At 41.8% G+C, this 251,631-nt stretch overlaps 4 protein-coding genes across 12 annotated transcripts; 2 read left to right on the top strand and 2 right to left on the bottom strand.

Moving 5' to 3' along the window:
- The first annotated feature begins 93,022 nt into the window (after positions 1 to 93,022).
- Positions 93,023 to 120,052, top strand: CFAP36 (cilia and flagella associated protein 36). The gene is made up of 10 exons (XM_084798088.1): positions 93,023 to 93,333; positions 95,038 to 95,102; positions 96,070 to 96,171; positions 105,875 to 105,989; positions 109,387 to 109,474; positions 111,405 to 111,456; positions 115,752 to 115,854; positions 118,981 to 119,123; positions 119,280 to 119,429; positions 119,886 to 120,052. Exons 1-10 carry the CDS (start codon positions 93,219 to 93,221, stop codon positions 119,985 to 119,987), a joined length of 1,035 nt encoding a protein of 344 aa, XP_084654214.1. The 5' UTR covers positions 93,023 to 93,218; the 3' UTR covers positions 119,988 to 120,052.
- Positions 120,053 to 122,025: 1,973 nt separating this feature from the next.
- Positions 122,026 to 177,929, bottom strand: PPP4R3B (protein phosphatase 4 regulatory subunit 3B). 2 transcript variants are annotated; one of them, XM_084798085.1, is made up of 16 exons: positions 177,316 to 177,929; positions 176,213 to 176,268; positions 164,427 to 164,525; positions 159,172 to 159,795; positions 152,354 to 152,431; positions 150,462 to 150,578; positions 149,533 to 149,649; positions 143,407 to 143,538; positions 141,857 to 141,959; positions 140,087 to 140,128; positions 137,416 to 137,574; positions 133,473 to 133,642; positions 131,676 to 131,815; positions 131,150 to 131,334; positions 128,496 to 128,698; positions 122,026 to 123,644 (listed from the first exon to the last, which is right to left on the bottom strand). In XM_084798085.1, exons 1-16 carry the CDS (start codon positions 177,455 to 177,457, stop codon positions 123,549 to 123,551), a joined length of 2,463 nt encoding a protein of 820 aa, XP_084654211.1. In that variant the 5' UTR covers positions 177,458 to 177,929; the 3' UTR covers positions 122,026 to 123,548. The 2 variants fall into 2 exon arrangements, with proteins under 2 accessions (XP_084654211.1, XP_084654212.1); XM_084798086.1 differs by having other exon boundaries at positions 131,150 to 131,313; positions 177,316 to 177,841.
- Positions 176,277 to 190,766, top strand: LOC311606725 (uncharacterized protein). Of its 8 annotated transcripts, none has more exons than XM_084798093.1 (8): positions 176,277 to 177,364; positions 177,838 to 178,051; positions 178,882 to 178,897; positions 178,936 to 178,983; positions 179,126 to 179,180; positions 182,413 to 182,603; positions 190,016 to 190,122; positions 190,668 to 190,766. In XM_084798093.1, exons 1-4 carry the CDS (start codon positions 177,093 to 177,095, stop codon positions 178,980 to 178,982), a joined length of 549 nt encoding a protein of 182 aa, XP_084654219.1. In that variant the 5' UTR covers positions 176,277 to 177,092; the 3' UTR covers position 178,983; positions 179,126 to 179,180; positions 182,413 to 182,603; positions 190,016 to 190,122; positions 190,668 to 190,766. The 8 variants fall into 8 exon arrangements, with proteins under 8 accessions (XP_084654219.1, XP_084654221.1, XP_084654222.1 ...); XM_084798095.1 differs by having other exon boundaries at positions 177,835 to 177,961; XM_084798089.1 differs by having other exon boundaries at positions 176,278 to 177,364; positions 177,835 to 178,051.
- PNPT1 (polyribonucleotide nucleotidyltransferase 1) lies at positions 184,256 to 214,925 on the bottom strand. Its single transcript, XM_084798087.1, has 28 exons — positions 214,703 to 214,925; positions 211,539 to 211,599; positions 210,825 to 210,899; positions 210,064 to 210,169; positions 209,175 to 209,224; positions 208,107 to 208,170; positions 207,966 to 208,013; positions 207,013 to 207,126; positions 206,680 to 206,866; positions 206,017 to 206,068; positions 205,444 to 205,501; positions 204,255 to 204,351; positions 203,809 to 203,911; positions 200,245 to 200,315; positions 198,984 to 199,020; positions 198,249 to 198,315; positions 198,081 to 198,170; positions 196,494 to 196,547; positions 192,446 to 192,552; positions 191,343 to 191,414; positions 191,193 to 191,256; positions 190,641 to 190,724; positions 189,761 to 189,844; positions 188,417 to 188,523; positions 188,277 to 188,332; positions 186,561 to 186,639; positions 185,702 to 185,749; positions 184,256 to 184,523 (listed from the first exon to the last, which is right to left on the bottom strand). Exons 1-28 carry the CDS (start codon positions 214,879 to 214,881, stop codon positions 184,365 to 184,367), a joined length of 2,373 nt encoding a protein of 790 aa, XP_084654213.1. The 5' UTR covers positions 214,882 to 214,925; the 3' UTR covers positions 184,256 to 184,364.
- Positions 214,926 to 251,631: the final 36,706 nt, after the last annotated feature.

Below are 251,631 nucleotides of genomic sequence, written 5' to 3'. Positions count from 1 at the left end.
TTTTTTTTTCACTACTTTGGTAAACTAAAATTTGATTGTTAATTTCTAAAATTAAAATATTTTGTTAATTGAGCCATGTTTCGTATATTTAAAGTTACTTTAACTTATTATTGACTCTTTGTGAATTTCACATCATGTACCCCAATCCCACTCGTCTCCCAGACCCTCCCTATTTACCCTCCACCCTTGCAACCTCCCTCCCCCCCAAGCCCCGCCCCCGCCAAAAGGAAAAAAATGTTGCCATGGAAGCTGCAGTGTATCACAGTATATCACATGGTATACCCTTCTGTCCCCATTGCTTTACTTGCAAATGTTCATTACAATGAGTCATTAGTTTGGTTCCAGGCCTCTGGCTTCTGCTACACTATCAAGACTCCTTTTCAATATCCTGTTGTTGCCCTGGGTCATAGAGATCCTCCAGCTCTGGATCCATATGACCGGCTCCTTCATGCACTCCAGCAGTTCGTAGATGGGGTAGATGCAGGGATGGACCAAGTCAAAACCTTGGATCTGGGCCTCGGTGGGAGTTGGTCAGCCAGCCAGCTCTCCCATGCTGCCCAGGCAAGGGGTAGAGTCAGCTCAGCCCAGCCCTGGGACATCAGCCTGGCCCAGGAGGCAGCTTAGACCATGGATGTCTGCATGGCCTTTGGTTGCAACAGGCCCTTGTTACAACAGGGCCGTGGACCCACACATGGCCCTCAGTGGCAGCATGGGCCAGACCTCACTGTGGCATCAGGTGCAAGTGTAGGCTGCTCACATCAGGCTGTTCCTCACCACCATCACTGTCTTCTGCCCACCTGAGGCCTCTCAAGTTATTTTATTTTGTTACAGGCCTAATGTTTTATTGTCATAACTGGAAAAAACGTCACTATCATACTAAGAAGCAGCCAAATAATGTATAATTCTTTTACTCATAGATTGATGCATCCTGCAATTCTCAATGGTTAAATGAATTGTACTACTCTTAGGAGATCATTGGGAAATAGAGGGATGATCTAAATTAGGTCACACTTCTCAGTGTGAATTAATAAATAGAACTTCAATGCCATTTTGTGAATAAGATGTGTAGAACACTCTGGTGAACATTTTTTGAAAATTTGAATTATATTTGCTTATTTGTGTGTGTAAGCATGAGTGAGTGTGGGTGTGCACTTGTTGTGAGTCAGAGCACAACTTGTGGAGCCAGTTCTTTCCCTCCACCTTGTAAGTCCCAAGAACCAAACGGAAGTCACCAGTCTTGGTGGCAGGTGCCTTTACCCACTAAGCTACCTACCCAGCTACTGGTGAAAAAAAATTTAAAACATCAGATGCAAATTCCCACAATCATGTTAAATTTGAATAATAAGTCATCTAAGAGGCCAAGATGTAGCCTCTGAGTTGAGCTGGACATGGTGGCACACGCCTTTAATCCCAGCACTCTGGAGGCAGAGGCAGGTAGATCGCTGTGAATTTAAGGCCAGCCTGGTCTACAAAGCAAGTCCAGGACAGCCAAGGCTATACAGAGAAACCCTGTCTCAAAAAACAAAAACAAAACAAAACAAAAAAGTGTAAAGTAAAACTGAGATTGTGAAGCCTGTGTTGTTGGTGCATCCTGGCTTTCTCCGCTGATCACCCCTTACTGTGACAGCACCAGTGTGAGACAAGCCCATCAACCATTAAAAATACAGAGAGGATTATATCTAAAAAAGGAGAAAAGAAATAATAGTAGACCATTTGGTTAGTTCAGAGATTGGCAACCTTTCTGTGTAAATAGTTACATAGTAACTATTTGGGGCTCTGTGGGCCATAAAGGCCTACAATGTAGCTATTGAACTCTGCTATTGCAATATAAAGAAACAGGCATAGACAAAATTTACTTATGAGTAGATGTGGTGGACCAGGATTTGGTCCCCAAGAAAGAGTTTGTCAACATTTAACTTACTTGAATTGCATTAAATGCAAAGAAAATAACCAGGGTTGACCTGATTCCCTAACTAACTAGTTAACTTTTAAAATAACTAAATTAACCATCAACAATATGGCGTAGTTATTTTCCAAAGCTACACAAGTTGCTTGGAAGCTGGTTTCTGTGATTCACGTATATCAGGTGTAGTTCATATGTACGGCTTTCTGGCCCCATTGCCATTGATTGGCATTAGTTTTCTCATTGCTGTGAGGAAAATACCTGGTAGAAGCAAACTAAGGGAAGAAAGATTTATTTGGAGTAACACTTTAAGAAGGAACACTGTGGTGGGGAGGAGTGTGGACAGGCCAGTTAGGAAAATAACGATTTCTCAGTTTCCCCCTTTTATTCCATTTGAGATCCCAACACCAGAATGGTGGTTCTTCATGATAGTCAATGCAGTAAAGATGGATCTTCCCTTTTCAGTTATAGCTCTCTTAGGAATGTACCGAGAGGTGATTGCAAGCCTAGTGAAGTTGGCAACAAAGACGAGGCAGCATACTGTTGAAAACTTTCCCCATAGTGGATGTAAGGTTCTTTTTTTTTTTTTCCTTTTTAAAAGTTTCTGTGTCTCTATTTGGAACTGGAGAAATTAGTTAAGGTGTCTAACTGAGGAGAATTTAATAGAGGGACATTTTAGAGAGGTGTGGCAACTGTAGTGAGCGGCTTGCCCAGGAATGAGCAATGTCAGGAAACGATTCTCAACCTAAGTCTGAGGGGACAAGAGAAAAAACTATTCCCAGGACCCTGGAATGCCTGATAGCTTAGAAAAGAGGCCTCTGTGTCCCACACAGAGCATGGGGCCACTCTAATCATGGCCCAGAAAGCAGGCAAATAGCCCAATCCCTCCATACTGTCTTACACTTCTAACCATACAGGAGCCTTGTATTTGTCGGTGTGTTCTTACTTGCCTTATGGGAAGCATAGAGCAAGAAACAGCAAACAATGCAGCATGTAGAGATCAACTTATGGAACACAGACAGCGGACAATGGGACTAAAAGCTCCAAAAAAAGATTATAGAGCATAGAACTGCCTGAGACAACCTTGATGACCACCGAGAGCCATTTCTATAGGTCTTCTGGCATACCAAGTGCTGAAGATTAAGCTCCTTTTTAAACTATGTATTTATTTTTATTTTTATATGTATGACTTTTTTGCCTGCAAGTATGTCTTGCACCACATGCATGCCTGGTGCCCTTGGATGCCAGAAGAGGGCATTGGATCCGCTGGAACTGAAGTGACAGATGGCTGTGAGCTACCACGGGGGTTCTGGGAACTGAAGCCAGGTCCTCTACAAGAGCAGCCAGTGCTCCTAATTGCTGAGCCACCTCTCTAGTCCCCAGAGGCTGAGACTTTTGGTTGACTGTCATGAAGAAGCAGAGGGAGCTGGTAAGGATGTGAATACCTTGATGTTAAAATTTTGGTGTATCACTAGGCATGGTGGGCACGCCTGTAATCTCAGCACTCAGGAGGGCAGAGGCAGGCAGATCACTTTGAGTTCGAGTTTAGCCTGGTCTACAAAGTAAGTCCAGGACAGCCATGGCTTCACAGAAAAACCCTGTCTCGAAAAAAAATTTAAGTACCACAAAATCTAATATCCAAAGAGATATTGTTTTAAAAATAAAATAGCAAAATAAGGTTAACTTTGATCATGGAACAGATTGCTTTTTATCTCTTATCTGTGTCCCCATATACAGCAAAAAACTAGCTACACACAGACCAAGCGAAACCCACTCACTAAGCACTCATTTAGAATGTTTAACCATTTGAAGTAACTCACCATTTTCTGTAATAAAAGAAAAAAAATCAGTAAGAAATTGGGATTTCTATATTTTTAAACTTAAAAAAATATGTATGGATAATTCACCTGCACATTTATCTGTGGTCCGGCCACCTGAACGCCTGGTGGTTCTAGCAGAGAGCAGAAGGGTGCTGAATTCCCTGGGACTAGAGGTACACATGTTTGTGAACTATTGGTGCTGGGAATCGAACCTGAGTCCTCTGGGAGAAGAGTCAGTGTTCTTAACCACTGAGCTAGATCTCCAGCCCCTTTTCTACATATATTTGATAAAACTCAACCAGTCGCTTCAAACTTCTGCAAGCAACATAGTAGATAGCTACAGTATTGATTGAGATAGTAGACAATATCTGCAATCAAATTTACTTATTTTTTCCTAATCATCAACTAAATATGTGTTTCAAAGTATATCATGCATGGAAGTTTTTATTTCTAAATGAGGAAGAAAAAATTTATGAGTGAATTTTACCTTTGACAAATGTATAGTAGACAGTCAGGCTGCCAGGTTCTGCACTGGGTATAGTTTGACTCCAGAAGGCTGCCTACTGTTAATGTTAAGTCTCACCCGCTCCTTTATTTTAAGTTATGCTCACTTTCTTTTGCTTTCTATCAATGTCATTGTGCTGGTCACAGATGGCTCTTAAGTGTAGTTATTCTGAATTAGTTAATGAACTATCTCATTTTCCTTTGTTTACTATGCTCCTACCTAATATCCATATGTCTCTCTCTCTCTCTCTCTCTCTCTCTCTCTCTCTCTCTCTCTCTCTCTCTCTTTCTCTCTCTCTTACATGCACTCACACACTAAGGGTCATAAGGACAATGGCTGTATTTTTCCTGGAGTGCAATGTGAGAGCATTTTCCTCTTACTCAATTTGCAAGAGGCATATCAAATTACATAGAATTGGCAAAAATCAACATTTTTTTTAAAAGAGTAAATCCTGCCAAACTAATTTCTTTTCTTCTTTCTTTTCTAACCAACTCAAATCGGGCAGATGGTAGAGTAATGATTGCTTATTTTTCATTATATACATCATGTGTTTTTAAACCCTCTATGTGATCATGTCTGAGGTGGAACTGTGAAAGGAACACTTCCTCTCTCCTCACTGTATCCTCAAAAGCTAACTTCAACAGACAGGCCTAACAGAGACTCAGATGGGTTATTGAACAGACTGAGTGCACGCGCACATTATAGATCACCTCTGACTCCAGAGAGAGAGAGAGAGAGAGAGAGGAACATAGAATTCCACCTGTTTTCGAAATCAAACGGCCTGATGCTACTCCGGTTTCTGAAAAACTCCAAGCTACCTCATATCATGTGTCTGCTCCTCCATCCTCTTGGCCACTAAGACATCGTAAGGAAATTAGAATTTACCAAGAAATTCCAAGGAGTCCGAAAGTGGTCTTGTAGTAACAGTTGCTGTCTCCTGAACTTGTGAGAAACAGGTCCACAGGCCTCAATTCTAACACCAGCCTACTGTCTTAGCCACGGTGTTGGAACAATATGAGGACTTCCTGCTTACTTTCTCTGCTTTGTTCACTCACTGAACACACGACGTGAGGATTTACTCTAAGTCAGGCTCCAGGAGCAGGCAATTTACGATTACCATACTTATTTTTTTGATATGTGAACCTTCAAGGAACACACACTAGAACGTGCCGTGCTGTGTGCTCTTGAGGAACTAGTAAGGCTCCCTTTTAATGAGAAGTCAGGAGAAGCATTGCTGCCACACCCCCCTTTCTCATGAAAAACCAGTGTTTGATGGGAGGGCGATAGGGGGAATTTCAGGCTAAAACCAGAAGAACCCAAGCCTAGAAGGCCGTAGTGCACTGAGGGACTATAAGTAGCTTTACATGGCTTAAGAATGGACATGTAGTTGCCAAGGTGCACAATTGTGAGAAATGAAAATTGAAGTTCATATAAGAAGGAAGCCAAATATCATGAATTTATTCACGAGGTAACAGGGCACAACTGAGGCTTTCTCTTTCCTTGTTAAAAAGTGGGTATGCGTTGAGGATGGTAGTGCAGTCCTATAATTCCTGACTCAGTAAATGGAAGAAAAAGGGATCAAGGAGTTCAAGGCTAGCCTCTGATTGGAATTTAATGACAACTCAGGCTAAGTGAAATACTGTTGCAAAAACCAAGACAGGGCTAGAGAGATGGCTCAGTGCTCTTTTAGAGGACCCAGGTTCAATTCCCAGCACCCACATGGCGGCTCTCAACTTTTTGTAACTCCAATTCCAGGTAATCTGACATCTTCTTCAGGCCTCCATGGTCACTGCACACATACACCCATACACATAAAATAATAAAACAAGTAAGTAAGTAAGTAAATAAATAAATAAATAAAAGAAAAGCTTAAAAGAAAAAAGTGAGAGAACAAGACAGAGAGAAACAGAAAGAGGATATTTATTTGTCTATTTATTTTGGTTTTTCAAGACAGGATTTCTCTGTACAACAGCCCTAGCTGTCCTGGACTCACTTTGTAGACCAGGCTGGCCTCAAACTCACAGAGATCCACCTGCCTCTGCCTCCTGAGTGCTGGGATTAAAGGTGTGTGCCGCCGTACCCGGCACAGAGGGGAGCTTTTTAAAAAGACTGTAGGCAGGGAGAGGAGACAGGAATTCCTCCTGCTAAAGCTGCAGTTTCAATCTGTGTTTTTTATTTGTTTGTGGAAGCCCAGAAGCCCATGCTGCCCATCTTGGACTTTCTTTGAGACTCTGAGCACTTTAGTATCTCTAACAACTTGTCCACGTTGCCCTCTGTCGGCAGGAAGCAAATCACCTAATATTCTCAGGTACTTACATCTCCCTGAAATAACATTGGTTATGTCGGTGGCACAAGAACACATGCATTGTGCTACAATCCTGCATGCACAGCTTCTGTGAGATACCGACTTACTCTTTCTACATTATATCATGCTACATACACAATTAGATTCCTGCCCTCCCTCCTTCTTGGGTGGGAACTTAGTAACTCAGACTTTCCTGGAACTCATGGCAATCCTCCTGCCTCCTGCCTTGAGTGCTGGGATTATAGATGTGAGTCATCATGCCTGGGTTTTGATCCTACCTTTAAATTAAACTGTTTTGTAAAATCTATTAAGACCAGGTGCCTATATATATACTTAGAGTAAAGAATACAGAAAAAGGAATTTCTTTCTTTCTTTTTTCTTTTTTGGTTTGCAGTTGTTGTTGTTTGTTTGTTTCAAAACAAGGTTTCTCTATGTAGCCTTGGCTGTCCTAGAACTTGCTATGAAGACCAAGCTGACTTTAAACTTAGAGACCGGCATCTGCCTCTGCCTCCCGAGTGCTGGGATTAAAGGCATGCACCACTGATGCCAAGCTTTAAAGAAGAAAGAATTCCAATAAGTATGTAAGAACAAAAAATTTAAGATATCATTAGTGTAGTAGTCGCAAAGCAAATAAACTTGATTGATACTACATGCAAGTAAAGCTTATCACATCTGCTGCTGGGATTCTTTACGTTTTCTTACTTTGTTTCTCTGCACGGGGCAGATGTGCTGCCCTTGAACTTGCTATGAAGACGGGGATGAACTTCTCACTCTCCCGTGTCTGTTCCCACAGTGCCAGGATACAGGCATGTGTGGCTTACGCAGGGCAGGGCACTGAACCCAGGGCTTCTAGCACATTGGGAAAGCACTCTACAACCCAGACCTGGAATTCCTATATATGTCTTAAAACATTCAATACAAATAACATTGACAAAGTTATAATGTTTTTAGGTAAGCTAAGGTTTAAGTGGATATCTGATATAGGAAAATTAGATGTTATAGATAAATACAAAAATGACCAGAGAGAGAAAAAGTGATACTTATAATCCCATCTACATGGGTGATTCCCAATAGTTTGTTTCTGCCTCTTTGTGCGCACACACACACACACACACACACACACACACACACACACACACACATGCACGCACATTCATGCATATGGTCAAAACATAGATAACATGGATTACTTTTTTTTCACATTTAATGATATACCAGAGCCATATATGTATCAATAACTAAACTTTGAGAACATAAAATTGAATTAGACGGAGACTTTTTAAAAGTAAAATCTTATATTATTTGTAATATATGGTGCTGCCTACATTTCTTTTTCATTTTAAATGGCATATCAGCAAATATCTTTGCAACTCTAGACTCTTGTTCTTTGGAATAAATTACCAGAACTAGATTTCTGAGACAAATATTATGGACATTTAAAAAATAAAACTCTATGTTCTTTTTCAATGTTTATATATACTTACCCACAACTACAAATACCCTCCAAACACCAATGGCTTAGCACAATATAAATTTATTTGTAGTTCATGGAACTGTTCAAGGCTGGTATGTGGCCCCTCTATTCTTCATGATAATTCAGAATTTTAGGTGCTTTCCTTTTAAAATTTTCCTACGTGTGTGTGTGTGTGTGTGTGTGTGTGTGTGTGTGTGTGTATGTGTGTACTCTCAGACCATGCCCAACCAGAAGAATTAAAGATATGTGGTGTGTCTGCATTCCAGCTGAATCACACAGACACAGAAGGTCTTCGGATGTGATCAAACAGCCATGTTGCATCCTCAATACTTAGGAGGCTGAGTCCAGAGGACTTAAAGCTGAAGGCCAGTCTGGTCTAATGTGTTTCAAGTAATTCTGGGGATACATAACAAGATGCTCTTTCAGGGGGAGGAGGTCTTATTGAAAACCTTTTCAGAAAGATAATGTAAGTCTCACATAGCTTCATTTGTAAGTTCTTCTATTGTACCTATCTATTTTTCTACCTATGTTGTAGGCAGAAAAATGGTTCTCCAAATAGGTGCCCCATCTAGTCCCTGAAACATGTGAATATCTTACCTTCCAAACTGAGAACTTTGCAGAGCTAATTGAGGATCCTTAAATGAGAGGGCAAGGGTTACATTTTCTTTTCTTTTCTTTTTAAAGACTATATTTACTAAGTATACAGTATTCTGCCTTCAGGCCAGAAGAGGACACCCGATCTCATTATATATAGATGGTTGTGAGCAACCAGGTGGTTGCTGGGAATTGAACTCAGGACCTTTGGAAGAGTAGCCAGTGCTCTTAACCACTGAGCCATCTCTGCAGCCCAGGGGTTACATTTTCTAATCAGCCTCAATGCTATTACAAAAGTCCTTGAAAATGAAAACGGGCGTGTGTCTGTCAAGGCATGAGAAATACTGAAGATGCTACAATGGTGCTTTTAAAGATAGAGGAAGGTGCCATGTGTATTTAAATGCCAACAGGTGAGATATTCTATCAGAAAATGTGCAAAATATTCAATAAGTACTTCTCAAAAGGCGATATCAAAATGATCAGGCAACCTGTGAAAAGATATTCAACTTCATTAGCTGTCAGGAAAATTCAAGCTGAAAGGACAGTGAACAGCATTACACATCAACCTGCAAGTCTAAACGGATACACCAGATGATGGGAATGCAAATGAATGTAGCTTTCATACTGCTCGTGGGAGAGGAAGTTGATGCTTTCACGACTGTGTATTAGCACATATGATGATCAAATGTACACACCCTACATAAAGTAGCTTTACTGCTACATAAGTTCCCTAAAGGAATGCATTCCCATGTATGGTGAAGACAAAGTGGGTAGGATTGTTCATGCAGTGTTATTTGTAAAAATTTCAAACTGAGCCCTATGCAAATGCCTTCCAAACTAAGATGGATAAATAGGAATAAGACAGAAACAGGAATGAACCATGAGCCCATGAGATGGCTCAGCTAGCAAAGCTGAACTGGCCCGAGGACCTGAGTTCTATCCTGTGGCGTTCGACCAGGAATAGCTCCACAGGCTCAAATGTTTGCACACTTAGTCACCAGGAAGTGGAACTGTTTGAGAAGGATCAGGAGGTGTGGTCTTGTTGGAAAAGGAATGTCACCGCAGGTGGCCTTTGAGGTTTCAAAAGCACAGGTCAGTTCCAGTGTTGCCTCAGCTCCTTCTCCAGTACCATGCCTGCTGCCACCCATCAGTCCACAACGATAATGGGCTAAATCTCTGAAAATGTAATCAAGCTCCCAACTAGATCCTTTCATTTATAAGAGTTGCCTTAGCTGGGCCTCGAGGCACACACCTTTAATCCCAGCACTTGTAAGGCAGAGATAGGTGGATCTCTGTGAGTTCGAGGCCAGCCTGGTCTGCCAAGTGAGTTCCAGGACAGCCAGGGTTATTACACAGAGAAACTCTGTTTCGGGGGGGCGGGGGGGGGGGGAAGAAAACGTTGGTCATGGTGTCTCTTTACAGGAGTAGAACAGTGACTGAGACCAGAAGTTTGTGCTCTTAGGCACTCTGCCATCTTTCCAGCTCCAAGGTGTGTATAACTTAAAAACAACTCCTCGGGCCGGGCATGGTGGCGCACGCCTTTAATCCCAGCACTCGGGAGGCAGAGGCAGGCGGATCGCTGTGAGTTCGAGGCCAGCCTGGTCTACAAAGTGAGTCCAGGATGGCCAAGGCTACACAGAGAAACCCTGTCTCGAAAAACCAAAAAAAAAAAAAAAAAAAAAAAAAACCAACAACTCCTAGTGGCGTAATTAAATGAATAGTTGTACAGTTAACAGAAAGAAATACTGTAGAACTGTAAAGAAGAATAAGATCTCCATGAATGTATGTAGGCCAATTTCCATAAAATCTTGTTACTTGTGAAAGGCAAAATACAAAAGAATATTATAAAATGCTATTTTTTGTGTAAGAAATAAGTAAATAAATGTGTGTGTGTTGGCTTGGTGAAAATGGCCTCCATGGGCTCATAAGGAGTGGCACTATTAAGAGGTGTGACCTTGCAGCTGGAGAGATGGCTCAGAGGTTAAGAACACTGGCTGTTCTTCCAAAGATCCTGAGTCCAATTCTCAGTAACCACATGGTGGCTCACAACTATATACAGCGAGATCTGGTGCCCTCTTTTGGTGTACAGGCACACATTCAGGCAGAAATACTGTATAAATAATAAATTAATTAATCTTTAAAAAAAAAGGAGTGATCTTGTTGGAGGAAGTACGTCATTGGGGGGTGGGCGTTGAGCTTTTATATGCTCAAGCCAGGCCTAGTGTCTCTTTCTCTTCCTGTTGCCTGAGGATCAGGATGTTGAACTCTCAGCTCCTCCATCATCATGACTGCCTACGTGCCGCCATCTTTCCTGCCAATGACAATAATGGACTAAATCTTTGAACTCTACGCCAAACCCTGCTAAATGTTTTCCTTTAAGAGCTGCCATGGTCATGGTGTCTCTTCATGGCAATAAAAACCGTAACTAAGATGGTGGATTTATTCTTTGTGCAAGAAGGAGGAGGAAGAGGAGGAGAGGAAAGGAAAATGAATAGGAAAAAATTACAAGCCAGAAACAGGTGATGTTTTTAGCCTGGGCTGCTATTAAAAATTAGCACAGACTTGACAGCTCACAAACAACAGAAGTCTTTTCCCTCCAAGTTTCAGAAGCGACAAGTAAGTACTCCTGCATGACGAGGTTTGGTGAGGACCTCTGGGTCCCAGACTGCCAACTTCTCCTTTTTTTTCACCAGGTAGAAAGCAGAAAGAAGCAAGGTCTTGGTGTAAGAGGTAAGTGATAGCGCGTTGGCCTAGCTTGCGTGGGGGCAAGGTTTCGTGCATACCACCTGAACAAAAGCAAGCTCTCTTGGCTTTGTTCCTACTCATTAAGGCTGTGACCATATCTCAGCCTAGTTTCCTCCTCAAAGCTTCATCTCATAAAAGAAAGTAAAGTGTCAACAAAAGGGTGTTTCGTCTACTCATGTAACTTTTCCATAATTTAAAAGTTTTCCATTCTGTGAAGCTTTGTTTTCAAGAGTGCATTTTTCTGATCTAGAAGTTTTGAGAATTTACTCAGAGCTAAAAGATGCACAGACGCACATACAATGGAGAATATAAAAGGATGGTATAAGCAGTGTAGTCTTGTACAAAAAATGAACCAAAAACAATCTAAATATTTAAAGCCGAGCCCTGGGGATTGTTGCAGTATGTTACATCTTTTACTATACAGTCACTTAAAATAATCTGGCTATATCACCATGCAAAATTTTCATGAAATAACTGTTTAGCTAGTTAGGACTCTTGTGTGCAAGTAACAGAAAGTGTCCTCACCTGATGTAACAGAGACTACACGGCCTTTCCTCTGCTTCACCCACAGTTTCCCGTGCTGGGGCTGGAAGCTTCCAGGTTCTTACGGTCTCACAGCCATGTGCACCCTTTCCCCATTCCAGCTCTAAAGATAAGGCTTTGCATCGCTTCCCGCACTTGCTACTTCTGTGGTGCTGTTCAGTTCATGCTTGGAAAATTCAAACATGTTTTATGTGGACTCTTATGTAAATCTTAGGCTATTCTCCTAATGAGCGCAAAGCCCTTGGGCCCAGTCCTCTTCCAGCACTGCAGAAAAGCGAAGTGCCTTAGGGGACCCCAGCACGAGCACCTCAGGCAGAGACCATGTTACAACCATGGCCAGTAGACAGCAACTTGTGAAGCGCCGTTCCTATCTCTCCCCACACCCCACCCCCCCACCGTTCCACTTAATTCTCATCTTTTGGGTAGGAACTAATTTTGCTATTCAGGGCGTCCATCACGTAACAGCTAAATTCCACCTTTGAAAGTCTTAACTTTCTTCACGGAGGAGGACAGGTCACTCTCAACAAGTATCTTATAGTTCCAATTTCAAGTTTCCGGTAGAAAGAGTTTGACAGGCACAGTTTGGGTCACATGTTCGTACGTGGCCTGATTTTCTTTGACGAAGCATGAAGAACTACAGTGGAAACTGTCTGGGGCCAGCGTTAGGGAAAGGAAGCCAGCAGGGTCACTGCAGTTACCCAACACTGAGTGGCGACAAAAAAAAAAAAAAAAAAAAGCCCCAGTAATACAACTAACTGCATTTCTTTGTTGTTGTGTAAATTAACTCATTTATTGCGGGCTAGGCAAGTCTCAAACAGTGGTGCTGCTTCTGGTCTTTCAGTTCCTTCCGTCTCGGCCGATGGCCGACTTGACGGTGACAGAAGTGACAGAGAGGTCCAGGCCCTGCCAGCCACTGATTTCATACAGGAACCACAGTGCTGGTTACCAACAGTTCATCTCTTTCTCTTGAACGTGCCACAGAAGAAGCAAGTGTGCTTGGCGCGCTGGCTGGTTTCAATTTTCTTCACTGTTGTCAAGAGGGAAGCACCATAGCCGGTTCCGTATTTCCCGACGAGCCTGGCTTTCTTGGTTGCAGGAGCCATGTCACAGAAACATAAGCCCAAACCCAGAGACAACTGCTTTTCTTTAAAACAAGAGAAAGAACAGTGCTATAAAAAATATGCTCGTTGCTAATAGCTGTATTGGAGACTTTTGTGACATATATTTGAAGGCTTTCTGAAAGGGATATATTTAACTTTTTAAAATTTTCATTATGAAAAAGTCTCAGACATGCAAAAATCGTACAAAGAATTCTCTAGTCTTCACTGAATATCTCCAAAGGTTAAACCTTACATAACCATAGTAAAACTATAGGAGAAACAGGAAATGCAACGGTCAACTAACCTATAGGCTGCATTGGAGTCTTGTCAACTATCTTACTATGCCATCTTGTTTGCTGGCCAGGATGCTACCCAAAGCCACACAGTATATTTGATTACTTGCCTCTGTGAGCGCTTTAATCTGGGGCAGCCTCTTAATCTTTCTTTGTCTTTCATAATCTGCTGCGTTGGTACAACACGTGCCAGTGATCCTGTAGAAAGGCCTCCGTTTAGGTTTTGCCTGATTTTTCTTCATGATTAAAACCAGGTCTAGTATTTTGCAGTAACTCCACAGTAGTGGAGAAACAGAATTTTTATGTAGTGTTAAAAAAAAAAATATCTTCTCAGAAGGGAACTAGGCAGAGAAAGTGGGAAGACCCTTCTCGGGCTCGAAGTAATGTCACAGCAGGAAACCAGCAGATCACTTCTCCATCCACAAGCAGGAAGCAGAGATAGCAAACTGGAAGTGGAGTGAGGCTCCACATTCTCAAAGCCCACGCCAATGTGTGGGGTGTTTCCTCCAGCAAGGTTTCATGTTCTAAAAGGCATACAGTCCCCCCCCACAGCACCACCAACTGGGTCCACGTGTTCAATACATGTCATAAATACATGTGCCTCTACAGGACACATGTTATTCAAATCACCACAGCCCCTGTGCTCTTCTTACATGCCCCAACGAGATCTGAGTGCTTAATTGTAGAAATGACAAGGTGTGTAATTTATTGTTTCTTCAAGGACCCTTAATTAATTAATTAATTAAAACTCTCTTGGAAAATTGTGTTCAGAGGACTGAAAAGGTGCCTCAAGAGTTAAGAGCATATACTTTCCTTGCAGATGATCTGGGCAGCTCAATGCTGTCTGTAACTCTAACTCCTAGCTAGAGATCCAACACTCTCTCTGTACTCTGTGGGTACCTGCACTCATTGGCATGCTGGCACACGCACACACACACACACACACACACACACACACACAGAGAGAGAGAGAGACAGACAGACAGACAGACAGACAGACACATAGAGACAGAGACAGAGAGATAGAGAGACAGAGAGATAGAGAGACACAGAGAGAGAGAGAGAGACAGAAAAAGAGAGAGTTTAAAGGTTAAAACTGAGAACAAAGATCTGATCACTGTGTATTCGTTACTGACAACCCGGTAGCTGCAAGTCACATTTTATCTGCATTTCCTTTGTGAAGAAACAGATATCAGTAAGCTAAGTAACGTGGTTAACAATTAAGTGCTAGAGCTAACATTTGGCCCTAGGCAGTTTGACTCTAGAATTCACATTGTTGGCTATGGAGAATATCCAACTACTATTCCCAGAGGAAACTGGTGCACTGTAAACACCATTGTCCATGTCTCCTGGTTACTGTTTTCCAGGCACACCTGGAACTGCTGTCGTGTGCAGCCTCTCTTTTCCCTGGGGTCATTTCAGGCTCCCCCGCCTTCATCTTGTTGGGCTATCTGCGTTAGTTTCTCTGTCACATCCCTCAGCTTTGAATTAAAGGGCTTCTCGTGGTCCTGACAGCATTTGGCAGCCTGACCTAAGACTATTGGTCTTGGCACTACTGACCCAGAAACCCCACAGGAAACTGACCTAGTAATTACTCTCTTGGCATTGCTCACCACAGCCTCATGCTCATATCCAATCGTTTCCTACAAATTTATATCTTGAAAAACTTCAAATCCCCAGGACACTTTAAATAATAATATAGTGAATACGACATTATCTCTTACACAGCCACAACCAAAAAATGACTCCTAACCACCAGATTCAAATGTATGTTTCCACTCAAAACAGTTATGCGCACTTAGCAAAATTTCACATACGGCTTGAGTGCCAAAATTACCTAAATTTTGACAACGTACCAGAAAGACTCATAAGGCTTATTATCAGCTTATACTTATGGCTAAAGCTTAGTCCCACAAAAGGTACAACAACAGCAATGACAAACACAACATGACAAAGATAAACACTGAGAGGAACACAAAGGCCAAGTGTTGGTTTTGAAGTCCTTCCCCATCAGGAGGGAACGCTTCCTGTCCTATATTGGACAGTTATAAAATGGCTCTGCCAGTTCTAACCTCAAGACCCAAGACTTCCAACTTTTTAAAAGATGTACTTACTTCATGTGTATGGATGCTTTGCCCACATGTGCGCATGCGTACCAAATACATACCTAGTGCTTGGAGGTTGCTTTTATTTTGGTCTTTCCCATTTCTTTGTGGTTATTCTCTTTTATAGAAGAGTAATAATGTGTTTCCCTCCTCTTCACAATATATTCAGTAATAGAAATTTATCCCACAAGACATCAATAAAGCACTACTATGCACCTGTTGTTGTGGTTTGAGTGAGCTCATGTATTTGGATGCTTGGTTCCAGTTTGCAGCAGTGTTCTGGGGAGGCCTTGCTGGGGTAAGCATGTCACTGGGGGGGTGGGCTTTGAGACTTTAGAGACATGCATTGCCAGGCCGTTCTTCATGCTATAGTTGAGATATGAGCTCTCAGCTTCTGGAGCCAGCCATCTTGCCTGCTATGATGTCCCTGCTATTAGAGATCCTAACCCTATGGGACCAGAGTAAATACAAGCAACTTCTCCCTTCCATTGCCTTGCTCATGGTTTCATCACAGTGATAGAAAAGGAGCCAACACAGTGACGAGCAGTTAAAGTTGCAACTAGCAAAAATAGCACTAGCCATTATTAAAACCAATGCCATTATGGGTTAGTCACCTTAATATTATGGTCAGATAAGCCATAAATTATTGTCTAATGGTATCCTTACAATATGTTCCCTTTGTAGCTTCTTGCTTACTGAAAAAGCAGAGAAAAGCAGTGTCCACAGCAAATGTGGGCAGTACCTGGCCTGGCACTTTCTGTGTGACAGACACTCCGTGGGGTGAACTATTAACAGCAATCTGCTCATTCTACTTCCCAGGGGACACACCGGACAGGACGCGCTCCAAGCCAGCTGTAGGTCTCCTTCGGAGCCAAATACTGCATATGGCATTTGTTGAAGCATTTGTTGTCCACAGCTAGAGATAAATTCATTAGGGGCATTGCTCACCCGGGAAACTTTTGAGTTTCTTTCCTGTACAAGAAACAAGTGTGTAAATAAGCCATTTCCATACTCTCAAATGCAAATGATTGCACTGAATTAGGAAATGAATTTTGTCTGTGAAATTCACTTACACCTGTTTCCAGGTCAACCCACACCTACTCATAACAACCGCTTAAGGGACGTGATGCACTCCTTTAATCCCAGCACTCAGGAGGCAGAGGCAGGTGGATCTCTGAGTTCGAGGCCAGGACAGCAAAGGCTACACAGAGAAACCCTGTCTCAACAAATGAACAAACAAAACAAACAAATAACCAAACACTTAAGAAAGAAACACAGGGGGCTGGAGACATGGCTCAATGGTTAAGAGCACTGTCTGCTCTTCCAGAGGTCTTGAGTTCAATTCCCAGCAACCACATGGTGGCTCACAACCATCTATAATGTGATCTGATGCCCTCGCCTGTTATACAGGCAGAATATTGTATATGTGATAAATAAATAAATAAATAAATAAATCTTTTTTTTTTAAGTAATGCAGAAAGTTCTATGCCAGCTCTCATCCATGATTCTATTTACTGCAAACCATGAGACACATGTTTACAGGCGACAGAATCCTAAGACACAGACAGGAGGGCATGTTAGGGCTGGGCAAGGCTCAGCCGTAAAGCACCTCAGTGTGTGCACAAGGCTCTGGGTTTCATCCCTGGATCCACAGGAATAAAATAAATAAATTTATATTTTTTATTTTAAATACATAGAAAGTTTTACTATTTCTCGTTTTTCATAACATTAATGCACATAAGCTGAAGACGAGTGCCGAAGGGCAGTACAGGGAGAACACGAAGGCCTCAGAGGCGGTGGCAACTGTAGCCTGGGAGAATGTGGAACTACTCCCCTCCCCTCCCCCCCCCTCTTCCCCACTCTCTCTCTCCCCCTCCCCCCCCCCCCCCCCCCGTCTCCTCCCCGCAGGATGCTGCCATCCTCTTCTGTTATCCATCTTATTTTTTAATTCAGGATCTCTCACTGAAGCTGGATGATCCTGGAGCTTGCCTATACTTGTTTAGACTAGTGGGTCAATAAGCTCTAGCCATGCGCCCATCTCCGGCCACCCAGCGCTGACACTATGCGACATCTCTCGGCTTTTCCATGGGTGCTAGCTAGTATTATGGGGTTTGTGACCCTTGGAAAAAGACCATAGACTCAATCCAATTATGCCTAAAAGACTTATTGATTAGCTGCTAGCAAGATGAACAATCTCTAAGCCAAATTTGAGATTCCCAAGAGAAGGAGGTTGACAGAAGAGGTTTTTAAAGGAGAAAGTCACAAGAAGATCGTCAGTGTCTGTGCAAGCAAGCAGGCAAAAACTGGTCTGTTTTGCCAAGTTAAGCGGTTAAGGCAACTCGAAAGAATCTGTGTAAGCAAGTTGCAGAAGCAAAAATGCAGTTAGTCATATCATAACAAGTAGATGGTCACGGCCGTACGTTTTTGGGTAGGGGACACTGAATCAGGGTAACAATAGCTGGAGTCAGGGACAAATGACTAACGGGTACTGAGATGGCTGTCTGGTATAAAATGGAGTTTCTTTAGCCATCACACTGAGGATCCAGCTTACCCTTGTGTGACAGGCGCTTTGTCTACTGAGCCAGCCCTACCATTTCTTTCAGGGCATATAACTGACAAATAAAAGTGCATCTAGTTAAGGTATATAACTTGATCATATGACATATGCATTGTGAAATAAATGGATGAACAAACTCAAAGCCTTGTAGTTAAAAAAAAACCAAACCACATAAGATTTAAATAAACAAACAAAAACCAGAATGCCATGTGACATCGTGATGAAAGTCTATAACCGCAGGTCAAAAAAGGCTGAGGCCAGAGGTTTTCAAGTAAGAGGCTGTCCTGGGCTCTGCTGCAAATTTTCAGACCAGTCTGAGTCACAAAACAAAAATCCTGCCTCAAGCAGACACATTGGGGATACTTCGTGAAGTCACATGCCATCTATACATGGCTCCCACTAATTTCTGTATCCTATTAATGTATGTGCAGAGGAAGCAAGTGTTCCTGTGCTGCTTTTTATAATGTCCCTCTATCATGAGCAGAACACAAAATAAGTGACCTAGAATTAGCGTACCAGTCTCTTTGCTGGAAAGATTGCTTGGGGATTAGATTATAATGAGGGACACAAATTGAGATCATTCGCATCTTCCTATAGCCCGTTTTCAGAGAGGAACCCTAGGCTCGGGGTGGGGGTGGGGGTGGGGGGGAAAGGATATAAAAGCAGAGGTGCTTGCACACTGTGTGAAAAGGTGTATCAGAGAAGAGAATCACACCAATGCATGCAAAGGAACAGTCTTGTGAGGGAGATAAACAGACAGGGAAGAAGGCAGAAGGAGGAAGCGGGAGAGAGATTTAACATTCTGTGCCTCCCTGAGTTCAGAGGGCATAGACCAAAGCCTTTCCCTCTTCTCCCCAGGACTATGAAAGGTTAAATTCTACTCTTGACATAAATAACTAAGTGAGATTTTCTGCCCCTTAACTAACAGAAAAACACTTTGCCCATTTCTGAGAAATGCACCTATTTTAAAAGTCAGTCTTATGTCTATATTCAGAAGATACAAACACTCTGACCAAAAAGAGGAGGAGGAGGAGGAGGAGAAGGTGAGAGAGAGAGAGAGAGAGAGAGAGAGAGAGAGAGAGAGAGAGAGAGAGAGAGAGCAGGCTAAAGTATCTTTAGCTAGAAATTTACCTGGAATGAACTCAACAAATGTGCTAAGTGTTTCTATTTCTTTCTCTCTCTCTCTCTCTCTCTCTCTCTCTCTCTCTCTCTCTCTCTCTCTGTGTGTGTGTGTGTGTGTGTATGTTTTGTCTCTCTGTGTGTGTATGTACGGTATGTCTGTGTATGTACGTATGCTAAGTGTATATGTATGTATGCTATGTCTATGTGTGTATGTATGCTAAGTGTGTGTGTGTGTATGGTTTGTCTGTCTCTGTGTGTATGCTATGTCTGTGTGTGTGTATGTCTGTGTGTTTGTGTGTGTGTGTCTGTGTTTGTGTGTGTGTATGGGTGTGTCTGTGTGTCTGTGTCTGTGTGTATGCTATGTCTGTGTGTGTGTGTATCTGTGTGTTTGTGTGTGTGTGTCTGTGTTTGTGTGTGTGTGTGTATGGTTTGTGTGTATGGGTGTGTCTGTGTGTCTGTGTGTGTGTATGGTATGTCTGTGTGTGTGCATTTGTGTCTGTGTGTGTGTCTGTATATGTAAATGAGTGCACAATGACAAATATCTGACATTTTTGGCACTGCTGATCAGGAGGAGTTCACACTCGAGACAGGATGAATAGCTACCAGCTGATGTGCCCCATCGGTAGGCCACTCTCCAAGGCAGCTGGTGTCAGATGCAGTGTATGCACCTGCACATTTTTGAGGTGAATGGTTGTTACTTTAGCTCCACTGTGCAGGTACTTACACTCTGCAGAACCTGAGACTGTGATGGCCGGACAGCCGAATCATTTCTCCAGCATCGCAGAGGTCTCACTTGCCTTGGCTTTCTCTGTACGAAACTGTTTCTCCTGAACTGTTGGCAGGGTAGTTTGTCCTCTGTCAGTATGAGGTGGCATTGGCCTCCAGGCGAGTCTTTTTTACACCCCAGCGTTTGGCTCCTGAGTCTTCATTGGTAAAATCAAATGATTGAGATTTTCTGTTTTTATGACAACACCTGACACCAGCTTTTATTGTAATAAATCACAGTAATAATGTTGTAATTTTGTTCTACTTTTCCTTTCTTAATTTAATTTATTTTTAATGTATGTGTTCACTTTACAACCTGATCATAGCCTTCTCCCTCCTCCCCTCCTGGCCCCACGCTATTTTATGTTTTAATGATACATAAATGGAGTACAGTGTGACGTTTGATGCATATTGTATATGTGCAATGATAGAATCAAGACCATTAGTGTACCCAGCACCTCCAATGTTTCCCTTTTGTGCTTGAAAGCATTACCAATTATTTCTCCCATCTGTTTTGAAATGTATAACCAGTTATTGTTAGCTGTCATCACACTATTGTGCACTGTGCACTTTTGTAAGCTTCCACTGCAAGCATGCACTCTTGAGTAGAGTCCCTTTCCTTCGCAGGCAGACTAATTTATTGACACACTAACATCTGGCTAACTCTCAGCCACTTGCTTTGGTGGTTGAAAGTGTAAAAAGGTAATTTTACTCCCATCAGGAAAACCGTATCTGGGTTCTTTTTATCCACGATGGTGTGTTTCTAGATTCCTTGGGCCGGCCTGCAGAGCAATACACAAAGACCCAGTGGAGGATTAAAGAGCTGTTCTACAGGGTGGGGAGAAGGGTGTGGCTTCTTCGCACAGGCCTGTGTCCCACTTATACATAGTACAAGGCTGAGGAAAAAAATGGTCTTTCAGGTGGTGCTAGGTTCTGTGGCTTCTGAGCAATGTGAGACAATGGCCTAAACCCAAGCTTGGCATGTGCTTGTGGGGGAAGGGGGGAGGTGGGAGGGGAGGGGGAGAGGGGAGGGGCAGGGGGAGGGGGGAGGGGGAGGGGAGCGGTGGCTTTCAAAGGAACCCAAGGGAGCATGAAGCACCTGCAGCCCCATGGAAAGGCCAGGGACGGAAGACTAGAGGCCATGACACAGCGTCCCAGCATGTACCTCCTGCCTACTGGAATGCTGCGGTAATGTTTCATATGGCCCAGTGTTACAGAGCTAATGCACAATTTAAAACTCCCAAGCAAGCCACCTACAATGTGTTAAGCCAACAATGGCTTCTTGGGGATATTTTCTTTGGAAACCCTGCCACCGGAGGCTCCGTCTTCATGAAGCAGACAAGGACTTTGTTCACATCAGTTCCCTAAAGCAGCAGGGCACGTGACTCACTCTCGCTGTTGTGGTCCTGACTTCCCTCTGTCCTAGGATGGAGTAAGCTGCTCACCTCTGCTGGTTACCAGCCATACGCAGCCTTGTCTTTGTGTCTCAGTGTGCCACACAGGCACCATTATTTCCACGTGTGTACCTACGTCAGAGGAGGCGCGTCAGTGATCTGTGGCAGCACTGTGAAAGGGGAAAATGTTCTTCCTTCCGTCATATCTCTTCTACTGACAAAATCCGGGACTTAAATCTAAACATTCTCCCCACCACCACCATAGAGTTTGACCTTCATTAACTATGTCCAGGACTCTGTCTGAAATTCGTTCATTCACCTGGAGTGTCCTGACTCAAAAGGACCAGGCTTGCTACAGTTTCTGCTACCCTTTAATTAGAAAGCATGCCTTTCTAGGGCAGTAATTTTCTGTCCCTCCTGTGTGTTGAAATTACTGGGCCCTAGGCCCAGGTTCTCTGAGATCTCAAAGCCCAACTCTTCCAATAAGGCCACACCCACACCAACAAGGCCACACCTCCTAACAGTGCCACTCCCCATGTGCCAAGTATTCAAACACATTCGTCTATGGGGGCCATTCCTATTCAAACTACCACACCTGGACATATTTTCTTTTCCAAACACACTAATGTTTAGATCTTGCTCTAAGCCAGTAACTCTCAAATGTGGCCCTTGTACCAACAGCATCAGCATTAAGCCAAGAATTTGCTGAAAGTGCAAAGTTTTGAACCCACCTCAGACAAACTGATGAAGATGTTTTGACATCCCTCCCAGTGGTTTTGATGTTCACTAAAGCTTAGGAATGTTTGATTTAAGCAAATTAAATTAAATTAGAATGCAAGAGGACAAGTATGAGTAAGCATATTGCTTCAGGTGCTTGTAGCGTATGTGCAGCCAGCCTTGAGAGCGCTGCTTTGCACAAATGCCCCAAGGAACTTGAAGGAATTCCTAGATGACTAAACTTTCACTCCTTGCACCTGGCACAACCCCTACCTTCTGATCCCAGTCTCTTTCTACGTGAGATTAGCAACAGCTCAATAGATTTTAGACCAAACTCCTGAGCTTATTTTGACTTCATCTTTAAATTCATTCCTTATTTGTAAATACCTAGGAAAGTAGACGGCTAGGGCTCACAGCCTGTGTTCTCGGGGATTTTTTTCCCCTAAGAACTACTCAGGAATGCATTACAAATGGAAAAAGAGAGAAAAAAAATTGGGGATCTCATATTTTAGAGCAGAAGTTCTCAATCTTGGCTTTATATTAGAGTAAGTATTTAAAAACTCCTGATGCCCAGACCATATTCCAGACCAATAAAACAAGGACCTCTGGGCTAGGACCCAGACACTAATATATTTTAAAGCTCCCAGCTGCCTCCAGTTGGCTGGAAAATCATGGTCCAGCAGGAGAAACTTGACTGGGAACCTGATCTTGACTAAGAGATGGGGAAAGTTCTGGAAGGCATAGACTATCTCAGCAGAGGCAAGCCCTTACCTTCACATATATGTGTTTGTTGTCTATGCTTTTAAAAAATACCTACTTCTTTATGCAGAACAGGACTGGCCCCATTCATGGTTAAGTAACATTAGAAAAGGAGAGAGAGAGTGCTGGAGAGATGGGTCAGAGGTTAAGGAGCACTGGCTGCTCTTCCAAAGGTCCTGAGTTCAATTCCCAGCAACCACATGGTGGCTCACAACCATCTATAATGAGATCTGGTGCCTTCTTCTGGTGTGCAGGTGTACATGCAGGCAGGACATTGTATACATAATAAATAAATAAATAAATCTTAAAAAAAAAAAAGAAAAGGAGAGAGAAACCTATGAAGGAAGTGTGGCACATCCCAACAACTGCTTATCTTGGTGAAGTTCATTGTACTTTCTGTGTATTTAACTTCTTTCATAGTTAAAACAAATCAGCCATATATTTTCATAATTTATAGATTTATAAAAGTAAAAAGCATTCAGACTAGGGATGTAGCTGAGTACCATGCGAGAAGTCCTAGGCTTGATTCCCAGTACTCTGTAAATCAGTCATGGTGATGGACAAATGCAATCCCATCTCTCAAGAAGTGGGGGCAGGAGGGTCAAAGGTCGAAGGTCATCCTCTGCTACAAAGCAAGTTTGAGGACAGCCTGTGCTACATGAGAGAGAGGGGGGTGTGGGGGAGGAAGACAGGAAGGAATGATGAGTCAAAATGTATAGCCCACAGGAAATAAACAAATTATTAGAAGCACACAAACTCCCAAAACCACCTCAAGAAGGAGTTAAACTTTTCTACTAGACATAACGCAATGAATGGAACTAAATGGACATTCAAAAGTTTTCAGGAAAAAGAAAACCAGAGCCGAAGTGTTTATTAATTTATGCCAAGTATTAACACGAATCCTCAAGCTATTATTTCAAAACATGGGCAAGAACCCTGAAAACTCATGTCACAAGTCTTGTATTGCCTTGAAATCAAAGCATTGTGTTATTTTTTTTTCCTGTGGAGATAGAGCAGCACCAATGACAGACCAGAGGGACAATTTCACCCAGTTGAGAGTTGCTGACAGGAGCACAAGCGACAGGGATGGCTATAACACTGGCGAAGAGTCCCTTCCCAGCTATGTTTTGTTACCTGCTTGTACAGCCACCCTGAGGGGCAGGGCTGTGTATGCAGGTCCATGGCCTCTTCTCTGCCTCCCACAAAGGAGTGTGAATGGGCCCAATGATGCAGGGAGGCCCAAGGATGCAGGTCATCACAGCTGATTGGCTTTCAAATTAGCGCCAGGTGGTGTCGTGCTCAGAGCGTGAAGTTCCAAGTCAAAGCCAAAGATACCACGAGGGAAGTACAGATCAATATCTCTTCTGAGGATGTATGCAAATGCATTCAAGAGAATACTAGCAAACTAAATCCAATCACATACTAAAGAAGTTGTGTGCCACGAAGAAGCAAGCAAGGCTTATTAAAGGAGCACAAGGGATGGTAAACATGAAATGAATCAATGCAGTCCTGACATGGTGGTTCATGTGTGGAATCCTAGCACTTGCAAAGCTAACACAGGAAGACCACTGTGTGTTTGAGGCCAGCCTGGGCTATATGGTGAACTCTAAACCAACCAACCAAAAACCATCCTTTCATGATAAAACACTTATCAGTCCATAGGTTAAAGATTCTGTTTACTAAAGCCATGTATGAAAACCCCATAGGCAACATTGTTATCAATAGTGAAAGGCTGGCAGCTCTCCAGCTTACATCAGGAATAACACAAGGAAGGATGGCTGTCCTTGCTATTTCTGTTCACTGTCATACTAGGAATTCTAGAAAGAGGTATGCAGTCAGGAAGTGGAGGCCTAAAGCTACCTTTACGTGTAGGTGACACAATCATTCCTAAGAAATCCACCAAAACTATTAAAGCTAATGCAAATTGTAAAACAAAAACGCTAACACATATAACTCAGCTGTGTTTCTAAATTACCAACAATCTATAAAGAAAATTAAAACAACCGAGTCTACTTACAGCAGCATCAAGAGAATGAAATCCTAAGGATACATGTAACCAGTGAAAAGAACCAGGGATACATGTAACTAAGGAGGTTAAAGACCTCTACAATATTCCTCTTACTATTGTATGTATGTATGATGTATGTGTAGGAGGCAGGGGTGACATAGTGTACATATCAGGAGGCCGGAACTCTGGTATTTTTAACAAAAATCTCAAACATTTGATTTTACCGGTAAATACACAGGAGCCAGACGCTGGGGTGAGTCCTGCTGGCTTAGAGAGGCAGAGAAAGCACCAGCTGACCTTCCTACTCAGCTGACATCCCAAAAGGAAAACCAAAACTCTACATGCTTCTCAAAAAACCCTCAAATGGAACGTCCCTCCCTTCTACTTCCTGTGCTCCTCTCTATCTGTCCTCCCGACTCCTCTTACTCTATGGTTTTTCCCCTATGTTCACTCCCAGTCAACTGGTTGCTTGCTCCACCTCTTGACCTGGGATTGACTTTATTTAATCCTGTCTACAGTACTTGGATTAAAATGTGTGCTAGGACTGAACCACACCACAACTAGAAATAGGTTTTTCCAGTGAACAACGCAATCTTGGGTTCATAGTGTGATATCACTTTCAAGAGAGGACAACTTTGTTGAATGGCTTCTTCCTTTTCCTCAGAGGCATCTCACAGCTCTTGCATAAATTCTGGGACTCAGACACAGGTCATTAGTCTTGTGGAATAAGTTGGATACCCACAGTACTATCCCCATGGCTATTGCAATAAAAACTTTATGACACAGAAAAAAAATTGAAGATTTGCAGAACTTGTATTGTAAGTTTATTATTTAAAGTGGCATATAGATGCTGTAGTTCCCATCAAAATTCCAACTATGTTCTTCACAGAAGTAGGGGGAAAAAAACCCCTAAATCCATATTTATACAAAAGAGTCTTAATAGCCAAACCAATTCTAAGCTTTGGCTTAAAAAGCAATGCCAAAATAACTGATTTCAAATTATCCTTGAACCATAGTAACAAAGACAAAAACAGACATGTAGACCAACAGAACAATAGACTAAAAAGTAAACATGAATAGCTACTGCCACTAATTTACAATAAAAGTGTCAAAACATACATTTTTAAAGGACAGCTTTTTAAAGAAAACGGCACTGGGAAAAGTGAATGCCCACTTGTGGGAGAACAAAGCCTGACCTGTATCTCTCTCACACAGTTCTGAATTTGTTAATTTGGTAATTAAGGAAGATCTTAACACAAAACCTGAGATGCTGAGACTTCTAGAAGAAAACAGGAAAATACTTCAAGACAAAGCATTCTGAAAAGGGCTCTAGCACCACAAAGTAACCTCCAGAGTCAACAAATGAGATTAAACAAAACAAAAACGCTTCTACAGAGCAAAGGATCAGCAGAGTAATGTAGTGAGAGTTCTGGTTTCTTAAAAAAACCCAGTTATGTTGTGTGAATGTGTTTTTGTTTTAATCCCAGGTGTGGGATAAGAGGCTGCTTCATAGCAGGTGATTATTATTTCCCTCATGCATTAGCAAGGGTGTGATCTTTGCCAGCTGCAGATAGTTTAATTCTGGTTCGGCCTTGGGCCTAGATGGAAGTTTTTATCATTGGGTCTTTCATTCTTCCCTCTTCCAGCCTCAGCCCAGACTCCTCTGTGCATGATGTCATTTTTCTTCCATCTTCCAGGCTGCCAGAGAAGTAGGTTGCTCACAGCCCAAGGCTCGCATCAGCTGCTTTGAGAGTCTTTGGAGAGAGTCCTGTCTCTCTCTTGTGTCTTTTTGCCAGTTGCAGAGACGGATTCTTAGGATCTTGCTTGGGCCACATGCTCAATGCCTAGTAGTCAGATTCTGGGGGGTGGAGTGTCATGATCAGGTGGACTTGTGACATATGCTCACACCTGTCCCAGAAGAGGCGTTCTAGGACTGGGAGAGAGAAAAGGACTAATGCCAGCCAAATTAAGACAACTACAGAGCACCATAGCATGCTGTAGTAGTGCTTTCCACTGTTATTGGTTTTGTTCTGTATTTTGAAATAAAGTTTCACACTGGAGCCCAGGCTGGCTTGAAACTCCTAGATATTCTTCTGCCTCAGCTTCCTAAGTGCTGGGATTTCAGATGTGAGCCATAGCACCAGCCTAGCACAACTCACTGTTGTCATCCGCGCCCTTGCTTTTCCATATATGCAATCCCCCAACGCTTGCTGAATTGAATGCAATGTCTCTTCATACAGTTCACCCTCCGATGCAGCAATGCAGGCTCATCCAGTGGCGACATTGTGTTAACATCTGGGAATTCCGGGGTGTGTGCCCTTTCTCTTTGCAGCTGAGGTCAGCTCTTCCTGGTCTTAAGATTGGAATGCTTCCTAAATTTTCTCCCCAAATGGTGAAATAAGTGCTTTGCAGTCAGTCTTACGGCCATGGCGGCATGCACGTATGAAGAGTCAATCACCCATGCCCATTACGTGCCCGTGCCACACTCTGTCACCAACCAACTGTTTTTGAGCCTGAGTAGCCCTCAGCTATAAACAGTCACAGGCTTGCTTGTCTCCCAGGCCTCAGCTGGATTTTTGCCAGTTTTATACTTGGGGATTTCATAAACCAGCCACCAACACCAGAGATCTCACCCTGCCCTTGCTGTTTCAGTTTCTTAGCAACAGACCTCAGCTTTGACCATCCTTATAGGGCTCTCATCATGGCTGACTCACCTCGCTGCACCCCAGCACAGCTTTGCCACGGGATGAATTTTCATTCATTTACCAGGGATAACAAAACTGAGAAGAAGGGGCAGGGTTCTCTAATGTCTGGGTTCTTACCAGGTCCCCACTATGTTTCCCTTTTCTCTCTTTTTACATTAATTTTATTTTGGGGTACAGCATTCAGTTTTTTGTACTTCAGCAAGAAGAATTATTATGATGCTCAGTGAACCTGGACTGTTGGCTAGAGACAGGCTGGGCTTCCCTGCTGCCTGGTCAGTCCTGCTTGTCTGTATCATCCGTGTTGGCAGTGTGTTCGGAGGATGGGGTACCATATTTGACTGCACCAGACTTGTGTGCTCTCTTCTGCAGGGAAGGGAGACATCTATGAAGGAAGAGGTGTGGGAACGCATATTAAAGCAGATAACAAACCGCAGGGCAGCCTTTATTTTTAAGAGTCTTGTACTGTCTCTAAAAATCATTGCAGCTGAAACTATAAATGTATGAGTTAAAAATATTTTCGGGGTCACCCTTAATCTTTAAAACCGACAAGGCAATGTCAGAATGAAAAGATGTGGGAATAAAGAAAACTGCAGAAGCCAGTCACCAGCTTCTTTCCACCTGGAGAACAAGTGCCAGGCAGCCCTGCGAGTGCTCAGCTACATCCTCAGGGTGCCTGTCGGCAGTGTTCACATACTTAACATACAGAATTTCAGTTTCAGAAGTGCTTTGGAAGATATCTCATTTAGTATTATGGCCATCATTTTCACTTACATATGTGTTTTGTTTCCATAACAACATGCTCTCTAAGTCTCATTTTTAGGTTTATATTATCATTTTGTGAATACATATAATCCTATCCTAGGGAATTCCTCCCTAGTTAGGAACTTTTCAACATCCTCGCTTGGAGGCCCTATTGCTTCTCAGGGTTGTGTGTGTGTGTGTGTGTGTGTGTGTGTGTGTGTGTGTGTGTGTGTTTAACATTTGCAGGAAATGGCAAAGGCAGCACAGAGTACCTCCATAGCCTCTATGCAGTGTCCCCTAAGGGGGATATCTTGTTCAGCCAGGGTGCACTTGTCAGAAAGAGGCAGTTAACGTTTATGTGTCATTATTAGCTGAATAGTAAGCAACAGGGATTACCAGGTTTCCCCTAATATTCTCATTTTAGTCCAGAATCCAACCCAAAAGAGCATATTGCATTTAGCCTGTACAATTTTCAAACAAATCATGTCCCCAGATCACCTCCAGCTAAGCTATGGTGGCTATGAAGGCTGTGGTATGCATTAACAAAGCTGTGGAAGATGTCAAGAGGGCACTCGCACTCCTCCAGGAGGAAGTTTCATTCCTTGGAACATTCTAGCTAAGTACAGCTTCATGCATTCCCTACAGGATGTAGTTTACTCAGCAGTGAGACTTGGGAGAAGCTTAAGAAATACAAAAAGCACTTTAACTTTGAATGGAAAGCAATCTTGTTCTTCCTAATGTAATTATGGACTCAGGAGTTTATTCCCATGTCAGGCCATAGGAGAGAGCATAACTTATTAAGACACGTCTGATGTAACCATCACAGTCTGAGCCACAGAAACCACAAAGACCTCACAACCAGATTCTTGTCCAAACAGCTTCTCCAGGGAGAAAGATACTTGCCAATAAACTCCAAATGCTCTCTCTGGGAGTGATACCTAAAGGACATAGGGGTGGGGGCAGTGATAGTTACTTTGCAGTTTTCAGGAAAACGTAGAGCTAAAGGCTGGAGAGCTGCTCAGTGGCTAAAAGCACTCCCAGCTCTTGCAGAGGACGCAGGTGTGGTTCCAGCACCCACACGGCAGCTGGCAACCATCTGTAACTCCAGTTCCAGGGGGTCCGGTGCCCTTTTACGGCTTACAATGGCACCAGGAATGCACACAGTACATACATACATACATATAGACAATACACCCATACACATAAATAAAAATAACAATAAAGTCTCTTAAAAGAAGCTATTACCTCTCTGTGGAGGTTGTCTTATATTTGAGATCTTTACTTTTTTTTTTTAATGTGTAGCTTATTATGTTAGAAATAAACTAACTATATTAATATATATTTCCTAATATATGTTTAACTTTAAGCTATAATAAAATACATTTACATATTTTCAAGACCTCTACTTTAGGCATTTGGGGCATTAAAGCAAAAGAGCTATGAAGAATTCCCCTTGACATGTGCTCCATATTTATTCAAAGCATAATAGAGCTTTGCCAGGAATATATTCCATCTAATTCCTGCCACAAATAATATTTACTTTAGGTGATGTAAGCAATTGCGAAGACACATGAAAAAATCTTATTGAACATGCATTCATCCTGCACATTCTCCATTCCAGAAAAAAAATTCAAGACTTGCCCAAGCTATCTTGTGTAGCTCAGAGTAACAAAAGACAGAAGGAACACAAGGAAAAACAACAAGGTAGTTTGCAAAGCATTGGAGTGTAAAGGAAGCACATTGTGTAAGTTTTCGCTAATAATGTATTTCCTGGAGAAATAAAGAAGATGGCCATTCATCTTATGAATCAGAGGAAAAAAATGGAGAAAATGCATTTTGCTTTCTAATTACTTCATCACAGCTACTTTCTAACTATATTTTAGGCACAACTATCGTGGATATTGGTACAAGTTAGGTAATGTCTAATTGATCTCTGAGCCCATTTCAATAAAACCTCCTTGAAGTTTTCTGACTCCCCTTCCTAAGCTCCTGCACAGGCGGGGTCTATAGGAACATAGAGGTCTATGATTTCCGCTGTCCTAATTGGTTTCTACTTTGTGATAAACACCATGGTCAAAGGCAATTTGGGGAGGACCAAAGGAGCAGCATTGACGAATGGAGCTCAAATGGCTGTGAGCACAACAGACAAGACTTCTGGGATCAACTTCAGAGAGGCAGCTCATTTTATTATTTTAGGGGTGAGGTAATCTAAAGGTTCTTAGTGTTATGGGTGGGAAAGACTGATTGGTCATCACACAGTACCTTATTATCATGTGCGCAGAGGGAAGGAGCAGGGCTCGTGTGCTAAGACACATAGAGCTTGCAGGAGGCTCTGTGCAGGGCCATCCTCCAGGCAAGGTCAGGCATCTGTGCCTAGAGATGCTCTCTGAATAAGGTCAGGCAGAGAAGAGGAAGCCCTGCTTAGAAAAGGAGTTCAGGGGCTGGAGAGATGGTTCAGTGATTAAGAGCACTGCCTGCTCTTCCAAAGGTCCTGAGTTCAACTCCCAGCAACCACATAGTGGCTCACAACCATCTAACCATCTATAATGTAATCTGATGCCCTCTCCTGGCCTGTGGACAGAACACTGTATACATAATAATAAATAAATCTTTTAAAGAAAGAAAGAAAGAAAAAAAAGAAAGAAAGAAAAGAAAGGGAGTCCTCCATTTTGCACCAAAGTTTCTTTGAGTTATGGATGGTGGTTAATAGAAAATAATTGTTTTTTTGGAGCATTCAGCTACAAGTGGGACATCTATATCACAGCTGCCCACACATTCTTGAAGGAGAGATGGTAGGAATCAGACATCAAGGAGGACCAGAGTGAACCCAAGGGGGCTGCTGCACACACGGCCTCACAGCAGCTATGGCTGGCTGCACAGGGTCAAGCCAGCCAATATTTCAGCATGGAGAGAGGGGGACTGACAAAGCCCCTCCCTGCAGGAGCAGCTCCTCACAGGTGGTGGTTTTAGGGGTGTGGCCCTTGGTACCTTAATTATAGCTAAGTATACTCCAGTGGGATGGTACCACATCTATGAGCATAAGGGAATATATATATATATATATATACACACACACACACATAGGATTGTGGGAAGATCTGAGAGGAGTGAAAGTATGACCATAATACATTTCATGCATTTATGAAATTCTCAAAAATTAATAGAAATATATTAAAAAGTGGTACTGATCATGTCTAGCTTATAAATTATATATATGTATATATAATATTCATCTAGAGTATATATAAAGTAAGCTCTAGAAACTCGTGTGTCTATTTTCATATTGTTATTAAGGTCCAAGGGATTGTAGGCAAATCACCCACACTCATAAAAAAAAAAAACTTAAAAATCTTTAGATTCCAATTAATTCAGAAGGGAAATAGTGGTTTTGGCTTTAATTTTTCAACTACTTTTTAATAACATTTTTATTATTTTTCCATTTTCTTTAGTTGTAAAGAAAAGATTTATTATTATGAATACAGTGCTCTGTCTGCATGTACACCAGTAGGCCAGATCTCATTATAGATGGTTAGTTATAAGCCACCATGTGGTTTCTGGGAATTGAACTCAGGACCTCTGGAGGAGTAGTCAGTGCTCTTAACCTGGCTTTTTGTTTTTGTTTTTTAAATAAGATAGAACAAAAAATAGTTACTTTTTAATGTAACTATGAGGAGAAACATTAGAAAAAGTGAAACAGAAAATATTGGGTCATCCTGAATGATTTGTAGGATTATAACAAAAAATACAGGTGGGACACCCCTCCTCTTTTAAAATGTTTCTTTGTTTATTGTTGAGGATGTCGTTAGAAATGAGAGCGGCAAGGGACCTACAGTGCAAGGCACTTTTGCCTCCGGCCACCCAGTTTCTGAGGAAGCCATCCCTCTAGGACAGGAAGAGGCTGCAGATGCAACAGCTGTCCCAGAGGAAAGCCTTGTCTTTTGTGCTGTGTCCCCGCCCCCCACTCCTCAGCCTCCCTTCCTCTCCCAGGCTCGAGGGTGGATAATCATCCTCCGACTCCTAAGTGTTTTCTACTCCTCTGCCTGCTCTCTCTGTGCTTTACCATTAGGGATGCCTCCTTGTGAACGCCAAAACATTAAAACATGTTTTCACCTTCCTGAAGAACTGTGTTTCTTGAATCACAAGACTCATCCTTTCCCTACATTTCCAGCACTACTTCAAGGTCACCTGACCAGGCCTTCACTTGCCATCCGGATGAAGCACCTATCACATCCGCTTGTACTCTTTGCCCTTAAAACTTGCTGTAACAGCTGCCAATGCCTGATCATGCCTTTTATTAGCTTTTAAAAGTCCTCAATGGGAGCGAGCGCTGCAGTGTGGTAGCCAGATAACGCTGCAAACGAGCCCCACATAGACTGCGCACATTGTGTTGGACTAGAAACCTTTTTTTTCCCTCCTGTGCTGCAAAGGTGACTCCTCTGAGGAAGTCTCCTGTCAGCGCTTTCATTCCGTTCCGCAGAACTGCCCCGCCCCTAGCCTCAGGAGCAAATTCAGCAGCTACACAGCAACACCACTCCAGAGAAACGTAGCACGAGCTAAGTATGTACCTTAAGAACAACTAGCAAGAACAGCTATCGGTCTTCAAAAGTAAAAAGGACAAACAAATCAATTTGTTTAAACAGCATGTCTAGGCTGGCGGGGGTAGGGGGTGGGGTGGGGGTGGGGCGCGTAGGGGAGGCAGTGGCATGGTGGTGCACACCTTTAATCCCAGGGGAGGCAGAGGCAGGCGGATCACTGAGTTCGAGGCCAACCTGGTCTACAAAGTGAGTCCAGGACAGCCAAGGCTACACAGAGAAACCCTGTCTTGAAACAAACAAACAAACAAAAACCACATGTCTAAAATATTGTCATTTCAACATGTAATCACTAAAAAATTATATATATATAATTATATTAATGTGGGTGTGGTGGCACATGCCAGTAGTCTCAGCAATGGGACAAAGGAAGAGGACACTGAGTTCAAGGACCTCAGGGTCCTCAGAGTGACCTTGGCTTCTGCCTTCCTGTTCTTATTTAGGGCGTATGAGAAATACTTCCAATAAGTCCATCCTCCCCCCTCATACCAACCAGTCCAGGTATTTTCTGTTGTTTGTAAGAACATTAAATAGACAACTGAAGAAAAAAATCATAGCAAACATGCTTCCTTCAAAGGAAACCCGTTTGAAAAAACATGATTATGCAGAAGTGGTTACATTATGCAAAACTGCTTTGAAAAATTGTAATTGTCTAGGGTGCTACCAATTCTCCACAGAACAGAGCAGAGTGTAGCTAACTCAAAACAGCAAATTGATACAAAAATGGAGCATTTGTTTGATTTTGGAACGCATTCCTGTGAGTTGGGGGTGGGGAGAAGGGAAGAGAGAGAACAAGATAGTGTCCTGATGTTTTACAGAGAATCTAATCAGCACGATTTCTCCAAGAGCGACGCTGATCACACAGCAGGTGCCTGATAAATGCATGTTGATTAATTGATTTACAACACACCAGCTGCCAGTGAAAGAATGCGATCCACAATCAAGCCGTTTAGGAGAAGAAAGCCAGGGTGGCTTTTAAAATTAGTAACAAAGTGGAATTCTCCGTGCAAACGGTCTGGGCATGGCTCTTGGCTTCCTTCCGGATAAGAGCAAGATGGTCAAGTTCTGCTCTAGGAGGAGGGGAAGTGGCGTTGACGGCAGAAGCTCAGGTACCAGCTGTCTCGCCATCGTTTGTTTGTGCCCAGCTCTGGGTGTGTAAGTGCAATCAATGCCTTTAGGGTGTGATGGTGGTGGGTCAGGGGAAGTGCCCAGACAATCATAAATAATGTCCTGTGGTCTTGGAAGCTTTGATATTCTTTTTTTCCTCTCTTAGGATCAGAAGTCAAATTTTTAAGTTTTACAAGGTAAAAAGAAAAGTAAAAGAGGGTTTCAGAATACCAGGCTTATTGGGTTGAGGTGGCTCTAATCAAGCCACTCAGCTACCAGTCTGCAGAAAATATCAGCTAAGAAGTGCACCCAGCCTAGGTCAGCCAAATCCAGAATATGGAAAAAGACTCAGGGCGAATGACCTGGATTTTCAACAAGAAATACATTCTAGAATTATTTTGCAAATGTCACAGTTTCAGTGGAGGACAGTGCCCTCTCTGGTAGGACACTGTTTGGGGCTTAGTTTCTCCACAGTCTGAGGTAGAGAGCTGAATGCAGACTCCAACCTCTTTGAGGGAAGGAAGATGGCATACTGGCGGAGCTGAGCCCAGAGAGGCTTCTTCTGGGGCCTCAGCAATCATGTGGGAATATTCCAGGGTGGAGACAACCCTTGAGAGTTGTCCCAAACCGAGGCCAAGAGGCCAGCAGTATTCCTGCCATCCGCCAGTCATTTAACATGGACCTGGGCTGACACCTGGCTGGGGTACCACTTTAGTAGTGGTTGCCTGGAGATTTGTCAGTGAAGCAGAGCAGCAAGCGATCCCAAGCAACGGGAGTTGGAAATAGAATCCCTATTGATGGGGAACGTTGCTATCCACTGTAATAATACAAAGAGAGTTACATCTCAAGATTACTAACAGCATTTAGCAATGCTAACCATAATTTGTATATAATTGGATACTTTATTTTAAAGATTCCAAACACTACCACAATTCTCTTCGGTTGTATATTTTGATGTAGAAAAATAAATTACTTTGTTAAATTAATTTGTTTTACATTTAAAACCACTCTTCGAGCTATGAGCAAGGAGGTGGATTTTCGCTCAGCTCTTGGACTCCCATACTTACTCTCTCACCTCTGTGCCTCCACCTTCCAGTGCTTCGACCACTCCTGAACATTTCTGGCATTTATATTTAGGGATGCTTTGGGTAAGTTTGGGTCCGCCTCTGTTTTAATTTTGCCATTGTTGTTATTGGTGTGGGGTGCTTGTGTGCCACAGCAAGTGAGAGGACAACTTTGAGGAATTGGCTCTTTCCCCACTGCCGTGCAGGTCCCGGCGTAGAACTTGCATCATAAGGCTCTGCAGCAAGTGCTTTTAGCCACCCAGCCATCTGGCGATCCCTCTGTGTGTATGTGCTCATGTGTGTGTGCGGGTACAGATACACATGCATGCGTGCAGAGGCTGGGAGTCAATGCTGAGTATGTCCCTCAAATGCTCTCTACCGTATTCATTTGTTTGCTTCCGTTTTTTTGAGGCAGAGTCTCACTACGTTGCCTGGCGAGCCGACAACTATATAGACCAGGCTGGCCTTACAATCACAGAGATCAGCCTGCCTCTGTGTCCTGCACCAGGCTCACTCTACTTTATTATCTGAAGCAGAGTATATCACTAGAGCTTGCTTTGTCTATACCGACTTGCCTGGCACGATCCAGGGATTCAGGGATCCCCTCCCTGACCCCCTGACCGCCCCCATCCCCTGCCAGTCTCCCTTAGGCTGGGATTACAGGCATAAACACTTCTTCCAGCTTTTAACAAGGGAGCTAGGGCTCCCATGCAAACCCAGCAAACACGTCACACACAGAACCATCTTGCCAGGCCCCTTTTCTGTTTTCTGGGGGATGGGGGGGGAGATGACTTTTATCTCTTGTGTGTTCTCATGCGGTCTCACCCACCGCTTGGAATAGCGTGTGTCCACAATGACTCTGATCTCTCCTTGAGTCCCAGACTGGTACAGCCACATGCTTCCTCACCGTCTCGGCGTGGGTATCTACACACATCTCAAACTCCACATGTGCAAACCAAACCCATTATTTTATCCTACTCTCCTCCTCTGCAAAACTCCTTCTTCCCATTGTCTTAAAAGATCTCTACGAACAGCAGCTCAGCTCTCCCAACTGCTCCAGACAAACATCTCGGACTCATTCCTGAAAAAGGGGAAAATTCAGACATTATGTCAGTTTAATAACAGATACTTCTTTTTCATCTCTAACACCCAAGGACTTTTCCCTTTTTTTCACATAAATGCCATAGCTAAAAAAAACCAACAGCATAATACTTTAATATAGCTTAATTATTTGCCTATATTTAATTATCCCTTATTTCTCAAAAATGCTATGATTCAGATGAAGGGGCCAGGGATGTAACTCACTTGGTAGAGCGCTTGTCCAGCACACACAAAGCCTGGATTCTGTCCCTAATGCTGCATTCAGCCAGGCGTGGTGATGATGCTCATCCTCTTAGCACGTGGCCTGTGGGGGCAGGAGCTCATGGTCATCTTCTACAGCAGCAAAACAAAACAAGGAGGGAGGAGGACAAATGAGCAGGAAGCAGGATGAGTGTGATTGCAGTATACTATAATACATGCTTGAAAATACCCTGGTATGCCTGTGGCAGAAACATGGACATTTTGCCCAGTGGCTGCTTTGCCGCATTTGAAGCCATCTCCATAAGGAGGTTCTTTGATGCTCATCATCTTCTTTGAGGTAGGCTGGGTGTTGCTAGGAGTTAACTTGTCTTGTAGTCAAATAATCTTTAAAATAATAAAAACATCTTTAAATGCCATATTCTGTAGGTCTCTGAGGCTTTTGAAGACCTTATCTAACTTTTTTGTTTGGTTTTGTTTTTTCGAGACAGAGTTTCTCTGTGTAGCCTTGGCTGTCCTAAACTTACTTTGTAGACCAGGCTGGCCTCAAACTCACAGTGATCCACCTGCCTCTGCCTCCCGAGTACTGGGATTAAAGGCGTGTGCTACCAGGCCCAGCCCTTATCTAACTATCTATCTGTTAAACCTAGGATGTATATTCTTCTGATAAAAAAAATAGACTAGTAATTGACATGACCACGATTTGATCGACTAACAATTAGTTTGTATTACTTAATTATCCTAAACAGCCTGCAATAGCACTTTCAAAGTATTGGAAGTAAACCTTGTATTATAAGTGAGTTGTATGGGTATAATACTTCATATTAAAGTAGAAATATATATATATATATATATATATATATATATATGAAGAATAATCTTAAATTTGAATTCTATACCAATGGATCAAAATTAAGCTTGTACAAGCTTGGATGCAGGCAGAGCTGACTGCCAAACTCTGCCAAGACAGGGTAAGCAAGTCCTCAATAATTCCTGCCTCACAAATATGTCTGTCAGACACACTGGGCCTGAAGGCTGAAGGTGATGCTCCAATGTTATAGAGAGTTTTGGGTGACTATTCAGGCAGCAAACTGTCTCTGCCATTTTTTCATTTTAGAAGCTGCTATATCTGCACTTCTGGTTCACTCAGGTAATTAAGTTTTATTCCTTCTCAAGTCTCTGATGAGGTTGAAGACCAGATAGTTTAATCTTACAATTAAGCTTAGTTGTTTAGGGGTTAAGATGTTTTTAGGTCTAGATGGATGTTTTAAGTTGATAGAGATGAGATATGATAGATATTGATTTACATTCAGAATTTTAGACTCACCAAGAGAGGAAAGATGTTTTCTTCAAGGTTGCCAAGTACAAATAGCCAAAACACTAGAATGTAACATTTATATAAAACCTGATTGTTTCATGGTTCTTCTTGCTATATGTAGTCTATTGTATTTATATGTAATAATATAAACATATATGTAAAAAAGAACTGTAATGTTTATCTATTTATTTATTTATTTTGGTTTTTCGAGAGGGTTTCTCTGTGTAGCCTTGGCTGTCCTGGACTCATTTGGTAGACCAGGCTGGCCTCAAACTCACAGCGATCCACTTGCCTCTGCCTTCCAAGTACTGGGATTAAAGGCGTGCACCACCACACCTGGTGAAACATAATTTCTAAAAAGGCAATGAAGGACATGTTCATATTAGATTACACAACTGAAAAAATAAATTGTGAAGATCAAGCTGCCCATTGGTTACATATGTGTAGGAGGTCTAGGGCCAGTCCATGCATGCTCCTTGGTTGGTGTTTCCATCACTGTAAGTCCCCATGGGTCTGGGTTAGTTGACTCTGTTGGTCTTCTTGCAGTGTTCTTGCCCCCTCTAGATCTTTCTATGCTTCCTTCTCACTCTTCCATGGACTCCTCTTGCTCCACCTAATGCTTGGCTTTGAGCCTCAGCATCTGACTCGATCAGCTGCTGGGGCCATTTTGGGTTATGATTCCAGAGTGCCGGAGTCAAACACCACAAGGAAGACATGGCAGCAGCCAGGGGAACTGGGATGGGAGGATCAGAGAAATGGGAATCACGTTTTCATCCATACACAGGAAGGAGGGAGGGAAGAGAAGGAGAGGGACACACACACACACACACACACACACACACACACACACACACACACACAAAGACAGAGAGGAAGTAGGGCAAGGCCACACACCCTCAAAGACCACTTCCCGTGACGTACGGCCTCCAGCAAGGCTTCCCCACTCAGTGCTCACATACCTTTCATAAACAGCTACACCGGTTAGAGACCAAGTGTTCAAATACACACATCTATGGGGACATTTTATTCAGATTGCAATGACAAATGGTTGCACCAGAGTTACAGAAACAGAGAGAAAGGAACATGGAGGACACTGATTATATTAAGAGGAGCTGTTTCTGTGAATGAGCACAGCCAATGCCTGACTTCAATGGGTTCAGGAGAGAATCAGAGCAGGTAAAGTGGAACCATAAATACAGACTCTCTAGGGGCACTGGGTAGGAGGGACGCTGAGCTAATAAATGACTTTCTTTGCTCAAGTAGGAAATACTACATACAACATATTTGATAATGATGAGAGAGATTTAGTAGAAAGAGAGTACTGATGAATGTTTTAATCTCTTCCGTATTTTTATAACAAAATATCCAAGACTATGTACTTCGTACAAGAAAGAGGTTTATTTACTTCACTGTTAAGAAACCTGTGTGTGTGTGTGTGTGTGTTGTATGTGTATGTTGTGTGTGTCTGTGTGTGTGTATCTGTGTGTGTGTTGTGTGTGTGTTTTGTGTGTGTGGGGTGTGTGTGTGTATGTGTCTGTGTGTGTGTGTGTGCCCATGTGGAGGTCAGAAAAGACAATGACCTCAGAAATGCTGTCAACCTCCTTTGAGACTAGGCTTCTCTTCGGCCTAGTTAGGTTAGACCAGGTTCTCCACAGCAGCCCACCTCACCAGGTTCTCCATCTCCTCTTGAGTTCAGGGAATCAAACCTACTCATCACGCTTATGGAGAGAGCATCTTACTAACAGAGCTGCCCGTCTATTCCATTTCAGAGTTGGCACCCTCACCTGCCTGGCTTCTGAGAGAGGCTGTCTTGGTTACTTCTCCATTGCTGTGCCAAAACACCATCACTTAGAGAGCTCTAGTAGGAAACAGTTATTTGAGGCTTACACTTCCAGAGGGGTAAAAGTCTATCACCGTCATGGCAGGAAAGTGTGGCAGCAGGCAGGCACAATGGCTGAGCAACAGCCAAGTCTCAAACTGCAAAAAGGAACTGAGACAGTAAACTGGCATAAGTCTTTTGAAACGTCAGAGCCTACCCCCAGTAGCATTCTTTCTCTTACAAGGCCATACATCCTACACCTCCCCAGACAGGACCACTAACTGGAGACTGACATTCAAATGCCAAAGATTGCTGCCCCCTGCCTGCTTGGGGTATCCAGGCTTCTGGCACACCTAATTCTGCCAGTCTTAAGACAAGATTTTTGGAGTTTGGACATACCTCAACCTCACTCTTTCTCCAGACTGGCTCTCTAGGTCACACAGCTCCCCAGCCCCACAAGAGATAATGAGGAGCCCTCATTCAAACCACCACAAGGGCCTTCTGTCTGCACCCCACCATGGTGGAGTAATACTTATGGGAGAGCACACAGGAGAAAGAGAGAGTAACAAAGCTAGTGTAGGAGCCAAATCCCTTCTATAGCAACCTGCTCCCATGGTAACCAGTGTTTATAGTTTACTAGGCCTAAACCACTTTTGTAAGAGATACATTAACCCCTGAGAGGATAGGGCCTGCCATACCTAGTCACCTCTTTATGATAAAACTAACATTCAAAACCCTTTCATCTCCTCTTTTGAGAGGAACAGTATCCAGTCTGAATCACAGCACACAGCAGAGCGTATCTCTACCTATCCACAGTTGAGTACCTATGCATTAACTTCCCATCTCTCCCCGCCCATCACATTCTTCCTAATCTCTAGTAACTACTCATTTTGCGTTTTTGTTTGTTTTGACTATTTGAGACAGAATGCGGTGTAGCTGAGGCTGGCCTTGAATTTACAATGTAGCTTAGAATGTCCTTGACTTGAGTCTCCAGCCTCCACGTCCCAAGGGCTGGGGGGTTACAGGTTATGAGCCACTACATCTAGCACTGTAGTTTTCCTCTGTTCTGATGCACTTAACAACTTTCAGCTCTATCACTGTTCCGACAAATGACAAAGCTTCACACTTTTGTTGAGGGAATAATTGTAATGTGCATTGTATTAGTAACTTATCATGTGAGAAGCTGACTTTGGAAGCAGGGCTGCTATCTCCCACTTCATACTGAAGTACTTTTTCTTTTCTCCAAGTGTCCTCCAGGTCTCCCTATCTGGAGATGGTCTGGATCCTTTAACTCTGTGACAGGGAAGGAAAAGAAAAATAAAACAGCCCAAGAATAAAAGCATCGTATCTTCGAGAAGAGCTAGAATGTGAACCACTTGCAGTAGACATTGCTATTGCTCATCTCATGATATGAAAGTGCTTAGAGAAGAGGGACTGGACAGTGTCAGATAATAGCATTTGCTGTTCTTGCAGAGGAGCTGGGTTAGATGTCAGCACCCGTATGGCAGCTCACAATCACCTGTCACTCCAGGCACATGCCTTCTTTGGGCTTCTTCAGGCACCAGGCATACATTTGGTGAATGTACATGCATGCAGATGAAACACTCATATATAAAGATAAATAAACATTTTAAATGCCTATAGTGGAAAAAAAAAAGAAACCAGAAATTCATCCATGGGAAACGTATCCATGGTAAGAAAGCTCAGTTGGGAACTTCGCATGACTCCCTCAGCTTTGCCAGTCAGGTTCAGCTGAGGGTTGTGAATGCCCAATTTGGTGATGCTACCTCCATCTGTTGTTACTTGTTCTTTTACTCGAAAGCCACACCCAAGGGACACTCCACTCTTCTCAGGACTTCCTCTATCGGGAATTCCAGCTGATTACTTCAACAGGACTTCTGTTGGATGTTGTAAACACCCTGTTCAATCCCTCTCTCTCTCTCTCTCTCTCTCTCTCTCTCTCTCTCTCTCATCTATCCACCATCTGTTTACCTATCATCAGCTAATCTATCTACCATCGATCTATCACCTGCATATTTTGTTATAAATCATTTTACGTTGGCTTGCTATATAGTTACGCTCACTCATCCGAAACTGAAACATGGCTATTGTAAATTGTAAATCATTGTCTGCACCACAAAAACCAGTAAGTTCCTTAGTGCAAATGTACCACATGTCCTTTCTCCACCAGTCATTTAATGGAAATATTGTTTTCAGTCTTTCACCTAGAACATGACCTTTGCTCTTAGTCTACACTGCTATTCCCTCTAGAACATTTCTAGTAATAGTCTTCTATTCCAGCCAGGTGCAGTGGTGGCGCACGCCTTTAATCCCAGCACTAGGGAGGCAGAGGCAGGTGGATTTCTGTGATTTTGAGGCCAGCCTAGTCTACCGAGTGAGTTCCAGGATAGCTAGGAATATGCAGAGAAACCCTGTCTCAAGAAAATCAAAATAATAATAAATCATAATCATAACAATGCTCTGCTCCTATCACTAAACTCAGTTACTTAACAAAGGAGCTAACAGGGATCTCCCTGGAGGACAATTCAATCGGCAGCTATTAGCCTATTTTACCCAACCTATTAGCAACAACAAAAAAACAAGGAAGTCTGAGTGTCTCTTTAATAACTGACTTCGTTTCCTCTTTGATGTATCTGTAAGACTCCTGGACCATATGAATTGGCAGAGATGCAAGGATAAACTGTATGGTGTAGCATTATGGGGGATAACATGGGACAGCTTATACATCATCAATTCTTTTGATTGTGGTCCTCCCTAGGAAAGCATTGTGTTCATCAAACCACTCATGAGCATACGAGTCTCTACCTGGGAACCAAGTGGCCATCCTGCCCTGGAAAAAGGTGGGTGATCTTCACTCTCTTCTTGTCCCCCATACCTGGTTTCCTGGTCTACCCTCCCTCTCTGATTCCACTCCCTGGAGACTGCCAAACCTTATGGTAGACCCAGGTTTCCTTCCTTCCACGGGCCCTTTCGGCCCCTACTGTAAAGATATGGCATAATTTGGAAGGCTTTTTCTAGTCACCCACTCTAGTTCCCAAATAATGAGACAGAGACCTATTAGATTTAGTCAACGAACTTTAAGGCACTAGAGCCGGACACAAAACACCCTGTAATCTGGCACACTATGAAAAGACCAAATCTGAGAATAATAAGAATTTTAAAAAGGAGAGTAAACATAGGTCAAAAGCACAGAAAAGTTAGAGAAGAAAATTTCCTTAAGCTACAAAAGGGGGTGCTTATCAAGATACACGAAGTATATAAAGCTCCAATAGACTGGACCAGAAAAGAAATTCCCCACAGCACATGATAATCAAAACGCTAAACATACAAAACAAAGAAAGGATATTGAAAGCTTTAAGGGAAAAAGAATAATTAACACACAAAGGCAAGCCCATTAGTGTAACACCTGACTTCTCATGGAGACTTTAGAAGCCAGGATGGACTGGATAGATGGTCTATGAATTTATGGCTACAGTTAGACAGCAGTAATGGCTGTTGTGCTCCTGTGTGCTGGGGAACTGTATTGCAGACTGGGGTGGATATTCTGCACTGTCAGCTCGACTGACTCTGGAATGAACTACGGTCAGAAATGGAGGGCACACACCTGGGATCCGGAGCTCGAGGCGGGAAGTAATACCTTTAATCTGGGCCCCACCTTCTGCTGGAAGCTTATATAAGGATGAGGAAGGGGGACGGTTTCACTCTCTGCCTCCTTGCCCTCGCCTTGCTAGCACATCCATTCCTTCACTGGCATTGGAGCCTACTTCTTCAGGATTCCAGCCTAGACAGAAGACCGGCTGAGAACCCAGCCTTGTGGGACTGAGCAACTACTAGATTCTTGGGCTTTCCATTCCCAGCCAGCCATTGTTGGATGAGTTGGACTGCAGTCTGTAAGTCATTCCAATAAATCACATACACACACACACACACACACACACACACACACACACACACACACCAGGAGAAATTACAAACAGACTGAGAAAGAAATCATGGAAACAATATCTTTCACAGTGGCCTAAAAAAGTGTCTTGAGGGTCACTCTCACCAATCAAGTAAAAGACCTATATGATAAAAACTTTAAGATACTGAAGGAAGAATTTGAAGATGATTTCAGGAGATGGAAAGATCTCTCATACTCAAAACTCAGTAGGATTAAGATGGTAAAAATGGTCATGCTACCAAAAGCAACCTACAGAGTCGATGCAATCCCCATTCAAATTCCAACACAATTCTTCACAGAAATTGAAAGGACAATTTTCAGTTTCATATGGACACACAAGTGCGCAAAAAAAAGGGGGGGGGGCTAGGATATCTAAAAACAATTCTGAAGAATAAAAGAATATCACCATCTCCAATCTCAAATTGTATTCAAGGGCTATAATAATAAAAACAGCATGGTACTGGCACAAAAATAGCCATGATGAAGACTCAGAAATAAGTCCAAACACATATAGATGCCTGATTTTTTTTTTTAAATAAAAAGGCCAGAAATACACATCAGGAAAAAGGCAGCATCTTCAACAAACAGTGCTGGTCAACCCGGGTGGCTGCATGTAGAAGATCCATAGTTATCACCCTGCACAAAACCCAACTCTAAATGGATCAAGAACCTCAATGTAGCCGGGCAGTGGTGGCGCACGCCTTTAATCTCAGGACTCGAGAGGCAGAGGCAGGCGGATCTCTGGGAGTTCAAAGCCAGCCTGGTCTACAAAGACAGTCCAGGACAGCCAGGGTCACACAGAGAAACCCTGTCTTGAGAAGCCAAAAAGAAAAAAAAAAAAAAGAACCTCAATGTAAGGCCACATACACTGAGCCTGATAGACAAGAAAGTGGAGTGAGTGGCTTGAACTCATTGCCACAAGAAAAGACTTTCTGAATAGAACACTGTTCACACAGGCACTAAGATCAATAACTAATGAACGGGACCTCATGAAACTAAAATGCTTCTGTATAACAAGGGACACTGTCATCCAGACAAAGCAGCAGCCTATGGAATGGGACCAACTACACTCCGTAGAGGGCTAATATCTAAAGCATATAAGAGCTAAAAAAAAAACCCTGGACATCAAGAAAACAAATAACTCAATTTAAAATAGGGTACAGATATAAACAGAGAATGCTAAAAGGATAAAACACACATGTCTAAGAAACGGTTCAAAGAAATGTCCAACATCCTTAGTCATCAGGGAAATGAAAATCAAAACTACTTTAAGGTTCAACTTTACAGCCTTCAGAATGGCTAAGATCAATAAAACAAATGACAGCTCATGCTGGCAAGGATCCAGAGTAAAAGGAACACCCATTCATTGCTGGTAGGAGTGAAAGCTTGGACAGTCACTGTGGAAATCAATTTGGTGGCTCCTCAGGAAACTGGGAATAGATCTACCTCAAGACACAGCTATATTATATACTACTCTTGGGCATGTGCCCAAAGGACTCTATGTCCTACCACAGAGACACTTGCTCATCCAAGTTCATTGCTGCTCTATTCATAATATCCAGAAATTAGAAACAGCCTGGATGCCTGTCAATGGATGAAAAGGGGAAAATGCAGTTTATTTACACAGTGGACTATTATTGAGCTCTTAAACAAAACAAAACAAATTCATGAAATTTGCAGGTAAATGGATAGAGCTGGAAAAAGTCAGCCTGGGTGAGGTAACCTGAACCCAAAAAGACAAATATGGTATGTATTCACTTTTATGTGGATGTTTGTTGGATGGTAAGTATTTCATAGGCAGGCTACAATCTGAATAGGGTCAGAGGTCAAGTATAAAGTAAGGGACTAGCAGGGAGGGAAGGACCTCTCTAAGAAGGTGAAATAGAATAGACAGTTGTTGACGGAAGGAGGGAACCAGAAGGAAGGATCAAATGGGGAGGAGAAAGGAAGAGAGGGCAGTAAGGATGGGATACAGGGAAGGACAGATAAAACCAATGGACATCTGAGGGACCACATGAAAACCTAATACAGTAGAAGCATTTTTTGTTAGACTTATTTATATATTTATTTATTATGTATACACTGCTCTACCCACACGCATACCTGCAGGCCAGAAGAGGGCATCAGATCACATTATAGATGGCTATGAGCCACCATGTGGTTGCTGGGAATTGAACTCAGGACCTCCAGAAAAGCAGTCAGTCCTCTTAACCTCTGAGCCGTCTCTCCAGCCCTCCAGCAGAAGCGTCTTAAAACGCTTACATCTATGAAAGAAATCTAAGTGGAATCACAAAATAATGGGGGAGACAACTCCATAACTAGATATCTCTCACCACCAAATGAAATGTCTAACTCTGGAATGGCTCCCATCTAATTGAGTTGTTAGAAAAAAAATAAGACCCCAAGGAAACCCCCAGACAACTCAGGCTATTGTCAAGGCTATTGGTTGCTCTCCACAAACTGATGGCAAGGCCCTCTTGCTGAAGACAGAGCCTATGCAACTCAATGAATATTGAGTTGGTGCCTACCTAGAGCCTTCATCTCTACTGTCTAGTGTTCGTGGTACCAGAAGGTACTCTGCATGGTTTGTATGCCTCAAGAGAAGAAAAGTAAACACCAACCCAGCTACAAACCCTTCAATCTACAATGGTGACCTCCATGCAAGATATGCTTGTTAAATAGTGGCACAAAAGTTACAGAAGTAGCCAACAACTATCTGGTTGGATTTAAGGCCCACTCCATGAGATGTAACCCATGCCTAACACTCCTTGGTGAGAATAGATAAACCAGGGATCTAGGGGAAAATCAAACATTACTGTTCTGCTAAAGGAACATGGCCCAACATGACTCCTAGTGACATCAGTTGTTGTGTTCAACCATTATCAGAGAAGCGTCCTCTGGCAGGAGATGGGAACTAACACGGAGATCCACAAATGGACAGTGTGCAGAGACTGAGAGATTTTGGAACAGTCAGTCCTAAATGGGATGTCTCCAAAACTTTCCCAGGGAACACTGCAGAAGAGGAGGCAGAAAGATTGTAAGAGCCACTAGGGATGAAAGACACCAAGGAAACAGTGTCTTACAGACACAGCAGGACTGATGCACATGTGAACTTGCAGAGACTGTAGCACAGGGCCTGCATGGGTCAAAGAGAGGTGGGGTCCCAGCATTGAGAGGTGAAAATGGACCCAAACCCCCATGCCTAACCTAGAAGATTTCTCCAAATGATAACTTCACAAAGAAAAAAGTTAGTTTTCTCCAACAGATTCTATCTAACTGGTATATAAATCATACTGAAGGGCAAGCTCCATGCCTCATAATAGATGGCAAACAGAAGATGAACTCAATGGCACTCTATGTTTTTTGGCTCATAATGCTTTATCTGAACTTTTTTCCCCCTTCCCAGTTGTTTGCTTGCATATCTTGTTTTCCAGTTTTGTGTTTTTAATGGGATTTCTGTGTGTGTAAATGTGTGTCTCTGCTTCTATAGGTGTAAATGTGTGTCTCTGCTTCCATGGGTGTAAATGTGTGTCTCTGCTTTTTCTATAGGTGTAAATGTGTGTCTCTGCTTCCATAGGTGTAAATGTGTGTCTCTGCTTCCATGGGTGTAAATGTGTGTCTCTGCTTCTTCTATAGGTGTAAATGTGTGTCTCTGCTTCCATAGGTGTAAATGTGTGTCTCTGCTTCTTCTATAGGTGTAAATGTGTGTCTCTGCTTCCATAGGTGTAAATGTGTGTCTCTGCTTCTTCTATAGGTGTAAATGTGTGTCTCTGCTTCCATAGGTGTAAATGTGTGTCTCTGCTTCTTCTATAGGTGTAAATGTGTGTCTCTGCTTCCATAGGTGTAAATGTGTGTCTCTGCTTCTTCTATAGGTGTAAATGTGTGTCTCTGCTTCCATAGGTGTAAATGTGTGTCTCTGCTTCTTCTATAGGTGTAAATGTGTGTCTCTGCTTCCATAGGTGTAAATGTGTGTCTCTGCTTCTTCTATAGGTGTAAATGTGTGTCTCTGCTTCCATAGGTGTAAATGTGTGTCTCTGCTTCTTCTATAGGTGTAAATGTGTGTCTCTGCTTCTTCTATAGGTGTAAATGTGTGTCTCTGCTTCTATAGGTGTAAATGTGTGTCTCTGCTTCTATAGGTGTTTCTTATGCTTCTTCTTTGGCTGTTTTTCTGTTTGCTTGTTTTGTCCTATTCTTGTTTGTTTGTTCTTATTTTACCTTACTTTATTTCATTATTGTTTTTTAGATGCCTACTTCTTTTCCATGAGAGGAGAAAGGATGTGGACATGGTGAGAAGGCAAGTGTGTGAGAGGGTTTGGGGAAGAGGAACTGTGATCAGAATATACTGTAGTAAAAACAACTATTAAAAAAAGTTTAGTGTTTGACCTTTTTTGGCCTTTAGAATTGATGCATTTCCATATTTGGAAAGAAGTTGTGTAAGAGGCATCTTGTGGTTTAGTTATGAGCTGGAATGTTCTCTGAAAGGGCTGATCTTTCAGCCTACATGCTAGAGTGCACATTCAGAAGCAGAATTTTAACCAATGTACACAACAAATGACTACAGAACTGTTGGGAACAAACAAAAGAAATACATTCTAAGTGCTACCAGTTTGTTTCCAGACGCCATTTAATCATAGGGAGAAACCAAGTTCAGGGTCCCAGGCCCTAGGGGAGCTGGGGACTTCCCAACAGCTGAACAGCTTCTGTTGTAAGGAGACAGGTGTCTGGGTCCAGCCATCTCAAGGATAATGACTCCATCTTACTGGCAGGGTCAACTACGTTCATGTTCTCAGCCCCAGGAACCTACTCCTATCCTGATAGATGGAAACTCCCTCACTCAACCCCTTCCGTCAAAATATGATTGACAGTGCTATAGCCCACCCCGCTCCCCCTCGCTTTATGATTTCATCCTTTTGTGCTGCACAACATCCCTTCAGGGTCGTAGCTCAGCTCCTGGGTCTGTTCTGTAGTCCTGATTCATCACAGCAGCCTGATTACAACACAGTTTTGTCATCTGTATTGACCTGGAGTTTCAGTATGTTGGATTTAAGCAGACCCACACCAAAACTTATTGTTTTCAAGCCACTGTGGTTTGGGGAGATGTTTGTTTTAGAACATAACAGAGCAGAAGATAACATAATCTCAACATTTATTCATTACCAACTTCTAAAGAGACTAGCGAAATGAGAACAGACATAATTTTAAACAGAAAACTTTCCTTGATAATCTCCTAGACCGGTACACAAAGTGGATACTGAAAGAAAACATTAAGGTTTGTTTGTTTTGGTTTGATTTCTTTTTCTTTTTTTTTTTTTTTTGGTTGTGGTTTTTGGAAACAGAGTTTCTCTGTGTAGCCTTGGCTGTCCTAGACTCACTTTGATCTGCCTGCCTCTGCCTTCCAAGTGCTGGTATTAAAGGTGTGTACCACCATGCCCAGCTTTAACATTAAGTTTTGAAAAATGCTCCAACTGTCAGAGAGGCCAGGGTCGGGGAGGGGAATAAATGAGCCTAAACTATGGGGGGGGGAGCAAGTAATTTCTTAGACACAAAAAAGGGAAATATTAAGAATAAAAAGGAGAAATGAGCAAGCTGAGTAATAGAAAAGCAGAAGTAATCCCATGGCAATGTTTGAAACTTGTGTCTAGAGTGTTTTCTTTTGTTGCTGAGAAGCTTTTCTTGCCGTTGGCTTAATTTCCAAACTGTCATGGGTCCAAGGTTTACTTTGAACAAATTTTGTTATATTAATAAGGAATATTAAAAAATGTTTAAAATGAAACAGTGTTATATATGTTGTGGATGAATGGTTAGGGTTCCACACCAAGAACAAACAAACAAACAACAACAACAACAATAACAAAAAACCCAGAAAAATATTCAATCAGGAACTTTACATTTTGAAAATGTAGTATTACTCAATTGAGTACTACTCATTGACTAATACTCAGTGTTACTCAGTTAGGCTTGAGATCTGCTAGTAAATCATGAGATAGCTGCCAGCGCATTTTAATTTTCATATAACAAAGAAAATAAACAAAACCGGGATGTCAGGACACAATGGTTAAAGGTAATTAGTGCTTCATGAAACATTACATAGGTGAACTGATAGTAAAATGTATGTCTTATAAGTGGTATGTTGAAATATTTGGGGGTTGAAATATGTTGAAATTTGAGGGTTGTTGAGGCGGCTCAGTGGTAATTCTTGCTGCACCTGAGTTCAGATCCAGCGGGCTGCTCCAGGTGCTGTTTGCTTCCAGACAGAAAGAGAGGGACACTGAGATCAAAGGGTGCAGCTCTCACTGAGGAGCAGCTCAGAGCGCTCAGGGCTAGGCCAGTGCAATAGGCCGGGCTCAGGGGCTCACGGTGGGGAGGGGGTGCAAATAAGTTTTCCACTGGGTGTTCACAGTTAGCTCTTTAAAACGACATTGCTGGTATCAGATGGCTGTGGAGACTTGGGAGTTCCAAAGCATGTGATGATACCAAAAGTGTTAAAAAGCCCTCTGTTAAGCTGCCCTACTAAGTGCCACGGAGGAAGTGGGCTTATGCCCGAAACTGGCCAGAGGGCAGGGCCAGTGAGGTGCAGGCCCGGTGGGTGCTTCGCCAGTGGTCAACACCGAGCGGACAGCGGTGGAGCCGGCTTCAGTGGCTGCCAAGGCAGTTCCAACATTGCCATCCCAGGCATCCAGCGGCCATTCTTCCTCAGAATAAATGATGAGGCTCAGAGGGTCGTGGCGGAGGAGTGGAGTGAGAGACGGAGCCTGCAAGCCTTTATTTTCATGAACCAGCGACATTATAAACCTTGGGCAGTGGGAGGGGTTTCAAAGGTGAGTGTGTTTGATTCGATAGGACCAGGGGAGCCAGCGATACTTAATCTACATGAACTGCCATATCCTAAGGAAAGGCAGTCCTTCATTATCCTATGGATGGGGGAGAATCTCCAGGTACAGTTAAAAGGTCGTTGGTTGAAAGCCAAGACACTAAGACATCGTATTAGCATATCTAATGGGTGGGTATCTCTAGGAATCCCCACGTGCTTGCTGAACAATTTTCTTATCAGGAAAGGGTCTGGCCTGCAATCTTCCCTGAGAGCTATGCGATGCTTCTTAGGGGACCTAGGGTCCCCCAGATGAACAAAGAGGGGACCTCACTGAGAAAGGGAGTCTGTCATCGTATAGTGAGGTCAGAGGCTATCCGGAAACAGAAACGCCAGACTTTAACCTAACTTTGGGGTCCCACAACACACTACCCACCAACTCCCACCCTCCCACCCACCCACACACACATCACATTCAACACACATACTCCACATGCACCACACGCATGCGCGCGCGCGCACAAACACACACACACACACACACACACACACACACACACACACACGAAAGCCACCGATTTAGACTCTTGTAATCGAAAGCTTTGTTCGCTATTTCACAGCTTGTAAAGCGTTGGCACAGCCCAGTCAGTACCAGAGCTAGCTGCAGTGTTAGAGAGCTGCCAAGGGTTCTTTCTGTGCTGGCCCATATGTGAAGGAAAAGACCAAAGGGACAAATGAGTGCATTTGTTGTCTGTTGTTGTAGTAACAAATGACTCAAGATATCATAGCTTAAAGTCAATATGGATTTATTATGTTATGGCCAAGGCAAAAAGAGCCAGATGTAGGTCTAACTGAGTTCAAACCTGGCCATCGACACACCATATTCTTTCGTGGAAGCTGCAAGGAAGAAACTTCTTGTCACCTCCAGCCTTCCTGTGTTGTCCACATCCCTCCGCTCAGGGCCACCTTCCTCTGTCTGCTCCTTCAAATGAGCTGTCATCCATGGCCCCGCCTCTCCAGAGAAGTTAAGAGAAGGCTCTTCCTCCCTCACTGCCAAGGGATTTCCTCATCCAAAGTCCCGTTTGCACTTCAAGACCTAACTTTAATCTCATGCACCAAGTCCCTTGGTCACACTTACAGAGGCCTAAGGATTGGGCATCTTTGCAGGATGCTATTTGCAAACTGCCTGCTCTGTGAGAGGGTCCTAGGAGTCTTAGCATTCTCGGGGTGTGTTTCAAATGTTTATATGACCTGCAAGGGTGATGGCCAAGCCATACACATCTGTGTTCCTTCCATTGCTTTCACCCTCCAGTGTTTTCCCCTGCTTAATTATGAAGTGGGCTGGAAAATCATTACGCACAAACTTAGGAAAAGTGCCTATGGAAACATCTTTTCCTTTAGCACAAGTGAAAAACCAAAGTGCTACTCTGTGTTCAGTGCGTTGCTTCAGACTGGAGGAAGGTGCCTGTAAGTGACGTTTGCACTTCTGGTCGGCTCGTTCTTCTCCCATAGATAATTAGTGGCTATAGATTTTTTTTTTCTTCTGTAACTCTCAGGTTCTTGCTTCTTAACACGAAGGGGTTTCCTTTTCTTGTGGTATCCCTTTCCTACCCCTAATTTCAATGTTTTCTGGCAGAAAGGTGAATTGTTTTTCAAAATCTTTGCAGGCCTTCAAGCTATCCTTGTGTCTGCTGTGGGCTTGTCCTGCAGTGACCGCTTTCCCTTTCCCTGGTTCTCCTTAATTCCCTGGCTGGTCTGCTGTTGACATTCTGGCTAGTTTCAATAGCAGAAGTTGACAAGAAAGGACTAGAAAGAAGTTGGTTAGTACAATTACCCCAAGCCATTCTATCAAACGACTTATTTAAAGCTATTTAACATCCACCTAATTAACTGATACTATTTTTGTACCAATTATTTTTTAATATTTCAACTCTCCCTTCCCTGGTTATATTTTATACTGCAAAGCAAGGGCTAGAAGCCTGTACAGTTTTCCAGAAACTTCTGCCAACTAGCTTCCATTGAAGTTCAGCCAATGGAAGTCACCCGTTGGAACAGAAAACATTCTGGCGTGCCACGGAGGCAGAGCTGTCTCAACTTAGAGTTACACGGGCTATGAAGTGCTTCTCTGTGAACATGGAACTCCTGCACTGGCCACACAGAAGGTGCTAGAAGCAAGCGCTTGCTTGGTAGCAGGTGTGTGTCTTCCTATCAGTGCTTCTCTTCTAGCTCTTCCCAACAAAGAGAATTAAAGTCTCTCTCTAAGCCAAGAGCAGTGATGCGTGCCCATAATCACAGGCACCCAGAGAGATTCCAGCCCAAACCAGACAAAAAGCAGCGCAACATGAAACAGACAAAATGAAGATTGTCTTTATGTTTGAATTATGCAGAATGTTTTGTTTTGTGGACAGAGCACATGAGACTGATTACAGCCTACACTAGACTCAAGACTAAGAATTCTTACTACTGCCTTTCAGTGTTGCTTCTAGAAACTCTCAGTGATATAGCTGTCTGTGCAAGGCATGCAAAAGACCATACCCCAGTTAACATGTCAAGACAGATGGATGAAAATTTCACATGCCCCACCTCCATGAAAATCTCCAGGCAGACAATGGCTGCTGTGGGGAGAGAGGACCACTGTGTTTGCTTTGAAGTTTGTTTGTGGATAAGACCCCAATTCTAAGTGGTCAACTTGAAACACATGCAAATGAGGGCAATACTAATTGGAGTGTGTGTGCACATGTGTGTGTGTGTGTGTGTGTGTGTGTGTGTGTGTAGCAAAAATAAATATACAAGAGAATATGACTTCCAAGAGCTGATCAGATAGAAATGAAGGGAGGACTTGAAGCAATGGGAGGGAAGGTGGAAAAGATGCAAATATAATATACTCAGGTATGAAGTCAGTGCACTCATGTGGGAAAGCCTCAAACAAAAAAAGAAAGAAAGAAAGAAATAGCAAGGAACCCCATAAATACCACATCATTTAAAAGTTTTATCACATTTATTTATTTGTTTATTTGGTCATTTATTTCTTTACTTATGTGCATGCACATACATCACTACACTGAGCATGTAGCAGATAGAGAGCACTTTAAGGAAGTCAGTTCTCTTCCTCCATCAATAGAGATCAAATTCCAGTGACCACACTGGGTGGTGATACCTGCCAAGCTGTCTTACTGGCCCCATGTCACATCATTTCCTGTGTGTTTATATTATTATTTGTTAGCCAACTGTGTTTCTTTAGAAAAACACAAGCTTAAATTGTACTATAAATTGTGAGCTGGTGAACGCCTACACAGTGAAGTTATGTTTTATCCAGACACCAGTTCAAGTAGCTTGCTTCTGATCTAAGTGACTAAACTTCTCCGACTGCCCTTCCCGAGCACTCAGCCGTCTAGAGTTGCCTCCACCGCCAGACTTGGCGTCTGTGTTGGTAATTTTTTCCACGGTAGGAAAATATATATTTCAAAACTTTGAAATTGAATTTTTAAGTATTCGGCTAGCCCTATATTTTAAAACTTTCAGTGTCTGCATTTTGGTCACAGACAGTTTCATTTGAAATTAGCTTTTGGCTTTCTGTAGTTACGCAGCTACCATTAGTCTTAACTACTGACAATTATGTTTTAAAAGATGAATTCTTAGAGATAATTTAGCTTCAAATGAATGGCTGTTCCAATCTCTAAAAATAGTACTCTGGGATCTGTTAACCCAGAGAGACTCCACTAAAGTAATTCCTTGGCGTTTTAGGTCATTTGAACCCATCTGCTTTTAAAATATGCATCCATACTGCTCCCACTGACATACAGGAGCAAAGTATGCAAGATGGCGGCCCCAAGTCAACTGCCAAACCTCAACATCCTAATAACAATGGAACTGGATGTGCTACTACAAATAAAATTGCTGTATACTGAAGTGCAGGTTTTTAGCAAGCTTAAAGCATAATTATAGTAATAGATTCAGTGAAACGGATTCCTTTTTGAAAAGCACTTCAATGATTCAGCTGCAATTTCCATATTAAAGTATGGTTCTACTCTTGCGGGTCTCATTAAACTTTTTTTTTTTTTGCCATCTCTTTTTAATCATTTTCATCTATGGCAATTCCATTGACAGAATTATTCATATTATATTTGGCAAGATCTTCACATGTATTATTATTTAAACCAAAACACCTTATTCTTTTTTTTTTTTAAACAAACTAGCAACTGTGTGATGCAAAATCACACAGACAGAAAGAAGTGACAGCTTGTGAACAAAGGGAGCGAAGGACATCAGGATATCATATTCCCTCTGAATAATGAACAGGCAGGGCTCAGAGAGGAAGCCGTAAATCAAACACTTATTTTTATTATTGTTATTACTACTACTATTGTGTGTGTGTATGTGTGTGTGTGTGTGTGTGTGACGTGTGAGTGTGGATGCACACATAGAGAGGTGAGAGGACAACCATGGATCCATCTCCCCAAACCTAGGCCAAATTTTAAAAATCCAAGCATGCTGTGAGAAGCAGAGGCAAGCGGATCTCTGTGAGTTCGAGGCCAGCCTGGTCTACAAAACGATTACAGGACAGGCAAGGCTACACAGAGCAACCCTGCCTCAGGGGGTTGGGGGAGGGAGAGAAGAGCCCAAGCATGTGTGGAACTGGAAAGATGTCTCAGCAGCTAAGAGCAGAGGTCCCAGATTTGAGTTCTAGCAGCCGCACAGCAGCTAGCAGGCATCAGCAACTCTGCTTCTAGGAGTTTCCGCACATCTGCTGGCTTCTGTGGACGCTGCACACAAGTTGTGCCCATAAGTACATGCAGGCAAAACACTCGTGAAATACAAATAAATCTGAAGAAAAAAAAAAGAGAAAAATCTCCAAGCCTAAATAATTTTATTGAGCAGAGTGATGGTAACTCTGAAGGGTCACACTACTAACAGGGAAACAGTAAGTGGTGAAGATAAGAGGACATTTAGAGGTGAAAGATAATCCCAAGGCACTTGTGCTTTCAGAGCGGGATGTGCTTTAAAGTTGCTTTGTTTAATAAGGAGGCACTAGCTGCACATAACTATTTAAGCTTAGAATAATTAAAATTGGATAAGAAGAAAATTAGCTTCTCAGTTGCACTAGCCACGTTTTAAATCCCGAGGAGTCAATGAACACCGGCTTACTGAACACACAGAGGTAACATAGTTTCACCACAGCAGAAAGATGAAAGAACTTCCTTAAAATATAGTAGGCATAGGGCTAGAGAAATGGCTCAGCAATTCAGAGCACTGACTGCTCTTCCAGAGGACCAGGGTTCAATTCCCAGCACCCACATGGCAGCTCATGTTTGTAACTCCAATGACACCTTCCCACAAACATACATGCAGGCAAAATACCACTGCACATAAAATAAAAATAAATTAATTAAAAATCATATTGTTACCTATCAAATAGCAAGAAATTAATGGCTTGTGAATAACATCTTCCAGCACCAGAGAAAATAGCGTATACAAACACACACGTGTGTGTGTACATATATATATGTATACATAATAACCACATTATTAAATAAAAAAATTATTTTTGTATGACTTTAGCCCACCCCAGCAGTGGAATTTTTATTTAATAACACAGGGCTTCTAGGAGCATCTTTATCCACATGCATATGCTATTCATACTTTTAAATTTTTCATTTTTATTAACTTATCAAGAAAAATTACATGATCTTTTATGTAAATGTTGAAAAGTTACCTAATGAAATTTAACATTTATATTCTCAATAAAAATACATTACTATGTAAAATTAAACAAAGAATAGGATTACAAATAAAAAGTCAGAACCTAGTAAAATGTATTATTTATCATTATTAAATATTTACTATTGCCTAACCATTTTAGCCTATGTGGCGACATATGAAAAACAAGCAAAACATTACAAAGGCAAAACAACAACTTCCTATTTTTTACATTATAGGTTTGCCAAGCAAGAAAATGAAGAAGAGCAAGCTAGGGAGCTGAGGATGTATCTCGGTGGATAAGAGTGAATGCCTGGCAAGCACAAAGCCCTCGATTGGACCCCAGCATCATGTAACCTAGGCATGGCAGCACGTGTCTGTTATGTCAGCACTTGGAAGGGGGCAAAAAGACCAATTCCTAAACACAGCAATTAAATGTTAACTACAAAGCCCAATATATCTCCGTAAAATCAGTATTGAGTTGGAAGCTGCCTTAATCTGGGCACATGGGAAATAGAGGCAGGACAGACAAAGCTTCAAGACCAGCTTTCACTATATATGAGTTTGACATCAGCCTTAGTTATATGAGACTTTTAAACAAACAAACAAACAAACAAATAAACAAATAATAATAGAATTAAGAAAATTCTGCAAAATCAATATATTTCTTTAAATGATTGAAATCCACTAGAATAAATACATAAAGTCATTTCTATGTAAAAAAAAAAAGTTATGCTATGAATGCTTGCTTGCACACATGTAATTGCAATGAGTTTATGTCTGGTGTTATTTGAGGCCAGAGAGGGCACAAGACACCCTGTAGCTGGACTACTCACAACCAGGACCTGTGTTGGTGCTGGGAATGAACGTGGGTCTTATGCAAGGACATTCAGATTCTTAACCTCTGTGCCATCTCTCCAGCTCCTGTCCGTCAAATGTTTAATGAGTGACGTTTATCTGTCTAAAAGTAGACCCTGTCAAAATTTATGATACAAGAGCGAGCAGCTGGAGAGTTGGAGAGCTGGAGGAGCTCAGCAGTTAAGACGGTCCTCCTCTCCCGGAGGACCAGAGTTCATTTCCCACATCAACATGGTGGCTTACCACCATCAGCAACTCCGGCTTCAAGAAATACCCTCAGTGGGGTGTGGTGGTGCACGCCTGTAATCCCAGCACTCTGGGAGGCAGAGGCAGGTGAACCACTGTGAGTTTGAGGCTAGCCTAGTTTGCAAAGCTAGTCCAGGACAGCCAAGGAAACCAAACAAAGAAATAAATAAAGAAACAAACAAAAACCTTTATTCTGTCTTTTGGTGTGTGTGTGTGTGTGTGTGTGTGTGTGTGCGCAAAACATTCACACATAAACTAAAATAAGTAGATCTAATGTTGCTGTTAATTTAAAAGTATGGCCTAAAAATGTTTATTAGGCTTATAGTTACAACGGTATTATGTAACGCCTTTCACAATCGATAAAGACACAGAACCCTGACATATTTTAGAATAGCCTTATTTTACCTGGGGCATAGCATATATTAACTCCTAAGCTACCTTCCATTATTTCCCAGCCTCCATCCCATGCCAGCTGCTTCTAGTAACTTCTGTTAGGGCTCCCTCCATCCATAATCCCAGAATACTTGCTAATGTTGTTCATCTGGGCCATTTATTTCCATGTGGAACTACAGAGTTCCTCCTTCTCTTGGTCCACCGGCCTCTCTCCCATCCCACGGTGATCCTCCCAAGAATCTTCTCTCCTCAAAGCCCACAAACTATGGCCACACACACCTCCTTCTGCCCTCCCTGGGTTTAGGCCTTTTAATCAGCCAATCAGAAATGATTTCTTAGGCAAGGTTACAATCATCATTTTGAGGCATGTGAGTGTCTGTCTGCTCATACAAGACAGCAAGCAAAGACTTCAGAAAGGAAAATAATTAGCAGTCAAACACAAAGCCTCAGACCATACCCCAAAAATCTAAAAGAATTTTTAAAAGAGAGACGCAAACAAAGACGTAAATGAGTGGATTGTTTTGGGGGGACAGGGGAGCCTTGAACTGTATCGGAGCCTTGAACTGAGCTCTTTTTATTAGAGGAAGATGCTGTATTTCTGATCTTCCTGCCCCTGCCTCTTGAGTGATGGGGTTATATGCATCCACCCCTACACCAGTTTTTTCTTTAAATTTATTCCTACACCAGTTTTATCTGGTGCTGAAAATAACAGCCAGGGAACACTCTACCAACTGGGCTGCAAGCTCCAACATCATGCTGTTCAATTGGAAAAATAAATATATTAAAGACTTCAATTTTCCCTCAAATTAATTATCATCTAAATTGATGCATAATCAAAATATTACTTTGAAGGCTTTAAAATAATAAAATGTATTTTAAAAACGAAAACCCCACAAAAGATAATCTATATAATAACAAAATATTATCAGATAACCAAATATATGACTATATATTTTAAAAACTGCCCCTCCCCCCTCTCCTCCAATGTGAATAAGACAGTAAATGTTCTAGCGATGGCTAGACCACACCGAAGCTAGGTCTTGGGGCTACAGATTCACTCTTCTTGTTCTTTCTCATTGGTGTGCTGTTTGGTGGTCACAATCAGTAACATTTATTCTACCACAAAATGCCTAGAGTCAGCTTTTGGCTTCTGTAGTTCACAGCTCTGATAGCCACTACAGAGGCAAGTTTGTGTTGCAGACTGGTGTTGGGGCATGGTCTGATGTATTTTGATGCTAATTACTGTTTGTTGTCTGACCCACCTTTTGCTTAATAAAAAGCCATCCTACCTGGGCAGGGAAAAGGAGATAGGTGGGGCTAGGAGAGAGAGGAATTCTGGGAAGAAGAAGGACTGCAGAGGAGGAAGGAGAGAGACCTGAAGGGAAGAGAGGAAGGGCGCCATGGGTTAGCTGGAGGAGAAGCACATGGCCGGTGTGGATGGAGAATCCGGCCCAGATGAAGAACATGAGCAAGTATTTGGGATTATGGATGGGAGGTAGCTTGATAGAAGTTATTAGAAGCAGATGGCATGGGATTGAGACAGGGATCCCATGCCTGAGGCCCTACTATGGTAGATAGTTTAGAGGACTGATATCTGCCCTGCCCCAGGTTAACTAAGGCTATTTAAAAATATAACAAGTGCCTGTGTCTTGATTGATTGCTAGCCGGGCCTATACATAATACAGATAATACATGTAATTTAAAAACAATAAACTGACTTTGACACCACAAGGTGAACTGAGGCAGGGCGTAGTGTCAGTGACTGATCACCCAGAGACTTTTCTCTGAGCATAAAAAGCTTGATTCTCCTGGTTGGAACTAATTGTTACCGATAGGGGCTTCCTCTGATGGGGGCAAGTGTCGCGAGCAGAGAGTTTACACTCAGAATCCGGAACAAAGGAGGCAGGCCAAGAGCAAGTGGTACGATTTAGCAAGAGAGGTTTATTAGCAATACAAAGGCAACTACAACAAAAGGCAGCGGCTAAGGCTCCAAGGCCAAGCCACCAATACCATTCCATTATACTCTTAAAACTATCTTAATTCTAATAGGAGTAGTATTTAGCATCTTATACTATCAATGTTCTGGGAGCTTATGCCATTAGGGTATACGACCTGATATCGCGAAGTTCTGTCGAACAGGTTCGCTGCTGCGACTTGAATCAGTTCTCGGGTTGTTATCTGACAGCATGTCTGTCTGCTCCGTTTGGGGAGAGCGCCCCGTCGGCTGGCCGCATTTCAGGTAATCATGGTGACAGCGAGAGAGCTGGCTGCTTCTTCTCAGGGTTTTTATACTTACTTTAACCTTATCATCTCTAATTCACACATCTAGCTTTCTGCGTCACTCTTATCACCAACTTGCAGTCGTGGCTGCTCCTAGGTCAGAACTTACTACTAAGGTTTTATCTATCACTCACACATCTGGTCAGACGTCAACTTTTTGGACTGTCAGCTATTTTCTACTCTGGGCTTTGAAACAAGCCCTGACATGTAGCTGCTTCCTACACTGGGCTTTGAAACAAGCCCTGACATGTTTATTACACAAGTGTAGGCCAGAGCTGATGGTTCCTGGTGTGTTCTGCTACTGATGATAGCCAGGAACCAGAGAAACACGCACACACACGAGCGTGTGCATGCACGCACGCACCATGGATGAAGTAAGACAAGTTCCAATGAAAAAGTTTCAATAAGCGGGCTAGAGAGATGGCGCAGTGGTTAAGAGCACTGACTGCTCTTCCAGAGGTTCCTGAGTTCAATTCCCAGCAACGATATGGTGGCTCACAACCATCTATAATGTGATCTGATGCATACTGTATACGTAATAAAATAAATCTTTAAAAAAAAAAAGAAAAAGAAAAAGTTTCAATAAGCTTAACCATTTATTGAATGGAGCAAACTTCAAAGAAAGGGCTCCAAACAACTTTACATAATACACATATACACACATACATATTGGGTAGATGGAGCAAACGCAAATGGGAAAGCTCCAACAACTGCGCGCACACATATTTTGTGGATGGAGCAAAACTCCAATGAGTGTAATCTAATGGTCTGATTTCATTTTATTTTATTTCACAGCTTATATATCCCAGCAAAATCTTTGAAGCAGTATAAAAAATCACAATGGGGTTACATCCTATTTTTCTTTAGGGAACAATTATGATGAGTGTATGTAGAAAAACATGTTCCCCAATACCCTCACAAGATCAAATGTTTTATGTATTATGGGTTAAAAAAACAAATGTGAAAACAAATTATTCCCCAGACCCACATATATTTGTAACTAAGCAACTTGTTACAGTTAACAAAGTAAGTAAGCAAGGTAACTTCTTTTCAGCCAGTCTTTGTACTGGCAGGCTGCAATTTGTGGTTACAAAGAAAGAATCAATTATCTTTTAAAAAAGTAATCCTATAAAAATCTTAAAAGAATCACAAACCTAAACTTATATATATATAAGTTTATGTGTATGTATATACATACATATATATATATATATATATATATATATATATATATATATATATATATATTGGTATATATATATAAACCAATCAGCCATTTGGCAAAATGGGTACAAGAAGTTCGTCATCACCAGCCCAGCTTCAGTGGCTTATGTCAGCCAGTGCTAGTTGGGGCATTGTTCTTGCTCCCTAGCATCAAAAGGTCCCCAGCTCAACTATTAAGAGTGTCCTTTTTTTTTCAAGTGTTAGTGAAAACATATTTTTGTTTTATTTATTTATTTATTTATTTAAATTAATTTATTCAGATTACAACTCAATTGTTATCCCATCATTTGTACCCTCCTGTTCTTCCCTCCCTCCCGCTTTTGCCATGAACTCTGGTGCCCCGTATTTGACCTCCTCCTCTGGGTGGAGAGGCCTGAGGGCACTCAAAGAGGGAACAGAGTGTACTTTTTTGGACCTCACATTGTTCCTCAAGATTTTCTACATCAGAGATACAGACAAAAACATCTTACTCTAACTTTCTAAAAGCTATTTAAATCAAATCAGGAATTCTATAAAATTATTGATTCATCTAAACAATATTAGTTTATGAAAGTTTTATCCTCATGCTGCTCTGCTGGGAAATTGCCCAAATGAGTGGGCTGTCCCCAGGCAGTGAGGGTCTCTTTACGCCCAATCACACCATGCCAGATATAAGCGGAGCATGGTAACGACGGGCAAGGGAAGGTGCAGCCGCAGCAAGAATCGATCCGCGGACCCAGCCCTTGGCCTGCTGCCTCTCCAAGGCATATCCATCACAGCCATGCAAAGCGGTCACTGCGGAGAGCCCACCTGGCCGCCGCAGCTCATCCTGCATGGTGCCTTTAACCTGGCTTACAAACCAACTTTAATTATTTCCATACGCATTGGCAGGATATCTCAGCGTCTAAATAACGCTGAGAATTGCTGAAACAGTGCTTCTTTTGAATATATTTGCAAGTTTTCATATTAAAAATACAAGTGAAATACACAATTTTGATTCCACAAAATAGAAATATCTTGGCTAAAGATATGGCTCAATGGGCAAAACACTTGTCATGCAAGTGTGAGGGTCCGGAATTCTGATCCATAGGTCTCACGTAAATGGAGGGCAGGCATGGTGGCCCATCTGTAATCTCAGGAGAGAGAGAATCCACAAAACAAGTTGGTTCTAGGTTCAAGTAAAAGATTTTGCCTCAACATATAAAATGAAAGTTAGGAAGACCAGACATCAATCACATCTGCACACACACATGCATGCACACCACACGTACAAGCAAACATGGATATACACATGTACACAGCACACATGCATACATATACACATTTACACCACACATATGCAAACATGCATACACACACATGTACACCGCACACATGTACACCACACACATGCAAACATGCACATATACACACATGTACACCACATACATACACATGCAAACAATTCTGTCTGATTCAGTGCACATTCACTACTTTTCAATGTACCCTCAGCCTCCTCCAACTGAAGTGGTGGAGTCTCTGACAGAGCAGCTGGTGTTAACTCAAGCAGACAGATCACAGCAGTCAGGCTCTGAATCTGCTTGTTGATAGTGTTCAAGAAAGCGCAAGAACTGCTGCTTAGATTTTCATCGACGTGATGAGAGAAGGGCCATTTGGGAGGAGGAAACTCAATTGTGAAAATGTCTGCATCGGACTGGCCTGTGAACAAGTCTTTTGTTTTGTTTGAGACAGGGTTTCTCTGTGTAGCCTCGGCTTTGGACTCGCTTTGTAGAGCAGCAGGGTTTTCTTTTGCTGTGTTCCTCTGCAGCCTCTGGTCAGTTCCTGGCCCCAGATTCCTGCCTTAAATTCCAGCCTTGACGTCTCTCATTGATGGACTATAAAATATAAGCCAAAAGAAGCCCTTTCCTCCCAAGTTGCTTTAGATCACAGTGTTTACCACAACAATATAAAGCAAACAAGGACAAGAGCTTTTATATATACAGCAGTATAAGAAGCCATCTGGGCCAGGTGTGGTGACACACGCCTTTAATCCTAGCACTCCAGAGGCAGAGGCAGGCACATCTCTCTGAGCTCAAGGCCAGCCTGGTCTACAAAAGGAGTCCAGGACAGCCAAGGCTATACAGAGAAACCCTGTTTTGAAAATCAAAAAAACAAAACCAAAAAACTCAAAAGTGTACTTTTCTGCTGTCACTGAAGAAGTTGCATACGCCCTCCCCATCTTGCCCTTCCATATGGGGGGAAGATGCTGAAGTCCTCCTGCCCCCTCTCACATCCCAGAATGAAGTCCCTGCCCTTTCCCACACTGGGGAATGCAGTCTTGTGTCTTGCCCCCACCATCCCCCGTCCAGGGCCTTCTCCCATACTAGGGAATGAAGCCGTCTCCCATACCTGAGATGGCTCCCCTTTCTGAAGCGGGAAGAGCTCTTCTGTGTGTGAATCTTGAGCTCGGTATCCTGAGTTCCGAACATGAATCTCAACATTCTCACCGTTTCTCCTGAAGTTGTCCAAAAGAGCCTCCTAGGACACGATGGCTCCTACCGTCTCAGGTGGATAAACCCAAACTTGTGAATCCCTGTGCGTACAGGCGGCCCACTGCTTTGAGGGAAAAATCATTAGAACTCTAGCCTAAATATTTTTATCTTATCATGTGTTAAATTTAACTGTGGGTTTGTTTTTTAATTATATATAATGATTTATGTTCCTATGTGCATATGTAGATGTACATAGTTTACAAACATATACACACATTCATAAACTAAGGAAAAACTGTTCAAATGTTTTTACTACCTGAGTATCTTGCCAAAAATGTTCAGAGACAAGAGTAGGATGTAGCTTGTTTGGTAGTTTGCCTAGCATGCATGAAGCCCTTGGGTTCAGTCACAAGCAGTGCGAAGCCAGGCATGGTGGGGCATGCCTGTAATGCCAGCACTCGGGAGGGGTGCAGGAGGACCAGAAACTCACACTCATTCTCCGCTTAGTTCAGATGGGATACAAGATACTCTATTTGTAAAGCAAAAAACAAATCCAGCATGGTGGTGCATGGCTTTAATTCCAGAAAGCAGAGGGAGATGAATTTCTGTGATCTTGAGGTCAGCCTGGACTACACAGTGAGCTCCTGACCAGCCAGGGCTGCAGAACGAGTCACTGCCTCAAGCAAGCAAGCAAGGCTGGGATAACCAATAAAGGGGGAAGTATAGCAGCCATAAATTGAAGCTAAAATTAGAAGCACGGGATATAAGAATATGTTCTACAAATTAGGTGTCCTGTCCAGAGTTGCTAACTCAGTAGCTAAAGTGGGAGTGGGCTGAATTGGGGCAATAGGTGAGGAAATATAAAGGAAAACAAATTAAAGTCAATTTAGTCAGTAGCCAAATAGAGAAGGGAAGAAAACAAAGTAAAAGAAATAAGAAAACTATGTCACAAATAAAATCACGGGAAAATCCCTAGTGATCAAAAAGATGGGTCAAACAAAAAGGAGAGGCGGATTTTTAAAAGACCTTGAACATAGTAGAAACAAAATGCATCACATATGGGTGGAGGTGCAGAGCACTCTCAGTGCTTGGGAGGTGAGGGAGAAACATCAGGCATTCAAGTCATCCTTGGCTATAAAGCAAGTTTGAGGCTAGCCTGGGCTACTTGAGACTCTAAGAATATCAAGACAACAGCAACAAATGTCCTGAAAATAATCCACTCACCATACAGTTGGAACTAGGAGGGGTAGCCGTCACCCAGGAGGTAAAGAAAAGATTGCTAACACTCTATACACTCCGTGAACTCAGTCAGCTGGGATTTAGAAACTCAGAGGGCCTTTCTATTTCTTTTCCTCTATTTTAAACCGAGCTGCAGAGTATTTTTTGGGTTTTATTGAGGAAAATCAGACAAAAATTGAAAAGAGATCCTGAGACACTGTATTCAGAAAGGCTAGCCATGTAGGACTCCTGAGAGATTCTGAAGATATGGTAGGCATTTATTTATTTGCAAACCCATGGGAGCCTCCTCCAGTTCTTCACTGTTATAGAGTGAAATAGTCAAGTAAGAATATTTTACAAAGAATCTATAATTTAGAACTTGTCAAAAGTCTTCCTATAGCTTCAGTAAAGGCAATGTACAGTACCACAGCACTGGCTCCCCGCCTCTGTTTGAAAGCTGAATTCATACCATTTGGAGACGCAATTAAATAGTTCATTAGTGACATCCTACATGGACAATAAATTATATTTTTAAATGGCATCTCTATTTCACAGGTATTTTAAAATCTATTGGTAATAATAACTTCAAGGCATTTGACCTAGAATTCTGGCATGTTTTTCTTGAATTAAAAACAAACCCTGTTATGTCAGAATCACACCTTTATCATTTTCTCGGGGTCAGAGAAGAGCAATGCTTTATTTTAAGGCAAATGTGAGACTCTGTTTACTAGGTCATCGTTAACATATTCATCAGATGTTCACAGCGTCTTTTATAGTGTGAATATGAGGTGTCTGCCGCTGGCTTCTGTGGAGACCTAGTTCCAGATCATGGGCCTTTGGAAGGTGATGGGATTCTGGGAGTCTGAGACATCAGTGGGTCAACACCCCCTCCCAAAGGGGTCATAATCTAATGGCTACTCTGAGGTAAAAACCAGGCCTTGGAGCCTAGTTGGAGGAAGGGGGGTCCCTGAGGGCCTGTCATAAGGGAGTAGCCTGTCGCACTCCTCTGCCACCATGATGCTCTGTCTCCAGAGTCAAGAACAACTGAAACCTCTGGAATAATTTTTCTCTCTTCAACTATGTTGTCGTATGATCCAAATTGTTGCTGCTGTTCTTTTCCAGACAGAGTCTCACTTTGTAGCTCTGGCTGTCCTGTAGACCAGGATGGCTCCAAACTCATAAACTCCTGCCTCTACCTCCAGAGTGCTGGGATTTAAGGCGCGTGCCATACCACACTCAGCCGTAATCCAAATTCTAACATAGTCTTTTAGTGCCAAACATTCTGAAGAACATAGAAATTCATTTGTGAAACTAAGGAGACTGACTCCCAAAAATGTCACAATAATTTCTCCAGTCCTTAACTAATTTGGCAATCTCCAAAGTCCCTGGGTTTCTGGCCACTCCTGCCAGCCTTGTTGGCAACTCTGAACTAACTGTGTGTGGCCTCTGGGTCCTGGGGAGGGACTGGAGCACACAGACTGGGGAAGAGCAGACAAAGAAGGGCTCACCTATGCAGCTATGGGGAAGCTGTCATCCATGCTGGGCTTGAAGACTTTCGGCTGCTTTGGGGCCACCCACACTCCCTCACGTGCTCTGTAGGTATTGTTTCCCTAGGTAAATTGTGGTGAAACTGTACTTTGGGGCTCATTGTTAGGACGTGATGAGAAAGAAGAGTTAGTTCACCTCTCTCCCAGATATGGGAAAAAATGTTATGAACTCATTTATATCAGGGTGTAAAATACTACAATAAGAAGACGAGAGCTGGACATGCTTGGTTCATCCCTGTGATGCCAGCGCTTTGGAGGCAGGGGGATTGCTGAAGGTTGGAGGTCAGTATGGTGTACACTGTGAGTTCCAGGCTACAAAGGGGTACGTAGTAAATGAACCCTACCTCAAATACACACACAGACACACACACACACAGACACACACACACACACAATTATATATACACACACACCCTTACACACACACATGCCCATATACACACACACAATTATATACACACATACACACACACACACACACACACACACACACACACACACACGGCCTTCGTGGACACCAGGAACACACAGGTAGTGCCATACAGTGGACAAAACACTCATATGCATAAAAAGAATAAAGAAATTGTATTGTTGTTTTTAACAAAATCTCAATTGTTCGATTTCACCAATAAAGTCTGGGGAGCCAGATGCTGGGGTGAAAGCTTGCTAGCTCAGAGAGACAGAGAAAGCACCCAGCTGACCTTCCTACTCATCTGATAGCTCAAGAAGAGTGCTCCTTCCCCACACTGTTTCAGAAAACCCTCAGACTGAATATTTCTCCCTGCTCCTTCCTGTCCATCTGTCTGTCTGTCCTCCAGACTTCCTCTCACTCTCTGGTTTTTCGTATGTTTACTTCCTGTCAACTGGTTGCTTGCTCCACCCCTTGACCTGTGGTTGACTTTATTTAAATCCTGTTTACAATATAAAAACAGAAAGTTCCTGTATTAAAGATGTGTGCTAGGATTGAGCCACACCACAATTAAAAGCAGTTTTTTGTTTTTTGTTTTTTCTTCTGGTAAACAACACAATCTTGGGGCAATCAAACATCCTGAAACATTGCGTAGGGCCTGGGATATAGTTTGGTTGATGGAATGCTTGCTTAGTGTGGACAAAGCAATGGTTTCGACTCCCAACACCATATAAACAGGGCATAGTGGCACATGCCTGTAATACAAGTAGTTGGGAAGTGGAGGTAGTGGAGGCAGGATGAGAGCAAGAGCATCCTTAGCTATGTCGCAAGTTGAAGGCCAGTTGGAGCTACTGCTTCCAACAAACAAAACAACAACAAAGTCCTTAGAGATATGGGTACCTTGTGACCCAGCTGATTGATTAAATCAACAGAATGAGCTAATTGGTGACAAAGCTATCGTATAAATGCAGGTTTGTTAGAAGCAGCATGGGAGGGAGAAGGGATGGGGGAGTGTGTGCTGGGGGTGGGGGAAGGGAAGGAGAGAGGGTAGGGGGTGGGGGAAGGGAAGGAGAGAGGGTAGGGGGTGGGGGAAGGGAAGGAGAGAGGGTAGGGAGGTGGGGGAAGGGAAGGAGCGAGGGTAGGGGGTGGGGGAAGGGAAGGAGAGAGGGTAGGGGGTGGGGGAAGGGAAGGAGAGAGGGTAGGGGGTGGGGGAAGGGAAGGAGAGAGGGTAGGGAGGTGGGGGGAAGGGAAGGGGAGAGGGTAGGGAGGTGGGGGAAGGGAAGGAGAGAGGGTAGGGGGTGGGGGAAGGGAAGGAGCGAGGGTAGGGGGTGGGGGAAGGGAAGGAGAGAGGGTAGGGGGTGGGGGAAGGGAAGGAGAGAGGGTAGGGAGGTGGGGGAAGGGAAGGAGAGAGGGTAGGGGGTGGGGGAAGGGAAGGAGAGAGGGTAGGGGGTGGGGGAAGGGAAGGAGCGAGGGTAGGGGGTGGGGGAAGGGAAGGAGAGAGGGTAGGGAGGTGGGGGAAGGGAAGGAGCGAGGGTAGGGGGTGGGGGAAGGGAAGGAGAGAGGGTAGGGGGTGGGGGAAGGGAAGGAGAGAGGGTAGGGGGTGGGGGAAGGGAAGGAGAGAGGGTAGGGAGGTGGGGGAAGGGAAGGAGAGAGGGTAGGGGGTGGGGGAAGGGAAGGAGAGAGGGTAGGGGGTGGGGGAAGGGAAGGAGAGAGGGTAGGGGGTGGGGGAAGGGAAGGAGCGAGGGTAGGGGGTGGGGGAAGGGAAGGAGAGAGGGTAGGGAGGTGGGGGAAGGGAAGGAGCGAGGGTAGGGGGTGGGGGAAGGGAAGGAGAGAGGGTAGGGGGTGGGGGAAGGGAAGGAGAGAGGGTAGGGGTGGGGGAAGGGAAGGAGCGAGGGTAGGGGGTGGGGGAAGGGAAGGAGAGAGGGTAGGGGGGTGGGGGAAGGGAAGGAGAGAGGGTAGGGGGTGGGGGAAGGGAAGGAGAGAGGGTAGGGGGTGGGGGAAGGGAAGGAGAGAGGGTAGGGAGGTTGGGAAAGGTGGAGCCCAGGAAATATGTCTGGCTTATATAGTGAGTCTCTGGGGGACGGGAAGCCCCGCCCCTCGGTAGAGGGCCGACCGTGCCAGCCACGCCCTGCAGCAGGACCTGACACCAGCTATCACGTTCCTGGGACACATCTGAAGGAGGTAAATCAGTACACCAAGTCCATTTCTGTATAGACATCTTTATTATGGCACTGTTCACAGTAGGCAGGTTTTGGCGTTAGTCTGGTCAGCGCACACTCTTACCACAGAACACATAGAGAAAACACGTGGCACCATGATTGGTACTTAGCAAATGCTAAAGACCCACTAGCATGGTGTGAAGTATTTTTTATATTCTAATTAAATCTCATGTCACCCCTATGATAAAAGAACTGTAAATGAGTGTATGTGTGTGGTGTGTGTGCTTAGTTACATGACTCTATTTCCATCTCTTCTGTTATGTGCCATTACTTTTGAAACACTGAAAAAAGACACACACCATGCCATGTTCCTACTCTTACCCCATAGCATCCACGTGTAAGACAGTACATGAAGCCAGCATTTGCTACTTTATGGGTTTTCTTTTTTCCAACCTTTTTCTACCCTTTCAACCCCCTAACACTAGATTTAGGTGGGGAAAAAGGATAGAGAGGAAAGGGGGTGATATTGTAGGTAGACTACTTCCTACTAGTTAGAAGCATGGAGCTCCTCTGGGCAAGTTTGATCTTAGTCATCAGGTTATCTAATTCTTCCTCTTCTTCTTCCTCCTCCTCCTCCTCCTCCTCCTCCTCCTCCTCTTCCTCCTCCTCCTCTTCTTCCTCTTCCTCCTCCTCCTCCTCTTCCTCCTCCTCCTCTTCTTCCTCTTCCTCTTCCTCCTCCTCCTGTCCTCCTCCTCCTCCTCCTCTTCTTCCTCCTCTTCCTCTTCTTCCTCTTGTTTCTTCTTTGCATACAACTACTTAACAAACCACAACTAACAGCAACCCACTAACCCACCAACAACCCACTAACAACCTCCTTATCAGGGTTCTAGCATTTATATACCCTCTGAAAAGTCCCAGAATTCCAAATATCACAAAACTGCAGAAACTATCTGCAGCTGGCAAATTCACACCCCTGCTAGAGCTTGAGGCAAATCACACTCAGCTGCTGTGAAAGCCCCGTAACCCCACACCTCGGGTTAAAAGGAAAACATACTCTTATAATATTTCTGTGCTTTTATTTTTGGTTGTGTGTCTAGCCTTTAATGGCTGAGCCATCTCTCCAGCCCTATTCCTACGTTTTTAAAGAAGCCCAAAATTCCAAAATTCTCACTACAGGTGCATCTGTTCTGAGTTAGTTTTTATGTCATGATAAACACATTATTCGTTTGAACATCCTATTTGATTTTTGGTTTGTCAAGAGAGAGTTTCTCTGTGTATCCCTGGATGTCCTGGAACTTGCTTTGTAGACCAGGCTGGCCTTGAATTCTCAGAGATCTGCCTGCCTCTGCCTCCTGAGTACTGGGATTATTCTTCTTTTCTTTCTTTCTCTCTTTCTTTCTTCTTTACTTTTTTTTTTTTTTTTTTTTTGGATACAGGGTTTCTCTGTTCTGGAATCCCATTGTAAACCAGGCCGTACTCGAACTCACAAAGTTCTGCCTGCCTCTACCTCCTGGATGCTGGGATTACAGGCGTGCACCACCATATTAAAGGCATGTGCCACCACCTCCTGACTAAGCCTTGTGTTTTAAGGAGAAAACCAAATTCAAGTACTTGAAATAATGAGAGCATGTATAAACCTGAGGAATCCTCACTGCCCACATTTAAGAAAACAGAGGGGCCTTTGTGCCACAGTTATCTGCTTCTAGCAAAACTGTAAAGTGCTTGAAAGAGACTGAAGGTAAGATTCTCTAATGCCAAATACTGCACAGTGAGCTAGGCGACACTGTGTGGCCCCCAGTTCCTTAAAAACCACACCAGCAGTGTTCTATAACAGGAGGAACAGCTCAAGAGCACTGTGGGAGTTCTATTTTGAGCCACTTTTGAAGACGGAAAAATAGAACCACAAATGACAGTAATCCGCCTCAGCTGTCATGGTATTTTAGTCTCAAATGATAGCATTCTCTTCTTTACCTCTTCGTAGTAATTAAAAACCTACACCCCTTACCACAGTCAAGTGCTGTCGGCACAGGTGTCCACTACAGGAGTTAATTAACTTATTGTCTTCTGTTTTAAAGTCTTAGAGAAATACACAATGCCGATAAGCAAAAGAGACAAGGAATAAATTAAAAGGTATCTCGCAAGGGAATCGGTGCACACACTAATTAGTTTAATTAGTTGCTTTTCAATGTACACTCACTCTGAAATGTGTCACACATAATATAGTCAAAATTCTTTATTTTTTAATTAAACCCCAAAATTCTTATATTCATGTTATTTTCTTGTCTGAGATAGCATGTTATGTAGCCCTGGCTGTCCTTAAACTCACTCACTGTATGAAGGAAACTGGCTCCCAACTTGCAGAAATCCTGCCTCCCAAGTGCTGAGGTTACAGGTAAATACTAATACACTCCGCTCAACTTTTTTTTTTTTAAGATACAAAAAACAAAAACAAAACCAGAAAAACAAATGATAAATGTTATTGTAACATACAAAAAAAGAAATACAAGCTGGGCATGGTGGCGCACGCCTTTAATCCCAGCACTCGGGAGGCAGAGGCAGGCGGATCGCTGTGAGTTCGAGGCCAGCCTGGTCTACAAAGCGAGTCCAGGACAGCCAAGGCTACACAGAGAAACCCTGTCTCGAAAAGACAAAATAAATAAATAAATAAATAAATCCAAACAGCCAAGGCTGTCCTCGAACTCCTGATCCTCGTGCTTCTACATCCCAAGCACTAGGTTATAGGCATGTTGTGTAATGATAAAAATTCCCCTCATAATAATAACAAATACATATACTTTAAATGCACGAGAAAACAAAACAAAAATACCCAAATCGCCCTGAATATCCTTGAAACTCTTGCAAACGAGAGGTAAGTAGGGAGAGGAGACTCCACAGGCAGAGGTTCATGAGAACCAGCTGGTGCACACACTGAGGCTGCTGGATGCCTGGATGCTACTGTCCAAAGCAAGTCTCAATGGAGCTGCAGTCTCACTCTCTCATCGCAGAGGCTGCCATGTTCACGACCAGCACAAGCCCCACTGGCCCTCTGTCCTGGACCTGTGGTGTTCTGGACTAGTTCTGCTCTCACTTGTAGCCAAATGTAACAGGTGTGCTACTGTAATTGTCTTTCTTGCTGTCTCAGCTAAAAAAAAAATAATTAAAATATATAAAACTTCTATCTTGCAAGAAAGATATACAAAATAAAATTATGGATCATTTAAAACATACCAGTCTGGGCTGAGACTGTAAGGTCAGGTGGCCAAGTACCTGTACCTATCTGACCAGTAGGAGGCTGTGGGTGGATGGCACACACCAGGACTCAGAGGCAGGAGGACTGGAACATTCAAGGCTATTCTCACCTACATGGTACGAGGGCAGCTCAGACTAGAGACCCTGTCTTTAAAAAAATCAGTTTAGTAATTTTTTCCTTGGGGAAATTATTTAATTACTTAAAATAGATTGGTGACCACAGGCATCTGTGTAAATACAGATATTATACAATTGCTTATGGGTTTTTTAAAAAAATGAAGCAATTGTAGCATACAGTATGTATAAGTAGATAATCAAAAGGACTGCCATACAGGGGAATTCTTTTAATGGTTCCAATACTTAAAGAAGAGAAGAAAAACTGAATAAAGTTAAGTGGAAACACACTCAACAGATGAAGCATATTAACCACATAATGAGTATTTTGTCACTTTTTCTAGGAAGATGTGGACAAATATCTATATACCCCAAACAGGAAACAGGCAACAGACTGAAGAAAAAACTTCACTCGAGTTGTACAGGAGTGTTGCTTACCAAAATGTCCCATCCGGCCATGGAAGCTACATCAGGAAGTCCACATTCAGGTAACCTCTGATACACGGCAGCATCTCCTAAGAACATGCACAGCTATGTGGGGGTGGGGAAGAGGAATGGCTGAAGTTCCAGGTGAGGGTGGATACTATGACCCTCTCCCCCTCCTTCTACTAGGGAGCGTGAACAGCCCCATGGGTACCCAGCAGCCTTAGCGGTCACTGCAGCATTACTCTGCCTGACTAGTCAAGATGACTAGCTGGCCGAGGCTTATCTCTGTTCCATGAAGATGATAGGAAGTTCATGTTATGCTTAGAGGAAAAAAGTTATTCTACAGCAGTGAGTGAACTGCAAAATTATTGAGGTCTCTCTACTCTGTCGGGATGGAAGTTGGCATGTACAGTGTAACCAGGTTTGATGTTTTGTTTCGTTTTGTTGGATTTTTCGAGACAGGGTCTCTCTGTTAGCCTTGGCTGTCCTGGACTCACTTTGTAGACCAGGCTGGCCTCAAACTCATAGTGATTCTCCTGCCTCTGCCTCCCGAGTGCTGGGATTAAAGGCGTGCGCCACCATGAGGGGAACCTTTCCCTATAGGAACAGTTCTCAGATAAAGCCACATAAAGATGGGGTTATAGGATAGGAGAGACCTTGTGTGTGCACCTAAGTACCCGAGTCTAGTGCCTGGAACCCATACAGAGGCAGGAGGAGCCACTCCACAAAGCTGTCCTCTGACTTCTGCACACACTTTGGCATGCACGTGCTCTACACCCTCAACATTTGCACAACAGCACACGTGCACACACCAGAGGAAAAAACCTAAGGGAACGTGGAGATGACTAGGAACACTTCACTACACTGTGAATAGAAGTTCTAAGAAAAGCCAGTGTGCGGGGTGCTGCAGGAGAGGTTGAAGTCTGGCATATCTGGATAGCCAGCTGACCTCGGTCTATTATGACGGATTCCCTTTCTCTCTTCACCTGATCTGGGTAACCTCAGATCTTGCAAGGGGTGCCACGTAGCCCTCAGGAAAGATTACAGGCCCAACCCTTTCCTGATAGAACCTGTTCAGCAAGAACCTGGGGGTTTCTGGAATACCCCACCCTATGCTAAAGAGATCATAGCCTTTAGCAAATGACCTTTAATCGCACCTGGAAATTCTTCCCCCACCCATAGGATAGTCAAGTACTGTTTTCCTTCTTGTGATAGGACCCCCATGTTACTGCATGTAAATGAGGTGCTGTATCACTGCATGTAGGTTAAGTATCCTGGCACCACTAGCCTGAGTGAATCAGACACATTCACCCACAAACCCCTCCCCACCTCTCAGGGTTTATAAACAAAGGTTGCCTACCTTGTTCTCTCGTGCTAGAGCCATTCCTCCACCACAACCATCTGAGACTCCATTTATTCTGGGGAAGAATCACCGCTGGACACCTAGATCTTGACTGCCGGTTAGAGCAGTGATGGCTGAACTGCCTTTGGCAGCCGTTGAAACCCACTCCATGGCAGCTAGCTTGGCGCTGACCTCTGGTGAAGGCCTGCATGTCGCCCGGCCCGCCTGCCGGCTGGTTTCAGCCTTCAGCCCATTTCCTCTGCTGTGTGAGCATGCCACAAAGGGCTCTAACACTTTTGGTATCGGCACAGGCTTGTGGAGCTCCCAAGTCTCCACTGCCATCTGATCCCAGCCACTTCATTTGAAAAGAGCTGAACATGTGGTGGGAAATCATTTCCACCTCCCTCAGTGAGCCCGGGAGCCTCACCCAGTGCGCGGGCCTTGCTCTAAAGTGCTCTAGCCATTCCTGAGAGAAACAGAGCTTCTGATCTGTTCTGGTCCTGAAGCAGGCAGCACCTGGATGGACCAGCCAGATGCTGAACAGCAGCAGTGAAACTGATGGAGATTCTGAAAGGGGGTTGATTGGATGCCTGTGCCGAACTGCAATGTTGTAGATCCACAGCCTAAGGCATTTGAGGTCATCTATTATTCTCACTACTGGCCATACACTGCCCATCTCTGTAGTAGAACTAACATGCTTTTGACTCTCAATAAACCTTTGGAGTGTATTCTTAGCAGGCCAAAGCTTCCAGCAACTGGGAAGCTAAGCGTGCTGTCAGCATCTGTGACAGTGCAGCCCTCTTTGCTTGCTGTGACCTTTCCACCTGCTGTTCCCACCAGGGTATGTGGCAAATGCCTTCACTTACGCCCCCCCCAACCCCCTCAGACAGCGTTATTCTGTGTTGCCCTGGCTGTTCTGGAACTCGCTCTGTAGATAAGGCTGGCCACAATGATCCCCCTGCCTCTGCCTCTGCCTCTGGAATGCTGGCATTAAAGGCGTGCACCAACACTGCATGGCTGAGTTATGACTTTCTTTTATTCTACTATAAAAACGTCATGTGGTCTACTGCACTTTGGAATGTTGTTTGGGGTAACCCAATCCATGTTCCTGGGGCACAGTCGCTCATATTTGGCTGAGAATAAGCATCTCTTTCTGTGAGGTGCGAAGTGTGGTTTGTGTCAATACCAGGGTCTAACTGAAGACTCTCAACAGGTGAGGGCCAAAGAAGGCCAAAACACAACAGCAATAGCTGTGAAAATTACCTTAGGGACAATACTCACTTTGTTACGTTTATTTGTTATGCATGTGTGTGTGTGTGTGTGTGTGTGTGTGTGTGTGTGTGTGTGTGTGTATGTGTGTATGCGCATTCGTGTGAAGGTCGTTGTAGAATCATTTCTCTGCAGTGTGAGTTCAGGGGATGACACAGGTCCTTAGGCTTGATGTTGAAGTCTGGTCTGGCCAATGAGGTGGGTTTGGCTCTGAAATGAAGCCAGGTTTTACCTTCATGGGCTGGGTAGGCTCCCAGAGACTAAGGTACTCTGAAGGCAGGGAAGACCAAATCTCATCTCTAAAAACAGAGCATGTCTTTGGGGGATATTAAACCTCAGCATGTCCCCTGGAGGGGGAGACCTGGTAGCACTCAGAGGAAGGATGGCAGGTTACCAAGAAGAGACTTGATACCCTATGAGCATATACAGGGGGAGGTAATCCCCCTCAGGAACAGTCATAGGGGAGGGGAATAAGGGGAAAATGGGAGGGAGGGAAGAATGGGAGGATACAAGGGATGGGATAACCATTGAGATGTAACAAGAATAAATTAATTAAAAATAAATAAATAAAAATAAAAACCAAATAAAAATGAAAAAAAAAAAAAAAAAAAAAACCTCAGCAAGATACACACAATGGTTTCATGCTGTCTCCTCTGATGCCAGGAACGTACTGCAGAGACTTTGAATTTGATGCTCACATTCTCAAAAAGAGAAGGCTCATTTGTTTGTTTGTAACAGAATTTGTTCTTAACCCCACTCCAGATCAACATCGCTGGATAGTTCATGGCACATGAAGCTATATTTTACCCTACAATTAGACCTGCTTGTCATAATTAAGGAAGGGACTGAAATTCCTTATATCTAACCCTTCATGGCTTTTCACAGGACTCCTCACCCTCAGGTGTGGGAGGGACACCATGTGTGCCCCACTGGACTGTCTTTACACTAGCTCCTCTCCCAGAACCTCAGCCCAAGATGCCATCCTTTGTGCACACACAGTCTCTGTGTAACCTCTGCCTTCTCTGCCTGCACTTAACGCCTGTGCTCCAGCCTCCCCCTCCCCCCCAAACACTCCCTCAGCGCCCAGATATGCACTTTCCCTCACATACTCATTCATGAACTTGATATGGAACAAGCACAAGCTATGTCTTCTCCCTCAGAAACATCCTTCCCTGTTGCAAGGTGGCAAACGAAGGGAGTGACGTCATGTGAGCACACACCCCCTCCCCCATGTCTAACTTGCCCATCATACAATCCACACTAGAGTCACTGAGCCAGCACCCTCACCACTCGCTCCATGTGTGGAGAGCAGCTGTGCATCAGTCTTTAGCCTACTATGCCTGGGGCCGATGAGGCTCACAGCTGTAACTCAGTTGTGGCTGGCACCCCTCAGTGGCACACCTCAATCAGACTCCCAGTCAGCCCACTGACAAAGTTAACAACAGGAGAAAGACTCGGCAAAACCATTAGGGAGGACGAAGAGAGCCAGCATCAAACGTCTGACATGTAATGGGAGAAACACAACCTAGGCTGGTTGAAGCCAAGTGCGAGCATACTCCGAACTGTGAGGGTTTGGAAAATCAACCCATCCTAGCTGTCTGTGTTTAAAGATAAGCCTCTCCAACTACTAAGCAAAAGGAGTGATCCCCCTCATCCCTTTCACTACTTTATTAGGCATGGCTTTTAAGGTCCTTAGAAACTGAGAGGAAACCTCAAGAGCCAGGATGGCTGAACTGGAAGAAAGAAATAGAAAAGACCCAGCCAGTTTATGGGTCCATGCCATCTTAGGAAATCCTAGCACTCCATCTAGTGGCTATTTGGTTCACTGAAACCAGCCCTGAATGAAAGGAACCATACAGTGACAAGACATTCCTAAATCCATTGGTTTGCATGCCCCATCCTGGACCTTGTCAGTATTTCAGAGTGTGTGTGTTGGGGGGTGCATACTGGAAGGGAATGGCTCCCTCTCTCTCGTGAAAGAGGACCAATCTCCGTGCAAGGACATCACTCCTTGTTCAGCCTTGAAAAGGAACAAATGCCCTGACTTTGTTCCATGGAAGCCCCAGAGGGAAAGAGGCCCCTCTCCCTTTGAGAATTGAAGGGCCCCTGAGGCTATATGGGATCTTGTATTCTCCATCACTATGAATGAGCTCCTGGTGACTCTAGGAACAGCAAGGACCACAATTATACCGTGTCAACATGGTAGTGTCTTTCCTTCTCATTGGTATTGATAGCAAGCCCCAGTCAGTTTGATTTACACTCTTTTTTTTTTAATTTAAAAAAAAACTATTTTATATGTGTGAGAGTTTTGCCTGGATGTGTAAATGCACTGTATGCATGCCTGGTGCCAGAAGAGGGTGCCAGATCCCCAGGACTGAAGTTTCAGAGGGCTGTGTGCTGAGAGCTGAACCCAGATAGTCTGGAAGAGCCACATCACTTTAACCCACAGCCTTCTAAATATGTATAATAAATACTTTTCATTCGTTCCCTTTGATCCTAACCTACTTGGTGCTGCAATCCCCTCCTAGGTAGGGACATTTGCTTAAACTTCAGATTCTAGAGACTTCTTGAGACTCTAAAGGCTTTTTGTTTGTTGTTGTTGGTTGTTTTCTAAGACAGTTTCTCTCTGTGTAGTCTGGCTGTCCTGGACTCGCTCTGTAGAGCAGGCTGGCCCGAAACTCAAGAGAGATCTGCCTGCCTCCCCCCTCCCCCCAGTGCTGGGATTAAAGGTGCGCACCATCGGGCTGGCTAGCAGGGGCTTTTATGGAACTTCTGATACCAAAATGCTCAGTCCTGTAAAGGCCCGCAGCTGCCTGGGGCCTCAGATGTCATCGTTTCTTCCTACTACAGACCTTTTGTCACCCAATGAGCTCCCACCCTCTGTCAGGACCCCAGTGCTAAGAATCCACTGATGGACACTCATGTCACCATTGTCTTTAAAGACACTAAGAAGATTCCTCAAGGGACCCGGAACACAGAAAAGCCGAGAGCCGATCATTGGTGAATTCATGGCCTCTCTGGGTAGCATCCCTAGTTTGGTAGTGAAGAAGTCAGATGGCTCCCTCCGACAGAACAGTCCAGGGTCCGAAGGTCGTGAGTGAGGCTATGGTCTCAACTCACCCTAGAGTAATGTATAGTAATCATCCTGTAGTGGTTCCCATTGTTAGTTGAGAGGAGCTGGAATTACCCAGGAGACAGCTCTGTGCCTGCCTCAGCTCTGGAGGAGTTCGTAGACAGGGATAGCCGAGGTGGGAAAGCCCGCCATAAGTATGGGTGGCATCATCCCACTGCCTGGGTCTTTGATGAATAAAAAGCAGCATGCGAGCTGGGTGCCACCACTCGCCTCTGTGCCTGTCTCCCTCACCCTTCTGCAGCCAGGGTGGGCTGTGTCTCCTTGAGCTGAAAGCAACACAGATCATCCCTCCCTGGGGTTCTTCTTGTCAGATACTTAGTCACGATAATGAGAATTAGAAAAATAACCATTAAAGTTTCCAGCCCTTACATCCTCTTGGACAGATTCGTCCAGTGCCTCTTGGTTCATAGCGTTAGACCCCTGAGGACATTTCGTTTCATATTCTTTGTCTTTTCTTTTTAATTTTTTAATTTTTTTTTTTTTTTTTTGAGACATGGTCTAACTGTTTAGCTCTGGCTGTCCTGGAACTCACTATGTAGACGAGGCTGGCCTTAAACTTAAACTTACAGAGATCCACCGGCCCCTGCATCCTGGGTGCATCTGCCACAACTCCCACTATGCTCTAGCCCATCTGGATCCGTGGTCCTCATCTGTCTTTGAGTGACAGGAGACGTCACCCAAGTTTCTCAGCAGCTCATTTAGACTACCTTTCCTTGGGGCATTTGGGTGGGCCAGTTCTTCAGACATGCCCTGTCTTCAGTTTCTCTCTGGGAGCTGTCTGACTCGGCACACAGATGACTTAGCAGAAGCTAGTCTCATAAAGATACTTTTTTTTTTTTTTACTTCAGAGGCCCAAATCTCCCTACAAAGGGGGTTCTTGGGATGCATACTAACTCCAGACACGGGGAGCCTCTTTGGGAGATCTCTGTAGGCTCTGTTTCTTAACAATTAAACTTTATTATACAACCCAATAAGAGGGAAAAAAGGTTAAAGGGAAAAAAGAGTGAACCTTCCAGTATCTGTTCCACTGAACGGGTCCTTAGGTGTCTCTGGCTTGCGTGCTGGTCCAGCCTGTTCGCTGATCCACATGCGCTCAAGCCCAGTCTCAACCTGTTGTTCTCTCCTCCCCACCTGCCTGTGTCACGTGGGAAGGGTGGTCTCCTTCTCCCATTGAAGACTGATTAGAAAAACAATAGTCCAGGTGGAGTTCCCAGGTCTGCTTCCTGAATTCCAGGCCCAGGATAGCTCCACTCAGTCTATCACAAGGTATCCATGGGGTGCCCAAGGGTAAAGCCTGCCAAGATTGCTTTTACCTGTGACAAAGCTTACAGTCTCTCCCACACCTCTCTAAACAAAGTAGGGATTTGCAGCATTTGGACATCCACATTTAGCTGGGGAGCTACACCCCTCTATTCGGCTTTAAAGGGACCAGAGGATTCGACTGCTTAAAGAATATGGGGCCATGACCTCCTCAAGTGGACACCTACCTGTCTTCTCTTCTCAGGACTTGTTATCCCTGCCCTCACTAACCCCTTTCTTTACACGGACCTGTGAAAAGGGGGAGGTGGGCAGTTTCAAGCCAAACGTTGTGTGCCGCCCAGTGTCTTGGGCTTGGTGGGCACAGGGCTGGCTTTTTTTTTTTTTTTTTTTTTTTTTTTTTTGCCCCAGAGCACTTGTAGCTGTGTTTCTCTGGATTGGGGAAGTTTCTAAATTAATCCTGGAACAAAGTACGATAGTGTGCACATCCCACCAAAAGGCCTTGAGACTCTCAGTTTAGGGCCTTCCTCCAGGTCTCAGGTAGTAGAATCAACAGGTGTCAGGCTTCTCTCACCAACTCCAAAGTGACTTGAAATCGCATCACCTCTCTTCCAGCCAGGCCCCACCCCTAAGGCCTCTCTGCAGCCCTGGGTGGAAATAATTGGTCTTACCTAAGGTACTAGAACATGCCTAAAGACACCCCCCCCACCAGTTCCCAATTGGAGGCTGTCCACAGGCAGGACACAGACTTTCAGAGCATATTCTGGTGTGCACAGTCAATTGAGCTGAACAGCAGGCTACACGGGCAGCTTTGCTCCCACCTTGTCCCCAACCCCACCCTCCTCCATCTCCGAGGTGCCCTTCAAGAACCCAGCAGGCTTTCCATGAGGTTCCACAACCGCCTGTGGGGCATGGCTACAGGGTCCAGAAAATAAGCTGTTTTCCCTGGATCTTTTCAATAGAAAATCCTTAACAGTTTAATCCAATCACACAGTTGGGGCCCAAGTCCTCAAAATTGAGAGTCCCTTAACTGTAAGCTCCATTTTCTAAGCTTACCACACTTGTTATTAGACCAATCTGGAAGGAGACCTCAGGCCCCTCCCCTTCAGTGTAGGGGAGATACACTCAGAAAAGATGTCCAGAAAGATTTCATTCATAAGCCGGGTGGTGGTGGCGCAGGCCTTTAATCCCAGCACTTGGGAGGCAGGGGCAGGTGGATCGTTGTGAGTTCGAGGTCAGCCTGGTCTACAAAGTGAGTCCAGGACAGTCAAGTCACACAGAGAAGCCTTGTCTTGAAAAACAAAAACAAAAATATTTCATTCATATTCTTCCTTCAAGGGTTTCAAATAGCTACTAGTGGATATCTTCCCTACTAAAACCGGAAGGTCCTGAGAGGAGCGGCTCTCCTCCTAGGACACTATTCCTCCCGTGGCACTTCCTAATCCCTTTTTGATGATGTCCAAACTTCATTTCCAGTAGCAAGCAGTGAGTGATGGAAGCTCTTGAAATTTAGAACTATCACCATGCTGCCTGTCACTGTCGACCTGCTGGGAAGGCTGATAGAACTTTGAAGGTATCTTTTTTCCCCAAATTTTAAAAATTATTATTATAATTTATTCACATTACATTCCAGTTGTAATCTGCCCCCCGCCCATCTTATCTTCCTGTTCACATCCTCTCTCCCTTTTCCATTCTATTCCCCTCCCCATGATCTCTGACAGGTGAGGTCCTCCTCCCCTACCATATGACCGACCACAGCCTATCAGGTGTCACCTGGATAGCCTGCATCCCCTTCCTCTGTGCTCCCATGGGATTTCTTCCCTAAGGGGCAGTGATCAAATCAAAGGCACCTGAGTTCTTGTCATAGGGAGTCCCCTGCTTCCTCTCACACTCCATGTAGAGAATGAGCAGTCCATTGGCTACATCTGATGGGGGGCGGAGCCTAGGTCTTCTGCTTGCAACGTCCTTGGTTGGTGCATCAGTTTGTGCAGGCCAACCTGGATCCAGATCCACCAGCCTTGATAGTCTCCCTCCTCCTCGTCTTTCCATGCCCCAACTCTTGTATACAATTTGTAGCTCATCGTTCAGTGTCTGGCTGCATGTCCCAGTATCTGTCCCGATCCACCACTGGTTGGAGTCTCTCAGAGGACGTCTATGTTGGGCTAATATCCACTTATAAGTGAATATATACCATGTGTGTCTTTCTGGGTCTGGGTTATCTCACTCAGGATGATCATTTCTAGCTCCATCCATTTGCCTGCAAGTTTTGAAATTTCCTTGTTTTTGATAGCTGAGTAGTATTCCATTGTATATATGTACCAGAGTTTCTTTATCCATCCTTCAGTTGAGGGACATCTGGGTTGTTTCCAGATTCTGGCTATTATGAATAAAGCTGCTATGAACATAGCTGAGCAAATGTCCTTGTTGTATGGTGGAGCATCTTTTGGGTATATGCCCAGGAGTGGAATATCTGGGTCTTTAGGTAGCACTATTCCCAATTTTCTGAGAAAGCACCAGATTGATTTCCAAAGTTGTTGTACAAGTTTGCACTCACACCAACAATGGAAGAGTGTTCCTCTTTTTCCACATCCTCACCAGCATATGATGTCACTTGAGTTTTTTATCTTAGCTGCTTGGATAGGTATAAGATGGAATCGCAGAATCATTTTGATTTACATTTCCCTGATGGCTAGTGATATTGAGCATTTCTTTAAGTGCTTCTCGGCCATTTAATATTCCTCTGTTGAGAATTATTTTTACCTCTGTACTCCATTTTTTAATTGGGTTATTTGGTTTGGTGGTGTTTAATTTCTTGAGTTCTTTATATATTTTAGATATTAGCCCTTTGTAGGACATAGGGTTGGTGAAGATCTTTTCCCAGTCTGTAGGCTGTTTTTTATTCTGTTGACAGTTTCCTTTGCCTTACAAAAGTTTTTCAGTTTCCTGAGGTCTTATTTATTAATTGTTGACCTTAGAGCCTGGGCTGTTGGAGTTCTGTTCAGGAGGTTGTCTCCTGTGCCAATGAGCTCAAGGCTTTTGGTAAGATGGCCATTTTTACTATCTGATCCTCCCAATCCATGAGCATGAGAGATCTTTCCATTTTCTGATAACTTCTTCAATTTTTTTCTTTAGAGACTTGAAGTTTTTTCATACAAGTCTTTCACTTGCTTGGTTAGAATTATATTAAGATACTTTATATTATTTGTGCCTATTGAGAAGGGTATAGTTTCCCTAATTTCTTTCTCAGCCCATTTGTCATTTGTACACAGCAGGGCTACTGATTTTTTTGAGTTGATGTTGTATCCTGCCACTTTGCTGAAAGTGTTTATCAGCTGTAGGAGTTCCTTGGTAGAATTTTTTGGGTGGGTCACTGATATAAACTGTCATATCATCCACAAATAGTGATAATTTGACTTCTTCCTTTCCAATTTGTATCCCCTTGATCTCTTTAGTTGTCTTATTGCTCTAGCTAGGACTTCAAGTACTATATTAAAGAGATACAGAGAGATTGAACAGCCTTGTCTTGTCCTTGATTTTGGTGGAATTGATGAAAGCTTCCCTCTGTTTGGTTTGATGTTGGCTATTGGCATGCTGTATATTTTCGTTATTATGTTTAGGTATGTGCCTTGTATCCCTGATTTCTTTAAGACTTTAAACATGAATGGGTGTTGGATTTTGTCAAATGCTTTTCAGCATCTAAGGAGATGATCATGTGGTTTTTTTTCTTTCAGTTTGTTTATATGATGTATTCATTAATGGATTTCCATGTGTTGAACCACTCCTGCGTGCCTGGGATGAAGCCTACTTACCTAGTCACGGTTAATGATATTTTTGATGTTTTCTTGGATTCAGTTTGCATGTATTTTATTGAGTATTTTTACATCTATGTTCATAAGAGAAATTGGTCTTTGTTGGCTCTTTGTGTGGCTTAGGTAGCAAGGTTCCTGTGGCCTCATAGAATGAGTTTGGTAATGTTCCTTTTGATTCTATTTTAGGGAATAGTTTGGAGAGAATTGGTAATATGTCTTCTTTGAAGTTCTGATAGAATTCTGCACTGAATTCATCTATCCCGGGGCTTTTTTTTTTTCTGGTTGGGAACCTTTTGATGACTGCCTCTATTTCTTTAGGAGATATAGAGCTATTTAATTTGTTTACCTGATCTTGATTCAATTCCTTCATGTCTGTTGTTATGTCTCCCATTTCATTTCATTGTTGATTTGAATACTCTCCCTCTGCCTTTCAGCTAGTTTGGCTAAGGGCTGTCCCTCTTGTTGATTTTTCTCAAAGAACCAGCTCTTGGTTTCATTGATTCTTTGAATTGTTCTCTTTGTTTCTAATTTATTGATTTCTGCCCTGAGTCCCATGATTTCCAGCCATCTATTCCTTTTCGGTGTGTCTGTTTCTTTTTGTTCTAGAGCTTTCAGGTGAGCTGTTAAGGTGCTAGTATGGAATATCTCCAATTTCTTTTTGTTTTTCCAATTGATTTTTTCTTTCTTTTTCTCTTTCTTTCTTTCTTTCTTTCTTTCTTTCTTTCTTTCTTTTTGTTTTTCTTTTTCTGAGACAGGGTTTCTCTGTGTAGCCTTGGCTGTCCTGGACTTACTTTGTAGACCAGGCTGGACTTGAACTCACAGCAATCCACCTGCCTCTGCCTTCTGAGTGCTGGAATTGAAGGCATGCACCACCATGCCCGGCTTTCCAATTTCTTTATGAAGGCACTTAATGCTATGAATTTTCCTCTTAGAAAGGCTTTCATTGTGTCCTATAAATGTGGGTATGTTGTGCTCTCATTATCATTGAATTCTAGGAAGTTTTTAATTTTCTTTTTTATTTCATCCCTTATGCAGAGGTCACTGAGTAGCAAGTTGTTCACTGTCCATGAGCTTATAGGCTTTCTGTTCTTTCTATTGTTGTTGAGTTCCAGCTTTAGTCCTTGGTGGTCTGATAAGATGCAAGGCATGATTTCAGTCTTGTTGTATCTGTTGCTTTGTGACCAAGTATGTAGTCGGTTTTGGAGAAGGTTCTGTGAGGTACTGAGAAGAAAGTGTATTCCTTTTGTTTCGGTGGAATGTTCTGTAGATATCAGTTAGGTCCATTTGATTCAGGACATCTATTAGTTTCATTATTTCTCTCCATTTAGTTTCTGCCTTGATGATCTGTCTATAGGGGACAGTGAGGTGTTGAAGTCTCCCACTATTGATGTATGGTGTTTGAGGTATGATTTAAGCTTTAGTAATGTTTCTTTTGGCTGGGCGTGGTGGTGCACACCTTTAATCTCAGCACTCAGGAGGCAGAGGCAGCCATATTGCTGTGAGTTCAAGGCCAGCCTGGTCTACAAAGCAAATCTAAGATAGCCAAGGCTACACAAAGAAACCTTGTCTCAAAAAAAAGGTAATGTTTCTTTTATGAATGTGGGTGATCCTGTATTTGGGGCATATTCAGGATTGAGACAGCCTCTTGCTGTAATTTTTCTTTGATGATTATGAAGTGTCCTTCCCCATCTCTGTTGATTAGTTTTGGTTGAAAGTCTATTTTATTAGATACTACAATGGCTATTCCAATTTGCTTCTTGGGTCTGTTAGCATTGAATACCATTTTCCAGCCCTTTACTCTAAGGTAATGCTCATCTTTATTGCTGAGGTGTGTTTCTTGTATGCAGCAGAATGATAGATCCTGTTTTCGCATTCATTTTTGCTAGCCTGTGTCTCTTTGTTGAGGAGTTGAGTCCATCAATGTTGAGATATATATTTTTTAATTATTTATTCAATACATATACAATGTTCTGCCTGCATGTGTGCCTGTCTGCCAGAAGAAAGCATCAGATCTCATTATAGGTGGCTATATGCCACCATGTGGTTGCTGGAAATTGAACTCAGGACCTTTGGAAGAGCAGCCAGTGCTCTTAACTTCTTGAGCCATCTCTCCAGCCCCAGTGTTGAGAGATATTAATGACCAGTGGTTGTTGATTCCTTTTTTTTTTTTAAATGTTTGTAGTGGTAGAATATGTGTGAGCTCCCTTTCTTTTGGTTTTGTGGATGTAGAGTTATTTATTTCCTTTGTTTTCCTGGGTAAAGTTATGCTTCTTGGGTTTGAGTTTTCTTTTTAGTATCTTCTGTAGGGCTAGATTTCTGGCTAGGTACTGTTTAAACTTTTTTTTTTGGAATATATTCTTTTCTCCATTTATGATGATTGAAAGTTTTACTGGATATAGTAGTCTGGGTTGGCATCTCTGGTCTTTTAGTATCCACATACCATGTTATGCATGACATCTGAACAGGCTCTTCTGGCTTTCATTGTCTCTGTTGAGATGTCAAATATAATTTCTGATAGGTTTGCCTTTATATGTGACTTGGCCTGGCCTTTGTCTCTTGCCTCTTTTAATATTCCTTCTTTTTCTGTATGTTTAGTGTTTTGATTATTATGTGGCAGGAGGATTTTCTTTTCTGGTTCAATCTATTAGGAGTTCTGTAAGCTTCATATAATATATATGAATATATGAATATGTATGAATATATATATTCATGTTGGGAAGCTTTTTTATGATTTTGTTGAAAGTATTTTCTGGGCCTTGGATCTGGGAGTCTTCCTTTTCTTTTATTCCTATTATTCTTAGATTTGGTTTTTTCATAGTGTTCCAGATTTCTTTGATGTTCTATGTCAGGAGCTTTGGAGATTTAACATTTTCTTTGACTGTTGAATTGATTTCTTCAGTCATATCCCTGAGCTTCTTTCTTCCATCTCTTGCATTCTGTCGGTGATGCTGTGTCTGTAGATTCTGTCCTCTTCCCTAAGTTTTCTATTTCCAGGATTGTCTCAGATTGTGTTTTCTTCATTGCCTCTATCTTCAGTTTTAGGTCTTGAATCCTTTTATTCATTTCCTTCTCCTGTTTGTAGTTTCCTGTCTCTTACTAATTTCTTTAAGCTGTTCAATTCTTTCATTTCTTTCTTTGTGTATTCCTGTTCTAGTTTGAGGGATTTATTTTCCTCCTTTAAGGCCTCTATAATTTTCATAACCTCAGATTTGAAGTTTTTCTCCTGTGAGTCAGATGTGATATTATCTCCAGGGCTTGTTGTGGTGGTCGTGGGACTGTTGGTTTCTGGTGGTGTCAAATGGTCCTGGGAGTTGTTGCTATTGTGGTGTCTCTGATGTTAGCTGGTTGGTGGTCTCTGATGGTTAGACAGTTTGGTGGGAGGCATAGACAATGGTATTCAGCCCTGCATCCTACTCACTTCTACTGAGATCACTGTCTTTTTAGCTCCCTGTTTATGATCCAGGGAGGTCAGGCACCTCTGTTTAGTTCACTGTCTTTGTTGGCTCTCTGATTGAGGACCAGGAAAGCTGAGGAGCAGGCAGAAAGATACTAGAGCAGAAAGCTGCTCCAGTAGGCCAGCTTGCCTCTTGGGGTCAGAGACCAACGTGTGACCATGGTGTTTTAGCAGCCCACAGTTCCCTCTGGGCCCAGGAGATTAGAGATTGCACCCAGGCCAGTTGTACTGCAGCAGGTGTCCTATTCTGCAGGGACCCAGGGAGTTTTCTGTGCAATTGGTGAGTGGCCTGAGGCCAGACCTGCCCATGCTCCACAGAGTGTGCACCCCTCTCACCTGGGGATCAACAGCACTGGTGTTTTGTATTTCTCAGTTCAGTCCTGAGGTTGCTGTACAGTCCCTGCTGTCCTGCTGATCAAACAAGGTGTGTGTTTGGCCCCGCCATCTTGGATCCCCCTCTCTGAAGCTATCTTTTACTGAGCTTGCACTAAAACAACTCAGCACACTCTTTCAAGATCCTGCACTATTCCCACATCTATAGCCTTTTCGAGCCCCTTTGGGGTCCTTTAGGTCAGCCCTCCCTCCCAACTGATAGATTGCTAGGTCCAGAGATTCAGAATATTGTATCATCTGGGCTGGATCTATTTAAAAACCTTCCCACGAAAAAATGGCCACTGGAACCTGTTAGAACTGACCTATCAAGTGCTGCTCATGCTTCTAACTGTTGTCAAATAGTAAGGCCTAAAACCCTGGGTTTACCCTGCCCAAACTTAAGGATGTTCCACCCAAGAAGCTCGAACAGCCTGTCTCTCAGAGATGTCTAGCTTTTCTTCCACTGAGATGCAGTGAAACTCACTCAAGAGAGACTTCTGGGACCCCCGATGAGTGAGTAAGATTCTCTTAACTTTTGGAGGTCTATAGTATAATTGTACAAGCTCTTTCCTCTTAATCCCTCAATGTTCTGCAAAACTCAATCCAGTTTAGAAAGTTTATACTAGACCTATTTTTTTTTCCAGGAGACTTCTTGGATTATTTCTGATCTGAGACCATCATTTATCTTGAATTATAATTCCATTTTTATCTACTTAGCCTGTCATCACCATTTCCCATAGCAGACAACATTTCTTCTGATCTTCAGTATTACTAGCATTGTATGTCTGTGGTTGTCCCCTGTAGTCTCAAGCATTTGAATACTCAGTTTGAGGGAGGTTTAGAAGGTGTGGCCTTGCTGAGGGAAGTGTGTCACTGGAGGTGGGCTTTAAAGCCTTGCCACACTCCCAGTTTACTCTTTCTGTTTTTATTTACATCCTGCTCCATCGCCCATGCTTACCTGCTGCCTCTGCCCCACCATGGACTCTAACTCCCTGGAATCATAAGTCAAAATAAACTCTTTCTTCTGTGAGTTGCCTTTGTCAGAGTGACTTATCAAGGAAACAAAAACTTAGTTGACACAATTTCTGACCCACCTCCCTAAAATCATTCTGAGATGTCACTTTCAAGCTTTATGGCTGTGATGATTCTCCTACTCCCATTCCCAGCCCACACTCTTCCTCATGAACAAAGCTCACTTCTTGTAAATGACTGCTCGCTTTGTAGTGTCATAAACCACTAATTGAGCTGGTAACACTTATCCAACCACTCCATTGGAACAAACCTGATCAATCTCCCTCCACACACACACTTCGTGTAGATCCCCCCTCAACCCAGCCATCTCTCTGGATTTACCCCTTCTAGCACACTCACTTCTAAACATAAACACCAATTTTGCTTTCTCAAATCCCCTTGCTAACTAGTTGAGAATGCAGTCTTGTCAGAAGTTCGACTCTCAATCCAGTCCTAGATTTGCTTTAAGGATAAGAGGCCACAGAAGAAAGTCCTTGGAAGTGGAATGTTCTATCTATGCCAATAGATTGATGATAGTATAAAATACAGCTAAAAGACTAAAAGAACAGACATCTAACTGTGCTGCCAATGGATAACTATGAAGGGCACATGGAGCTGACTTTCCTGGTTACTGTCTCAGTACTGTGCTCACTGGTAGGATTCTTTTTCCTAGTTTCATCCCTTACTTTACCTTCTTTCAGATTAGAGGCCATTACATTGACATTCTCTCAGGGATACAAACCATTACCGTCAACACTGGTGCTTGCTCTTACCTAGGACCTCTTGACCTTCAAGTGGTGCTGAAACTCTGTCCTTCAACCTCTTATGATAAGCACTCTATCTGTTATGCCCAGACCACTAGATCCCCAAAGACCACCAGGAGTCTGAAACGATATGCAAAAGCAAGAAGTCTTTATTTCTGCAGAAGCCTAGCATGCAGGGATCACCATTTAGACAAAATGGTGACCCTGAGGTGAGTGGGAAAGCTCTTTTTAAAGGCATTCAGGGGAATTCCAAGGGAGGGGTCGATAGCCTTTAATACAATTAGAGCATTCAAACTGAAAAAGTGCAGGCAGACTGGAAAGGTGCAGGCAACTTTAGTTAGCAGTTACAAGTTAGTCATAAGACAAAATATTTCCAAACCAACAGTAAACTAACCTTAAGAAATCTTATCTTCCTTTAGCTAGGTGGTAGGCCATCTCTGATTGGCTACTGTTTACTGTAACTGCTGAGCTCATTTCTGAGAAGTTGAGACTCATGCCTACTCAGAGATAACAAGAAACTGAAGCTTGTCATGGAGTTGGCTAGACTTTTAATCTGGCCTCCTCACATCCTCTCTCCAAAGTACAGGTCAAGCTTTTTATGTCTAACAGTTCTACCATTCTATGGCAGATCAACACCCCCAACCAGGGTCCCCTGATACCCCTTCTCAGCCATGAAGCAGCTCCAGAATAAAAGTTTCATCTCTTGTCCATGACTTTGGTGATCTGTTGTGTGTTGGAGGTTGGTCTGATGTATTGTGATGCTAAGTATTGTTTGCTGTATCTGCCCCAACTGTACTTTGCCTAAGAGCCTAACCGATTTGGCCAATAAAAGGCCATCACACCTGGGCAGGGCAAATGGGATAGGAGTGACTAAGGCAGGGCCAGGCTAGAGAGAGGGATCTGTGGAGGAAGAGAGACCAGAGGAGGGGAGAGGAGAGGAAAAGGATGTTGTACAATCATGGGTTAGGTGGAGGAGAAGCACATGGCTGGCGTGGATGGAGGATTTGACCCGGGTGGAGAACATTAGCAAGTTTATGGGATCATGGTTGGGAGGTAGCTTGATAGAAATTATCAGAAGCAGATGGCATGGAATTGGGACAGGTATTCCATACCCACCCCACTATGGGAAGTAGTTTAGAGGATTAATATCTGCTCTGTCCCCAGGTTAACTAAGGCTATTTTAAAGTATAACAGGTTGATTGATTGCTAGTGGGTTAGAAAATACTGCCATAATAATAATTATAGGCCTGATAAATATTATTAGGCCATACTAGTAAATTAGCCACAACAGTTGTGCAGGGAGTTGGGGGGCGGGGAGTCCCAACTTAAAATAAAAAATCCCTACTCTTTAACACCAGACCCTGGCTTCGTGGTGCCTATGTAACTATTTAGGTCCTGTTAGAGGAGGGTCTTGTGCACAGTGTTTTCAGGTGCTGATTTCAGTGTCCAGAGATCTGGTTACCACTCTGCCATGGGCATTGTTATGAATGATGAATCATCTCCTGTACCCATGTGATAAGTTCTCCAATTATCCCTGATTGTCTATACATCTGGGCAGGGCAGAAATGATATAGGTGTGGTGAAGATTTGTGGGCTTGAAGGACAGAGAGGATCATGGGAGAAGAGAGACAGGTAGAGGAGGGAGGAAGCAGAGCCATCATGGGTTAGCATGGAGAGAAGCACATGGCTGGATCTGCGTGGATGGAGGAAAGCATCCCAGATCGGAAGCATGTGCAAGTATTTATGGATTATGGATGGGAAGTAGCCTGGATAGGAATGATTAGAGTAACTGGGTATCTTAGGAGGTTAGTATCTGCCCTGACCCAGCTGAAATAAGGCTTATTTAAAACACAGCAGGTGTCTGTGTCTTTTATTGATTATGACAGGAGGTTAGACAATACCACTGTAATGTAAACATTATTAGCTATTTATTTATATTTTCAACAACAAGGTCTAATATGGCCAGTAGAAGTAGGGTGCAGGTTCCAGACTGAGTAAAATGGACAAAGTGAGGGAAACATTGGTGTTCACCAATTTCATGCCCCTGGTGCCATGACTTGACCACTGTGATGGACTATACCCTCAGGCTGTGAGCCAGAATAAGCACTTTTCTCCAACTCCTCCTCCTCCTCCTCCTCCTCCTTTTTTTCTTCTTCTTCTCCTCCTCTCCTCCTCCTCTATTCCTCCTCCTCCTCCTCCTTTTGTTTATTTACTTTTAAAAATTATTTATTTACTTTAAAATTATATATATTGGTGTTTTGCTTGCACGTCTGTCTGTGTGACAGTGTCAGATGCCTTGGAACTGGGGTTACAGACAGTTGTGAGCCACGTGGGTGCTGAGAATTGAACCCGGATTCTCTGGAAGAATAGCCAGTGCTGTTAACCATGGAACCACCTCTCCAGGTCCCAACATTTTCTTCTTTAAGTTGCCTTCAGCATGCATATTCTCCTGGCAAGAGTATCCAATATAGAGCCTAATTTCTGTGGTGCCTACTCTGGAGTATCCGGCTTAGGAAGGACAAATGGTGGTGTGATATTTACTACTACAGATAATGAAATGCCTGCTTATCTATCTATGAATGACTCTAGTTACTGAAACCACACAACTTCATTATCTCCATTCCCTCTGGGGTTAAGTGTGGTGACCGTCTTGGAGAACTTGCCTGCTGTGTTTCTGTGTCTTCTATAGCTCATATTCTTTTAAAACTTTATGTATTATTATGTATGTGGTGTGTGTGTGTGACATGTGTGTGACAGTCCTCATGTGATGGTGCAGATGTGCCAGAGTACCCGTGGAGGTCAGAGGACAACTTGTGTGGCATACCTTCACGTGGGTTCTGGTTATTGAACTCAGGTTGAGCCGAGGCTTTGTGGCAAGCTCTTTACCAACTGAACCATATCACTGGCTCAGTATTCGCTCTGCATAAACATGTTCCCCCAACATAATATTTTTATTAATTACTTAGAAATTTCATACAATGCACCTGTGGTGGTTTGAATAGGAAAGGCCTCCATAGACTCATGCATTTGAATGACTGGCCCAGGAGGTGTGGCTCTTTTGGAGGAAGTGTGTCACTGTGGAGGCGGGCTTTGAGGTCTCTCATGCTCAAACTATGCTCAGGGTGGCTCACAGTTCACTTCTGCTGCCTGTGGGTCAAGATGTTGAACTCTAAGCTACCTCTCCAGCACCATGGTTCCTGCTGTGGATCATGAACTGTAAGCCAGCCCCAATTAAATGGTTTCCTTTATAGGAGTTTCCGTGGTCACAGTGTCTCTTCACAGCAATAAAAACCCTAACTAAGACTGCACCCCTATCACGCCTGCTTTCCATTTCTCCCAGGTCCACCCTTGCACCCCCACCCCCAACAAGTCCAATTTGCATTGCCTATATACTCATCGGAGCATAGTCAAACTCCAAGTGGTCAGCCCTTTAGAAAAAAAAATAACAAAAAACAAAAAACTAAGGAGTGTCCTCTCTCCCGTGCCCCACCAGAAGCTCTCAGCTGAGAAGAGCTACGATTGAGCATATTACAATTTTCTGTTTGTTTTTAATTTTCGAGAGCGGATTTCTCTGTGTAGCCGTGGCTGTCCTGGACTCGCCTTGTAGACCAGGTGGCCTTGAACTCACAGAGATCCGCCTGCCTCTGCCTTCTGAATGCCGGGATTAAAGACGTGCACAACCACACCCGGCCCATACCATAATTTTTAAGGGCTCTCTTCTATAGCTTTCTGTCTGGCCTGTTTCTTTTGGTGGGGAGGGTTGCCACGGACTTCTCTTGTCTCGTTATGAGTCTGCAGTCATTGACACCGCTGCAAAGTAAGCTTCCTGTCCATAGAAGCCAGTGGCAACACGGATCGGGTACATCAACATGGACTCCAACGGCCGCATACCACGGTAATCAGCATCGTCTATGGCAGAAGCACCAACTATGGATAGCATCATGGCCTGTGTCACCTGAAACCGCCTAGGGATGAGATTGGAGGAGGTGGTCAGAGGTAGCCACACCTCAGCACGCCATTTTAAGACAGGCGCTGGGCGTACCGGGGAGAGTGAACGCCCTGCCCAGGCTCGGTAGCCAATCCCGCAGGTCTGCTCTCAGCCATAGCAACTCCGGGCCAATGAGCGCGCGGCTATCGTTTGCCCTTCTCTTCCAGCCAATAGGAACGTTCCTAACCGTCCCCTCCCCCGCCCCCGACGCGCAGGCCCTGGCTTCACTTCCGGGCCGCCGCGTATGTTGTCATAGCGACCATTTTACGTTAACTGGTTTGTAGTGTCCAACCCGGGGGGCCTGGAGATTGATTGCGGGGTCGGTCCGTGCTGCCCGCGCCCTCCGTCGGCTTTCTGCGGCCGAAAGGCCAGAGCGGCCGGGGGAGTCTGGCCTAGGCATCCGCGTCGCCCGGGGCGGGCGGGATGGCTGCGGAAGAAGAGGATGAGGTGGAGTGGGTGGTGGAGAGCATCGCTGGGTTCCTGCGGGGCCCGGATTGGTCTGTCCCCATCTTGGACTTTGTGGAGCAGAAATGCGAAGGTAAAAACCAGACTCGGAACAGGCCGAATATTACCCGCTGACTCTGCATGCCGGGGCCTCGGGCTAGTTTTGTAGAAGGAATTGCATACACTCCTTTCCTGGGTGGGGGTTGCTTTGCAGCCCTGAAAGTGGGCACCAAGACCTGAACACATTAGACTTTAACCTCCCCCCTTCGGCCTGTCACTTCATCCCGCACCTTCCTACCCCGCGCAAGTGGACTGTTTGTGTAACCAGCATCTTCCCCAGTTATTTGGGACAAGCGTCATGTTTCCTCGAATTCCCTCTTACCTCTTCGATGTCGCTCTGTGGACTCAGTCTTCAAAATGAAAACTAATTCACTCTGTCCAGTTTATCAAAGGAGGGCAGGTGATTCCTCGGGCAGGACCAAAGTGGGCAATGGGGGAGGAAGACCTTTCTAACAAACCAGACATACAAATATGGAGTACTTCTGAGGGATAGGCACTACCGCTTTCTGAGTGGTTCATATCCGAGTTCATATCGCAAAGACAAATTGGACTCACAAACGATGCCACTTCCAGCCTTTATTGGGGTTATGTACTTAGGCAGTATGTGGAGGGTAGCAATATCCATCCATCCTCTAAGCTTAAGTCTTAGGTTAGAGGGATTAGACTGATAAAGATCAGTGCGACAGAGCTGGGGCGAGTGAGTACAGGCTGCAGGGAAACCCATTTTGATGAGGGAAATGTTGCATACCGTTTTCCAGTTTGAGTTGGCCTGCCTGCAAAGTTGATGGTTTCCAGGCTTTCGCAGTGTCTGAATACATCGGACAGTGCTTGCACTTCGGTGCATCTCGCCTGAGATCCAGCTAGCAGACGGTTCTTATCCTGCACTGTCTTGCAAGACTTCTCTCGAACCTAAGATCCCATGGATCCAGCAAAGAAAGGATTTTGCTTGACCACGGAACCTTTTATTTTATTCTTACTGTTAAAATTCAAATACCAGTTAAGTGTTTTGGCAGGTAACTTTTAAGGAGGTTCAGAAAACAAAGTGATTTACTTGTATTCCTCTGAAGAATTTAAAATGCTGTTAAGAGATGGGTGAAGCCTCACCTTTAGAAGAATTATTTCACCCGTTGATTTCATTTGCATCACTGAGTCTAAATGCCGAGTGGAAAGGGGGCAGGGCATCTCAATAGTAACAGCTGATTGTGCATTTTTACAGAAAAGCAAAGCTAGGGCTTACAAACATGCTGCAGTGACGTGGTTTCAGAACTGTCTGAAGAGGTTAAGCACCAAACAAGCGCACAGTAAGGAGAAGTCAGAGCAGGGACACTGGGAATCACTGAGTCGGGCTACAGTGCACCGTTCTTCACTTCAGATATTGTAAAGAGTAGTTTAGACAGCTTTGTGAGATCAACATTCCAATGTTTATTGAGTTACCTTAGACCAGAAAGGGGATAAAAATCCTATGCTTGAGAAGTTTATGGTTTACTGAGGGAAGACACATGTGTAAACGGTAAAGTATGAAGTGGCGAGTCCAAATATGTAAGTGTTAAAAATAAAGATGCTGGGGAGATGACTGAGGAAGTAAGGTGTTCGTTGGCAAACTGATGACTTGAGTCTGATCCTGCAACCCCTGTGGTGGAAGGGGAGAACGGGCTTTTGCAAGTCCATTTGTAAGATTGCATATTTGTACATAATGAAATGATTTTTTTTACACTGTTCTATTTTCTTATGAATTTAGTTTTCGATGATGAAGAAGAAAGCAAATTGACCTATACAGAAATTCATCAAGAGTACAAAGAGCTAGTGAGTATTTCCCCACTGAGGTTTGTTGTGTTGTTTGAAGTTGTTTGAGATGCAGTCTCACTATGCAGTCTTGGCTGGCCTGGAACTCACTGTGTGGACCAGGATGGCCTCAGTTTCACAGAGATCTGTGTGCCTTTGCTGGGCACTAAAGATGTGTGCTACCACACTGGCTCTTTTCATTGGTTTTAAGACTCATTTTATAATACTTGGTTTTTAATAAATGTTTTAAAAATGCCTTTTAAAATAAACAATCTTTAGAATTGTTATTAAGGTTTATTAACTTTATTACATTTGTTTGGGTGTTTTGCCTACCTAGCAAAGCCCTAGCTTTGCTTCTCTGTAAAAATGCACAATCAGCTGTTACTGTGTGCCTGTGCCCACAGAGTTCAAAAGAGGGGTGTTGGGTTCCTTGAAACTGTAAGCCGCTATGTGAGTGCTGAGAATCGAACCTGGTTCTTCTGTACCTTGACAGGTGCTGTTGGTTGCCTCAGCACCTCTGCAGCCTCCGTCGGACAGTGCTTGTGCTCCCTTAAAGTTGGCTTGGGACTTTTTTGTTTGTTTGGTTTGCACTTATTTTTGTTGTTTTTTTGAGACAGAGTTTCTCTGTGGAGTCTTAGTTGTCCTGGACTCACTTTGTAGACCAGGCTGGTCTCGAACTCACAGAGATCCATCTGCCTCTGCCTCCCAGTGCTGGGATTATAGGCGTGCGCCACCGCTTAAGGCAGTGGGTAAAAGAGTTATACCATGTTCACCTTCATAATCCTGCCTGTCCTCTAGTAGTGAAAATTAAACTTCATGTGATTCTTTGCAAGAAAAAAGAAAGTTCTTGTTTATTGGTGAAAGGCATTGTTACTTCCATGTCTTATGTAATAGTACGTATATTGATTACAAAGAACATTCTAAACAGGCTGAATGTCATTTAGAATTTTCCTATGTAAATTGTAAACATTTAACCATTTCCTTTTAGGTTGAAAAGCTGTTAGAAAGTTACCTCAAAGAGATTGGAATTAATGAAGATCAGTTTCAAGAAGCATGCACTTCCCCTCTGGCAAAGACACGCACATCACAGGTATCAGCTCCCGTGTTACTGTTAATGCTGTAGCAAAAACCCCCAGGGCTGGTTTTAATTTAGTATGTTTGATTGTGCCAGTGTAAGAGTTATGGTATTAGACACCAACAAATTAGACATTCACTGTGCGAGGTGAGAACATTCATCTGCTATGCTCATTTTTAACCACTGTAAGGCATGACATGAAGCCGGGTGTGCATGCCTGGTGCCTGTGAAGGCCAGAAGAGGCTTTTATCTCCTGGAAATGGAGTTCTGGCCTGCTGCTGCCATGTGGGTGCTGGGAATGCACTTGCGTCCTCTGTGGGAACAGCAACTGCTCTTAGCTGCCGAGCCATCTTTCTGCTCCTTCTTGAAACTGGGTTTCTTGTCTCTTCAGGTCTGCAGTGCTGGGCTGAGTGGCTAATAGCTACATTTATAAATAATGCTTACTGAGAGTTCTTGGGAATGGCTATGCTTTTAAAAAGTGTTTTCACTTGATGTATTTTGAGATAGGGACTTGCTGTATAAGCAGGCCAGCTTCAAGCTCACTATGTAGCCTGTGTTGGCCTTGAACTCATACTTCGCCCATTTTACCCTCCCAGGCTTGAGATTACAAGGGCCCAGCATCTTGCTCAGTTCCCTAAGTTGATGCCTTAGACATCTTATTGGTCGTGTCTTACTTCATCTTCTTGGCACCATTTAGCTCCCACCTACAAATGAAGAGACTGAAGCAGAGAAACAGTAAGCAGCCAGGCCCAGGTCCGCAGCTGACTGCGGATCCCAGCCAGCCATCTGAGAGCTCGCTTTGCCTCCTGTCCTCTACTAAATAGTCCACATTTGTTTAGCAGGACAGCCATGCTCATTGCCTGTTACGCTGCGTTAGGCTCAAGTTTCCTCTTTGTTGACCTGCTGTAATTCTTCAGTGTGTAATGTGCTGTCACCCATCGAGGCTCCTGGCTTATTTTATCGCCCCTTAATCTAGAATGTCCAGCCCTCTCCCCAACACTTCACTGTCCCTTAATAAGCCCAAAGGAATAAAAAAGGTGTAACTGCAGAGCAGTTTTTGCCTGTCACTTTCAGGCAGAATTGAGTGATTCAGGGCCCCAGTGTGCACACCTGTGTAAGGTATTTTGGAAAGCCTGAGTGCTGGTGTGTGCCACACATCTAGTAGATGCCTGTAGGTGTTAAACGTCTTTAAGTATATTGAAGCACTTCTGTGCTGACAGGCCAGGGTCGTGGGTCCAATCCTGGTGCGAGTTAGCATTACTCTCTAGAACAAGCTCTTAGTCACTGGCTGCTGAATGGCAGCAGTGTGTGGGCGCTGGGCTCAGCAGTCCTGAAAGGCATCCTGAAGCACATTATGGACTGCTTTGCAGTAATTTCATTTTCACACATGAAAATCAGAAAGTGGACTCCACTACGCCAAAACTCCAGTTCAAGAAACATGAGGAGTTTACGGAGTATTTTTTGTTTTAGTTGATTTGGTGTTGATTTTCTAAACTGGATGCTGCTCTCATTGAATTTGAATTGCACTGCTAAGGGGGATTTGCCAAAGAATGCTTATGGCTTATTTCATCATCATTAGGCCGGAAACACTGGTCTTAGCATGCTCACGTATTAAATCAGCAAGAGTGGTAAACAGTATGTCAGGTGAAGGGTATCAATAGTAGAAACAAATGCTCGTGTATAGACACAGACACACCAAAAAAAAAAATCTCTTTAAAAAAAAACATCAACTGGGTGGTGTTGGCACACACCTTTAATCCCAGTACTCTGGAGGCAGAAAGCAGGTGAATCTCCGAGTTTGAGGCTAGCCTAGTCTACAGAGCAAGTTCCAGGACAGACAGAGATACACAGATAAACCCTGTCTTGAAAAAAACAAAACAAAAAAGCATTCCACTAGCATATGTTTTTTTCTTTTGTATCTATTTTGTGTGAACAAATTGGTGGAGGTAGGTGTCTCCTGCCACATGGGCTCCAGGGATTGCGCTCAGCTTGTCAAGACTGCGAGAGCGCGTTCATCCATCTCTGCTTAATAGCTTGCTCCTCTGTTGTGTATAACTTGGGGTTTTGTGTGTGAGCATGCGTGCGTGCATGTGTGCGTATGTGTGCATACAAAGGTTATAAATAAGTTGAGTATAGCAAAAGCCAGGACTTCTACATAGTAAGTAGAAGTCGGTCTTGCTTTGACATTTTAGTTGATTTACTTTTACATTTGTCAGACGGAAACTGATACTCGCAGAAGCGTTTCTTGTACAGTAATAATAATTTGGGAAAATTATGTTTATTTTTAGTAACTGACATTATTGAGACTATTATATATGTATATATAAAACAATTCCATTTAATTTCCAAAAGCATACATAACAAACACTATTATATATGAGTGCTAGTTAAATAGATCTTATATTAGTTTACTATGTTTGACATACTTATAAACCAAGACTGATACATTATTTCACACTTTGTGTGGTTTTGCAACATACTGTATACATATCCACTATCACATTATCATAGAAAAGAGTTTCACTGCCTTAAAAATATGCTGTGTTCCCATATTTTTCCCTCCTGGCCTTGTTCCTGTCTCTTGACAATAACTTTTTCAAAACCCTATTTTGTAGCAATTTTACATTCTTATTTTTTATTATTTAAAGTAATTTTAAATTTAAATATATTTTGATCTTATTCTTCTCTTCCCACAAGTCCTTCCAGCTCCTCTCCCCCTTCTTATATACTCAAATGTAAGTTTTTTTTTTCAAAAAACAAAACCCCAATACACAATGAACCCCTCAAGCCAAGAAAACAAAATAAAAACACACCTAAAAGGAAAACACGTGCACACACACATACACACACACACTCTCTCTCTCTCTCTGTAGAGTGCATTGCATGTTGGTCAACCAGACCTGGAGTGGTTGATCCAGTGTTGGTTGATTTATTGGAGAAAACTGATTTTCCTTCTCCCAGCAGGTATAAAAATGACATTTAGCTGTTTTCTTTCTTTCTTCTTCTTCTTCTTCTTCTTCTTCTTCTTCTTCTTCTTCTTCTTCTTCTTCTTCTTCTTCTTCTTCTTCTTCTCCTCCTCCTCCTCCTCTTCTTTCTCTTCTTCCTTTCTCCCCCCCCCCCTTTTTTTGTTTTCCAATACAAGGTTTCTCTGTGTAGCCTTGGCTGTCCTGGACTCATTTTGTAGACCAGGCTGGCCTTGAATTCAGAGATCTACCTGCCTTTGCCTCCCGAGTGCTGGGATTACAGGCGTGTGTCACTGTTCCCCAGCTGTGGCTAGGTTTCATTCATTCATTCATTCATTCATTCTAAAAAATATAACAAAATAAAATTCAATAAAATAAAACAAAAACTATCACATCAAAGTTGGACAAGACAAATCAAAAGAAAGAAAAGAGCCCAAGAGAAGGCACAAGCGTTAAAGAACTTGTTCAAACACTCATGTCCCATAAAAACACTAGACTGGGAGCCATGCTCAGAGGCTTTTACTAGTCAGTGTGTGTTTAAGGCATGTTTTCTGTTGGCTTTGTCAGAAACTGCCACACTGCCTTCCAGTTGTGGCCTGAGACCCGTGTTGCCGATTGTCTGACAGTGTTTCTGGCAGCACTCGCGTGTGGTGTGTAGCAGGCTTCACGCTAGCCAGTGCTCTCGACATGAAGGTGCTCACTGTGTTCTTTGATGAGGCTGTTCAGCATCACTGAACACTGCCTCAAACACCTGGGGCAAACTGCAGGCTACTGTATGTTATGAATTAAGGTGACTTTATTCTTTATGGATGCTCACTGCTCTTACAGAAACATAGTGTAAATATAGAAGCTAAGATAGCATTTAACTGATGTCATTTCTCAGCTTGTATCAAATTAGTATATCTTCAGGTTTTATTGTTTTTGAATGTTTGATTTTCAAAAATTGCTATTAGAGTTGCATTAATTCATAAATTGTTGAATGAATTTGGCTTGAAATTAGGACAGATTTTCCAACAACTTCTGAAATAGGGCTTAACAATGCTTGTGTCATTTGCTGTACTTACTTATGTGGAGTAATGTTCTCAGCGTTGGTGATTATAAAATCAAAACACTCATCAATTCTGAAAAACACTGAAGTTCTTCTATGTCCTGTGGTAGCAAACATTCAGCAGTGATTGATTCTTTTTTATTTTTTTATTATTACATTTCTTTTTTTAACATATACATTATATTATTACACATAAATAAAATAAACTATATACAGCAGGAAGAACCATGAGACAACCAGGAATTATATAACTGTTACATTCCTAGTGATTTGACTGTTTGTATTTGACAAACTTGAAGTAAACATCTTTCCTATCTTTTTGAGTCTAAAATTCTGAATGAAAATCTATATCTTTCATATCTCATCTCTATTAACTTAAAACATCTATCTAGATCTCAAAACATCTTAACCCATAACCAATTAAGCTTAATTGTAAGACTAAACTATCCAGTTTTCAACCCCATTGGAGACTTGGGAAGGAATAAAACTTAATTACTTGAGTGTAGTGGAAGTGCAGGTTAGCAGCTTCCAAAATGAAAAAAAAAAAAAAAAAAAAAAAGACAGTTTACTTGTCTCAACAGTCACCCAGCACTCTCTATAATGTTGGAACATCATCTTCAGCCATCTGGCCCAATATATCTGACAGACATATTTGTGAGTCAGGAACTATTGAGGACTTGGTTACCCTGTCTTGGTGAGTTTGGCTGTCGACTCTGCCTGAAGTGTTATGAAAAATAAGCACACTCATCTATCTCATTTAGTATGCAAATCTGCTCTTGTACTCAACAAATGGTAAAATTATATGCATGGCAACTGACCTTTTTTTTTTTTTTCATTTCTTTTCATATGTGTATGTTTTGCCTGCATGCCTTGTGCCCATAAAGTCCTAAGAGGGTATTAGATTCCCTGGGACTGTGGTGATGGTGTGAGGCACCGTGTGGGTTCTGGCAACCAAATCTGAATTCACTGGAGGAGCAGTGCTCTTAACCATTGAGCTATCTTTGTAGGGCCCTGGATTCTGTTTTTGGAGAAAAGGTCTTGTGTTTCCTAGGCTAGTCTCGGGTTTGCTGTGTAGCTGAAGATGGTCTTGAACTTCTGATCCCCTTGCTCAACCTCCCAAGTGCTGAGTTTGTATTATCACTCGTGGGTTCATTCGGTGCTGGAGACCAAACCCAGGGCTTTGCACATGCTAGAGAAGCCCTCTACCCACTGAGCGGTGTCCTAGGCAAGGAACTGTGTTAAAGCAATTTTTAAATGGTTTACTAGCAGTAAATGTTGGATTTGATTTAGGCTTAAATTTATTTATTTATTTTTTTTCTCCTTTATTAATTTATTCTTGTTACATCTCAATGGTTATCCCATCCCTTGTATCCTCCCATTCTTCCCTCCCTCCCATTTTCCCCTTATTCCCCTCCCCTATGACTGTTCCTGAGGGAGATTACCTCCCCCTGTATATGCTCATAGGTTATCAAGTCTCTTCTTGGTAACCTGCTGTCCTTCCTCTGAGTGCCACCAGGTCTCCCCCTCCAGGGGACATGGTCAAAGGTGAGGCACCAGAGTATGTGAGAAAGTAATATCCCACTCTCCACTCTACTGTGGAGAGTGTTCTGTCCATTGGCTAGATCTGGGTAGGGGTTTAAGGTTTACTGCCTGTATTGTCCTTGGCTGGTGCCTTAGTTTGGGCAGGACCCCTGAGCCCAAATCTGCCTATCATAATAGGCTTAAATTTATTATTATTATTTTTTAATTACATGTAGATGTGTGTCTACATGAGGGCGTATGCACTAGTCCATGTGCTTTCAGTTACAGATGTTGCAGATGTTACAGATGGGTGCTGGCAACTGAACGTGAGTCTCTGAAAGAACATCAAGTACTCTTTAACTGCCCTGCCACCACTCCAGCCCCAGCCCCAAACAAAAAGAGTTTTATTTCTTCCTTTCCAATTGATTAAAAAAACCAAAACCCAAACTTACATTGTTAGCCAGGACTTATATACAGTGTTGAATGGGAATTGCAAGGAGGCCATCTTTCCCTTGTTTCTGATCTTAGTGGGAAAGATTCTAGTATCTCTTTTTCTTTTCGGTTTTTTGAGACAGGGTTTCTCTGTGTAGCCTTGGCTGTCCTGGAACTCACTTTGTAGCCCAGGCTGACCTTGAACTCATAGATCTGCCTGCCTCTGCTTCCTTGAGTGAGTGCTGGGATTAAAGGTGTGCACCACTATTCCCAGTGTAAGATGCTACTTTCTTAAGTATGTTTTAGCTGTGATTTTTATTCTACTCCCTCCCTTTGAAGTAGTCTTGAGTAGCTTAGGTTGGCCTTTGACCCCCTGACTGGCCTTGAACTCCTTATTGTCCTGTCTTTCTTTGGCAAGTGCTGGGGTTACAGCCATTCACTACCACACCAGGTTCAGCTGTCTTGGATCCTGGAGAGATGGCTCAGCTGTTCAGAGCACGTACTGCTCTTGCAGAGGACCCAGCTTTGCTTCTCATTCACAGGGCGTGGCTCTCAGCTGTCCGTAACTCTAGTCCAGGGGACATAGGCACCTTCTTCTGGCCTCCAGAGGCCCCTGCATGTATATAATGCACAAGAGCTTACACAGGCGTGTGTACACATACATTTTTTAGAAATCTTGAAAATAGGTGATCAGTACAAGTGTGAGGAAATTTGCCTATTCTCACTTGCTGAGATGGTTTTGTTACATTTTAAAAATGTGATGGATGTCAGGTTTTGTCAAAAGCTCTTTTTTGTTTATTAATAGGGTCATTGGCACTCTCCAGTGTGTTGATCGCACATATAGTGAGTTATTTTCAAATGTTGAATTTAGAAAAAAGGTTCCACTTTGTTATGCTATGTAATTCTTTGTATACATTGTTGAATTCAGTTTGCTAAAATTCTTTTGAGCATTTTTGCAATCTCTGACTTTTAGTTTTCCTTTCTTGTAAAGTCTTTGTCTGATTTGGGACTGGAATAGTAGTGGCCTCAGGAAATGAGGCCTCTTTGCCTCAGTATTCTAGAAGAGATTGTAGAGAAGTAGTGTAATTTCTCCCTCAAATGTTAGAGAGAATTTACCTGTGAACCCATCTTGACTCATACTTTCTGTTTTGTACAGTTACTAATTATTACCTTTTTACCTCTCTTTTTATTCCTCTTCTTTTCTTCTTCATCTCCTCTCTTCCTCCTCCTTATTTTCCTGAGAAGAGATTTCTCTGTGTAGCCCTTGAACTCACAGAAATCTGCTTGCCTCTGGCGTCCTCCCTCCCCAGTACTGGGATTAAAGGAGTGCACCAACACTGCCTGGGCAATTATTCTTTTAAGTAGACATAATGCATAGATTTATTTATTCATATCATCTTATTATCATAGTATGCATTTTGACAAACTGGTCATCAAGTTTGTAGGTACAAAGTTGTTTACATATTTTTCTTTTCTTTTCTTTTCTTTTTTTTTTTTTTGGTTTTTCGAGACAGGGTTTCTCTGTGTAGCCTTGGCCATCCTGGACTCACTTTGTAGACCAGGCTGGCCTCGAAATCACAGCAATCCGCCTGCCTCTGCCTCCCGAGTGCTGGGATTAAAGGCGTGCGCCACCATGCCCGGCTACATATTTTTCATTATCCTTTAATGTTTATAAGATCAATAGTGATAGTCCTTAATTTTTTATGTCTGATCATAATGGGAAACATCTAGCTTCTTAAGTATGGTCTCACTTTTGTTTTCTTGAGATAGAGTTGAGTAGTTTAGGCTGGCCTCAAACTCACTGTGTAGTCCAAATTGGCTTTTTCTTAGCAGGGTCAACAGTTTTATCGGTTTCAATAAGCATTTAAAGAATTGGAACACTGGCTCAGCAGTTAAGAATACACACACACTGCCCTTTGAGAGGACCTGAGTTCAGCTCTCAGCATTCACAGTTAGGAGGCTTACAACCAACTATAATTCCAGCGCCAGGGGCCCTCACTTCTCTATTCTCTAGGGATACCTGTACTCACATACACAGACACATGATTACAAATAATAAAAATAAAACTTTAAAAGGGACCAGAGCAATTACTTTTACATTTACTTTTTAGATTATGAAATTCTACTTAATTCATTTAATACTCTGTGAGACAGTTGCTCCTATATTTGTTTTACTCAGATGCAAGTTTTAAAAAAAGATTTTATTTTATGTGTATGTCTGTATACCATATGTGCAGTGCCTGTAGAAGGCCAGAAGAGGGCATTGGATTCACTGGAACTGGACTTGCAGATGGCTGCAAGCTATATATATTATGGGTGCTTGGAATTGAATCTGAGTATTTTTAACTGCTGAGCCATTTTTTAAATATCATCTTTAAAATGAGAATGGTTTGTATAGCATTTGTAGCTTTTTCTAAGTGACACAGAACAATGGTATTGATTTCTAGAATCTTAGAGTCCATGAAACACTATGAAAATGCTATGTTATTTTTATTGATGCAGAGCATTAAATAATACCCAGGGTTACAGAGCTACTAGTATCTGTAGTCATATTGGAGGTAGGCCTTTGATATCAAGACTCTATTCCTTCCCTAATATGCCAATGTTTCTGAAACCTTAGTGGTTTTTGTTTTTTGTTTTTTGTTTTTTTAAGATTCATTTATTTTATTACATATATAGTGTTCTGTCTGCATGTCAGAAGAGGACAGCAGATCTCATTATAGATGGTTGTGAGCCAACATGTGGCTGCTGGTACTTGAACTCAGGATCTCTGGAAGAGCAGCCAGTACTCTTAACTGCTGAGCCATCTCTCCAGCCCAAAACCTTAATGTTTTAAGAATTAATCTGTGGAAATATGTGGACACTTATCCTGTAAATATTATAGTTTTCTTTTATGTCTGAAACAGGGCTCAGGAATATGGTTTATTAACAACCCTTTTTCCTTGCATTTATTAAGAAGGGTCAAAGGTAACAATCCATGTTCACTTTCTAACTTGCTGCTGGAAAACTTGTTTGACACATTGCTAACAGTGCCTGTGGTTGGGTGTGTTCGCTCCCACCTGTAAGCCCAGCACTCTGCCTTAGGAAGGTTACGATTGAGTTTGAGGCCACCTAGGCATAGAGTGAGACCCTGCCTCTAAAGGCCCCCAAATAAAAGAGAATAGCAATGTCATCTTAAAAGTGTGCCGGTGCTGAGGATAAAGTACTTGGTATTAGTAATGGCCCAGGAAGCCCAACCCTAGAGAGGGGATTCATACAGAAGCTTTCCACGTTGTTTGAGTACAGTGCTGTCAGCTAATGCTTATCATCCTGCCTTGAAACCCCTGACCACGCAGGCAGAGTTTAAGGAGTGCTGTGTCTTTGTCTTCATAGCATCATCCTTGTAGTTGCCACTGAGAACTGCGCTTGCCTTTGCCCTTGTTAAGCTGCACATCTAGAATGTGCGCTGGCTGCTAGGGGAAGGACTCATTCCTTCCAAGCGGATGCCTGCATTGTTACGTCTAGCTGTATGCCCTGAGATCCCGACACTTGGGAAGCCAAGGCGGGAGGGTTAGGGGTTTGAGACCAACCAGGACTCTTTTTTTTTTTTTTAACTTTTATAAACTCTTAAGATTGCCCACTTGAGTCAACTAACCATAATAATGATGTAACAAGCACACATGCATGCACTGCTTCTCAGTGGCAATGATGATTTGAATGTGGGGTAAAGTTTCCAGCCCGAGTGTTCATTTAACCTCCTGACTTCCTCCCGTAGGCCATTCTGCAGCCTGTGTTGGCAGCAGAAGATTTTACTATCTTTAAAGCAATGATGGTCCAGAAGAACATTGAAATGCAGCTTCAAGCCATCCGAATAATCCAGGAGAGGAATGGTAAAGTGTTCAAGTTAGGAATCTAAGTACTAGCTGAAGGGTTTTTAAAGTTGTTTTTTTTTTTTTAATTCTACCAATGTTAAATGTAGCTTTTATGCATTTATTTCAAATTTGCCAGTCTTTGTAAAAGATTTAAAGATGTAAATTTCCCAATTTAGCATGTGGTATCTCAAAGAAAGAAGACAAGAATTTGATTTAATGAGGCTTTAGTTAAACCACAGAGCTTGCTTTGCTGTCCAGCCATTGTCAGTTAGGGTTAGTGCTTTGAGAGGCTGTAGTCACTCTTGTGAGCTTCTCTTCTGCTTGTCACTATTAAGGCCTTGGGAGGGAACAATTCTCTGGCTTTAGTAGGCACTGGGTCAGGTCACGCCTGGTTTGTGCCCTCATGGGTCTGGGGTAGAACCTGGTCAACTGCACCTTTAACAGGTTCCCAGGTGTGGCTAGAGCTGCTGGTTCTGGCTACAGGAGGGATCAGCACTTTACTAGTCAGGCAGCAAGACTGGTCCTTTGATGGTTTGTGAAGGTATGGGAGCTGGATTTCAGTTGTGCTGTTTGCTTTAAGGGTGTGGAATGTGCAATACATAGGAGTTGTGTTTATTTTGAGGGGAGGAGCATATTGCCATGGTGCCCATGTGGTGGTCGGAGGATAGCTTTCAGGAGTGGGTCCTGGGAGTCGAACTCAGCTCTTCTGGATTGGCTGCACGCACCTTTACCCCCTGAGCCTTCTCACCAGCCCCAGCACACAGGGCTCTGTGGATAGGAGACAACATCAGGATGTTGTATATCTTTTGGCCATTTGAGAAGAGCCTTACCCTTTAGAGTCAGCCACTGTCTTAGCCTTTAGTGCTTTAAAGTTAAGCTGCTTTTCACAGCAGGTTGTAGAGTTGTTGTCTGTGGGTTAGAGAACACCACCTTGACCCTGAAGAGTGAAATACAGTGAGGTTACTTTAAAATAAATAAATCTGGAAGAGTCTCATTTTTGTTCTACCATTCTTTGTTCTGTGAAGTCCTCTCTTCTCAATATTCCTGAAAGTCAAAATTGCCTGAGCAGTTAGACATTACAGTCTCTGTCTTGTTAGTTAGGCTTTCTATTGCCGTGATGAAACACATGACCAAAGCAACTTGGGGAGGAAAGGTTTTATTCAGCTCACACTCCCACATCACTGTTCATCACTGAAGGAAGTCAGGACAGGAGCTCAAGCAGGGCAGGAACCGGGAGACAGGAGCTGATGCAGAGGCCGTGGAGGAGTGCTGCTGACTGGCTTGCTTCCCATGGCTTGCTCAATCTGCTTTCTTATAAAACCCAGGACCACCAATCCAGGAATGTCACCACCCACAATGGACTAGGTCCTCCCCCATCAATCACTAATTAAGAAAATGCCCTACAGCCAGATCTTATGGAGGCATTTTCTCAATTGAGGTCCTCTCCTTTGAGAAAACTCTAGATTGTGTCAAGTTGTCATAAAACTGTCCAGGCACAGTCTCCCGGACCAAAAGTCAAAAGAAAGGAAGACAGGTCCAGAATTGGTTACTCTGGTGGCTCTGTGACATTTGCAAGGCCTCTGATATTTGTCACTTTTATATTCTGACATTTCCAGTCAGAATATAACCCCCTTAGCCCCCTGCCCCCTTTTCTGTTTCCAAGGCAGACTCAGTGTTTTGTGAGGACAGGAATGTTTCCTTCTGTGTGAATTTCTTTTTGTTAGCAAGATACCATTTCATGCAAGCCATCCAGGAGCCTTTTGTTCAGGCCCTATTGCCCAGGATTGGGGCCACGTGCCTTTCTTACTGGGAAGGGGATGAGAGCATTGTGATAGCTTGACCCAACTGGGTGCTGCTCTTCCTGAGGCTAGGGAGGGTCCCAACTCTCAGTGGCGGCTGCCTGATGACTGCAGAGCCTGGCTTGTTGGAGAGGGAGGGATGAAGTGAAATACTGCCCGCTGTCAGCCCACACTGTGTGCCCTGCATCTAAACTCTACTAACATGTAGTACATCAATGCTGATTGTTTTCAGAACAGGATGTTTGGAACTTTTATTTCTTTTAAGAAAAACTCAAAGGCTTTCTGGAGTTTTGTATCTTCTCAAATAATTTGGAGGGAATGCATTTTGATGGGTTTAAAGGTTTTCATACTATTGCATTGTTCCTTATTGGTTTTAATTCTCCATAGAAAGGTTGCTAAGAGGTAAATGATCTCCTATGTTTTGAATGAACAAAATCAGACTTTTCTGGTGTGATGCTGTGCTGTGGGTTATCACAGTGCTACACTGGGGAGACAGGTGAAGTGGACCTGCATCTTCATGCTCTCTTTACAAATGGCTGTGTTAACTCAGTAGAACATCAAGGAAATTAGGGTGATGAAACGACTTTAGAGCTAAAGTAGTACTTCAGAGCCATACTGTGCATACTTGCATACAGAAATGGAAGGTAAAATAAAGGACACTGCTAATGCTGTAGCATATAGAGATGAACAGGTGCTCACTACCAGGCTGCCTTACCGGGGAGATAGAAGTAAAGTAGACCAACACATTTCTTACTGTGAATTTGTCTTTTCCGGGGTGGGTGGGGGTGGAAGGGGTAGAGGTTGGCACAGTTGTGACCTAAAGCTGTTGCCAGTATCTGAACAGATGCTTACAGGGCAGAGACAGTCTCACTATCGTTCTGTTAGCACATGCTGTTATTGCACATAGGAAGCAGGGCCTCTGCACTAACTTCGCAGTTCAAATGCAGAGCATCAGTTGCCCTCTAACAAAGCACCACTTTGTTTTGTTAACTCTTCTCACTTCAGGTTCGCCTTTAAAAGCATCTTATTAACCCTGGCTAAGTGGTATCAGTAGTATAGCCTCAGATACTGTGTGATAATGGAAGGCTGAAACATCTGTTCCTGTTACTGCAATACCGTCTTTCAAGTTTAAAAAATTTTTTTAAATTAATTTTGTGTGAAATTGATCAGTAGAGCAAACGAGTGCCTCCATGATATGGAGGTCAAAGACAGCTTGTAGAGTTCTGTTCCTTAGACTGTGTGGGTCCCAGACTCAGAACTCAAAGTGAGGCCGTTTCTTTCTTTTCTTTCTTTCGTGCTGGAATCGAGCCCAGGGCTTCTTGCATGCTAGTTACGGTCTCTACCACCGAGCTACATATCAGCCCCAGTCCCTGCTATTTTAGATAATCAGTGTAAGTTATCACTGAGAGATAGCTCTGGCTAAAAAGGTGACTGGTTTTTGTTGGGCTTAATTCCTAAATGTGAGAAAGTTAAACATAAAACAATTAAAAAGGCCTGGGATTTTTCAAAGTGATAAATTGTAAACTCATTTGTACTCTATGAACTAGAATGGTGACAAGTGAACGTTTTCAGTTGCACTGATGATGGTCTTCCATGTGGTGGTTGGTTTTCAACAGGTGTGCTACCCGACTGCTTGACTGATGGTGCCGATGTGGTCAGTGACCTTGAACAGGAAGAGATGAAAATCCTGAGAGAGGTCCTCCGGTGCGTGTCTTCTTCAACTGTTTTCCAGTGAATTGTTGGTAGTGTTGTGTATGATCTGAATTTATGTGAACTTTTCCCTAGAAAATGCTATTCACTAGAAAGACCACCAAAATGATTTTTTGTCTCTTTTTCAAATGCTTGGGACTGAATGTTTCAGATGTTGTAATACTTGCACAGATCACAGATGAGCAACCTGAGTCAGAAAATTTAAATCCAAACATTCCAAAATTTGAAACTGCTTCTGCTGATGTGCAAAATTTTTAATTTTTTAGAACATTTTGGATTTTTATGTTTGGTGTCGAATTTGTAATAATATTTAACTGGTAGAAAAATATTTTTATAACACTTCTCTTGGATCAGGCCAATTGAGAGGATTTCCCTCCCTTCAGCCCCACCCCTTTCTTTATCGAAGGCTAAGGGACTGACTAGCCACCAGTGGAGAAAGCTGCAGTAGACTGACAGGGAAAGGTAGAGTGACCTGAGCGGAGGAGTGTCCCTGTCTGTCGTATCTCAACATTAGAGGCCACCCAGGCTGGTGTTGCAGAGTAGGAGGTGGCATCTGTGCCTGCCTGCCCCAGCTGCATAGCTAAGGAGTGACGGTAACCTAAAGGGAGGACAGTGAAGATGCTGAGCTCAGTAAGCATCTTGCCAATCACTTCTTTCCATCTCAGCCAGGTGCTTGGCATGGGGTGTGCCACTCTTTAACCAAGAGAGGCTAGTGAGCATTATTTTTCCCTTGAAGTTTTGGGAGGGGAGGGCCATAGTAGCACATAAGTTTTAGATCTGTGAGAATGTTTGGCTTACAGGAAGAGGATGCCGGTAGTCACTGCACCTAGTGGGAAACTCTGACAGTTGTTCCAAGGGTTGGTGCTTAACTTTAGTGAATGTGAGTGGTTGTGGTGTTAGAAGCACAAGTGTGGGTGGTGGGCATGGCCCTTTCCTGCCAGATTCTGCCTGTGGCAGGCGCAGATGGGAGCTTGAGTTTCCAGATGTGCAAAGGGAAGCTTATTTGTCTCGATCTGCTAAAGTTTGGACTGGTTGCATTGATTGACTGTTGCCTTGGAAACTGTCAAGTAGTGTCTCCTGTAGCATGCTTTTCTTCCCTTATTGTGGTTAGTTCTTGCATCTTGTAAGAGTGGTTGGGAGCATCCTCTCACTAGGCTGACCTTGCAGAAATCAGATTGGAGTTTCTAAAAGCGTAGTGCTGGGCACGGAGGACAGCTGGCCTCAGCTGGTTCCTTATCAGTGACTGTGGACTGCTTAAAGAAAGGGACAGGCCACACAACTTCTTTGTGATAGCTCAGATGCCACTGGGCAGATGAGGACGAGGAGAGAAACAGAAAAGATGTGACATTTCTAAGAGATTCAAGAGTCTCCTGTAGTCCAGGCTGGCCTTGAACTCACTGTGTAGCTGAGGATGACCTGAACTTCCTGCCTCTACCTCCCAAGTAGTGGGATTTATAGGCATGTTCCCACTGCTTCTGGCTGGAATGTGCCTTTCCTAGTGGAGTTTGCCATTAAAATGTGGGTTTCGAGCACTCATTTATATGCTAACTGAAAAAAAAAAAGGCTTAGGATTTCAAGTCTGTTGGTGGTTCTTCAGCTAGGGTTCACTAGGTCAGCTGTGCAGTCTGTAGTGGCTGATGGAGGGTAGGGCTGTGGAGATGCTGGTCGCCATCTTGGTGGTGAGACAACTTGCCTGCACTGTAATATTAAGTAAAACGTGCGTATTTATTTTTTGATGAAGAAGAAAATTTACCTTTTAGCTGCGGGGGGGGGGGGGGTTTGCTCACACTTGGGAGGCAGAGATCAATGTGAGTTCAAGGCCAGCCTGGCCTACATAGGGAATTCCAAGACAGCCAGGGCTGTAAAGAGACCCTGTCTCAACAAAACTAAACAAATTTACTTTTAAACTTTTTCTGTATTTCAGAAAGTCAAAAGAAGAGTATGACCAGGAGGAAGAACGGAAGCGAAAAAAGCAGGTACGTGCAGGACCCACGCGCAGCAGAAGTGTCTTACTGCCACCGTCGCGTGCCCAGTTTATATTTGTCTTTCACTGTTAGCAGCTAAGCTTCCTATAGAACACCTCAGGGTACTCATGTTTTCCTGGGAAGTCAAAGAATTTATATTTAAGTTTTTATCCTTTTTTCCTTTTGATCTGTGCAGGTTGTGTGTGTATGCCTTATGGGGATGTATGAATGTTTGCATGTGGGTGAGCTCACATGCCTGTGTGCATGTATGCGTGTGTTGACGTCAGGTGGGCTCCCCAATCTCTCTCCACATTATACGGAGGCAGGGTCTCTGCTGAATGCAGATCCTGTATGCTCGAGGACTACTACCTCCATGCAGGGTGGAAGATTAGCTGCCATGCCCATCTGACTTCCATATGTGCTGTTTTGGGGATCTGAGAGCTTCAGTCATCATGTTATGTAATCACCCCCTGGGCAATCTTCCCAGCCCTCTTTTTTTATTTTTAATTAATTAATTAATTAGTTTTTAAAAAGTAGTTTCTCTGGGTAGTCCTGGCTGTCCCAGAGCTTACTCTGTAGACCAGGCTGGCCTCAAACTCACAGAGATCCACCTGCCTCTGCTTCTCTGAGTTCTGGGATTACAGGCATGTGCCACCATTGCTCAGCTCCAGCCCCTTCTTTAAAAAAAAAAAAAAAGATTACTTGACCCCCACAATTTCATCCATGTATATAATGCATTTGGTTGTATTCACCTCATTATCCTTTTACCCACTCTTTCTCTGAACCTTTTCTTTCTGCATGTACTCCTGTGGCCAGAGGGGGCACCAGATCTCAATTTAGATGATTATGAGCCCCCATATGGGTGCTGGGAATTGAACTGTGGACCTCTGGAAGAGCAGTCGGTGCTCTTCTCCTCTGAGCCATCTCTCTAGCCCCACCTCCTCCTTTCTAACAAGGCCCTTCTTAACTTTCTTGAGTCTAATTAGGGCTGCTTACATGAGCATTGGTAAGGGGTTATTTTCTGCATCGTGGCCTCCTGCACCCCTGAAACAAGAAAATGACACTCAGCAGTCAGCTCCTCACTTAGGGCTGGGCCTCATGAGCCCTCTCCTCTCGCATGCTGGAATACTGGTTTGAGGCTTGTACAAATGGCCACAGCTGCTTAGAGTTCACCAGTGAAGCAGCTGTGCTAGATCAGAAGACAGCTGCACAGCAGCACCCTGCCCTACCCTCTAGCTTTTATGTTGTCTGCCTCCTCTTCTGTGATGTTCTTGGAGCCTTGGGGTGGGGTTGGCAGTATGGCACAGAAGTCCTATGTCAGGCTGAACACTCAACATTCACTTAATTTCAATACTTGGACCATTTATGTGCCTCTATATTAAGTACTGTCCATTTGCAGAAAGAACCCCAGGGCGGGAGAGATGGCTCAGTGATTAAGGATACTTGCTCCTCAGCAAGTTCAGGCCCTAGTACCCAAATGCGGCTCACAGCTGACTGTGATGCCAGTTTTAGGGGATCTGGCATTCTCTCCTGGCCTCCATGGGTACCACGCTTGCACACAGTACCTACACGTACATGCAGGCAAAATACTCATGCACATACAAGTCAAGATAAAAAATCCTTTAAAAAATCCCAAAACCACAAATGCATCTGTGACTGAAAGCAGCATTAGTTAGAGCTGTTGACAACTTGTCCATTTAGCAGGACAGTAGCAGGTCCCCAGCCTGGGCCCTCGGCCATTGTGGCGTGAATCCCCCGTGGAGTGGGCGCAGACCCTACACAGGAGTCATGCCTGTTTCATCAGAGAGCTTGTCCTGACTGGCAGGTCAGTATTTGCACCTTGCCGAGAGCACATCTGGGCCAGAAAATGATACTTTATGTCTTGCTTATTTTTGTTTTTTGAGACATTGTCTTACTCTGTTTCTCACCTGGCACTGAGCTCAGAGATCTGCCTGCCCCTTCCTTCCAGGTGCTGGGTTTGTACCACCGTGCCTGGCTCAGTACACGCTTTCTTATAATATACTTTACACATTCTTCTAAAGTACTTATTGGTGCTAGGGATGTAGCTCAGTGGCAGAGCATGTGCTTTGTATGTATCCTGAGTTTAGTCCCTGTTTTTTGTCCACATCCAAATCCAGAATTCTGTCAGTTTAAATTTGTTCACTTTTTATTAATAAGGCCAGTAACCTCCTTTTATATTTCACAGTAAAGGCCCACAGTATCACATCAAAAATGGTTATGTCACTTATAAGTATATATATGTACACACACACGCGCGCACACGCACACACCAAGAATTCTTTAGAAAGCCCATAGTAGCCCTCCACCAGAGCTTGTCTTCATTACTGTTCTATTGCTGTGAGGAGACCCCATGACCAAGGCAACTCATAAACTCATAAACTCTAACGGTTTTAGAGGCTGAGTCCATGGCCATCCTGGAGGCAGCTGGCGGATGGGCATAGCGCTGGAGCAGGAGCTGAGCTTACATCTGCTTAGGCAGCAGGCAGAGAACAGGACTGGGCCAGCCTGCTGTGACCTTTCAAAACCTCCAAGCCCACCCTGAGTGACACACCTCCTCCAATAAAGCCACGCCTCCCAAGAGCCTATGGGGCCATTCTTAGTCAAACCACCACAAAGCCCCTCCTACTCTCTGGAGTTCTTTCTCATTTATCTATGTTCATTCTACCAAAAATAAGTAAATAAGTAAATAAATCCCTCAGTTTTCTGTATTCAAAGACAATTAAGAGGAGCTCTTCTCTTTGACCCTTGGTTATATTGCAATAGCGACCCTGGCTTTCAGCGCAGGTCACCTTCGAGCTTCCTTCTGTAGCAGGATCACAGGGCTTTATGGATAACACTTCTAAGAACCATTTCTCTAAGTGCCCACTCTGTGCACGGAGGAGTGAAGTATAAACGTGGTGGAGGTGAATAAAGCTCATCTGTGCTCCCCACTTTCTGGGTGTGCATTTTTAATATTCCCCCCAGTCTCTCTAAAGCGAAAAGGAAACCTAACACAAATCACTAAAATGTCATTTTCCTTTTCTTTGTCCTCTGAAAACCATGACACATCCTTGTATCACACACTGGATTACAAAAACCTTAGTCCACTGTACCAAGTGTAGAAAAAAGAGATAGTTTACGGTGTTAAGTGACTATTTTAAGTTTTTAGTCAATAGATGAAAAATACTTACGATACTTTTAATTTTTAAATATAAAATTATAGAAATTAGTGTAAAAATTTGAGAGGACATTTTAATCTTTCATTTTATATGCAGACTTGTTTCTTGAATATCACATTTTAGGGATGCACAACTGGTTTTTTCATTTGAAAACTTTTATGAAAATTAAAAGCATGAAAATACACATGCTGCCGGGCGTGGTGGCACGCCTTTAATCCCAGCACTCGGGAGGCAGAGGCAGGCGGATCGCTGTGAGTTCGAGGCCAGCCTGGTCTACAAAGTGAGTCCAGGACAGTCAAGGCTACACAGAGAAACCTTGTCTCGAAAAACCAAAAAAAAAAAAAAAAAAAAAAAAAAAAAGAAAAAAAAAGAAAATACATATGTTGACAATAATGAACCCCAATTATCCATTACATAGTAACAAGGGGAGGAAGATTTAGAAATCTGAGTCGCCTAAAAAAGCTAAAAGTGATTTAGTTTTCTTGTATTTTTAATAACAACAACAACAACAAAAAAGAATTAAAATTAGTTTACCTTATTTCCAAGATTAAATTATTTCATCTAATGCTTTTCTTCCATTTAGTGATGGAAATAAATGAGCTTGTGGCTATGTCAGGCATTTCAAATTTAAGTGTATGTCTTGCTTTGAGTCACATGACTACTGAGTGTCGGGCTGTGGTTTGGAACGAGTCCTTTCAAATCCTACTGCTATTAGTTATCATTAGTACTGCATACTACTTGCTTCAAAAAGTAGGTATACGGGCCAGAGAGATGGTTCAGTGGTTAAGGGTACCTGTTGCTTTCCAGAGGACCTAGATTCAATTTCCATCACCCACAGCATGGCTCAAAACCATCTGAATTTCCAGTTCTAGGGAATCTAATGCCCTCTTCTGATCTCTTGTGGGCATGTGTATACATATATGCAGGCAAAATACACATAAAAATAAGTCTAAAAATTATAGTAGGAGCTATAAAATGTTAACATGTTTAAAACATTGGGAAAATAGAACCCCCTGCTGTTATCTAGTTCAGTGATAGTAATGTTTTAAATAACATCTTTGGGTCCGCTAAGTACTGAATTGGTCAACAGTAATTATTATTATTTTTTATTTTGATGGGACCTTGAAGTCATCAGAGGCTAAAATGGAAGAACCAACAGCCTATTCTAGTGAAGCTGCAAAAATGAGTAATTCCCAAGGAGATGGTGAACATTTTGTACAGCCACCATCAGGTAAGCCTGCTCCTTATCAGGTAAACACTGAAGGTGTGTTATATTCCAGAACATATTTAACTTTGTCCTTAAAAGTTCTTTCCAAGTTTAGTTTGTCTGTAGGTAGGAAATACGCAGCCTGAAGTGCCAGTTCCACATTCCTCAGTGAGGCCTGAAATCTAGAGAGGAGCTGCTGTGCAGTGCCAACAGCACAGTATAACATTTGTATTTGTGGGCTGGAAGCTCAACTTGGAGGGATAATATTAAATTTTACTTAATCACATTGAGGTAGAAGTACAAAATAAGAGGCAGCCCACTTTTCAGATGTTAGAAATTATGTACTTAAAGGAGATGATGACAGATGAACTTGTTCAGTGCGTCATGTCTGCTTTGCCTGTTTTGATTTCTTACATTGTACAGGAGAGCAAGTACTGAATCATGACCACGAATTCACTTTAGTGTGTCCTGGGTTTCCATGGTTTTATGTACCTTTTCTTAACTGAAAAGATGGAATGTGAGGTAGATAATATGCTTCGTATCTTTCCTTTTCCTTTTTTTTCAAGAAAGTGAGTTTTCATGCTTTACATGAGAAGTGGTGAAGTTGTGATTTTGACTTTGAACACTATCTTCTTTACTGGCTGGCCTTGAACTCAGGGACCCACCTTGCCTCAGCCTGGTCAGTGCTGGGGTTACAGGCACAGGCCACTACATCTGGCTTTTAAAGTTGTAGATGTTTGTCCAATTGTGAGAATTCGCCTCTGTTCTTACTCTATGGTTTTGAAGGAACTGTAATCTTAGTTTAAACTTGTCAGGAATGTGAAACAGAAACAGGTTTATAAACTTTTTCTGTGCTTTTGCTATGTCTGATCAATTTTCTTCTCACATTCTAGTTTGTGAGTAGAAATGAATTCATCTGAATCATATTCACAACATTGCTGCTTTAGGTATTTTTCTGTGCTTTAAATATGTGACCCAAATTTTAATTGAAACAGTACTCCATGTACTGTTTAAAGCTTATTTCTGATGTAATTTAAATAAATTTTCTCTGTAGTGCTTAAGTGACAATTTCAAATGGGCACAGTGATACATATCTGTAACCCTAGCACTTGGAAGGTGGAGGTAAAGCCATCCTTGGCCACATAAAATACAGGTTTACACATCAACAGCAAAACAAATGGCAGATAATTTCTTTTCTTTTCTTTTCTTTTTTTTTTTTTTGGTTTTTCGAGACAGGGTTTCTGTGTGTAACCCTGACTGTCCTGGACTAACTTTGCAGACCAGGCTGGCCTTGAACTCACAGCAATCCGCCTGCCTCTGCCTCCCGAGTGCTGGGATTAAAGGCGTGAGCCACCACCGCCTGGCTCGGCAGATAACTTTTGCATTTTTCAGAACTTTGTAAAATTAACGTATCTGATGTTCTTCTCAGTGTCACTTCATGTAAAGTGACGGGGCCCTATTAAGAAGTTCTGATTGTAAAAGAATCACGGTGTTTGACTTGCACTTTTTGTCCTTTTGTCTACATCTTCCTTTGGTTCCTACCAAAAATAATAGCGTCTGTTCTCTGATGGAGTTTCAGAGGCAGGTTGATATTTCATTAAGCTTCCTGATCCTTTCTTTAAAAACCAGGAGAGTGAAGGTATCTTTTGGCTCCGCATACTTTTCCTCTCCTGAGCCTGAGAGCAAATACATCCATCTCTGTCCTTATCTAACACATGCAAAGCCTGGAGTGCTTGAGTGAGGCGCTGAGGTGCGTAGGCATGCTTATGCATGGGCGCCTCCTTCTCCAGTTCTGTGGTTCTCTGTCTGGGGTACCAAGAGTGCTTGTAGTATGATCATCTCTAGTAAGACTGGCTGTTTTAACTTCATCTGAATATTAGACTAACTTGTTTAAACTCATTAGCTTCTCGGCCCTCTGCCTAATTGCCAGCTCCAACTTGTCTTTTTATAGACTCTCTATTCTCCAAGGGCCTGCAAGAGTTTTCTTCCAGGCTCCCTGCAGTGCAGTCAGCCTCGCTGTGCTGCAGCAGTGGTCCCCCTCAAGTGTCTTTTCTAGTCACACACACCTGGCAGGGCTATCAGTCCTTTGAGATGTGTTATGGTCTTCCCTCACGGTTTTACTTCTTTGTGTCATTTTTGTGTCTTTCTACATCTGTTTCCTTTTTTGCCCATGTTCTTAAATTAAACATGTTTTTATCTTTTGATGTGCATGTGTGGCTTATGTCTGTCTGTGTGTACATATGTAAGTGCTCATTCATGCCTGCACATGCAGAGGTGAGAGGTCAAGTTGTCTTCCTTTGTTGCTCCTCACTTTATTGGGGTAAGGTTTCTCATTGAACCTAAGCTTACTGATTGGCGAGGCTGCAGGCCAGCAAGCCCTCGTGATCCATTTGTGTCTGAGGTTGATGTTCTCAGCCAAGCTTAACTTTTAAAATGAGTGTGGGGGATCCAAAATAGGGCTTTCATGCTCTTGCAACAAGAATTTTCCCCACTGAACTGTCTCCTAAGCCCCACCCCCTTAAATGATTTACATGTATGTGTGTGTGTGTGTGTGTGTGTGTGTGTGTGAGAGAGAGAGAGAGGGGGGGGGGCACCAGTACGCTGTGTATGTGCCACTGTGTGCATTGTAGTCAAAGAACAACTTGTAGGAGTTGGTTCTGTCCTTCCTTGTGGGTGCTGGAATCAAATTCGTATATCATCATATTTGGTGGCCAGAGACTTAACTTTCTAAGGCATCTTGCTGGGCTTTTTTCTTTTTCTTTTTAATTACCTAATTTTCTAATAGGAAACAGAGTCCAGAAGCAATCAGAATATTAACGATACCTTGTGGCACATTTGTCAGAGTACTGAAAAATTAAGAGTTTCTGCTTAGGTTAGAGCCTTTACATTTTTATAGTGCACTGGTGGTTGTTGTTAGTGTGTTATCACAACCAAGTCACTCCCATTAACAACACTATAAAACAGTCAGTTTCAAAACTGTTGTATAGGTGTACAGTCACATGCTTGGAAACCAGATTTTTATTTGTGAGGGATCAATATGTTGTTTGAATTATGAAGTATTTGTGTACTGCATCATAGTGTGGTTCTTATGTCTTAATGAGAAGAGTTATACGTTATAATGTTTTAATTGGTCTTATTGTTTATTGCCAGAAGTTAAAGTGCACTTTGCTAATAATCAGCCAGTACAACCCTTGGCAAGAAAGATAGAGCTGTTGCCTGAAACTTCCCCCCTCCCACAAAAAGGTCTGAAGATTCCTGGCTTAGAACATTCCAACATGGAAGGACCAATAGCTGTAAGTAAAAGCTAGCTCACTATGAGCAAGGCAGGCACTGGAGCCACACAAAGGCACTCGCTTGTCTTTGTTGTGCTCTTGGAACTTAACATAGATTCAGTCCATTGGCCATGTGTTGTGTGGACCTGAATACAGTCCCTTCTCTATCTGAACCAGAATTTGTCAGCACTTGGAACGGAAGAGTTACGCCAGCGAGAACACTATCTCAAGCAGAAGAGAGATAAGCTGATGTCCATGAGAAAGGATATGAGGGCAAAGCAGATCCAGAATACTGAGCAAAAAGGAAAGCCTACCAGGGAGGTGGAGGTATGGCTAGTTTTAGCTTATCATCTATGCAGACCATAGTTTTCTTGCATAAGTTTTTAGCTTATGCAAGAAAGCCTCCAGTGAATTTTGTTTGGTTGGTCTATTCAAATTAACCATGTGCTAGTGGGACAACTGCTAAGTCTTCTCTCAGAGGAGTTTAGACGAGAATTTTATGAGGTAGAAATAATCACTTCATCATACATTTTTGTTAACTTTCCATGCTGAGTTCCTCAGGCTTAGCCACCTGACATGTTTGCAATGCTCTGTTCATGACCCATCCATCACCTTTCCAAATGCTTCTCTAAGAAGAGGTTCAAGAATCTCTTAAATCTTGGTTGACTTTTAGTTTTACTGAAAATGCCCTTAATCTTTATTCTTTTGAAATATGTTGATAATTTTAGACACCTTATGAAGCTAATCTTTAACTGTAGCCAATTTTGTCTTTTTTTCTTAAAGGAAATGACAGAGAAGCCAGAAATGACAGCAGAGGAGAAACAAACATTACTAAAGAGGCGATTGCTTGCAGAGAAACTTAAAGAAGAAGTTATTAATAAGTAATATGAAAAATTAACAAAACAGAAGCCCAAATTTTCTTAAAATAAAGTATTTAATCTTTAAACAAAGACTGAGTTTCAGGCAAATACTTGCTTTTCTAAATGCAACTGTAAGCTCACTACTATTATCTTAAACAGCTAAGGGCAAGAGGGAAGACAATGTAGCAGAAACTTGTGCACAAGGCCAGGTGCAGTGGTGCTCCCCAGGATGCTGAAGTAGGAGGGATCAGGAACTTGGATCCTCCCTCAGTGACAGAGAAAACTAGAGTCTGCTTCAACTAATCAAAGTGAATAAATTTTAAAAAGAAAACAAAATTTTGGATGTTTTCTCTTCAAAAGGGACTATAGAAAGAAATTAGTTGTTGATGGTGCATGGTTTCATTTGTTCTTAGGTAGACACTGCTTGTGCTAATGTGATACATACCAAGGGAAAAGTAGCCAAGCTGACTGACAGGGTGGGCTGCTGATGGTCCAGAGAGCAGTGTTAGAAGGGAGAAGTGCAGTGGTCGCCCAACAGGCTAGCCTCACTGCCTTGAACGTTGTAAGCCGATCAGGCAGTCACGTGGAGAAGAGGGGTGTACAGTAGTAGTTTAGAGCACATGCTTGGGAGCTGAACCAGATTAGGTGAAAAGTGATAGTGGGTTAGGGTACTCCCTGGAGGGAATGTGGAAACGTACTTTCACTTTTAAAGGTGTGGCTGCTGTAACAGGGCAGACAGTGTACTAGTGTAGTTTTGGGTTTACCATGTATGGAGCAATCCAAAGGGTATCTTGGACAATGGTAAGGAGTTTTATATTTGAAGCAGGACAAAGAAGACTTGGAAAATAAATGTGCGAAATGTAGGAAATACCTTTTTCTACAGAAGTTGTTATAAAAACAGATGAAAGGATCGACTATTGAGGAAAACGCTACCTAACACATAGGCTCTAATAAAGCCCTGAAAAAAATTCTAGTCTCTTTGCTTAAAGGTAATCAGAATGAATGATCTTGCTTTCAAAAACTTACAATAACAATTCGCACACATCCTTTTGTATTTATTGGACTTGTAAAAAGACACAAACACCCCTCCCTAGAGCCAAAAAGCCTCTCCAAACATTTTGTGTGTATATGGGCACGCATATATACGCCACTGTGTGCCTGTGGAAGTCGGGGAGGGTGGGCAGTCTGCACTGTGTTGAGTTCTAGGGATCAAACTCAGGCTTGGCAGGAAGCTCCTTTACCAATTTAGCAATCTTGCCTCAACTGGGATTTTTCTAAAATTTCATCTTATCTGCTTGAATCTAAAATTATACCTTAAGCTCCAACCTTTAACCTGTAGACAAACCAGTGATGAAAACACATAAATCTGTTTCACTTAGCTTTTTATTAAAAATAGTTGTTTTTTTTTTTTAAATTAGGTACATGTTTACAGATATATTCGGGACCTAAGGCATACAAATGTGTGCTCTGGCTTGAAATAGCTGTGTCACTCAGTACAGCAGCTAATGTGGAATCTTCCGAGTTGTGCCTTCCAAGGATCCTTCCATCATGTGGGTGATCATACGCATTATACAACTGTTGTCCTTGTATTCTAAGAAAACGTTCAAATTTCTGCCGTAAGAAACACTTCCCATAATAATGATTTAAAAGTTTGAAGTTCCTCAGAAAGGAAAATTAAAGGTGGTCTTTGTAAGGTACAAGACAATACTGTGAACTTAAAATTATATAATAAAAGAATAGAACAGTTTATAGGCCAGAGCTGCTTAGATTCTAAGCACTGAGATGGAAGAGGCTTGACGGAACTTGCTTGAACGAGTGCCTACTCACATTGACGTTGGTTGAAAGCATCTTCACTTGTGATACAAGGTGGAGGGTTGTTGTATGTGCACCTTTGTTTAGAGATAAGAACTGCTTCCTGCTGTTATGTCTGCCCAAGGTTTACCTCTTGTCAGTGACATTTAAAGTATGTTTGACTCTTGCAATTAAGACTTTCTGACCTTGTGCCTTATAACAATCTTTATGGATTTTATAAGCTTTTAAAAAGATAATATAGACTAGACATATCTCAAAAATAAGAGTTTACTTATTATTTACAACAAAACAAAACAAAACAGAAGCCTTAATCATGGAATTACAGGGTCACATTTTAATTCCTGAATTTTACAATTTAGCATTAATATCACCACATGTATACAAATGGTGTAAAACAAGTACAGTGGTATTTTTAATACAAAATAAACATCTGTTTTATGGAAAAACTATACTTCATATCTACACATACAGCCCATCTTTTCCAAACAATAGCCAAAATTAAAATTAACTCCAAAATCTCCAACACAGGAAACTGCTTTTAAGCTATTCCAGGAAAAATGGACCCATTAACACGTTACAGAGATGATCTAAAGACTGGAACAGGAATTACTATTTTTAGAAAATTTTTTCCCTCAATGTAGTAAATTGTAGTTTGGGGTCATTTTTCTCATCTCAGCAATGATCACAGATCATAGATGAGCAAGCTAACATTAAAATATTTACAATTGTTGTTCTAAAAATAAAAGCTCTTAATAGTTTGCCTCAATTATTTTAAATTCATTTACGTACATGGAATGTGCTTTTTAAATCTCTTGAAAAAGCAGCTTTCATGTTACTCCCTTGTCCATAGAACAGCTTCCTGTGCGGATTCTTAAGTAGCCTCTAGGATCAGATAACCTCTAGACAGTAAATGCCACGCACACGATCCAGCACCTCTCGCTATTGGTCTTTATGTATCTGTCAGCAGCTCTGAGAAAACCCAGACCTACGTTTACTGAGAGCAGAAAGTGATGTACTGGAGATGGTATTAGAAACACCCTGCTCTAGCCACTCCCCAGTTGTTCTGAAGAGGACCATTTCAGAACTCTGCTGTTGTGTTTCTTGGCTGCTCTTACCTCTAAAAATGCTGACTCTGAAGTTCTATTAAGAAAACAATACATTTGGAACACAGATTTTTTTTTTAACTGTATTAGAAGTTCTTGGTGTAGAGAAATTGGTGTGTGCTGTTAGCTAGGGTGTATGTCCTGTCAAACACCAAAGGCTGACTTCTGTGAAATCTTTTAAGAAATGGTCCCAAACAGCATAACTTCATTTCAAATGACAGTTCAATTTGTTTTACATAAAAATTTCTTTTAAAAAGAGGCAACTGATTAAAACAATAATATGGCCAGCACCATTACACAAGCAATGTTATTGGGTACTGAAGTCTCACAGGTTTCTCTTAAGTTGGACCCCCACAGCAACTGTGTATTAAATCAACCTTCTTCCCCCAAACCTGAGACTTGCCACGCTGGAAGCTTTCACCCAGGTTCCATCTTCATTTCTCCTCTTCCTTCTTCTGGACAGCCCCAAAGGCAAACCCGTTAATTACTAGGAAACAATGAAGTTCTTGGGAAGCCTGGTTTCTTACACAACTACACTTTCCTACCTGGTAACAGTCTCTGCTACTCTGTGTGTTGAGTTCCATGAGAAAGCTTTCCGCTCAGACTTGAGCTCAGTGAGCAGCTGCAGCGCTTTAGTTAGACCGTGTGCTGGGAGTCCCCCAGCGAGTGTCCTAGGAGCCAAGGCGAGGTCTTTTCCTGGGGGACGACTCTTCTTCCTCATCTTCCTCCTCATCATCTGGGTAGTCCACTAAGCCAACCAAACTTCCCTATTGAAGAATGAACAACATTTTAACAATATATAATCTAAACAACCAGGTGAGTATGAAAAATAGCATGGTACAATATAGTCACTAAGAGATAGCAGAAGCCATTTTTCTAAATAGTTATCTGATATTAAGATATTTGAATTTAGGAAACAATTGCTTAAATTATCATCATTTATAGAGTGCTACTGGTGGTAGTCTCACCCTTAGCTTTTCTGCTGTTTCTTTTTAATGAAATTTGAGAATTCAATTTAACAAAATGTCACTAGGAAAATTATTCCCCCCCCCCAACTTCAAGCAGGAGGACCAACAATACATGGAAGATGAAAAGCACACATGAACTAGTTCATTTCTCTCACTTCATCTGAGAAGTCTCTAGATTTTACATGAATTTATTTCATTATAAAGTATATCCTATTTTTTTTCACTCTGCAGAATTTAAATGGCTGAAGATAGGTAATAAAAAAGCTAGTGCTTAAAATTAAAAATAAGGATGAGGTAATTGGGGGTTGGCCTTTTATGACTCCCCTTTTAAGTCCTATGGAAGCTTTGGGCACTCTGCAGAAAACGGCAGGTGTACTCAGCAGCGACTAACTTTGCACCGATCTGCTGAAACCTGCCAATGTCTTAGGGACTGAGCAGACTCGGCTGTGGTCAAAGCTGCTGTTCCATGTTCCCTCATCAGCAATGAAGATGGACTTCAATTTCTACGTATCCTGGCCAACATTTGTCCATTTAAAAATTACAGCCCCTCAAGTGGGTATGAACTGCTCTTGTGCTCTTTAAAAGTCTCTTGTGTAGGATGTATGAGCATGTCTGCTATGAGGCATGTGCAGTGTTGAGTAAGCGGAGGCAGAGGACAACCCTGGGTGTTGGTTCTCACATTCTACCTTGTTCTAAGTTAGAGACTCTGTGGCTTGCGACTGCATATGCCAGGACAGGTTGCCTGCAAACAGGACAGGTTACTAGTAGGAATGCTGGGATAACAGCCCCAAGATCCCTTATGTGGGTTCCTGGGGCTCTGAACTCAGATCTTCATGCTTTCATAGCATCTGCTTTACCCACGGAGCCATCACTTCAGCTCTTTGCTGTGGTTTTGATTTGTATTTGTTTGAGTGATGATGTCAACATTTTATCATGTGTTTACTTAGCCTATTTATAATGCTTACTTTCTTTGGAGAAATGTCTGTGTATGTCCTATGGGCTTTGCTATTACTGGTGAGCCTCCTTGATATACTCTGGACCTACTTCTCACAGGGTCTGCAATCAGCACTCCGTGTTGTGCTCTATCTCTACTTTATACTAGTGTCATTTCTCATCACAATGCCATTGCTTTTTTTTCTTCCCTTTTGAGTTAGGTGCTATATTTAACTACCCAACTCAAGGTTGGGTATTTATTTATTTATTTATTTATTTATTTATTACTTATTTATTTATTCCTGCTTTCTGAGAGCTTTATTTTTATGTTTGGGTCTTATAACTTTTATATCAAGTGAGTCTAACATCTCTCTTGCATGTGGTTAGCCAATGTGTAATATCTGTTGAGAAGAAACTTTCTTTTTAAAAAATTTTAATAAGTTATTTTTATTTTATACACACTTGTGGTTTACCTACATGTATGTTTGTATGAAGGTGTTGGATACTCCGGAATTGGAGTTACAGTCAGTAGTGAGCTGCCATGTGGGTGCTAGGAATTGAGCCTGGGTCCTGCTGAAGAGTGGCCAGTGCTCGTAACTGCTGAGCCATCCCTCTAGCCCCAAAACGAATTTTTCCTATTGAACTATCTCATGCCCCCCCTTTTTTTTTTTGAAATCTGCCATTCTTCACCCCCTGCCCAATTCGTGGGAGCTTCAGGACTCACGGTATTTCTGCCCAGCAGCCTCCTGAACAGTTCAGACTGCAGAAGAACTCATCACACCCAGCTTTTGTGGTATTTTGTTTTGAGACAAGAGCCTGTAGATGAGAACTTACTATGTAGCACAGACTCTCAACTGCTAGGATTCTAGGCCCGGGCAACCCATGCCTGGCTAATGTGGGTTTTATTCTTACTCTCTGAAAGTAAATACTCTTTCTTTGGTTTTAGAACATTCTCTATTCTTTTACCATTGGATGGTGCTTTCTGGGTTGATCAGCTGAGCTTCTAATTGGCCAGCTGTTTTCCTGTGTTTAATTTCTTATCCTTCCAGATAATTTTCTTATCCAGTATGGGAAATACAAATGTACTTTTCACCCTACTGATACTTATGGATCCCCAAATACATTTGTTGTGTGTCTTCTGGGACAACAGATAAAAATAGTGATAGTCTTAGAAAACAAAACTTCAATCACTATAAAGTTTCAAACCAAAAAATGATGCACAACAGAAGTCAATTTGTTCACAAAATTCTAACAAATTATGGCTATATTTCTAAACAGGAGCTGATTCTTCATCAGCAGTGGCCTCTAGTTTCAGCATCAGTGTTAACTGCTACAGTTGAAGGATGGAAAAATATCAGCTACTAGTAAAATTAAAAGATAAAAAAAATACTTTCACTGTTTAGTATAAAACATCCCATTTCTATGGTAAAGAATGTTTACAGAATCAGAATGAAACAGGTATTGTGAAACATGCCTAAAAGCCAAGCATTCTGGAGGCCAAGGCATAAAGATCTGAGTTGGAGCCTAGTCTGGAATACCATTATAGAATCCTGTGTCAAAACAAAACCCAAATGAGAAACTATTGGTGGATGCTAAAACAAAAACCACTTTTACTATTAAATAAAGAAGGAAACCTTGTACCTGACTTTCCAAGTCAGACAGTTTAAAGACTGCTGGTAGAATTTTAAAAGATGCACAACTGACCCTATTATTGAAAATTAACAGGTTTTCTCGCACTTATAAGCATCATAGAAACGTGAACTTTACATACATCATTTCAGATCTATGTGTATGTCTGTATAGAATTTGCATTTATTCCCCTATTTCCAAATGCAAATACTCAATAAAATAGGATAGTTTTTTAAACATGCTACCTGTCTAACACAGACGTTAGTTTTGTATTTAAGAAATATTAGGGTCATTCCGAATGAGTCAGGAATAAGACAGGATGTTTCTGTCACTACTATTATTTAACCCTGACTGTAAGATATTGGTCAGTGCATTTGTGAAACAACCAAACTACCACCGAATAACTTCCTGTTAGATGTAAAACATTCTTGCATACTTGAAACTACACTTGACTAAAATGTACTCTGTTGCAGGGAGAAAAAATTCCTCTTTTACACCCTTTACAAGTGATGAGGTTTCTGAGACCCCCAAAACAACACCATCACTTGCCATGTTACTTGCTGCTGAAGACATCACATTTTATGTTAATAAATCAAGCTGCAAACATGATGGAAAACTGGTCCAAGTGTTGAGATTATGGGACTTAAATGCTGGGCCATTAGTGAGAAGAATACCTAAGATGTGCTTGGATCTCACTGAAGATACTACTCTATGGGCACTTTACCCAAGAGCTTACCTCACTACAGCGCCAGTGTGTAACGCTGAATGAAGAGCTGACCTGGTTCTGTTAACAGTAAAGTCAGACTTAAAAAAAAAAAGATGCGTGTTCTTTAGTTGGGTCTTCTTATGGTTTTTATTTTGTTTGATTTTAGGTGGTCTCCCTACATAGCTCTGGCTGGCTTGGAACTCACTAAATAGACCAGGTTGGCCTCAGAAGCACAGAGCTCTACCTGCTTCTGCCTCTGCCTCCGGAGTACTGGGGTTAAGTTAAGGGAGTTGGCCACAATGCCCGGGCCATTTTTTATTTTCTAAATATTAGTGCTTGGATTCAATCAGGTTAGGTTTTATATACTATGGCTACATATACTTTATCCTCCTGTCTAATCCTATGTCAGCAGCTGAACTATATTTATGCTTCTTAAAGCTAGTCATACCTTTTCTGGAGGGAAAGGATGGTTTCATATAATGGGAATTGTAAAGGTTTAAAAAAAGTACAGATATGAAAAAGTTCAAAATATGTTTGTTTATAACATTAAATCAATGAGAATACATTTGCTATGAAATTTATAGAAAGGCTAATACCTTAATTGAAAAAAGACATTCAAATTAAGAAAAACATAAACCAATTTTAAAATGTACCATAAACAGACACAACAGATTGGAGATAGACAACAGGAAAGACAAACGACACACCCTACCCAAATGGGAAGATTAAAAATAGTTTTAATAATACTGTTTGTGTTGCATTAGGTTCACCCATACACTGCTCATAGGAACAACAACTGGCATATTCTGAGGAGAATTTAACAGTGTATATGAAGGTGCCCACTCTAGGAGCACATACACTAAAACTGGAATGATACTGAGCAGACTAGCATGTGCCCTGTGCAAGGATGACACCAACCTGTGAAGTGTTTCGTAATTTTGCTGTGACAGGGAAGTAAACTGAAAACGTAAATTAAAAAATCTTAAAAATAAAAATACCCAATGTATATGAAGACATTCCACTAATAATTTATTCAACAAAAATATTTTAAAATGTGATCGGTGAAGCAATGGAAACAATTTAAATGTCACAATAGAAGATAGGGAATATGCTCACACATAGCTAAATAAAATGCTTTAGTAAACAGTGCTTTAATAAAATGAAAGTCCTAAGAAAAGAAGAAGAAAAAAACCTGTTTATCCTAAAATTTCTCTAAATATGCAAGATAAGACCTCAGGAGTTTGCATACAACGTTGGGAGTCAGGTTCTGATGACAATACAATCTTTTCGTCCTTTGAAACTTTCATCTAAGCCATCTGCAGTACACAGAGCAGTTTCAGACAGAAATGGCCAAGTTTGTGTGTTGTGCGTATTTGACATACCTTAGTGGCTGTCACTGATGGAGCCAGGTTTGTGGCTTTGGAAGAGGACCCATTAGAACTTGCTGGTGTTGTTTGAGCCACTACAGACTTACTGTTCGTACTGTTTGTTCCATTAGCAGCACTGGGGGAATGCGAGAAAGTAAATTTGAAGCCACCAGAAGACGTCCTTTTGGGAAGGTTTTCCTTGTCTTCACTTTCTTTTGCTAAAGCAAAAGTAAAATTGAGCCTGTATTAAATACTGCTAAATCAAAGCAGCTGTCAAAGTGACAACACATAACTTTGTCTTTGCTTTCTAAGAGTTACAAGACATGTACATATTCTCGCTGGTGAGGTTCTTAGGAAGCTCAGTGAACAGAACCGTCTCACAGCTTCCTTAGAAAGCTACTAGCAGTTTGACTTGATTCTGTCTTCCATTCACTGACTCTTCAGTTTTTGACTCCTCTCTAAAAATCTTCCCTCACAAGTCACCATTTCAAATACCTAAAGACAACTCTTCAAATATCCTAGTCTCATAGTCCCTAAAAACTCCCAAGTTCCATTACCTGTTACTTTTATAGCTTAACTGTCCAAACCCATTTAGTGCAGGTTAATTTTATTTTGACATATTTCCTAACAGCATGTACCCAACAATGGACACAATACTTAAGCACAGCCTTTCTGCTTTTGAAAATACTGAGTGAAGGAAAAAAAAATCAACTAAAAAGCACCTGTTCCGGGATGGGGATGTATAACTCAGTGCTAGAGTGTTGGCCAAGCACGCTCGGGGACCTGGGTTCAAGAGCTAGCAGTTATGCAAATACAAAGTAAATAATGCGCTTTAGAACACCAGTAGGCTCCTTGTCATCTTTGGGCAGAGCTCATGCTACTTATGAATAGGAAATGAGTTAGACTGGAGAATAGCTGAAAGAAATTGTACTAAGTCAACTAAATCAGTATTCTAAGAAGAAATGCCTGTGGAATAAGTCACATTCAAAATACATCCATGAGACAATTTTCCCTTTCAACATATAAATTTCTATTAAACATTCAAATGGTATTTATTTGGAAGCCAATGTTCTTTTTTTTTTTTTTTTTTTTTGAATCAAACCACTGTTCTTTATTGCTGGGAGCACATTGACTATCTAAATGGTGAACAAGCATGACACTGGGAAACAGATGTCCCACTCTGTAGAGACTAGGTGGGCCGGTTCTTCAAAATTCCTGCTTCATAGAACAAGTCTATGAGATACTCTGGACTGCTATGCTATCTCACATTAATTACATTCAATGAATTTCTCTCGTATGTAAAGGCATGTAAAGACTTCAAAATATGAAATACATTCATAAAGATTCTCTCCTGTGTGAAACCTTTCGTGCCTTTGAAGATGACCATGACATTCAAAGGCTTTACCACAGACATTATATTCATGAATTTTCTGTCCAGTATGCAAGCCAATGTTCTTTAAGGCACATAATTAAAGTGATTATTTCTCTTGAAAGGTACTAGCTATATCTTAGTTGTATACAAGAAGTAGGCAAGTTTAGCCATTCCCTTACTTTAGGGCAGAGTCTAACATATGTCAGGCTGGTCTCAAACTTGCTTTGTAGCTGAGAATCACCTTCAATTTCTAATCTTCCTGCCTCTATGTCCTGAGTGCTGGGATCACGAGAGGGTGCTACCATGCCTGGGTTTATTTTGCTTTTTTTGGAGATGTCTAGGTAGCACAGCCTGGCCTCACAGCTCACAGTGCTTCTACTGCTCAGCCCAGGAATACTGGGATTAAAGGTGTACGCCACCAACCAGACTCACCCTATTATATTTTTAAGTGACTTTAATAATAGCTGGATTTCAAAGAGCAAAGTTATTTCTTTGAGTTCACCTTGCTCAGGCTGTACATACTAGAGATGGAGTAGTCTTAAGCTTCCACAGTTATAGTCTCAGCTACTTAATAACAGAAACCCTCAAACAATTTAATCACAATGGAAATCCTCAATGATAGAAACAAAGCCAAGACTGGTCTGTTCAGAGAAGTTTAAGTACATAACAAATTGCTAAACACTGAGGCCAGGTGTGGTGGCACAGCATTTGAGAAGCTGAGCTTGGGTGGCCGTGAGTTCTAAGTCAGAATGAGGCTACGTACCTTGTTTTAAATAATAAAATAATCTGAAAGTTTCTAAACCCAAAATGAATAGCATCAAACCACCAAGTTTCAATATGTTCATTTTAAATATGAATATCCAAAATAATTTAGAAAATATGGGTGACTTTAAAAGAGTATGGTTTAAGGGCTAGAGAGATGGCTCGGAGGTTAAGAGCACTGACTATTCTTTCAGAGGTCCTGAGTTCAATTCCCAGCAACCATGTGGTGGCTCACAACCATCTATAATGTGATCTAATGCCCTCTTCTGTCATGTAAGTGTACATGCAGGCAGAGCACTGTATACATAGTAAATAAATCTTAAAAAAAAAAAAAAAGATTATGGTTCAGCAAGAATTCTTCTGTTTCTTGTTTTACAAACATTAGCCAACATTTCCCAAACAAATGAAAATTATTTATGATTATGATTTGTGTGTTTCTATGTGTATATGTATGGTGCTGAGGATCAAATTCTGGCTGTATAATTGGTTTACGAAGTGAGACGTGGTAATATATGAAAATTCAGGATATTAGTACCTTTTTTAGTCTCCATAAATTTTTCATAACTATCTGGAAAATCATCTTCAGTTTTAGATTTTTCAACTGGTGTCACAGCTGCCTTTCCTTCTTCTTCATCATCTTCATTAAACCACATTTCTTCATCCTCTTCCAAGGCTTTCGCATCTCTGCGAAATCGGTTACTACGCAATATAGATGGTACACTGTAAGAAATGTATCATAGATGTTGAGTAATGACTACAAGGTCATGACCAGATAAAATTTGGGACGGATGGACAGCCAAGATGAACTAGTGTAGTTTTAATTTAGGATGTACAGTATAGCAAAATAATCTCAGCCATCATGTAAGATGTAGTTAGAGAACTCTTTAAATATCTTTGCATGTTGTACACTAAATTAAGAACCCATCCTGAGTTACTATATACAGTATCAAGTCATCATACGGGTGGGGCAGGAAGACAGTTTACCCTATGCTGTGCTAATACAGAGCACTTCACATGTTAAGATCTAAACTTCCTACAAATGTAATATACTTAAACAATACCTGTTCAGTTTTTGATTTTGTCTGTCTTTTTCTTGTTCATATTTAGTCTTCAATCCTTTGAATGTCTGAACATATTCAATCGATTCAAGTGCTTTATAAAAGTTTTCAACTATATGTGCAGTAAGAGACTTGATATCTTCCTGTACAGGCACAAAATCCATATTTATAAAACAATATATTACTTGTTGAGAAAAACAAAAACAAAAACTTGTATAGTTCCAAAGTTGATCAAAAAAGGTTTTTCAAAATCACCTTCTAAAAATAAATGTCCTAGATTCCTTACACATGAGCCAGGACAGGACTCCACAGAAAACTTGGACAAGGAGAGGCAATTCACTGGAGCCCTTTAGGGGGCTATAAGGAACATTTGAAAAGCAACGGGTTTAGTTTATGCCTTAGAGCTTTATACAGTACGTCATCATTTAAAGAACACTTCTACAATTTCATATAAGATTATCACAATCCTATGTAATAAACTATACCTGTTTTACCTGCCCTCCCACCCCCCAAAAAAGAGAAAAAGAAAAAGAAAAAAAAAAAAAGATAAAATTTAGGCCTTGAGACCTTATTAGAGAACAGATGTTGGGCTCATATGTTCAGTAAATGATTTGCTAGTTAACTGCTGTCAAAATAGGGTAAGTCTTATATCAATAGATAATGAGCACAGGCTCCTTTGATTATGTTATATGCACAAAGCAGATACTCTACTTAACTGGACTCTGTGTTCTCTATTTTGGCAGTAGACTGGTGTACTTGGAACAAAGACATGTTAAGGTTGAAAATTCACTGTATTAAGCTTATCAGTTTTCAGAAAACAATGCCATCTCTTGTGTACCAAATTCATTTTATCAGAATCTTACCAAAATGGTAAAGGAAAAAGTAAGTCCATGAGAAAGCTTATGGAAGGCTCCGAGTCATTAGAACAGACAGCGACTGAGGTAATCAATTCTGCTGCTTGTTTTCCAAGCTATAACTACATGTCTCTCCTCTTCATCTATCCAATATCACACTCTTGGCAAGTGGCAACTCTTAGAAAATCAGCTTATCTCAAATTATTGTGCATCACTCTCTCCAGTTCTTCTTATGAGAGAAATGTGACAGTGCCAGGACACGGCGGCCAGTGCTGAGCCGGTTCCAACAGGCACTGAGTCACTTCGGCCGCCTCAGTGCCCTCGTCTGGAACAGAAGGCAGTTGGGCTACTTTTAACGTCCCAGTTCTCTCATAGCTTAAATTTTAAAATTCTATCCCACTGCTTAGGCATCTTTATAAACCTCTACTGAAGAAAAAGTTTAATTTTGTATTTGTTTTTTATTATTACTCCTATGAGAGAAAAATGCTTTTTCATAACAGATCACAAAAATGTCTTGCTTGACTGAAATGTCCAACATGTCACACATGATCTTAAGACACTTCCCCAAGAAAATGGAACTGAGAAAAATGAACAAATATGAGTTATAAATCTTTTAAATTTCATAATTTCTATACTTGTTTGGAGAATTACTTGGTACAGCTTACCTACTACATAGAAGGATCTATATGTGATCCCCCAACAGTGACCTTCCCCCAAATAGAAGGAACTACTATCATTCAACTATTAACTATGTATAAGTAAGAATGAAAAAGTAAGTGATTTTTAAAATTTTAGTTTATTAGAAACAGACTCTAAGACACATGGAATAAACAATTTCAGGAAAATAGGAATGAAGAAATCAATTTGAATACATGCAATCATTTTACTTTTATATTAAATTACTTGTTTACATAGGATTACTAAGAGATCTTTAATATAAACTTACCACTCTTATAAATTCAAACAGTTCAATAACAGCTGAATTTAATAGATTGTACCGAGTTCCATTATCCAAAAGGGCATTTATAACTGGTTCAAAAAGATTTCCTTTGGTAATATAACGATTATAAAATTCATCCTTAAGGCCAATTATTCGCCTCATAAAGCGAAGAGCACCTAGTTTAAAACAATAGAAGAGGCTAGTGAATTTACCAATAAATATTATTTTTACAGATATTGACATAAAGGAATGCTTAAATTTCTAAAATAAAAGGTAAGATGTTACATACAAAAAAAATTGTGATTTGGAAGAAAAACGTTTAGGAATGACCACTGGCTTGGCTCAGCAGATACGGGCTCGGTAATCAGAATTCAATACCCAGAACACACGTGACGATGGAAGGAAAGAACCGACCCACAAAGCTACCCTCTAATCCCATGCCACACACAACAGGGATAACTAACAGTAATAATTAAACCCCAGCACCTATAGAATCTACTACAAGTACTACTTAGAGCAAAGGAGTGTTGCAGTAAAGGAAGCTTGGGCCTGGGTGTGATGCAGCCTACTGCATTGCTCAGGTAGGAATCTATGGAGGTAGATGTTTGCTTTTTATTTTCTTAAAATACAATCAAAGAACTATTAGTAACATAACAGACCTAAACTTTTAAAATCTTTTCAATGAAGGCTGCAGATCTACTACGCTTGCTTCTCTTGCCTAGGAAAGCTCATTTGTGAATCAATACTACCTTCACATTAAAACAATGTTTAAGCATTATTGCTAAAATGCTTACAGAGTAGCAAGCACTGCAACTTTAATCCTTTATGCTGATCCTTTAACATAACTTCTCCCTTAGTTTAATTTCTTCTACAGGTTTCATTAGCCAGGACTTCCAAATTTTATGTGTTTCTCATTTTAATTCTATTAAGGATATAAGCCTATAAATGAAGAAACTGTGCCTCATAACACACACACCATATACACATATAAAAGATAAAAAAATAAAAATAAAAAAGACTGAGGTATTGGAAAAGGTCTGAGTACACAGACTCATATGCTGCTGCTGCTGCTCCTGCTCCTGCTGCTGCTGCTGCTGAATGAACCAAAAACTTAAACTATAGCTGTAACAGCTTCGTGTCATTATAATGCTGGAGGACTTAAAGAACAACAAAGACCTACATCCTGGAATTTCATCTAATCAGGATATGTCGACATTAATAGGTATAATCTATCATCAACTCAAGGATTATTTATGGAAAACCTATTATGAGAACATAAATCCGTCCAAAAGCAATATGCAAATATAATTCCAAACAAGATGAACTAAATAAACTTTTATGTTATCATTAAAAAATGACTATAAATAACCAGGAAAATTATGAAAATTAAGGGGCTGAATCAAAAGGCAGGCATTTAAGTCTTCCACAGAAATATTATATAATGAAGACAACAGTTACTTTTTCACCTGATAAGATTAAGTAATAAATATTACAGAAATAAAGCAAGTGTTTTGTTGGCTTACTGCACAGCAAAAGTCGCATTTTTGTTCTATGGAAAAATATTTAAAGTGTTGGCGTAGGTGGCTAAATACCTAGACTATCATCTCATACTACATCCTGAAGGATGCTACCTATGCAAACATAAAAGGAAGTAATAAAAATACCAGAAAATATTGAAGAGAAAATTTGTATAACCTTAGAACACTGAAAAGTTCCAAATTATGACAACTCAAAACATAAATGAAAGGAAGGTAAACCGAATTTGTAAAAATTCATAAAGTGTGTATGTGACAAATATGTATGTTTGCACGTTAGGTGTACATGGAGAATCTGGAGGGCAATGTCAGGTATCAGTTACTTTCTTTGAGACATGATTTCTCATTGGCCTGAAGTGTTGTTTTCAAGCAAAATCCCAAACACTCCACTTTACCAATGGAGACTCTGGAGCCAGATGCTGGGAAGAAAGCCTACTAGCTCAGAGAGGCAGAGAAAGCACTTAGCTGACCTTCCTACCCAGCTGACGTCCCAGAAGGAAAAAGCCCCTCCTTCTCCAGGCTGTCTTAAAAACCCTTCAAACAGAAGCTTTCTTCTTTCTCTATCCAGCCTCTGGACTTCCCCTCACTCTCTATGCTTTTTCCCTATATCCATTCCCTGTCAACCGTTGTTTGCTCCATCTCTTGACTTATGATTGTCTTTATTTAATCCTGTTTACAGAAAGCTCTTGGATTAAAGGTTATGTGCTAGGGCTGAGTCACAAACAGGTTTTTCCAGTACACAATCTCAGGGTCCCTACTGTGACTAAATACCCTACAACACTGAAGCCCACTAATTAGGACAGACTGGCCAGTCTCAGAGATGCTCCTGTCTCTACCTCCCAGAGATAGTATTATAAGTGTGCACACCAGGAGCCCTGCACATGGCTTCTAGGGATCAAATTCAGGTCCTTGTGCTTGCAAGTCTCAACTGAGCCATGCCCTACCCCAATACAGATTTTTTTAAAAGTTACACGGAAAATATCATAAACAAAAGGTAAGTAAGACTGGAACATCTCTTCCTAAAACATAAACTGTAATACACAGAGTTCTATGAAAAAAGACAGTGTCCAGTTCACATCAGATAAAAATGTAAATTAGGCTAAACATGATGACTCAGACCTCTATCCCAACATTTTGGGGGCAGAGGCAGAATAAGGATCATCCATAGCTATATAGCAAGTGAGGTCTGTTGGGTTACGGAGACTGTCTCAATAAATAAATAAATAAATAAATAAATAAAAATACAAATTATATTAATACATGAAAATATCCTTTGAGAAGAAAAATAAGTTAGAACAAAACTACAAAAACCTATTTTCATCACCAAATAACAATTTAAAAAATTAGCAATATAGCTGGGAGTAGTGACTTGGCACCAGGCTGAGGCAGAAGGACTGCCATGAATTCAAGATAAGCCTCAATTATTTAATGTATACCAAGCTAGCTTGGGACCTCAAGAATGATGCCATGTGCTTTTATTCCATTTGTTTGTTTGTCTGTTTATGAGTGTGGCATTACAGGGTATTTGGAAAATGCCAGTGCTTCATCTTTTGGTAGTAGGTAGATGTTAAAATTTAAAAAGAATATATGAAAAAGTACACAACATTTTGTCTGCCAATCCTATTATTATGAATCTTACATAAATACAATAGCATATAAAGGAGTCTTATACTAGTTTAAAGTGGTGAAAAATCAAAAACAAGTTTGTAATCTATGCTTTAAAGAATTGTAAAACATTTGTGGAAATCATACCATGAAATTTTATTTAGCTATCATTAGAAAGAAAAATAAGACCAAATAACTTGTCGTGAAGGGCAGAGAAATGTACTATTTTTCACAAAGTAAAAAAAACAAAAACCCTTGATATGTGTATGAATATGCTTATGTACAGGGATAGAAAAAAAAAATAAACAGAAAAAACTTGGGTTGTTAACACTGTTTAAGTGTTTGCTTATTTGTTTTGTCTTTTTGAGACAAAGTATCATGCCCCAAGCCAACTTATAAGAATTGTTATGTACTGAAGACTGTTTCTGAATTTCTGATCTTCCTACCTCCACCTTCCAAGTGCTGGGATAACAAGTGAGAGCCACCCTCATCCCATCACAAATGTAATCATGAGAGTGTGATGAAGTTCCACCACACCAGAGCAGTTCTTGAAGCAATGCTGTTATTACACACGCTATTATATTCCAGCAAAACCTATGTTAATTCTACTAGATCTAAATGTAAGCAATATGCACGTGGAAACCATTCCTTCCCACTTCTCAAGAAGCAGTTGTGTTTCTCAGCCATCTTGTTAACACCGCAAATACTGCTAGTAAGTACAAGACTTCAAATGAGTAACTGGCTTTTACTGCTACTAAAATATTTCTTTAACTATTTTTACAAAAATGCTCATCTAAATTGTTACTTACACAAGGCCAGGAAAGTGTGCTTTGAATTCATCAACACCAAGACTCTTCTTAGCAAGTCCTTGTTCATGATGTAGTTTTTTATGTGGTATGTGTGATGCTCCACACAAAATGTGAGTAACTCTAAAATTAAGGCAAGTAGCTGTGCTGTTTGATAATTATCTACAAAAGAAAAGTATTTTATGAGAATATAATACATCCAATAGAATAAATAAATCCTATATCTTAGAGCAAAAATACATTACAAATACACATTACTTTTATATATGTAGACTCTTAAAAGGTTCTTGTGTAAAAAAATGTAGCAATCTACAAATATGATAATAAAGCCGTAGTCACTTTGACATTTTTCTAGTAATTTTTTCTTCATTAGTGCTACCACTGCAAATGTGAACAAACCCATGCAAAGGCACAACAAAGAGGAAAGGCCACAGAGTTCACGCCTGAAGTGACACAAATTTCTTTTAAATGTGTTAGTACAAACGTGGCTGCAGAGAACAGCTCTCAGGAGACGGTTCTCTCCTAAAACCCTGTGGGATCTGGGGACCAGAATACAGCAGGCGTACATGTAAGTTCTCCTACCAACTGAGCACCTGGCAGCCCCCAATGCAAATCAACATTTAAAAAAAATCCATCATTAAGAAAATGTTATTATCTGGGTGTGGTAGTGGAGGTGGTTCTCTGTAAGTTCAAGGCCAGCATGGTCTACAAAGTGAGTCCAGGATAGCCAGGGCTACACAGAGAAATGTGGTCTCGAAAGACAAACCCTCTCCCTCAAAACAAAAAAGCCAAAAAAACCAAAACAACTGTTCCCCAAACCAAACAAGGAAAAAGTTAGCACAATCAATACCATCTAGTACAACTGTTTTATTTAAGCAGGAACAATACACACTTAAATACATTCCCCCATTCTGTGTGTATAGTCAAGCCACATGTGTGCAGGTGCCTGCGAAGGGCAGATGGAGATGCTGTGTTCCCAGGACTGGGCACACAGGGAGCCGTGAACTGTCCACTGTGGGAGACAAGAGTTTCTCTAGTCCATGCTCTAGGAGGCTACGGAAAATAATGCAGCACTCTTTAATAAAATGGCCTTCACACAAAAGAAAACTAGTACTTTTGTGGTGGTCTGAAGAAGTAAGGTGCCCACAGACTCAGGTGCCCATAAGGAATGCCACTATTAGGAGGTGTGGTCTTGTTGGAGGAAGTGTGTCACTGTCGGGGTGGTTTTAAGGTCATATATATGCTCAAGCTCTGCCCAGCATGGCTCACAGTCCCCTTCTAGTGCCCATGGATCAAGATGTAGAGCTCTCAGCTCCTTCTCCAGCACCATATCTGCTAGGACACTGCCCTGCTTCCTCCCATGATGATAACGGACTAACTAACCTCTGAACTCTAAGCCAGCTTCAATGAAATGTTTCATTATAAGAGTTGCTTTGGACATGGTGACTCTTCATAGCGAAGGAAACTCTGAGATAACTTCAAACACTGTTTTTACTTCAAGTATAAGAAAATACTCTTACGTGTTCCAGACTAAGTTCCATAACAGCGAGTATTACCAGAGCCAAACTTAGAACCAGTCTTTAATAATTATTTATTTATTTTTATTTTATGTGCATTGGTTTCGGCCTCCATGTTTATCAGTGTGCAGGGGTTGGAACTTCTGGAACTCCAGAGTTACAGACAGTGGTGAGCCACCATGTATATGCTTGGAATTGAACTTGGGCCCTGTAGAAGAGCAGCCAACGTTCTTAACTGCTGAGCTAGTTCCTGGAACTAGTCTTTAACCATTAAAGTTTGTCATGGTTTTCAAATTTTATTTATATCAGATTTATTTTTAAGCATATGTACACTTGTGTGGGTTTGCGTACATGAATGCAGGTGCATTTGAAGCCAGAAAGGGTGTCTCATACTTTGGAGAAGTGATAGGCAGTCTGAACTACCTGGTATGAACGTGGGAAAGTGAGCTCAGGTCTTCTGCAAGATCAAAATATGCTCTGAACTGCTGAGCCACCTCTCTAGTTCTACAAAAGTTGTAAAAGGTATTTGTGGGGTGTGTGTGTAGCACGTGGAGGACAAAGGATAATGTCTCCTTTCCACCTTTCCGTGGGCTCAGGTCTCCAGGCTTCTATGGGAAACATCTTTACCTGTTGAGCTATCTTCCCGGCCCTTTACAAAAGGCATTTTAAAACAGTGAGTCTCTCAACACTTTCCTAGGGAAGCTCTCCTAGAAGTTTCTGTTGTTTCCTTTGAGAAGTTTGATAGAAAGAATGTAACGATAAGTGTATGTAGCTTCAATACTATAAGGCCAGCACCTTGAATGCATATCCTAAGGAGAAGTAGGCAGTCAAAGACGTAGGCTCATGTAGTACAGCACTGTGCCAAAGTGTGGCTCCTAACAGATCACAGTTAATCACATCTAAAATATAATATCTAAATTATCAACTTACAGTTAATGATTTTTCAAAACAATGCCACAAACAACAACAACAAATTTACAGAGGCAACAATCTGTTTCTCATCTTTTACAGTTGGAAAGGAGAACTTCTTCCTTATAATAATAAAGCAAATCTGTGTTTGGATTTTATTTGTATGTTAAAAATATTTTCCTTATTTCCATACAAATATATATTAACTAAGAATAATTTGTACTTATAAATTATAAATTTATACTTACCAGGGCAAATTGTGTTGGTTTTGTTAGATCCAAGCATATTATCTTTAAAAAAAGAAGTCAACCACTTCAGTTAACAATATCTTACATTTACCTAATGTTTTACAATACACACACATCTCAATCATAATTTCTTCTTAATTTCATAATAACTATTGAGTTGTTTTCTTTGGTCAAATATTATATATCTTTTATAGAATTAGTACAGAGGTAGATCATTAAAATATAATAACAGTGAGCCAGGTATGGGCGCACACATCTTAAATCCCAGCCTTTGGGCAGGATTTGAGGCCAGCCTGGCCTACACAGTGACAGCCAGACCTACATATTAAGACCCTGTCTCACAAATACTAGGAAAAATAATAATAGTGAAAGTATTCTGACAAAAAAGTAAGATTAAAAACAGTTAAGACAGACACATTATTTTGCTTTCTTTTATTCAACAATTAACAATTAGGATATGTTTCTGCAACACATATTAAAAAAACACAAAATAGTAGAAGTTCAAAACTTCAGAGCAACACATACATCAGCAATGTATTTATGCTACAAATATGTGCCTGGTACAAGGATGTTTCCTAGAGCACATGTAAGCTCATTTGCACAGGGAATGCAAAATGTATACCGGAGCAAGCTTGGAGAAAGCTGAAACAAGTGTGCACAGGAAGAAGAATGTTAATACTCATAGACATGACGCAAGACTTAGAGTACCTAAGAACCTAGATATCACTATAAACAGATCTCGAAACTAGGGTAATGCCTAGAATAGAAGTAAATTTAAATCAAATTTGAAGCTGAAAAATAATACATAATAGATGAGACAAAAGTCTGGGGCATATCTTCAAGACTGCAGACCGTGTTATAGTGGGACTGAGAAGGCGAAAGGGGCCACAGAAAATCCCAACTCTACAGTTTTGTTTTGTTTTGTTTTTTTAAATCAGAAAACAAGTATGTTAAGCTAGTTTTGATAAAGGTAATACATGAATATCTATTAATAGAATTAGCTATATTCTGCTTATGGTGGAAGTGTTAAAATGCATTATTTTAACTTACATACTGCAATAAAAATCTTCTGGGATATGCTCTTTAAATTTTACTTAACTTTGCATTTTTGATAATTAAGTTGCCACATTATAAGTAATATAGTATCAGTCTTGAACCTATCATGAAATACTCCTTAAGGTATATAATCAGAAAGCAATTAGTTATTAAATAAGATTATTTCATAAACTGACTGCCATGCCTCCTTTAAGGCAGGGATCCACAGCCCAGACTGCCCTTGAACTCACTAGGTGGCTAAGACTGGCCCTGAATCCTGATCCTCCTGCCTCCACCTCTCAGTACTGAAATCACAGGCCTGTTGCCACATCTGGCCACTACGTCCTTTTCATTATTTAGTCTAATAAACCAAAAACTGATGCCAAATTGGATCTAGACAGCTACAAATGCCTAAACAGTTCTGTATTCAGATTACCTCAAAACTACCTTTGTCTCCATTCCACTTTAGTTAAAAAACTAGAGAACGGCATTAGTAAGTTATGAGCATTAACTAAGCAACAAATATGGAGAAACAACAAAAAAATACATGCTAAGAAAAAAAATCCTTGTCCCACATATTATGCACTGATAGTTCTTACCCAAGACACCCAGAAAGAAGGGCAATCATGACTTCATAATGCACTTTAAATCTCTCAGTAATAACTTACTCTCTGTCATATAAAGCACCGAGTACTTCTTCCTGGCTATCATAAGCAAATAAACAAGAGAGCTTACCTTCCTCACATTTGTCTTCTGACGTATTGGTCAAAAGTGGAGCGGTGAGGACATGCATACAATGGTTGTAAAAGAAATTTAAAAACTCACTTTTTTCAGTTTTCTGAAAGAATATTTAAAAGAGTACTTTATCACCTTTGCATTTATAGACATCTTCAAGAATTAGCAGTGAAGGTCATTTTTAACAGCAGTACTTTTAAGATAACGGGAACAAATCCCAAACCACCTAGAGTCAAGGAAGCAAACTTAGATACATATTTCATCTGAATCCCAAAGGATTTGATAAATACTAAATAGAAATCAAAGTGAAAAAAAAAAAGAAAAGTTTTCTCAAGGAAATTCAGAACTTTCCCCAAAGATGCTGTGATCTGAAGTGTAATGAAGACTATATTAACCCAATGAACAACATGGTGATCACAACTAATAGCAGTGTATTGGGTGCGAAAGTTGTGAGGATGATAATTTTAAAAATTTCTTTTCACTCAGGGTGTGTGTGTGTGTGTGTGTGTGTGTGTGTGTGTGTGTAAGAGGCACTGCTGCCCTACATTTCACTGCTTATCCAAATCTGAAAAAGTACTAAAGCAATTTATCAAGCTACTGAATGAAAATATGAAATTCAGATCAGTTCCTTACAGACTAAAAGTTGTACTTTATAAAACAATTTCTAATTTCTATTCACTGTTTATTAAATGACTGGGCCAACTAATTTATATCAATTTAAAAATAATGTATATATTCTCAATTATGAGGAAATTTTTAAGGAGAAGTGGTCTTTTATATTGAAATAACTATTAATATTCTGAAATCTTCCTTGAACCTTTCATGATTTATGTAATTAACAATCTTTAGCTTACATCAATTTTCTTGCTTTTTACTGTGACAACATAACATAAAATACAATTTGTTACCCTATTTGCCATCTTAAAATAGTTAAGTATTATTAGTATGTTTACAGTGCTACGCACAAAAAAAAAAAAAAAAAAACAAAAAGCAAAACAAGTTAGCACACAGATGCCAAAGAACAAAATCTAAATTCCCAATCCAATTACCGTATTTTTTGGTCTATAAGACGCACCTGACCATAAGATGCACCCAGTTTTTAGAGCAGCAAAACAAGAAAAACAGTTAAAAACAACAATTGGACCATAAGGTGCACCCTAACTCCCACAACCCCACTCTTGGGGGGAAAAGTGTACCTCATGATCCTAAAAAATACAGTACTATTCCTGGGCCAGTGAGGTGGGTCAGCAGTAAAAGCACTTGCTGCTGAACATTATCAAGCCTGAGTTCGTTCTCTGGGTCCCATATAAGTACAGAGTCAATGCCTGCAAATTATCCTTTGGCCTCAATGCATACCCTATATCCCCAATAAATAAAGGAAATGCTAACAACAAAATAGGAATTGGACAGATAGCAATGTTGTATTTTCTAAAAATTAATTGTTATAAAAATACCATTGCTTTTTAAATATAAATACTTAACAAAGTACTTCATGTGTACCAGTTGAGACTGATTACCAAAATGTTCTTAGTCTCAGTGTGAGTTCTTACATTAGTTGTAGCCAACATGTTCTCTGGATCAATTAGCGTACGAAGAAGTCCCATTAACTGCACTGCACCTCCAAGCTCAGGGTCCGTATCACAGATCATCTGTTCAATCACCACATTAATAAGAAGGATATCCTGAAAGAAAGTATGTTTCTATAAGACCAACACATAGCGCTAAGAAAAAAACAAAGCACAGAGTAGATTATTTAAAGATATTTATTGCTGTTTTTCGAAAGTACTAAACACACAAAGAGAGGTGGGGGACTGTTTACTGTTACCATCCCATGCTAGGCTTTAGCTTCAGGTGTAAATCAAGAGGTTGATCAAACACATGTGACCACAGAACAGGTGACCCTGAAACCAATCATTTCAATCTTTAAACAGAAAACTCTTCTAGAAAAATGACAAGCAGTAATTCATGAGATCTGAGAACAGTGTCATAAAGTGACTTAGTACGAGGCTTATTGTTGCATAAGCTTGTATTCTTAGTGTATGTATTTGTGCGCACAGTGTTATGTGTGTGTATGAAAGCCTAAGGTTAATGTCCAGCATCTTCCTCTACTTTTTTTTTTCTTTCTTTTTTGGTTGTTTTTCTGAGATAGGGTCTTTCTATGGAGCCCTTGGCTGTCCTGGAACTTGATATGTAGACAGGCTGGTTTTGAACTCACACAGACCCACTTCCCTCTGCATCTAGAGTTCTGGAATTAAAGGTATGTGCTACCATACCCAGCATGCACATTAACTTCTGAGACAGGGTCTCTCTGATTCACAGATACCTGTTGCTGTTTCCACTTATCCAGCTCTGGGATTATAGAAGTTAAGTGGTTTTTGACACAGGTTCTATTACTCATGCGTGCATGGCAAGCACTTTACTGACCATGCATCACCTTTTCTGCCTTCAATTTCCCCCCTAAAATATAAATCCTAAGCGTTAATGAAGAACAAAAAATGATTGTCATGCCAAAGGAAAAATGTTCTATCATCAAAGGTATATTCTAAGCAAAATCTATTATTAGGCTCTTTATTGTTGTATGGACATTGTATGGTTACTATGTGTTTGAATGAAAATGCCCTCACAAGCTCCTGGATTTGAATATTTGGTTCCCCAGTTTATGGAACTGTTTGGGAAGGCTTAGGAGGTGTGTCTGTTGGAAAAGTTGTGTCACTGGGGATGAACTCGGAGGCTTCAGAAGCCCATGCCATTCCCAATTAGCACGCTCTGCCTCATGCTTGCAATGTGATGTGAGCTATCAGTGACTGCTCTAGTGCCTCCCTGCCTGCCTGCTGCCACACCCCACTGCCATGATGGTCATGGACTCACCCTCTCAACTATAACACACCAATAAAATAAAGTTGCCTTGGTCATGGTGCTTTGTTACAGAGGCATGATGGTCATGGACTCACCCTCTCAACTATAACACACCAATAAAATAAAGTTGCCTTGGTCATGGTGCTTTGTTACAGAGGCAGAAAAGTGACTAAGGCAGTTATACAAATCTAGGTGATGTATGTACAACATACTCAAGCAATAATGATATAAATAAATGGATAATCTACCAATGCTAGGAAAACATTAAGTGATGGGACTTGCTAAGCTGCCCAGGCTGGTCTTGAACTCTGAGCTTAAGCAATCCTCTAAGTAGTTAGTTAGGACTTGGATACACTTCCACATCTGAAACACACACTCTCTCTCTTTAAATACATGGCAGGCTTTGTTTTGTTTTTTGAGATTGGGGATTCACTATATAGCCTTGGCTGGCCTGGAAATCACTATGTAGATGAAGCTGGCCTTGAACTCACAGAGCTCTACCTGCCTCTGCCTCCAGAATGCTGGGATTAAAGGCGTGCAGATGGGTTAGAGAAAAAAAATTCTGGTCTCAATCTAATGGGAAATATTTATGGAAGAAAGCAATAAAGAAACATGAATCCACAAACAGCCCAATCCCAAGTAAGACCCAGTGAAGTAGAATACAACTTGCTTCAAAAATTATTATCAAATCAGGTTTCTGTTTGAGAGCAAAATTTATCAGTCTGCCAGAAATAAGCAAAATATGAAAAAACAAAAACAAACAAACCAACAAACCAACTGGTTAGACAACAGGTATCATGAAAGAAAAGCTCCTAGGAAGGGATGTGAGGTGCGCGGTAGGATACATGCTAACACGCGTAAGTGAACTGGATCTATGAGCTCAGTAAGGTTAGGGTGGACTGCTATCCTAGAGGCACCCTATTGCAGGACATTCAATCCTACTGTGATCCCTGAGACTGTGAACTGTAAAAGCCTGTTTTTTGTTTGGTGCAGCTGAGCCCTAACATACATACACTTTTAATTCAAGAGCTTTCTGTACTCAGGATGTAGTAAAGTTAACCCTAGGTCAAAAGGCAGAGCAAGAAACCTGCCAACAGGATTATAGACTAGGAGGGACTTTGAGTTAAGTGTTTAAGACAGCTTGTAGAAGCAGTAGAAATTCTTGGGCTTTAGCTCTTTAGTGCTTCAGCTCTGTGGCTTTGGCTTATTAGGCTTTTAGATATTTGAGCTTGCAAGCCTTTGGCCTGAGGTTTTTTTGGCCTTTTCCTCCTGGGCTGTCAACTGAGCTAGTGAGCCTTTTGGGCCTTTTCCATTGGGACATGAGATGAGTAGGAAGGGATTTGGGATTTTCTTTTAAAACAGCAGCACCCAGCTCACGAATTAAAGTTAGTCTAATGAAATGTACTACCAAATCCACCTAAAATAGAGTTGCTATTTGGTCCCTGCAGACACTAAAATCTTGGGACGGTTAAAATAATATAAAAAGGTATAGTATCTGTATCATATGTTGGTTCACTTTTTAGAGGCAGGCTGTCACTTGAACAGCCCAAGCTAACCTGGAACTTGGTACACAGTTCAGGCTGGCCTCAATCTTGAGACAAGCTTCCTGCTTCAGACTGTGGGGTGCTGTGCTGTGCTGTGCTGTGCTGTGCTGTGCTGTGCTGTGCTGTGCTGTGCTGCCATGCTTGGCTCCTCCATATACTTTAAATAATCTCTAGACTGCTCGTAACTCCTAATAAATGTAATGCTATGTAAATAGTTTTTATTAAAGTGGTCTGCATCCTTACAGCTAACTAAGTTCAGGTAGGACTACCTCATTTCTTCAGTATAGCAACTTCAGCAACTGTTGCTCAACTGATCTTTCTAGCTTGGATAGAAACAGCTGCAGTAAATATTATGCAATTCATGTTGCTAAAACTGATCTGTAATAATAGAAGGAAAAGTGAGTATCAAACACCAATGCAAGGCAGGTAGAGGCAGGAAAGTCGCCCCACAAGTCTGAGGATAGTAAGCTCTATATCAGGAGTTTGAAGTAAGCACGCTCTTGGAACAACAAAATGTCAATCACCCAATCAAAGTACAGGCAAATTTCTTCTTTTTCTTCTTTCCTGTCCCAGAAGTAGCACAAATTCTATATTCAAAGTGATAGAACAAGTCAGGTTATGCTACAAAAAAGTAGTGGGCCACATAAGTGAAGATGCTCAAGGGTCCTCTTTCCTTTTAAAGGTCATTACTGGTCTAATATAGAATCCAGTATGTAGAAACTTTAATCTTGAAAAATCAACAACAAACTTTTTAATATTTTCTCTATCTTGAAAGACTGAATTGAATTTCAAGTTATAAAGCTGGGTGTGTTTTATTTTATTTTTTAAAGACTGGCCTCAAACCCACTATATGGCTGAGGTTGGTATGAACTCTTGATTCTGCTTCACCTCCAGGTGTGTGTGAAGTGTTCATCATCATGCTCAGTTTAAAATTATGAAGCTTAGGAAGAGGCTGGGATATCTTTAATCCATGAGCACTTGCCTAGGCCTGCCTGAAACTAGGGATCTGATCCCTTGTGCTGCATAAACTGGGATGGTAGCACATGCCAACTCTTGGGAAGTAGAGGAGAAGCTTGAGGTCACCCTCAGCTATATAATGATGCTGAGGCCAAACTGGAATACTTAGGACCTCATCTTACGGGAAGAAAGAAAGTGGACAACACTATGCATTATACTGAGGTAGGAGGACTTGCTTGAGCACATAAACAAAAGGCCTACTTAAGCAATACAAGACCCAAGTCTCAAAGAAAGGAGCAAGGAAAACATTTAGTTTTCATACTGAAAAACTGGTAACTACTTCTCCATGTATGAATTAAATATAAACAAGAAAATAATGCTAATGAAAACAAATCAAAATTTTAAGAGTTAAGAATTTTAAGTTATTATTCATGATTATCATGCTATGAGTTGAAATTTATGGTCATTTAAGATGAATGTCTTTTAAACATAAGCATTAATGATAGAATACAACAATATTGCAGTGACATATTAAGAAGCTAGAATTTAGCATCATTTGGTGTCTAGGAGTCTGGAGAAACAGCTCTCAGCAGTTTAATGAAGGCCCTGCTCTTCCAAATGATCACAGTTCAGTTCCCAGCACCCATTTCAGGCAGTTCAAAATTGCCTATAACTCCAGCTCCAGGGAATTGGACACCCTCTTCTGGCCTTGAGTACTTGCATACACACAACACTTACCTACACATAAATGAAAATTAATCTAAAAACCAACACAAAACCCACCCTCCATAGTAATATATTTATATAAAAGGTTGTTTTGGGGGTTGATGGTTCAGACAGGGTCTTAATCTATAGAATATGTAAGAAAGCCTAGGCTGGACTTGAGTTTATGGCAACCCTTTTGTCTCGGCCCCAAGAAGGGCTGAGGTATGATACATCATGACCAAAATATTACTTCTTTATTGTCTCAACTATAGTACCACTCCAAACTTTTGTAAAAATGGAAACAGGGATGGTGACACACATCTGCATCACAGCACTTGAGAACCGGAGGCAGGGAGGACTGTAACTTCACAGTCAGGCGGATGCACATGCTCAGTGTCTTAAAACAAAAGCAGAGGGCCCAAACTTGGTTCCCAGCACCAAGGCTGGGTGGTTGACAATTGCTTGTAATTCTAGATTCAAAGGATCTAATGACTTCTGTTCCTCCACTGGTAACTGCTTGACATACATATACAAACCTTGAAACAAATGGAGAAAAATAAAAAACAAAACAAATAACATAAACCAAGAAACACTGGCATCAACTTAGACAATAAAAATATAAACAGACATTAAGAGAAAATACATAAAATTGTAATGCAGGTAGCTGGTCAACAGTGCACATGCCTTTAATCCCAGCACTTTGGAAGCAGAGGTAGGCAGATCTATAACTTAAGTAAATGTTCATTTTGTCTCTGCTATAGTATAAGGGAAAATTTAAGGAATTTTAAAATATTTTTATAGTGAGAAAACACATTTTTTTATAATTCAACTTTCATTTCTATTTAAAAATAGGAAATGAGTAAATAAAAACAAATTCTTAGTTATACAAAATAGTTACTTGGTCTGTATATCCTTAAGGGCTTAAAATGTCTTTCATTAGTCCTACATTCTTAAATGTAAGCTTATGGTCATGTCGTCTTTCCAACCATAAGCACTTCTCCACGGCTCACACACAACTGCAGCATCATTACTTACATCATCACTCTGCTGCACTTCTCCACGGCTCACACACACTGCAGCATCATTACTTACATCATCACTCTGCTGCGCTTCTCCACGGCTCACACACACTGCAGCATCATTACTTACATCATCACTCTGCTGCGCTTCTCCACGGCTCACACACACTGCAGCATCATTACTTACATCATCACTCTGCTGCGCTTCTCCACGGCTCACACACACTGCAGCATCATTACTTACATCATCACTCTGCTGCACTTCTCCACGGCTCACATACACTGCAGCACCATTACTTACATCATTGCTCTGCTGCACTTCTCCACGGCTCACACACACAACTGCAGCACCATTACTTACATCATCGCTCTGCTGCGCTTCTCCACGGCTCACACACACACTGCAGCACCATTACTTACATCATCGCTCTGCTGTGCTTCTCCACGGCTCACACACACACTGTAGCACCATTACTTACATCATCGCTCTGCTGTGCTTCTCCACGGCTCACACACACTGCAGCATCATTACTTACATCATCACTCTGCTGCGCTTCTCCACGGCTCACACACACACTGTAGCACCATTACTTACATCATCGCTCTGCTGCGCTTCTTGCATCACAAATTCTCGGACCATAGATGGACTAAACTCTACCAGATAAGAAAATATATCTGTAGCAGCTGATCGGACTTGCAAGTCATCCATGCCCTGACAAAAGGAAGGCGGGTTAGAGACTGATCGCAAAGGTTACTCTTGCATTCCCTCTTCTCTCCCAAACCCACGAATGACTCTCAAGTTTTTAGATTAACACTGAACGTCAATTTGCAATCCCCCTTCTTTCCCTATATGGATTTATTACCTCCCAAGTTTTGGACTAAGACACCAAACGGAATCAATATATCTTTTTCTCCCCTTCTTTATCTATAAATGTTATCATTTGGGAGCAGCTCAGTACTAATTTTAATATTTTCTACCAACTAAATGAAATATTCAGAGTTTATACATGAGTCAGCATAGAACTGAATATAGTGGTACACAGCTGCAGTCCACTGGCATAGGCACACATGTGGCCTACATTCACATAAATACACATACACATGAAGAAACAAAAATACATTTCATGTGTCACTTCTTTTAAAATGAATACTTAAAATTATTAAAATTTTTTATATGACTATCTATGAGTCAAATTCATGTAACTGAAATCTGAGGACTGTAATTTGATTCTCATACAGAAGGAAGCCTAGGTTCTCTGGTTCAGAAGGTCCTTCCTCTACTAGCTGGACTGCAAAGGGAAGACAACTTAGCCAATCCTATGACTGAAGGGAAAGACAACAGTCTTTGGAAAGCAAATCCAAACACTGATAGTACAAGTCGTGTAACTGAAGTCATTCTCGCGGTGACTCAGTCTCAGATGAAGGACTAAATGACAAGTCAGCACTAGGAAAATATTTTATCACCCAAAATATTAATTTATGACAAATTCACAACTTCAAAAGCCCAGAAGAAACCATAATTACCATTACAATTTCAAGAGCTGGAAGAATTCCCAATTTTGCCAAGGTTTTGAAAAAAGCATCCCTGTTCTGAGGTTGTAATGTCTGAGAAAATGCACAAAATTCTTTGAAGAAATTGACCTGTAAGTGAAAAGGCAATAAACATGAAAATCAAATCAGGTACACTATAAGATTAGCTATCAGAGTATGGATTTTATCCTTCTGAGGGATTTTTTTTTTCCTTTTAAAGGCAGGGTTTCTCTGCTTTTACTTATTTATGTTTTTTTATTTTGGTTTTTCAGGACAAGGTTTTTTTTTTTTTTTTCTGTATAACAGCCCTAGCTGTCCTGGACTCACTTTGTAAACCAGGCTGGCTTTGAACTCACAGGTCTGCCTGCCTCTGTTTGGATTACAGGCATGTGTGACCGTGCCCTGCTCCTTCTGAAGGATCTGGTGATGTATTCTGGTAATGCATAAAATCTACATTTAAAAATACAGTAAAAGCTAATCTGATTATAGTGGCTTATAATATATACACTCCTACCACCCAGGAAGCTCAGGTGGGAGGATCAGCAATTTGAGGCTCTGGGCAACAGTTAATAGATATACTTTGTCTCTTTAAAAAGGAAGCCCAGTGCCTGGCATGGTGGTACACTTCATTAATTTTAGCACTCAAGGAGGCAGAGACAGGGAGTTCTGCAAGTTCAAGGCCAGCCTGGTCTACAAGGTGAGTCCAGGACAACCAGGCTTCTGTTATACAGAGAAGCCCTGCCTCTAATCCTCCCAACCCCCAGAAAAACCAAAGCCCGTGGTAGACCAGACGGCTAAGAGGATAAAGTCACTTGCTGTCAATTCCTGGAGCCCACATGATAGAAAGAGGCCAACTCCCTTAATTTGTTCTCTGACATCCACTCATGTATGTATGCACCTCTCCTCTAATTGTAAAATATAAATAAGTGCAATATGTGTGTGTATAAAATATATGCACACAACAACAAAACTTTAGCATCACATAAAAGAAAACAGCTTTATTTCTAAAACATTGATCCTCTCTAAACATAATATAAAAATATCATGTAAAGCATTTGCATAAAAACCATTCTGCAAAAAAACTGTCTGGGCTACCAAGGGCATTGTAAAAAACAAAAACAAATAAACAAATAAAAACACAGAACCTCCCAAAATTTAAGCACTAACAAGGATAGATGATTCTTTACTTCAAAATACTAATTTAACAACTGAAAAATTTAGTAGTCCATTGAATAACTACCAAAGCTAATTAAAAATTTTTTATTAATTTATTCAGATTACATCTCAATTGTTATCCCATCACTTCCTAAATTTTTTAAAAAATCTGTTGTTTTTGGTTTTTCGAGATAGGGTTTCTCAGCTCAGTCATGCTATCCTGGAACTCACTTTGTAGACTAGGCTGCCATGAACTCAAAGAGATCTGTCTGCCTCTGCCTCCCCAGTAAAGGTGCTGGCGGACACTAATTTTAATATCTTTTAATATTTTGTTGAATTCTCAAATTTGATTATATTTCAAAGAAGGCAATATCTGCTAAACAGTAATTGTTACTTTCACCTCTAAAATATAGTTACCTCTCAAACCAAAAGCAAAACAAACTCCAGGCCCCTAAAACTTCTTTATAAACATATTAAAAAGTCTAAACATTTTTAAGGAATAAGATGATTTACCATTCATTTGTTTTAGAAGTATTTTTTTCCCTAGCATCTCTTTTGTTCTTTTGCTTCTGAATCTCTATTATATAAATGCCTATCACTATAAAAATAATCTGTAATTCTGCCATGTTATAAGGCATTCAAATTTCTCTGGGAAGGAACAACGACACACATATCTTAAAGAGTTTTCTGAAACATGTGAAAACAAGTTCTAGAAACTTTGAATAACTTACCAACTCACGCCGTTTATCATCATCTGTGGCCTCATCTGTTAATTGTGCAAAAACTTCCGACAAAAACTTCTCATCTTCCTGCATGAGAAGAAATAATTGCCATAAAATGTTAACAAAAGTATAGTTACATATATTACGCATATGCCTTACACAAAGTATAGCAAAAACAGACCAAAATTTAAAAGCATTTTCAAAATTTAAAAGCATTTTGATTATGAAACCTACAGTTTGAGGATCTATTTATAGTTTTCTGAAACCTAGAAATGCCACTTCAGTTATTTATCAACACGTACTTAACTAGAAATCTCACTACACAGGACTAGGCCAAACGAACAGGAGCTCTAAAGGTATAACAGCAAATTCATTTTTCTGATAGCTTTTCTAACTCAGTTTTCATTTACTCTTAATTTAACATAACTCAAATAAATCCAAGGATCTCACTGTCAGTCTGTACAGCACCGGGTGGGGCGGGGGGGGGGGGGAAGAGAAAGAACAAGATGGGGCACAAGTGCAGCAGTGAAGGTGGCTGGATTGTGGCGACAGGTAGGAAGTCGTTAACATGTGGAAACTTACAGAGTGCTTTAATCTATGGCCAAGGATAAATCGACAAATGACTGGTGAGTGCATCCTGATGACTTGGAGCTACTAAATGACAGGTATTAATCTCAACTGCTCATTAAAAGAATATACAGAGCTAAGAAACAGATCCAAGGCCTTGTGTGTGCCATGCAAGTAATCTACTGCTGAGCTATGGCCCCAGACCAAGTATGCATATATTCTTATAACCCTTCTTATTTTCATTATAGATTTAATTTTGATGAATTTTTAATAAAAATTTGTATGTCTAAAATGTAAGCGGGATAATTACATTATAATTGTCCTTGGCTTAGTGAGGCAAGTAATCTTCAGCTTACCTATGTTTTCTACAATAAAAAAATTGCAAAGTAAAATTATATAACATTGCAATCCATTTTAGTTATTTGCTTAAAAAAAGCTATTGGAATTATGGTACTTCTAAGCTTTCATTATATTTTCAAAACCCTTCTCTGTGAAATGTAATTTCTATTAATTTAAATTAAAGTGTTCTAAAATACTTGTAATAGTAATATCTCACTGATAGTAAAATCAAATCATTAGATATAAAAGATGTATTTTAAGTCTCTATCCTTTAAAAATATGGATCATTTATTAACTAAGGATCTTAAACTCCTTCTGAAACAGGAACATATCTGAACACATACATGACTGAAAGCCACTAGTTAGAAAGTACCACAAAAAGTGTCAATGCAAAGTACTCAAAGTATAAAGAAATAGAGTAGCCAGGTGGTGGCGGCGCACACCTTTAATCCCAGCACTAGGGAGGCAGAGGAAGGTACATCTCTGAGTTCAACATCAGCCTGGTTGTCTGACTCAGAATGGTGCTTCTTTATGTAGTTCATTGACTTTTTTAAAAGCAGTATCTATTATGGCTTGATACATTTAGAGAAAAAGTATATTTCAAAATCCACCTCTATAAAATGTAATTTCCATACTCCAAGTGGCTTGCTCTAAATATATAATTGTACTTATCTGTCAGTATGTATCTCCCCCATTCACATTTCTTCTGTTTTTCTGACACAGGGTCTCTCTGTGTAGCCTTGGCTGTCCTAGACTCATTTTGTACTCCAGGCTGGCTTTAAACTCAGAGAGCTCACCAGGCTCTGCCTCCCTGAGTGCTGGGATTACAGGCATGCACCACCACTTCCAGTTCTACTCACATTTTTTATAATTTCCCCCCCACATATCTCCCAGATTAAATTTTCTTTCTTTCCTCTTAAGGATTTCCTAGCTTTTTAGAATATTTCAAAGGAGAAAGTTTCAATGTCTTGATAAATGCAATTTTCTCCCTAAAATCTTTGAACACGACTCAGCACTTACGAGGTGACACTCAAAACTGCAAAAACGATTCATGAAGGCAATCTCAAGTATGTTTATTAGGAGAATGCTTCCTGATTCCAAGTATATTTTTCCAATTTATAGCATTATTTTTCTGATTTCTTTAAGCTACAAAGCATTATGTTCCAGGGTATATATTAGGAAACAAATAACTGGCAACTTAAAAGCTTATAGTTGGGATGCTTTTTACTAAATCGTTTCTTAACTTGTTAAAATAATCACTTTAGATAATTTACATTTTTTCTATAAATCTTAAAAAGCCTTTTTTGTTTGTTTCGTTTTTTAAGACAAAGTTTCTCTGTGTAGCCTTGGCTAACCTGGACTCACTTTGTAGACCAGGCTGGCCTTGAACTCAGAGACCCACCTGCCTCTGCCTCCGTGAGTGCTGGGATCACAGGTGGGCACCACCGCACTGGGCTTAGAAGCTTTTTGTTTAATGAGACATAACTGCCACAGTATATGCGGCTACTTTTCTAGGTAACAAAACCTGTGGGGAAGAGGTTCTAAACCAGGGCTGTGGATGTGTTTTTCTAGTCATGAGATTAATCCTTCGTGCCACAAACAAAAATAACAAAAGTATAAATCAAACTCTTTCCTTCATAGTAATGTAAAACCAGGCAAAACATGCGTGCTTCTTTTTAGAAACATGCACATGTGACCAGGCTCTTAACAACTCTACTCTGAGACCTCCAAGTCCAATTTTGAATTTTAGGAGATAGGATGAAGCTAGTGAGTGGGAGACATGGAGTTAGGACCCAGGTATCTTGAGTAAATAGCCTTTAAAAATTACTCGTAAGACTGGTGAGAAAGCTCAGTGGTTAACGGTGTGCACTGCAATTACAGAGGACAGGCGTTTAGGACCCATCTACCTCAGGCAACTAACAACTACTGATAACTCCAGCTTCCAGGGGAGCTTACACCCTTATTCTGACCTTTATGAACATTATACTCATGTGCACAAACCCATATGCAGACACACATATATACAGAATTACAAAAATCAATAAAATCTTAAAAATAAAGCTATTCCTATATATTCTTAAATTCAAACATAAGAGCTGAATGGGAGCAGAAACAGACACAATCTGGACAGGACCAAATCATAACGAAATGGGTCTAAAGCACTTCCTGTATGCAAGGACATGGCAGTTCTTAAAAGGCACCTGAAGGTGGGCCAGGTGGCACACATATTTAGTTCCAGTACTTAAGTTAGGTTTTTACAGAACTTATTTAAACTACTTTTCAGTAACCTAACAGGCTACTAGTTTTACCTCATTTTGATTCAATGAGATACAATGTGTACAATTTCACTTACTTTATTTAACTATGTAACATATTAGAACTTATTTTTAAAAAGTTCGGTTATGCAAACTACATAGCTAGAATGGTATCTGGAAACATCTAATATCTAGCCAAACATTTCTTCTGGAAGCCTTGGAACTGGGCTTTAAAGAAGAGCTTTCAGTACTCATATGCATGTGCGTACACAGATACAACTAAACTAATAGAAATCAATTTTAAAAGTGGGGGGGGGGAGAAGAACATTTAAAGGCTACTGACTATAGTCTTAATCAGTTTCTCCTCCTACACTTTTGAAACTAGATTTCAGTGTCACTGTAGGCACGTAACACATAACTAAGTGGTAAATCCTAGGGAAAGTCATGAAGTCAGCCACAGCTGTTTGACAGTCCCAGCAAAGCTGAGCCAAATGCTGTGACCACTGTTATTCTGCCTCTCACTCACGTTTAGGTTTTCGTCTCTGTGTGCTGCATTCTTGGGGACTTTATGTATTACGATTCTTTTTTTTCCCCCTGAGAAAATTATGTCTGAGTCTTTTTAGGAAAGTTACTATCCATTCTGCTTTTAGGGAAGTAACTTTATCTTGTGTTGTAAACTGCTTAAAGCTGCAGCTCCTCCCCTAACATCTGCTTTTGTTTTTAACATAACAGAAGCCATTTTTGTTTTTAAGACTCTATTTTGATCATAAGGTGAAATTAAGTTCAAGTTCTCTGGCTCTGCCCGCCTGTGAGATTGAACAGCCTTTTATGTGTTGAATGTTCTGCTTGAATTAGTGATACACGTTCTACTCAAACAAAATGACAATATCCTGTGCTATGTTCTCTTCTCCCAGAATGATGGGGAACTGGAAAGTTCCTAAGCCTATATCCTAGCCAATCAGCTTAAAATGCCTTGTCCAGCTACATGCACACACTGTGCTCAGAACAAAATAGATTCTTCCTGTGCTTAGCTAGTCAAAATCATGTAATGCTGCCCCACCCCCACCCCCCTTCCCCAACCTACCTGGTTGTTACCTGGTTACAATTTTTCTTATAAAAACCTGCCTTAGAAAAACACTGGGGGCAAAGTTTGGCTCCTGAGTTCACTATGTCCTTGGCCATGGTCAGTCTTGGAGTGTTGCGTTCAATAAACCATCCATATCTGACTGAGCTTGGTGTCTGAGTGCTTTATGTGGCCAGTCTTAAACTACAGCATTTGGAGGTTCACCAAGATGGCCCTATGCCCTCGGCCATCCTTCAGTTTGATAAGTGAACACCACCAAAACAGCCTGTTCCCCTGTAAGGAAGTAGGTTTTCTTTTCTTGGTCTCTTGGTTTTTCTTGATTTCTTGCTTTGGCCTTGTTTCTGGTGTGGTCTAGACTCTTAGTGACTCAGGAAAGAGAAGCTGAGGTGGTTCAGATCCCCAAAACGGCCACCTCCCTGAGCTCAGAAAATAAAGCTTTCATTTTAGCCTTCTGTATCCAAATTGAGTTTTCCTGGCTTTCACCCCAACCTAGAGAGTGCTCAAACCTGTAATTTGTAACCTGTTTTGGGGATCCCCAATTTTTGTTTTGGAGATTTGTTTTGTGGTACCAATCTGACTGAGACCTTTGGGAAAGGAGAGCTGGGGTCTGAGGAGGTTGGAAAACATTTTGCCCTTCTCTGGTTCTGGCTCTAGGCATGTCTGCATCAGTCGATGTGGTTTTTTTAACTGTCTGATTGTTGCTCTGTGATTCATAAACTGAGAGAAAGGCCCAACTTCACTTACTGGCCAAGTAGCCCTCAACTTAGCTTTAACTCATCCAGCCAGCACCTGCAGCTAGGAGCCGAGCATTGCTGGAGACGCCTCTGCCTTCTGCCTGGATAAAGCTGGCAGTGGGTCCAGAGCGGCCTGATCTGTACAAACTGTTTTCAAAGAGGAGTACCAGCAGCTTCTCAAGTAAGGAAGCTGATGGCTAGTCCTCTTCCAAAACCTCTGTGCCCAAGAGAATTAGATTCAGCAGGTAACAACCTGCTGAAATTATAGCTAGAAGAAATAAAAACTTTATATATTTTAAATATATAAGGCCACTACATGTCTGTTTTGGACTGGTTTTAAATGTATATATTTACTATGTTCTGTGTATATTGGTTATAGAGTACTGGCTTACAAATTATTGGATATGGTTAAAAATTTCTAATATATGTAATAAAATGTTAATTTAAACTTGTAACTTAGGGTTGGAGCTATTTTGAACAATGAATGGCATGACCCAACTAGAGAAACAGGCCTCCAAAGGTACTTTTAAATTAGAATATAATTTTTACATAATTTCTTATAATGTCTCTTTGATTGGACATAATTTTAAATCCTTTTTATTCGAGGCAGGGTTTGGAACTATGCTTGGTTAATGACGCATTAAAGCTGCGTACAAGAACTTTTCTTGCTGGCAGCCAAATCTTTTAACATCAAATAATACACTTGGAATTTATTTTAGTTTTGTCATATAAAGATGGTTATGCTCTGTGACTTCACTCTTAAAGAGGTATTTTATTCTGATATTGCAAAAACAGCTTTTAAACATATTTAAATATATAAAGCTATAAGACATCTAAAAATTTATCAGATATTTATAAAATGTCTTTATTACTATATGATCTTGATAAATAGATAAAAACTACTGCTGACGCATATTGCCTAGTCACCCTCTGTTTCACTTTGTTAACTGGAAAAAAATGATATTCCTGTTTAATTCAATGAATTTTAGGATTTGGGTACCCCCACTGTTGATTATGTTGTTCCCTAGGAATATGGCTATCTAACAAATTGATATTGATGTTCAAGCCTTACATGATAAAATTTGTTTCTAACTGGACTTCTAAACTATGGTCCATAGAAATGTCTCTGAGAATTTTTTACTGGCTATACTGAGAAGCCTAATAGCCTAAAGAATAATTTGTTACTCCATGTGTGCTTTAAAGATTAACTTGCATACCCTAAAATTAAAAATAAAAAAAGAAACTACAGAAAATCATGGAGCTGGTCTGGTCTAGCTGCCTTGAGAAATGTATGTAGTAGGTTTTTCAAGTTAAGAGTCCTTGGCTTAAAAAAAAAAAAAAAGTCCTTGGCTCCTTGGGCACTTTATGTTCTTTCAAGTTCCTGAGAAACCAAGGCACTCCCTGGAATATTGACGCATTCTGGCTGTTTTGTGTTCCCTTGAAGTCAATGAATACAAAAACTGGATGGAACAATTAGTCTTAGACATTAATCTCACTAAATCCTGGCAACTACCACAACAGAAATATGTACATTAAAAGTTATAATATTAAAAGGAAAATAAAAATCACTGGCTCATCGGGTTTATTCCAGTTAACGGAGACAGATTTAAACATAAAACTTATTCTTTATAAAGGATTTTCTTCAAAAAGAAAAAACAAACAAACAAAAACAAACAAACAAACAAACAAAAAACAAGAAGAAAGAAAAAAACAAAAACAAAATCCAAGAATGTCATGCTTCTAAGCTTGACAGAAGAGTTAAAGTTAACAAAATAAATCTATATCACCAGGTTAAATTACTAGGAACAAAACACTTGAAAATGGAGTTGTGAAAAATAATTTACTTACCTGCAACATGCTGACTATTTCAACTTTGTTGAAGAAAATAAAAGACGTAAGAGTAGAAAGGAAATTCTCCTCAAAAACAGACGGTGTTGGCAGAATGATATCCTGAATGTACTGTACCCTGTAAGTCTGATGTATCTTCTGCCTTAGCTCCGAGTCTGTTATTGGTATAACTTCCTTAAATTTTGCAGTTTTGGTCAAGAATTCCCTATGTCTTTTTGGCTGAGCCAAAGCAGGATCATATTCAAGGCATCCCACGACATCCATGATACACTCATCAGAAAACATTACCTCGAAAAGAGTTGCCTTATTTAGGAATAAGATTCCTCTAATAATTTCATACAAATGGTGTAAGCCTTCAGTGTTTTCTAGGTTCTCGCAAGCTTGGAACAGCTGCAGCAGTTTTTTGATATAGCCTTCATTTTCCAAGGCCAGAGCCAGCTTTTCCCTACGGATAGGTGAGGAAAGAACTGAGGTAACTAAGTCAGCAATCTCTTCAAGTTTACTGAGTTCACATGTGGGCAGGTCAATCAGATGGCTAGTTTCTGGCATTTCTTCAAACCGCTCTTCTTCTGATTCATCAATGAGGTCCTGTGTGACTTCTACTGATGGATCCTTACCTTGAACCTAAAAACACCCAAGTACAGCTGGTTATCTTAAAATACAAAGTAACTTCATACTCTGGAAGTCAAATCACTGAACAGTGGTTCACTTGCAATGCCAGTGCTTGAGAGGGGCAGCAGAATGGGCACTCAAGGCCAGTCTGTTAGAACACGCCATTGTCAGTTGGTAAAGCACTTGCCATGCAGGCCTCAGTGGTGGGTACGGTTGTTTGTAATCCCACTGTGGGGCGAAGACACGTGGAGAGTGGAAATGACAACAGAGGGCAAAGGAACGGTTAGATGACTGTGTAGTAAGAAAAATCCACAGCCGTGTACCTCAAAGGCTAAGAATAAGAAATAATACCGGTGCAACTATACCAGCTGCCTAAAAGGATAGAACCTTATTTAATCAAGGCTATCTCGGCTTCTAGAACCTGACAAAGGCAAAAGGGAGCCCTGTAAATTTTGAGTGACACTGCTCTGTGGCGTTTCATCACACAATGTGATGATGAGCTGGAACAAATGAGGGACTAGCAACATGTCATTATTACTGATGCTTTTTTAATTATATTTACCACCACACTATAATATTGTAAAACTGATATTGTGACTCAATTTTTATGTACATAAATTCTGAAATATTGATAATCAAATATATTGGGAAATTAAAGCTGCCAAAACAAAATGATTGCCCTGGAAAGCAATTTTTTTCCCTTTCCTTTTGGTGTGTGTGTGTGTATGTCTGTTTGTTTTGTTTTGGTTTTTTTGTTTGTTTGTTTGTTTGTTATTTTGTATTGCTCTGGCTGTCCAGTAACTCATTTTGTGGACCAAGCTGACCTTGAACTCACAGAGATCCACCTGTCTCTGCTTCCTGAGGCCTGGGATTAAAGACATATACCATCAAGTATGGCTTGTGTAATTTCTAAGTTAAACAGCTCTGATTGTTAAAAAGCATTTTGTGTGTGTGCCTATGTCACAGTGCACAGATGGAGATCAGATGACAACATGAAGGAGTCAGTTTCATTCTTCCAACATGTGGGGGTGCCAGGAACTGAAATCAGGTAGGTCATCATGAACAGTTCTGAACAGTTACTGTAAGGTACAAATTGCAGTAAATCAAGGAGGAAAATATTAACAGTTGTTTTGTTTTGTTTTTAAACTGTATGTGAAGAATTATTATTAGTGGGGGATGCACCCCAGAGCTATGGTTGTGTGTACCTGTAGGCATCAAAGTGGTTCAATGCTTCCACTGTGGGTTCTAGGGACAACGCTTGGCTCATCAGGGTCGCAGAGCAAACGTCATTTCACTGCCTCATGTTTTAATACGTTTGCTCTATACTGGCTCTTTCAAATGTCAAGCATATTTATACTGATTCTATTACTTCTAAATGTAGATCTTATTCATATATTTGAAATTTTTCTTTATAGGGCTGGAGAGATGCTCAGTAGTTAAAAGCACTGGCTGCTCTTACAGAGGACCCAGGTTTGATTCCCAGCATTTGCATCATGTTTCAGAACCAGCTCTAACTCCAGCTCCAGGGACCCAGCACCCTCTTCTGGCCTCCTTGTACCGTAGCCAGTCAGACACCTAAGATCATTAAAAAGAACTGTTTTCCTTTTTTCCTGTGGTCAGGTATCATGGAGGTTAGAGAATAACTTGTGCAAGTGTTCTGGGGAAATCAAAGTAAGGTTGTCAGACTTAGTGCAAGCATCTTTGCACTCTGAGCCACCTATCAGACCTCAGACACGATCACTTCAGTGGAAGAGCACCTTGGCCAAGAGACTGATGTTACCCAAAGAAAGGTTTGGCCATTGTCCAGTTCCTGAGGGGCAACTCCTATGTACCTACACTATCCTAGTTTAAAGGGGTGACTGATTACATGGAGACTTAGAGCTATGCATTATTCTTGCCAACAATGTGGTTTATGCTGGGCTGCTTGGATAATGAGCCATCCTTGACCTCTGGAGTAGCTGGAGTCCAAGGTCAATGAGCTTTATGTAACTTATCTCTGGAGAAAACCCTGAAGACAAACATGTAGGTGACAGCACTCAATGTGCTACACACACTGGGGACAAGAGAACTAAGTGCTGTGTGTAGGCTGCCAGGAGACAGACGTGGAAACCCACATACAGACTCTCCTGGATCTGCTGCCCCAGGTGCCTCTTCCCATTTGGTGATTTTAATCTGTATGTGCTATTAATTATAGTAGAAATTATAACAAAAATAAGATAGCTTTGTTGAGTTCTTTTGAATCTTTTTAATCAACTATTATATCTAAAAATGGTTTTGTGAACCTTCAGCACTACCTGAGTAAAACCAGTAAAAATGTCTATGACAGAGCCAGCATAAAAAGCTTAGCTTGCTGCCAAGCCCTATGATGCGAGTTTGATCCCTGGGACCCATGGGGTAGAAGGAGAGAACAGAGCCTGCCAAGCTCTACTCTAACCCTCATACATGTTCTGTGGCATATATGTGCCCATACAACACGCATTCACACAAGTAAGTAAGTGTATTACATAAAAATTTTTCTTTAGCATAAATATATGAAGCCTCAGGCATACATATATATTCCAAACCATATTAAGTCAGGGTTGAGGTGGGAAAAGTACAATCTAATATGCTGATTACTGAACAATATCTATTATGCATATCTATGCATTAGCAGATAAACTGACATTGTAATTCTAAATAAGGTGCTATCCTTCCAACATTTGAAGTTTATCATTGAAAAATTACTTTTATATAACATTATCAATATTTCAAACAACTTGATGTTTCCAACAGTATTCTCTTATAATTTAGAGACTTTAATAGTTTTATACTTCAAGGGTGTTTTTTCATAGATAAATATCACTACTTGGATTAAAGTGTAAATTAAGATTAGAATAAACAAATATTTGCTGAAAATAAACTATAGGCAAACAAGTCACATCATTTTTTAGGCCTTACATTTTAATTTATATAGAATTTCATATGCTAAAAATACAACTGTTTATATATAGAAAAAAATAAAATAAAAATTATTCACAGGTTTCAATTTTATTCCGTGTACATTTTGCATTAATACGTGACAGACTGTATACTGGATTTTTGTATATCAGGATTCTGCCATTTAATAATGTGTATTAAAAATGTTCAGTAACAAATAATATATAATAGGAATGTGTAAAAGAAACCATCCATTTCAGCTAAAAACTTACTGACCCAGGGGTAGACATCATCGGGAACAGGAAGATTCATCCTAAATTTTTTATTTGTTTTTTGAGATAGGGTCTCATGTAGTGTAGGGTGGCCTCAAATTCTCACAGACACAGACACACGCACACACCTGGGAGGACAAACTCTTGATCCTTTGGTCTCCATGTTCTAAAAGCTGGGAAAATGGGTTAGTATCAATATGCCTGACTACAATTTCTTGAGGTATGTGGCATAAGTTAAGATGATTATGGTCAGATCTATGAAATCAACAAAAACACTTCAATTAAGAATCACTAGAAGGACCTGTGTGGTGGTCCCCGTGATGATCCTAGCCCCTGGGAGGCTGAGGCATGAGGATCGCAGAGTTTGAAGCTAGCCTGACCGGGGAGCGAGACCTGGTACAAACAGAACCATGGAGAAAAGCTCAAGTAAGATGGATAGTAGCCAAACAACAATAAAACCAACCCACTAAAAGTAATCACCTACATTAGGTGATCATTGAAACTGACCTGTCCCTTAAAAAAAGGTCGTAACTTGTGCTGGAGAGATGGCTCAGAGGTTAAAAGCACTGACTGCTCTTCCAGAGGTCCTGAGTTCAATTCCCAGCAACCACATGGTGGCTCACAACCATCTATAATGTGATCTGATGCCCTCTTCTGGCCTGTAGGTGTAATGCAGGCCCCGTCTACATAATAAATCTTAAAAAAAAAAAAAAAAAAAAAGGAAAACAGGTACCATAGAAAAACTCAGATCTAAACTGAGCATGGGTTCTTGATAGTCATGTTTAATATTAGAGTATTAAGTGCAACTAATGTCCATATTAACGTGAGGTGCTAATCCTGCTGCATTATGTACTGCTGAGTACAGGAGCCATATGGGAGGGAGTTACAGGGAACACTATACTACTCAGCACATTTTCCATGCCCCATTCCCCGTTTGAGACAGGGTCTCATTGCTTACGCTGACCTCAAACTTATCATGAAGCTGAGAATGACCTTAGACTTCCGATCCTCTTGCATTTACCTGCGAATTGTTGGGATTAGAGGTGCTTGCCACCATAGGCTTACCCAGTACTGGAGCTGAACCCAGGGCCTCCTGTATGCTAGGTAAGCACCCTACCATTTGAATTATGTTCAATTCAATGAATTACAATGTCTTGTTCACATTTGAAAAAAATCTAAAAATTATAATGTTGTTGCTGCTCCTAATTTTTAGTTAAACAGTAAGTTGCAATAAATAAAAAAGTCCAAGACTGAGGATACAGCACTTCTTTAGTTATGAATTAGGAAGGACCTGGGTCATATTCCCGGCACCAGACATACACATAGATATCCATGTTAGAGTATTAAAATCTTACCCTATTACTTCCCATAGTTTAATAAACACTTATAAAGTGAAGGGGAAAAAAAAGCAATGTGCACAACCATAGTTATGAAGATATATAAGAAAAACCTTACTTGACAAATTTTTTCCCAAATCTCATCACAGCCAGCTTTTTCTTGAAAACTCAGAGCCAGATCATAATTTTCAGCTTCTGACCAAACAATCAATGTATCCTGTTAAAAGAAAATTTCTTATTACCACACTAGAAAAGGTATACCTATAAAATATAAATAGAAGTCAAGAGAACTGGCAGTTAAACTACATTCAACTGACAGCACACATCTATAAAGTATTCTGCTTTATATTATGAATTATTCTGCTGTGCCTTTAAAGTTTCGTTAATATACTCTCACTGGAAGAGAAGCTTTGGTGTTAAAGATGACAATGAGCAATTTTCTAAATAAGCTAAAGTAGGTTAGTAGGCTCTAGTAACAGCTCTTCACCATTCTTGAGCAAGACTGCGCACACTCCAACCATCTATTCTCTGCTGCCTGCGATGTTAGCCACTCCATCCACCAACCTACATGCCTACCCTTTCGTTTTAACTAGCTGACAACCGATTAAAAGCATGCAATCACTTCACACAAATTTAGGTTTAACTCTTATCTTGGCATGTGCATAAAGATTTACTTATTCTTATTTTGTGTGTGAATGCTGCCAGGTGAAGTGTTTTGAATGGTAGCTGTGCCCCACAGCCTCTGAAGCTTGACTACTTGGTGCCCAGTTGGTGGTCTTTGGGAAGGCTTAGGAAGTATGGCCTTCCTGGTATTGAAGGTGGCTTTAAGAGTTCCAACGCTTACATCATTCCCAGTTTCTTCCTCTCTGCTTCCTGTTGCAGTTCAAAACGTGAGCCCTGAGCTCTCAACTGTTCCTCTTCCCAGGCCTGCCTGCTGCCATGATTCTCCACTGTAACTGTGATGGACAACATTCTGGGAATGATATTTCTATACTTTTTTTTTTTTAAATCACAGAAATCTGGTTTCTGTCCTTGTCCTGAGAGCATGCCCGAGGCTAAAATAAAAGGTAACAGACTATTTTATTTTTTCATGAGATTTCAAGCCTTATCACTAACACTGATGCTGTGGCATGGAGATTGGTAATGCTCTCTCTCATACAGGAACACAATAAAAAAAGACTAAGTGGGGTAAAAAGAATTATAGACTATAGCAGTTGAAAAGAAAAAAGAATACTATGAAACTTAATGTTATACCCAAGACTTCCGCAAAAAGAAATAAAGAGACACCTGATCTGCACTGGAAAAAAAGGGAAGGCTGTTGCCTTCGTTACTTTTCTACTGTTCTGAGGAGACATCACAACCAAGGCAACTTACAAAAGAAAGCATTTATTTGGGGGGTCATGGTTCCAGAGGACAGTAGTACAGTTTACGGTCATCATGGGGAGAGGGGGGCATGGAAGCAGGTAGGCAGGCATGGTGCTGGATCAGTGGCGGAAAGAAAGCTTGTACCTGAGCCATAAACTTGTTACGGAAAGAAAGCAAACTAGAAGGGCATTTGAAACCAAATATTCAAGCGTATGTGTATGTATCCATGGGGGCTATTCTTATGCAAACCACTACAGGTGCCCTCAGGATCCTATCCATCTTTTTATTTTTTTAAGTCCTACAAACTACAAACAAAAGCTTCCACAAATGATCCTAGGAGGCCTAGGTCCATTTCAAATTGATGGTTGAACTTAGCAGTGTCATGTACATGATGCTGGCTTTAGAGTCATGTAGGGTTCAAGAGTAAATGGAGCCATAGAATCTTCTGTGGTTCCAGAGAGCCACCGATGGCTGGTGTGTGGGAGGGGACTTCCTGCATGAAACCCCTGAGAGGTCACCAAATGAAGCTGCGGAAGCGAAGCCTGAGTTGTGATAGAGATCTCTGCAAATGCTGAAGTTGCCAGAAACATGAGCTGTATAACTAGAAAAGCTACAGAGAGCCAGGCAAAGAGAGAAGCAGGGAGCAAACCGGTAGAGGTGAAGCCACGAGAGCCCTCTGACACCAGACATGCCACTCAGCATTCTGCAGTTTGCCTTTGCTGGGTTTGCTTTGGTCCACTATTTTTTCACTATGCTTCCATTCCTCCCTTTTGGGAAGACATTATATATTCTATGCCATTTTATGTTGAAAATATGTAATTTGCTTTTTGATTTTACAGGGAGCTGCAATTAAGAGATTGCTCTGAATCTCAAAATAGACTTTGAACAGTGTTAAGATTGTAAAAGACTAGGAACTTTTAAGTTGGACTAAATGCACTTTGCATTATGGTATAACCAATAGACTATGGATGCTGAGGAGTGGATTGTAGTGCTAAGTCCCTGAGAGTCTCTGGCATTTGAGTCCCGGTGCTGTATGAGGAAGTGTGGCTCATCACCAGCTTGCAGAAAGAATAACCTAACATTTATTCACCATAGAGTATCATCAAGTGTGTTCCTACTTTTAAAAGGTTAGGTTGTCAAACTCTATAATAGAAACTAAGGTTTAGACTTTAATTAACACACAGACATATACATGAAGGGGGCTTGGCTCAGTCACCTTGGCAGAGATGTTTGCCACCCCAAAAACAAAGAAAAGACTTAGCAGGCAGTCCTGCAGTGGCTCTCACTTCCTTCCTTTTTCCTTTCCCAATGTTTCTGCACGGGTACCCCCGCCCTGCCCCCCATGCTCTCCCCTCAGCTTCCGCTTGAGTGGCTCCATGGAATGGGACAACTGCCAAGTCCCTTTAACTGCAGGAAAGACCAAGCAATCTTCAGCAGGCTATAGGGAGAGAGCCCTGCCTCTCTGCCCTAAGTCTGTGTAAGTATTCCACTATCATCTCCCAAACAGGCTCTTTACTCAGGAGAGGGCCTGTCACTTCCGAGAATGATTGAATGCTTACATTACCCTCCTCTGAACACCTGGTTGTGGTTTTTTGCTTTAAATGAAACTCCCTCCCTCTCTCCCCTTGACACTGTAGTCAGCTCCCAAGACCGACTGTAGTCCTAGTTAGCCAGCTAGAAGCTCATTCCAAGGTAAATAAAGTTGCTTTTTTGTATACCTAGACTGGGGTGGTTCTCTCCTCTTCAACTGCACGTCCCTCAGATCCAACATACATGATCAAACAATAAGCTCACTATGTAATAATCTAGCAAAATGAACAGGGTTGTTTTGGATACCAAGTAAAATTTTATTTTAAAAATATAGGGGAAACCAGCATGGTAGTACAAGCCTTTGATCTCAGCACTTGGGAAGCAGAGATAGCAGCTCTCTGTGAACTTAAGGCTAGCCTGGTCTCCACAGTGAGAAGCTGTGTCAATTAATTAAATTTAAAAATTGAGAATTAGGGCTGGGAACGTAGCTCACTTGGCAGAATGTGTCTAGCATGCATGAAGGCCTGGGTGGAACCCCCAGTACTACACTGTCTTGGTTATTCTCCTGTTGGTATGAGAAACTAAACTACATGACCAAAACCACTGTCGTTAATTTCCATCATTGAAGGAAGCATAGCAAGGAATCTGAAGGTAGGAACTGAAGCAGAGATAATGGAGGAAGTGCTTATGGCTTGCTCAGTTTCTTATACAATTCAGGGCCCTGTGCATGGGATGGCACTGACCACAGCGCACCGGGCCCCTTTCCATCAATCAATAATCAACAGGTCCACTGGCTAACCGATGGAATCAAAATTTCAATCAAGGTTCCTTCTCCAGTTACTCTCGTTTGTGTTGAGTTGGCAAAAAGTAGCATACACATAAGCTGGGTGTGCCTGCAGTCCTAGCATTTGGGACATGGACGCAGGAGGATCAAGAATTCAAGGTCATAGGCCATGCTTGGCTACACAGCAGTTTGATGGTAGCTAGGTTTACCTAATATCAAAAAACCCAAACAAACAAGTACCCCCCCAACAGCAAACAAACCAAAAATTAAAACACAACCCACAATATGGCATACATATGATTTTTAAAGATGTATTTTTATTATGGGTATTAATAAATGCATGTGTGTGCATCAAAAGTGTCCCTGGTGACCACAGAAGCCAGAAGAAGGCATTAGATTCCCAGGGACTAGACTTAGAAACAGTTGTGAGCTGTCACATGGGTGCTAGGTTCTCAGGAAAGTGCTTTTAACTACTAAACCCCAGCCCCAACAAAGCATATTTACTAACCATTCATTTGAGTAGTCCTTACAATATTGTGACTTGGTATTAAATATAAAACTCCTCTGAGAAGGGTGGCACACACCTTTAATCCCAGCCCTCAGGAGGCAGGTCTCTGGGTTTGAGGCCAGCCTGGCCTACAGAGTGTATTCCAGGACGGCTACAGCTAAACAGAGAAACCCTGTTTTGAAAAACAAAAAACAAACAAAAGAAATATAAAATTCAGTAGTTGAACACTTGTTAGCAAGTGTAAGGCCCTGAGTTCGATTCTCAGCACTCAATTGCTCTCCACCTTGTCCTAGAAGCATGTCGCGTTGCTGTAGATAGAGTGGCCGGCCAGCAAGCCCCAAGGAGCCTTCTTTCTCCGCCTTCCTAGCACCGGGATTACAGGCATGCACCACCAGGTTTCACTTTTTACATGGGCTGTGACGATTAAACTTGGGTCCTCATGCTTGTGCGGCTGTACTTCATCAGTCGACCCATTTCCCCAACCCCTCAATTTAATCTTTCCTCTCTGCTGTATATTCAGCTAAGAACGCCTGGGAATTTTGCTCTACCGTCGTCTAGATTATATACCTTAAAAGGGAAATTTGTTACCAAAATTATTTTTTCAAATTTTATTAGGTATTTCAGTTGCTTACAATATCTACAGATGTGTTTTCAAGCCCCTTTTAAAGACCAGAGTTCGGGTTCCAGCCCCTGTATTTGGGGCGGCTCGTGAGTACCTGTAACTCCAGCTACAAGGATCTGATGTTCTCTTCAATCTTCAGAAATACCTGCACCCATGTGTGTTCTCCCTCCCCCCATCTATCTATCCTGGGGGGACGGACTAGAAAAGTGCCAAAGACCAAAGCAGAGCTGCTGCTGTCTGACCCGTTTTCCATCTTCCTCTCAATCATCTTAACAACTCATTTGAAGATGGCTTCATGAACAGTCGTCTCCATCTTTGACCTCAGCACTGGACAGGCAGAGGCAGGTAGATCTCTGTGACTTTGAGGACAGCCTAGGCTATACAATGAGATCTAGGCCAAGCAGGGTTATACAGTGAGAGACTGTGTCGCCAAAGAACAATGACTTAAAACAAAACACACACACACCACAAATATACAAGAAACAAAAGGATTATATAAAAATGAGATAAGTAAAATATTTAATGTTTAAATAGTTACTCATTTAGTATTAATAATCAGCATTTTTAGAACTACTTAGAGCATAGTAAACCTGAAAATGGTGGCAGAAAATTAAAATATTTTAAATGGCTAAAAATTTTATGGAGTCTTAATGTCTTGTCTACTATAGCCTAACTGTCAGTTTGATCATTATCTTCTTCATTTTTATTTATACTCTTTCAACTGTTTTACTTGATCTACTTTGTTGGGTTAGGCAACAATAACTGATAATGTGAGCAAAACACTTTTCATAGAAATGTTACTGTTCACTTAGAATGTCACATAGATATTAGGACCCCACTACTTGATCTCCTTTAGTCTTTTGAAAAAACCAATATATAGGCGGGTTTCTTCTAAAATTCTCATGTAGGGCAAGCGATGGCTCAGGGATTAAGAGCACAGCCCTGAGCTTGGTGCCCAGCCCTTAAGTTGGGCAGCTCACAAGCACCTGTAACTCCAACTCCAGAGGGATACAATACCGTGACCTCTGATCACCATCACTCATGTGCACATGCCTCTGCCCGCTGCCCCCCACTAAAATAAGCAAATAAATCTTTAAAGTCCTTGTGCTTTATACTACATATTCCATTTTGTATTACCACTGAAACTGCAGAATGAAGTCCAAATTGCTTATGCAGGTATCTAAGGGCCAAATAATTTTGCCTCTGACTTTCTAAAAAAAAAAAATCATGAAGGCAGAGCAACAAAATCTGATTTCAAGTAACTGGGTGCCCTTTCACCCTGCCTCTCCTTTTCCTTTTCTTTGTTTTTGTTTATGCTTTTATTTATTTTGTGTGGCTCTAGATGGCCTGAAACTCAGTATGGAGAGCAGACTGGCCTCAACCTGCCTTTGCCTCTCACAGTTGGGAATAAAGTTGTACTCTATTCCCCAAGTATCTACCTCTGAAGCCTAATACCCAACATTCTAAATTTTATTGAACTACTATATTTCAACTAAGGCAATTACAACTGGGCCTGATGTCACATACCCGTAATCTCAGTTACTGAGAAGTTTGAGACAGGATGACTGCAAACTGAAGGTCGGCTTGGGCTTTGCAAACAAGTTTAAGGTCAGTCTCGACGACTTAGCAAGTCAGTCCCAAAGCTAAAAGTGGGCTTGAGATGTCATTCAATGATAAAGCTTTTTGCCTCACATGTGTGAGGTCCTAGGTCTAATCACCTCAAAGAAATAATGAAACATCCAACACATTCAGGGCTCAGGGAGCAACTCGGCAGCACAGCACTTTCCTAGCCTGCATGAGACCCTGGACTTGATCCCTGAGCACTGAAAAACTTGCTGTAGCCTTTTTTCCCCTAACCCTTCAACAGCACAGTCTGTCACCTCCACCCTCAAAACCCACTCACGAAAACTATCCCTCCAGGCATCATTTCTATAGCTTGTCCTTAGAGCAGCTTCTCTGTGTCGCACATCGACTTCTTTAAATGGATTACTCACGGCCATCTATACAGTGAAGAAGAGATCATGCTAGCCTTTGTACACTAAAATAAAAACCTTTAAGAGTTTAAAAAAAAATCCCTTTAGGGGTTAGAGAGATGTTATATTGGTGCTCTTCCAGAGGACCAGGGTTCAATTTCCAACACCTAGATGGCAGCTTACAACCACCTTTAAATCCAGTCCCAGGAGATCTGCCGTTCTCTTCTGGTCTTCGAGGGTGCTGCACACACATGGTGTCCAGACATGCATGCAGGCAAAACACTCATATACATTAAAAAAAAGTCCACCACTACCGCAGCTGGAGAAATTGCAGGGTCAGCACATCTGGAGTGCAATGGATAAGCCTTATCCTGGGATAACCACATTTGTGACCATGGTGTCCCCCGCCAGGCAATTTAAAAACTCTTCCTGGGATAGAAAGTAGGTCAGGGGCAGAGCTACCTAGCATGTACAAGGTCCTAGGTTTGACCTACCTCCTCCTTGGCCTGTACTACAGAATCCAAAACAAGTCTCTCTCTCTCTCACACACACACAGAGAGAGAATAGGACCAGCCCATAAACAACCAACACCCTACTAAGTAGTGTGTCGACAAATGTGTCTTAAGCTTTGTTCTTATTTTCTGTCTAAGGGGGGTGGTCCTTGCTGGAGCTAAGGGTTCATTTTATGTTTAAGTGAGGATCTGCTCTGCTAAGTCAAACTCTACCACCAGCTCCAGATACTTAACATTAAGACTTCATTTATTTCATTCACCTTCAAGCCTAAGTTTTTTTTAAAAGGCCTAGAACAGCATATAGAACGCTATCCTGTGAGCTCATGAAAGTGAGTACGTCTATACACTTGTTTACGTATGCATTACTGAAAGGATGATCATCTGTAAGGAAATGGGAATGGGATAGGCATGGTGGCTCATACTTTTAATCCCAGCACTTGGGAGGCAGAGGCCGCCCATCTTTGTGAGTGTGAGGCCATTTTGGTACACAGTGAGTTCCAGGAGAGCCAAGGCTACTTAGTGAGGCCCTGTTTAAAAAACTCAACCAACTAACAAATAACAAAAAAAGTAGTAATAAAGGTGACTGCAATATAAACCACATGGACTAGAAGTAGGAGAAACTTCAATGTTTTTTAATTATCCATGCCAACACACTGCACATTAAAAAAAGAAAAAGAAAAGCTTTATTTTGATACCAAGCCTCAAGCCAAAGGAAGAATGTAAGCCTGCTTGCTCAACTCCCTTTTTGGATAGAACTTTCCTGACCCAAAATACTAAACAGCAATCGTAATAATAACACCACTACAACATTATGACTAGGACAGCAGCTTGAGTTCTTCTTTGATGGCTAGTCATTCACAATCTCCTCTAGCAGCTTCCTGAAAACACTGCAGAGTGCTGCCTCAAGTCTACTGACCAGACTTTCACTTCTTGCACCACAACCATTACAAGAGGGGAGGGGTTCCCACCCAAAGCTGCTCTGTCCCACCTTGCTCTTCTCAGGGTACTGTCACAGTGCTTCCCTTAAATATAGCACCACTGCCATCATTTTAGGTCTCCAATAAGAATGTACTGGTATTCCAAACTCCCAAGTGACTTCTGCAAACAGACTTTCTACAATTCAAGCAGGTGTATTACTTATTTCAGCAGTCACCACCACTACCAAGAGTGAAATTCTTACCGATCCTAGCTTCTAATATTTTCTCCTGTATCTAATTTTCTACTGCCCACACCTGTGGAAAGACTTCTCTGTTTATAGTATTTTGTGTAGCAGTATATCTGCATTGCATCCCCACTCATAACCTTTCTGTGCCTCAGCCGACTCCACAGGAAATGCTTTCGTGCATTTTCAGTGAGATCTAGGCAGAAAATTTGTCATTCGCTATCTTATCGTTCTACTACTGTTTCAGAGTAGTGAGAACTTATCTTTCAAACTCATGAACACACAACTATGCTAAACATGCCAAGTTATAGCCTTATAATCCTGACTCCTGATTTAGTCAAGATAGCTTCATGTTACCTTTGGACACTCTGCTTCAGGCTGCACTGCGTATTCATGTTCTCCTTCCACACTTAACTGTACTGAGAAAATACATCTCCTCACCCATCACCCTTTCAGTACCAGACACGATGGGGAAGCACTGTGAGTCACTGACAACATCTGCAATTCAGCTGACATTTAATTGTACTTATTCTAGTCTACTTTAAGCAAGCCTATTAATCTAATAGTTTGCTTTTGGGAAAGAGAAACCCACACATTCTGGGCAAACAATTAATTTAGCAGTTGGGTCATTTTAGGATTTAACTGTGAATATTAGTTATCCCTGAATGTATTAAACATATTTTAATATAGCCAAATACTCTATAAACAAGCCATTCACTCACATTTTTTAATGAAAAATCTATCTAGTAATAATAAATTTCTTTTAATTTTGGAAATAACTTTCTAGAATAATCGATTTAAAATCTCAAATGTTGACAAATGTTGATAATGTGATAATTCTAATAAACATAAAAATAATGATGTATTCAAGAATTCCAGTTTGTGTAACTTGGTAAAAAGTGCAAACTGAGTAAGACTTTGGCTAAAATAGGGAAAAAATTGTATATATTACAAAGAAACCAAATTTAACATAACTATAAAGGGCACTAAAAAGGTCCTCACAATTAAAATTAAAGAAAATAAAACAGGTGACTCCATTCACACAGAGATAGGCAGTCCTGAACTATAACTTTATGTGACTGGTTGCAGAAATCAATTTCAGAAGTCATAAATATTTAAATACATTTTTTCCAATGCTTTGTATACTTACTGTATTTGAAAAAAAAATCGCATTTGTCTGGAACTAGTTTTCTTCCTTTTTTGTTTTTGTGTGCTTTTTTTTTTTTTTTTTTTTTTGAGACAGGATTTCTCTGTGTAGCTTTGGCTATCCTGGAAGGCAGAGATCCACCCTCCTCTGTCTCCTGAGTCCTGGGATAAAGACATGTGCCACTACCACCTGGCTTGGAACTAGTTTTTTGGAGTGTTAACATTATACATAAAAGTATGCTTCAAAATTCTTAAGTATGTAAAGAACCATTGTACATTTTTAAAGGGCTGAAGCACTGTTTTACACATAAACCTCTGCACAGTATGACAGTTTCAATAGGAATAGCATCTAAAAGATCACATACACAAGTTATGAATTATTATAACTAAATGTATAGGGAATTGTTCATTACTTAGGAGTCACAGAAGCAAATGTCTTTACCATCATTTTATATTCATATAGGTAGGAGAAAAAAATGACAAAATATTATTACTTCTCTGCAAATGAACAGAAACCTCCCAAATCTTATAAGATTCAATGCAAACAGAGTCTGCCTATTAAGTTAGAAATCAAATTTAAACATTCTTAAATATATCTAAGATACAGAAACACTCAATTGTTCAAAATAAATGTTTTAATTGAATTCTTCACCAAAAGATAAACACATAGAAAAATTGTCCAAGAGAGAAAAAAAAGCTACCAGTTGAATACTAAAATACTCTGAAAAACTAAGAAAGTACTGCATGAACAAAACAATTTACATTAAAAAATTTACTATTAATAACCTTTACAAAAGATGTAATTTTATTTCTTCTGTGAGGTGCTTATAGCATCCAAATTCTCATAGACCTTGAAGAAAGGTAGACTTGATGCTATAAATACAGACCTAAAATAATTTCTTTTTCTTCCAAAGTCTGTCAGAGTGATTTTATTTACATAACACATTACACCTTACAACACACGCACGCCCGCGCGCACACATGCCCGCATGCACGCGTGCACACACTCGAAATAATCCAAGTGTATATCAAACATTAGGATATAATACAGCATTTAAAAAAAACCCACCTACATTAACATGAATAAATCTTGAAAGTTCAAGTACGAAAATGCAAATTTCAGAATACATGTAAAAGTATAGTATCAATAGTGTAAAAGTTTAAAAATACACAAAAGACTACATAGTATTTATGGATACATACATATACAAGAAAGGTATAAAACGCATATATACAGAATACACAACAATTTCAATATAGGGTTACCACAGGGAGAATAGAATAGAGAAAACGGGATAGATCTATGTTCAACATTACAAAAAGACTGAAAAGCGTATCCTGTTAATACTGTTAAACCTGATGTGTTGTAATATAAAGGAGCCCAATGTACTACTCTCCACATATTCAATTTTGATAAGATTTCACAGTAAGAACGAACATATTCACAGGTAAAGAGAGGGCAACTCAATCTGCCATCTTCATGTTAACTAATTAGAAATACTAAAACAGGCATCCTTTTCCAATTAGAAATACTAAAACAGGCATCCTTTTCCAAAACGACCATAAATATTAACAGACAATGTTGCACAATTACTAGTGTTTTATAAGGTATCCATTGGTTATATTAAAATTATATAAAGAATATGCACATAATTAAAAGCAGAACTTAAATGCTATTTAATAAGCCCTTTTCCTTGGTCAGAGGGTCCAATTTCACACCACAAACAGGCTTTCCTTGCTTTAAAAAGTAACCCTTTGGATTTTTTCTTAGTGGTAGTAAGTGAACAGTCTAAATCTTCTTTTAAGCCTTTTCTTTCAAATGTGACTCAGAACAAAAGGATTAGTGCAGAGCACAGAGCAGAGACATGACTGACTTTAAAGACTAAATACACTGCACTCCAATACAAAGAGTGGCTCGATTAGAAAATAATTATTAAATTGCCAATATAATAACTACTTTTCAGCCAGTTATGGTGGTGCACCCCTTTAATCCCAGCACTCGGGGAGGCAGAGGCTGGTGGATTTCTGTGAGTTGGACACTAGCCTGGTCTACAAAGTGACGAGTCCAGGACAGCCAGGGCTACACAGAGAAACCCGGTCTCAAAAATCAAAAACCAAAAAATCCCAACAAAACAAAACCTACTTTTCAGTTTGAAACTCTCAACCTGAAGGGTAAATATAAAGTCTCTAATTTTAGTTACCAAACTTTTTTTCTTGTCCCGAAATATTTCCATATTTATCAGATTAATACTTCCTGGATCACTGATGAAGTGTTTCAAATTAAAGATAAACAACTACTTGCCTGCTGTTTTTGATATGCAGTGTTTGGATTTATCTTTGATTCCAAGAGTAGAGATCCTGAAAGAGTAAAAAAAAAATGTAAGTCTCAAAAGTCATGTGAAATCAATGTTCAGGCTATGAGACAGCTAAGGAAAACCTTTTGAGGTCTAACTGACCATTTCAAGACTAACTTTAACAAAGCTGTGTCACTGCATTTCCTGTCTAACAAAACAAATTTGCAAGGCCTCGGACTTACCACACACATCACACATAGTCTTTCGACAATCAACAGACATCCAGCATAATGTAAAAATGCATGTCCTTGACTACTAAAAGGACCTCTGCAGTGCACAATATTTGTCAAGAGTAAATCTAAGATTGCTATTTTTCTACCAGTTGCTCCAACTGGGGAGCTCCTGAGTGAGTACACGTTGTAGCTGCTTTTTGAACGGCTGTCAGTTTTTAGTAATATTAAAACGCTTTCTCCGTCTGCTTTAGTTTTCTAACTTGCCGAGGGTGTGGAACCCACTTTTTTATTCTCTACAACGGCAGCCCGGAGGGATCAAAAAGCAAAGATGTGCTTCTGTGTGTATCTTGGCAACAGACTGTACTAACACCAAGAAAAAGTCTGTTTCAGTTTTCCCCCCAGCACCTGTCGATTTTTTTTTTAACAATTTAAACTTTTTTTTCAAAAGACACTCAGAAAAGTTTTCATTAAACCTTTTATATCAGACACATACAACCGACAAAACTGGACTTAAAAAGCGGTTACAGGGTGGGTGTCAGGTCTCATCGGGCAGAGTGCTAATCCGGTGTCCTTACCGACTTCCCACTCTCCGCATCCTTAAAGCTCAGCCACCGGGCAGGGATTGGAGGGGGAAGGAGTCAAATCCTTAATAGGGATGGAGGCGGAGAGCTGCGAGCCCACGTCTAACGGAGAGCAAACCCAGGCCCCGTGGTTTGTTGTTTTTTCCTCGTGGAGAAGGGCAGGGCTCACAGACCAGCGCGCTGTCCCCAGCGGGGCGGCTGGTGAGCCAGCGAGCGTCCCGAGGCCCGAGCTTAAACCCCGGGCTGCGCAGCCACCGGGAGGCACCGTCCCCCGTTCCACCGTCCCGGGAACCTTACCGTCGGACTCCGCCCGAACCAGCAGCGACATCCCTTTGAGCTCCTCCACGTAAGTGGAGGAGACGTGCCCGGTGCCTCGATCGTCCCACTGCCGCTCTTCGTTCAGGGTATAGACCTTCACTCGCCGCCGTGTATCCGACATGGTGGCTCCCGTCCCCACCGCCCCAGCCGCCGCCTCCTCGCTCACCCCGCCGGTACTCCTCCTCCTCCTCACTCTTGAGAGCCGGTAGTGGCGGCGGCGGCGGTGGCGGTGGCGGCGACGGCGGCGGCTCCGGAGAGGCCCGAGTTTACCATGGCTCCAGAGGGTTTAGCAGCGAGACGGGGTGACACGAGCCTCCGAGAGCCCTCCGCTCGTGGTCTCCGCTTCCCCCCTCCCTTCGCTCCTGCGCACAACCACCCTCCCTTCCCTTTGCTCCCCAGAGTTCGCTCGCTCTCCCGCTGCCGCCGTCCGCCGCGGTTGCTACTACAGGTCCGCCATCTTGTAACCCGACTCTTTCTGCCTTTCTCTTCCTCTTCCAGCAGGTTCGCACGGGCTGCCCTAGCAGGGGCTACGGCGGCCGGCGCGGCCAACGCACGGCACCTCTACCTCCGAGCACGCTTCCGGAGAGCCAAGCCTCGGTGTTCTCGCGAGGAGTACGCTACCGAGGCGAGCAGGCCTAGGCGGGACTTCCGCCTCCTTCGCCCCACCCCTCCCCCCGCCTCCTGGCTCGGGACCCCCGGTTGGGCGGGAGTTCTCGTGAGTTTTCCTCCCTGCGCCAATGGAAGCGTAGGTTAGAAGGTTGCTGACTCTTTGGGATCCGAGGGTCGGATGTCAGCTCCACTTGCTCTAGGGGACAGAACAAAGCCAGGCTGGGAAGCCCGAATGCTTGCAGGAGCGAGGCGAAGCCTGGTGTCAGGGGACGACTCAGCTGAAGAGGACGGGGCGGGGGGCGGTGATGCTCGAGCCTCTCGAGAAGACGCTGGACGCTCGAGTCGAGCCCCTTGACCCACTAAAACCCGTTATAGAATCAGCCCGGGAAGTGTTCTATGGCCGCCGTGAGCAGTAGGCGGCTTGAGTGTTCCACGAAAGCGTTGACAGCGTCCTATTCCCCGCCAAAGCGTTCTTCCGTTGAGCCTGGTAGCACCGACCATTGGAAGGCTCAGTGCGCGCTGCTCCGAGAGAAGCCGGCGGCCGAGGCGAGGCGAGCGCAGGCGAGCAGCCGTCCACCCCTCGGGGAGCTCTCGGTCTCGTGTGCCGAAAGAATGGTTTCCGAAGTTCACTTAGCGTTGGTCACTGCGTGTGACGCTCTCGCCAGGCGGCCGCCTCTGTTTTTTCTCACACGCTTCCTCGGCTTGGTCAGCTCTTGTCGGCTGTAGCCTGAAAGGTGAACTTGGGACAGGTGCACATGTTGATCCCGCGGTGTATTTCGGGAGTTGTAGTCCTCACTTTGCTTGTCGAAGTGTGCTTATGTTTTGATGAGATTAGTTAAGTGTGAACACTCTTAAAGGTGGGTCTTATGTATAGTAGCCGCTTGATTAAAAATAATTTGAAATTTTGATTTACAGTTGTTTTCTTTATATTATAAGGGGCCAAGAAAATTAGTCTGGCGTACTGCCACGTGCCTATTTTGACTGCACTAGGAAAGGCTGAGACACTGAGGATCTCTGAGAGGTCCGGGACAGCCTAAGGTATGTAACAGGATTTTGCCTATGATAAGGGGACTTGATTCGTTATACATAAGTGCCTGATATTGCCATGATTGATATGGACAAGATGTATTTTGATCTGGGAATAATATAATTTGTTTTGCCATTCCCTGTGAACCTATAGGGGCCATTTTTATTCAAACCACATCTGAAAAATATGGAGGAAATGGAGATTACAGGTGAGCTATTTAGGGTATTTCAGAGACTAAATCTAGGTCCCTAGGGGACGTCTTGAGCTCAATTTGTTTCTTGTAGTTTAAGGGTAGATAAGGGATGTCTGAATGCTAAGCCTAGTCTCTGGTTGGGAAAACCTGAAACCTTAAAGTGTGGATGAGCACCCCTTAGGGATTTTGGTAGTGTAGATACTGCTCAGCCCTCAGATCTTAGCAGCTCATAAGTCCTTGTAAAAAGCAAGCACTTCCCTCCCCACTGAAAGTCCTTTGCTATTTACTCTAATTTTCTCTTCGGGTTATGAAGCCATGGCCAGGCTTAAATCTCAGCACAATCTGTGGGGACTGCTGGGAAGATTATACACTGAACGAACTAAAATCAGCCAGAATGTGGTATTGGGAAGCCAGAGTACACTTGGTATTAGATTTTCCAAAGTATTCACAGACTTGCACTCTTTGGGAGCCGGTATTAACCTGAGCATGGGCTACAGGAATGTGACAAACTCACTGCAGGCTTAGCTCTTCAACGTCTGGGAAGGTGATGGCTTTTGCTGAAAAAAGTAGAAAGGAGCTCTTGACATAGCAGCTTTTGACCCCTGGAGAGGACAGCTATGTCCTCGGTGTGGTCATTTGTAAATCCTACTTGTTTTGTAGTAAGTGGTTTAGGTAATCACCTGAAAGTTTGTGTTTTTCTCTGAAACCCCTTTTAATCTCGTAACATTGATAAGACCACCAGAAGTGAAGAACAGTGGTGCTTGTTTTGTTCTTTGATGGCTATGCCTTCAGTGTTAGGTTTCTAATACTTTAAAAATTTATTTATGTGTATACCATGTACATTTAGGATCTTGCTGAGGGCAGAAGAGGGTAGGGTGTTGGGTCCCCTCGAACTGTAGTTTATAGGTGGTTAAAAGCCACCATGTGGGTACTGGGACCCCAACTCGGGTCCTCTGCAAGAGTTACAAATGCTCCTAATTGCTGAGCCATCTCTCCATCCTGTTTTTAATTTTTGATTGATATATGCCAAATTAAGGATATTATATACACTGAATTCTTTAAGTCACTTCTTCGGCAACTGTAGCTTTACCCCTCAACATTTTATCATAATTTTTATATTTTATGGTAATTATCTACACATTTTACCATTTTTACTTTTTAGTATCGTCTCCTAGTTTATGAGTTCTTGGGAATTTTGCTAATTTTATTGCCACAATTTAAAAATATTAATAAGCAACTGATTAATGTAGTTTTCATGTCAAGTCTTAATTCTAAACTGCTTTACTATGGACTCTCTTTATCTGCTTGTGAAACTCCTTCAACTCAACAGTCTGCCTCTTCCCTTTGTGATCATCCATTAAAGCCGGGCTCATATATTGACCTCTCTATATTAAGAAGCAATTAAAATTCTATTTAGAAAGCTTCACTTTTTTTCCCAGTTAACATCCTGTTTTCTCAACCCAATTTTTAGTTTGTTTGTTTCAGAAAAATTAGAATTTAATGTTGCCCAGACTGAGGTCTAATATTTGGGTTCAAGAGATTCTCCTGCTTTAGCGTCCTGAGGAACTCGAGCATTACAGCTGTCTGCCACTAAAACCAACTCTCATCACTGTATAAAATGACTTGTGTTTGTCAGGGACTGAATTCAGGGCTTGTTAACATTTTCCAGTTGAGGAGAGAGTAACAGGATTGACCTCTGGGGTGGGAACTTCTTTTGGGTTAGCGTCACATATTTTGCCTGTTGCTCCCATACACAGCTCCAAGATTCACTTGTTGATGACCTTGACTTGGACAGAATACGTTCTTTGGTTTGGAGATACCCTCTTTCTCAGGGGTGGACAGATCCCCAGAACTCATACAGTGGCCTCCAACTGCTTCTGTGACTGCCATCTGTGTTGGTTGATGGCTTCACTCATTTTTAGCAAGTTTCTCACTGATACCAGATCCTATTATATCCTCAGTCCTGAGGTTAAAGTCAGCAGTGCATGTGTGTCTTCCTCTTTCAACTCTACGTTCTACCCACCCATGAGATACCATAACCAAGTAGAACTGTCTTAGTTTTGTTGACTACCAAGTCTTGCTGTCAGTTAAGGACAGGTGTGGGCCTTGGCTATAATACATTTTAATTTTAACTTACATTGCTTTTTATCTCTGACAATTGAGTATTTATATTTTCTTTCCAATTTCTACTGCCTGCCATCCCATTGCCAATTTTCATGAGAAAGCATTTGTCAAAGCCTATTAAACTCTTCATGATTCTGTTAACTTGGAAATAACTAAGCATATGCGTGATTAAATGGTTTGAAAGTATCACTTGCTATTTCCACTTGTGTGTGTGTGTTTATATATATATATATATATATATTTTTTTTTTTTAAGATTTTATTATTTATACAGTGTTCTGCCCCCATGTGTGCCTGCACGCCAGATGAGGGCACAGATCTCACCATGTGGTTGCTGGGAATTGAACTCAAGACCTTTGGAAGAACAGACAATGATCTCAACTGCTCTCCAGCCCGTCTACATTTTTAAAAAAAATATATTTTATTAATTTATTCATATTATATCTCAATTGTTATCCCATCCCTTATATCCTCCCTCCCTCCCATTTTCCCCTTACTCCCCTCCCCTGACTGTGACTGAAGTGGTTCTAGGTCATTTCATTTCAAGCAATAACCCATATCACGTGTCCTGTTCTGTTTTGTTTTTGTTTTTTGTATTTTTGGGTCAACTTTTTGCAAGCCAGGGTCATCATCCTCAAGTGAGAAAATGCTTCCATCTTATTGGCCTGTAGGCAAGTCTCGGGGGCATTGTACTGACTAATGCTTGCTGTGCAAGGGCCCAGTTCACTGGGGTAGTACCACCCCTGGGCGAGTGGTCCTGGATGGGATAGGAAAGCAGGCTGAGCAGGCCACGGGGGACAAGCCAGTAAGCAAACCTTTTTCTAATACTGATTCTGTTCATGGTCTATATTGAAGCAATAGAGGCATAACTAGGACATATCACTCCAACCCCATGTCCAAATGCCTTTCTAATTTAAAGCACCTGCCACTATGTCACATGGCACATACGTGTTTACTGTCAGTCTTCTTTGAGTAGAATGTGAGCATGTTGGAATTTCAGCTCTGCTTGCTGACATCACTGTACATGTCATAGTGCTTAGTCTACAGTAAACGCTGAGTGAATGAATTCAGTGTTTGGCTGAGCTGAACAGAGTCAGCTGCTGATGTCCATGCTTCTGTCTTAGATCCTGAAATGTAAGATGTTTTGGAAGAGAAGGAGAATAATCACATACAGCATCATAATAAGATGGCTCAGCAAGTAAAGGCGCTTACTGTCAAGACTGATGACCTGAGTTTGTTTCCTGGAACCCACATAGTAGAAGGAAAGAACCAACTCCCGAAAGTTGTTCTGGTTCCCACCCCTGCACAGTGGCTTGTAAGTGCACAAAATAAATGTTAAAAAAAAATTCTAACACTAATTAATGGTCAAACAAAGGTCATAACAAAGGTCATATAGGACGACTTGCAGTACTATTCAGGTATTATAAATTAGCTTTTGTCAAAGACAGCTCCAGATTAAACCCTCAGAAATTATGAAAAATACCATGATTTGTATAAAGATGAACAGAAGCTCTGACACAAACGGTAGGCTCCTGGTGTGTGGAAGTGAGGGGGCTTTTGCTGTTGGTGTTAGTGAGCTGCCCGTTTAATTCTGTGGCATTCCTCTGGAGTTCCAAGAATTGGCTTTGCCTTTCTGAATTAATAGAGTTTAGAGTTCCTTTGAAAAATAAGCAAATTTAAGGAAACCAAATTATAAAGTCCTATCACTAAAGGTTATTGTCCCTTAAACTAAGGATTATAGTGGTCACTATTACAAAATAACTATACTAAATATAGATATCAAATTCAATTTTTCACTTTCAGTTACTTTCCACTATTTCAGAAAGTTTGTCAATACTGTCTAACATGCTATTTTACACAGAATAATGTTTGTTGACTTAAGTATAAATGTATCTTTAAAATCTTTGACTTGGACAAATATATATTTAATATCTTACAGCTCTGAGTCAAGAGTTCACATATATAAGATTTACAAGAGGAGTATAGTCTAAATTATGTAATATTACTTTTTGTGGACTAATATGTTTTAAACTATAGAAATGAGCTGGGTATGGTGGCACACTCCTCTGATTGTAGCGCTTTGGTGTCAGAGGACCTCAGTTCCTGACCAGCCTGGTCTAGGACCCTGTCTCTGTCTGTCTGTCTGTCTGCCCCTCTCTCACACACAAAAGAACAAGCCTCCTCAAACAATGAACAGTTTATTTCTAGAAATTATATTAATAATCTTTATACAGAATTGACTCCTCCAGCTTTTTTGTTTGTTTTTTCAAGACAGGGTTTCTCTGTGTAGCTCTGGCTGTCTTAGACTCACTCTGTAGACCAGGATGGCCTCGGGCTCACAGAGATCAGCCTGCGTCCGCCTTTGCAAGTGCTAGGATTACAGGTGTGTGCAACCATGCGCAGCTGATTTCTCCAGCTCTTACACCAAGAATATCCACACACCACCAACTACATACATACAAAAAGTGACCTAGTTCTATTTGATGAGTGGATAATGTTTATAACAGGTAGTTCAAGAGTTACTTCACTCTAGCAAGAACCCGTTTATAGGACATCCACTATGTTTATGGTTTTGTGACCAGTTTAAAAGATAAATCATTAAAAACTGAGGCAGATTAGCTCCCTCAATGACAATTAAATGTGTACTTGCTCTGAAGAAATAGGTTCTGGCTTTCAAGGTGGCAAGTGGTAGGCAGGCAGTTCCTGGGCAGCGGTCAGCCACAAGATGGACTAGGGAAGAATGGCCATTACTACATGTGAAGGGAAGAACGGTGTAGGAAAGGCCCTTAGGAAAGCAGAACTGACTATTTTTCAGTAGTTCACAATTACAGGAACAAAAAGGCAATCTTTCCTAAGATATAAAATACCTTACTTTTAATAATATTGATTGATTTATAAAAAATCTAAACAAGAATAAGCAAATATAGGTGTTACTGCTGAAATTAAAAAAGTCACATGAAACGAGCATTTTAATACAAATAATTATATTTAAATTATATATAAATCTACATAGTAAACAGGAGTATTAAAAGTTTGCTCTGCAGACTATCACCATTGAGTACCATCTCAAAAGGAGTCAAGGGGAAGAGTTAGAGGATGACTGGGGAATAGGCTCTCCCATTACAATGCTGCTTCTGTCATTTAGTGTTTTCACAACAGTTGTAGCTGGAGACTGAAGTACTTTACGAGAAAGCCTCATTCTTCCGTCAGCTGGATCACGGCCAAAGTATTTGACCTATGTTAAAGAGACAGACTCACTTTAAAGTTGACATGTAATTTCATAGACATTTAAATTTATGTTGTCCAAACAAGGGAGTAATTAATATTTGTATGTGTCTTATGAAGGCACAGCTCAGTAATATGTAGAGATACACTCAATAAATATAATCTGGTTAATTAGCAGTTATAAATAACAAAAAGAATCCAGGCATATTGTCCTATTCTTGGAATTCCAGCACGTGGTAGCAGGTGGCTTGCTTGAGTTTGAGGATAGCCTGAGCTACAGAATAGCCTGAGCTAAAGAATGCTGAGTTCCAGGCTAGCTGGGCTATAGTAAGATCTTGTCTAAAGAAAACCTAAAGCCAAGCAACTATCCAACCAGCAAAAAGTAAAAGTCTTCAGATAAACTAATTGTGTCTTTTAATGGTCTTTAGGTCCTTATACTGTAAGACCAAAGTCACAGTTATGGTTCAGATATGGGCTTTCTAAACCCAGTTCTACAAATTCTATATGGTGCTTAGATCTCTTAGATTTCTCTATGACTCAGGGACCATTTTCCACTAGAGTATATTTCTCCATGGAAAATGCAAACAAAGGGGAAATGCAACAGGTTTAAAGTCCCCTTTCATGTAAAAAAAAATTATATGGAATGATGCTGTCTCGGGTCTCATTTTTCCTCAGAGCCACTTAAGCAACAGGAGCACAGAGTGGGAATAAACTCATGGCCTTAGTTTCTCAGGTAAAACGGGAACAGGATGTGGTGCAACCAACACACCCAGATTAGCAACAACTTCCATTCCCTGATAGAGGACTGTAAGACAGGGTCAGTTTTATTATCAGAATTCTAAGCCCCAGCAACATTACCCTTAGTAAGGTCAAAAATACTTAATGTCAAGTAAAAAGTCTCAACTGTTCAAAGATGACAAGGTTCTCAAAGGTCTACAAATGATAGTCTGCACAACTCTACAGGTGGGTTTTTATTATATATTTTTAAAGCCAAAGTGTGATCTCCTAGAAGGAAAGGGTCTTATTTTAAATCCTTACTTAGCAAGTCTGGTTAAGCTATCCTCACTTATAAAAGAAGCAGTGTGCAGAAATACAAGTTAAAGGTGTTTATTCTATTCTTTCAAAAATACTAATTGGAACTTGAAGCATCATTTACACCTTTGAAGATAATACATTGAACATAGATACCTGAATTTCTTGGCCAACTTCTAATCCTAGGGCAGTGGGATGTTTAATCTGAAAAAAATTTAATCTATTAGTTATATGTAATTATCTAATAACCATAGAAGTAAACATGTTTCTCTAAGTGAACAGCTGTATTTGTTTTTCTGATATCTTTTATTATCAAAATAGAAAACAATAAAAAAAAGAATGAAAACCACACAAAACTTTCTATAGATAATTATTACCACTGCTTCAATGTCTCTTTAGTGTGCCTTGATACACTGGACTAGGGAAGCAGCTCGCTCACTACATTAAGAATGTCTTCTCATAAGGATATCTAAAGCAGTGCAAGTGAATATTCAAACTACAGTCCTGTGAAGAGGGCTGTTCATTTTACATTTCATCATGGCAAACATTAGTGGCTGGTGAATCGAAGTGAAAGCATATGTATACTTTTTGTACTTAAACTACTAATGGCCAAAATACACAATTCTCAACAATTCAGGTAATTTCAATATTATCTTTAACAATTACAAAAAGTCATATCTGTGCTGGGAAGAAAGCTCAGAAGATAAGAACACGTGTTGCACAAAAACAAGGACTTGAGTTCAAATCCCCAGCATCTGTAATAAAAAGCCAGGAATAGCTGTGCATGTGCCTGTGAGCCCAGTGCTGTGGGGAATGGAGAGGAAGGACTTTTGGTGCCTGCTGCGAGGCAGCCTAGATGAGAAATGGCAAACTGCAGGTTATGAGAGACAGGACTCAAGGGAATAAGGTTGGGAGTCCCAGAGGAGGACACCCAATGCCTTCCTCCATCCTTCATGCATCTCCATAGGTGATTACTGTGCACATTCACCACACACAAATCTGTCTTTCCTTTTACCTTTCGTTGGTCAAGTTGTGAATTATGAAGTAGCACAGCAGTCATGTTTGGATATAGTTTTACCATTACTCCAGTGTCTCTGTGAAAACACAGCTTGGTTAAAATGGTAAGTGTGCGTACTGACAAATAGAACCTATGCTTTTACAGGAGTGCCAAATAATCCCAGACCTCATTCTAAGATATATTTTTTCTTCTTTTTTTTAGAGACAAGGTAACATGGTCCTAGAACTCACTAAGTTGACCACCAGGCTGGTCTCAAATCACAGAGATCCACCTACCTCTGCCCCCAGGGTGCTGGGACTAAAGTTGTGTGCCACTATGCCTGGCTTTTAGATTATATTTTCATGATTATAAAAATTATGACTATGTATAATAAGAGCTCCAATAATAGCCCATATATCCTATGCCCAAATACTTTTTTCTTTGAGTGGAAATTTTTTTTCAATAGAAAATATTTAAGTATTTGTAAACCAAATGAGCAAGAAAGATAAAGTTTTTAGGATACATATTCACCTAAGTTTCTCTTTAGAATTTATTAAATTTTATTATTTTAGATTTAGTTTTTTTTTATACGTGTGACTCTTTTGCCATACCTATGTCTGCATACCACATGGATGCCTAGTGCCTGTGGGGTTAGAAGAGGGCATCAGGCCTCCTGGAACTGGAGGTCTATATAGATGGCTGTGAAAAGTTCTCTTCATTTTTTCTCTGGCCTGAAAGCAATCACCTTTATTGCTTCTTTGTCACCTGCAATGTTAAGCAGATTATCCCATTCTCCCTGCCGCCCCCGATATGGCATTTTGAGATAATTTCAGCTGGTAAAAATACTTTGAGGTTGAAACTGACTTGAAAATATGCGTTAATTAAATATCAAACAGTATCTGCAGAAACAGTAACAATGAAAAGGAAATAGTAAGCTGTAGGCTTTAGGCTTACTGTTTTGGGGGAAAATTAAATTGGTAGAAAATGTGGCTTGAAAATAAAATATGGTAGAAAATTTTGTTTAAGAAAAATTGTGGCAGAAGAATCTATTATAATGACAGAACCATTCCTACACAGTGGCACAGAAAATAAAATTAGCTTAGTAAAAGGGACTGCACGGAGCTGATGATAAAGCTCAACTGGTACAGCTCCCATCCCAAGACCGGGGGTGGGAGCCCAGCACTACAAACCGAGTCATTCCCCTGTAACTCTAGTTCAAGGCAATCTGAGCCCCTCTTGGTACCTGACATGTACATGGTGCAAGACACACGTGCAAACAGAACACCCATACATGTAAAACAAGTAATAAACACAGCAAAACACTAAAATGGGGGGGGGGGGCTAGCGGCATAGTTCTTAAGAGCATAGTGGCTTAAGTGCAGTTCCTGGTCTTTTAGAGAACTCAGGTTCAATTCCTAGCACTTCCCTGGTGGCTCAATCATCTGACTCCAAACCCAGAGGATTCAATGTCCTCCTCTTGCCTCTTCAGGCACTGCATGGTAGGTACACAACATACAGGCAAAACATCCATACACATAAGAATAAAGAAAAAACAGTTCAGAGTCATTCCCAGCTACATACTGACTTTTGGTCCAGTCTGGGCTAGAGATTATATACATTTTCTAGCCCTTCGCCCACATACACACAGTTATTGGCATATATCTAAATGTGAAGAGAATCTGGGCTTGCAGTAAAAATCTTTTAAAAGCAAACCCATTTTTTACTTGTAATTACCTGATTTCAGTTATTGTAGCGGTATAAACTGCTCCAAATTCTAATTGTTGCTCTTGCTGTAAAGTGCAAAATAAACCATTAGGTTAATAAAGATAACAAGAAAAAAAATAGGGAAAACCTATCATAAGATGTATACTTACATCATCTCTGCAAATTTCAGTAATGAAGTCTCTTGCCTCATGCATTGCACTAGGTGTTGGTGCAAATATGGAGAAGGTTTCTTCATCCACCTGACTAATTGTCACACCTTTAGAACAAACCCAGCATCATGGGGAGGGAGGGACAAAAAAACAAGAGGTAATTTAACACATTAAAATTAACAAGTATAAAGTATAGCTCGGCAGTGGTGGCGCACACCTGTAATCCCAGCACTTGGAAGGCAGAGGCAGGTGAATCTCTGTGAGTTCGAGGCCAGCCTGGTCTACAAAGTGAGTTCTAGAATAGCCAAGGCTACACAGAAACCCTGTTTTGAGAAAAACAACAACAACAACAACAACAAAATAAAAATAAATAAAAATTAACAAGTTCATTACCAGCGGTGACTAAAATTAAGAGCAAATATGAGAAAGGAAGGGACCTCAAAGCATCTGGATTGGGTTCCTTGTGTGCCTAGTTTGTTCCTTAGCGAAGGAAGTCATTCACCATGAAGCACTGCTCTCTTGCAAGGTACCTGGCTTCTGACTAGGCCCTGTGGATAACAGGGAACCATGTCCTAGCACAGCAGGGCTGATTTTTAGGGCTTTTGTTTTGCTCTTTAATTATGACTAGAAATTATACCAGAACACTTTCATCTTGTTTTATTATTTTCACCCCTTAGAATGAATAGATGAATCATGTCAGTTTCTCTTCATACAGGTTAAAGCAACTCTGCTTTTTGTTGTCCTTTAACAAGTCTAGAAGAAACAAATTCAAACCTAACTATTTCTGCATATATTCTTTTTTTTCCCTTTTTCTTTGGAGACAAAATCTCAAATGTAGCCTTGTCTATCATGGAACTTAGACACCTTGAACTCAGAGATTCACCTTCCTCTATCCCTGATGCTAGCTAGAATTAAAGGTGTGTACCACCACACCTGGCCTTTCTTTGCACATAGGCCTCTTTTAACAAAAGAGCTTAAATGAAACTAAATCAAAGCAGTAGAAGTAAGAATATCTAATAACCCTTTAAAATGAAAAACTAAAAATTATTTGGGAACATTCAACTTTAAATGTGAAAAGAGTATGGCGAATTTCCGTCATCCTTTCACTGTCTCTGAGACAGAGTCTTGCTGTTTTGTCTTCCGGGCTGCTATCAATAGTCAGCATCACTGGCATCACATGCTGCTTCATCCTTCTGGAATATAGCTGAGGAGTAAGACTTCATACTCCATGCCTTCTACTCTTAACATCTCAAATACTATTTTTGGAGTAACACAGAGATGAAATAGCAAACTTATATGGTATGGTATATTTAATAATACCCTCAAACTAGATATAACCCTTACCTGTTTCAGCCTGAAGTTTTTTTAAGTGATATCCACCAGGCCCAACAAATTTTGCTCGTTTTGACAATGGAACTTTAACTGTTTCTGAAATGCAATGCAGACAAGTATGTAAAGAAGCCAAAGATATGTGAACCTAAACATATGTACAAATCTGTCATTATGAAATATTAGAAATTTGTTGTGACTAAAATTACCGAAAAATGTACAATAATATAAAGCTTGGTTTTCTTTCAATATAAACAAATTTACATTTAGGATGACATACAAGAACCCAAAGCCAGGCGCGGTGGCACATGCCTGTAATCCCAGCACTTGGAAGGAAGAGGCTGGCAGATCGCCTGAGTTCGAGGCCAGTCTACAAAGTGAGTCTACACAGAGAAACCCCATCTCGAAAAACCAACCAACCAACCAACCAAAAAAACCCTCAAAACCCAGAGACTTTATGTATTTATTGTGATTTCTGATACATTATGCATAGTGTAATGTTTAAATCTGAGTAAATGTATCTGTTCTCACTTTTCCATTTCTTTATGGAAAGAACACTTACTATCTTTTTTTAGGGCTGGTAAGGTGGCTGGGTCAGTAAAGGCATGTGCTGCAAAGCTTAATAACCTGAGTTTAATCCCGAGGACTCATGGTGGAAGAAAAGAATCAATTCCCACATGTAGGCCAAGCCTCTAACTGCCAGACAGTATGGCACATTCATGTCCCTCCCACATATGCATACAAATAAACGAGTAATTGTAAAAGGAATTTTTCTTTGATGGTATTTATCAATAAAAGTACTGTAATCTTGTTAAGAGAAACCGGTTTTAAAGTAGTGATAAATGTTGAAGTATTGTTGTCTATCAAGCTATCAGTAGTAATTTTAATGTCTTACCTATGACCGGTCCATTTTCTTTTCTAGATGCTCGAGTTTTTGAAATTGTTTTGTTCATTATCTGTAGTATCTCCTTTTTTGCCACTAGAAGAAATAGCAACAGAATGAAAATTGTAACTCCATCAAGTAAGTATAATCTGAAATAGTTTCACTCTTAGTTCTCTGGTGTACAATCCAAACTCTATCTCACTAATGAAAGCTCTTCACATTCTAATCATCTTTAAAAATCACTCCTATCTATTCCTCACCCACTTCTCCAAACTCCTAACTCACAAAGTGGCTTACTTTGTAAAAACTAAAGTTTCACTCTTTCATTAGGTCGTCAGTCAGTGTTTTCAGTAATTAATACCTGATCATGTTAACTTTTTGCCTCAACTCTTGCAGTTGTAGTGGTGCTGGGGACCTTATTTCTTATACATCACAGGCAAACATTCTGCCAGTCAGCTACACTGAGTTTTGAAAGCAATATTTTATAGTAAGCTTAGTGGGAATTTTAGGTCACATTAACAAACTAGAAAGAAATGAGAGAATAAAGAACATTCATTGACTTACCTGATGCTTGTTGAATGGCTTCCATTACAATTTTAATTGGTATTCCAGGTAATTTAATATCAGCCTAATATAAAGCAGATGAAAATAAATAGCAAGCCATGATATTATTCAAATATTTTAAAAATGAAACAAGATGGTTTTCGAAAATACCTGCAATGCAGTTATTCCCTTATTTGTACCGGCTATTTTGAAATCCATGTCACCATTGTAATCTTCAATTCCCTTCAACAATTTAAGAAATTATAGTAAAGTTTTATACAAAACCAAAATTCATCCATAGTCACTGTAAAAGAATTTCAAATCCTAGCTCTGGAAGTAAGCTGTATCCTCTAACGTTAAATGCAAAGAGCCGCCTCTGCTGCTTGGCTGCTGCTCCATCACACAAAGATTGCCATTGGAAATGTCACTCTATGTTTAGCTCATGCCTGTTTTTAAAAATACATAAAAATTAATTTAGAATTATCCCCAAGGGAGCCATTCTGGATTAGTATACAGTAGTACACATTCTTTCAAATCCAGGGCAAATGGAGGAAATAAACACTGCTCTATTTCTGAAGTGCAGTATTCCTCTAGAGCAGTGGTTCTCAACCTTCCTAATGCTGAGGTCCTTAAAAACAGTTTTTGTTTGTTTTTTGTTTTTATTTTATTTTATTTTGTTTTTGAGACAGGGTCTCGCTGTGTCTTTGTAGACCAGGCTGGCCTTGAACTCACAACGATCCGCCTGCCTCTGCCTCCCGAGTGCTGGGATTAAAGGCATGCACCACCATGTCCGGCAATCTTTGTTTAAATATTTCCCCCAAATTTTCATCCTTTATAGTGAATCTACATTTGTCTCTGAAACTTTCACTTAGACTTTGCCTCTGCCTCCTGAGTGCTGGGATTAAAGCGTGCGCCACCATGCCTGGCTTAAATACAGTTCTTGTGGTGTGGTGATCCTTAACCATGAAATTATCATCCATGCTTCATAACTATAATTTTGCTCCTGTTATGAACCATAATGTAAATATCTGTTTTCCAATAGTCTTAGGTGACCTCTGTAAAAGGGACATTCGACCCACAAAAGGTTTGTGACCCACAGGTGAGAACACTGATCTAGGCACATGGCCAAGCTGTCCTGGAACTTGCTATGTAGTTTCGGTTAGACTAAGACTAGTGATGTTCTTCCCCTCAGCCTGTACAGGTGTGTGCTACCAAGCCTGGCCGCCAAGCATGTACTTTTAGATATAAATATTTCAAACTGGGAATATACTTGCCAGAATATCTGTTAGCAAACGATAATCTTCTATTTCACCTTTCTCTGGATTGTTTTTGGTAACCAACCCCACCGCTACACCTGCAACAGCAGATGAAATTGGGACCCCTAAAATTAAAAACAACAATAACAAAAAGGTTTGTATCTAATTCATGTAGTAGCAAACAACATGCTGAATATCTGTTGACATTATTTTAACGTAAGGAGGTATTTTCTAAATATCAAATCTAGATGAAAATGCCCTATCCCAGTTACTTTTGATCCTTTTATAATGTAAACGCCCATGTTTGTTAAGTTTTCTAAGCCTGAACCTTTCATTTCACCTCCCCATGGCCTTCTAGAAAATAATACATGTAAACATCATCTTTAAATTCTTATTCGTGAGAAACATGTTATAGGCATCATCCTGGCACCTTGCACTTTTTAAATCATAACAAACATAGAGCATACTAATCCCCATAAATGTAATAAATAAATAAACATGAAAAGTACATACCTATGTTTTCCTTGTAATTTTGAGCTAAGATCTTTACTGTGTAACTAGGTAGTAGGTTGTCTCAAACTCAGTCTCCTGCCTTAGCCTCCCAAGTGCTATGGTCACAGGTATGCACTACTATGCATGGCTACCATATATAAAACAATTTGTAAATCGAGACAGGATTTCACTATATAGTCCTGGCTAGCCTTAAACTCACAGAGATCTATTTGCCTCTGCCTTGCAAATGCTAGGTATGCTAAAACCAAATTAAAAATTTTTTATATTTTGTGCATTTAAATGTAGACAAATGTGTGCTACATGTCGCGATCAGAGGACAACGCTGGAATCTATTATTTCCTGCCACTCTGTGCAATCCTGGGATCAGACTTAGGTCATCAGGTCTCTACACACTGCACTGAACCATCTACTCTGATATGCCATGAACAGAGGTGCTTAGTTAAAAGGCATGGATATTTATACTTGCTCAAACTGTCAAGCTACCTTCTAAAGTTACCCCATTTTCTCGTGTGTGTGTGTGTGTGTGTCTGTGTGTGTGTGTGTGTGTTTGATACAGGGTCTGACGTAGTCCAGGATGGCCTAGAGCTCCTGCTCCTGCTGCCCCTAATACCTTAAGTGCTGAGATTACAGGTGTATACCATCATATGCATGTCCAGCTTTCTTGATAATTCTTGGTAAACCTTGTATCTTTCCTAATTGGAAAAGTAAAAATGATTTTTAAAAACTGGTTTCTTTTATGTGTGTGTAAACATGGCACAAATTGTTTTTATTTTTACTTTTTTCTGTCATCCCCGCCTCCCTGCCTCCTGAGACAGGGTTTCTCTAGGTAGCCTTGGCTGTCCTGGACTTGCTGGTAGAGCAGGCTGGCTGGCTTTGAACTTACAGAGATCTGCCTGCCTCTGCCTCTCTGAGTGCTGGGATTGCAGGCATGCTAGTCTTTTTTGTACTGATGTGTATGAACTCTTTTGAAGCCCTCTTCTCTTGTAACATTATAGGATCTCTTCCATTATGAGCAGTAGATGTTAGTTACTTAATTAAAGTATGTTGTTGCCTAGCTTGTTCACTTTAATAGTGATTTTTTTTTCTGGGTAAAATTTTTATAGTTTATGAAATGGTTTCTGGATTTTGCTGAGAAGGGTATTTCTTCAAGTTTTGATAAAACTGTTTTTCTCTTTTTTCTTAAAGTTTTGACTACTTTTATTCTAATCTATCATATCTTCTATATCTTTGGTTTTAACTACCATTACATTGTCTTTTAAAAATTTATTTTACATTATGTTTCTGAGTATTTTTGCCTGTATATCAGTTTACTAGGGGTGTGCCTGTTGCCTTGTATGCCAGGAGAGGGCAATGGATGCCTTGGAACTAGAGTTACAGATGGCTGTAAGCCACCATAGGGGCACTGGGACCAAATCTATGGTCTCCGAATGAGCAACAAGTGATTTTAACCAGTGAGCCATCTCACCAGCTCCTACAAGGGTATCTTAACTGCCTAGTCCTTCCACCTGGATCTACTTAGACAAACTGTTTCCTGGAGTTCTCTATCGAAATAGAATCTAGTTAAGTACATGAAAATAAAACAGAGAACCCTTTAAATTCCCCACAACCTGCATTTAGATGTTTGTTATGGTGATGGGGATCTTTAGAGCAAATACTCCTGCATGAAACACTGCATCACTCGGTTATGCTCTCAGGTTGGAGATCTGTGCCATCGATCTAGCACCAAGCCAGGAGTCCAGAAATGTTTAGGCAGTGAGGAGGTCAGAATGAGATGCCCTCACAGGCTCCTCCACTGTGGTACTGTTTGGGGGAGGTGACTAGGTCTGGCTGGAGGAAGTCCATCAGTGGAGGCAGCTTGGAGTCCACAGACTGGCCCAGCTTCCAGCTTGCTCTCTGCTTTGTGTTTGCCGTGCGTCTGCCTGCATGATGGACTCTTACGTCTCTGGAACTGCAGGCCAAAGACAACTTTGTTTTCCACAAGTTGCTATGGTCATGTTGTTTTGTCACAGCAACAGAAAAGTAACTAACACAGACATAGTGTGTATTCTGTTCCTAGAGATTCTACGCTCATATTCTAAGTCTACTCAACTCATACTAAACAGACTTTCTAAGGGTGGACATGTGGCTTATACCTGTAACCCTACCAGTTGGAAGGTGAGGGCAAGACAATCAGAAATTCAAGGTCATATTCAGCTGTATACTGAGTTTAAGGCCAGCCTGAGCTACGTGGAACCCTGTCTCAAAACAAAAGAAAACAGCAGCCCACCCCAAGTAAATTAATAAACAAGGGGTTGAAGAGGTGGCTCAGTGATAAAGAGCATTTGCTGCCCTTGTGGAAGATCTGGGTTTAATTCCCAACAGCCACATCACGTCATAACAACCACCTGCAAATACAGTTCTTCTGACTTTTGAGGGACCAGGCAGGCATGTGGTACACCTATATACACATGTTGGTACTCACATAGACACATAGAAAAGTAAACACATCTTAAAAAACAAGTGAAAAAAATAAAAACAAACCTGTTTTACCCTGCTCAAGTGGCCTTCAAAATCTGGTTCATTTATTTACTTCAGTGGGTCTTTTGAATATATTTAGAAACATAACCATACTATTTTATAATTTCATCATTTTGCACAAGCTACTCCTTCCATGTGAATTAATAAACCATGTTCCAAATATGTCTGATCCTAACCTATTAAACTAGGCAAAATATCATAGCCTCTTCTAAATCAGCTATCCACAACCTAATTTATTATTTTCTACTGTGCAATACACATATTATCAATTTGTTCATTAGTGTTTCATGTTCATTTTGAACCTCTAAGTCTCTTAAAAATAGATTGTATTGTGTCCCTAGTGTGCAGGCCTGGCTTAGGGCACAGAAGTACTCATCTCTTTGAATTGTTCTTTTTGTTGTTGAGACAGGGTTTCTCTGTGTAGCCTTGGCTGTCCTGGTCTTGAACTCATAGCGATCCACCTGCCTCTGCCTCCGAGTGCTGGGATTGAAGGCATGCGCCACCACACCCAGCCATAAATTGCTCTTGAAAGCCTAAAACATGAACCTTTTCTCTTTTAGAGTTACAGGCTCAGGGAGTGCATCAGACTACATTCAGTATTTCTACTGAATTCTACACTCTGTCCCTGCTTTTGGAGTGCCAGTTTCTCAAAGATTACATGGTTACTTTTTCTTATGGATTCTAATGCTTTTGTTTACTATTTAAAACTGTTTTATTGACTGGAATTAATTCTGCAAATCTCCGCTTTTTAAAGGTGAGAAAGTTCACTAAGTCAACAAGGCAAGTATATAATTTTCAGTGGATTAAACAATTTCAGCTGTTAGCTAAAATTAAGAACCTCTGCCAATATATTTCTGATATTCTACCTTGTAACATTTTTGTGTCTTGCCTAGGTTGGTAATCTGTAACGTTTTTAACTTTTATTAAATACAATTTAAACAAATCTTATATTCCGTACTAATGAAGTGTGTGTGTGTGTGTGTGTGTGTGTGTGTGTGTGTGTGTGTTTATCAGTTTTGAGTCATAATTCTTTTACCTGCATCCATTAATGCCAAACTTCCACCACATGCAGATGCCATAGAAGACGACCCTATTGGAAAAAAAGAAAAAGGAAAAGGAAGAACCACTTCTGTTGTAATATATTGATTTCTTAAAATGTAGAAAACAGCGAGTGTTGCTTCTTTTCTTATAAATATAACACTTGAACATAAATAGCCAATAGTCTCTTCTTCCTTCTTTGTAAAATCGCTTAAGGGGTTGAGAGGTGACTCAGTGGGTAGGAATGTTTGCTTTGCAAGTATGAGAACCTGAGTCTGAATTCCTAGCACCCATTTGGGAAAAAAAAGAAGGCTGGGTGCGTGGCCAGATGTACACAGACCCCAGTGTCACGAGGTACTTGCTTGGCCATCAGCCTAGCTCCAGGCTCAGTGGGAATCACTATATCAAAGGAATAAGGTAGAAAGTGATAGAGCAGGATACCTGAGTTTTCTCCTCTGGCCTCTGTGTGTCTGTACACACAAGTCTCTGCCACCTTCCACCGCCACACCAGTACATTAACAATAAAATAAAACATGTCAGAGTCTTTAAGTCATTCTCTCCTAAGTTACAAAGTAGATGGCTACATAGTACAATATGGCAGCCACTAGCCAACATGTGGCTACTAAATTTAAATTAACTGAAGTAAGTTTAGTTTCTCCATTGAGGAATTTATTGGATTCTCATTATTACAAACAATTCTGTTGTGCAGATTTGCTGCCGAGCTTTCTGAGCCCAAGAGAACCCAGAAGGCCTACCAGTATTTCTGTTGCTTTAATCAGAAGGTGCAAATATAGGAGCCCTAGCTCTTTTATTGGACCAGAAGTCCAGTTCCAATTAGTGGACAACAGAAAAGTCCTCAACTTAGATTCTGAGATAATTTTGCTGTTGCCTTAATATCTGTGACCACTGTGACTGCTAGCCCCTGAAGAATTGTGTGCCCCGTGTGCCTCAGTGACAGTACCTAGTCTTGACGCATGAACTAACTTATTCTATTTAATTTTGGCCTTTTAGCCCTGTATCTCTCTTGGTGTCCACTTATTACTCATCTCTGATCTGTTTGATGGATCCATCTGTTTTGGCTGCTACTCTCTCGAAGCTTAGTTTGCTCTGTTGCTTGTGTGTAAACAAAACAAAACAAAACAAAAAACCCAAAACAAATAATAACCCAAATTAGATGTACTATAATACATGCAACAAGAGAAATACTGTTCTAGAGTGTTTTCACATAGCTCAGTAATAACTAAGATCAGAGTCAAGACAAGGGTATGACCACTTTAACGTGTTCTCTCCTGCAGGAGGCTGGGGACTCTGAGTAGTAAACATTACATAATATAACCTTAATAAAGTTAAGATGGGGGCTGGAGAGATGGCTCAGTGGTTACAGGCACCAATTGCTCTTCCAGAGGACCTGGATTCAAGTCCCAGCACCACATGGCAGCTTACAACCGTCTGTTAACTCCAACATCTGACACTCTCACATAGACATACATGCAGACAAAACACCAGTGAACATGAAGGTAAATAAATTAAAAAAAAGAAAAGTTATAGTCTTTTCTACCAGGAAAGAAATACTGCAGTACCATACCATTTGATTCGAGGACTTCAGATGTAACTCTTATGGTAAAGGGAAAATCTTTGGGAATAACAGGGCACAGAGCTTTCTCGGCAAGAGCACCTAAATCACAACAGAGAACAATAAACAAGATGCACTGAAGTCTCTAAGAATAGCGTCCACGCTTGGAACTGTACTCACCATGCCCAAGTTCTCTTCTATTCACACCGGTCACTTTGCCAATTTCATTGGTTGCATAAGGAGGAAACTTGAAAACAACACACACACATACACATAAGTGACATGGAAGGGCTTCAGATATATTACCAAAACAATAAACTAAATTACAGTACAAGAGAATCCCACTTTTGGTTATAACAAGTATATTATCTGTCTGTCTGTCTATGTATCTATTTATTTGGAAGGTGTCTGAAAACATCCAAAGTATGTATCATATTAGTAAAATTAGCTATTTGTATTGTGTAAGTAGATCAGAGGGTAGGAAATGGTTATGGAAATGTATCTCATTTAAAGAGTTAACTTATTTTTATTTCGTTTGTAAAAGTGTTTTGCCTGCATGTATGTCTGTGTGCACATGTGCCTGGTGTCTGTGTGCACGTGTGCCTGGTGTCTGTGTGCATGTGTGCCTGCCTGGTGTCTGTGGAACCAGAAGGAGCCGGGTCTGGAGTGAGGGCCAGTCATAAACCATCTCATGGGTTCTGGGAACGAGGAGGTATTGACTGGAAGGCTACTCATCTAAATCTCTTCTCTATGCAATAAAATGATAACCAAATCAGCTTTAGCAGATACATGATAAAATGTTAATGGGAAGACGGAGGAAGTGGGCACATGGGGGTTCACTATCAAGTTCTTTTAATTTGGCTGTATCCTAAAAAAGTTTTACAATAAAAATTTTGGGGAGAAAATTTATCTTACCTCATAGTGCAGCATGAAATTTTTATCTTTTACCCCACTACAAGGAAAAAGAATGATATTAAAACCATTATTAGGACATAAACAAATTTACTTCTATAAACCACTAAAATAACTTATTATGATTTTAGAAAAACAACTGAGTACTAATAAGAATTGGTTGAAAAAATAAAACTTGAAGAACAGAGGATGAATAGGAATCTGTCTTTCTCTTTTTGAGAGTCTCTTGCCGTGCTGTCCAGGTTGGTCTCAAACCCCTCAGGTAGGCAATGCTCCTGCTTCAGCCCCGTGAGGGCTGAGAGACGGCTTCCTACAGCTGGGACTTACAGCTGAATTTAGGTTGACTTAACAGTTTTCCTTCAACAAACAAACAAAACAGTCTTTTGTTGTTGCTTTTTAGAGGCAGGGTCTCACGTGTCTAGGATGCCCTCCAGTTCCCTGTGGGGCTGGTGGAGACATTATTTTCAATAGATGAACAGAGGTTTTAGGAACAGGAGGAAAACCAAGTATTTCTGAGTATAAAATTATAGTATCATTTAAGACTAGACAGAGTTTTTCCAATAATAGTCCCTGGCTTATTTTTAGTACCCAGGACTTCACTCATATATTTTCTTTTCTTTTTTGTAATCCAAAATTTATGAAAGATCACCTAAGAAGTTGATCCTGGGGAATATTTCCAAGGGTATAACTAAATGTAATCACATTACAGAACAGATGCTTTCTAAGTGTGTTCCAAACTAAGAACATAGGGCTCATCAACAGTAAAGCATTCTCTTCAATTCATAAAAATGAAGTGTGCTATACAGGCTATAAAAGTAATAATGAAGTCGCTATGGCGGCTCACATCTATAGTTCAGTACTCAGGAGGTTGAAGCAGGATCACTGCTAAGAACCTGAGGCTAGCCTGGGCTACCGAGTGAGGCCTTATCAAAAGAACAAACAGAATAGCAATTCCCTCTAAGAGTTTGCTAATAAGCCAGGCAAGGTAGAGCACGCTTGTAATCCCTGCACTTGGAAGGCAAAGGCAGGTGAATCTCTGTGAGTTCGAGGCCGGCCTGGCCTACAAAGTGAGCCCAGGACAGCCTGTGCTACACAGAGAAACCCTGTTTTGAAGAAACAAAAAACAAAAAACAAAACAAAACAACAAACAAACAAAAAACCAAAACCAAACCAAAACAAAAAGTTTGCTAATGATGAGAGTAGAATAAAGTATTAGGACACATACAAAAGACTATTTAGTGAAAGAATACAAAATATAACTTACTTTATAGCTGTTATAATTTGATCTGACTTAATACTCGATTCTAATGAATCAAATGTAACAGTACAGAGTACCTAAAAGAAAAAAATTATTTTTTAAGTTTTAAAATATTAACAGTTTAAAACGAAAAGGAAATATGTGTGTTTATATGAGTTTACACACATACATATGTAATTTTTTGGTCTATTCATTTGGTAATTGGTTGTTTTGTGGTGTGTGTGTGTGTGTGTGTTGGGGACTGAACTGAGGGCTTGAATACTAAGCCTTTGTTTCTACACAGCCACACGCCCAGCCCCAAACTAAAATATCTGGCAAATGTATCTCTTCTTTAAAAAAAGGTGTAATATATAAATACATACTACACAATGTCTCCATGGCAGTTATTATAGTAAGTACATTATTCACTCTGAAATACTCAGCAATCCAAAAGGCTTAAGTATGGCTCACTAGTAGTGCTGAGGGAGAGAGGAGGAAAGAGTAATAAAAACAATGTTACTCCATAAAGGAAGCCTGATCATAGGTTCAGTGAAAACAAAACAAAGCCACCCCACAAAATGAAACGTACAAACAAAACAAAACAAAAAAACCAAAACAAAACCCCAAACCCTGTCTGTTTAAAAGAAAGTTAATCTGTGTAGATTTAAAACAAAGCCTAGTGGTTCAACAATGCATCATTCACAGGGTTCAGCATCCGCAGCAACTAGGCAACATTCTCAACAGAAAAGATGAGGATAGAGAATGATCTACAGCTGAAATCTGGATTAACAGTCAAACATTATTGACAGCTATAGATTACAACCGAGGATACCGAACATACACAAGTCAGAGAACACAAAACAGATGGGTACAGATGGTCCAGAGGTTACAGAAAGCTCATTGGCAGCACTTAACGTGTATGGGCTGGGGTCAATCTTAAGCATGGGAGAAAGGGAAGATGATGATGAAAGTAAAGGAAAAGGAAGTCACCCACTCTGAAGAGAACATATCCACAGGTTCCTGTAGGATAACATGAAAGAGACTGGCGCATGCACTTGCAATTCCAGGAGAGAAGAGAGGAAAATATATTTGAAAGAATAATGGCTAAAAACCTCAGACTTAATTAAAAGATACATTTGTAGACTCAAGCTTGAAATCCTAAGTATGACATACTCTAAGAAAACCACCCTTTTCAAAGTCATAGGCTGAAATCCAAAGATAAAGAACACATTCTGACAGCACTCACATAAGTAAAATAAATAATATACAGGAATGATTTCAATGTGCCCTTATCAGATAAAAAAAATAAAGAACAAGAAATGCTACATCATTAAGTGCTCAAAGGAAACAAAAGCAATGTCTCCCCCATCGTATTAGTCATTAAATTAAGTATAAATTGATCATGTGCTCCAGTTAAAAGGCAGAAACTGTGAGAAGAGGTAACAGAAGTATCCAGGACATCTAAATGGACATATCTTTAATGCTTCAGGAAACGAATCAAAGGTAAGTGACACTGTATTTGCTGTAATCACTAATTTAAACTGTAAAAACAACATTTCCTTCTCAAATTCAGTGCAATTCCAATGTAATTTTGAAAAGACTGTTTGAAACTGATATACTTCTAACATTCAAATGAAGGAACCAATGTACCTGAAAAGCTAAAATAGTTTTGTGGGGAGGGTATGTAAACAGTGAAGATGTATTTCATAGACATTAAAGTGTACCCCCAAAGGCTTGATAATGAAAATGATATTGACAAAGAAAAAATGTACAAAATAGTGAAGAGAGTATAGTTTAAAAATATACTTATAAACTTTGAATATAAGTTGTTATTGAAAATAAGTGGTAAAAATAAATGATTAGTGAACTGGTTTCACTACATACCATATGCAGGAGTATATTCTAATATATATTAACTGTTAATACTAGAAAGCTAGTAGAAAGATAATAATAATTTTGTACCTCTGGGAATAAGGAGTGAGGCTCAATAAAAAGTAAAAAGGAGATTAACCACATCAGCACTCAAGATTTTAGGCTTATTCTATATACTCAGAAAGCTACTATAATAAAGTTGAAATGCAGATAAAGATGAAGTCATGTATATGAAGTGTGGTTTGTTTCTAAAAGGATTAATGTCCAAAATATCTAAGAAATTAATGCAGAGTAACAGGTACAGTACTATAAACAATGTCAAAAATAGAAAATAAGTCAACCCAAAAGTGATCCAAAAATCTGGACAGAAAGACAAAAGTTGTCCTGAACTAGTGTCTCAAATCACAACCTCTAGGTGAAATGATGGGCATGAAAACAGGTGTGTGCAGCCATCCTGGGTGTGGCTCACACAGTGATCCTATCCACTGGCTATTATGAAAGGAGAGTCTCACCAGGAAGCAGGGAAATGCATACTAAAGCAATAAGATACTATTTTGTGCTTATCAGGTTAGTGAAACTAAGTGTTACTAATGTAAGAAAACAAGGCATCAAACATTCTACCATATAGAGGCAATGGGTACATATAGAGTAAATGAACAAGTGAATGTTGGAACAAATGCAAATACCAGAAAACAGGTATCTATGTAAAGAAGAAGAGTATGACAGGATCACAGTACATGTAGAAAGCACACAAGGATCATGAATGGATGAATAATGACAATACACCCTAACACAGGGAGAGTAAGTAACTTAATTTTGTGCTTCTAATATTAAAACAAAAATGAAAATACCTAATAGCCCCGGAAAAAGAAACGCACTTACAGCAACAAAAGCAGTGTCCTGGAGAGAGGAGAGAGCAGAAGGAGCTACAGAGACCTGAGGATACTTTTGGAGCTGACTGAAGGTTTATTATCATGTTTGTGAGTTTTCTGTTTGTGGTGCTCGGGACTGAACCCAGGGCTTCTCACACGGTAAGTCCCCAGCACTGAGCTATGGCCCTGTACCAATATGTCCTTTTAAATACGGCATATAATTTAAACATATCTAACCATACATTTTAGGCACCAGGCTAAGCAGTACACTCAGAAAAATGAGGCAAGAGGAACACAAGTTTGAGGCCAACCTGTGCTGCACAGTGAGCCTCCAGGCCACCCCACACTACATAGTGGGAGTCCAGAAACCAACAAAAAAACCACACACAAGAATCCCATTTATGTTAAAAATGTATACTTTACTGCATTAAATTATGTCTTAACAGTACTTAAATTATATTAGTGAACATTAGGGCTCCGCAAAGTGATGTATGCCAAAGGCACTCAGAAGACAAAGGCAGGAGGCTCATGAATTCCAGAGCAGCCTACACTACATAGTGATACACTACACTTGTTGATATCACAGCAAAACACCAGTGACTCTGTTAAAAAAAAAAAAAAAGTTGGGCACTGTAGTATGTGTGCATGTATGATTCTGGTGCACCTATGGAGAGATGGGGGCAGAGACAGTAGAATCACCAGAAACCCACAGGCCAGCTTTCCTGGCAAATGTAGTTGTAAACAACAAAAGAGATTCCCTGACAAGGACGCCTCCCCTCCCCCCACACACACCAAATTTACAGCATCTACATAGCAGATATAATTAAATAACTTCCAAATATGTTACCTGTGTTTGTCCTCTCTGAAATAATGCTGATCCATGAAGTGTTTTAAACAAATCTACCTCACAGCTTATATTCCTAAGTGAAGTCAAATCTCGCCCGTCACACCTGTAGTAAAGTAGTAAAGTAAAGTGGGAAGTCAGAAAAACTAGACCTCTTTATCTCCACCATTAATTTCTAATCCCCAGCTACCTACAGCAACATGTAACATAAATGCTTGGGTTCCACTCTAAGCCCCACAGCATCAGTGTCTGGAGGTGTGGCTTGCACACCAGGAGAGTGAGCCACAGCCACACAGTCCACGTACTCCACAACAGGTGCTCATTACAGAATGTACATTAGTCCTTACTCTTCGATAGAAACCAGTTCCCTCCATGAAGCAGGCTGCTGCTTTAAAGGCAACTTGCAGGCATAGCATCTATTCAACTCTACCACAGGAAGATATATTTACCTTTTGTATTCATTCAAAATAATACTTCTGAAAACCTCCTTTGCAACAACATTGAAGGATTCTATTATTTCAAATTGGTCAACCTCTGGAAATTTTTCTATAGAAAAGAGACAAATAAAAACAAAGGTTTTATCCTTTGGTTTTATCCTTTTGGAATATAAGTTTTCCAAAATTCACAGCATCAAGTCAATTATGGCAGGAACAAGCCAAGGGAGCTGGTGGAACACAGTCTTCAGGCAAAGCAAATAAATCAAATGCTCTTAAGCCAGTTGTAGGAATTTAGATTTTTTTTTTTTTTAAGCCTGATCAAACTCAGGTTTCCAGGCTTGTTCAGCAAGCTGTCACCTGCTGAGCTACTTTGCTGACTATAATTTCTTATTCTTGATAAAAAGGAATTAAAAACAAAAAAACAAAACCTAAACTTTTGAAGATAACTACAGGCAATAGCATTATCTGGAACCAGCAGGATTTTTATTGTAAAATCTGATAAACTCTTCCCAAGAGGGTATCAGTGATAACATTAACAAGAACTTTAGGTCAAGCTTCCCTCATACTCACATTATAAAAGTGATGTTATTCAGGAAGATGCCATTTAGTGGTTATGGAGAGTTAATCTAACAACCCACCCCTCGTGGTTCCAGACAGTGTTAAGAATAACAACAGCATCATGCTGAATGATGACTATGTGCCAGGTACAGAGATGCACATTTACTCTCCATAAACCAGACAGCATTGGTTCTTTCTTTCTTTCTATCTATCTATCTATCTATCTATCTATCTATCTATCTATCTACCTATCTTACAGTATTTTGCCTGCATTTACACCTGCAGGCCAGAAGAGGGCACCAGATCTCATTATAGACTGTTGTGAGCCACCATGTGGTTGCTGGTATTGAACTCAGGACCTTCGGAAGAGCAGCCAGTGCTCTTAACCTCTGAGCCATCTCTCCAGCCCTATTTTTAGGTTTTCAAATGACAGGCTACAGGACTAGCACCTAAAGATCCTAAAGCGGATAAGACAGTAAAATTTTACATTCATTGTTTCCTAGGTGCCTACTCAAGCAAAGTGTTAGCCACACTTCTAGACGTTAACGTGACAGTCACTCCTCATCTGTCATCATTACAAATTTAGAAATGAGAATAACAGGTTTTCAAGGTCTTAACACTGAAAGATGAAAAAAAAAATTACCCTTTAGTTGTTCCTCTGTATCTAATCTTATCTTGTTAATAGCTTCATCTCTGGAAATCTAAAACATCATTGACGTTAGTGTATAAACACGACATTCACAGTTCTAGTTTCAATGTTCCATAAATAGTGCACTATAAAAACAGTAACATTTCTGAAAGATTAAAACCTGATTTAATAAATTCAAGTGCTTATTTTCACATTTCCTTAAAATGTGTATTAAGAATAGGAAAGCAAACAGGTAGGCGTTGACTTAACTTTATAAAGAAAAGTCCAGTTGGAGGTAGAGGATTAGAATTAACAAGAAAGGCGCTGGAAGGGAAGCAAGCACAATTGGGAGTATGGGTATGAGCTCTCAAAGGAAAAATCACTTTTTTCAATGTTTTTTTAGAGATTTATTTACTTATTGTAGTGCTGCAGGGCCTCATGAATGCTGGACAACTGATCTACCACTGAGCCACATCCCTAAACCTGGCCAGACAGTTTTCTTCAAGACAAATAGGACTAATATGCACAAACGAAATTGTATGAGTTACGACAAAAGTCATCTTCAAATAAAACCTAAGGTATACCTACTTTATCATGTTCATAATCCGTAAAAACTGCATAGAGTTTCTCCATCGTGAGTCTATTAAGTATAAAATAAATGTTAACAATATTTGAACTCTGAAGTTTTTATAACTGAAACAAGTTATTAAATAGCAATGAACTACAAATTAAATAATATGTATGTCACTAAGATTAAATGTTGCTTCGTGTCACTGCTAATGTGCTTAATTACACAGAACAGATTTCTTTTCATCTTTCAGGCAATCGCTCACATGGCACTGGACCCGACTTCCTCATTTAATCCCAACTTAGATTCACTCCTGTTTACTTGGTGCCTCCCTGTTTGTTCTAAGCATTGCCAGGCACTGTCTCAGCACTGGGCACAGGGCTGGTTCAAACCCATTTCTTTTTGAGAAATCCATGGGTTTCCTAGATATTCAAATATCATGCTTTATTTCTGTTTCTCTGGACAGTGAGAGATAAAGGATCTGGTTTTTAAACAACAAATGTCTCTCCTTTTCACTTATGACTTAAACTTTTGTCTTGGACTAAGTTCGTGCTGTAACGGTGATTATCCTGTCACAGCAGTGACCTAAAGCAGGAAGGCGCTGCATGTGAAGCAATACAAATGCATTTCCTCAGAGGAAACTTAACCTAGTGACAACGTCCCAGCTGCTCAGGTGTTCTTACTTATGGGTGTATTTCACAATCTCTGGGGAAGGAGTAAATATCTTCTGGGGTGTCCTCTTGGCAACACCGATTTCTTTGACCAACTGCTGGATGCCTTGAATTATTTGCTGGGTATACTTAACCCCAACTTTTACAGCATGGCAAAAGTCCTGCTGTAGAATGTTTTCTGCAGAGGCTTCCAACATGACTAGTTAGAGAAAGAAAGATGATAGTTACTGTCTTAGAACCTTCATCAATGTAGTATTTTAAAATGAAAAACAAAGATACAAATAACAAAAGAAGAAAGTACAACTTGCAAGTAAAATCCAGAATGAATGCATTTCCATTATTTACCAATTTGGCTTTTAGGTGCTCCGGCAACCACTAAATTTAAAGTACTAGAAGACATTTCTTTCCTTGTTGGGTTAACAACACATTCTCCATCAATCATTCCTAATCGTACGGCTCCTAAAACATTAAAATGTTGGCAACTGTTTAATTAAAATTTGCAATTTTCACAGTTATTTATTATAGTAATGACTTCAAACCACTGTCTTTCTGACAACAGAATGACATCTCTGTCTCTCCAGTTGTTACAGTCAGGCCCGGAAAGCCCCCAGCCCATCTTGCTTTTTTGGCTCAGTGGGATGCTCTGACTCACTCTAGTCAACCACCTTTGGCACTCCTGCTTATGTTCTTGCTCTTCTCTCTGTCCAGACTACTCTGCCCAGAGCAAACGCCCGCACTAATGGTTTACTGACACACTGGCTACGCTGGGAAGCTCCACATGACAACCTGGCCTCTGTGTCATTTTCTAAGCACCTTGTCTGGGCCATTGTAATAGTACTGTTTGTAGATAAATATCTGTGCCTTTCCTTTATCTTTCTATTGCTAGTACTCAGATGGCCTTTCTCCATTGGTGCTTAGCCCACTGCTCGCTCTGAAGATACTTCATCATTACAAACTTTAATCATTCACAGACTGCACGGTTACAACTTACAAGGATTATAAGTTACAACATGGTGGTTTTACCTTGAAAGTGTATTTACTCTGCTAATTCCCTACTGTAAAGAAAGAAAAGATACCAAATACAGAGGGAACTAAGAAGCCATAAAAATCACTAACACTGCAAAAGAGTTGGTTACTGATAACAAAACCTAAAGCAAGGATGAAAATGCCTCAAAGACCTGCAAGAAATCTTACAATGCTATCTAGTTCAACTTCCCACGAAGTAACAAATCAGCTCCAATAACATGCTCATCACTACTAAAATAAACAGTGGCTCACACTTTCAAATTGTAACTTACCAATAGGTCCATTCCAAGGGATATCTGATAAGGAGAGGGCTACAGAAGCTTTAAAAAAGAGAAAAATAAAAAACTGAAATTACAACATTTCATTGTTTTAAAGTCAGCAGGGATAATTTTAGTTGGTGTTCTTATACTTACCACCATTAATTGCTAGGATATCAGGTTCGTTGGCGCCATCTACTGCTAGCAGATTACAAAGCACCTGGCAGTAAAGGAGACAAGTGAGACATATAGACAACATGGAGGATGATAGTCAGCATTTTGGCCTAAAATGTAAGAACTATATGACCAATATCCAAATCCCTTAGAGTTAGCTATTATTTAACTAAATCCTTGACACTAGACATTTAAAACTTGAGTTTCCTTTTTTTAAAGTGATACATGGCATGAGTGGCTACCAGGCACTGTTGAACCTAGGGCTTTGCTTTTACTACCAAGCTACATCCCCGGTTCTGTTTCTTCATCTTTAGAGAGGAAAAATATGGCACGTTCCTAAGGGGTTCCTAAGGGGTTTTGTAAATATTAGCTATGTATTTGCATTATTATCAGTTTACATTGCAATGATGTACCTGTGCTAAATTCTTAAAAGAACAATTTTCTTGAGGCTCTGATATTCTCTCAAAGGTATACCTACTTAGTGCAGCTAAGTCAAATGGTTCCCTAAGTATGCTAAGTAAAGCATAATCACCACGAGGGAAGAAAAGAATATTCAAAAAGTATTAAAATGTATCAGAAGTTCAGAAGGCCTGGAAATAAAGATGTTATAAAAAAGGTTAGTCATGATGGCCCACTCACTGCTTGCTCTAACCTCGGCACTTGAGCTATAGAGATTTCTGTCTTGTTTACTAAACAAAAACTATTAGTTATGTTGATTGACCTAGTGAGGCTACTCCGAAGTGCAGCCACCTCATCTGGCCACCACCCACAACTAACCATCCTTACGTACACTCATTTATTTCTTATTGCAGGCTTTCTACATCCTCATTCAGTCTTCCTAGAGAGTTCCCAACAGTCACTTACTTCTACTCATAATTCAGGTGTCAGCTCAAAATAACACCAATCGCATATGGTTTTCAAAGTACTGCCTTTTAAAATGATTTAAAATAGAATGCATAGGTAGCATCAAAATTCTTTCTCTAGAAAGAATTACAGAAATTGAATAATTTAAAAGTATAATATCTGGTAACAAACCCAAGCATAATTTACCTGAGTATCATAAAAATAGCCAGCTGGAAAGAGGGGTCGAATTGAGCGATCTGTCAAAACAAAGGAAAAGCTATTAAAAGGCCCTGGCAGAGCTGCTTTAGAATGAAAAACTACTGAGCTAATACAATAGCTGCTGAGTATGTCACAGACACAAACAAAAGACCATGTGTTAAGAAAAGCACTAAAACATCACTCTCATCAATGCAGATGACTACCCAACAAGGCAGAGGAGGACACTCAAGACCAACAGGAGACAAAAGGAACAGATTTCTTCATCATCGTATCTGAGTACATAAATACAAACTAGCAATTATTGCATAGGGAAACTATAAGCTATAAACAATCCCACAGTATTTGTAGTTGTCAAAGATTTGGAGGGTCATTAGGAAGGCTGATGTAACTAAGTATAGGGCTTGCCTGTCATGTGAATAGCCCCAGGTTTCCTCACCACCACCACCACAACACACACACACACACACACACACACACACACACACACACACACACACACTCATGCCTCTTCCTTCACAAAAAAAGACTTGGAAGATGATAGGTATACTTCAATAGCTGATAAATACAATGCTTTTAGGAATTATTAAGTTGAACATAAAAATGAAAAACCATAAGGGATAAATTTAACAGACATGGGCATGGAATTCACATGTTCAATAGATTCTTTCAATTTACTGAATGCCTCTTGACCAGGCAGGATACTAGCTATAGGGATCTGGCAATGAAGACACAGGCTTTTCCTCCCCTGAAGCATACATCTGAGTGAAGGAACAGATAGTGAATAATATCCAGCGAGTCACACAAGGAAAGGAAGCTTAGCAGACACCGAGGAAGTGAACACTGGCACAATGGAGAAGCGCCTCTACTAATGTCTTACCTATTATTCGACTTGTAAGAATTTCTTTGTCAGAAGAGCCAATCTCCCTTCTAAGGTAGTTTGTGGGGATTCGACCTGCTGCAGCAGCCTTCTGTCTGTAGTCTACCTGAGGTAGCAATGAAGAATTAAGGTACCTTTTTGGGGTAACAAGGTATATCCCAAGAACTGCTACATAAGCACGAATTTTCCTGAGGTTGCTAACAACATATTCTAGACTACAGGTTGTCTTTATTTGCTTTTAGCATTCTCTTACACCTCTCAGGGGAAGAAGAGTATAGAAACCTTCAGCCAACTGATGAAACAAAGCCCTTCACTTAGCAGTCAGGTGACTGCCTTGTCCCCCCACTTTCTACGGTAGCTTACACTGAGCAAGTCAAATAGTTCCTGTCCATGCCCCTGCCCCCGCCTTCCTGTGCATCAACCCTGTGAAACACAATGCCTTTTGTTTATCATATTAGAAAGACAAAAAAATCCTAATCAATTCTTCACTTTATACAGACTCAAATGGAAAGAAACCCCCCCCCCCCAAAAACAATGAATTCATTGCTTCCTTAACACCAAAGTACTCTCATGCTCCCACCAACCTCATCAAGCTAGGTGTTCTGGAGTAAGTCCTCTTAGCCATCAGTTCACCCTCCTAACACACAGGCTCAAACACCCAAGCGCCAGCCTTTGTGTACAGCTTAATTTGAACTTCAGAACTTGTAACAAATTCTACACATACACTATTCTAGGGCTCAGGTAAATAAGCAAATACTTACCACCAATGGCATAAATTGGGACGGTGAAGGTTTTGTTTTACTGACTGCTGTGACCATTACTGCAGTATCACCTGACTTGGTTGAACACACACAAAAATACCAGTAAATTTCTTTGAAATCAGACATTAGTGTGTAAACAGGCACTGAATGAAACCCCACTCCAAGTAAACTCAATGAGAAATCTTTGTCTTTGTCTTTTTTGAAATAATTATATAGCCCTGGTTGTCTGGAATTTACTATGTAGACTTCAGACTCACAGAGAACTACTTCTTCCGCCAGCAGAGGTCCAGAGCACTGGGTTTAACTGCTTGCACCCCCAAGCCTGGCCCAACAACAGACCTCACTTCCTGTGATTACAACCAGCCCAGTCTTGATCCTTTCTATTTGACCAAGCCCAGGGTTAGAATATTCACTGATGGTTTCACACATATCAATGAATTGAATCATATTTTTTATTCCTTAAGAGGAAATTTAGACTATAAAGAAAAAAATTCCAAGAATTACTATAAAAAAAATAGTGAAAACACTTTTTCTAAAAAGACATAGCAGATTTGTTAATAGGCTACACTAAGGCTTAACATTTGGAAGAAAACTTAAAGGTCATTTAGGATATACACCACTGACTCTGATGAGCTAGCACAGCTCTGACACTAGCTATACCTGTAGCAGTGTCTGAACTAGGCCCCAATACCATTATGATGACTAGTTTCTTACCTGCACCACAGCACTGCCATCTGCAAATCTTGCCAGTTTTCCAGAGGATATTTCTAATTTTCTGTTTAAAAATAAAAATTTAATTCAAAATGACACTAGTACAAGTCTTTGCTTAGTAAAAATGATTTGCGAATCTAGAGGAAAGAAAGAATGAAAGGCTCTCCATCATCATAAGTTCCCCCTTCAGAAAAAAAAATCATAAGCACCAAGATTTATGATCATCAAAACACAAAGGAGATTTAGGTGCAGGTTAAAGATGATGGGAGCCGAGGCAGAGGATTCATCTGGAGGAGAGTACTCAGGGAGAAGACAGGGTTCCTATCTGTTAGCTCCCATCTCTCATTATCCCCGACACATAAACTTTCCTCTTCCCCCATTAAAATACTTTTTAAAAATTCTATTACTTTCTAGAAAAAAATAAACTTTTGAATATTGACTACAAAGATTTTCATGTTCTGAAATATAACAGTATTGTGTATGCTAAGTTAAAAATAATAAAGCTCTTTACCTTCTTGTAAATAACAATATTTTGAAGGCTTAAAAATGTAATGATAGCCGGGCATGGTGGCGCACGCCTTTAATCCCAGCACTCGGGAGGCAGAGGCAGGCAGATCGCTGTGAGTTCGAGGCCAGCCTGGTCTACACAGTGAGTCCAGGACAGCCAAGGCTACACAAAGAGACCCTATCTCAAAAAAAAAAAAAAAAAAAAAGTAATGATAATAGTAATAACAAGACTTTCATGCTCAGCACTGCTGTCAATTTAATGATGGGGAAAAGTCTTTCTCAGTCAAAGCTGTGAAGAAGGCTGGAAAGCCAAATATACCATACAAAAATAAAAACTAAAAATATACAATATTTCTTTAAGGTATGGCTCTTTTAGAGCAAAAAATTAAAACTCTTAGGAAAAAACTGTAGGAATAAATCTCCATAAACTCAGATTAGAAAATGCCTTTTTTGACGTGACACCAAAAGCCCAAATAGAGAGGCAAGATGTGTCTCATGCAAGCACACACCAGCTCCTGCCTACAACTACCCACAAGGCACAGGTGTATACTTACACTTAAGGATGTCTACACTTAGTTCTAAAAGTAAAATGTTATTACCTGTAAACATCATATACATTGGGAAATAATGTATGAACACATGGGTATATTGAAAGGCCGTGAGGAAAAAACAGGGCCAAGGAATCATCAGACACAGCCAAGCAGTGAACGGTGCAGCACCCTCATCTGGAGCCAAGAGAAAGACATTTAACAATGCCAATAGTGATGGAGGCATTGAACTGCTGTGCGTTAAAGGACTGACAGGCAGAGAACTGGCGGTCCCTAAGGTCCCCATTGGGTGGCATGGCCTCTTCAAACTATTGTAGGTCTTCATACCTGTTTGTCCTTCTGTCTGGACCCAACTCTGACCCTCAGCTCTTCAGCTGAGTTTCACCCTGTAGGCTGGCCCTGTGGACCTCCAGTAGCTCTGCAAATGGAACTACCAGCAGCAGTCTCTGTATCTGTCTGAGCTCTTTGCCTCTAGACTAGTCTTTATCAAGTCCCTGAACTATGCAGCATCTTTAACTCTGCAGTCACCTTGTAACTTACATTTATACAAATACATAGGTATTATTACTGTCCAAGGTGTAATGTGCAGTCTGAGGGTGGACTGAAAGAAACCCTGTTTGCTAACAGCCAGCTTGTACCAAAGGAAATTAGAATCACCTGGCAAACGGCTAACAGAACTGATACTGAAAGGCCATGAGGAAAAAACAGGGCCAAGAAATCATCAGACACAGCCAACCAGTGAATTCAATGAATTCTTTTTTTAAATTAACTTATTCATATTACATCTCAATTATTAGCCCATCCCTTGTATCCTCCCATTCCTCTCTCCTTCCCGCTTCTCCCCTACTTCCCTCCCCTATGTCTGTGACTGAGGGGGACCTCCTCCCCCTGTATCTGCTCATAGGGTATTGAGTCTCTTCTTTGTGACCTGTTATTCTACCTGTTATTCTTCCTCTGAGTGCCACCAGGCCTCCCCATCAAGGGGACGTGGTCAGAAATGGGGCCCCAGAGTTTGTATGAAAGTCAGACCTCACTCACCACTCAACGGTGGAGAATGTCCTGTCCATCGGCTAGGTCTGGGTAGGGGTTCGAAGTTTACTGCCTATAGTTTCCTTGGCTGGTGCCATAGTTTGAGCAGGAGGGACCCCAGGACCCAGATCCGCCTGTCATAATGTTAGGTGAGAGAAGCATGGGAGAATGGGGAAATAGAAGGATCCAGAATTCAATGAATTCTGATAATGCAGAAAGGATTGGGGAGGGGCACATGTGCTTTTGGTTGTTTCTAAGAAAACTATAGCCTATGTATAAAATATCTCCAAACACAGATGACCCATACTACATGGATAGCAATATGGGGTTTGGAACAGGTTTGAAGTTTAATATGTCAAACAATGTGAGTGAATGCCTACCTCAGTATTGTGAAAACATAATAAGATGATGATGCAGTAAGCAACAACAGAACACAGTGAAGGGAAAAGTAGGACGCCAAGGAAGGGCGGGGCTAGCTGCCCGCCACAGAAAAATGTTTTATTTTTTAAATTTAAAATATTTTCATTTTCTCTCCCCTCTCCGAGGGAGGGGCGTGCAGGTGCCCCAGCTTTCTTAACTCTGAGAAATGTACCTTTCTGACCTTTTGTTGTCTTAACTACAAAATGAAGGTCACCGTACCTTCACGACAGGCTTACAGGCGACTGTGTGCACCATATAGCTGGCATTCAACAAAATGACAGTCCTAACTCTGGCTCACACTGACCTCGCTTTCGGCAGCGAATTGAGCTGGGGCACCTACTGACAACTCATCGCCTCGAGGTGGCAGTGGTATAGGTTTTCTACTTCAGAGCCCGAGGTCTCGGAAAATACAGAGAAAGGATGTCAGGGGCAGACTCAGACTCAGAGGGGAAGTCCTGCACAGAGCTGGGAGGAAAGGCAAAGGGCAGCGGGCGGCGTGGGCAAGGGCAGGGCCCAGGGAGACGGACTTCAAGTCCAGAAAAGGCAATCTCGAACTTAGGTTTGAGGTAGAGGGGTTAAAAGAGACTCAGGCTGCGAGATCTGGCTACCAGCGGCGGCTGGCAGGACACCGCGTGAAGTCTGCGAACTCACACCGCCCCTTACCTGTGTCCCAGGTCCACAGTCACCGCTCGGGACCCGGTGCTGCTCCACAGCGCTCGCACCTGCAAAGGCGTAAGCGCCCGACTCCGCCCGGGCCCGCCGACGGGACAGAGGGGACCGAGGGGGCCGAAGCCCTGCGGCCGGAGACCCAGGCGCGAGCAGCACCGCCTGCAGGCCGCCATGACACCCAGCGCGCGAAGGCCCGGAGCGGCGCCTCATTGGCCAGCCGGCGTGTGGGCGGAGCCCGACGCGGTTTCGTTTCCGCGGTGCCTCCGGGCCTCCGGGAAAACGCTCCTTGGCCGCTTTCTACGTAGCTCCAAGAGGGTCAAACTACCAGAATGCGTTCTGTTTGTATGTTTTTTTGTTTTGATTTGTTTTTGTGTTTCCTTTCTCCTCCCCTTACCGCGCTAATCTCAGCACTCAGGAGGCAGAGGCAGGAGGATCTCTGTGAGTTCAAGGCCAGGCTGTTCTACAGAGTGAGTTCCAGGACAGTCAGGGCTACACAGAGAAACCCTGTCAAAACCAAACACACACACCCCCCACATGGTGGGGATGGAGAGAGAGAGAGAGAGAGAGAGAGAGAGAGAGAGAGAGAGAGAGAGAGAGAGAGAGAGAGAGAGGGAGGGAGGGAGGGAGGGAGGGAGGGAGGGAGGGAGGGAGGGAGGGAGGGAGGGAGAGACAGAGAGAGAGAGAGAAGGGGGAGGGGGAGAGGGAGAGAAAGGATATTAAGGAAAGCTCTTTTAATAATCCTCTCTGTCTCTCTGTCTCTCTCTCTTGTGTGTGTGTGTATCGCGGTTTTAAAAAAGTCTTAGAACATGTTTAATAAATATATGTAACAAAAATCGACTCATGTTTATTTGGTTCTGTTAAGATCTAGGTTTGTATGTATGGAAGGGCACGGAAGAGCTTCCTACTCAAACGGTGGCCGATAATAACTACATGAGTTTGAGAGTTCAGGAAGAGGCTCTGCCTCAAAAAATAAGTAGAGTGCTATTCAGCAAGACACCTCACTTAAAACTCTGGTCTCCACGAATATGTCCACACACATGCCATGTACCTGCACACACGTGTGTCCACACACATGCAAACTCGCATACACATAAGCAAAAACCACCAAAACAGAACAAAACCAAGAAACAGTTCCCGCCCCCCCCCTCTCAACTTAATTTCACTTAACTTTTATTCAGTTGTAAATGTAGGAGAGGTGCATAAAAACGGGAGGAGTCTTTATTTCTTAATGATGATCTAAAATAATTAGAATTGTAGTAATTTTGAGTCATAAGCTCAAAAGCAAATATAAACAGTCAAGTTTGTGGCAGTTTTCTCCCCCACAATATGTTATGCTAGTCAGGTTAACACAGAGACAAAATATAAATCCTTGTGACTGTAGCAGCTAAAACTGATTTCTGAGGTTTTCACATCCTAGAAAGCAAAGTTCTGCTAAATATGTTCAACAGTTACAATGTAATTTAAAAGTTTTATATGACTCTTGGAGAATATTAGAGGTGATTCCATTTAAATCCATGAACACTGTTTCTCATTTTTCCTTTTTCATCATCAAATTAAACTGCATCAACATAATACCACTGTGTACTCTGTGTGACGATTTTTTTTTCGAAACAGGGTTTCTCTGTGTAGCCTTGACTGTCCTGGACTCACTTTGTAGTCCAGGCTGGCCTCGAACTCACAGCAATCCGCCTGTCTCTGCCTCCCGAGTGCTGGGATTAAAGGCGTGCGCCACCACGCCCGGTTCTGTGTGACAATTTTAAGTAAAACACTATTGCTTTAAAATAGGCTTAATTTAAGTGTAATTTGGTTTGTTATTATATACACATACTTTTAATTTTTTCTCTTTCTTTCTTTCTTTCTTTCTTTCTTTCTTTCTTTCTTTCTTTCTTTCTTTCAAACAGGTAGCTGTCCAAAAGCTGCAAGAATACTTAGTATATATCTTGTTATACATTTGTAGACCCTTTGCTAACAGTGTACCTAAAAGTATCAGCACACACTGAGACATACAAGAGAGTTTTCTTCAGAAAAAATACTTCCTGCTCAAATTTAAGAAACACTGCTTTGGGGCTGGCAAGAGGACTCATCCCTTTGTCATCAAGCCTGATGGTCTGAGCTTGACTCTTAAGCCAGCAAGATAGAAGAAAAGAACCGACTCCAGCAGATTGGACAGTGATCTCCACATGAAATATGTGGACATCCAGATAAAATATCCAAAATGAAAGGAACACGCATTGGTTTACCTCACAGCAGCTGGTGCTTTCTAAATCATAAATACAGAGTTTTCATTCTGATTGAATTTCAGTGGCTTCCCAAATTTTTAAATGGGTTGTTTATAGCCGTTATAGGCTGCTTTTCATGGTCTGTAAACATTTTGTTTTCTACTTGGTTTATATGAACTTTAATCTACCAATCTACTCATCTCTACCTCCCTTCTATACTCTGAACAAACTGAGCTTAATCCCTTGCAACGCACCACTTTGTCTTGTGCCTCCGTGTCTTTGCATGTATGTCTGTGTACTTAGCACATGCGCCCTCCCATGTGTCAGTATGGAGAGCTCAGTACTTAATAAGTCTGCTCTCCTTTCCCCAGGCCGACACATAGGAACAATCTGAGTCTGATATTCTAGTTTATTCAGTTATTTCCAGAAACTGGTGCTAGATACCGTGTAATTTGAATACAACAAATACTGGCTATGGCACCAAATTGCCTGTGTTAGAATTTTACCACTTTCAGATTGTCAACTCTGTGGCTCAGATAAGCTGCTTCCTATCTAGCCTCATGTGAAATGGGAGTGAGGAAGCCTACCTCTTAGGATTGTTGCTTATCTGAATGCAATCATCTGGCATAACTAAAGCCTTCCCTCTCACACAGAACATGTTGTGGCATTTACTGAACAGCAGACAAACAGAAGGAGGGGAGAAGGAAAGAGTAGTGAAGATGGGTAGTGAGAAGGGAAGAGGGGAGGAGGGGACAGATAATAGGGAGAGGGGAAGGGAGAGAGGGAGACAGGGAAAGAGGAGGAACAGACATGATAGGGAGAGGGGAGTGGGAAGGGGGAGACATGATAGGGAGAGGGAAGGGGGAGGGGGAGACATGATAGGGAGAGGGAAGGGGGAGGGGGAGACATGATAGGGAGAGGGAAGGGGGAGGGGGAGACATGATAGGGAGAGGGAAGGGGGAGGGGGAGACATGATAGGGAGAGGGAAGGGGGAGGGGGAGACATGATAGGGAGAGGGAAGGGGGAGGGGGAGACATGATAGGGAGAGGGAAGGGGGAGGGGGAGACATGATAGGGAGAGGGAAGGGGGAGGGGGAGACATGATAGGGAGAGGGAAGGGGGAGGGGGAGACATGATAGGGAGAGGGAAGGGGGAGGGGGAGACATGATAGGGAGAGGGAAGGGGGAGGGGGAGACATGATAGGGAGAGGGAAGGGGGAGGGGGAGACATGATAGGGAGAGGGAAGGGGGAGGGGGAGACATGATAGGGAGAGGGAAGGGGGAGGGGGAGACATGATAGGGAGAGGGAAGGGGGAGGGGGAGACATGATAGGGAGAGGGAAGGGGGAGGGGGAGACATGATAGGGAGAGGGAAGGGGGAGGGGGAGACATGATAGGGAGAGGGAAGGGGGAGGGGGAGACATGATAGGGAGAGGGAAGGGGGAGGGGGAGACATGATAGGGAGAGGGAAGGGGGAGGGGGAGACATGATAGGGAGAGGGAAGGGGGAGGGGGAGACAGATGATAGGGAGAGGGAAGGGGGAGGGGGAGACATGATAGGGAGAGGGAAGGGGGAGGGGGAGACAGATGATAGGGAGAGGGAAGGGGGAGGGGGAGACATGATAGGGAGAGGGAAGGGGGAGGGGGAGACATGATAGGGAGAGGGAAGAGGGGAGGAGGGGACAGATGATAGGGAGAGGGAAGCTTGGGGAGCCCTGCTAAATTCTGCTGTGTTAGAAATTCCGTTCTTAGGCTGCACACTGTGACCTTCCAGTTGCTGACCCTTGGTAGAGGAGGTCTTGTGTTCTAGGCTATGTTTGGGTTATTTACCTTTGAAAGAAATAGGGGAGTCCTTACAGAGAGCCACCCAGAGGATTAAGGAAGTTCTTACAGGGAGGTATTCAGGCCATTGTATTCTTGCCTGGGGGCTAGGGAGAGTGGGATTAGAATAGATCCTGTAGACCTTGCTATAACAGAAATTTCCAGACTTGAGTCATTATTTCTTGCAGCTCTGTACTCTACTTTCAATCCCCAATCCCTCTTTCAGGTGAACCCTGGTTTGATTTGTCCCACAGGCCGAGCACATCAGGGAAGAGGGAGGAGGGGACAGATGATTGGGAAAGGGAAGGGAGGAGGAGGGAGAGGGAGACAGGGAGGGCACTGAGGGAGAGGAGCAGGAAAGAGAGTGACTGGAGAGAGACTGAAAGGCAGATCTTTTTCATCCATTCCACAAGTTCACATGTCTGTCTCTGCAACACCCTCACAGAGACATCCGGAAGCAGTGCTTTACCATTTCTCCACAGGTTCGCACTTCAGTGAAGCCAATGCCTCAAAGTCAGGTTAGAATGTATGGCTGCTCGAGGATAAATTGCTGTCACAGGGTGTAATCCCTGCTTTTGTGCTGCTTCATTTGAGACAACCAAATAGCTACCCAGATAAACTAGAGTCCAGTTAGTGCTGAGAGAGAATAATTGGGTGGGGGAGAACAATTGTTCACACACGTTGAGCAGGAAGAATCTTCCTAGTGAGCAGAGATTTAAGCTCAGCAGAGGAAGAGGAAAAGGCGACTCAGCTTTTCCAGCGGAGGCGTGAGTGACCTGTGCTGCTAGGGGCTGTCCCTGAGTTGGGGAAGAACCTGGGCGGAACAGTAGTTAAGTGTGGGAGATACAAGGTCAGGGAGAAGGAGGTGCTACAAGGATTGATCTAGAGTCTAAGATGGGCCTTTTGGCTCCCAATTAGAATAGAACAGAGGAGGAAAGAAAGAGAAGTGTAATGGTCCGTAGCAACGTGGTGGCATGGAGCAATATGGCAGTTGTTAGGACTTGGTGCATTGATATAAGGAGGATGCAGGGACAGGAATTAATTAAATGGGCCAGAATGGCAGTGTCCAAGACAGCATAGGACTTGGAGAAAACTAAGATAATCAAATGTGGGAAGGATTGTCAGCTTTGTCACAGGTGAAAGCAGTCTTGGCGGGCTTTGCCCTTGGACACACATGGATACTCCCTGAGATTAACCTTGAGATAGACTGGGTGGAGCCATCCTGGGCCTGGAATTCAGGAAGCAGATGGGGTGGCGGGGGTGGGGGGTGGGGGGTGGGGGGTGGGGGGGCAGGTGGGAACTCCACCTGGATTATTGTGTTTCTAACCGACCTTCGATGGGAGGAGGAGACTGGCCCTTGCACGTGAGAGACAGGCGGACAGAGAGGATGAGAGGGGCAGGAGGCTCAAACTAAGCTCAAGCGCACGTGGATCGGAGAAAGGATCGGCCAACAGGCTGGACCAGCACGCAGGCCAGAGACACCTAGGGACCCGTCCCGTGGAACAGATACCGGAAGGTTCACTCTTGTTTCCCTTTAACCTCTTTTCCCTCTTATGTAAGATAGTTGGGTTGTATAATAAAGTTTAATTGTTAAGAAACAGAGCCAAAAATCAAATATAAAAGCAATTGTCATGTCAATGACATCACAATCCAGGGATCTGTGTTATCACTAGCAATATGATGTGGAGGAGGCCCAGGACCTGAACCCTAAGGTGGCAGAGTCTATCTAGGAAGTGGAGAGGGCAGCACGGATGCATGCAAGCGAGGATCCATCCTGCTTCGTGCTTCTAACCTGCCGTCCCCGGTGCATTCTCTACCCTCCTTTGTGAGCTGTGGCACTCCAGATCCCTGGCCTTCCTGGTTTTGGTTGGGTCTGACTACTGGGGAGGCACAAATGAGAGATTAGAAAGCAAAAGGAAAAAGAGATGAAAACCTGAGGGCCATAATTCTTTCTTTCAATTTAAAGTTTTAGTTTTTTGAGAATTCCATGAGTACCATATCCACATAATTTCTACCCCCTACAACCTCTCTTATTGACTTCTTCTTTATTATTGTTAAACATAAATATATTTATACATGTATGTATGTATACACATATATACATACATAAATACTTACACACGTAACCTGCTGAGTCCATTTAGTGTTATTCTTATGTGTATGTGTTTAGGGCTCCTAATCCACTTGGGGTTGGATAGGTCTTGTCTCTGGAGAAGACTGAATCCTTCTCTTCAGCAGCCGTTGATTGTCTATAGGAGAGCCGTAATTCTTCATGGTATGGCAATGGCTATATCCCTCTGACCCTGTAGTTCTTGCTAGGTGGTCTTATTGGCTTAGCTCTCCAATTGTTCTTCTGTTTCTTGCTGTCTCAGTTCCATGGAGAGACACTTGAGTGCTAGAAAGTTTCTCTGTATCTGTGGCCTCTGAGACCCTATTCTTTTCTTTCCTTTTTTTTGGGAGGGGGGAATAATATTTCTAAAATTTAATCATTTAAAGCCTGATCCCAGCCCCTTCCCTCCTCTCCTCCCAGTTCCACCCTCAAGTCCCTTCCCCCACCCCGTTCCCCCTTCTCCTGCTCAGAGAAAGGAAGGCCCCCAAAGGGTACCAACCCATACTGGCACCTCAAATTGTTGCAAGACTAAGTGCATCCTGTCCCACTGAGGCCAGGCAGGGCAGCTCAGCTAAGAGAATGACATCCTATTCTTTAAGTATCTGGCTTAGATAACTCTGGTAGAATACCACAAATTATCTGATGTAAGTAATTTTTTCACCCCTCTGTAGGCCAGGCAGTCTAAGATCTTAACAATGTCTTCACATGGAATGGGGAAGGGAGAAGCTGATGGGTTCAAAGGACTGCTCAGACTGTAGGGCTTTCTCCACCACCACCACCACCACCACCATGGCCACAGCTAGATCAAAGCCATCGCCACAGCTCCTCAGAGTTTGCGGTAACCCTTCTCTGGGAACTGCATCGTCTCTGTTGAGGAGGCCTCCTCTCAGAGCTGTGGGGCTCTGGGCTCCCATGCCCCAGGATACCTTTGGGACACTGTCCCACCTCAGAGCTGGGACACCTTCCCATGCCTCAGGGTTGTGGACACCCTGCCACCTGAGTGCCAGAAGGCAGGGCACCCACACAACCACAAGTGTCACTCTTGGATTAGAATGTTCTTTTCAGATCTAATGCAGCTGAAGCAGAGGCCGGGGTTCTCACACAGTTCAAGACCTCTTTCCAACTAGCTCAGAAGTGTCATTTTTATTTTGTATTTTCTTTTTTTTTATTTTTTAGTTTTTTGAGACAGGGTTTCTCTGTGTAGCCTTGGCTGTTGTATACTCACTTTGTAGATCAGGCTGGCCTCGAACTCACAGTGATCCTCCTGCCTCTGCCTCCCGAGTGCTGGGGATAAAGGCGTGTGCCACCACACCCAGCTATTTCATATTTTCAATGGGGGTATTCTTCCTGCTTCAGAAGCTTTTAGAGTAGCTTCAGAATTGGAATGCAGGAGAAAGAAACAGATGAGAGAGGAAAGAAATGTGTGTGTGTGTGTTTATGTGTGTGTGTGTTATCTGATAAATGCAGTTCTCCAGTGAAACTCCTTCAGATTCTGATGTTAACTAGAAATGAGGTCACCAATTGTTTTCAGTTTTGGAGGCTTAACATAGATTCTGGTGTCTTAGCAAACACCCTCATTGTCAGCTGAGAGTAAAGCAGAAAAGGGTGTGCGACATTTAGAAGGAAGTTATTTTAGAGGCTGCAAGAGTGAGTCTCCTGAGAAACAGCACCATCATCAGATAGTAGCATTGCTGTGTGCCTTGTGAGGTTCTTCATAAAAGCTTTTGAGGGAAGCAGGCATATTTAATTGGGAGAATTTTTACTTGCTGGTTTACCTCTTTGGTGAAGCCATGGGATGGGTGATGAGTGGTCAAGGATTCATGAAGGTTGATAATAGTATGGGGACAGAGGACCGAATTGCCCCTTGCTCCTGCAAATTCATGTTGGTGTCTTAGCCCCCAGTGTGACTGAATTCAGAATAGGGCAAAGTGAGATCCTAATGGTGGCCCTGTTAGAGTTAGTGCCCTTAGAGGAGGAGCTAAGGCTTCAAAGCAGGCCAAGTGTCCCAGCTGTGTCTTTGTGGTTGTGATTCTCAGGAGGAGTCGGCCTGACTCTCTTAGAGATTGGAAGCAACACAAGGTCGTTGATGCTACCGGGCATTTTTTTCTGCCAGTGTGGAAGCCTTAGAGCTCCAAGCCTGAGCTGAGTGTTCCAAGAGCAGCCCGTCATAGCAAATGGTCTCCATCTTCAGGGGCAGCTAGCAGAGTGTAGCCTTGCCGTCAATGTCAGGCAAACTCCTGACCTCATGTGGACTTGGAGTCCAGTGGTTGAGATCAGTAACTCACATATGGAGAATCTGATAAAATTTGACATAATATCCCCAAGAGAGAGTGAGTTCATTGCAGGCGCTCACATATGGGATCTGATAAGATGTTGTATTCTCAAAGGGAGGAGAGACTACACTCCAAAACAAAAACATCATCTCCAAAACTATGCAAGTACTTGGAATCATTTCAAAAAGTGTATAATGGTCACAAACAACACATGGGAATTGTCTATGTATGCAGCAATGCCACTTGCTTTGCATCGTGTGAAGATTATGTGCATAAAAGGCACCTCGTGGTGCTGTCTAGAATACAGATGACATGCCAGGAACAGCCAAGAGAGAGGACTTCTTCGGTTTAGCTGTTGTTTGTCCTCTAAAGTGTCATGCATTGGAAGCTTAGCCCTCAGGTTGGTATTACTAGGGGATGGTATGGTAAGAGATGGGGTCGAGTGACAGGTCTTCAGGTCAACTGGGGGATGTGCCTTTGGGATGGACTGTGAGACTAGATTCTCTCTGCTTTTCTGTTTTGAGATGCATTCCTTCTCACAAGCATCTTATGGTGACATCATGCAGGCAAGAAGGCTTTTCCTGGAGTCAAGCCATCGCCTCTGAACTTGAAAAACTGTGAGTTTAATAAGCCTCTTTTCTTTGCTGGGTTACCCAGCATCAGGTACATCATTATGGTAACGAAGATGGCTTTATATAAGTGCGTTCATCTTCACATCAGCGAAAAGCAAACATTTATCTGAAATGGCTTTATTTTTCATTCCTTTTTAAAAATAGGAAACAGTAGCAGTTCTTCCTTATTGTTGTGGGCCCGTCAAGAAAGCTGTGGCTGGACACTTCTGCTGGCCTGCAGTTTCCATTTTGAGGGAAGCTCTGACAGTGCTAGGACTATTTTAGACCATCACCCAGCCTTGCTGATATAGACAGAAGGCATAGCTTCATGTCTTCTCCAGGAACCAAGTAAACAGCAGCTCTGGGGCTCTGATCACCTGACTAACTGAAAGCCTCAACCTTAGCAGTACGGTGTTGCTTGGACCATTGTTTATACTCCATCCTTTTTGGAAGATAAAAGGATAATTAAAATCCCTTTAGCCTGTTTTTGTCTTGGTGTGACATTTTTCTTCAGCTCAACAAAAGAGAATAAGAAAGGGGTTTGTCACAAAGTGGAGATTGGCCTATTTCTCAGCTGGGTGCAATGTACAGACCCTTTTGGTATTTTTCTGTGCCACGGTGCTGCCAATCAGCATTTTGGGGACTGCTTTGTTACTTTTTGAACTTGTTGGCACCAGTAGTTGTCATTTTTCCTGCACATGTATTTTTGTGCTGATTGCAATCCTCCTGCTCTCATGCCCTGTCACACACTGTCTCAGAGAAAGTTGTACAGCTTTGCAACATGCAGATAGGGAGTTTCTGATGACATTAACATTTTCTTTTCTTCCTTAAAATTGTTCTGTTTTCTTAATGGAATAATGATGTCTTTGGGCTGATTTTGAGGGGTAGGCTCACTTCAAAGTTTGCTAAGGGAGAATGTGAAAATCAGTTTCTCTCCATTTTTCTCTGGTTCCCTTTGACATCCTCTGCACATAGACTTTAATTATTACTGTTTTTACTTGTTTTGGTTCCTGATGGGATGGATGACACTGGACTGCTGTTTAAACTTTTACCTTTGGTTAGTATTTTCGGATACTGGGAGGAATGCTGTTCTTTTGGACAAAACAACTCTTTCAAGTCAGCATGAATGAACAGCAATTGAGCACTGCATTGAGTGTTCAGTCAAGTGAGCTTAGGAGACTGCAGTTTATGGTAACTGGGTTTGACGGTTGTAATTAATGTGCGCTGAACTCTGGGGAGACTTAGGGAGATGCTCCGAGTGGATGATCAAGGGAATTTCTGATGACACTAACATTTTCTTTTCTTCCTTAAAATTGTTCTGTTTTCTTAATGGAAGAATGATGTCTTCGGGCTGATTTTGGGGGGTAGGCTCATTTCAAAGTTTGCTAAGGGAGAATGTGAAAATCAGCTTCTCTCCATTTTTCTCTGGTTCCTTCTTGACGTTTGACCCAAAGGAGACCACCCTTTGTGTGTGGCTGGCTGTGTGGAAGGACAACACTGATCCAGACCTAAGCTGCCTCGGAGTAACGTAAGGTCTGTGCTAAAATGGACTCACTGTGTCTTGGGCGTGAATGGAACAGGCTGCCCGGCAGACAGGCAGAGTTGCTGGTAGCAGAACTGCTGTATACAGTGGTGCCTAATTTTCTCTCTCCCTTAGCCTTCATTACAATCCTATATCTCTAGTGTCCTAGTGACTTGTCGTCTTTTGAAGAGATGACAGCTAAGGTTATATGGTATTTTCTGAAATGCTTATGTTTAAAGTAAAACTTCTCTTGGTGGTTATTCATAGGCATCTCTTATGAAAACAAGACTTCTTACAGGCTGTGATATGGCTCAGCAGGTAAAGTTGCTTTCTGCCAAACCAGATGACCAGAGTTCTAGCCTTAGGTCCTGAAATGCTGCGCAGGGCACAGATGCAATCTCTCTTTTAATTGTGTGACAAGACTCTAACTGGAAAGACAAAACACACATGTCTTCTTTCCCCAGATAAGGAGCCCATGGCAGATCAAAGTATGGACACTTCCAAAGTCCAACTTGGTGAATGAGAGAGTTTTTATCAGAGTTACTTAAGGGAATATGGATGAGGAGTTACCTCAGGAGCAGAAATGGCTCAAAGACAGCTGTATCAGCAAGGCCCACCACAGAGTGAGGGATAGCTCAACAAAAGCTGGGAAGCTGGAGCAAACTGCACAGCAGCAGGCAGCCCAGCAGGTTGCTGAGTGTCCTTGTGGTTTTTGCTTTTATTGGTTTTTAAATCTTGGTTGCTTTGCCTAAAGGTAAACAGAGAAACTGTAAAGGGTTTTTTGGAGGAAAGTTTTGAGGGCAAGTGGTACCAGATCACAGATCTCTTGGTTTTCTGTCGAAGGGTGCCAAGGGAAAACTTTTGTAAAGTGTTTATGAAAAAAAGACAAAGAGAGAGTGTGGTGTGGTAGCTCGGGACTCAGGAGGCAGGAGGATCTCTGTGAGTTCCAGGCCAGCCTGGTCTATATGTTAAGACTCCATCTCAACTCCCTGCTCATCCCCAAAAGAAGGGAAAGAAAATATTTTATTGTTTAAAATGAAAAGTGCTTAGTTAGAAAATAGTTGGTGGCTTCTGATGGGTTAAGATCGAGTTTATATGGAGTTTCAGTTGCTACTAGAACACGTTGGAGTCCTCTCTGTTTAAAGGCTTCCTAGTTCCTGCTTGCCTGCCTGCCCACCTTCCTTCCTCCCTCCCTCCCTCCCTCTCTCTCTCTCCTTTTCTTTCTTTCTTTCAAACCACATTTTGATAGCTAAGAAAGTGTACTTCACCCGAGCCCTTCAATTCTGTGCACATTAACATTCTTAAGTTGCTTAGGGAAGAGGTACAATTGTAAATGGTTTGAATTTCAACAATGAATCTGTTAGGTATAATGCAGTTTACACTGGTTTTACCTTTATTACTGTATTTAACAGTATAGAATAGGCAAACATGGCCATTGAGACTTGGCTGAAAGTAAATTCATGAGCAGTGTCCTACTGGAGATTCAAACGGTCTGGAAGACTTCATTCCCTCTTGAGAGGTTTGTAAGGATAAGGGGATGGTTAGGCAGGAAGAAAGGAAACAAAAGATCCTTCTGCGGCATCTGGTTCCTGGGCACTATTTGAGATATGTAATATCAATATGTCAGCTTCCACTGAGATGGTTGCCTTCATCGGTGGCCAATCGTGTTTTGTAAATAGGAAATTAAAAAATTTAAACAGGAGACTGAGGAGGACACACACCTTTTTCTCAGGATTTGGGAGGCTGAGGTAGGTGGATCAGTAGATCAAGGCCCATGTGGGCTACATAGTGAGGTTTAGGCTTAGCTGAGAGACACATCTCAACAACATCATCAACAACAACAACAACAACAACAACAACAAAACAAACAAACAAAAGGGTAGGGATAAATTTCAATAGGTAGAGCGTTAGTATGCACAAAGCCCTGGGTTCTACTCTTTAAAAAAAAGTTTATTTATTTGTTTATTTATTTATTTATTATTTATACAGTATTCTGCCTGCATGTGAGCCAGAAGAGGGCACAAGATCTCATTATAGGTGGTTATGAGCTGCTATGTGGTTGCTGAGAATTGAACTCAGGACTTTTGGAAGAACAGTCAGTGCTCTGAGCCTCTGAACCATCTCTCCAGCCCCTGGGTTCTACTCTTATCATTGCATAAATCAGGTGTGGTTGTAAACCAGTGCCTGAAAACAGGATAAAAAAAATTTCAAGGTCATCTTTGTCTATCTAGTGAGTTCAAGGCCAGCATTGGATATATGAGACATCCCTAAGTTAACTAACTAACTAATAAGAGACAGATTTCCAGCACTATAAGACACTGCTTTGCCTTAGTTTTTCCGTTGCTGCAATTGAGGTACTCTGACAAAAGCTGCGTGAATGGTTTATTTTGTCTTGCAGCCCATCATGGTGCAGTAAGTCAAGACATGTTTCCACAACCAGGAAGCAGGATGATTATGAGTAGCACACTTGTTCTTTTAACTTAGCATATTAAAAAAATTATTTTATGTGTATGAGTGTCTTGCTCCCATGTATATCTGTGCACTTGTACATGCATGGAGGCCAGAAGAGGGCACTGGAACAGGAATGAATGTTGCTTCATGTGCTTGTTCCTTGCCTAAGAGATGGGCAATTGTGCAGCAAAAAATGGATATCTATATCTATATCTTTATCTCTGTATTTATCTTTATTTATACCTATACCTATACTATACCTGTACCTGTATCTATATCTATATCTGTATCTGTATCTATATCTTTATATCTTTACATATAACTGCAATTTTTCTACTTTTACGATCCATGATGTAAACATCTGATACCAGGATATTGGATATGTGACCCCCGTGGCCAAAGAGTCTCAACCCACAGGTTGAGAACCATTGCTCTAAAGGTTTGGTAGAATTAGAACCTGAATCCACTTGCTCTTGGGTTTTTCCATGTTGGGAGATGGCTTATAGCTGCCTCTGTCTTGCTGCTTGTTAAGGGTCTTTTCTCTTTCATCTCAACCTTTTAAATGTTATTTTACTTTTAAAATTTATTTACTCACTTTACATGCCAATTTTAACCTCCCCTCTCTCTTCTCCTTATTGCCCTCCCCTTGTCCTCAGAACAGGGAGTCCCCTCCCCCTCAACCCACCCCAGCACATCAAGTCGTATCAAGACTGAATGAGACCTGGCGAGGCAGCCCTGCCACGGGGAAGTGAAGGCTCTTTTTTGTTTGTTTGTTTATGTTCTTCTGAGTTAATTTTGCTAGGTCTAGGAATTTATCTATTCCTTGTATATTTTCAAGTTTTTTAAAATATAAATTTTCACAGAATTTCTTTTTTTTTTTTCCTTTTGGTTTTGTTTTCCAGACAGAGTTTCTTTGTATAACAGCTCTGGCTGTCCTGGGAGTGCTTTGTAGACCAGGCTGGCCTTGAACTCACAGAGATTTGCCTCCCTCTGCCTCCTAGAGTGCTGGGATTTAAGTTATGCACCACCACTGCCCTGCTGGTCTCACAGAATTCCTAATGATTCTCTGAAATTTATGTAACATTTTCCCTTTTCCTCCATTGATTTTTATTAGCTTAGGTATTTGCTGTCCTTCTTTTCATTAAATTGATCGAGTCTATCCATGGTCATTATAATCTCCATTTTATTACTTTCTGTCTTCATCTTCCAGTATGTCTATCAAACACTTTGGGGTTTGGCTTGTCTTTATAATTATATGAGTTACATCATTAGCTTATTTGTTTGAGATATGTCTGAATTTTTCAGTGTAAGCATTCCTAGCAAAATCTTTCCTCTTAGCTATAGCCTAAAGTTTCTGCTTTCATTTGCATTTTACTCTAGACTTCTTTTTCTTTTATATTTCCCCTATGGTTTTGTAATTACTTACTAAAAATACAGTGGTGTTTTGTTTAGACTCATAAATATTGGTGTAGTTTCTGTAGTTTTCATTTTGCTATTGGTTTTTACTTTTTTAAAAAAACTTTTTATTGGTTCTTTATGAGTTTCACATCATGCACCCCAGTCCCACTCATCCCCCCGTGCCTTTGTATCTGCCCTTGCAACCATTCTCCCCAAAAGAAAACAAAATACGGTAGAATAATTAGAAAATTCTTGTCATGGAAACTGTGGTGTGTCACGGTGTGTCACACAGTGTGCCCTTTTGCACAAACAGCTTCACTTGCAAATGTTCATCGCAATGAGTCACTGGTCTGTTTTGAGCCTTCTGGCTTCTGTTAAACTATCAATACTGGACTCCTTTTGGATATCCTATTGTTGTCCTGTGTCATGGAGATCCTGCAGCTTTGGATGTGTAGGACTGGCCCTTTCACAAACTCCAGCAGATTATAGATGGGGTAGATGTTGGTGTGGGCCAACTCAAAGCCCTGGATCTGGGCCTGGGATGGTCAGCCCTACAGCTATCCTGTGCCCACACCACCAAGGCGAGCCCTCCAGTGCTGCCCTGCATAACTTACCCAATGCCACAGCCAGCAAGGGGCAAGGCCAGCTCTCCTGCTCTCATTTCGACTTGGCCAGCTCATCCCCACCCCTGCCACACAAGTCAGCTCTGCCATGTTTCACAATGAGGTGCAGGCCTCACTCTCCCTCTTGCATGATCTTGGGGCCAGTTCTCCTACTTGCCACAGCCATTAAGGGGTAAGTGGAGGGCAGGGTAGGGTATTTCTCCCTCGCCCAAGCCACCCAATGAGGGGTAGGGTCAGCTCTTCCACACTCATGCCCTTGGGGTCAACTCACTCACACCCTCATCATCAGTGTCATCTCTACTGTGATACCTAGAGAAGGAACAGGGACAGGGGACAGGGACAGTTCTCCAGAGTGTGGTGAGGGGTGGGGCCAGCTCAGCACAGTGTCTCAGGAAGCAGTCCAGACCAGGAACATCTGCATGGCCTTTGGTGGTAACACTGGCCTGGGACAACAACACAGACACCAGCTACCATAGGGCCACAGACCCAACATGCCCCCTTGCCCTGGCTGCAGCATGGGTTTAGGTATCCCCACGGCCTCAGGGGGCAGTGTAGGCCCCTTAGATCAGCACGTCATCCTGCAGCAGCATGGCCCTCAGATGTCCACATGGTCTCTGGTGGCAGCCCAGACCACGGACTTTTCTTTGGCCTTTGGAGTTGACTCGGGCCACAGAAGTCGACACACCCTAGCTGCAGCAGGACCGTGGACCCAGACATGGCCCTTGGTGGATGATCGGGCCAAGACGAAATGAGAGCAGGAGAGCTGGCCTTGCCCCTTGATGTCTATGGCATTGGGTAAGTTATCCAGGCCAGGCCTCAGCATGGCCTCCTCACACCTGCCTGTTCCTCACTGCCTTCCAGTCTCTAGTCCCACCTTTCTCCACAGGGTACGAACTGCTTGGCTTCATTTTCTCTTATATCTCCTCACTGTATACTCTGTCTTTCCCACCTCTCTATCACACATTTGTCCATACTAGTCGAGCCCACGGCAGGTGCTTAGGTGTCCTTCTTTGGCCTCCCTGGGCCTGTGTGGCAGAGGTAGCAGTTTCTAATTTTATTCTTGTCTGATCTGTTAGGACACAAGAAATTATTTCGACCATTTGTACTTGTTTTATAGAGATCTAAGCAAATGGGAGCAAGGATACAGCAGTAGTGTCAATCATTTTCTTTTTAAATATTTATTTATTTATTCATTTATTTATTTATTATGTATACAGCGTCCTACCTGCATGTACACCTGCAGGCCAGAAGAGGGCACCAGATCTCATTCTAGATGGCTGTGAGCCACCATGTGGTTGCTGGGAATTGAACTCAGGACCTTTGGAAGAGCAGTCAGTGCTCTTAACCTCTGAGCCATCTCTCCAGCCCTGTGTCAGTCATTTTCAAGGGAGACCCAACAGAATATTAATAATAGAGTAATCACAAACTTATACTAGAATTCTATGATTGTATGTTTACATATTGTTAAATTGCTTTCTATTATTATACATAACATTGTTTTTTCTGCCAGCACAATATTAATTGGTTCAGGCAAGAATTTTCAATAGATAACAGAAGGAGTAACCAAAATTTACATGATCTAAAATTTGCCTTATTTTTATTTTTGTAATTGAACTTTCCAAATATCTCTTAACTAGTCACCTTTCTTTAACACACAAAATACTCATTGACTTTAAAGGGTTAAAACGTACCTATTTCTACACCTCAAGAGGCATTGCTGTGCCACTTGTGCGCCAGTAGGTGGCAGAGAGGAGAGAGGCTGTGTCTATTATCAGCGTTCTGACCTGTGAAGGTCTGACTGATTAGTAGCCTAACACTCCCTGAAAAAAAAAAAAAGTGAGCCTGAGTCAAGCACCAGTCTGGCGCCAGGTAGGCCTGGACTGGCTCCCAGGCCCAGGAGCCAGCTGTAGACTAGAATAAACCAGCCTGAGCAGGAGTGAGCCTGTCACAGGTAGATGATCCTTGCAAGGAGCCACTCCAGCAGGTCAGGTGAGAAGCGAAGTTGTGATGGCCACCAGTCCAGTGCCATGGGACCCGGATAGGCAGCTAGCCTGAGGTGACATCACCAGCATGGTGCCTTGCAGGCCTGCGGGGTTGGGGGAGCAGACCATGCCTGAGATGACCCTTGCCTGGCGCCATGATGTATGAGAGGGCCATAGCACTCCGGAGTCCACTCCTGAGACACCTCAGACACTCAGATCCTGGGTACTACTAGGAGCAGAAAGTAAATGGTGGAGCATGAAAGAGAAAGAGAAACAGAAAGATGTGTGTGGGCACAACTCAAATGGTATATACTCACTTATATCTGCATATTAGCCCAAGGGGCATGTCCCACGAAAGCCTTCATTTACCAGGAAACTGAGACAGAGGGACTCTAGATGAGAGAAGCATGGGAGAATGGCAAAGTAGAAGGATCCAGAGGGTCCTAGAAACCTACAAGTAGAACATTATGATAGGCAGATTTGGGCCCAGGGGTCCCGCTCAAACTAAGGCACCAGCCAAGGACAATACAGGCGGTAAACCTTAAACCCCTACCCAGACCTAGCCAATGGTCAGAACATTCTCCACAGTAGAGTGGAGAGTGGGATATGACTTTCTCACATACTCTGGTGCCTCACCTTTGACCATGTCCCCTGGAGGGGGAGACCTGGCGACACTCAGAGGAAGGACAGCAGGTTACCAAGAAGAGACTTGATACCCTATGATCATATACAGGGGGAGGAAATCCCCCTCAGGAACAGTCATAGGGGAGGGGAATAAGGGGAAAATGGGAGGGAGGGAAGAATGGGAGGATACAAGGGATGGGATAACCATTGAGATGTAACAAGAATAAATTAATAAAAAAAAAGGAAAAAAAAGTGACAATACCAAAGGCCCCCCCCCCCAAAAAAAAGAGGGTAGTGAAAACCATCCTGATGTGAGTAGCCGGTGATGCCACCTGGGACTATAGTGGGGTCCTGGCCTGGGCTGCTACTGGGGCTATGCCTCGGTCTGTGGCCTTGCAGCTGCAGGGGTCTGTTAGCACCAAAGGCCAAGTGGTCTGGGCTGCCTTAGAGGGACATGTTGATGTCTGAGGGCTGTTCAGAACTGGCCCCGCCCCTCACCTGGGCATCCTGGGAGAGCTGGTCCTGGGAGTGTGAGCTCAGGAGAGCTGACCTTTGTTCCTAGGCAGATGCAGTGCTCTGGAGAGCGGTTCACACTTTTCAGGAGCTGTGGGTAAGCTGCCCCGAGGGTGTGAAAGTGGGAAGAGCCTACCCTGCTTCTTGTGTGCTGTGCAGCGGCCTGGACAAGATGCCTTCCTCCCTTCCCTTTTTCCCTTGCCACCTCCACCCTGAGGCCATGAGAGCAGAAGAGCTGTCCCTACCCCTCTCCTGATGCGGCATTTGGGAGAGCAGGTCCTGTACCTCACCTGCGCAGCCGAATAGATTAGACACTGATGGTGGGCGTTGGGGTGAGCTGGCCCAAGGATGTGAGCAGGTAAAGCTAACTTGGCAGCCGTGAGGCACCATCGGCAAGGGAGAGATGCCGTCCCCAACCCTCTCACCCTTGCCGCCTTGGCAGGTGGGAGCGGTGGCCCCCGGGGTAATGAAAGTGGGAGAAGTGGCCATGTCCCTCACCAGATGCCACACTCGGGAAAGAGAGCCCCGCACCTTGCCTGGGCAGCAGGGATGAGCCGGCCCTGGTTGTAGGGGTTGCAGTGACGTGGACGGAGGGTGTGAGAGTGTGAGAGCTGGCAGGCTGTATCTCAGGCCCAATCCAGGGCTTTGAATTGGACCACCTAATATCTACCCCATCAATGAGCATGAAGTGGCTGGTGGGTCTGCAGATCCAAAGGTGCAGGCTCTCTATGACACAGGGCAACCCCAGGATAGCTGAGAGGAGTCCCAGTGAGGATCCAGTATTGATAGGCCAGAGGCCTTGAACCAATCAAAGAATTGGTTACAATGAACATTTTCAAGCTGACAAGTGTGTACTAAAGGGTATAACGTATGACACTACAGCCCCCACAACTTTTTTTCTCTGGGGGATGTTTCAAGGGTGGAGGGCGAATATGAGGGGAGGATACTGTGGATAATGTGAAATTCACAAAGAACCAATAAAAAGTAAAATATACATAACAATCTCATGTACTGTTTAGCATGAGAGAAAGTTTTGCATTTCGTAGCCTTTGGCCGATGAACCACTCAGTCCCCACTAGAGGGCATATGAGTGTTGTTTAATCCATCCCTGCAGGTCTTTGGACTGTAACTAAAATGAAAATTTTTTTTTTTATTCTTTCCACTGACAGGTGAATTTAATTAGTTATTTTGGCCCCAGATATAGTCTGGTTTCCTTTCAGGTCAGATGTAATTAGGGGCTGGTGAGGTACCTCTTAAGGGTGCTAACTGCTAAGCCTGAGTTCAGTATCTGGCATCCGCAGGGCTGAAGGTGAGAGCCTACTTCTGCAAGAGGCCCTCCGAGGCCTACATGCTGTGGCACATACATGCCTCCCCCATACATAATAAGAAAATATATGTAAAAAAATTTAAAAAGTAGTCACCAATTTCAAAAAGAAAGGGACACATTTAAGCTTGCACCACTCCCAAATAAACTATCAGTGAACACTTCCAGACCTGATTATTGTGGATGGAGGTATATGGTTTTTTTTTCTCTGTAATTTACCTGTTCTAGGACCAGGCTACGGGTGGATGGGGGTCTAGGAGAAGAGGACTCTCAATTTTGGGAGCAGTGGCGCCCGGTGCTTACACTTGTGAGCCCGAGTTGTGTTAGAGCAGGTTAAAAATCCCAAAGCATGGCACTGCAGCAGTGACAGTAGAGCTCCTGGGAGCTTGTCGGGATGTAAGGGGTGGGCTCCACCACAGACTGGCTAAAGCAGCAGTTCTGAGCACAGACAGGGACCACCAGTCCGTATCCTAACAATTGGCTGAACGCTCTTCTGGTTATAGAGTCACCAAGCCAGTCATTTGGCTTTCGCAAGATATTCAGAACCAAAGCTTTATTTATTATTAAGAATTAAAAAAAAAAAAACTACGTGTATGTGTGTGGAGGTGTGTACATACGAGTGCAGGTGCCTGAGGAGTACAAGGCGGGGGCATCTCTTCCTTCAGGCTGGAGATTGCAGGCAGTCGTGAGCAACATGGATGCCGAGAACTGAATGCAAGTCCTCTCCAAGAGCAGTGCATGCCTTTAGCTCCCGAGGGCCCCTTGCTTATTTGTCATTAAAATGGTTAAAAATTGAATAGTTTTATTTTATAGGTATGAGTATTTTGTCCACGTGTATGTATGTGCCACATACATGCCAGAAGAGGGCAGGGAATCCCCGGAAACTGGAGTCAGAGCCAACATTTAGATGCTGGGAATTGAACCCAGGTCCTCTGCAAGAGGGACAAGTGCTCTAAACCACTGAGCCATCTTTCAAGCCCTCATTCCTTATCGTTTAATAGCTAATTTATTATTGGCCAAAAGCAGACTTCTCTCCAGGCTAAGTTCCATACACTTATGTAAATGCTAGCCAGGGACAGGGCACTTCTTTCTTTCACAGAGAAATAAAACTGTATGTAAATACATAAGAATATTTAAATTGTTTCATTTTTCTGGTTAACATAGGCTGTTTATACTTATTAGTGGGACACAGTAAGGCATTCCAACATATGCATGCAGAAGGATCTGGCTAAATCTGGGTCAGTAGCATTTCATCCTTTTAATCTCTCTCTGTTTGAAGGCTCGAGTCCTAGTCTTGGAGAGTTCCATAAAATATGTAATAATTCATTGTGAACTACGGTAACAACAGAAGCTGTTCTGTCTGCCTGTGTTGGTGTCTCCATGCCCAACTCTTCTACTTGCCCCAAACTTCCAAAAGAAACATACCTCTCACAAGTCCTAGAAGAGATGCTTTGGGAAGAGACGCTTTGGGAAAAGATCCCTTACAGGCTGCAGACAGCAACACAGTCAAAGAACGTAGGTGTGAAGGAAGCTGGGTGAGTTGGTGTGTGTTGCCCCCAGCTCACCTGCTGTAAGTAACAGACTTGCGTGGTGTCAGGCAAGTTCCTCGACTTTGTGGCAGAACAGACGTTTATTTATTTCTTGTGAGTGTGGGTGTATGGCACAGTGGGAATGTGGCTGCCAGAAGACACGTTGAAGAACATGGATCTTTTCCTCCCACCATGTGGATTGCACTCACGCTGAGCCAACTTCTTGGCCCACTGAAGCTCCGTTTTCTTATCTGCAAACTGTGGGTGATCATAACAACACTGCCTTTCTCATCATGTCCTTCTCAGGAGCAGAAATCAGAAGCAGACATGGTGATGGAGCCTGTAGTCTCAGTGCTGAGGAGACAGAGAGAGAGGATTGGGAGTTCAAGGTCATCAAGTTTGTCCCCTGCTAAGTTTGAGGCCAGTCACACCCCTCCCCAAATTATACAAGACTGCTTATAGATATAGCCCAATTCCTGGTGCTCTCTATGTTTTAAAATATTGTACTTTGCACAATACTATCCCATTTACAGCAACAATGCAAACAATCATTTTTTCAATTCTTTTTTTCTTCTTTCAAGCAAAGTTGGAGATTACTAAAAAAATAGTTTTACTAAAGACTTAATAAACATAGGCATTAAATGATAGAGGTGCTTAGAAAAAAGGCAGGGCATACTGAAGACTCAAATAAGGTTTTTTTTTTCCTAATCTTACTGGAAAATTTTAACACAACCAATCCCCATTATTACTAGGGTGACAGTGCCCTACATGCAGCTCTAGAATCAGACCTTTAGTTTTCACCTCCACCCAGTGGCTCTCTTGATCAAAATACTTGACCCCTTTTTAGATTTTGTTTGTAAACTGGGGGTTATAATATCCGTCATATAGAGCTGATATGAGGAAAAGGAGCTGTCAGAGAGTGAATTGTGAAAATGCACCACTGCTTGCCTGATATGGTTATGGGCAAACAAGAGGAGAGCACTTGCCACGTAATAGGCCCCAGGAGCCTCCTTTCTTTCACAGCGTACACACTGAGACTCTAGGGCCCTTTCAAATCAGCAAGTAGCACTAGCTCTCTGGCTCACCTCTGCAGTCTGCTCCTGGACCTGTGGCATGATTGGGAGAGGATCCTCGTTTTCTTTTCTTTTCTTTTCTCTTCTTATACAGTACATTTTGGGACCATATTTTCTTTTCTTTTAAAAGATATATTTTTATTAATTCTTTGAGAATTTCATTCATGTGTTGATGCTTTTTTTTTAACTTTTATTGAATGTCTATGATTTACATGTCATGCACCAAAATCCCTCTCCTCCCCCAGTAAAATAAAACAAACAGACAAACAAAAAATCTTGTCGCAGAAGCTGTAGTGTGTCGTGCAGTACAGCCTTTTGTCCACATACGTTTACTTTCAAATGTTCATTGTTACGAGTCATGGGTCTGGTTTGGGGCTTACACTATCGTTACCGGATCCTCACTGGGACTGCTGTCATATATCCCATTGTTGCCGTGTGCCAAGGAGATTCTTAATCTATGAATCTGCAGGTCGGGCCCCTTTATGTATTCCAGCAGGTCATACATGGGGTAGATGGTGGATTGAGATCCACTCAGAGCCCTGGATCAGGCTCTGTTCCCCTGTCCTCAGGGCAGGGCTGGCTCACCTGCTTCTGTGTCCTCAGGGAAGTGTGATGCTTTAAAAACTAACAACAACACTATTTTATTTGGGGTATTGGTGTCTCTACCTTCCTTCCAGCAACCCCTTAGCTCTGACCCCTTTACTTCTCACAGCTGTTTAGGGTCAGTTGGGTTCTTTCCAGCAACAAACAACGCAGAAAGCAGTCTCCTCGGAGCTGATTCATTAAAATATCTTTCTCTGTCTGCCACACCATCCACCTCTGGTCTCTCCAAACTGATACATGCCTCACACCACCACCGCATGCCACCTTCTATTTATCTTCCTCAGAGCCCTAGACCACACCCCTCTCTGTGCTGCAGGAGGCTGTTACCATGTGACAAAGAACACACCCCATATGAAACAATTAACCTAAAGCCCAAACTAAGATCCCATACGTAGGATTAAAACAAAAACATAGTTACATAACGTAACTGAGTTTATAAAGAAACTGACACTTCCATTACATACATGCTGTTTTCGTTAGGGTTTTTATTGCTATGAAGAGACATCATGACCAGGGCATCTCTTACAAAGTGAAATATTTAACTGGGGCTGGGCTTACAGTTTCAGAGGTTTAGTTCATTATCGTCATGGTAGGAAGCATGGCAGCACACAGGTAGACATGGTGCTGGAGAAGGAGCTACATCTTAATCCACGGGCATCAGGAAGTGAAGGCCACACCAGATCTAATTTGAACTTCTGAGACCTCAAAGCCCACCTCCACAGTGACATGTTTCCTTCAACAATGTCACACCACCTAGGAGTGCCACTCCCTATGGAATATGGAGGCCATTTTTACTCAACCACCACACATATATACCATATATTTTCACCTCCCACTCCTCCCGTTAACTCCTTCATGATCCAGCTCCCATTTCTTACTCCTTCCCAAGTTTGTGCCCCACTCCCTTTTATTTACCCATCAAGTCCAATTTGGATTGCGGGGCCATTCTTGGAGCGTGACAGACATACCAGGGACCACACCCTTTAAAGAAAACTGGCCTCCCCCTCCTAGAAATCATCCTTAATAGCTCCTCAGATAGGGATGAGGCTTGGAGCCCCTCCCCCATCTGTGGCGTTACCTTGCCTGGCTTGATCCTGTGCAGGCAGCCACAGCTGCTGTAAGTTCATGACTGCCGTGGTCCTATCATGTTCAGAAGCCACTGCTTTGCTCCAGTGCCCCCCTCCCCCCATTCCCCAACCTCTTGTTCTTCCAATCTTTCTGTCCTATCTTCCCTGTCTCACTCTTCTCATCACAAAGCTTAAGCATCTCATTGTAGGAAGTTTGACACTTTCAGGAAGAAATCCATGGGAAAGTGACAGTCCCTCTCAGGAAGACAGCATCATGGCTGGTTGGTGTATTTTCTGGTGGACTCTCTCTGCTTTGCTAAAATCAAAATCACTGTTGTAGAGTTTGTTCAGTTTCCCTTCTTGCTTCAGTCCGTCTTTGGTTGTGACACTTTTTGGCCTCTCTCTTCGTGTGCTGATGTTTTTTCTTTACTCACATCTTTCTCCTGTTTCAGCTATCCCGGATGGCTCTGAGAAGGTCTCCCTGCTAGCCCACTGTCATCATTCTAGACAGCACTTTTGTTTTTTAATATTTTGTTTTTAATAGAGTCTCGCTATGTATGCTGGGCTTGCCTGGAACTGACTATGCAGGCCAGCCTGACATCAGATTCATAGAAATTCCTCTGCCTCTGCCACCTGAGTGCTGGAGTTGCCTGTTGCCACACCCAAGCCCTAGACAACATTTTTCATTGTTGCTAGTTATGTATTTACTAGCAGTTATGTGTGCAGTTATGTGTGTTAGCTATTCACTACTCCCTTTGTTAACTTATATACTTTGTAAACTTTGTATGCTTTGCAGGAGCATGTCCAGGGCCAAGCCTGAGGAGCTTCAGCAGCCAGGCCCGTCTGTTTCTAGTTTTGTCTCTGGACTCCACCTACATCTTTCCTGGGTGCCCCCTCTTCAGCTCTCCTGGGTGCCACCTCCTGTGTTCTCTGAAAGGGGCGCTAGGATTCTCAGGGTGTCCTCGTGGCCTCTCTCTACCTCCTGACAGCAACACCTCAGGACTCCAGAGCAGCTCAGGCTAAATCTGCACAATCCTGCGACCTGAGATCAGATGCCTGGAGAAACTGAGATGCTGAAGCCACAGAGAAAGCAGCAGCACCGTGGTGGCACACTCACTCCTTTAATCCCAGCACTCAGGAGACAGAGGCAGGTGGATCACTGTGAGTTCGAGGCCAGCCTGGTCTACTAAGTGAGTCCAGGACAGCCAAGGCTAACACAGAGAAATCCCTGTCACAAAAACCAAAACCAAAACAAACAAAAAAGCATCAGCACCTGAGGCCTCAGTTAAGGCTGCTGCTGACAGGAACTCAGGGCGAGGGAGGTGTGTTTCACTGTAACTAACTAGTCTGTGAGCTCTGTAGCAACAATGTATAAACTAGCCATCCCCCCCCCCCCCCCCCAGAAGCAGGGAGCTTTGTATGGTTTGGCACTGTCAGCCCGGAACCAGAACCAGGAATCTGACCCCACTGTATTAGTTCATAGTTTAGTTAAGGAAGGTTGTTTCCTTTCGCTTAGAATTCAAGTCTGTGTAAACAAAGCCCTTGAGGCATTTAATAGGCCCCTCCCCCACGCCTACCATAATGGAAGTTCTAGTTCTGTCACAAAGGCCATCTCCAGACCCTCAGCGGGACCCTTCTTAGACAATGCTAATTTTAGCTGAGAAGTCTGAACAAAAATTCACCAATCCTTGAGCAAGAAAACTCACCAATCCCTGAGTTTTGCACAACCCCCCCCCATCAAACCCTGAACAGGAAAACCCACCAATCCCTAAGCTCTCCCAAGCTCAGGACTTGCAATCCCACCAATCGTCTCTGCCCTAGAAAGCTCCGCTCTCTTAAAAACCCTATATAAAGGTTGTGTCTGCTTAGTTCTCTGCCGTCTTCTCCTGGGAGCACAGGCAGCTGTTGCTGGGTTCGTCCCTCCAGTAAGTCTCTTTTAAGAGATTTGCTGCCTGGTGTGACTGTCTCGTCAAAAGCAGCAGAGCAGCCCAGAAGAAGCGAAGGAGGAGTGGGGCTGAGGCTTCTGAGCTCCTCAGCTCAGCTGCCGTAGGGAAACCCTCCCTTGGGAGCTGCAGCGCCTCTGCTGAGGAAACCTCCTCCCAGAATGGTGGAAGGATGCTTTTCCACTGGGACACTGTCCCACCTGAGAGCTGTGCAGTTCCCGGGTTCCCAGGCCCCAGACCCTCCCATCCAAGCAGAAAGGCCAATAATGTGTATGTATCTGTCCCCATGATGGAATTATAAGTTCCAAGAAAACAGAAACCATGTCTGCTTGCAACTGTGTCATATGTACCAGCACAAGGACGGTCACATAGTATGTCCTTAGCATACCATCTTTGAATGAGTAAATAAATACAAACATTGGAGCATAATTAAACATGTCTGATTTATACTGGCTGAGGGCAGGAAACAGATGAGACTCTTCCCCATCCCACCCCCACCCCCGAATTTCAGAAAATCTCACGGATTTCTGAAGCTGCTGGGTAAGAGAGAGAGAGAGAGAGAGGATTGCTGGGATGGGCAGTGGAGACCCACAGTGCTCTTGTTGCTCTGCGGCTTAACTCCCTGTAATTTCCAGCAAGTCACTAACCTTCATGGAGTCTGATTTCCTTATCTGTTGTGGGGTTTCTCCCTGGGAATTGTGCGTATCAGATAGAATTAATGCATGAGAAAGTGCTCGTGTGGCAAGGGGTCATATAAATATGTAGAAAACAGCTTTCCAAACATTCATTGCCTGACTGATGAGTCACTTGAAAGTTCTGTTCCCAAGATCATTTCCCACTTCAAAGAGTAATAATCCCAAATATTTGTGAAGTGTGTTTTAAGCAGGCAAATAAGTTTTATTTATTATTATTATTATTATTATTATTATTATTATTATTATTATTATTATTATTATTATTATTTTTTTTGGTTTTTCGAGACAGGGTTTCTCTATGTAGCCTTGGCCATCCTGGACTCACTTTGTAGACCAGGCTGGCCTCGAACTCACAGCGATCCGCCTGCCTCTGCCTCCCGAGTGCTGGGATTAAAGGCATGCGCCACCAGGCCTGGCTTTTTTTTTTTTTGTTTTGTTTTTTGTTTTTTGTTTTGTTTTGCTTTGCTTTTTCAAAACAGGGTCTCTCTGTGTAGCCTTGGCTGTCCTGGACTCGCTTTGTAGACCAGGCTGGCCTCGAACTCACAGCGATCCACCTGCCTCTGCCTCCTGAGTGCTGGGATTAAAGGCATGCGCCACCAGGCCTGGCTATTATTATTATTATTTTTACAGGCAGGCATTGTAGAGTTTGCTTCATATTTTTGTTTGTTTGGGTTTTTTCCCCCCAATACATCCCAACTGTAGTCTCCTGTCCCTTTATTCCTCCCAGTGCCCTCCCCTCTCCTCTCACCCAGCTCCACTCCTTCTCTGTTTCCTTTCAGAAGAGAGGCGGCCTCCTGGGGACATTAGTTGAACATGGCATAACAGAATACAATAAGGCTAGGCCCCAACCCTCATGTCAAGGCTGGGTGAAGCAAACCAGTAGGAGGAAAAGGGACCCAACAACAGGCAAAAGAATCAGAGACACCACCCTTTCCATTGTTAGGAGTCCCACAAAAACACCAAGCTTACATCCGTAGCATATATGCAGAGAATCTAGTGCAGACCCATGCAGGTTCTGTGAATTTTGTGCAGGGTGATAAATATGCATTTATTTGCATTCTTCTATACGCAAACATCCAGCTAAACCATTACTGTTTGTTGAAGATGCTTTCTTTTGTCCATTGTATATTTATGTCTTCTTTATAAAAAAAAAAAGAAATGTCCATAGGTGTGTGAATTTATGGCTTGATCTTTGATCCAATTTCATCAACCAATTTGCCTATTTTATGGCAATAGCGTGGTTTTTATTATGATAGCTCTGTAGTATTACTATAGCTTGAAATCAGGAATGGTGATACCTCTGAAATGTCTTTTTTTTTTTTTTTTTTGATTTTTTGAGACAGGGTTTCTCTGTGTAGCCTTGGCCATCCTGGACTGACTTTGTAGACCAGGCTGGCCTTGAACTCACAGCGATCCGCCTGCCTCTGCCTCCCGAGTGCTGGGATTAAAGGCGTGCGCCACCACGCCCGGCTTCTGTAATGTCTTTTATTGGTTAAGATTGTTTTGGCTATCCTGGGCTTTTTGTCTTTCCATATGAAGTTGAGTACTGTCCTTTCAAAATCTGTAAAGAGTTGTATTGGAATTTTGATGGGAATTGCATTGAATTTGTAGATTACCCTTGGTAAGATGGACATTTTTACTATGTTGATCCTCCTGACCAATAAGCATGCGAGATCTTTGCAACTTTTGATTTTTTTTCTTCAAGACTTGATGTTTTTATTATATAGGTCTTTACTTGCTTGGTTAGAGTTATCCCAAGATTATATCTGTGGCTATTGTAGAATGTGTTACTTCCCTGATTTCTTTCTCAGTTTGTCATTTATATATAGGGGGAGTACTGATTGTTTTAGTGAATCTTGTGTCCAGTTACTTGCTGGAGGTGTTTATCAGCTGTTGGACTTCTCTGGTAGAATTTGGGGTCACTTATGTATATTATCATATCATTTATGAATAGTAATACTTTGGCTTCTTCCTCTCCATTTGTATCTCCTTGATCTCCTTTAGTTGTCTTATTGCTCTAACTAAGACTTCAGGTACTGTATTGAATAGGTGTGGAGAGAGTGGACTATTTTAGTGGGATTGCTTTGAGGTTTTCTCCATATAATTTGGTGTTGACTATAGGCTTGCTGTAAATTGCCTTTATTATGCTTAGGTATGTGCCTTGTATCCCTGATCTCTTGAAGACTTATCATGAAGGGGAATTGGATTTTGTCAAAGGCGTTTTTGTCATCTACTGACATATTTTTTTCCCTTTTACTTTCTTTATATAGTGGATTTCATTGACTGATTTTCTTTCATATATGAAACCATCCTAGTATCACTGGGATAAAGCCTACTTGGTCATATTGGATCATCTTTTTGATTAGTTCTTGGATTCAGTTTGTGAGTATCTTACTGAGTATTTTTGCATCTATTTTCAGGAATGTTGTCTCTTTTTGTTGGGTCTTTGTATGGTTTGGACAAGGGGTCTCCACATGAGTTGGAGACTGTATTTCTGGCAGCTGGTGTCGTCCCTTGTCACTTGGAGGCAGTGGCTGGGGTGGTGGTGGGGACTCTGCCTGAGTTGGGGTCAGGGACGTGGTGATGCTGAAGCTGGGGTGGGGACTGGGAATAGGGTGGTGGGGCACCACGAGAGCCGGGGCACTGATGGCAGGTGGCCTGATGAGACTTCTGGAGGCCTGCATAGCCTTTTGTCCCACAGGGACAGGGGGGTCTCTGCTCAAGTTGAGGGCTGGGATACAAGGGCTAGGAAGGCAGGGGACTGGAGATAGAATGAGAGGGCACTGAGGGAGGCTGGTGGCTAGCGTGACCTCTGGTAGAGCAGGCAAATTTGATTCAGATTTTTAAAATATTTGTGTGTGTGTGTGTGTGTGTGTGTGTGTGTGTGTGTGTATGTGTGTGTGTGTGTGTGTGTTGTAGAAGGAATCTTATGTGTTATATGGATGCAACACCCATAAAACACACACACACACACACACACACACACACACATACACACACGCGCGCGCGCACACACACACCCCCACACACAAACAACAAACCATGGCCTTTGGCTGAGGCAGGAAATAGGTGGGACTTCCAGTAGGTGGAAGGTTTTTTTTTTTGCCATAGAGCCAGGCATGCACAATTCAACCAGGAGAACACGACACATGGTACCCAAGCCCAGGTAACCAGCCATGTGGCAGAATGTAGATTAATATAATGAGTTATTTTAAGTTATAAGCTAGTCGGAGAAGAGCCTAGCTATATGACCCAGGTAGTTTTAAAATAATAATTGCATCTCATGAGTCATTATTTCCAGGGAGCTATGGGGAAGGGAGGAAACCCTTCTACAACAGTTTGTCTCTCTGTGTGTTTGTCAGAAGGACAACGTGAAGGAGTCAGTTCTCTCCTTCTACCACGCAGACCCTGGGCACTGAACTCAGGCTGTGAGGCTTCGAGCCGGCACCTTTACCTGCTGAACTACCGCGCCAGCCTAAGTTTGTCTTAGTTTTCTACTTAGGTTGCAATTAAGAAAAATTATGATATATTGTGACAACAAAAACTTTTGTGTATATTCCTTTTAAAATTTAATTGGTTGTTGCAGTCAAGGTACTTTCAGCACACTGATGAATATCAATTAAATAGGTTATTTAAAGATATTCAGTTTTAAAATATATTTTATGCCTTACTCAGCAGGAAAGGAATTTGGAATATTTGGAGTTTCCAGAGTAGGGCTAATTTGTTTGTGGTATGACTAGTATTCACATTTACGAGTGTTGTGGAGGAAAGCGCTCTTCTGCACTTTAGATGCAAAGAAGTAACTACTGTATTTAAATTTCATTGTGCTTCTTTGATACTTTTCTATTGAGTCTTGTCATTTCCTTTTTATTTTAAGTTGAAGGTGCTTGAAGTGTATGTGCTGATAATATAAACACTTGGGGGAACGGATAAGAATGGGAATGATTACAGAAGCAAAGCTTTTTCTCTGTGAAAATTTTGGTCGCATGGAGGAAGTGAGGCCGATTGCTGATTTTATTTATTAAAGAAGTCCCTGTTGCAAGGGCAGCATTTACATTTTCTTCCTCACCAGACGGTAAATGCATTTGAGAAGACTATTTGAAAGTTCCATTGCCTTTGTCTCACAGATAACATGTAACACTTTCAAAGAAAATTTCAATTGCACCCAGATAACGTTATTTCATAGACTCTTGTGAGCTCTATTATTATCATCATTTAAAAGCGAGGAGTTGGAGGCTTTGAAGTAAAATGACTCACCTGAAGCCACAGAGATAACAATGATAGCTAGTGCTAGTTGAGCACTTATTACTTGCCAACCCCTCCTCATATGTGCTTCCATTCAGTCTTCACTGCTGTCCTGTTACGTTGTACGTGATATGTGACAAGTGAGGATTATAAGCAAGAGCTAAGAAAGTTGCACAACCAATTCTTTACTTAATGCTCTTCCATAGATACACGCTAAATGTTGAATAAAAATAGTACAATCTCATGTTCTTGGCGTGCATATGTATGAAACTCACTTGTAAAGTAACTGGTATGCCTTATTTATTTATCTTTTAGCAGTGAGAGAACTTGAACACGGAAAATAATAGGATTGGACCAGCTGGCAGAGATTAGTGGAAACAGGAATTCGGCTCTTCCTGCCACACCAGGCTCTTTCTTTGATATCTAAGATTGTAACACAGGCAGTTGGCAACATTCTACTCCAAAGCTAATCCAAAGCTAAGACTAAGAGGCACCAAGGACCTCGTTTTCTGAATATTGGATGTCAGGTACTAATTCCAGGATCAATGATTCAGAGGTTAACTGACTCTGCATTCCTCTGATTATCTTCTAAGACCTAGCCACTTCTCGTGCCCAAGACTATTACACTTTGAGAAGCCAAAGGGAGGCAGACATGTGGTCAGAGTCTCAAGTCTTTGGCCTACAGTGGCTACGTTCTTGAAATCATAGATGGGGTGCTCTGGGGCCACCTACCGAGATGGACCGAAAGAAGAGAATGTCTTACTTCCTAGTCCTCTAACAAGCTGGCCTCACTCCAGAGCAGCAGTTCTCAGCCTGTGAGGTTGTGATCCCTTTGGCAAACCTCTATCTCCGAAAATATTTACATTACAACTCATCACAGAAGCAAAGTTACTGTTATAAAATAGCAATGAAAAGAATTTTATGGTGTGTGTGGGGCGGTCAGCACAACATGAGAAAGTGTATGAAAGGGTTTCAGGCTTAGGAAGGCTGAGAAGCACTGCCCTAGTGCCCATGGGAGTAAGGGAAGGCAGAACTGAAGTGAGACACTGAGGCCAAGAGCAGTGAGGGAGAACGGCTTGTGCCATGCTGGGTGGGCCTTCCAAGGGCCAAGAGGCCATCATGGAAGGTAACTTGATTTGAGCTGAGTTTCTATTACTAGTTAATTCTATAACAATTAATCTGTCCATTTGCTCACAAAAGTTACTAATCAATAGGCTATGGGGCAGTGCCAAGGGACAGCAACTGAGGGACACTAGAAGACAAAGGCAGTTGAGATCTTCTTATCAGGAAAGCATATCCTAAGGAGGCTCCCAACAAAATCCTTACGGAGGCGCTGGATGGAAAAACCAGTGTGAAATGACCACTGCACAGAAGCTGATCAACAAAACCAGCAGAGAGGATACTACAACTTCAGTGCTGAAAGGGAAGCCTGTTCTTCTATCTGTGTCTCTACTATAAGTCTATCAGAATCCTACTACTTAGGAGAAAATACAGGTGGAAACCGTAGGAGTCCCCGAGCTATGTAGCAGTGGTCAGGAGGAGCTGGAGACGAGGCTTTAAATGAGCATGGATGCCTTACTAATAGAGTCCTTTTGAAGCTGTTTGTAAGGGACAAGAAAGGGGAATTTAGTGAATGAGACGAAAGTGTAGGGAGAAAGAAAGGCAGTTATTCCTTTTGTGAAGTTCGGCCATTTAGACTGCCTATTACCTATGTATTATTACATGTAGGTAGTACATACACATACTATAAAATAATATACCTATGGCTCACTGAATAGTTTTAATCCCTTTAAAATATGTAAAATGTTTCCGAGGTGAAAATTTCAGGAACCAAGGAGCATTTTTCATTTATCTATCTATCTATCTATCTATCTATCTATCTATCTATCTATCTATCTATCTATCTACCCATCCATCCATTCATGCATTCATTCATTCACTTTACAGATTGATTGCAGCCTCTCCCTTCCCTTCTCTGAGCCCCACTCACCCACCCCTGCTCCATCTGCCCATCCCCTTCTCAGAGAAGGGAAGGTCACCCATGGGTATCAACTCACCTTGGCACACTGAGTCACAGCAAGACGAGGCACATCCTCTCCCAATGAAGCCAGACAAGGCAGCCCAGCTATGGGAAAGGGATCCAAGGCAGGCAACAGAGTTTGAGATAGTCCCTACTCCAATTCTTAGGGGATCCACAAGAAAAACACTGCATATCAGATACATATGTGTAGGGGGCCTAGGTCCAGCCTATGCATGCTCTTTGGTTAGTGATTCGGTCTCTGTGAACCCCCATGGGCTCAGATTAATTTACTCTGTAGGTCTTGTGGTGTCCTTGACCCCTCTGGCTCCCTCCGTCCTTCCTCCCACTCTTCCATAGCACTCCCTGAGATCAGCCTATTGTTTGGCTGTGGGTCTCTACATCTGTTTCTATCAGCTGCTGGATGAAACCTCTCAGAAGACAGTTACGCTAGACTCCTGTCTGCAAACATAGCAGAATATCATTAATAGTGCCTAGAGTTGCCTTTCACCCATTGGGTGGGTTTCAAGTTGGGCCAGCCAGTGGTTGACATTCCCTCAATCTCTGATCCATCTTTATCCCTACAGTTTTTGTAGGCAGGACAAATTTTGGGTTCAAGATTCTGTGGCTGGGTTAGTGTCCCCCTCTATTCACTGGCAGTCCCGCTTGGCTACAGGAGGTGGCCACTTCAGGCTCCATATTCCCCACTGTTAGGAGTCTTAGAGTTACCTCATAGGATCTTGAAAGCCACCCCCACCCCATCCCGGAGAAGCACCCCCACCCATTTTTGTTCTGTCTTCCCCCAACTCCAGCCTTCCCACCCCTGATCCCCACTCGTGCACCCCACCCAGCTCCCTCCCTCCATCTACTGCAGATGTCTATTTTATTTCCTCTTCTGAGTGAGATTCAAGCACCCTCCCTTGGGCCCTCCTTCTTACTTAGTTTATTTGTATCTGTGGATTGTAGCTTTGTAGGCATCGTCTTTATTAGGTTAGGAAAATTTTCTTTTATGATTTTGTTGAAAATATTTTTCGGCTCTTTGAGCTGGGTTTCTTTTCCTTTTTCTATTCCCCTTATTTTTAGATTTTACATTTTTTAATAGTGTTCCAGATGTTTTGTGTCAGGAGTTACTTATATTTAACATTTTCTTTGACATAGGTATCCATTTCTTCCGTCATGTACTTAATACTTGAGGGTCTCTCTTCCATCTCTTGTATCCTGTTGGTTAGGCTTGCTCCTGAGATTCCTGTTTGAGTTCCTAAAATTTTTATTTCCAGAATTCTCATAGTTTGGGCTTTCCTTATTGATTCTGTTTCCACTTTCATGTCTTGAATGGTTTTATTTATTTTCTCTCACTTTGTTTTCATAGATGTACTGCTAAAAGACTTACTCATTTCCTCTTTAAGGACCTCTATCATATTCATAAGGGCTATTTTAAGGTCTTTGTCTTAATAGTTTAGTTATGTTGCAATTCTCTGGGCCTATTGTGGTAGGGTTTGGGGGCTACAGTGCAGACATGTTCTCCAGGGAGGCTGTTGATTTTTTTTTTACCCTGGCATCCCTGAGTTTGGGATGATTTTAATTTTAGGTGCTGATGTGTGGTCTTGGCTGTGTTGGGAGAGTGTTTCATCCCTTGGTTTCCATTGTCCTCTCTTGCTCTTACGAAGTGGTTGTATTTTTTCTGGTAGGGAATGCTTCTGAGATCCTGCTAGGTGTGGCCACTGGGGTTTCTGGGTAAACAAAATGTGTTTTTTTAGTAGCTATTGTGAGCTGGCACTTAGGAATGCTAATGGGGAGATGTAGAGGGGTCCATAGGACAAGGGAAAGCAGGGTGTTCTACCAGGATCTGCCCAGTGCCCTGACAATGGAGGCAGAAAGTGAAGAGAGGCCACAGTAGGTAGTCTGCCTCAGAGCTGGGGATGAAGCTGGGGGACTGGACTTGGTAGACAGGACAGGGAGTGAATATCTGAAGCTGGCCTCCCTGACTCACTGGCAGGCTTGGCTGGAGATGTCTGCCGGAGTTGGGATAACAGGATGAGTGGGGAAGAGGGTTGGAGGAGACGATCTGGTGATCTGCAGGAGATGGGGACAAGGAGGAAGGGAGAGAGGGTGCAGCAGATGGGTTGCTACGGAGCTGGAGAGGAGACTAGGAAATTGGATTTGGAGGAGAGGAAAGAGAGAGTTGACAATCTGTAATTATCTTACCTGATTCCCTGGCCAGAGTAGCAAACTGTGAAACTTACAATGCTATCTGCCAGTAGAGCAGGAAGGCAGGCATGCTTAGGAAGTCAGTCTGAGTTGTGAAAGTCAAATTCTTAAAACTTAAAGCAGTTTGAGGCTGCATGAGATTCCTGAATGCTGATGGTGGGGGCACATTCTTCCTACTCCCATGGGACAGACAGTCAGCTAGGGAAGGCAATGACCACAACTGATGCAGTGCTCAAAACAGGAGGCCAGGTCATGACAGAGACTGCAAGGACCTGTGTCCTTATACTTTTCCTCGCAACTTGGCTGTAGAGCAAAATGTCTCACCACCACCTCCACCACCACCACCATCACCACCATTACCACCACCACCACCATCACCACCACCACCACCACCACCACCTCCACCACCACCATCACCACCACCACCACCACCACCATCACCACCACCACCACCACCACCATTACCACCACCATCACCACAACTACCACCACCACCTCCAACACCTCAGAGCACTCAGGACACAGAGGCAGGTGAATCTCTATGAGTTTGAGGCCAGGCTGGTCTACATAGAGAATATTAGACAAGCCAGGTGGACATTGTGAGGGCCTTGTTTCAAAAGAAAATCTTATTTTTTAAGATAAAAGTTCTGGAAATAAAATAATATTTTTAATTTTAATTTTTAAAGAGAATCTCAATGAATATATTAGTAGCAGTCTCTTGAGGAACAGAACTGATTTATTAAACTGGCTTACATGATACGATCTGGGTAATCCCACAATGGCTGCATTCACACTGACAGCCTGTATCTCCTCACCCCATGAGGTGGGTGCCTCAGCAGTTCTAATCTAACGCTATAGGCTGGAGGTTCCTGAAGAGACATAGTTAATCCTCATTGGGAAGATTAAGTTAGTTAAAGAAGTTGGATCTCATGTTAGTGATCATCACAGCAGTGGCAGCAGCAGTAACAACACAGTAGACGCACATGCTGGCAAGACGTGAAAAAGATACTCAGCAGACAATGCTTTTAGAGGAGTTGGCTTTATTTCTGCTTGACTCATGGTGTTGCTCTTAAAGTCGTGTGCAGTTGGTGCAAGTGGATGTGCTTGAGAAAATCGAAAAGTGATTAATCAAGGCAGTGTGGGTAATGAGAGGGTAATGATTGATCCCCAAATTATCAGAAGGAATGAAAGCAGGAAAACATTCAGCTCATTCTTATTAGCATGCTTGAAAAAAGTGGGGCCCAGAAAAATAATATGGAAAGCCTTCAGCTCATGGTCCAGTGTACTTCATGATATACCATATTGCCATAGAAAGGAGGAGAGACCTGCCCTTGTGAGACCTGCCCTTGTGAGCCCTGCCCTTGTGAGTCCTGCCCTTGTGAGCCCTGCCCTTGTGAGCCCTGCCCTTGTGAGCCCTGCCCTTGTGAGTCCTGTCCTTGTGAGTCCTGCCCTTGTGAGCCCTGCCCTTGTGAGTCCTGCCCTTGTGAGCCCTGCCCTTGTGAGTCCTGTCCTTGTGAGTCCTGTCCTTGTGAGTCCTGTCCTTGTGAGTCCTGCCCTTGTGAGTCATGCCCTTGTGAGTACTGCCATTATGAGTCCTGCCCTTGTGAGTCCTGCCCTTGTGAGTCCTGCCCTTGTGAGACCTGCCCTTGTGAGTCCTGCCCTTGTGAGCCCTGCCCTTGTGAGTCCTGTCCTTGTGAGTCCTGCCCTTGTGAGTCCTGCCCTTGTGAGTCATGCCCTTGTGAGTACTGCCATTATGAGTCCTGCCCTTGTGAGTCCTGCCCTTGTGAGTCCTGCCCTTGTGAGACCTGCCCTTGTGAGTCCTGCCCTTGTGAGACCTGCCCTTGTGAGTCCTGCCCTTGTGAGCCCTGCCCTTGTGAGTCCTGTCCTTGTGAGTCCTGCCCTTGTGAGTCCTGCCCTTGTGAGTCATGCCCTTGTGAGTACTGCCATTATGAGTCCTGCCCTTGTGAGTCCTGCCCTTGTGAGTCCTGCCCTTGTGAGCCCTGCCCTTGTGAGTCCTGTCCTTGTGAGTCCTGTCCTTGTGAGTCCTGCCCTTGTGAGTCCTGCCCTTGTGAGTCC

The sequence above is a fragment of the Acomys minous genome (assembly GCF_964271855.1).
Source record: "Acomys minous genome assembly, chromosome: 10".
NCBI classification, from domain to species: Eukaryota; Metazoa; Chordata; class Mammalia; order Rodentia; family Muridae; genus Acomys; species Acomys minous.
Note: the sequence above shows the minus strand (reverse complement) of the source record. Positions and strands in the feature narration are given on the sequence as shown.

Coding starts and splice junctions, on each gene's coding strand:
- CFAP36 (XM_084798088.1), top strand. CDS start 93,219: ATGGCTGCGGAAGAAGAGGATGAGGTGGAGTGGGTGGTGGAGAGCATC. Junction 109,475..111,404: donor ATCCTGAGAGAGGTCCTCCG/GTGCGTGTCTTC, acceptor TCTGTATTTCAG/AAAGTCAAAAGAAGAGTATG. Junction 111,457..115,751: donor AACGGAAGCGAAAAAAGCAG/GTACGTGCAGGA, acceptor GGGACCTTGAAG/TCATCAGAGGCTAAAATGGA.
- LOC311606725 (XM_084798092.1), top strand. CDS start 177,093: ATGGAGGCGGAGAGCTGCGAGCCCACGTCTAACGGAGAGCAAACCCAG. Junction 177,365..177,834: donor ATCCCTTTGAGCTCCTCCAC/GTAAGTGGAGGA, acceptor TTCCTCTTCCAG/CAGGTTCGCACGGGCTGCCC.
- PPP4R3B (XM_084798085.1), bottom strand. CDS start 177,457: ATGTCGGATACACGGCGGCGAGTGAAGGTCTATACCCTGAACGAAGAG. Junction 140,129..141,856: donor AGAAGACAAATGTGAGGAAG/GTAAGCTCTCTT, acceptor CTTTTTTTAAAG/ATAATATGCTTGGATCTAAC. Junction 133,643..137,415: donor GCACACTTTCCTGGCCTTGT/GTAAGTAACAAT, acceptor GTTTTAAACTAG/GTGCTCTTCGCTTTATGAGG.
- PNPT1 (XM_084798087.1), bottom strand. CDS start 214,881: ATGGCGGCCTGCAGGCGGTGCTGCTCGCGCCTGGGTCTCCGGCCGCAG. Junction 208,171..209,174: donor GCTATTTTTATGATACTCAG/GTAAATTATGCT, acceptor CTTTACTGCCAG/GTGCTTTGTAATCTGCTAGC. Junction 192,553..196,493: donor TTTGGCATTAATGGATGCAG/GTAAAAGAATTA, acceptor TTTTAATTTTAG/GGGTCCCAATTTCATCTGCT.